Genomic DNA, 288358 nt, shown 5'->3' with positions numbered 1-288358 from the left:
TTGCAGCCCTGAGGAAGCCATGTACCTCATTACTGTCAGCACACAAACACTTTCAGACTTCTGCAGGAAGCTCAAGCTCATACATATTCTGCAAAACAAAAGACAAAATAAATAGGATGTCTGTCATGATTAACATTTTGGTCCAACGTTTCATACACACTTGTCAATAATATGGATTTATTGGATAGCTAATAGAATAGTGAAAGGCCTTCAACATAATGAACATAATTGCATAAACTGAACTTGTAAGTCCAAGTTTATTTGAGGTATCCTGTTTGATCATTGGAAGATCCCTCTGCACGGATTACTTCAAGTGTCCTATTTTGATTCATTTAAGTACAGTGTACATAAATTACATAAAGATACATACAAGTGTACATGTTAAAAAGAATGACATAAATATCATCCATGACTGAATGTGACCTCTGCCATGTTGAAAGGATGACAATAGCTTCAACTTCCAACACAGACACATTTTTTTTTACAAAAAGGTAGTGGAGTTGTTTAACGGAGCGAAACATATGGGACATAAATGCACAGTAAATGGAACCAAAATGCACGTACATGGCATCATTTATACAACCCCAATTCCAATGAATTTGGGACGCTGTGTAAAATGTAAATAAAAACAGAATACATTGATTTGCAAATCCTCTTCAACCTATATTCAATTGAATACACCACAAAGACAAGATATTTAATAGTCATGTCAAGCTGAGCGAAGGCGAGGCACAGACAGAGGCTGGACACAAATGCAGGCTCTCAAACTGGATGTATGAGTAAAAATACTGGTCTTTATTACAGGCAGAGGTTCGGTAACAGGAAGGCAGTCTGTGGAGCAAAAGTACCAGGCAAGGGCGAGACAGAAACAAACAAGTAGGGTCAGTACACAAGCAAACTGGGTTTTCAGAGCTGAGGCACAAACAGGATCCAGTAAACAGAGCAGAATCAAAACACAGCTAGAGCAAAAACAGGACAAGACGAAGTGCTGTAAGTGATGAACATCACCAACAAACGAGCAGTGAGGGAGTGAACAGATGCAGTTTAAATAAGGAAGGTGGTGACAGGAAAACAAGATGCATGTGAGGACGAAGGATCTGGAAAGGGGGGCGTGGCTGACATATGAGGAACAGGTGCAACAGAGTGACGGAGGAAAACATAACGCATACGAATCAAAAGAACTAAGTGACTGGAAATTTAACACAGGAAAATGAGACATGCTTAAGGTAGACAATAATAAATGTGAGCAAAACAAAAACGGAAAAAACTAGGAGATAATGTGACTAATCAAAGTGGAAAACCAGGAGATCAATAAGAATAAACAAAACTGGAACAGAATTGACACTGAATAAAGTATAGAAATAAATACAGTGACAATACAAAATAACTAAAACAGAATACAATAAATCACAAACAGAACCTCATCAGATATGAAACAAAGATAAACAATAAGCAAAACCTGAGACTAAAGCATAATGTAAAGAATGTGAAGAGCTAAATCAATACATACATGACTAAGAAAATAAAAAATAACCAAGAATGAAACTAGTGACAGAAAGAAAAGCAATAAATGACTAAAACGAAACTGTAATACATGAAAGAACCAAGAATACAAAAAAGAACCAAGACCAGGAACACAGAATAATACATAAACATGAATAATCAGAAACAGACAAGAATGAAAATAATCAAGCAGCAAAAAAGTGAAAACAAAGTCAAGAATGGGTTAAACTGAAGGAAAAGAAAAGGGGACAAAGACAGGAACCAAAACAGGACAGAAGCATGACAATTCAAACTGATAAACTATTGTTTTTGTGTAAATATTTGCTCATTTTGAAATGGATGCCTGCAACATGTTCCAAAAAAGTTGGGAAAGGGCAACAATGCTCAAAGAACACCTGTTTGGAAACAGGTGAGTGTCATGATTGGATATAAAAGGAGCATCCCCAAAAGGCTCAGCCATTCACAAGCAAAGATGGGTCGAGGATCACCACTTTGTGAACAACTGTGTGAAAAAATAGTCCAACAGTTTAAGAACAATGTTTCTCAGTGTTCAATTTAGGGATTCCATCATCTACAGTTCATAATATAATAAGAAGATCCAGAGAATCTGGTGAACTTTCTACACGTAAGCGGCAAGGCCGAAAACCAAGATTGAATACCTGTGACCTTCGATCCTTCAGGCGGCACTTCATTAAAAACCTACATCATTGTGAAAAGGATCTTACCGCCTGGGCTCCGGAACACTTCAGAAAACCACTGTCAGTTCACACAGTTCGTCGCTACATCTACAAGTGCAAGTTAAAACTCTACCATGCAACACAAAAGCCATACATCAACAACATCCAGAAATGCTGCTGCCTTCTCTGGGCCCGTACTCATTTAAAATGGACAGACGCAAAGTGGAAAAGTGTGCTGTGGTCTGATGAGTCCACTTTTCAAATTGTGTTTGGAAACGATGGACGTCGTGTCCTCCGGACAAAAGAGGAAAAAGCCCATCCAGATTGTTACCAGAGCAACGTTCAAAAGGCAGCATCTGTGATGGTATGTGGGTGTGTTAGTGCCCATGGCATGGGCAACTTACACATCTGTGATGGCACCATCAAGCAACCAAGCAATTTTTCTTTTTCAGGGACGTTCCTGCTTATTTCAGCAAGACAATGCCAAGCCACATTCTGCGTGTGTTACAACAGCGTGGCTTCATAGTAAAAGAGTGCGGGTACTAGACTGGCCTGCCTGCAGCCCAGACCTGTCGCCCATTGAAAATTTGTGGTTCATTATGAAGCGCAAAATAGGACAACGGAGACCCCAGACTGTTGAACAACTAAAGTAGTACATCAAGCAAGAATGTGAAAGAAGTCCACCTACAAAGCTTCAACAATTAGTGTCCTCAGTTCCCAAATGCTTATTGAGTGTTGTTAGAAGGAAAGGTGATGTAACACAGTGGTAAACATACCACTGTCCCAGCTTTTTTGAAAAGTGTTGCAAGCATCCATTTCAAAATGAGCAAATATTTACACAAAAACCATAAAGTTTATCAGTTTGAAAATTAAATGTCTTGTCTTTGTGGTGTATTCAATTTAATATACGTTGAAGAGGATTTGCAAATCATTGTATTCTGTTTTTATTTACATTTTACACAACGTCCCAACTTCATTGGAATTGGGGTTGTACTATGTATGCATAAAATGGGACAAATAATGAATGTCACCTGACATACAATGCACTAATCACATGACAAATATCTATTTAGGTGTCATATATAAATAATTAATGTTTGAGTGTAATTGTAAGAATATTTGAACGTGAACTGAATGAAACATTCCCTCTTGGACGTCATCAAGGGTGAGGACGAGAATGGTGGTCGACAGCACACTTGCCTATGGAGAGGAGAACAACCTCATCCTCAGTGTAGGAAAGAAATCGTCATTGACTTCAGGAAGAAAGCCCGTCAACTGCACACCTTCACCATCAAGGGCACTGAAGTAGTGAGAGTGGACAGCCACAAGCTCCTCTGCCTTCATGTGTCATCTGATCTGAGCTGGTTGGCAAACACTGCAACCACTGTGAGAAAAGCTCAGAAGTGGCTGCACTTCATCAGACTGCTCAGGAAGGCTGGGCTCAGCTGCCGCCTCCTCACACGAACTTGCACAGGCCTGGTGGAGAGCATTCTCACTTCCAGCATCTCAATGTGGTACGGCAACACTACCCAGGCAGAGAGGAAGGCTGTCCAGAGAGTCATAAAAAGAGCTGAAAAGTTATCAGGACTGAATCGCCATCAATAGACTCACTTTGCATACAACAATGCAAAAAGAGGGCACAGCACATTATCAGGGACCCTCACCACCGTGCCCACTTTCTCATCAGACCCAAACACACAGCTCACAGCCAGAGGAAAAGTACAACACAGCATCATTACACACATGACTCAATTCCATAAGTTTATTTTTTTTTCTGTCCACAGTCAGACTGATGGCATCCCTGAACTCAGTACTGGACTGTTCAAAACCAAAATATTTATCGCTCAACTACAAGTATAAACTAACGTGCAGTATTTTATTTTATTCCTTTTGAAATAACAGTCATTGCTGTAATATCTGTTTGATCGACATGTGCAATATATACTTTGTTTGTGCAATATCCACTGCTGTTCACAATTCCATTAACTTCAGACTTTGTTATATATATTGGGTGCACCAGGTTTCCTTTTTATACTGTTATACCTTGATACTTTTATACCTTTATATTTATTTACTCGAGAGCTCTACACAAAGATTCCAGTGTACCCAAACCTTGTGTGTGAGTTCAAATGGCAAATCAATGATCTATCTATGTAGCTCGCTATCGTTCAAAAAATTTAAATGCTCTTTTCACTGCATGAGTAGAAAACATTCATTATTTGTTTTATATAACACTTAAGTAGAGCTGTGTCATTTAACATTTTCCTTAAAATTCAAAAGGTGTTTATTCTAGTAGCAGGAAGCCAACAGCAGGGAGGAGGGTAGGCAGAGTCATGGCTGAACTGTTCATGCACAACTTTGCCCCTCAGCTGTGTGTGGAAGCACACATCTGCTTTCCTCAACCCAGCAAATAATCATGTCAGGATCAGTTGCTGCATTGCTTGGCAGGTGTGAGATAACTACTTTGGAAGTCACTCGCATGGAACCCTTTTGGGGGGCATGGATAGAGCAGACAAACAGGGTCTGTTATAGTAATAGTAATAGTATTTAGTAGAAAACACAGTTAAAACTTTCTGTCTTTCTTTCTGTCTGTCCGGGATAAACTCCCAAACTATAAGATCTAGCCCTAAAAACTATATATATTCTGAATCCTCATGACATGGGGAACAAATTGGTACCATTTTTCTAGAAGTTGAACTGAAAATTACCCCAAAATAGCCATTTATGTAAGACCATACAGTGTTGTATCATGTGCGATGTAGCGCTATGGCCTTGATTTGACCTGATTAAATAAAATATATTAATCCTGTCTCAACAAACTGAGTTTCACTGGAGACAGAGACTGCATTTCCACCCCCAGTTGAGAAATTCCTAAGTCATCTGGAGATCTTCAGATAAGTTTTGGAGACGTCCCCGATGGTCCAACACTGCTTCACAGAGGAAAAAACAAAGCCATAATTAAAAGTTCTTTAAAGAGAAGCCCTCGTTTTTGTCAGTGAATTTTCGGCCATTATGAATTACATGACATTATAATGGCTTCACATCAGAATCTGAGCTTCTCCAGGCCAGGAAAACCCAAACTCTATGATCATCTAAAGCAGGAACGTCTCAAGACTGCAAAACGTCCCCCACGACAAGATGGGGCCATAACTCTTCGAGTCTCCACAACTAACTACTTGCTTTGTTTGAAGCAAAGAAAAGACCTTTGGTTTGAAATAAAAATGTAGAAAAGTATTTCTTTCATTTATATCTAAAGACTTATGTTGTTTGCATTTATTATTAAAACAAAGTGCTTTGCATGTAATCATTCCATTTTATTGATATGTGCTCCTTGCAACTGTATGCAAGTGAATCTTCCTGCATTATCTAAAATGTTGATGTTGAAGTACTCTGTTTATCCAAAGGATGTGTCTGACTAGTAATAATGTGTGGCCATTTGAATGTTTTAGGACAAATAGTTGCCAAAATAGTTAATGGGTTTAAATAGATGAATCATTTCTGTCTGCCCTCTTCTGGGGATATGAAGTTTTCTGTGAGGTTACACACCCTAAATGGACGGAGTTTGGTGACGTCAGTCCTCCTTTAAAAGTTAGAACAGAGTCTTGCCTCTCTCTTTTTTCTGCCTGCTTCACGCTCTTCTCTGTTGTCTTCTTTGTAAATGCTTAAATTTTATTTTGGGCCCAGGGCCTGTTGCTAAGCTGAGCTAAGCTAAGCTACCACGTGGCATTCATTCATTCATTCTTTACTTTGACAAACTTAAAGTTATAACCTGATGCTTTAAGGTGTGTCAAGTCTTTTGAATTCTTAAGAGAACTTCTGAGCTGAGCTTTTCAAATTTAGAGTGAATTTACAGAAAAAGCGACTTCTCCTTTTCATAATTTTCAACACTCTTAAAGTCTTACTTTTTCTAAATTCACAAAGACTTGGATTTGGCTCCAACAATTTTTTTAAGCTACCAGACACCATTTTTAACAAACACCTTGTTGTGGGCTGGGGTGTTTGGCTGGTTTGGTTTTTGTTTTCTGTTTCTCCCACCAGGTGGTATGCATTCAGGACTGAGTGGCTGAGCATCAGGACCTCACCCTGAACACCAGAGGCTTGTTATCACATGCAGGTCATCAGGACTCACAGCTGTGGTGTATTTTGTCATAATCAGAGATTGCTGCATTTAAACCTTGAATGCACAGTGTGTGATTGCCAGAGACTCGACCTTGTGAGCAGACATGTGAGGTCGACGTCAGGAGAACAATCTCACCATCACGGACGCAGAGACCGCTCCAGGTTTGACGCCACAGTCTGTGAAGGAGGATTGGGTGAGGTCTCACGCTCTTCAGCACACTTCCTGAGGTAATTTGGTTTTGGTGACTTTTATGAAGTAATGACAGTGGATTTGGTGTCCCTCACACCTTGTGTTAGTGAGCTGTCACGTTATGCTAATTGTCTAATCAGCTTCTGCTGCAGTGGAGATTTGAACTGAGTTGTTCCGTGCCTGCAGGGTAAGAAGCTGATGTATAGATTTAAGCCAGGAAGTGTTTGCTGATTGCGTGCACCTTTGAGTTGTGTCTCTCTGTGTGGAGTTGGACTCACCTCATGTTTTCTTTCTTCACAGACTCGGTTTGTCGCGGCCACCTGGGGGGTGTCGGCGGGGTCCCTGGGTCCGAACTGCTGTGTCTCCGGACCGTTTGCGCTGTTAAGAGCGTGCCGTGTTTCCACCTCACCAGACCGCGGACGTTTTAGTTGTTTAGCACTATTCACTGTTATGTTTATTAAATTCTGTTATCCTTTTGAACCGTGCTCTGCTTATTTCATGCTTGGTCCTTTCAAACGCTGGGTCGGTACTCCAACCGCGTCCGAAACATAACAGTAGTCTCTGGCCATTTAACAATGGACCAGCGGAAGCAGAGACGGTATTTTTGCCGGGAAGGCTGCAGCAGATGTTGGAGCTGATCCGGGATCAGTTGTGGGTGCGCGCCGCCCGGGTTGTGCGCGTTGGTGCGTGCATGGCGGAGTTTACAGCTTGGGTCGCGTCGCACCCCGCTGTTACGGCTGTAGCCCCGTCTCCTCCTGCGCGGCTGGCTCCGACACCTGTTGTAGCAGCCCCGGTGGTATTTAGTTTGCACATTAAGCTGTTTGGTATAACCTGCTGTTATTTACAGCAGTGTGAATTGGTTTTTACTCTGTCACCACGGCGATTTTCTTTTTTGGCACTTTGGCTCCCTCTGTTGGTGACAGAGTCACAGTACCGTTTAGGTTCAAAGGATGGAAAACAATGTTTTTCCATTCTTTGCACTTGACGATGTAGGCCAATGGTAGTTTTTTTTTATTGGTCTATTATCCTTTCTTGTTTTAGTATGAGGTGTTTTTATCGGGTTAATTTGTTGTTTTTGTGGGTTTTTAAAGCACTGTCTGTGGTCTGGTGGAGTTGAAAATGCAGGCTGTCTGGAGCATTGTTTGACCCAGGTGACTTTATGTTAGTCTGTTAGTCTTTCTTTTTTATTTCTTTTGGTTTCACCTCCCAGGGTTTGATGGGACGGTCCTCTGGGGGGTGATGGGGGGGTAATTGGTTGTTTTTTCTTTTTCTTTTTGTTTTTTTGTTTTTGTTGTGCCCTCTCTTCTCCTCTGGCTCCAGCCGTGTGAGCCGTACGTTGTCGGCGTTGCTGGAGTGGTGCAGTTTGGTTATGCTGGGCGTTTCCCAGGTAACCTCTGCACCCGGGAGGGGGGGGGGGGTTGGGGTATTTTTAATTCCCTTTGCAACCTCCAGCCTTGGCGCGCCTCTGTGCCATTTGCCATTAGCGTTGCTGGGGTGGTGCAGTTCGGTTATGCTGGCCATTTCCCAGGTAACCTCTGCACCCGGGTGGGGGGGTTTAGGGTTTTTTTTTTGTTGCTTCCCTGTTCCACCTCCGGCTTCAGTGCGCCTTTGGGCCGTATGCCATCGGCATGGCTGAGGTTTGGGGCGGTGGACTATACCCGCAGCTGGTGGCTGGTTTAAAAGTTGGAGGGGTGGCGCCGTTTTGTGCCGTCTGCCATTACCGCTGTTCCACTCCTCCCGGTTGACTTTTGGGGTATAGTCGTGGTTGGTGACACTGGACGTACTTCCAGTTTCCACTGCGCTGAGGGGGTGGGGTTGGGGTTGTTGTTTTGTTTGTATGTTTTGTTTTTTTTGTTTTTCCCCCGGTTTCCGCCCTCAGGGTGTGACTGTGGTGTCCTCTGGGGGGGAAAGGACTGTGGGTCCATCTAGCCGTGGACGGCCGGGGCTGGGTCTGTTAGTCATGAGGGGGGGGCGTCTCCTGGGGTTTGATGGAACGGTCCTCTGGGAGGCGCTGGGAGTCCCCGTGGGTGACTTTGGGTCCCAGAGGGACCTCGGCTGTGGTTATTACTCCTGGAGCTGGCGGGATGTCCTCTGGGGGGTGTTGGTCCCTACATGTTGTCCGGGGGGGGGGGGGGGGGGTGTTAGCGGTTTTTTTTTGTTTGCAAGCTTAAGTTTGGGTTGTGTTTTTTCTTTTCTCCTCTTCCCAGGGTTTGATGGAATGGTCCTCTGGGGAGGGGGGGTTGGTATGGTTGTTTGTGTTTGTCTTTTTTTTTGTTTATGACTAAGCAGACTAACACATAGTCGAAAGAAGGCTGAGTGCACAGGTTTAAGAACTCCTGGCCAAACTTATGCAAAGTGAACTAAAGCAAGAGTCGACAGGAATGAACGCAAAGGTGGAGACTCTAACAGGTTTGCTAAACGAAACAGAGGGCAAGACCATTCAAGTCAACAAGGGATGCCTCTGCACTGGAGTGTCAGCTGTGTAGCAGTCTGCTGCAGACAGGCTCAGGATGGGAAAGGACGGGCTCCAGGATGAGAGTGATGGTCTCGGCACGGCTCCGGACCGTTTGCGCTGTTAAGAGTGCACCGTGTTTCCACCTCACCAGACCGTGGACGTTTTATTTGTTTAGCACTATTCACTGTTATGTTTATTAAATTCTGTTATCCTTTTGAACCGTGCTCTGCTTATTTCATGCTTGGTCCTTTCAAACGCTGGGTCGGTACTCCGACCGCGTCCGAAACATAACACACCTTCTACCTCTGGGTTCCTGCAAGCTGACAACAGAACTGATTTCAAACCTGACGGCAAGCAGTGATAACCGCCAGCAAAGCCAGCCAACACAAGCCCTGGGATCACTCGGGGACACCTCAGGTTAACCCCTCTGACCGAGGTGAGCTCACGCTGCCCAGAGCAGAAATATCGACGACGGACGGATGGAACCAACCCTCCCACTGTAGCTAATTGACCCAGTCCAGGCTACATGAAAGAGGTTTGTTGTCAATGGATACAGGTGGCTCCTTTTTTTTAAAACCATTCATGTAATATGTTTCTTCATAACTGGCTTCAAAATTCATCACTAAATTCAAATCAGATTTATTTACTTAAAGTTTTAAGCTTTATCTCTATTCCTTCCAAGGTCTCATGAGTGAGTAAGAAAACTGTTTCCATGAATGAACTTACTTTTCATCACTGTCTAGAAAATACCAGTCAAATGTTCATTTCTTGTATAAATTGTAAATACTTTCTGCTGTGGCTTATTTTGTGTACAGAAGGAAACTCTTGGTCAACCGTATCATGAGAATTCATGATTTTCAGATCAGAGATTGATTAAATTAAGTCAAGACGGATTCATTCATTTGAGACTGATGAATGAATGTTTAAATTATAGTACCTATGCTATATAAAATTAAAAATAGGTGGTGCCCCGATTACTGATTAAATAATAAGTATTAAACCCTAAATTAATTATTTTGGTGACCCGTTACATTGGGCCTAGTCCAATCTAAATCAATTTGGGAGTTTAATTACTTATTCACTATAAATTGCTACATCTAATGGTGCTCCGTGTGAGCGCAATTCAGTAATAAATTATTTTATTAAATAAACATTGAATATTTATGGTGCCCGTGTGTGGAGGCTTTATTATTAAAACTGTTACACATCCATTGATGCTTCCGTGTGGAGGCGTAAAGATTTAAACAAAAACATTACATATTTATGCATCCCCGTTGCAAGGCCTGAATATCTGTAAAGCAAAGTGTCTCAAATGAATAAATAAATTAAAAATTGTTACAGCGATGAACTCCCAAACTATAATATATAGCCGTAAAAACTATATATATTCTGAATAATGACATGGGGAACAAACTGGTACTATTTTTTTAAAAGTTGAACTGAAAATTACCCCCAAAATAGCCATTTATGTAAGACCATACAGTGTTGTACCATGTGTTTTTCATCCTGCCACATTCTGTCTGTCCGGGATAAACTCCCAAACTATAAGATGTAGCCCCAAAAACTATACATTTTCTGAATCCTCATGACATGGGGAACAAACTGGTACCATTTTTTAAAAGTTGAACTGAAAATTACCCCCAAAATAGCCAGCTGTGGGTATGACCAGGCAGATTCAAATTTCCAGCCCTGTATATTGTATGTGTTGTCCATCTCTGTTTATTTAATCCCTTTCTTTAGCTACTTTATGTTCTCAGTGGTAAGCACCTGACTGCCCTGTACAACCCAGTTTGCCTTCCTGTCTGAATACATTCATTTTATGTTTGTAAAACTGCAATGTAAAAACAGTGAAATGCACCACTACTTCAATTTTTATTCATTGATATTTAAATTTACTGTTACCTACCTTTTGTGTGTAATTTTGTTTTAAATTTGATTGCAAAACAACGTCTGAATGAAGGACTTCAAATTTGTCTAAGTATTTCCACTTAGTTTGGGGAGTCCACCCTTATAGTTCTGCTGGAAAAAACTTTAGCCCATTAACTATTATATTTCTAAGACATCAGCATTACAAAAACAAATGCTGGGCAATTGTTTTGATTTAAATGATTGGCATTTGGCTTATGTCTAAAACAGGTTAACCCGGGCAGCGCCAGGTACCCCAGCTAGTGCGAACATGAAATCAAAAGTTATGAAATCTATGACATAAGAAAAGGTATACAGCATCACCATTGACTTGTCAGTGGAAAATGTACATGTCTTAGATGGAATAGCCTCTTAAATCTGTCCAGTCTGGCCCTAGTCACATACTAAATGCATTACTTAGCAATCATAATAAATGTTGGAATTGAGGAAAGTTTATTCATTCATAAAAATAATTTGAATATAAATAATTCCTTCAGAAATCTGGAAAAAATATACAGGTAGATGTTAAACCAAACTTTAGAAAAATTGTGTTTTCAAGGGTGGATTAAATCTTCAAAACATATATATATATATCAGATCAAACATGTGCGGTAAATTCTTAGCAGTGATACATATATTTTTTTTCCATCGTGAAATGTTTTTTTAATTATGGGCACACACATACTGTCAATATGTAACACACGCTTCACACTATACAGGCACAATCTTGGAATAACGCTTTGCCCCCCAAGCCATTTGCAGAAGTGGGACAGCATGCTTAGTCACGCAAGGTGTATGCACTACTAAGCATGTGCATTCAGTTTGTAACATTGGTCTATTCTTCATCTGACAGGGCTTCTACAACTGGTAAAGATGTCCTCACGAACACTGTGATGACTGGATTTAGCTTCCTCATGTCATAGGAACACACACACGCACTCATCTTCAACCGCCTGTCCCAGTAGTCAAAGGGCATGAGACAGGGTACACCACGGATATGATGCCAGTCTGGCACAGGGCTATCACAGAAACATTTTTACAAAAATGTAATGGAGGTGTTAAGTAAAGCAACACATATGGGACAAACACGCATGGTAAATAGAACAAAATACATGCTGCATGATGACACATACAGTGGGACAAATAATGAATGTCACATGACGTACAATGCACCAATCAAATGACAAGGATCTATTTAGGTGGGATATCCAGACAAATACAAGGTCTGTTAAAAAAGTATCGGACCTTTTTATTTTTTTCAAAAACCTGATGGATTTGAATCACGTGTGCTTGCATGAGTCAACCTTGAACCTTCGCGCGCAAGCGTGACTTTTTTCACGCCTGTTGATTGTGTCATTTGCTTGTAAGCAGCCTTTGTGTGAGGACGGGTGTAGTCTCTCATCGTTTTTTCTTTGCAAGGAAATGGTGGAATGACTGGAGCAGCGTGACTGCATCAAATTTTGCCAGAAACTGGGCGACAGCCAGGTGGAAACCAATCGGATTATTCAGACGGCTTTCGGTGACAATCCTACGGGCATCACACAGATTAAGGAGTGGTACAACCGGTTTAAAGACGTTTGGACAACGGTGGAGAGTGCGCCGCACTCCGGGCGGCCATCAACATGCTGAAATGACCAGATAATTTCCAAAGTGAATGCTGTGGTGATGTGGGACCGTCGTATGACTATCTGAGAAATTGCGGAAGAGGTGGACATCAGCACTTTTTCAGCACATTCCACTGTGACAAGATTTTGCCATGAAAAGAGTGGCGGCGAAATTCATCAGCACGAAGCTGATGGCGCAGCAGAAGCTCCTTCGTATTGAAGCCTCACAGGACATGTTGTGACATGCCCAGCTCATCCACCATTCGGAAGATTCAGACGGCTTTCGGTGGCTTTTCAGTCGTGTGACTATCCGAGAAATTGTGGACGAGCTGGGCATGTCACAGTATGTCCTGTGAGGGTTCAACACCAAGGCGCTCCTGCTGCACCATCAGCTTCGCACCAAAGCCATTGGCATGAATTTCGCTGCAACTCTTTTCATGGCAAAATCTTCTGTCACAGTGGAATGTGCCGAAAAGGTGCTGATGTCCACCTCTTCTGCAATTTCTCGGCTAGTCACATGAAGGTCCCACATCACCACAGTGTTCACTTTGGAAATGATCCGGTCATTTCAGCATGTTGATGGCCGCCCGGAGCGCGGTGCGCTCTCCAACATTGTGTGGCCGTCTTTAAACCAGTTGTACCACTCCTTAATCTGTGTGATGCCCATAGGATCGTCACTGAAAGCCGTCTGAATAATCCGAATGGATTCCTCCTGGCTGTCGCCCAGTTTCTGGCAAAATTTGATGCAGTTGCGCTGCTCCAGTTGTTCCACCATTTCCTTGCAAAGAAAAGACGATGAGAGACTCCACCCATCCTCACACAAAGGCTGCTTACAAGCAAATGACGCAATCGACAGGTGTGAAAAAATTCACGCATGCGCATGAAGGTTCTAGGTTGGCTCATGCAAGCACACGTGATTCAAATCCATCAGGTTTTTGAAAAAAATAAAAAGGTCTGATACTTTTCTAACAGACCTTGTATGTCAGAAATGTTGGGCCCTTGTTATGGTTCAAACTGCTGGGAGACTGGATTGGAGACCAGGATGCTTGTAGCCAAACATCAATCAATCAATCAATCAATTTTTTTTATATAGCGCCAAATCACAACAAACAGTTGCCCCAAGGCGCTTCATATTGTAAGGCAAGGCCATACAATAATTATGTAAAACCCCAACGGTCAAAACGACCCCCTGTGAGCAAGCACTTGGCTACAGTGGGAAGGAAAAACTCCCTTTTAACAGGAAGAAACCCCCAGCAGAACCAGGCTCAGGGAGGGGCAGTCTTCTGCTGGGACTGGTTGGGGCTGAGGGAGAGAACCAGGAAAAAGACATGCTGTGGAGGGGAGCAGAGATCGATCACTAATGATTAAATGCAGAGTGGTGCATACAGAGCAAAAAGAGAAAGAAACAGTGCATCATGGGAACCCCCAGGGAGTCTACATCTATAGCAGCATAACCAAGGGATGGTTCAGGGTCACCTGATCCAGCCCTAACTATAAGCTTTAGCAAAAAGGAAAGTTTTAAGCCTAATCTTAAAAGTAGAGAGGGTGTCTGTCTCCCTGATCTGAATTGGGAGCTGGTTCCACAGGAGAGGAGCCTGAAAGCTGAAGGCTCTGCCTCCCATTCTACTCTTACAAACCCTAGGAACTACAAGTAAGCCTGCAGTCTGAGAGCGAAGCGCTCTATTGGGGTGATATGGTACTACGAGGTCCCTAAGATAAGATGGGACCTGATTATTCAAAACCTTATAAGTAAGAAGAAGAATTTTAAATTCTATTCTAGAATTAACAGGAAGCCAATGAAGAGAGGCCAATATGGGTGAGATATGCTCTCTCCTTCTTGTCCCCACCAGTGACTCTTGCTTGGAGTAAGCAGGTATTGAGAAAGAAGTATTATTATTAATATCATTATTTTACACATAGATGAGCCTATTCTAAAACAAAATGGATATGTGGTGTTTTAATAAAAGCATTTGGATTTATTGTGTTTTTTGGGGAAAGTTGACTTCTCTTATTAAATCAAATCAAATCAATTTTATTTATATAGCGCCAAATCACAACAAACAGTTGCCCCAAGGCGCCTTATATTGTAAGGCAAGGCCATACAATAATTATGGAAAAACCCCAACGGTCAAATCGACCCCCTGTGAGCAAGCACTTGGCAACAGTGGGAAGGAAAAACTCCCTTTTAACAGGAAGAAACCTCCAGCAGAACCAGGCTCAGGGAGGGGCAGTCTTTTGCTGGGACTGGTTGGGGCTGAGGGAGAGAACCAGGAAAAAGACATGCTGTGGAGGGGCGCAGAGATCAATCACTAATGATTAAATGCAGAGTGGTGCATACAGAGCAAAAAGAGAAAGAAACACTCAGTGCATCATGGGAACCCCCCAGCAGTCTAAGTCTATAGCAGCATAACTAAGGGATGGTTCAGGGTCACCTGATCCAGCCCTAGCTATAAGCTATAGCAAAAAGGAACGTTTTAAGCCTAATCTTAAAAGTAGAGAGGGTGTCTGTCTCCCTGATCCGAATTGGGAGCTGGTTCCACAGGAGAGGAGCCTGAAAGCTGAAGGCTCTGCCTCCCATTCTACTCTTACAAACTCTAGGAACTACAAGTAAGCCTGCAGTCTGAGAGCGAAGTGCTCTATTGGGGTGATATGGTAATACGAGGTCCCTAAGATAAGATGGGACCTGATTATTCAAAACCTTATAAGTAAGAAGAAGAATTTTAAATTCTATTCTAGAATTAACAGGAAGCCAATGAAGAGAGGCCAATATGGGTGAGATATGCTGTCTCCTTCTAGTCCCTGTCAGCACTCTAGCTGCAGCATTTTGAATTAACTGATGGCTTTTCAGGGAACTTTTAGGACAACCTGATAATAATGAATTACATAGTCCAGCCTAGAGAAAATAAATGCATGAATTAGTTTTTCAGCATCACTCTGAGACAAGACCTTTCTAATTTTAGAGATATTGAGCAAATGCAAAAAAGCAGTCCTACATATTTGTTTAATATGCGCATTGAATGACATATCCTGATCAAAAATGACTCCAAGATTTCTCACAGTATTACTAGAGGTCAGGGTAATGCCATCCAGAGTAAGGATCTGGTTAGACACCATGTTTCTAAGATTTGTGGGGCCAAGTACAATAACTTCAGTTTTATCTGAGTTTAAAAGCAGGAAATTAGAGGTCATCCATGTCTTTATGTCTGTAAGACAATCCTGCAGTTTAGCTAATTGGTGTGTGTCCTCTGGCTTCATGGATAGATAAAGCTGGGTATCATCTGCGTAACAATGAAAAACATGAGAAGTAAGTGCAAAAACAAAGGGAGTTTTAATATCCAGGTGACAATGAAGATACACAGGTGACACAAAAACTCCCAAATGATAAATTCCAGAAATAACTGACAAGATGATCAAACTGCAAAGAAAAGCGACGTTAAAAAAAAACAACAGTGAGACAACACTTACTACTCAAAGACAGGAAGTGACGGACAACATGCGTGACAAAATGCTGACACGTTTCTGCCTTCATCGTGCTCTCCTGCCAGCCAAGGGGTGGGCCCCGTACCTCCTCGACAGACTCCTGGCGACCTCCTGGTGCCTTCATGAACTCCTGCCGGACACTGGGCTGGCCTTCTTGTGCTCCAGGGTACTTACGCCGGCTGCCCACTAGCATGCCACTGGCCCCCATGTTTGATGGGGGTCGGCCTTTGAATTCTGTGTTTTTCAACTCATCAGTGTATCCTGGTCTCTAGGGTGGTGCACCCTGGTTTGGGGGCATGTCTGCCTTTCTGCCCTCTCCTTCCACCCGGTGGGTGAATTTGGGGGATAGGGGCTCTTTTTTGGTTATTTGTTTGGCTTCTCCATGTGTGTTCTGTGTCCCTTTTTTGTTGTTGTTTTAGCCATGTCATTTTGGGGACAGGGTTATTTTTGGGTTGACGGGGCCAGACCTTGGGGAGGGTGTAATGTTAGGGTTTGGTTTTATGGCCTGCCTTAGTCCGTTTCTATGTGAGCTCTGTCCGTTTGTTAAATCCTTGTAACCTGCCCTGTCCTGTCTCCTGGGTGCATGTATGTGGGTGTGTGAATGGAGTGAGTGCGTGGGACTGTTTTCCTGTGTCCTGTGTGGGTCCTGTATGTATGCAAACTGGTTATTCTCTGTCTCGTGTGGAGGAGTGAAATTTAGTCATGTGAATGACTGACAGCGATTCGATATGCACCTCAATACACTACCAGTGATATGATACATATCGCAATACATGACGATACTGATGAGACGATTCACCCCTGTTCCCGATTCAATTTGATATGTTTTTGATGGTGGTTCAATTCCTCATAATGTGATACGGTGTGATTTGGTGCGATACAATTAGGGATAGGTAATGATAAGTTTTTATCGATATCGATTCCATTATCGATTCCGCTTATCGATCTGATTGTTTATCGATTCCCTTATCAATACCTCTTTTGCATTTTCTGTGTACTAAAAGTAGGCTTTACAGGTTTTCTATGTCAACAACATTTTATTGAGTCAAAGTCAAATATGAAATTGGTCACTGGATCCTTGATCTCTGGACATAAATAAAAATCAATAAACTCTGTACATGGTCACTGGATCCTTGATGTACATGGATGGAATTTAGATCTCTGGACATAAATAGAAATAAACAAAATCTAGTTTTTGTCAAAAGCATTTCCTTTCAGATATTAAAGACACAAATGTAACTCCCTAGCCTCTGAGCTATGGTCTTGCAGCCGACTGGCTGCACGCCAGGACGTAATTCAGAAAAAAAATCACAGGACGTCTCATTTTGGGAAAAAAACCAGTTTTGGTCAGTTGTAGTTTATTGTTTGTGTTGTAACATTTGGAAAGAGGTGTCATCTGATTTAAAATGGCAATTCACTCTGAAGCTGTTAATTCTGGCCGAAATCTGCACAGATCTTTGGAGTTACGCTCTTTGTCCCACAAAACAGAGGATATTATTATTATTATTATTATTTTAATTATTATTATTATTATTATCATTGTTATTATTTCCTTTATCTGATGGACAACTTGAATTTACGTACAAGTTGGTGCTCACATCAGTGGACTTGCCACTTCTGAAAACAAGCAAAGCAGAGAACCAGCGAACAGCAGGTCAAAGTGCTGCTTCATTGCTTCAAGCTTCAAGCAGACCAATTGCAGTCTGCAATCGGTGTAGAGAAATAATCATTTTCTTGATAAACACCCTCAAAAACAACAGCTGCTCCGGTGTCCCGGACCATCCGTGGTGCAGTCGGTGTGCCTCAGAAAAAATCGATGCAAGCAGGCAGCGAGCGATACAACACGATTTAACCCGCCAATTTAATTGATGCACACTGAATGAATCGATGCACTCACATCGCGCACATTTGTATCTAGATACTGATTAATATCGATTAATTTCCACATGCCGAGTGTGGTTGTGTGTGTGATGCATTTGAGTCTTTTCTCTTGGGGGAGGGGTCCACTCTGCACTTTCTGTGTGGGGGCACACCTCTTGGTCCCAACTGTGTCTGTGTCAGTCTTCGTGTTTGTGTCTATGGTTGTCTCCCAGTGTGTTCCCACACAACAGCCCTTAATCATTCATGCCTGATATGATTCCTCTGGCCCATTCAGAATCCGGTAATGCTTGCCAATTTGGTTAATTTGGGGTTGGAGTGCGTGGATTCCCTCTGGGTGCTCCAGCTTCCTCAAACATCCAAACACATCCAGGTTTAGGAGAACTGGAAACTTTAAATTGGCCATAGGTGTGTGTGCCGGCGTGAATGTGTTTATCTGTGGGCCTGTGACAGACTGGCATCCTGTCCAGAGTGTACCCTTCCTATGGCTGCTGGGATAGGCTCCAGCCCCCCCCCACGACCCTTAATGGGAGCAAGCGTTTGTAGAAAATTATATATATATATATATATATATATATATATATATATATATATATATATATATATATATATACAAAATATAAACTTTTGGTTTTGCTCCCATTTTGTATGAGATGAACTCAAAGATCTAAAACTTTTTCCATATACACAATATCACCATTTCCCTCAAATATTGTTCACAAACCAGTCTAAATCTGTGATAGTGAGCACTTCTCCTTTGCTGAGATAATCCATCCCACCTCACAGGTGTGCCATATCAAGATGCTGATTAGACACCATGATTAGTGCACAGGTGTGCCTTAGACTGCCCACAATAAAAGGCCACTCTGAAAGGTGCAGTTTTATCACACAGCACAATGCCACAGATGTCGCAAGATTTGAGGGAGCGTGCACTTGGCATGCTGACAGCAGGAATGTCAACCAGAGCTGTTGCTCGTGTATTGAATGTTCATTTCTCTACCATAAGCCGTCTCCAAAGGCATTTCAGAGAATTTGGCAGTACATCCAACCAGCCTCACAACCGCAGACCACATGTAACCACACCAGCCCAGGATCTCCACATCCAGCATGTTCACCTCCAAGATCGTCTGAGACCAGCCACTCGGACAGCTGCTGAAACAATCGGTTTGCATAACCAAAGAATTTCTGCACAAACTGTCACAAACCGTCTCAGGGAAGCTCATCTGCATGCTCGTTGTCCTCATCGGGGTCTCGACCTGACTCCAGTTCGTCGTCGTAACCGACTTGAGTGGGCAAATGCTCACATTCGCTGGCGTTTGGCACGTTGGAGAGGTGTTGTCTTCACGGATGAATCCCGGTTCACACTGTCCAGGGCAGATGGAAGACAGCGTGTGTGGCGTCGTGTGGGTGAGCGGTTTTCTGATGTCAATGTTGTGGATCGAGTGGCCCATGGTGGCGGTGGGGTTATGGTATGGGCAGGCGTCTGTTATGGACGAAGAACACAGGTGCATTTTATTGATGGCATTTTGAATGCACAGAGATACCGTGACGAGATCCTGAGGCCCATTGTTGTGCCATCCAAGAACATCACCTAATGTTGCAGCAGGATAATGCACGGCCCCATGTTGCAAGGATCTGTACACAATTCTTGGAAGCTGAAAATGTCCCAGTTCTTGCATGGCCGGCATACTCACCGGACATGTCACCCATTGAGCATGTTTGGGATGCTCTGGACCGGCGTATACGACAGCATGTACCAGTTCCTGCCAATATCCAGCAACTTCGCACAGCCATTGAAGAGGAGTGGACCAACATTCCACAGGCCACAATTGACAACCTGATCAACTCTATGCGAAGGAGATGTGTTGCACTGCATGAGGCAAATGGTGGTCACACCAGATACTGACTGGTATCCCCCCCCCCCAATAAAACAAAATTGCACCTTTCAGAGTGGCCTTTTATTGTGGGCAGTCTAAGGCACACCTGTGCACTAATCATGGTGTCTAATCAGCATCTTGGTATGGCACACCTGTGAGGTGGGATGGATTATCTCAGCAAAGGAGAAGTGCTCACTATCACAGATTTAGACTGGTTTGTGAACAATATTTGAGGGAAATGGTGATATTGTGTATGTGGAAAAAGTTTTAGATCTTTGAGTTCATCTCATACAAAATGGGAGCAAAACCAAAAGTGTTGCATTTATATTTTTGTTGAGTCCATCCATCCATTTTCTTCCGCTTTATCCGGAGTCGGGTCGCGGGGGCAGCAGCTCAAGCAAAGCCGCCCAGACCTCCCGATCCACACACACCATATATATGTGGAATCTTTAACAAAGCTAGTCAAAACAAAGTTCAAAGTGCTTACAAGCAGAAACAGAATTTACAACACTTCAACAGGAGCCTACTTCCATGGAAACCTGTGGACCTGGCAACACAGTTCCCCACACCACAATAAGGGAGTTAGAAATAATATGTGACTGACTTCATGGCTTATTTAGAATAATTTTTCAGCCTTGACAGACTCTCATTTGCTAAACAGGATAATATAAGGGATTTATCCATGTAATGTGCGTGACAAGATTTTTATGGAGGCAAGAAATGAGGAGGAAGTATTTGGCAGCTCACATTTATAAATAAGGTATGAAACTAGACCCTTTTTAAACCAAAATATTCTCAAATGAAATTGACTGTATTATTAAAGTAGTAATAATAATATTTCAGCCAGACAACACAGATTTGATCATCTTTATTGTGGCTGCAGCATAAAGTTAGAATTTATCATCTAGGCTCCAATGTCATCAGTTCCTGAAGATTATTAATTGTAATAATGCAGACTGTATACAAATCATTCTCCCACTGGAGCTCACAGGTGGATTCTGGGGTGGAGGTGGGGCTGACAGAAGGCAGCAAAATTGATGCAGCAATGTTGACATTCACAGCCAGAGGGGAGAGCTTAAATAGTCCACCAAATTAGCAGGAATCATTTTGGTAGATTATGAGTTGAATCACCGCAAGTGAATTTAGAGCAAGGCAGCTCAATCTGTCCGCTTGACATCTGAGTTCCGTGCTCCAGCACCATCAGCGACCATGTTACCTGTGAACCGCTCTTCTCTTCCAAAATTGCACACTCCTGTGGTTATGTGCATCCAGTAGCTGGTACAGTAATGGCCTTTTCACCTGCTTGCCTGTTATTTTTTATAAATTAGCTCAAGGTATCTACTCAAGAGGTTATTTTGTTTGAACCAATGGCTGTATAATAGGTTCACTCAGGTTGACAGATTCACCAACTGATTGGTGTTAGTAGGCAAATTAAATTTACCCAATTTGAGTTAACAAATCTCAAATTCACACTCTTGACTCTGCAAGCTTTTTAGTAATCTTACCTGACCTTTCCAAGGTTCACATCAGGATTTTTCCACAGCATAGGGGGGACCTTCCCGGGACATAGTTGCGTTTTAGGCACGAGGGTCCGAGGGCATCCCCTGAGAAACTTTGAAATTTATAACCTTTTAAAAGACTATTTTTTTATTTTTTTATTTTATTATATATTTTTTTGCATTTTAAGGGCCACTTAGTGTTGCTAACTGGGCCCCTAAATAATGTGCGATATGTCCTTTAAAAAAGAAAAAACCTTATGCTGGTTAAATCACAGCATAGGGGCCCCCTCTGCTCAACTGCGCTGGTGAGAACCCTGCTTTCCAATAGGATAAAAACCAACTCAGGTCCAGTGTTGTCCACCCCAGCTTCTCCAAAAAACAAACAAAAAAAACCCAAGGTACCTCCACTTATCAAAAGCTGTTGATCCATGTTTTCACCCAGTATCTATCTGATACCTATTTGTCATAATGAAATCAGGTAATCTGCAAGTAATTTAGCACCAGGTTCTCCACAAACATGAGGTACGAGGAAGTAGAGGGGAAGCCACATGTCCTGCCACGCCCCAGTCCAGTCACAAATGACTCTGCTCACCGGATAATGGCCCCAGCCATCAGGGGCCAACCGAAATTCCACGGTGCTTCGGTATAGCTTCTGAGTTAGAGGTGTTCAGCCATAATCCCACACATGATTGCTTCGCACCATTGGCTCCTCAGCCAAGCACATACACCAAATGTCTGAATTTGCATTTACTCTAACAGATTCTGCAGAAAGGTTTTGTTTCTTAGTTTGTGTTGGAGTCTGAGTTCTGCTTGTGATTGCTAACTTGCTGGTATTATCAGTGTTGTTATCTGTACAAACTTTGTTTGCTGTACTATACAGCAAAATGCAATCGGAAGCATAGGAGTGAGCATACGTACAGCCTATAAAAACATCTGTGAATCCCAGATGGTGTCCTTTTTGAAAATGTAATTGCAGACAGTTGGATAGGATACAATATGAAACCTTACCACTAGATGTCACTCAAACTACCTTCAGCATTACTAAATCTGTCAGTAATAATCCTCATGTTAGAAAATAACCTTGTGCATGACAGAACCAAGCTAGAAAAATCAAAATGGACAACACAAAACTTTGACTAAGACAACCATAGTAAGAGAAATGGAAATTCAAATTCAGAAACAATGAAAACATGTCTGAGTCCACTGCAATAATGGTTGAAATAAAATACAGAAATATTCATTAAATCACAAATAATATAATGTCAACATAAACAAATTTCTGTGCCCTTGCATCAGAACACCACCCCCCCCCCCCAACTCAAGCATCCACCAACCCCTTTTTTTTTTATATTTTGTTAAACACCAACTCTAAATGAAATACATTGTTATTAAAGTTGACTTAATGCCCACCCTAAGTTAAATTAATTTCAGGATTCCAACACACCACCAAAAGCAAAAAACTGTGTTTTCACAAGGCTTTGTTCATCCCTTCCACATCTTACCTATGTAGACATCATCAGTGTATGCTTGTCTTTCCTGAGTTCCGTAAATTAGCCATGTGGCTCAAAATAACTCTTGTGTTGCATGGGTAATTTTTTGTTGAGTTATTAATTATTTTATCCATGCACACAGTGATTTTTTTTTTTAAAGCAGTAGTAGTCACATGACACTGATGTTAGTTTGAGAGTTTGCAGTATGAGAGTTGCTCAAACAGCAGAACTGGCACCATCTGCTACTGAAAGGTTGAGATATTTGTGATGAAATCAGACATTTTATTGAAACATATGGAGAGGTGCACTGATGAATGTGCGCTCATGCAGCCCCCAACCCTACTTCAGGCAAAATTTCACAGGGAATGCCCTGGGTGTTCAGATACAAATTTAATTATTCCCTGAGTTATTCTCACTGAAGCTGTACCTATCTCATTATAAAAACTCAGGATATGGTAATGAATACTGTTGATTGTGCAATACCGTATTCTTTCAATTTGGAATGTTTTTCTTATTAACAGAGCAAATATCACAACCAATGCCTTCCACAAGAATAGCACAGTCGATGGAGTTCCTACAACAATACCATTTACGTTTATGTTTTATTCAACAAATCTGCTCCAGTGTAGGCAGCACAGTGGATTAGTGGTTACCACTGTTGCCTCACAGTGATAAGGTTCTGGGATCACTTCCCACCTGGTCTTTTCTGTGTGGAGTTTGCATGTTCTCTCCTGTGTTCACGTGGGCTCCCTCCGGTTGACTTCAAAGACATGCAGGTTACCATAGAGAAGGTAATGTTGATCTGTTTCTTGTTTGGTTTGGCCAAGAAATATGCCCTCAATTGTTACTCAGATAGCCAGGAAATTTGTGAATATTAATGATCCAATGAAAATGATTCTAAATAACTGAAATGCTGATAACTAAATGAACTATTGGGCACATAAAGTAGCCATGAAATTTACAGAACACATTCATGAGCCTCTGAGGAAGAGCATTTAGTATTTTAAACTTTCCATTTCACTTTCCTCCAATACCACAACTCAAGCATGGACACAAGCGAAGATATTTAACTTTTTTTATGTCAAAAAACAAGCAGTAAATGATGCCTCATGTTGTTCAAATCTTTCATGATTCTGGAAGTAATGACCGCTGCAGCCTGTCAGATCCTCCATCTGGGCTTCAGGGCATGTGCACACTGTGGTGTCAGTCCCAGTATGAAGGAAAAATGTGTGCTTTTTGCAGAGGACTGATATTTGTGTGGGTGTTTCTTTGTGCAGCAGAGATAATTATCTGTACTGTCTGACAGCAGGAGGCAAAAACTTCTAAAATCAGCTCAAATCACAAACAGCTCTAATTGCAGAAGTTGTGCCTAGAGAACATATCCTTGCTGCCTGTCTGGTTTTGTGAAGACACATTTCAATGTCTCCCTGATTGCTGGACCAGTTTCCAACTGCATTCTGATTATCTGTCTGTCCCACTTTCCAGATGAATTCATCTGCTGTTTCCACTTGATGGAATTGAATGGCTGCAGGACTTCTGTCATGTTGAAGGAGATACCTGGAAATTTTCAACCATGGTTCTATTTTTAGATGTATTGGGGCTTATCTTTTCACTCAAGAAAATGAAATGAATTGGTGCAATATTGGTTTCAAGCACAAACACAGAATATAGCTCACTGGCTATATAATGTTATTTGATGGAACAATCTAAAAACAGAGTAAACCACTTCTTGTGGGCCATACTAAAATACGAAATGAAGCAAAATGGGGACTGATAATCACAAAATGGGGTAAAATGTAACAAACTGGAGTAGAGTGAACAAGACTGACTCCAAATAAATACTTTTATTTAATTGTTTGACTTTTGTGTTTTTTGTGAGATGCGCTCAGTACATGTAGTAGGGGCAAGTGCGTCATCTGGCGGTCAAGAGATGAAATTTCAGTCAGTGGGTCAGTCTGCTCCATTTTGCTACGTTTTACCCGTTTTGTTCATATTTCATATTTAATCATATTTGGAGCAACTCTGGGTCATTCTGCTACATTTTAAATTCAAATTTTACCACCATTTCATATCAGACTCCATTTTGCCCCGTTTCCTATTTTAGTACAGCTGACTTCTTGTTGCCATTGAATAGGTCAAAATGTCAATATAAGTGTTTGATAGAATGGACACTGTCCCTGCAGAGGTGTGCGGGATTACCTCACTGAAGGTAAAGAAACTTTTTTAAGATTACCAAATGACATTGTCAGCCCTTTACTTCAGCATCCAAGCAGTCCAATCCGCCCTTTTCAGGTTTCAAATCCCGCAAAACCTCGGAGAGGTCACCGCGGTGCGAGATCTCAGTAACACTGAGAACTGCATTGAGACGCTCTGATCACGCTGCACTTTAACCGCTGCACACGGACAACACCATTAGCATCGCAACATAAAATTATTTTTATATTGTGCCTAAAACTCTTGTGAATATATTCTCTGGGTTTACAGATGTTGTTATTGTGTTTGTTTTATGTAAACATGCGAGAATCACAGGCTGTCTCTCCGTTATTTTCAAAGGGAGCTGCTGTGAGCTACGCTCGCTTCCTGATCATGTCGTTCTGGAGGAAAGTGAAGTTTGCTCTTTAACGTCTTGATTATTGTTCTTTACAACACTGTTTGTCCTCTTTCGTCCAGACTAATATATATAATGTGTCAGAAATTCGGTTAGCGTTTAATAACTTCCACGCAGATTAAACGTAGCAGACACGGATTATTCATTAGAATTGTTTTAGCAAGTTTTCAGGGTATCATGCAGCAGTCTCTTATTAACGTGACTAAAAGCATACAAAAAATTACATTTTACAATTGTTATCATGTGGGTTCTCTGTGTTGTTTTGACTGCAGCGACTCTCTGGCGCGCAAGGGATTATGGGATACATGAAAACCCTGGATGGCATTGTTGTTCACTGATACAATCGACACGTCCCATCATTAGCAGTTTTAAAAAAGTGCATAATCCAAGTTCGACCAAAGTTGGTACACTGGTCTTATTGATGGAAAGGCGTAATTTGATATTTTTCTGATTGTTCAGCAATCAAGATCAATTTTTTTAGTGCTAACACAAAGAAAAATGTCAAAATTTGTAAAATTGAGTTCATTGTTAACTTAAAGAGCTACTGACATGGATTTTTGTCACTAATTTACAGTAATTTTTTGTGATAGTTTTTCTTCTGTTGTGTTGAAAAAATGAATGAATGAATGAGTTGTGATGCTAATGCTAATCGTTTCAGCAAAATATTACCCCTGCAGTGACACCGTTTGGTTTTGTGAGGTTAAAACCAGCCGAAATGCAATAATCTTTGCGTGATTCTTAGCAGTACAGTAGCAGGCTCGCCGCACTGACAACAACATCAATCACCCCAAGCAGCTCAGAGGAAAACATTGTTTCATCAGTGTCTGAAAGCACATATAAAACAGACACTTCAAATGCTAACAGAAAATATAATGAAACAGTTCTATTTGGTGATCAGATAAAAGTTTGAGCCAAGTAATGAATCTGAAGCAAGCGACAAAGGGAGCTAATATAAGAAACTCTGACAGGATGCAGTCGACTGAAATGTCATTTGCCATGATTTACAATGGCCTAATAATATTAAACGCCATTTATATTAACTCACTCACTCATCTTCAACCACTTACTCCAATTAGGGGTCACGGGGGGTCGAGCCTATCCTAGCAGATATAGGGCATGAGGCAGAGTCCGCCCTGGACAGGATGCCAGTCTGTCGCACGGCCACATATGATCAAACAAACACATTCACACACCTACAGATATTTAAAAAATTTTAATTCACCTAACTTGCATGTCTTTGGATGTGGGAGGAAGCCGGAGCACCCAGAAGGAACTCACATAAAGACAGGGAGAACATGCAAACTCCACACAGAAAGACCACAAACGGGAATCAAACCCGTAACCTTCTTGCTATGAGGCAACAGTGCTACCCCCCTCCTATCCCCCATCAAACACTCCCCACTCCGACGTCTGCTCACGTCTCTCCTTTCCCCTTTTGCGGGGGGCGGTGCAGTTTTAGCTGCAGCCCCTGTTCTTCCCCCCAAGCTGACGGCGGCACATCTCAGGGTTGCTGCGTGGCCTTCACCTACTTGCCTCAATTCAGATAACGGACTTCTTCAAACTTAGTGCACATAAACAATGTCAAATGTGTATGTGCTGTCTTTAATTCTGATGTGTGCCATTATTACGGTAAACAAGTAATAATTGTGGACTAATTGCTGTCTGAGGTAACTGGAGTGTAAACATAATTTCTCCACTGTGAGATCAATAAAGTATATCTCTCTCTAACCATTAAGCCACTGTGCTGCCCTCATTTATATTCATTAAATGAAATATTATGATGCATTATATTTAAAATCACAGCATTATTCCAACTTAAATATAACACCAGACTGGTCCACATAAGGTTTTTTTTTTTTTTTGTTTTTGTTTTTTGGGGGGGGTTACACCTTCTTTCAATCAATTCAACCCGCTTTACAAATAATGCCTCACATTCACCCTGATGTGAGGGTGCTGCCATACAAGGCGCTTACGAACACACCGGGAGCAACTAGGGGATTAAGGACCTTGCCCAAGGGCCCTTAATGATTTTCCTGTCAGGCTGGGATTTGAACAGAGGATCCTCTGGTCTCAAACCCAACGCTTTAACCACTAGATCATCACCTCCCCATCACCTACTCTGGAGGTTTTCGCTGGAGTGCTGAGACTGTTCTGAATTCAGCAGCCAGCCAGCCGGCTGGGACTGGCAGGCATGACGGTCGGTCTGATTCTTATAATGTGTAATTAACAAATAATTATTAAGTGGCCGAGCTCACCACGTCCGTCTTTCTTGAAATCTTGAGTCCAAACTTGACCTTAATCATTCTTTGTTTTTCCTTTCTCACTCTCAACAGAACACACACATAAAAAAAAAAAAAAAGTTGATCAGATATATAAATGACTTTCAAGTGACTTTTCATCCCTTGGATATTATTTTGTTACATTCCTCAGGGTGCATTTAATGTGGTATTAACATGCATTTTCAGGTCATTTCAGAGGAAAGCATGGGCCCTTCCGTGAAGTGATCCTCAGAAAAATGCACACGCCAAAAAGAGCTCCATTTTGTACATCTCTCACGTTCAGTGTAATGCTGGCATTCTGCATGTCATCTTTCTCATTTGCACACTAAGTCTAAACGTAGATATGGCATATTTCCAAGCTAAACAACACCTTTTCTTAAATAAATAAATAAAAATTGGATACCCTGAAATCTGTGGTAAAAGTACTGTTGTATGCATGTTGTCCCTTTGTTTGATCCGCCCCTGCCAGGAGCTAAGAAGGATGACTGTTCCTCAAACAGCAGCTCAGGCACTTTACCATGTTGCGTTCAGATCCATGTCCTCACCAGAAAACCTCTCACTTCTCCACCATCTAAATACAAAGCTCCAGGTTTCAGCACACTGGCCCTTAAAAGAAATGCTAACTCTCTGGTGGAATGCATGTTATGCCCAAAACACACCATGAATACTTAAGAGACTTCATATATCACACAGATAATGTTCTTCCTGCTGGGGGTGGGGGTGGGGTGGAGGGGGGTGGGGGGAGTCACTTGATGAGGACATCTCACAATTCCCTGCAGCTGCCAGTATTGTGGCGCTGGACCAAATCAGTGTTTATTTATTTATTTGTCTGTCTGTCTGTTTGCAAGATTACATCAAAACTACTTGACGGATTTTGGAGAAATTTTTACCATGGATATATTAGGTGAAGGAAGATGGCATTACATTTTGGAGGTGATCCCAATCCGGATTCTGGATCAAGTTTCATTATATAGGTGTTGAAGGATTAATTTTAGCACGATTATGTCAAAACTACTGCACGGATTATCACCAAATTTGCACCACAGATACATATTAGGCCATGGAAGACTCCATTAAATTTTGGAGGTGATCCAGATCTGGATCCAGATTCTGAATCAAGTTTCACTTTACATAGGCTTTGAAGGATTACGTAACAACTACTTTACAAATTTGCACCACAGATACATATTGGGGCATGGAAGAAGGTGATCTGGATCTGGATCGCTGGACATCAGAAATTTGTGATTGCTCTTGATAGCTCCAAGTACTGAAGCTGTTCAACCTCATGTGCTGCTGGCATTATCTCATCCCAGGGAATAGTTGCTCAGTAATGAGGACTTTCTTGATGTGATGCACTGTGCAATTCACTTAGTGCTCAGATTACATGTTGTGTAAATACCAAAAAGTAGCTGGATGAACTCCAAATGGACTTTGTGCTATGTGCGTTACACGTGAGTGTCAAATTATGTTGCTGACTAGAAACAAGTTGTGTGGTTGTCTGCGACTGTCCATCTGTTGCTGAGGGTCTTCATACTGTGTTTTTGTCTTTTTGGAACTGATATTCAGCTCACAGCAGGAGTATAGTTGTCTTTTTTGTTAGTTATTAACCGTTCTGTCCAATATCTCTGCAGTAATTCACCTTTAACCTCTGTTTCTCAAAAACCAGAATTGCATAATTCAGTATGAAAATGACCTTACTAATGAAAACTGATCTGAAGCTAAGAGCATGAGACAGTGTCATGTGTCACTGAATCCACAGACTTCAAACCTCTGGGATTTATGTACTTCAAAACATGACACTATATATATATATATATATATATATATATATAAAACCATGTACCACAAAACACCTTTGACTGTGTAAAATTTCTGTGAACTACTCCAAAGTACAGGATGAGGAATCTAAAAATATTTATACATAGAAAAAATTGGTGGTTTTTGAAATGTTAAATGCAGTGTTTTGCAACACAGCTACAATTAATGCACTGACACAATAAGAACTTAGAATACACATTCAGTTGTGTTCAAAATAATAGCAGCATATTTTTAAAAAAGTGAGTAGAGTAGATCTACGTAAATCTTTATTAAAACCCTTTCGGCTGCTCCCTTGTTTTTGCACTTGGGGTCGCCACAGCAAATCCAAGCAGGATCTGCATGTTGAATTTGCACAAGTTTCACACTGGATGCCCTTCCTGACGCAATTCCACATTACATGAAGAAATGTGGCAGGGGTGGGGTTTGAACCAGGAACCATCCGCACTGGCCAAGATTGGTGTTTCACTAATAGAGCAAATTGAGGATTGCATCTTTCAAATGTACAAAATAACATGTATTGTCCATTTGCTGCATTTGCCTTCATGTATATGCAATTTTTGGCTTGTCCATCCATTCAGTACTTTAACCTTTCCCATAATCCCCCTAGTGGCCCCCTGCACTTCCCAGAATGCATCACAGTGCCAGCAGAGTTCCAGCATCTCACAGCGCATGTAAACAGTGGTTAGTGAGGATGTGGATGGTGTTGATCCAGCAAGTTCACGGGCGATTATGATGATGACACGTTCTCCCAAGTTGAGAGGGTTATCTAGAGGAGGTGTAGCACCTGTGATGGACTTCTGCTCTGCCCCGATGTTGTTTTGTTGTCCATACTCCACGAGGTTTGTGCCTTGAACTGGAACTCTGTTGAAAGTGACCTCTTGCGTGAGTCACGGACTGCGATATGGTGTGAGATTCACAACTGCAAAACAGCGAATGTGTGCAAAATTCTGGGAGAGAACATACAAATCGGTGAGGTTTGCACATGCAACATGGTTTACCACTTGGTGGTAATGTATTGATCCAGCAGCAGAGAGGCTACTCTAAAAAAAAAAAAAATATATATATATATATATATATATATATATATATATATATATATATATATATATTTATATATATAAATGGTAAATGGACTGCATTTATATAGCGCTTTTCCATCTGTATCAGATGCTCAAAGCGCTTTACAATTATGCCTCACATTCACCCCGATGTCAGGGTGCTGCCATACAAGGCGCTCACTACACACCGGGAGCAATAGGGGATTAAAGTCCTTGCCCAAGGGCCCTTAATGATTTTCCAGTCAGGCGGGAATTTGAACCCAAGATCTTCTAGACTCAAGCCCAACACCTTAACCACTAGACCATCACCTCCCCCAAGGTGTCGCGAGGCGTCCAGTGCGGCGATGCAAGCAATCCCGGAGAAGCTGGCAGGAGCCCTGGGGAGAGTTCTCTTTTCTTTGTGAAGGGCAGGGCGCCCTGGAATGGGTTCGCCCCGAGAGAGGGGCCCGTGCCCTGGAAAGCGTCGCGGTTACGACGGCGTCCGGTGAGCTCTCGCTGGCCCTTGAAAATCCGGGAGAGAGGGTGCAAATCTCGCACCAGGCCATATCCATATCCGCAGCAGGTCTCCAAGGTGAACAGCCTCTGGCATGTTGGAACAAGGCGGGTCAGGGAAGTCGGCAAGTCAGATCCATAACTTCGTGACAAGGATTGGCTCTAAGGGCTGGGTCGGTCGGGCTGGGGTGCGAAGCGGGGCTGGGCTCGCGCCACGGCTGGGGGAGCAGTCGCCCCGTCACCCTCCCCCTCCCCTCAACCCCCAATGATATATATTGTTTACAATATATATCATTGTAAACATCAGACAGATCTAAAAAATTAACATTTTTCTGTCATTGATGTATTATGCTTTAACCATAAAACGCACAGACACACATATTGGAGTATGTGTGGGACTGTGTGGGTCATCACGGCTGCCTGCAGAAGATGCACAGTCAGTGCGTTAACACACTCATGTGCTGGCTATTGAAACAAACATACAAACAAAAACTAACATTTAATTACACTATGTAACACAATTTTTGTTCCTGGCTTCTAAGTGTTATATTTCAACTGCTTATGTCTAAAGTCTATGGAAAAATCACTACATTCAGCACAAACTTTGATTTTATTTATTTATTTTTTTAATGTTCTAGAAAGTTCTAAAAGTTTCTTGAAATTTCTAGATAATTCTGGAAACTTTTAGAAAATTCTGGACAGTTCTAGCAGTTCAAGAATATTCTAGACAACTACTCAGTAGTAGTGAAGACGAATCGAGAATATTCTTGAAAACAGACAAATTTCAAAATATCATTGTCATGATCACAGAAGCAAAGTTTCTGTGGAATAACAGCTATTTTCTATTTATTTAAGGCATAACAGGTTAGGAAAACACACTGTGTACCCAGGAACAAAACAGAAATAAAAATTTGTTACATAGTGTTATTGTTCCATCCACATCATACATATGACAATGTTTTAAACTGGCAACACGTGAACATGCTCAGTTGTGTGGCAGAGGTTTTGTGGGGTGAAGCATTTGGTGGATACAGTATGTGCAAACAGCTGATTGAATTTCATTTTATGCTTACTGCCTTGAACGCACATGATCCTGCTGTCTATGTCACATTGCTACCATTTATTAATGGCACAGTTAAGCAAGTGCTTTGAGCTTCTCCCTTGTGTGTCTCAGAGTCACCACATTAGATCGGCGGTGTATCTGCATGTTGATTTGGCAAAGGTTTTACACTGGATGCCCTACCTGTTAAATCTTCACATTACATGGAGAATGGGCAGGTGTGGTCTTGAGCCAGTATCATTTTGTTCTGCAAACAACCTCACTAAACTGCTTGACCACCATCTCTGCTTATTAAATGTGCAGATAATTTTTGCAAATTACTCACAAACCTACCTCAACCCAATGCACAAAAGTTTGGAATTTACACGCAATATTTTCATCATCTGGGATATTCGTAGATTAGGGCCATAGAGTAAAAAAAACCCATGTCCAGTTCTGCAGGGTTAATACACCAAAATATTTACAACAAAAATGTTACACAATCCTTTTTTTTTTCCATGCCAACATGAGGTCATGTTGAAAGGGCTGGTCCTGGTGCCACTTTGACACACACACACATATATATATATATATATATATATATATATATATATATATATATATATGGTATTAAGAACAGGGGTATGTAAACTTTTGATCAGGGTCATTTTGGGTAGTTTCTGTTGTCATTATGATTTAAAAAGAGAAAAGACAGTTGTCTGATAATAAATGGCTTGACACAACCACTAACCATGAATGAAAAAAAAAAAGCTGCTGTGTTATTATTCATATTCTCTGAAAAATGGCCAAAAAACAAAACTTCTGCCAGGGTAAATGTTTGAGCACAACTGTACATTTTCACAGCCTTTGCTCAATACTTTATTACAGCGCTTTTGGCAGCAATTACAGCCTCAAGGAATTCTTGAATATGATGCCACAAGCTTGCCGCACCTATCTTTGGGAAGCTTTGCCCATTCCTCTTTGCAGCAGCACTCAAGCTCCATCAGGTTGGAAGATCTTTCCAGAAATGTTCAATCAGATTCAGGTCTGGGCTCTTGCTGGGCCACTCAAGGACATTCACAGAGTTGTCCTGAATCCACTCCTTTAATATCTTGGCTGTGTGCCGAGGGTCATTGTCCTGCTGAAAGATGAACCATCACTCCACTCTGAGGTCAAGAGCGCTCTGGAGCAGGTTTTCATCCAGGATGTCTCTGTACATTGCTGCATTCATCTTTCCCTCAATCCTGACTAGTCTCCCAGTTCCTGCCGCTGAAAAACATCCCAACAGCATGATACTGCCACCACCATGCTTCATGGCTAGGTGATGAGCCTGGTTACCTCCAAATATGATGCCTGACATTCTCACCAAAGTGTTCAAGCCTTGTCTCATTAGAACAGAAATTTTTGTTTCTCATTGTCTGACAGTCCTTCAGGTGCCTTTTGGCAAACTCCAAGTGGGCTGCCATGTGCCTTTTACTCAGGAGTGGCTTCCGTCTGGCCACTCTACCATACAGGCCTGATTGGTGGATTGTTGCAGAGATGATTGTCCTTCTGGAAGGGTCTCCTCTCTCCACAGAGGAATGCTGGAGCTCTAACAGAGGGACCATTGGGTTCTTGGTCACCTCCCTGAAAAAGGCCCTTCTCTCTTGAACACTTGGTTTAGACAGGCGGCCAGCTATAGAAAGAGTCCTGGTGGATCTGAACGTCTTCCATTTACGGATGATGGAGGCCACTGTGCTCATTGAGACATTCAAAGCAGCAGAAATGTTTCTGTAAACTTCCCTACATTTGTGCCTCAAGACAAACCTGTCTCAGAGGTCTACATGTAATTCCTTTGATGTCATGCTTGGTTTGTGCTCTGACATGCACTGACAACTTGTTGCGGCAGACATGTAGACATGTAGACATGTATGTCTTTCCAAATCATGTCCAATCAACTATGTTTACCACAGGTGGACTCCAATTAATCTGGAGAAACATCTCAAGGATGATCAGTAGAAACAGTCGATTGTATTCACTGTTATTTTGTTCAATGCTATGGAGCCATCGAGAGATCATGACAAGAATTTTTTTGTCCATGAAGAAAATGTGCACTCAATTTGCTAAATCATGCTCTCATTTTACTTAATTGTGCACTCAGTTAAGTAAAGCATGCACTCGCTTTATTACATTATGGACTCATTTTTCAAAACTGTGGACTCAGTTAACTAAATCATGCTCTATGTTATGTGATTTTATGTGATTGCACCCTGAATTTACAGAACTGTGCGCTCGCTTTATTAAACTGCGCTTATTGTCACTAAATTGTGCCCTCAATTTATATAATTGCGAGCTCTTTTTTTTTTTTAAGTGTGTTCTCATTTTACTGCTCATTTCAGTAAATTGTGTTCTCATCTTAAACAAATCGTGTTCCCTTTTCATTCACTCTTTCTCACATCCTGGACTCATCCACAAGGAGGCACAGCAAACAGAATCCATATCACAGAAAGAGATTTGGCTGTTTTTTCATCTTGGGTAGAATAATCTTGTTGTGCTTGTGCCGCGAGTGTTTATGTAGCCTGCATTAGACAGTGGTTGACAACAGCTATTGTGTCAAGTCTAATGTGTCACTTTGACGCATCATGTGAAGAGGCGAAGTGTGTTTTAATGTCTGAGGGACACAGCCTGGAGCTGCAGGTGAAATGAAATGGAAAATCACGTTTTGTTTTGTTTTTTTTGTCCAATATGCGACACACCACAGAACAAGAAGCATGTAATGACATGTTCTGGCTCCATCTGAACACTACCTTGAATGTCAAAGTCTAAAAAGACTAACATAACACATGACAGAGAGGTTGTTTGTGCCTCAAAAGCAAATCTCAACTTTTATCTTCATCCTTTGCTCAGCTGAGTGCTCCAGTGAAAGCAGACTAGTGTCTTTCATAAAGGGCTAAGAAATAAACTTATCCGTTTATGTGCTGAGTGTCATGGCTGTCATTTATAGCTGAACACTGAATATAATCTCCACAACTATTTTTTCGTTTGGGTGCACCGTGTTGCAGCGCACGCAGTTTGTCACTGTCAGTCTGTCCCTACCGGCTACTACCGATTAGCTGACAGGTTAAATTGCAGAAATCACAGCACATATTGTCTGTCATTTTGTGCACGCACATTTTTATTACCTCTGCCAAGGAGGTTATGTTTTCAGTCACGTCCGTTTGTTTGTTGGTTGGTTGGTTTGTTAGCAGGCAGAGTTGAAGTGATTAAATGAAACTGAATTAGATTAGATTAGATTAGATTAGATTAAAGGGCATTTCATTTTGGATTAGATTAGATTAGATTAAGTTGATTTTTGTTTGGATTAGATTAGATTAGATTAAATGATTAAACTTGATTAAATTTGATTAAACTTTACTCTTGATATGTATGTGCATATGTGAATGATGAAATATGTGAAGAAGCTAACACAGATTTTTCATTTTGAAACACTTATTATAATGTAAACTATATGTACACTGTACAAGAAGTCAGGCATATTTACATTTAGTTTTCAATATCATCAGATACATTTTACTGGACACTTAAACAACTACTAAATGTGGAGTCTTCAATCATTATCACCATCATGATCAGTCTTCAACAACATGAAACGTCAGATATATAACATTAGGGAGTTTACTACATAATACATAACACATACAGTCTTCAGTCATCACTAACAAATCAGAGTGTCTCACTCAACCAGTTCACAACTGACATCTAGTAAGCAAGGGAGTCTTTGATCATAATCACCATCATAATACAGTCTTCAGTCACCACTAATACAGTGTCTCACTCAACCATTTCACAACCTAAGCATCACTTCTTCACACACCTAACCTCCTTCCAATTGCACTTGACAAACATAAATGCTTGGAAGACAGAGTCACTGAGGCGACACCTCTCAGACTTAAGATTGTGAATTTTAATCAAAATTTAATCAAATTTTAATCCAAAAATTTGGATTAAATGGAAAAATTTTGGATTAGATTATATTAGATTAAAGCATATGAAAAAACAGATTAGATTGGATTAGATAATCCAATCGTAATCTAATCCAAATTTTGGATTATGATTAAATTGACTTCAGCTCTATTAGCAGGATTACTCAAAAAATCCTCAACGGATTTCAATGAAATTTTTTTCATTGAAACCAGGAGTGTATTTTGGCCTAACGTAGATATTTTGGTAATGATGCAGAACATGATCCAGATCCAGTAATTTTTTTTTAAGGATTCTTTATCATTGCAGGATAGGTCCAATTTCAACATTTTTGCATGTAACTTCATGAAGACGGGTCACAAAGGCTGAACAAAAATTAAGTTATGACACAACAATAATTTAGCATTTGTTTCTCCTCATTGAATAAACTTGTTATTAGAAAATACAAAAACTTGTGTAGTTCATGCAGTTTCTCTTTCTAAATACATTTGCTGAAGATCTAAGGGTTTAACTCTCTGGGGCCAATGCCGTCATATAGGATGGCTGAGACCAAGCTTTACTAAATTATAACTTTTTAATGATATGAGATAGAAATTTACTTTTTTTGCTGAAAAGTTAACTCCGTGGACTTTCAAGCCACCGTCTACCATCTTTGTACTCCTTATAACAGCTGTGTGATGATGTGAGCAATGTGAGTGTCCAATCAGAATTGGTTCACTGTCACATGGTTTTCCAAAATCCAATTGTAGGGCAGATTCACCTCACGTGGCACACCAAAGATTGTTTTCAGGAGTGATGTGTTACTAGTTTATTATAGTTTGCTGTGTGCGGAAAATTATTTTCCACTTTACTTTTTTCTTTCTTTTTTCTGATTGTAAATCTTTATTACACTTATAAAACACAACTATGGCATATATATTTTGAAAGTACAGGTTGTCCTGAAAAAAAGAGACATAAAACTTGATTGTGGGATGCAGGGAGCGCTGTTAACAGCAATAATAATACATTTATGTCAGGTGAGTGAACTGTCCAAAAAAATGCCCTCGGACCCAGAGGATTAACCACTGAATCTGAAACATGATGGTAGATGCGTGAAACAATGTGGAATAAGTCTCTTTGCCAAAGGGTATTCCATGTGATGTCGTGACCCTATGGCCTTGGCGGAGGTTTGCGCTCTCCGAGTGCTTTTAGTTTCCAATGGGACTAACTGCGTGTGCTGCATCATGGTGTGTCACAGTGAAAAATAGCTGTGAAGACAATTTTAAGTCATCAGCAATACATTACAGCCATGATACTCAGCACGTAAAACCAATTAGATTATTTCCAGAGATTATAAACCTAACCCTAATCCAACAAATGAATTACATTTACAGTTCAGAAAGATATACACAACTCCAATTGCAGTGAAGTTGGGACGTTGTGTGAAATGTAAATAAAAACAGAATACAATGATTTGCAAACTGTCTTCAACCTATATTCAATTGAATACACCACAAAGACAAGATATTGAATGGTCAAACTGATAAACTTTATTGCTTTTGTGCCAATATTTGCTGATTTTGAAATGGATGCCTGCAACATGTTTCAAAAATGCCTGGACAGTGGCAACAAAAGACTGTGAAAGTTGATGAATACTCAAAGAACACCTGTTTGGAACATTCCACAGGTAAACAGGTTAATTGGAAACAGGTGTGTGTCATGATTGGTTAAAAAAAGGAGCATCCCCAAAAGGCTCAACTGTTCACAAGCAAAGATGGGGCTAGGATCACCACTTTCTGAACAACTGCGTGAAAAAATAGTCCAACAGTTTAAGAACAAAGTTTCAATTGCAATGCAATTCACTTGCAATTGCAATTCAATTCAATGTTCAATTGCAAGGAATTTAGGGATTCCATCATCTACAGTCTATAATATAATCAGAAGATTCAGAGAATCTAGAGAACTTTCTACACATAAGCAGCAAGGCCGAAAACCAACATTGAATGCCCGTGGCCTTTGATCCTTCAGGTGGCACTGCATCAAAAACCAACATTATTGTGTAAAGGATCTTAGTGCATGGGCTCAGGAACACCTCAGAAAACTATTGTCAGTTAACACAGTTCATCGCTACATCTACAAGTGCAAGTTAAAACTCTGCCATGCAAAGCAAAAGCAATACATCAACAACATCCAGAAACGCCGTTGCCTTCTCTTGGGCCCAAGCTCATTTGAAATGGACAGACGCAAAGTGGAAAAGTGTGCTGTGGTGTGATGAATCCACATTTTAAATTGTTTTTGGAAATCATGGATGTCATGTACTCTGGACAAAAGAAGAAGAAGACCCCCCAGATTATTACCAGCGCAAAATTCAAAAGCCAGCATCTGAGATGGTATGGGGGTGTGCTACTGCCCATGGCATGGGCACTAACACATCTGTGATGGTGCCATAAATGCTGAAAGGTACATCCAGATTTTGGAGCAACACATGCTGCCATCCAAGCAATGTCCTTTTCAGGGATGTCCCTGCTTATTTCAGCAAGACAATGCCAAGCCACTTTCTGCACATGTTACAACAGCGTGGCTTCATAGTAAAAGAGTGCGGGTACTAGACTGGCCTGCCTGCAGTCCATACCTGTTGCCCATTGAAAATGTGTGGTGCATTATGAAGCCAAAAATATGACAACAGAGACCGCGGGCTGTTGAATAACTAAGATCATACATCAAGCAAGAATGGGAAAGAATTCCACCTATAAAGCTTCAACAATTAGTGTTCTCAGTTCCCAAATGCTTGAGTGTTGTTGGAAGGAAATGTGATGTAACACAGTGGTAAACATACCACTGTCCCAGCTTTTTTGAAATGTGCAAATATTTGCACAAAAACAAAGTTTATCAGTTTGAACATTAAATATCTTGTCTTTATGGTGTATTCAATTGAATATAGGTTCAATTGAATATAGGTTGAAGAGGATTTGCTGTATTCTGTTTTTATTTACATTTTACACAACGCCCCAACTTCAATGGAAATGGGGCTGTATATCATGATTAAACAGTTTATTTTAATGCTATTTTTTTTTTTTTTTCCTTACAATATATTCATAGTTCCAACCCTACTGGTGCTGTGTTTGAATTGCTGGATTCAGAATATTGCAACATTTTTCAGTCATGCAATGTGAATCTGTACACTGATGCCACACTGTAAAGGCACCACTGTTACTGATAATATATTCTTATTGCTTGTGCAACATGCAGCACAGCTGTTTGAAATACCTAAAGGTCTAAGCAAGAAGGAGACAGGAGGAGGTGTACTTAGCCTTCTGCTGAATGTGAAGTCTACCATGCTGTTAGACCTGAAGGAAACACCACCATCTGTTTCCCTGCAGAGGAAATCTTGTTTGCATGAATGAGGTGACCTCAGACATCCTGGCAACCTCAAAGCTTCATGTTATGATGGGTATCTGTCTGTCTGTCTGACTGTGTGCTTGCTCCATAGTGTTAGAGATGGATGTGTAAAAGCTGTCACAAAAAGGAACAGAAAATACATAAAAAGAAAACTGTCCTTGTACAGCAGGGAAAACAATTAATAAATCTGAAGGCAGATTCTCAGTTTTTAATAATTAAAAGTCATTGCCTATTTTTACCTCTGTTAGTGTCTGTCACTGTATGTGTGTGTGTTGTTATTTTTAACCTTGATGTTTGAAGAAATTTGATAAAACCACCTAAGTTGCCTGTACAGCTGTTGCTACAGCTGCTGTACAGTGCATGTTCCCCATCCTGACGTGCTTCTAGTTTTAGATATTGTCAAGATCAAAATAATGGACCATAAAGGATTACATTTCATTGTAGTTTCTGGCCATTTGGCTCCAAAATGCACTCCCCGCAATGACAGCACCTCACTGTCATCACGAGACCGCAGCAGTGTCACTTGTCACCTCATCCAGACCTGACAAGACGTCTGCAAGAACCACCATGTACTGTCACCAAGTCATTATGGAATGTCACACATACCATAACCAGGATGACATGCCTCAAGTGTAGAGGCATTGAAAAGACGTCAACATGACTCAGCCATGGCTTGCTCTGCGAGGGGGGAAAGCATTCCATAAACTCCCATAAATACACGGCGCATTGCATATTTGAATCATGATGAAATATGGGTAGTGATTATGAAAGACTAAAGCTGGCACATGATCCTAACCACATCTTGGTGGTTTGATGATATATATATATATATATATACACACACACAGGGGTGCACAAAACTGGTACTCATTGTGCTTGTGTACACTAAACAACATTGATGCACAGCAGAGGGAAACACTTTTCCGACATTGCTTTCCTCTTATGAAGCACTCCCCTTGTGTTATATATATATATATGCACACACACAGTTGAATGCAAATGTTTGGGCACCCCTGATAATTTTCATGATTTTCCTTCAAAAATCAGAAATTTCAGTTAAATATATCATATAGCAGACAAACACACTGATATTTGAGAAGTAAAATAAAGTTACTATTATTTACAGAAAGTGTGCAATAATTATTTAAGCAAAATTTGGAAGGTGCATAAATTTGGGCAGTCTTGTCATTTTAATGATTTGAATACATTTAGCACTAATTATTGGAACACAAAATTGGTTTGGTAAACTCATTGGTCCTTGACCTCCTTACGCAGGTGAATCCAATCATGAGAAATGGTATTTAAGGTGGCCATTTGCAAATATTTCCCCTCTTTGCATCTCTTCTAATGAGTGGCAACATGGAAGCCTCTAAACAACTCTCAAATGACCTGAAAACAAAGATTGTTCAACATCATGGTTTAAGGGAAGGATACAAAAAGCTATCTCAGGGGACTTCAGTTGTCAGTTTCTACTGTGAGGAACATAGTGAGGAAATGGAAGACCGCAGGCACAGTACTAGTTAAGGCCCAAAGAAAAATCTCAGATAAGCTGAAGCGAAGGATGGTGAGAACAGTCATAGAAAACCCACAGACCTGCTCCAAAGACCTACAACATGATCTTGCTGCAGATAGTGTCTCTCTACATCGTTCAGCTATACAGTGCACTTTGCACAAAGAGATGCTGTAATGCAGAGGAAGCCTTTTCTGCATACACGCCACAAACAGAGTCGCTTGAAGTATGCTAAAGCATATTTGGACAAGCCAGCTTCATTTTGGAATAAGGTGCTGTGGACTGATGAAACTAAAATTGCGTTATTTGGACATAGCAAGGGGTGCTATGGCTGAAAAAGAACACAGTATTCCAAGAAAAGCGCTTGCTACCTACAGTAAAATTTGGAGGTGGTTCCATCATGCTGTTTGGCTGTGTGGTCAGTGCAGGTACTGGGAATCTTGTTAAAGTTGAGGGTCACATGGATTCCAGTCAATATCAGTAGATTCTTGAGAACAATGTTCATGAATCAGTGACAAAATTGAAGTTGCGCCGGGGCTGGATCTTTCAACAAGACAACAGCCCTAAACACTGCTCAAAATCTACTAAGGCATTCAAGCAGAGGAACAAGTACAACGTTCTAGAATGCCATCTCAGTCCCCAGACCTGAATATTATTGAAAATCTGTGGTGTGATTTTAAGCGGGCTGTCCATGCTCAGAAACTAACAAACCTGAGATGTTTTGTAAAGAAGAATGGTCCAAAATACCTTCAACCAGAATCCAGACTCTCATTGGAAGTTATAGGAAGCATTCAGAGGCTTTTATTTCTGCAAAAGGAGGATCTACTAAATATTGATGTATTCTTTTTTTTTTCTGTTGTGGTGCCCAAATCTGCACCTGCCTAATTTTGTTTAAAGAATTATTGCACCCTTTCTGTAAATCCTATAAACTTCATTTCACTTCTCAAATATCACTGTTTGTCTGCTATATGATATATTTAACTGGAATTGCTGATCCAAACAACCAGTGATTTATAAAGGAAAATCATGGAAATCATCAGGGGTGCCCAAACCTTTACATACAAAAAAAAAAAAAAAAAAAAATATATATATATATATATATATATATATATATATATATATATATATATATATATATAAAACTAACAAATCACATGTACGTAAGTATTCACACCCTTTGTTCAATATGTTGGGGTCCGGAGAATTGGTTTGGCTCCTTTTTTTTTTCCCTCATTCCTGTGCTTTCTCTACCAGTGGAGTTGATCATCATCTACGTACACTTGTGGTTGCAGCATACCTGCATCAATCAGCAGCGTCTGAATTAAGCCTCAGCTGACACTGCCAGATCTTTCCATCTTCAGAGTGGTAATACTGGCCTTTAGTCTTGTTTAACATCCTTGCTCTTTGTCTGTTTATCCCCTTCTTTGATTTATTTGTTTTTTCTAATTTTTGCCTATTTGTCTTTTGTGCAGTCCGCAGCCACCACCAGTTCCACTGGACCACCTGGCTTCCCACACCTGCAACCCATCCTCCAGTGTCTTCATCTCCTGGTCTCCACCACATCATATCATCAGCACTACCACAAAAAACTGTTCTTTTTCATTTCCTGCCTAATCTGTCCATTTCAGATCCTGGTGCTCTCACAACACTTTATTTTGGTGATGCACCTTTGGCAGCAATTACAGCCTCATTCCTCTTTGCAGCACCTAAGCTCCATCTGGTTGGATGTGGAGTGTTGGTGCAAAGCCATTTTCAGATCACTGCAGAGATGTGCAATCAGATTCAGGTCTGGGCTCTGGCTGGACCACTCAGTGACATTCATAGAGTTGTCCTGAAGTCACTCCATTGCTATCTTAGCTATGTACTTAGCCTCTTTGTCCTGCTGAAAGAAAAACCGTTGCCCCAGTCTGAGGTTAAGAGTGCTCTGGAGCAGGTTTTCATCCAGGATGTCTCTGTACATTGCTGAATTCATGTTTCTCTCAATCCTGACTTGTTCTTCTGGAAGGTTCTCCTCTCTCCACAGAGGAATTCTGGATCTCTGGCAGAGTGATCATAAGGTTCTTGGTCACCTCTCTGACTTAGGCCCTTCTCCCTCCATCGCTCAGTTTAGACTGGTGGGCCAGCTCTAGGAAGAGTCCTGGTGGATCTGAACTTCTTCCATTTACGGATGATGGAGGCCATTGTGCTCATTGAGACCTTCAAAGCAGCAGAAATGTTTTTGTAAACTTCCCCACATTAGTGCCTCAAGACAATCCTGTCTCAGAGGTCTACAGGTAATTCATTTGATGTCATGCTTGGTTTGTGTTCTGACATGCACTGACAACCTGTTGTGGCATTACCTTGTATGTAGACATGTATGTCTTTCCAAATCAAGGATGATCTGTTATGTGTCGGACGCAGCCTGGAGAACCGACCAGCATTTGAAGGACCCAGTATGAAATAAGCAGAGCACGGTACAAAGGATAACAGAGTTTAATAAACATAACAGTGAAGTGATACGAAAACAACAAAAGAGTGCGCGGTCTGGCGTGGTGGATTGCGGTGCGCTCCCAGTAGCGCTAACGGTCCGGAGCCAGAAAACTGTTCGGACCCAAGGACCCGCCGACACCCCCCAGGTGGCTGCGACAAACCGAATCTGTGAAAGAAGAAATCATTATGTGAGTCCACACTCAACACACAGAGAGACCACTCAAAGGTGTACAAACAGCAAACACTTCCTGGCTTAATTGCAAATCAGCTTCCCACCCTGCAGGCATAGAACACCCTGTTCACAAAACTCCACTGCAGTGGAAGCTGATTTAAACGACTAACATACAGCTCAATATAATAAGGTGTGAGGGACACCACATTTACTGACTGTATAAATGTTAGTCACAAAACCAAACGTACCTCAGGAAGTGTGCTGACGAGCGTGAGACCTCACCCCCTCCTCTTTCACAGACCATGCATCAAACCTGGACGTTCTCTGCATCCACTGATGGGAGATGGCTCTAGAGACGACGATCTCACCCGTCTGGTCACAAGGTCGAGTCTCTGGCAAACACACACTGTGCACTCCAGACTTAAATGCCACCATGTTCCAATCCGTGTAGATGCACCACAGCTGTGAGTCCTGACGAGCTGCACATGATCAGCCTCAGGTGATCAGGGTGAGGTCCTGATAAACTCAGCTACACAGTCACTCAGTCCCAAATGCGCACCACCTGGGAGGAAAACCAAAAGACAGAAACAGAAGACACACAAAAGCCAGCCAGGCACGCCAGCCACAACAGCACCCCACCCTCACGGGAAGCCTCCCGGCGACCACACAAACCTGGCCCAGGAGAAACACCCCCCTCCAGGGACCATGGCTGGAAACCGTATCTGCATTCGTCTTCCAACAGAATCTTCATTTAACAGAACGGTTGATGTCTTCTCCTCTGGCTGCATCTTTGCCTTTGTTTCTGTCAGTCACTTAGCACAGGTGTGGCCAGGAGTTCTTAAACCTGTGCGGTCAGCCATTGTCCAACCATGTTCAGTCTGACTAGTCATAAAACAAAAAAGACAAACATAAACAACCAAACCACCCCCCCCTCCCCAGGGGACCGTCCCATCAAACCCCGGGAGGAGGAGAAAAGAAAAACACAACCCAAACTTAAGCTTGCAAATAAAAACGCTAACACCACCCCCCCCTCCCCAGAGGACCGTTCCATCAAACCCCGGGAAGGGGAGAAAAGAAAAACCCAAACTTAAGCTTGCAAATAAAAATGCTAACACCCCCCCCCTAACGACATGTAGGGACCAACACCCCCCAGAGGACATCCCGCCAGCTCCAGGAGTAATAACCACAGCCGAGGTCCCTCTGGGATCCAACGTCACCCACGGGGACTCCCAGCGCCTCCCAGAGGACCATTCCATCAACCCCAGGAGACACCTCCCCTCATGACCAACGGACCCAGCCCCGGCCGTCTATGGCTAGATGGACCCACAGCCCTTTCCCCCCCAGAGGACACCACAGTCACACCCTGAGGGCGGAAACTGGGGGGAAAAACAAAAGGAAAGAAAAAAAAACATACAAACAAAACAACCCCAACCCCACCCCCTTGGCGCAGTGGAAACTGGAAGCACGTCCAGCGTCACCAACCGTGACTATACCCCAGAAGCCAACCGGGAGGAGTGGAACAGCGGTTATGGTAGACGGCACAAAACGGCGCCACTCCTCCGACTTCCAAACCAGCCACCAGCTGCGGGTATATCCCACTGCCCCAAACCTCAGCCACGCCGATGGCAGACGGCTCAAAGGCGCGCTGAAGCCGGAGGTGGAACAGGGAATCAACGAACAAAAACACCCCCCCCCCCCCCCAGGTGCAGAGGTTACCTGGGAAACGCCCAGCATAACCAAACTGCACCACTCCAGCAACGCCGACTCTACGGCTCACCCGGCTGGAGTCAGAGGAGAAGAGAGGGCATAACAAAAAAACAAAACAAAAAAAAAGAAAAAACAACCCAATTACTCCCCCATCACCCCCCAGGGGACCGTCCCATCAAACCCTGGGAGGTGAAACTAAAAGAAATAAAAAGAAAGACTAGCAGACTAACATAAAGTTGCTTGGGTCCTTTTCATGCTCCAAACAGAACTGCAGGGTCACGACCCCAGACACTAATAGTGGAAAAAAATAAAATAAAATCCCACACAAAAACCAACTCAAAAAACACCCACACAAAATGAACTAACACAAAACAAATAAGTGATTTATACCGTCAAGCTCAAACAAATCGAACACACCTGTTCCAACTTAAGAGCTTAACGGTAATGTGACTCAGTCACCACAAGAGGGAGCCAGAGTGCTAAAAATGAAAAACCCCCTTTGGTGACAGAGAAAACAAAGGAGCTGCTTTTCTGTGCGCGGCTGTGTGCAACACACAACCAAAAATGTGATTCAACTAAATTACGCCGGAGCTGACACAACAGACGCAGCAGTTATCTTCACCCGGGGAAACGGGGCTACAACTGTAACACAGGAAGCTCAGCGACCCGTGCCACAGAGCTCCGCTGTGCGCGTTCACCCATTACAGACACACTCTTGCAGCTCCCGTTTAAACCTCTTATGCGGTCGGAGCGTGACGCGAAGCCGTCGCCAGTCACACTCCACCACGACCCTCGGATAAGGCACAACACAGGATCACAGCTGCAAGAGAGCTCAAATCAGTATTCAGTAATAGGTTCTCAAACACGCACCATCCGGGCGGAGAGCACCCGCAACTGATCCGGATAACTACTGAACGTCTGCTGCCGCCTTCCCGGCGCATTACCGTCTCTGCTACCGCTGGGTCCGTGATGTTTGGCCAGAGACTACTGTTATGTGTCGGACGCAGCCCGGAGAACCGACCAGCGTTTGAAGGACCCAGTATGAAATAAGCAGAGCACGGTACAAAGGATAACAGAGTTTAATAAACATAACAGTGAAGTGATACGAAAACAACAAAAGAGTGCGCGTCTGGCGTGGTGGATTGCGGTGTGCTCCCAGCAGCGCTAATGGTCCGGAGCCAGAAAACTGTTCGGACCCAAGGACCCCGCCGACACCCCCCAGGTGGCCACGACAAACCGAGTCTGTGAAAGAAGAAATTATTATGTGAGTCCACACTCAACACACAGAGAGACCACTCAAAGGTGTACAAACAGCAAACACTTCCTGGCTTAATTGCAAATCAGCTTCCCACCCTGCAGGCATAGAACACCCTGTTCACTCCACTGCAGTGGAAGCTGATTTAAACGACTAACATACAGCTCAATATAATAAGGTGTGAGGGACACCACATTTACTGACTGTATAAATGTTAGTCACAAAACCAAATGTACCTCAGGAAGTGTGCTGACGAGCGTGAGACCTCACCCCCTCCTCTTTCACAGACCATGCATCAAACCTGGACGTTCTCTGCATCCACTGATGGGAGATGGCTCTAGAGACAACGATCTCACCCGTCTGGTCACAAGGTCGAGTCTCTGGCAAACACACACTGTGCACTCCAGACTTAAATGCCACCATGTTCCAATCCGTGTAGATGCACCACAGCTGTGAGTCCTGACGAGCTGCACGTGATCAGCCTCAGGTGATCAGGGTGAGGTCCTGATAAACTCAGCTACACAGCCACTCAGTCCCAAATGCGCACCACCTGGGAGGAAAACCAAAAGACAGAAACAGAAGACACACAAAAGCCAGCCAGGCACGCCAGCCACAACATGATCATTGGAAACATGATGCACCTGAGCTCAATTTTGAGCTTGATGTTAGTGGCTGTGAATACTTGTGTATACATGATTTCTTAGTATTTTATTTTTAATTCATTTGCAAAAATCACATAAACCATTTTTTCACTTTGTCATTATGGGGTATTGTGGGAAATTTTTTCAAGGGAAAAAAGAATTTAATCCATTTTGGTATAAAGCTATAACATTAAAAAAAACTGTGGAAAAAGTGCAGTGCTGTGAATAGGTTCTGGATGCACTCTACATGACTTTAGGCTTTTTTGAAAATTCACTTGACAACAAGCAAAGTAAGTGCTAGTGTACATACAGACACCATGCTGATTGTCGCTTTTAAATAAGTGTGTTTTTCATTTAATTGTATTGTAATGTTTCAACACCAAATCAAGTAAAATGATAAAAAGCATTTGTTTAGAATCAGTTAGTGAAGAACTGTGGCCTCACTGACTGCAGCGAATTATGTCTTATTTGGATGCAGACTCTAGAACAATATTCAAAACAGGATGTTCTATATTTAGGAGCAGTGCTTCAAGTTAACTGAAAATTTGTCAAAAAGGTTTTGGCACTATCAACTACCACACATTGTTTAATTCCAGCTTCAGTTTCATACTCTTTTGTATACTTTACATTGAATTTGCCCACATAGTTATATCTTCCTTGTGATACAGACTCCAGAACAGTGTTTGAAACAGGTTTTGAAATACCTCAGTGTTGTGTGACTTGTAGTTTATAGAAACAATGGAAGGATTTGGCACTATCCCTAACCACATCTAGTGTCTAATTCCTTTTGTTTAATGTCATACATATGAATCCTCAAGAGCGATCGAGGGATCCAAATATACTCAACAAAAATATAAACGCAACACTTTTGGTTTTGCTCCCATTTTGTATGAGATGAACTCAAAGATCTAGAACTTTTTCCACATACACAATATCACCATTTCCCTCAAATATTGTTCACAAACCAGTCTAAATCTGTGATAGTGAGCACTTCTCCTTTGCTGAGATAATCCATCCCACCTCACAGGTGTGCCATATCAAGATGCTGATTAGACACCATGATTAGTGCACAGGTGTGCCTTAGACTGCCCACAATAAAAGGCCACTCTGAAAGGTGCAGTTTTATCACACAGCACAATGCCACAGATGTCGCAAGATTTGAGGGAGCGTACAATTGGCATGCTGACAGCAGGAATGTCAACCAGAGCTGTTGCTCGTGTATTGAATGTTCATTTCTCTACCATAAGCCGTCTCCAAAGGCGTTTCAGAGAATTTGGCAGTACATCCAACCAGCCTCACAACCGCAGACCACGTGTAATCACACCAGCCCAGGACCTCCACATCCAGCATGTTCACCTCCAAGATCGTCTGAGACCAGCCACTCGGACAGCTGCTGAAACAATCGGTTTGCATAACCAAAGAATTTCTGCACAAACTGTCAGAAACCGTCTCAGGGAAGCTCATCTGCATGCTCGACGTCCTCATCGGGGTCTCAACCTGACTCCAGTTCGTCGTCGTAACCGACTTGAGTGGGCAAATGCTCACATTCGCTGGCATTTGGCACATTGGAGAGGTGTTCTCTTCAACTTTATGCGAAGGAGATGTGTTGCACTGCATGAGGCAAATGGCGGTCACACCAGATACTGACTGGTATCCCCCCCCAATAAAACAAAACTGCACCTTTCAGAGTGGCCTTTTATTGTGGGCAGTCTAAGGCACACCTGTGCACTAATCATGGTGTCTAATCAGCATCTTGATATGGCACACCTGTGAGGTGGGATGGATTATCTCAGCAAAGGAGAAGTGCTCACTATCACAGATTTAGACTGGTTTGTGAACAATATTTGAGGGAAATGGTGATATTGTGTATGTGGAAAAAGTTTTAGATCTTTGAGTTCATCTCATACAAAATGGGAGCAAAACCAAAAGTGTTGCGTTTATATTTTTGTTGAGTGTACATATGTTCATCAAATTTGATTTTTCAATGTCTTTGGAGGGTGGCACGAGGCTTAGTGGTTCGCACTGTTGCCTCACAACAAGAAGGTCCTCGTCTTGCTTCCCGCCTGGTCCTTTCTTTGAGGAGCTTGCATGTTCTCCCAGTGTTTATGTGAGATACCTCTGGGTTCCCCGGGTTCCTCCCACTTCCAAAGACATGCAGGTTTCGTGAACTGGAAACTATGAATTGACTGTAGGTGTAAGTATGTCTGTTTGTATGTATGTGTCAGCCCTGCGATTGACTGGCACCTTGTCCAGGGTTTGCCCCGCCTCTTGCCAAATGACCTTGCAGTCATTAACAGAGGTGGGTAGTAATGTAATACACAAGGTTGGGTAGGATTACTTTGAAATGTAATCCAAAAGTAATCAGATTACAAGTAATCCAAGTGTATGTACATACATACATGTAATCCACATGTATTCTTTCAAAGTAATCCTACCCAACCTTGGTAATACATTTACTTTTTTGTAGGTGATTCAGAGAATACATTTTACTCTACTCAATTACATTTGTCATGAAAAAAAATGCAATTCTACTTCATTACATTGGACTATACACTTATAACTATTTATATTTGACCATCTTTTATTGTAATTTAGTGTTTTTTTGCTCACACTGCAATTTTCTGATCGAGAGCCTCAGTACTGTTTAGAATGAACAGTAGAGTGGCGCCATTCTCTCCACACTCATTATCAATTAAAGACAAAACTGTTGCATTGACTTTGGAGGAACATGTCACTGTTTGCCTTCAAAATGTCAAGAACAACTGCGTTATGCACTGATGATTTTGTCTGCCTCAAACAGTTGAAATCTCAATCTTCAAAACCAACACATCAAGCATGTGATGGTAAGTGATTAGCTGGGTAAACTAACTGTTCCACCACTTAGCTATGCTAACTTGGAGCAAAGTAGTCATAGTCGTAGTCGCTTTAGGCCAAAACCTCCAGGGTTGTTGACCTCCCAATAATCCCCCAAAAATTGTAACAAATAATATATAAATATACGCGCGGCTATAATTATTATAATTATATTAATTATAATTATAATTAATTATATTATAGGCCTATAATACAGCTTTTTGAGTTTTTTACAATGATCACGTTAACTCCCAGTATAAGTATATGTTCTTGAATATATGATATAGCAGTTTTAAGTCCAAATTTGGGATCGCTGACATGAATACAAAGAAAGGGATAGGCTTCAGGGCTGTAACCGGGTCTGTGCCGACCAGCGGGTGAGCCCCAGGCCCGTCCTATATTGTGATTATCTGGTTCTGACTGTAAGCACATATAGAGCGGGGGTTTGACATGACGGTTCTGTGTTGAACAACATCAGCCAGTAGTATGCTAGCAAAAACAACTGACAGTGCAGCTTTTATTAGATGTTGAAAGTTCTGTTGTAACTTTACAAAACGTAAAAAACCTGGATTCAAGAAGCAAGTCATACAGTCACTATTATTAGAGAGGGGTGTTATTTCAAAAAAATTGGAAATCTATAAATGTTTGCATGGAATATGGAAATATACATGGAATAAACCATAGCAGGATAAATTTGGGGTAATTTGGTTCCAAAAACCCATATGGACGGAGCGTTTGAAAATTTCAAGTAACGCGTGTGTCGTATATGTGCTGTTGACGTAGAAAACCACTGTGTTGCTTATAATTAGTTCATTGTGGCCATGTCATTCTTTACATGTGATGATTATACTCAACTGATGTTCCTGAAATAAAAACTACATAGATTTTGTGTGTTACAGTTGATCGTAACATACGTATGTACTGAAATTAGTTTTTTTTTTGTCAATTACTCTTAAAAAGCACCAGATAGGCTTATTGTTACTATAGAAAGTTAATATAAACTTGGGGTCAAGCAACATTTGGAGACAAATTTCAAGTCTCTAGGTGCAAGATATGACATTTCCGTCTATATTTCTGGCGATTTTTGAACCCGATATCTTCACTGGCTCCGTCCATATGGGTTTTTGGAACCAAATGACCCAAAATTTATCCTGCTATGGTTTATTCCGTGTATATTTCCATATTCCATGCAAACATTTATATATTTCTTTTTTTTTTTTTTATAACACCCCTCCCTACTATTATGCAAATAACACAGTTAAGTATTTAGCAGCTGTTTCTCCCTCTGGAATAATCATGTTTATTTCTGAGACTTATGGTGAAAAATGCAGTGACAGGTACAAAAGACAGAAATCATGTTTTCTAGAATACTTATGTGCTGGTGATGGATGACCATGGGTTCACAGAGAGGGACTTGCTGGAGGAGCATAAGGTGAACCTCATCATTCCAGCATTCACACGCAAAGGGTGCCAGCTGACCAGTGAGAAGGTGCCATGTACACCCCGCATTGCTCATGGTCGCATTCACATTGAACGGGCAATAAGGCATCTGAAGGTCTACAAGATTCTCTCACAAACAGTGCCCATCAACCTGGTGCCCAAAATTGATAAGATTCTCAAAATCTCTGCAGGTTTTGTGAATTCAAGAGCTGAGCTTATTTTAAGTGAAAAGTGAGAACCTTTAGGTTCCCTTTACACATAACATGATTGAAGCCGACTGGTACATGACGGCGGAATCCCATGCCATTCATGAAAAATTGGAGCCACCTCAAATGCTTCACACAGCTGTCACCACAACCATTCAAGCACACCAGTAGCCAAAAGACAGCAAGTGCCCTGCAAGTGCCCATTCAACCCCCTCCCAGGAGGTGTCGGCCACACCACTCACTGAGCACTTAGAAAAGGTCTGGCTATTCGTGCTCCCGTCATGTTAGTGGAGGGCAGATGACCACATCTGAGCTGTGAAAATTGTCCAAGTGCCACATGAGTGTGCCATTACCAAGCAACACACATAGGAGTGACTGTGCTGAACTCCCCCACCCCTCCCACACACACAAATAGCATGTAAGAGCGTGGTGTGGCCCCCCCCAACTCAAATGGCTTGTGTAGTGTGCCCCCCATCACACACACACACACACACACACATACACACACACACACACACACACACACACACACACACACACACACACACACACCATGATCCAACATTCTCAAGTGTGGCTGACGGTCCCAGAGTGCGATCGCTGTCCAGCGCAGTGTGCAGCTGGAGCAGCTGACTGCTGTGTACCCACAACTCAGCTGGAGGACATATGTCTTGCCATCAACAACATGAACAACACTCCAGCAATGTGTGGGCGGGCTCTCATGCTCTCGTCCATTCTAGCTGACAGTGCGGTTCAGTGCACATGATGTGTTAAAGTAAAAACACAGAGAACAGGACAATGATATAAAAATATACAACAATAACTACATACATAATTAAATAACAGATACATAGAGTGAGAATTTTGTCTTTGAGCTCAGTTCAGTCAGTAAGTAAATAAGTAAGTAAGTAAATTTTATTTATATAGCACCTTTCACAGACAAGATCCACAAGGTGCTTCACAACATAAAAGCAGAGTACACCACACAAAACATCAGACAATGGCCGAGACATAAAAACATAAAACATAACATAGGATAACAGAGCAGCCTAAAAGCTAAGCCAATGCTTGGGTAAAAAACAAAGTCTTAAGTTGGCTTTTAAAAGTATCGACAGAGTCCAGTGAGCGCAGAGAGAGCGGGAGACCATTCCAAAGCCTGGGAGCAACAGCCTGAAAGGATCGCTCTCCTCTGGTTGCAAAATGGGTGCGAGGAACCATCAACAGATTTTAGTCCACAGACCTCAAAGCCCTGGCAGGGGCATAAGGCTGGATAAGGTCACAGATATAGGGAGGCGCCTGGCCATGTAGAGCTCTAAAAGTTAAAACCAAAATTTTAAAATTGATCCTGAAGGACACTGGCAACCAATGAAGCTCCTTTAAAATTGGGGAAATATGAGTCCTTCTGTTAGCTTGTGTCAGAATTCTTCCTGCAGAGTTCTGTACCAACTGCAGTCGATGCAACTCCTTCTTGTTTAGACATGAAAACAAACTGTTACAATAGTCTAAACGTGTTGACACAAAAGCATGAATAATAAGCTGTAAATCATTTCGAGACACCATTTTCCTGAGCTTAGAGATGTTTCTTAATTGAAAGAAGCAATTCCTCGTCAGCTGTTTACAGTGCTGTACCAACGACATGTCTTTGTCAAAAATGACACCCAGGTTTTGAAGACATGATTTAGCAGACTGGCCCAGGTCTCCCAAGTACTGCTGAATACCTGGAATATGGGCATCAAGGGCAATAACCAATGTCTCTGTTTTGTCTGCGTTAAGCTGAAGAAAGTTATTCGTTAGCCATTGTTTAATTTCCGCCAAACAATGGAGGAGGGAATCAAGCCTCTTACTCTCAGATGGCTTAAAGGAGCAGTAAAGCTGGATGTCATCCGCAAATAACTGGTAAGAGACATCAGTAAATCTTTGAATGATCCTACCTAAAGGGATCAAGTAAAATAAAAACAAAATGGGGCCCAATACAGAACCCTGAGGGACTCCACATAGCAGGTCCGCAGACTCTGACCTTATCTGGTTAGCAAAAACGCTAAAGCTGCGCCCAGACAGATATGAAAAAAAACACCGAAGAACTGACCCCGACAGTCCGACATGATCCCTCAGTCTATTCAGCAGGACCTGGTGGTCAACAGTATCAAAGGCAGAGGACAAATCCAAAAGAACCAACACAGTGGATTTCCCAGCATCAGCAGACATCATAATGTCGCTGGACACTTTCAAAAGAGCTGTTTCTGTAGAGTGTTGTCTACGAAAACCAGACTGAAACCTGTCATGAATGTTATTCTGATCCAGGAAGAGTGTCAGTTGGTCTGAAACCACCCTCTCGAGGATCTTAGACAGGAATGGGAGCTTAGAAATAGGTCTAAAACTACTTAGCTCCATTTGATTTAAATCTGTTTTTTTCAGTAGAGGCAACACTATGGCATGCTTAAAAGCACTGGGAAACACACCGGTGGACAAAGAAAGATTTACCATTCTAGTAACGCACGGACCAATTACCTCAAATACTTTAATAAAGAGCCTGTAGGGAAGGATGTCCAATGAGCAAGAGGAAGGTTTCATCTTGCTCACCAATGCCGAAATATCAGCAAGTGTCACAGCCCTAAATGAAGACCAAATGCTGGGAGCAGGCTCAATAACAGTAGAAGTACCACACAGGGAGGGTGGAATTTTATCCTTAATCAACTTGATTTTGTCAGTGAAAAAAATCAAAAAAGCATTGCTGTCAGCTTCAGAAAACACAGGAGTAACTGAAGCAGCAGGACATACAAGAGAGTTGATTGTATCAAACAACACTCTGGGATTCTTCTTATTCACAGACACCAGCTGATGTATGTAGACAGAACAGGCACTCTCAGCCATTTTGTTATATGATAGAACCAGCTCCCTGAGATGAAGCCTGTGAACCTCAAGTTTAGAGGATTTCCACAGGCGTTCAGTCCTTCGACACAGTCTCTTAAGACTTAAGAGCTCTTCATTTATCCAAGGGCACTCATTTTTCTGTAAAGACACGTTGTATTTAACAGGAGCCAACTGATCAAGAATAGTATCACAGTGATGGTTAAAACACTGGATAAAATTGTCCATATCAAGAAAATCAGTGAACAAACAAGGATTAAACATAGAAGAAAATCTTTCTGCAGTTTCAGCAGTGATGATACGCCTCCGAGATTTAACTTCTAAGGGCTTCTGATCAGAGCTGGAATGCAGGTCAAACGAAACAAGACTATGGTCGCTCAAGTGGACATCTTTTATAGACATATTTAAAATGTCTAGGCCAAGTGTAAAAACTAAATCTAAAATGTGACCCTTTTGGTGAGTGGGCTCAGAAACATGTTGCACAAAGTTAAAAGCTTCAGTCAACGATAAAAGCTCCATAGTAGAGCAAGATAACTTGTCATCAACATGAAGGTTAAAATCTCCAAGAACTAAAACAGATTCCAATGTTATAATAGAGGATAAAAAGTCACTAAAATCCTTAAGAAAGGCAGTAAGGTGGGCGTGTCCGCATGAGCTGCTGTTGACATCTGTGGACCTGCAAGTCACAGATGGAGAACATGTACTTATGGCAGACATGACCTTACAACTCTCCACCGTGAGGCACGTGCATGTGTATGCTGTCCTCACATGGAAATACATAAAAACATATATCGCCTTTGCAGCAGGATGGCGCGACCGCACAGCGCACCCATCAGCAGGCTGTGCCAGTTGAAAAGGACCTCCTGATCATGTGTACACTCAGCTGCCGATCTGACTGTCACATCAGCTGTGGTCCACATGACGAGGTGTCCTTTGGTGCACTGCTCGCTGGACACACAGGGCCAGCAGATGTGGACATGATAAGCTCATGCTGCTTCATTCATGCCATTTCATGATTTGACGTCTATGACCATGGGTCATATACAGAGGAACAGAAGGATCATACTTGTATTGTCCGCTCGATAAGTGTTTTTTTGGTGTTCCGAGAGCTCTCATCACCACGTCATCGTGAACGCAAAAATCCATAAATACGTATAATGTGCAAATTAATTGTCACGTCTAAATCTCAAAATGGCTGTCAATCAAAAGAGGATTCAGCCTTTTGACTGATTGTCCAATCATTGTGTGGAAGTCCAGCATCCAGGCCCGCCCACAGTTCCATTCACCCCCAGAGACTCGGAGCATCCGGGGCTGGGACAAAATCGTGGCATTTATCCAATGACCGTAGAGTTACGAGGCAATGAAAAAAAACATTCAAGGCAGTTCCACTGAAGTGTCACTTTATGAATGACAATGTGCACGTTACCTTTAAATAATGTTTGAATGCAGTTCAGTGCAATAAATTGGACATTATGAAGTTACTCACTATTTGAGTACTTTTATTACAACATACAAGTACTTATTTTTATGAGTACTTTAACATTTACTTGAGTAATTATAATTATAAGCTTACAGTACTTTTACATGAGTACTCTTTGTTTTTACTCTACCCACCTCTGGTCACTGCGTAAGAGGTAACCATGGGCTGAGTGGGTCATGTCAGTGTCATTATGCTCTCTTCAGAACAAATGTATGCATAAGTCAGCATGTGGATGTTGCCAAGATAGCTGTTTGCTCTTCTAAGAACTGTTGAACTGTTTATTAGTGTTGTGATCGTGCTCTTCTTGACTGCTGCAATAAAACCAGCTGCTTTTATGCACCTATATTGTGCTTCTCTGCAATGGGGTCCTCTGTCAGAACCTTTACACAACAGGGGATTCAGTTGTTAAAAAAAGGTGCCTGAGACACATTTATTTTTCTTGTCTTAGTTAAATCCAGGGGTCTCAGCCCTTAGTCCTTATTCAGACACTGTTTTTTTTTTTTAATCTGTTTTTATTACAACAATAAAACAGGAGAACATCCAATAACACAGACCGTTACCCTACATGATGGTACCGCAGTATATTTCACACTATTTTAAAGTGGCATTCTTGTATTAATTTTGGCTGTGTTGGTAAAAATGACTCACTTTGTAAAGTTCAGAGCAACCACGCAGATAAAAAATAACCCATAAGAAGCCAGCTTAGACAGCAGCTTCTGCTTTCTGCTTCAGTACAAAGTTTTTGTTTGTCTTCTTCAAGCTACTTTGGAAAAGGACATATTTGATATTTATTACTTTCAGTCAGGGGTCAAACAGACACGTTGGGGGAGGGGGGTGTAGGAGGAAATTAGGCAAGTAAACACAGGGATAGAGAGCGTTCCGTGTTTGCACATCAAATATGAAGCAGCCTGTTTGGAGCCAGAAGCTCTCCTCAATAGACTTTAATTTTCTGTAATACTGTGTTTACAGTCACTAATTGTGTGTGTGTGTGTGTGCGTGTGTGTGTGTGTGTGTGTGTGTGTGTGTGTGTGTGTGTGTGTGTGTGTGTGTGTGTGTGTGTGTGTGTGTGTGTGTGTGTGTGTGTATTTTATTACTTGACCTGCACAGAAATACAAGGACAGTCTAATCACTCTGAAGAATGTTCCAGGACTGACTGAAGAGAGAGAGAGAGAGAGAGAGAGAGAGAGAGAGAGAGAGAGAGAGAGAGAGAGAGCTTTTAGTGTGAGATGAAATTCCAGCAGTAAGTTATGCTCCCTGTGCTCCTTTTGAGAGGGTATTTTATGTGTACATGTCTCTGATTTATGAACATGAATAGAATAAATACACACTGAAAAAGTTCTATTTTTGTGTTTCCAGGAACCAAAAACATCAGCGTTACATAATATATGTTTACTTTGCTTGTACATTGTGTCCTGGTAAATTCAGATGAGATCAAACAACAGAAAGGTCATTGGAAAGTATTTTATTTATTTTTGCTGCAACAGTCTTAACTGTGATGTATTAATGAAGTACAAAATTTCCCACTTGCTACTCTTAAAGTAATGTTCAGAGATTCTCATGTATGACACTCAAAACCACGCACCCATTTTACAATCATCTGCAAAACATAATGTTCACAACTGCTACTCTAAATTACTTATGGATACAGTGGGAGGTCAGCCTCAGTAGAGGTTTGCTCTGAGTGTGTTTCCAGGATTTATGTAATTTAATTTGCAGAAGTAACAAGTACACTGATATTACAAACAAAAATACAAGTGACAGTGTAGAGTTAGATGTGGAACAGACTCGACTCAGATACATAAGCACATGTGCACATATATACATATATATTATACAAATAACTAGAAGCACTCAGAGAGTGCAAACCTCCGCCAAGGCCATGGGGTCACTGACGCCATAACATCTACACGCCGTGGAATCATTGAACCTAAAAAAGTCTAACAATGATGTTTGCTCGGTAGTAAAAAAAAGGTTTCATCTGCTGTGACTGGATAGCATGTATCCTTAGCACTTGGCATCACAGTTTATTGCAACTTGCACCTTTCCCAGAAGCTACTGTCATCTGAGCACTGATATTGATATTGCATGTGCTTATAGACAAAAACAAATAAGAGACAAAATTCAATTTATTATTCAACTAAACTGCAAATATATGAATTTTTTAACATTTATGAAACACTTCTCTAAACAAGGCCACAGGGTCACTGACCCTAAAGAGATTCCCTCCTTGGCACAGTGATCTATTTCTTTTTTGTCTGTTTCTCTAAAATTGTATATAATAATGATTAGATTATTAATATATAAACAAAAATAAATTTAAGAAATATTACAATTTGAAAACAAATGCACCCGAACGTGATGACAGTTGCAACTGCTTAATGCTAATTTTTAACATTGAAAATGCCATAGACATGCTAACGTGTTAGCATCGGGATCCAGATCATGATCCGGATCACCACTAAAATTTAATCATTTGTTCCTCTTGTCATTTCCAACCTCCTTGGCGGAGGTAAAAATAAATTTAAGAAATATTCCAATTTGAAAACAAATGCACCTGAACGTGATGACAGCTGCAACTGCTTAATGCTAACTTTTAACATTGAAAATGCCATAGACATGCTAACACATTAGCATTGGGATCTGGCTCATGATCCGAATCACCACTAAAATTTAATCACTTGTTCCTCTTGTCATTTCCAACCACTCCACAAAATTTCATCAAAATCCGTTCAAAACTTTTTGAGTTATCCTGCTGACAGACAAACAAACCCGACCGAAAACATAACCTGCTTGGCGGAGGTAACAAATGCACCTGAACGTGATGACAGCTGCAACTGCTTAATGCTAACTTTTAACATTAAAAATGCCATAGACATGCTAACACATTAGCATCGGGATCCGGATCACCACTAAAATTTAATCACTTGTTCCTCTTGTCATTTCCAACCTCCTTGGTGGAGGTAAAAATAAATTTAAGAAATATTACAATTTGAAAACAAATGCACCCGAATGTGATGACAGCTGCAACTGCTTAATGCTAACTTTTAACATTGAAAATGCCATAGACATGCTAACGCGTTAGCATCGGGATCTGGATCATGATCCGGCTCACCACTAAAATTTAATCACTTGTTCCTCTTGTCATTTCCAACCACTCCACAAATTTTCATCAAAATCCGTTCAAAACGTTTTGAGTTATCCTGCTGACAGACAGACAAACAAACAAACAAAACCGACTGAAAATATAACCTCCTTGGCGGAGGTAATGAATGTTGTATATACGTACGTATATATTTCATGAGGTGGAAGCTGGAACATTGTTCCAGCTGTCACAGAATTAAATATTTGTTCCATTAAAAGAATGTGAAAACATTCATTATTTGTTTTACAACCCCAATTCCAATGAAGTTGAGACACTGTGTAAAATATAAATAAAAACAGAATACAATGATTTGCAAATCCTCTTCAACCTATATTCAATTGAATACACCACAAAGAAAAGATATTTAATGTTCAAACTGATAAACCTTATTGTTTTTGTGCAAATAATTGCTCATTTTGAAATGGATACCTGCAACACGTTTCAAAAAAGCAGGGACGGGGCAACAAAAGACTGGATAAGTTGATGAATGCTCAACGAACACCTGGTTAACTGGGAAACAGGTGAGTGTCATGATTGGGTATAAAAGCAGCATCCCCAAAAGGCTCAGCCATTCAGAAGCAAAGATGGGGCGAGGATCACCACTTTGTGAACAATTGTGTGAAAAAATAGTCCAACAGTTTAAGAACAATATTTCTCAACATTCACTTGCAAGAAATGTAGGGATTCCATCATCTACAGTCCATAATATAATCGGAAGATTCAGAGAATCTGGATAACTTTCTACACGTAAGCGGCAAGGCCGAAAATCAACATTGAATGCATGTGACCTTCAATCCCTCAGGTGGCACTGCATTAAAACCAACATCATTGTGTAAAGGATCTTAACATGTGGGCTCAGGAACACTTCAGAAAACCATTGTCAGTTAACCGAATTTGTTGCTACATCTAGAAGTGCAAGTTAAAACTCTACTACACAAAGCGAAAGCCATACATCAATGTACAATAATGTAAAGAATGTGAAGAGCTAAATCAATACATACATGACTAATAAAATTAAAAAAATAACCAAGAATGAAACTAGTGACAGAAAGAAAAGCAATAAATGACTAAACTGAAAATGTAATACATGAAAGAACCAAGAATACAATAAAGAACCAAGACCAGGAACACAGAATAATACATAAACATGAATAATCAGAAACAGACAAGAATGAAAATAATCAAGCAGCAAAAAAGTGAAAACAAAGTCAAGAATGGGTTAAATTGAAGGAAAAGAAAAGGGGACAAAGACAGGAACCAATACAGGACAGAAGCATGACAATTCAAACTGATAAACTATTGTTTTTGTGCAAATATTTGCTCATTTTGAAATGGATGCCTGCAACACATTTCAAAAAAGTTGGGACTGAGCAACAAAAGAATGGGAAAGTTGATGAATGCTCAAAGAACACCTGTTTGGAAACAGGTGAGTGTCATGATTGGGTATAAAAGGAGCATCCCCAAAAGGCTCAGCCGTTCACAAGCAACGATGAGTCGAGGATCACCACTTTGTGAACAACTGTGTGAAAAAATAGTCCAACAGTTTAAGAACAATGTTTCTCAGTGTTCAATTGCAAGGAATTTAGGGATCCCATCATCTACAGTTCATAATATAATAAGAAGATCCAGAGAATCTGGGGAACTTTCTACACGTAAGCGGCAAGGCTGAAAACCAAGCCCAAGAATACCTGTGACCTTCGATCCTTCAGGCGGCACTGCATGAAAAACCGACATCATTGTGAAAAGTATATTACTGCCTGGGCTCAGGAACACTTCAGAAAACCATTGTCAGTTAACCGAGTTTGTTGCTACATCTACAAGTGCAAGTTAAAACTACTACGCAAAGCGAAAGCCATACATCAACAACATCCAGAAACGCCTCCGACTTCTCTGGGCCCGAGCTCATTTGAAATGGACAGACGCAAAGTGGAAAAGTGCTGTAGTCTGATGAATCCACATTTCAAATTGTTTTTGGAAATCATGGACGTCGTGTCCTCCGGACAAAAGAGGAAAAACAACATCCAGATTGTTACCATTGCAAAGTTCAAAAGCCAGCATCTGTGATGGTATGGGGGTGTGTTAGTGTCCATGGCATGGGCAACTTACACAACTGTGATGGCACCATCAATGCTGAAAGGTACATCCAGGTTTTGGAGCAACACATGCTGCCATCCAAGCAACGTCTTTTTCAGGGACATCCCTGATTATTTCAGCAAGACAATGCCAAGCCACATTCTGCACATGTTACAACAGCGTGGCTTCATAGTAAAAGAGTGTGGGTACTAGACTGGTCTGCCTGCAGTCCAGACCTGTCGCCCATTGAAAATGTGTGGCACATTGTTAAGCCATTGTTAATACGACAATGGAGACCTCGGACTGTTGAACAACTGAAGTCATAGATCAAGCAAGAATGGGAAAGAATTCCACCTACAAAGCTTTAACAATTAGTGTCCTCAGTTCCCACATGCTTATTGAGTGTTGTTAGAAGGAAAGGTGATGTAACACAGTGGTAAACATACCACTGTCCCAGCTTTTTTGAAACGTGTTGCAGGCATCCATTTCAAAATGAGCAAATATTTGCACAAAAACAATAAAGTCTATGAGTTTGAACATTAAATATCTTGTCTTTGTGGTGTATTTAATCGAATATACGAGGTATATATATACGAGGTCTATTAGAAAAGTATCCGACATTATTTTTTTCAAAAACCATATGGACTTGAATCACGTGTGATTACATCAGACATGCTTGAACCCTCGTGGGCATGCGAGAGTTTTTTCATGCCTGTCGGTTACGTCATTCGCTTGTGGGCAGTCTTTGAGTGAGGAGTCGCCCACCCTCTCGTCGTTTTTTCATTGTTTAGGAATGGCTCAGAGACTGCTACTTTGTTTGATAAACATTTTTTCAAAAGCTGTAAGGCACAACTGAGTGGACACCATTCGATAAATTCAGCTGGTTTTCGGTAAACGGCTGATGAGAGATTTTGGTCTGGTAGTGTCGCTTTAAGGACGGCCCACGGCGCCTGACGGCGATCTGCGCTTTGAGGTGGCAGCGCCTCACCGTTTCAAGTTGAAAACTTCCACATATCAGGCTCTGTTGACCCAGGAAGTCGTCAGAGAACAGAGAACTTTCAGAAGAAGTCGGCATGAGGAATTTATTCGGACATTCCATTGTTAACGGACATTTTGTAATGAAAGAACGTGCGGGCAGAGTCGCATGTCGGGCCGGACCCGACCACGGGGGGTCGCGACAGGAAAAACACCTCCGTTGGAAACCTTAACGGGCAAGTTGGAACATGCCCAAGCTGTTAAACAATTTCTCAGTTACTCACTTGTTGAAAGCCATCAAAAGCCGCCTGAATTTTACAAATGGTTTTCAACACTGAGGTGTTTTTCGTGTCGCGGCGCACACAGATTCGCCGAGTCGTCACGGAAATGACTCGGCGAATTTGCGCGCACGTCTTTCATTACAAAATGTCCTTCAACAGTGGAATGTCCACATAAAGTCCTCATGCCGGCCTCTTCTGAATCTTCTCTGTTCTCTCACGATGTCCTGGGTGAATTAAGCCTTAAATTAGGATGTTTTCAGCTCAAAACAGGCCGACGATGGCGCCTGGAAGCGCTGCTCGACGTCCCGCTCCGTGGGAAGTCCTTACAGTGACAGAAACACCCCATAATCTCTCATCAGCCATTAAACTTTTTACCGAAAACCAGCTAAATTTCTCGAATAGTGTCCACTCGGATATCCCTCACAGGTCCAGAAAAAATTTTGATAAAGCAACGCGCGCTGTCTCGAGCAGCGTGTGAAACAAAGGAATTCAGCCGAGAGGGCTGGACCACATCTCACTCAAGGCCTGCCCACAGGGAAATGACGTCACCGACACGCGTGAAAAAACTCACGCATGCGCACGAGGGTTCAAGCATGATTGGTGTAATCGCACGTCATTCAAATCCATATAGTTAAAAAAAAATAAAAGTGTCGGTTTCTTATCTAATACACCTCGTAGGTTGAAGAGGATTTGCAAATCATTGTATTCTGTTTTTATTTACATTTTACACAACGTCCCAACTTCATTGGAATAACGGTGTTTCCTCTTTGTAAATCAAAATGACAAGAGAACTACCCAAATGACCCTGTTCCTAATACTGTGTATTGCCCCTTTAACATCAACGACAGCTTGAATTCTTTTGTGGTAGTTTTGGACGAGGCTCTCTGGTAAAGCTACCACTGAATATGTCTTGGACTTTATTTACATTAATTACAAAGCAATACAAACAGTATGGCACTTTATGGTGAATCTGCATGGAGTAGACACGTAAGCCTATAACTTCTTCTGGGTTGTCTTGGTATCTTGGTGACTTGCCTCACTCTTCTACTTCTTGCACAGTCACTCAGTTTTTGAGAACTATCTACTCCATATATATATATATATATATATATATATATATATATATATATATATATATATATGTGTGTGTGTGTGTGTGTGTGTGTGTGCGTGACAATAGATTGTTTCATTTTCCCATCATTTTTCTGTTTTACGGTTTACGTCATCTTTTCCACAGATACAGTGGTGGCATGGCTGTTTGTTACTAACATGGAAAGTATAAACAGGAGAGTACCCAGAAGTTCAACATTTGGACAAGTTAGATTTATTTTATAGTGAGTAAAATCCCTGAGTAATTCTGAAACTGGGGAGCACAAGACAGTGCATTCTGAATGTTGGGCCCAAGTCCAGGCTTGCGTCAGGAAGGGCATCTGGCTGCCAGGCAACCAGTGTAAATCTTACCAAACCAAACATACAGATGACAAATCAAATTTTCATCTTGGGTTAACAATAACTACAACCAGTGGTGTCGTCCAGCAGATTTGTGATACTGTGGAGCTGCACGGAGGGAGAAGACATGCATATAAGCAGAAGAAAGGCATATACAAATTTGAATCTAAGACATGGAACTTTGAATCTTGGCACTAGGCCAGGTATACTCAAAGTGTGTTGAGGTGAAACAAGTGTCTGATAGAATAATGAGTGTGGAGCTGCAACTCACTCACTCACTCATCGTCAACCACTTAGTCCAATTAAGGGTGGCGTAGGGCTGGAGCCTATCCCAGCAGTCATAGAGAGTGAGTCGGGGTACACCTTGGACAGGACACCAGTCTGTCGCAGGGCAATTGGAACTTGAAGGGGTTATTATAAATGTCATCAGTACGCACAGTAATGTTCAGAATAATAGTAGTGTTATGTGACTGAAAAGATTAATCCAGGTTTTGAGTATATTTCTTATTGTTACATGGGAAACAAGGTACCAGTAGATTCAGTAGATTCTCACAAATCCAACAAGACTAAGCATTCATGATATGCACACTCTTAAGGCTATGAAATTGGGTATTAGTAAAAAAAAGTAGAAAAGGGGGTGTTCACAATAATAGTAGCATCTGCTGTTGACGCTACAAACTCAAAACTATTATGTTCAAACTGCTTTTTTAGCAATCCTGTGAATCACTAAACTAGTATTTAGTTGTATAACCACAGTTTTTCATGATTTCTTCACATCTGCGAGGCATTAATTTTGTTGGTGTGGAACCAAGATTTTGCTCATTTACTAGTGTGCTTGGGGTCATTGTCTTGTTGAAACACCCATTTCAAGGGCATGTCCTCTTCATCATAAGGCAACATGACCTCCTCAAGTATTCTGACATATCCAAATTGATCCATGATACCTGGTATGCAATATATAGGCCCAACACCATAGTAGGAGAAACATGCCCATGTCATGATGCTTGCACCACCATGCTTCACTGTCTTCACTGTGAACTGTGGCTTGAATTCAGAGTTTGGGGGTCGTCTCACAAACTGTCTGCAGCCCTCGGACCCAAAAAGAACAATTTTACTCTCATCAGTCCACAAAATATTCCTCCATTTCTCTTTAGGCCAGTTGATGTGTTCTTTGTAACCTCTTCTGCACGTCTTTTATTTAACAGAGGGACTTTGCGGGGGATTCTTGCAAATAAATTAGCTTCACACAGGCGTCTTCTAACTGTCACAGCACTTACAGGTAACTCCAGACTGTCTTTGATCATCCTGCAGCTGATCAGTGGGTGAGCCTTTGCCATTCTGGTTATTCTTCTATCCATTTTGATGGTTGTTTTCCGTTTTCTTCCACGCATCTCTGTTTTTTGTTTGTCCATTTTAAAGCATTGAAGATCATTGTAGATGAACAGCCTATAATTTTTTTGCACCTGCATATAAGTTTTCCCCTCTCCAATCGACTTTTTAATCAAACCATGCTGTTCTTCTGAACAATGTCTTGAACTTCCCATTTTCCTCAGGCTGTCAAAGAGAAAAGCATGTTCAACAGGTGCTGGCTTCATCCTTAAATAGGGGACACCTGATTCACACCTGTTTGTTCCACAAAATTGACAAACTCACTGACTGAATGCCACACTACTATTATAGTGGACAACCCCTTTTCTATTTTTGTTTTTTACTAATAGCCCAGTTTCATAGCCTTAAGAGTGTGCATATCATGAATGCTTGGTCTTGTTGGATTTGTGAGAATCTACTGAATCTACTGGTACCTTGTTTCCCATGTAACAATAAGAAATATACTCAAAACCTGGATTAATCTTTTTAGTCACATAACACTACTATTATTCTGAACACTACTGTATGCCCCACAAGTAGAGATGGAAGAGAAAGATTTCTGGACTGAGTTTGATGAGGAGAGAGTACTCAAAGCAAAAAGATTAGTGTTTGCAGACAACACCAATGGATATGTTGGTGACAGGAATAGCGATGATGAGAAGGCAATGGGTTGGTACTTTGTCAAAGAGGAAAATGTTCAAGGGCAAATTCTGATGGATTTGCAACGTGAAAAGAAATGGCTGTTGTGAATGTATGTTTGCAGAAGATGGAACAGTAGAGTTAACGTATAAGAGAGGAGGAAGGTACACATGTGTGGACATTATCCTCTGCAGGTGATGTAACTTGAAGATACTAGAAGATGGAAGGTCATGTCAGAGAAGAATGTAGCTAGACCACACTGGATAATGGTTTGCGGGATGAATTTGGAGGTGAAGAAGATGAGTTGAGGATGGGTCAGAAAGTGAAAAAGGGAAGACCTATTCCCTAGTGGTGGTGAAGAAATGCTTGCTAAGTAGACGAGGAAGGAATGGCACATAACATCATGACAGAAGACAGAAAATGAGGAGACTTCACTGCGGAATGAGGAAATACAGAAAAGTATAAGCAGGAAGGGGTTAGTGAAGAAGAACTGAGAGATGAAAAAAGTAAAGACAAATACAGTCAGATGCAACTTAAAGTCACCTGTAAATACCTTTAAGAAAAAAGCATGTCAGCCACTGTAGTATGGTTTTTAGCAGGTTTTAAGGTGAGGAAAGGTTTCTGAGTATTAATCTTTCTTTCAGTGAGACTTGTTTCATGTTGACATGTTGATGACTTCACACAAATGCATGTGATTTTCACCAAAGTCCAACTGCACATCTTAAGGGCCCCTTCACACATAATGCGAAATTTGGACAAAGTGCACACTTAGTGCACTTGACGCAGGAATTGTGTGCAAACCGTGTAATGCCATCCCTGCCGCCAACGTCTTGTACACCTGTTGTAACTACAGCATTTGCGCACACAAGCACCTGAAAGACCAATTTCTATTGGTTTGACTGAGTCCTCCTTGGACATTTTGGTACTGTGCAAAACCATCGCACCCTCTCGCACCAAATTCCAGGTGACACACACGAACATCTAACACCGCTCGCATGGCACTTAAAAAATGTGTGGCCAGTCGCACCCTTGGCACAACAAGAGACTGCAGACAATCACTGTCATACTGCTGTGAAATACATTCCCCATGAGTGTGACTTTGTAAGCACACACACTGAGACGTGGGTGTGTGCGCTCCACTCACGGGAGGCGTGGCTTCCGACAGAAACAGCTGTGGTGATCTGTCATTCTAGACATTCCAACTACACAACACCTAATGTGTTTGGACAGTCATGGACTAACAACTGTCCGTTGTGAGGCGTGTGTGTCTGATTAGTGTATTGGACATAAATAAAAACATATATCGCCACGGTGGCAACAAGCTGCAGCAAGCGAGCGTGCGCACGGAGCGGACACTGACAGCCCCCCAGGTTGAAATGGATCGTCAGTTCAGAAGAAGCAGCAGGCAATCTGACCGTCACGTCACCCATGTGAGCTCTGTTCCACATAAGGAGGTGTCTGTGCTGTGGCGCGCTGTCCACAAGACACGCATGTCAAGCAGAACATGCACATGACTGACTGGATGTACCTGACCAGTAGATGTGGACATGATCAGAGCACACTGCTTCTCATTCATGTCATTTCATGACTGTATGTCTGTGACCATGGGTCATCACCAGAGGAATAGACAGATCATATTTGTCTTGCTCGCTTGATAAATGCTGTGTTTTTATATGGTGTGGGATTTATTTATTTATTTATTTTTGTAATACTTCCATCTCCTTCCTGATATGAGGCAGCTTCTCGCAGCTTTCAAAGAACAGCTTTGTAGCCCAGTGGTAAAGTCTCTGACTGGGAATCAGAGGGTTTGAAAGGCTCGAGTTCATCTCCCGGGTGGGGGAGACAAACTCTTTTTTTTTATTATTATTATTATTATTATTCCACATAGGCAGTGCGATGTGGTCCCACAGGTACCGGCTGGTTTTTATTTTTTATTTATTCCACATAAACGGTGTGATGTGGTTCCAAACGTGCCAGCTGTTTTTTATTTCTTCCACATAAGCAGCGCTATGTGGTGCACCTGGCACTGTTCCTGCTCAACGGACACCGGCACATGCGCGAACTCTCACACTGGGTTCGTATACGCCTGCCCATTGGAGCAATGTTATGTGCGCTAATTTCTAACTATTTCATGCTGTTTCGTCGTTTTCGTCCAAACGGCGTCCAAACTTCGCACTATGTGTGAAGCGGCCGTAAAGAAAGGTATCTCGGACAAGTCTGAATTTGAGCATGATTGGATTATAACCCTTTACGGACCCAGAATTTACTGAATAGTTTGTTGAAATGCTTCGTGCAATTTTGTCTTTATCCAAATTTCATTGTTGGTAGCATGGTTAGGCAACACAATTTATGTATCCCAGAAGGCTGTGAAGCTTACGCCCCACCCCCACCCCCCCAAACACACACACACACACACACACACACACACACACACACACACACACACACACACTTATTACACTCATTTCCATGGTGGGCCTTAATGTTTCATTTTTTTCTTGATGTGAATAATGAATTCATTCTCTCCCAGTGGCAGGCCTTCAATTCTGAGATGTGCAGAATTAATGAACTGCATCCATCCCAGACATTAAAAAAAAGAAAGAAAAAAAAAACTGGCATTGAATTCGAGCTTAGAAATGAACACTATCTGTACTCTTACAGACTCGTGTCCTGTCCAGGGTGTATCCTGCCTCATGCCCTAATGGGGCTCTGACCCTGCTCATTATATGTATATTTGAATAACTATACAGATTATTTAAAGTCTCAATTTTTGAAATATTTTGATCTCATGCATGTTAAGAAGCACAAAATAGGCCATTTAAATGCAAAACAACACTCAGTGCATTACCAAATTAAAATCCATCACAAACGACCAACAGAAAGGAAAAAAGTGGCACAAGAGAGTAGTTGCTCCACCTATTTTAAATTAATTTTCTGAATTATTGTTCCAGCATCAGCGCATGCTCCCAGATTTAATGTGCTCCAGTTAGTCCAGTCAGTTGGTTTTTTGATATTTTCACCTTCACCTTTTCACCATTTTTCTTCACGTTCCCTGCTTAATTTCTAATTGAGTCCTCCTTGGACATATTGGTACTGTAGACAAGGGGTTTTCAAAGTGTGGGAGAGTGAGCTCCCTGCACCCCAACCCCCCCCCCCCCCCATGACACACATACACACAATTTCAACATCTTCATATGTTTCTTTTTATTCTTTTACACATTTTAAATACATTTTAAAAGTATTTGTGCTTTTTTAAGGAACTGTCTATGCATTTACACATTTTACAGCCTTTGTAAACATTTTATACATGTTTTTAAGGAACGTTCTAGTCTTCTATTTTTACCGTTTGTCATATTTTAAAAATTTGTTCATTTAAAAAAACATTTAAACATCTCTGTGTGTTTTTAAATGTCTTTGGCATAACTAACATATTTTAACATAAATAATATTAATTCAAACAGGGATGGGTATTGATAAGATTTTATCGATATCAATGCCATCGTCTAGTCCGTGGGGCGGAGGTCTTGGAAAATAAATCAGTGCTGACTTATGGTTTTAAAGGGTAAATAAAATTAATACAGATCGAATAACTCCATTAATGTCAATTCTGTCATTTGTACAAAGTTAAAATATAACATATATCTTTTAATTTTAAATAATGCACTAATTCTGAAGTTGTGTAACAAACACAGGCAGATGCCAAAGGGATTATGGGTAAATGAGCCTCCGCTAACACTGATTGGTTGACTCATTCATTCTATGTAAAAACCAACACGTTAATGTGAGGTGTGTGTGTGTTGGTGTTTACATATGTGACATCTGTTAGAAAAGTATCGGACCTTTTTATTTTTTTCAAAAACTATATGGATTTGAATCACGTGCGATTACATCAGACAAGCTTGAACCCTCGCGTCGCGACGCGCCCTGAGCCGCCGTTGTCTGCCTGTTTCGAGCTGAAAGCTTCCAAATTTAAGCCTCTGTTGACCCAGGACGTTGTGACAGAACAGAGAACTTTCAGAAGAGGTCGGGATCAGCAGTTTATCTGGACATTCCACTGTTAAAGGAGATTTTGTAATGAAAGAAAGTGCGGACGGGTCTGCGTGTCGGGACGTAGCCGGCGCCACGTGGAGCCACAGGAAAAACACCTCCGTTGGAAGCCTTAAGGACAAGTTGGAACATGTCCAGCTGTTAAACAATTTCTCAGATACTCACTCAACTGAAAGTCATCAAAAGCCACCTGGTTTTTACAAATGGTTATCAACACGGAGGTGTTTTTCCTGTGCCGCCGCACCGCGCCGGCTGCGTCCCAATGCGCGGACCCGTCCGCACGTCTTTCATTAATAAAATCTCCTTTAACAGTGGAATGTCTGTATAAACTGCTGATCCCGACCTCTTCTGAAAGTTCTCTGTTCTGTCACGACGTCCTGGGTCAAAAGAAGCTTAAATTTGGAAGCTTTCAGCTCGAAACAGGCAGACAGCGGCAGCTCAGGGCGCGTCGCGATGTCCCGCTCTGTGGGCAGTCCTTAAAGCGACAGCAACAGTCCATAATCTCTCATCAGCCGTTAAAATTTTCACAGAAAACCAGCTGAATTTCTCGAATGGTGTCCACTTCGATCTGCCTCACAGTTTTTGAAAAAATTTTGATCAAGCAAACCACCAGTCTCTCAGGAAGTTGTCAGACAAAGAGATTCCGACAGGAGGGGTGGACCACTCCTCACTCAAAGCCAGCCCACAGGCGAATGACATAACCGACAGGTGTGAAAAAACTCACGCATGCGCACGAGGGTTCAAGGTTGTCTGATGTAATCGCACGTGATTCAAATCCATATAGTTTTTGAAAAAAATAAAAAGGTACGTTAGTTTTATCACAGACCTCGTAAATGTGCTTTTGTAAAATATGCCATTTTTTTATTTGTAAAAAAAAAAGCCATTTGCTAAGCCAAAAAGCTGATTTGACAACTGTCTGATATAACCGGGGTCAAAATGAATAGAACACTGCCATCTACTGGTGCCCAGACGCTTAGAACTTAGGGCGAATACTACCATGAATACTACTGGCCAGTAGATGGCAGGAGAGACCCTGTAAACTTGCAGTTTTCATACGGATCATACGGATCATTTATAAATAATCCGTCTGTCTGTACTATGTCTAAGATGCGTGGAATTTAGTAAACGCAACCCGAATTTCAGACATCTTATATATATATATAGATTACTCTGGAACAAAGAGGACAGTCAGTGTTTGACAAAAGCAAGACGTTAATGAACATGGTGTTGCAGCTCACAGTGATACTAATTGAAAATAATGGAGAAGCAACCTGAGCTTCTTCTGGCATTTTTACATAAAACAAACACAATTTTAGCCTTAGAGTTTTAGGCACAATATACAAAGAACTGTGCCCACCACTGACTAAAAGTAGGCTTTGTAGGTTTTCTATGTCAGTAACATTTTATTGAGTCTTAAAGTAAATAAATATGAAATTGTTCACTGGAGCCTTGATCTCTGCACATAAATAAAAATAAACAAAGCATTTTCTTTCAGACATTAATTTCAATTTAATTTTTCAATTTATTTTCATTTATATAGCGCCAAATCACAACAAGGTTGCGTCAAGGCGCTTCACACAAGTAAGGTCAAACTTTACCAACCACCACACCAACAGTGGTAAAGAAAAACTCCCTCTGAGGAAGAAACCTCAAGCAGACCAGACTCAAAGGGGTGACCCTTTGCTTGGGCCATGCTACAGACACAAATTACAAAACAATTCACAAAACGAACATACAGGAAATGTTGCCGGTGCACAGGACCATTTCTGGAACAGACACCATGCCCATCTCTGGATGGAGCTCCACCTCAAACAGAGAGAAAAGAAAAAAAGCAGAATCAAGCATCAGAAAGACAACAAACACAGGGTAAATTGTCAGCATTAAGCAACAAGAAAAACAGAAGAAATGCAAAGGTCGTCGCCGTCCACTAGCCCTAAGCTTCACTAAAAGACCCAGAAATTTAGATAATGCTGTGTTTACACATAATGACGACATGTCACAAATGCCACGAAGTATACATTCTTGGCCGCTGATCACCAATTTGATGATTCGGAGCAGAGGCATCAGGTCTCCTCAGGAACTGCTGCAACCTGTTACCAGGCGTTACGATTAATGGCACGTGTTGCTGGAGAATTATCAGGAACCATTACGCATGGTCAAAAATAATGTTCCGCATTGTTGCACGCTGTTGCGCGCTATCGTGCATAACAGCGAAGTTCTGTCACGTTGTGAATGAGGCGAATTGTCTCCACACACACACACTCATATTCATCCAACCGTCAGCTGCTGAATTTAGATTGCTCCAGTTTTTCCTCAACAGCCACAGCAGAAGAACTTTGTGACTGCATGCTTAGTTGCCATGGAGTGGTGCAGAGAATAGGAGGAGACGGAGAGAGCTAGATGTGTGGCTTCACGTGGCATTCGTCTCGCTCGTTTTCCCAAACATCAGGCACATGTAGCAGGTGGAAAACCTGCAGGAGCACACTGAGGAACACTGGGACGAGACTTTTAGCTGACTTGGCATCATTGTCCTCCTTCACCATACTGCAGCAATGAAAGTGAATTCAGTGCAGCAGGGTTTAATTGTGTGCACATCAGAAAAGAACGCTGTCACACTCTATTAAGGATCATCACTAATCAAGATGGTTCAACACGCCCTGTTGCGGCCTCCACGACATGAGGCAAAATGAGGGTGGTGCATGACATTCGTGGAAGATTTTTTTGACAGCCAAAAACATGCTCCACGAAAATCACAAATATCATGCTCCAACACGTACTATTAAGAAACCTATTCAGATGCATTAAATCACATTAAGAATGTCAGGAATGTGCCAAGAATTACGCAAATATGACATTTGTAACGCATCTTGCCTATGTGTAAACGCACCTTAAAGTTGAGGCCACTGCATGCTCCGTTTTCTAATTAAATGAATTAAAAGAGTAAAAAGCATAGAAACATACTATACCAGTCTGCTAGCCATATGAAAGGGAAAATAAGTGCGTCTTAAGTCTGGACTTGAAAGTCTCTATAGAAACTGACTGTTTTATTGATACAGGGAGATCATTCCACAGAACAGGGTAAGAGATAAGAGAAAGCTCTTGATCTGCAGACTTTTTGTTCACCCTAAGGACAAAACGTAATCCTGCAACTTGAGAAAGCAAAGCCCAGGCCGGTACGTAGGGTTTAACTAGGTCAGCTAGGTAAGGAGGTGCCAGCCCATGAACAACTTTATAGGCCAGTAGCAGAACCTTAAAAACATCTCACTGGGACTGCAGTTGCTCAAAAAGATTATTCTCAGTAAGGTAGTCCATGAGCTGCCATGAATCCACTTTTTACAGAATTTTAGAGCAAAATGATAGATTTGATATCGGCCTATAATTTTTCAATACACTCGGATCAAGATTAGATTTCTTTAGTAATGGTTTGATCACTGCAAATTTGAAACATTCAGGAACAGATCCAGAAGTTAATGAGATTGATAATTTCCAGCACAGTCGGCTCAAGAGTGGGCCACAGATCCTTAAACAATTTTGATGGTATAGGAGCAAATAGTGTAATAGAGCAAATGGGTTCACCACCTGCAGAGGGGGCCATGGGGGTCAGGTGCAGAGAGGATTGGGTGGCGGTCGAGGGTGGGTGGCCCGGCGGCCCAGTCCATGCTCACAGCCTCTGGCTGTTGGGACGTGGAATGTCACCTCGCTAGGGGGGAAGGAGCCTGAGCTTGTGCGGGAGGTTGAGAGATACCGACTAGAGATAGTCAGGCTCACCTCCACGCACAGCTTGGGCTCTGGTACCCAACTCCTGGAGAGGGGCTAGATGCTTCATTTTTCTGGCGTTGCCCACGGGAGAGGCGGAGAGCCGAGGTCGCATTGCTTATTGCTCCCCAGCTCAGTCGCCATGTGTTGGAGTTCATTCCGGTGAACGAGAGGGTCGCCTCCCTATGTCAATGGGTCAGGGACAGGTCTCTCACCGTTGTTTCGGCCTACGGGCTGAGCGGCAGTGCAGAGTACCCAACCTTCCTGGAGTCCCTGGGAGGGGTACTAGATAGCGCTCCGACCGGGGACTCCATTGTTCTTCTGGGGGATTTCAACGCCCACGTTGGCGATGACAGTGAGACCTGGAGGGGGCTGATCGGGAAGCACGGCCTTCCCAATCTGAACCCGAGTGGTGTTCAGTTGTTGGACTTCTGTGCTAGTCGCAGTTTGTCCATCACGAACACCATGTTCGAGCACAAGGGTGTCCATAAGTGCACGTAGCACCAGGACACCCTGAGTCGGAGGTCGATGATCAACTTTGTAGTCGTATCATCTGACCTTCGGCCATGTGTCTCGGACACTCGAGTGAAGAGAGGGGCAGAGTTGTCGACCGATCATCACCTGGTGGTGAGTTGGATCCGCTGGGAGGGGAGAAAGCCGGTCAGACCTGGTAGGCCCAAACGTATTGTGAGGGTCTGCTGGGAACGACTGGCGGAACCCTCTGTCAGTGAGGTATTCAACTCCCACCTCCGGGAGAGCTTTTCCCAGATCCCGGGGGAGGTTGGAGACATGGAGTCCGAGTGGCCCATGTTCTCCACCTCCATTGTCGATGCGGCCGCTCGTAGCTGTGGTCGCAAGGTCTCTGGTGCCTGTCGCAGCAGCAAACCTCGAACCCGGTGGTGGACACTGGAAGTAAGGGATGCCGTCAAGCTGAAGAAGGAGTCCTACTTATCTTTATTGGTAGGTGGGACCCCAGAGGCAGGTGACAGGTACCGGCAGGCCAAGCGTGCCACAGCCTGTGTGGTCGCAGAGGCAAAAACTCGGGTCTGGGAGGAGTTCGGGGAGGCTATGGAGGAGGACTATCGGTCGGCCTCGAAGAGATTCTGGCAAACCGTCCGACGCCTCAGGAGGCAGAAGCAGATCTCCACCAGCAGTGTTTATGGTGTGGGTGGGGAGCTGTTGACCCTGACTGGGGATGTTGTCGGGCGGTGGAAGGAGTACTTCGAGGATCTCCTCAATCCCATCGTCACGTCTTCCGAGGAGGAAGCAGAGACTGGAGACTCAGAGGCGTACTTATCCTTACCCAGGCCGAAGTCACCGAAGTGGTTAGAAAGCTCCTCGGTGGCAGGGCTCCTGGGGTGGATGAAATCCATCCTGAGTACCTTAAGTCTCTGGATGTTGTGGGACTGTCTTGGCTGACACGCCTCTGCAACATCGCGTGGTGATTGGGGACAGTGCCTCTGGATTGGCAGACCAGGGTGGTGGTCCCTCTGTTTAAGAAGGGGGACCGGAGGGTATGTTCCAACTATAGGGGGATCACACTCCTCAGCCTCCCCAGTAAGGTCTATTCCAGAGTACTGGAGAGGAGAATTCGACCAATGGTTGAACCTCAGATTCAGGAGGAGCAGTGTGGTTTTTGTCCTGGTCACAGCACACTGGACCAGCTCTACACGCTCCATCAGGTGCTCGATGGTTCATGGGAGTTCGCCCAATCAGTCCACATGTGTTTTGTGGATCTGGAGAAGGCGTTCGACCATGTCCCTCGGGGCACCCTGTGGGGAGTGCTCCGGGAGTATGGGGTCCGGGGTCCTTTGCTAAGGGCTATCTGGTCCCTGTACGACCACAGCAGGAGCTTGGTTTGCATTGCCGGTAGTAAGTCAAACCTGTTTCCAGTGCACGTTGGCCTCTGCCAGGGCTACCCTTTGTCACCTGTTCTGTTCATTATTTTTATCAATCAATCAATCAATCAATTTTTTTTATATAGCGCCAAATCACAACAAACAGTTGCCCCAAGGCGCTTTATATTGTAAGGCAAGGCCATACAATAATTATGTAAAACCCCAACGGTCAAAACGACCCCCTGTGAGCAAGCACTTGGCTACAGTGGGAAGGAAAAACTCCCTTTTAACAGGAAGAAACCTCCAGCAGAACCAGGCTCAGGGAGGGGCAGTCTTCTGCTGGGACTGGTTGGGGGCTGAGGGAGAGAACCAAGAAAAAGACATGCTGTGGAGGGGAGCAGAGATCAATCACTAATGATTAAATGCAGAGTGGTGCATACAGAGCAAAAAGAGAAAGAAACAGTGCATCATGGGAACCCCCCAGCAGTCTACGTCTATAGCAGCATAACTAAGGGATGGTTCAGGGTCACCTGATCCAGCCCTAACTATAAGCTTTAGCAAAAAGGAAAGTTTTAAGCCTAATCTTAAAAGTAGAGAGGGTGTCTGTCTCCCTGATCTGAATTGGGAGCTGGTTCCACAGGAGAGGAGCCTGAAAGCTGAAGGCTCTGCCTCCCATTCTACTCTTACAAACCCTAGGAACTACAAGTAAGCCTGCAGTCTGAGAGCGAAGCGCTCTATTGGGGTGATATGGTACTACGAGGTCCCTAAGATAAGACGGGACCTGATTATTCAAAACCTTATAAGTAAGAAGAAGAATTTTAAATTCTATTCTAGAATTAACAGGAAGCCAATGAAGAGAGGCCAATATGGGTGAGATATGCTCTCTCCTTCTAGTCCCCGTCAGTACTCTAGCTGCAGCATTTTGAATTAACTGAAGGCTTTTTAGGGAACTTTTAGGACAACCTGATAATAATGAATTACAATAGTCCAGCCTAGAGGAAATAAATGCATGAATTAGTTTTTCAGCATCACTCTGAGACAAGACCTTTCTGATTTTAGAGATATTGCGTAAATGCAAAAAAGCAGTCCTACATATTTGTTTAATATGCGCTTTGAATGACATATCCTGATCAAAAATGACTCCAAGATTTCTCACAGTATTACTAGAGGTCAGGGTAATGCCATCCAGAGTAAGGATCTGGTTAGACACCATGTTTCTAAGATTTGTGGGGCCAAGTACAATAACTTCAGTTTTATCTGAGTTTAAAAGCAGGAAATTAGAGGTCATCCATGTCTTTATGTCTGTAAGACAATCCTGCAGTTTAGCTAATTGGTGTGTGTCCTCTGGCTTCATGGATAGATAAAGCTGGGTATCATCTGCGTAACAATGAAAATTTAAGCAATACCGTCTAATAATACTGCCTAAGGGAAGCATGTATAAAGTAAATAAAATTGGTCCTAGCACAGAACCTTGTGGAACTCCATAATTAACTTTAGTCTGTGAAGAAGATTCCCCATTTACATGAACAAATTGTAATCTATTAGACAAATATGATTCAAACCACCGCAGCGCAGTGCCTTTAATACCTATGGCATGCTCTAATCTCTGTAATAAAATTTTATGGTCAACAGTATCAAAAGCAGCACTGAGGTCTAACAGAACAAGCACAGAGATGAGTCCACTGTCCGAGGCCATAAGAAGATCATTTGTAACCTTCACTAATGCTGTTTCTGTACTATGATGAATTCTAAAACCTGACTGAAACTCTTCAAATAGACCATTCCTCTGCAGATGATCAGTTAGCTGTTTTACAACTACCCTTTCAAGAATTTTTGAGAGAAAAGGAAGGTTGGAGATTGGCCTATAATTAGCTAAGATAGCTGGGTCAAGTGATGGCTTTTTAAGTAATGGTTTAATTACTGCCACCTTAAAAGCCTGTGGTACATAGCCACTAACAAAGATAGATTGATCATATTTAAGATCGAAGCATTAAATAATGGTAGGGCTTCCTTGAGCAGCCTGGTAGGAATGGGGTCTAATAAACATGTTGATGGTTGGATGAAGTAACTAATGAGAATAACTCAGACAGAACAATCGGAGAGAAAGAGTCTAACCAAATACCGGCATCACTGAAAGCAGCCAAAGATAACGATACGTCTTTGGGATGGTTATGAGTAATTTTTTCTCTAATAGTTAAAATTTTGTTAGCAAAGAAAGTCATGAAGTCATTACTAGTTAAGTTAATGGAATACTCAGCTCAATAGAGCTCTGACTCTTTGTCAGCCTGGCTACAGTGCTGAAAAGAAACCTGGGGTTGTTCTTATTTTCTTCAATTAGTGATGAGTAGAAAGATGTCCTAGCTTTACGGAGGGCTTTTTATAGAGCAACAGACTCTTTTTCCAGGCTAAGTGAAGATCTTCTAAATTAGTGAGACGCCATTTCCTCTCCAACTTACGGGTTATCTGCTTTAAGCTACGAGTTTGTGAGTTATACCACGGAGTCAGACACTTCTGATTTAAAGCTCTCTTTTTCAGAGGAGCTACAGCATCCAAAGTTGTCTTCAATGAGGATGTAAAACTATTGACGAGATACTCTATCTCCCTTACAGAGTTTAGGTAGCTACTCTGCACTGTGTTGGTATATGGCATTAGAGAACATAAAGAAGGAATCATATCCTTAAACCTAGTTACAGCGCTTTCTGAAAGACTTCTAGTGTAATGAAACTTATTCCCCACTGCTGGGTAGTCCATCAGAGTAAATGTAAATGTTATTAAGAAATGATCAGACAGAAGGGAGTTTTCAGGGAATACTGTTAAGTCTTCTATTTCCATACCATAAGTCAGAACAAGATCTAAGATATGATTAAAGTGGTGGGTGGACTCATTTACTTTTTGAGCAAAGCCAATAGAGTCTAATAATAGATTAAATGCAGTGTTGAGGCTGTCATTCTCAGCATCTGTGTGGATGTTAAAATCGCCCACTATAATTATCTTATCTGAGCTAAGCACTAAGTCAGACAAAAGGTCTGAAAATTCACAGAGAAACTCACAGTAACGACCAGGTGGACGATAGATAATAACAAATAAAACTGGTTTTTGGGACTTCCAATTTGGATGGACAAGACTAAGAGACAAGCTTTCAAATGAATTAAAGCTCTGTCTGGGTTTTGGATTAATTAATAAGCTGGAATGGAAGATTGCTGCTAATCCTCCACCCCGGCCCGTGCTACGAGCATTCTGACAGTTAGTGTGACTCGGGGGTGTTGACTCATTTAAACTAACATATTCATCCTGCTGTAACCAGGTTTCTGTTAGGCAGAATAAATCAATATGTTGATCAATTATTATATCATTTACCAACAGGGACTTAGAAGAGAGAGACCTAATGTTTAATAGACCACATTTAACTGTTTTAGTCTGTGGTGCAGTTGAAGGTGCTATATTATTTTTTCTTTTTGAATTTTTATGCTTAAATAGATTTTTGCTGGTTATTGGTAGTCTGGGAGCAGGCACCGTCTCTACGGGGATGGGGTAATGAGGGGATGGCAGGGGGAGAGAAGCTGCAGAGAGGTGTGTAAGACTACAACTCTGCTTCCTGGTCCCAACCCTGGATAGTCACGGTTTGGAGGATTTAAGAAAATTGGCCAGATTTCTAGAAATGAGAGCTGCTCCATCCAAAGTGGGATGGATGCCGTCTCTCCTAACAAAACCAGGTTTTCCCCAGAAGCTTTGCCAATTATCTATGAAGCCCACCTCATTTTTTGGACACCACTCAGACAGCCAGCAATTCAAGGAGAACATGCGGCTAACATGTCACTCCCGGTCCGATTGGGGAGGGGCCCAGAGAAAACTACAGAGTCCGACATTGTTTTTGCAAAGTTACACACCGATTAATGTTAATTTTAGTGACCTCCGATTGGCGTAACCGGGTGTCATTACTGCCGACGTGAATTACAATCTTACCAAATTTACGCTTAGCCTTAGCCAGCAGTTTCAAATTTCCTTCAATGTCGCCTGCTCTGGCCCCCGGAAGACAATTGACTATGGTTGCTGGTGTCGCTAACTTCACATTTCTCAAAACAGAGTCGCCAATAACCAGAGTTTGATCCTCGGCGGGTGTGTCGTCGAGTGGGGAAAAACGGTTAGAGATGTGAACGGGTTGGCGGTGTACACGGGGCTTCTGTTTAGGGCTACGCTTCCTCCTCACAGTCACCCGTCGGCCTGCTTTCCCGGCTGCTCGGGATCTGCCAGGGGGGAACTAACGGCGGCTAAGCTACCTTGGTCCGCACCGACTACAGGGGCCTTGCTAGCTGTAGAATTTTCCACGGTGCGGAGCCGAGTCTCCAATTCGCCCAGCCTGGCCTCCAAAGCTACGAATAAGCTACACTTATTACAAGTACCATTACTGCTAAAGGAGGCCGAGGAATAACTAAACATTTCACACCCAGAGCAGAAAAGTGCGGGAGAGACAGGAGAAGCCGCCATGCTAAATCGGCTAAGAGCTAGTAGCTACGCTAAGCTAGCGGATTCCTAAAACAACGCAAAGTGAATAATGTGTAAATAATTTAGAGGTGATTCAGCAGAAGGAGTGCTTTAGTTAAGGCACGTAAAGATTACACTGGGAAACAAATCGTAATCTAGATAACTAGATCAATCTAACTGCGCAGATTAAACAGCTAACAGATACAGAAAAACACCGCTGTGCTCCGGAACAGGAAGTGATACAATACCGCAGTGAGGGCCAACCACCAGTATGGACAGAATTTCTAGGCGCAGCCAGGGTGTAGAGGGCGTCTGGTTTGGGAACCACAGAATCTCATCTCTGCTGTTTGCGGACGATGTGGTTCTGTTGGCTTCGTCAAATCAGGACCTTCAGCGTGCACTGGGGTGGTCTGCAGCCGAGTGTGAAGCATCCGGGATGAAAATCAGCACCTCCAAATCCGAGGCCATGGTTCTCGATCGGAAAAAGGTGCTTTGCCCTCTTCAGGTTGGTAGAGTGTCCTTGCCTCAAGTGGAGGAGTTTAAGTATCTCGGGGTCTTGCTCACGAGTGAGGGACGGATGGAGCGTGAGATCGATAGATGGATCGGTGCAGCATCTGCAGTGATGCGGTCGCTGTATCGGACCGTCGTGGTGAAGAGAGAGCTGAGTAGGAGGGCAAAGCTCTCGATTTAATGATTGATCTACATTCTGATCCTCACCTATGGTCATGAGATTTGGCTCATGACCGAAAGAACAAGATCGCGAGTACAAGCGGCCGAGATGAGTTTCCTCTGCAGGTTGGCTGGGCGCTACCTTAGAGATAGGGTGAGGAGCTCGGTCACTCGGGAGGAGCTCGGAGTCGAGCCGCTGCTCCTCCACGTCGAATGGAGTCAGTTGAGGTGGCTTGGTCATCTTTTCCGGATGCCCCCTGGATGCCTCGCTGGAGAGGTGTTCCGGGCACGTCCCATTGGGGGAGGCCCCGGGGAAGACCCAGGACACGCTGGAGGGACTACATCTCTCGGCTGGCTTGGGAATGCCTTGGGGTTCCCCCGGAGGAGCTGGGGGAGGTGTGTGTGGATCGGGAGGTCTGGGCGGCTTTGCCTGAGCTGCTGCCCCCGCGACTCGACTCTGGATAAAGTGGAAGAAAATGGATGGATGGATGGATGGATGGATGGATGGATGGATGGATGGATGGATGGATGGATGGATGGATGGATGGATGGATGGATGGATGGATGGATGGATGGATAGGAGCAAATAAGCAGGTTGTGCTTTTTGTAGACATTACGAGTTTTGTCAGCACGCCTAGTGAGATACTATCAAATTCTGTAAATTTAGGTAATACCTCAGTAATGGCACCCACCTCAATAGCAGGGTGTAGTGGCTGGGTTAGGGCATGCTGGGATATGCTCGACCTAATGTCTTCTATTTTCTTCTCCAAGTAATCCAGGAAATCTTGTGCTGTAAAAGGAGAGCGAACTACTGGTGGTTGTCCATGTATAAGTGTTGCCACCGTGTCATACAAGAACTTTGAGTTATGCTTGTTTTTGTTGATCATATCTGAGTAATAGGTCTGCTTTTTAGCTAGTAGTGCATGCATATAGTCTAAGATAGCATCATGCCATGCAAGGTGGAAAACTTCTCATTTTGAACTACGCCATTTCCGTTCTAGACCTCTAGCCTTATGCTTGAGGTCACACAAGTAGTCATTGAACCAAGGTGACTGTGTTTTGGGGGGCATGGTTTTAACAAAGGTGGCACAATCATGTTGAGTCTAGTTTTGAGCACTGAATTTAAACTATCCACAAGACTGTCTACTGATTGGGTATTTGCCAAACATGAAGCTAAGATATCAGGCAGCCTAACTTTGAGTTCAGTCATAGCTGAGGAGTTGATGCATCGCCGTAGTGATAAATATGGTTGTTGTTCCACTAAACACGGCAGCAAAACTGTAAACCTAATAAATGGTGTGACATTAATGGCATGAATGTCACTACATACCTCTGAGTTGAGCTCAGCCGGCTGCACTGCAAGTCAACATCAATGTAATTCATAAGGAACGCAGGATGTCTCATTTTGGGAGGAAAAAAAATGTTTTTAGTCTGTTGTCTGTGTTACATTTGGAAAGAAGTGTCATTTGATTTAAAATGGTAATTCACTTTGAAGTTATTAATTCTGACCGGGCAACAAAACGAGTCCCAGTTTGTAACTTTAATCTGCACAAAAGTGACTCATGATTGACATTTTTAAATGGCTTTGAGAGGGGATAAGAAGCGGATTTGTCGCTTCTGAAAAGCAGCAAAGCAATGAGCCAACGAAGCAGTGGGTCGGCACACTGCTTCATTGCTTCAAGCTTCCAGAACAGCTGCTGTTGAAGCAGTTGATTACAGACCCGCTGGAGTCTATAAAATGCAGCATCTTCAGCTCTGCCACCTCCACCTCTGCCTTGCAAACTTTCCCTTTCATCACAAATTACATTTCTCTACCATCTCCATCATGCCTGCATTCTCTGCTTCAAAACTCTCTACCACACTCTCCATTACTCTTGGGCAACTCCTTGCAATGTCAGTATTCCACTGTGGTCCCTCTCTTTCACACACATGTACTCAGTTTTGCTTCTACTGACTTTCTTTCCTTTTCTCTACAGAGCATCTCTAACTCTCCAGGCTAGTCTTGACCTGCTCATTACTCTTACTACAGATCACAATGTCATCTGCAAACATCATAGGCAAAGAAGACTCCAAGCTCATCAACCCCCATTGCATAGAAGAAAGTAACATAAAAAAATATGATTCTGGACTGTAAAGCAGCACATAAGTACACATTAGAGAACTTTTTTAGAAATGATGCTAGGACAGCATGGCAGGGTGTTCAAGCAATTACAGCATAAAAGGTTAAGAAATATCTCATGACAGTGGAAAATGAAATTGAAATGGCCAATGACCTGAATTATTTTTATTGCAGATTTGATATTCATGACACCTTAGCAGAAATTGGTGTAGAAAGAAATCAGTCGTATTACGTATGTGGACATTGACATTTCTATAGATGATGTTAGTCTTATTTTAGGGCCCCTTCATACATAGTGTGATATTTGGTTGAATATGGTGAAACAGTGCAAAACAGTTCGAATTAGCGCAGCACGAAACATTGCGCCGACAGGCAGGTGTGCATGATCCTGGTGCGAGAGTTCGTGCATGCAACGGTGTCTTTCAAGCAGGAACACAGTGTGAAGTGCACCACATTATGTCACTTATGTGGAATAAATAACAAATAAAAACCAGCTGGTACCTGTGGGACCACATCACACCACTTATGTAGAATAAATAAAAAATAAAAAACAGCTGGTGCACTCTGTCTTTCAGCCACTGGTGTGGGCAAATAGTTGTAGCAACAGGTGTACGAGGCATTGGAGCAGCTACAAAGTTACATGGTATGCCTATGATTCCTGCTTCATGCGCACTTTATGCGCAATTCGACCAAATTCACACTATATGTGAAGGGGCCCTTATGTGAACCCCATAATGCTAGTGGCCTGATGGTATTAGCAGCAGAACATTAGGGCCCTTTTATACCTAGTACGAATGTGGCCGAATTGTGACAGGACACGCGTGTCGAGCCAGACACACGCGCGGGCCCAGCCCGACACGCATGTCCTGTGAGCGGCGCCGCAGGATTATATGACAAGCCAACGGTGGGACAAATGTGGCATTTTAGTCACGTATCAGCAGAAATACGCTGTAACAAATGCCGTTTGGTCAGTTATCAAGGCAATTTTTAAAGTATGTTTATGTCCTTGTTGATTTTAGTCATTTCATGCTCCTGTTATAAAACAGTGATTGTAGCGCAGCAGTAAAGTTTCTGCCTGGTAATCAGAAATTTTGTAAATTGCAGCTTTGAATCCCATGAGTGGCATTTATTTTTTATTTAACCAGGGTTATTTAACCGCGGAGTTCTGTATTGCGTCTCCTTTTGTTTATTATTTATATCAATCCAGTGATAAGCAGGGGTGGTGGCCAAGTGGTTAATGCGCTTGGTTTTAGTTTGGAAGGTTCTGGGTTCAAATCCCACCCCTGCCACATTTCTCCATGTAATGTAGAGTTGCGTCAGGAAGGGCATCCGGCGTAAAACCTGTGCCAAATCAACATGCAGATCCACCTTGGATTTGCTGTGGCGACCCCGAGTGCAAACAAGGGAGCAGCCGAAGGGACTTACTTTTTACAGTGATATTCACTAATTATACAGCTGGTTTTTATTTTATTTGTCTCCACATCAGCGGCACGATGTGCTCATATTGTGTTCCCGCTGCGTTCGTGTTCATTCACACCTGCCTGTTGGCTCGATGTTTTCGTGGTTCGCTCATACAAGCTGTTCCGCCGTGATTCGCCCTGATTTGTACTTATTCGTACTATGTGTGAAGGGGCCCTTATAGTGCAGCAGATAACAGAATATTTACAGAGGAATCTTTCAGATCTGGAAAGAAGCACCAAAGTTGGCACAAATACTCCTTAGACATTACTCTTTTGAAAAAACTGAGTAGCCACTTGAATTTTTAGTAGGCGGCCAGGTAGGGGTCAATTGAAGAATTACACAGGGGTCAAAATTTAAAAATGTTTCAATCATATTTAAAGCTATAGCACATTATTTGTCTGATCACAACGATACCAAAAAGGTATAGTTTGGACTATCTATGACTGAATGTTATGGAGTTATGGGGTAAAAACATCAAGAATGATAACAAAGGTCAGCATTAATTTGTAGAGGGGTCAGATGTTAAAGTTGCTCTAAATATTTTAAAATGTGATGCAAATTATTGGTTGAGTTAATAGGGTTTTAAAAAGGAATAGTTTGCACTATGTGGCATGCTTAGTTATCATGTTACAGGGTAACATATGTCACATGTCATAGAATCCAATGGACGTCGACATTGCTCTACCTTTACCTTGCAGACCAAGCATTCAGCACAGTCAAAACTATTTCATTTATTAATCCAATTAGTTAACCAATAATTTGCACCACTTTTTACCAAAATTGGAGCAACTTTAACTTCTACCCCTGTACAAACTGAAATTGACCTTTGTCACCATTCTTGCTGATTTACCCCATAACTCCATAACATTCAGTCATAGACAGTCTAAACTATACCTTTTTGGTATCGCTGTGATCAGACAAATAATGTGATATAGCTTTCAATATGATTGGAGCATTTTTAAATTTTGACCCCTGTGTAATTCTTCAATTGACCACTACCTGGCCGCCTACTGAAAATTCAAGTGGCTACTCAGTTTTTTTCAAAAGAGTAATGTCTAAGGAGTATTTGTGCCAACTTTGGTGCTTCTTTCCAGAAATGAACAATTGTTACAGTTATCTGCTCCACTAATGATTGCAGATCAGTTGGCACAGCCTTTGCAAAAGGTGTTCCAGCTGTCAATAAGCACTGGTGTAGTTCCTTGTCTATGGAAAAACGCCTTGATCGTGCCCGTACCAAAAAACAATAAGCCTACGGACCTTAATGACCTGCGTCATACTTCCCTAACATCAACACCAATGAAATGTTTTGACAAAATTATAATAATAGTGTGTATATGATAAAAAGAACCTAAACAAATTATACATACATTAACACAGTAAATTAACATAAGTAATTACGGAACTAACAGGATATAAAAGGGTTGCGTTCTTCTTCTAAAAATGGTTGAAGTCTAAGGTTCTAAAAACATTCTGGACTCACATGCCATTCCACCTCATTATAGAAACTTTGCATAATTTATTGCCTCTCTTGAAAAATGTCAGCTACCTATTTTATAAACACTGCCCAGTCTAGAGCCCATGGATCTCCATGGGCAGTGTGCTAGTTTTATTTATTTATACATGCTTGTCATGTTTCTTTTGTCTTTTATTTATGTTTTTAATGTTTTGCAATCAGCTGTATAACAATGGAGTGTGTAATGTTGACCATATGAATTTCCTAGTTTACCTTGACCAAGGGTGCAGGGCTTGATATTTGATGTAATTTCACCTCCACTCTGAATGCATCTGTCATTCCTACTGCACATCTCATAGCCATCACACTGTCTTGACAAAACAAAGCTAATGCCACCTTAAATTCCACTGAATGCAGCGCACACAGTGGTCACAGGCCACAAACAAGATGGCATTTGCTGGTATTTGGGGCCAGTATTGTATGCCAGTGGTTGACACTAACATGCCACGTACACACCTTCTGTGTGAGATCATTTCAGTCACTGAAATGGCAGCTCAGGTACATTTAGAATCTTCTGATTGAATTTTTGTGTGATTTCATTCATGCAATTCAAGTGCACATTTCCATCCTGTACCATGTTATAATGTAGTGGTAGATTTGTAATTTCTGTATCTTCAGACACATATTTTAATCTGTTTTCTCAGTCTTGTAGTGATTGGGACTGCTGTGAGAATATTTTGGCATATTTGACAGATCGATCCCTACCTTGATTGGAGTAAGCGGGCATAGAAACTGAATGAATGAATGACAAGTAGAAATCAGTATTTCATTGCTGCCTTTTCTCATTTTTTTCTTTGCATTTTGTTCTTTGCCGTTTGGATTTTCAATACTTCCTGAAAAATTCAGCTTCATTGTATTAGTTCAAACAGTTTTTCATGAGTTTCCAATTGGTCTTTGATTAATTCACTGAAATGTGCAAGAAATTGCATGAGATAGATGCAACTCATTAGTCAACAAATCTCAAAATTTGACAGTCTGACATGGAAAATCTCATTTTTGACAGAGTACAAATGAGATTTTCCAGGCATTCAATTTGGCATCTTCCATTGCTGACTGCCATCAAGTGATGGTGGGGAGGTGATGGTCAAGTGGTTTAAGCTGTAGGCTTGAGACCAGAGGACCCTTTGGTCAAACCCCCGCCGAGCCAGATAGTCACTGAGGTCCCTTGGACAAGGTCCTTAATCTTCAATTTACTCCCTGTGTGTAGTGAGTGCCTTGTGTGGCAGCACCCTGACATCAGTGTGTGGATGAATGTGAGGCATCATTGCAAAAGGCTTTGAGCTTCTGATTCAAATGGAAAAGCACTATATTAATGCAGTACAATTGCCATTTCAGAAAAAGATAAGTAATCTCAGGTGGGCAACTGCCGTGCTGTTGTTTGCTGACTACTTTCATTCAATGACCATGAAGCACTAATTTATAAGTTCTGAACAGGCTCACTGACCTCTTCTTTATCCTTGGGACACAGAGTAATCCTGTATTCAGAGAATGCAGACTATGGGAAGCACAGCTCTCAAGTCGAGATACACTCAAGGAGTTATTTTCCACCAAATCTTGTCTCGCAGGTCATAGCGGTGAAATGTTTCAGAATGTTATGCATTAGAATGAGAGTGGGGCAACATGTTGAGTCTCACGCTGAATGCATGAGACCTGACAGGGCCTCTTTTGATTGTGAGTCTCACTCCAAATGAGTGAGACTTGAGAGCTCTGGGGACGGCACATAGGGTTTAACAAAATCTACCAGGCAGGAGGGTGCTATACCATTTACAGGTTTATAAATTAAGAATAAAAACTTTAAAATCTGATCTCACATGAACAGAAAGCGAATGAAGTGAGATTAATATTGGGGTAATACAGTCAAATTTTCTTTTTCTGGGTAGAACTCTGAACACCTTTAATATTAGTTTGTTGCAAACCAGAAAATAAAACATTACAATAATCAATTCTTGATATCAATGTGTCAATATCAATGCCATCAGCCAAAGATAAAAGGCCGAAAACTCTACAAATATATAAATGCAATTTTAGTAATCTCTCTTACATATGGACCAATGTGGGATCAAAGATCACCCAAAGATTTTATTTTTGCAGTATCACTATGATGAATGACATGAATGTATCCAATGATTTGTCATCTGATCATACTGGAATCTGTGTCCTGGCTGACCAATAAACATTTGAAGCCCGTAAACGCCACACCCAGGGAAAATGAGATAACCATTGCAAGTGAAAGCTTACCGAGGCTCATATCTGATAACGAAATCAATTCTCCTTCAACACCCCATAAATCCTGTGGTAAATGTCAAGTCAAGATGTGGTTTGTATGCAGAACCTCGTAAGCGCCATCCCAGTTTGTGTGCAAAACCACATAGTGTGCACCACTCACTGGCATGTATCTCGGTCACGTGACGCAAAGATTGCGGCACCCACGAGAGCTTCTCTGATGCTACATTTACACATAACGATGGCACGTCACAAATGCCACAAAGTATGCATTCTTGGCTGCTGATCAAGAATGGGATGATTTGAGGCATGAGGCATCAGGTGTCCTCAGGAACTGCTGCAACCTGTTACCACATAACAGTGCATCGTTAAGTTCTGTCACGTTGTGTATGAGGCGAATTGTCTCCACACACACACCCGTATTCATCCATCTGCTGATGAACAATTCAGATCACTCCAGTTTGCTCCTTTAAATCCACACCAGAAGAACTTTGTGACTGCATGCTTAGTTGGAGTAGGAGATGGAGAGAGCCAGATGCGTGGCTTCACGCAGCTCTCGTCTCACTCGTCTTCCCAAACATCAGGCGCAGCAGTAGGTGGAACACCTGCAGGAGCACACTGAGGAGCACTGGAATGAAACTTTTAGCTGACTTGGCATCTCTGTCCTAGTGTACATTAAAGTGATGGACTTACTGATTTTTGGAAACAAATTGAAGGTGGAGATACCAGGTTTTGCAGCCAAATATATTAAAGGTTGCTAATTAACACATTTCTGAATAAAAGTTGATTTTTGAGATTCTGTTATTTTGTTCAGTGCACCATAACCATTTCATAACAAGAAAGAATGATTCATGGAGATGTACAACTTCCATCAGGTAAATATCCTTATTTAAAACAAGAGTAGTCTTGTGGAGATACAGGGTTTTGCACCTGAACTCTTTATTTATTCTACCAAATTTTTTCCTGCCAGTGCACACATAGAGTAACCTTGTGTCTACAGCTTTGCTCCTCTAACCTGGAGGCAACAACTTCCCGTCATCGTCATCTTCCCAGTGATTGTCACTTGCCCACTGTGTGCACATGAGACCCAACCTTTTCACTGTAATCCTGCCAGTAATCCAAACGCATGTGTCACAAACTCTGTCATAAACAATTTGAATTCAGAAATTGAATTCATTCAACAAGCCCTGTGATAGGTTGGGATCCTGCACAGGGTGCACCCCGCCTCACGCCCGCTGACTACTGGGGTGGGATCCAGCCCTGTGACCCTTGACTGGATTAAGCAGCATTGAAAATTAATGAATGAATTCATTGAACACATGGATGGTCCTTGCAGAGAACTGGGTGGCACATTTTGTGCATAATGTTCATTCATGTCAATAATATACCAAGGCTATATGTTAATCACATGTAACACACTGACATCCAAACACTAGAAGGTGCCATCACACATGCACAGATACTATGCTCTTCACATGCATTCTTCTACATGCACAAGCACTCATGCTGTCAGAGCTCTTGCTGGTGTGCATGTGCATGAGACAATCCTGTCAGCACCAGAGGCTGAGGCAGAGGAAGAGGCGGGGGCTTGTGTTATACTGGGTCATGATTGGTCATTGCCATGCCAACGAGGGAGGACCGGAGTCATAGACTGCTGAGGGAGGAGTTGGAGTCTGAATATAAAACCCTCCTGAGCAGCAGTTTGTCCTCTCCTGTGTTGTGTGTCTGTGTGTGTCTTTATTTAGCCTCTTCTGTGTTATCTGGACAGTGAGGCTGCTGCAGCGTCCTGCCTGGAGGCCAGCGGGTGGGAGGACACGCGCGCTGTCACAGGCACCTGTGGACACCGCATCCACCAGCTGATCCACCTGTCCTCGAGCTGGCAGCATCTCGTGTGAGTGACACCTGTGCAAGACCTGAGTGGGGATCCACACCCCCGCCCGAGTGGATGACCACTGCTTTTCGGTGAGTAACTCAGCTGCTTAACTAGGCACTCACAGCTTTCATCTCAGTTGAAGACACACAGCAAAGGGGACGCACGCAAAGATACACTGATATCTGTGGGTTTTAGGGAGGTGAGTGTTGCTGGTCTGAAGGGTCACTGGAATCATGGAAGAACTTTATAATCTCATTTTAGAGAACATGTGATCTTCCCTCTTACCTTACCCTTTAGGGATTTTCATCCATTTCTGTTCCATTCTGTACATATAGATGCCATAGATTGACAAAAGGAAAAAAAAAAGGGGGGGGGGGTGACTTTACCTGAGCTGACCTTTTATAACGTTCTACCCGAGCACAGTATCAGCTGCTAGACATACAATACAGTGCAAATACACTTCTGTAATTGCCAATTTAGAATTGCGAGCAGCTGTGGTCTCGTGGACTTACAATGCATGACGTATATTTTTAAAATTCTGTCCCACTCAGCTGTAATTATTGACTAAACAACTTCATCACCACCCCTAATTTCCATCATGCATGGCACTGAGATCAGTACCTGCAACACGCTCATCCGTGTCCAACAGGTGGCAGACATATACATGGTGCATAACATCAGGAATACAAATTTGCTCTGTGGATTGTTCTGCTACATCAAAGGTCACCATCTTTTATTTGGTTTATCTTCATTATATATCCTTTTACTGTGTAGCTGTATAAAATGACAGCATTTGTAGTTTTATAGTTGTGTTAACAAATGGGATGAGCATTTCTCCAATTTGGCACGGGCTCAGCATTTGCTGTTTTTTTCCTAGTTTGTGTACACTGCATTAATCATTGAGTTGCCTTCAACAGACTATTAGCTAGTGTTTATCAAACAAACAAACAAACAAACACACACACACACACACACACACACACAATAAAAATAATCTATATTATAATAGCCCAGTGGCCTCTGTGTGTGTCGGTGTGTATATGGGTTTGATCATGCAAAAACCAGAGATAGCTGACATTTACTGTTTTGTATCCTCATGTATTTTGGGTCAAGGATAAACGCTGCAAAAACAGAAAGTTGATAGGACAAATATTTTTGGAGAAATGAGCAATTTTAGCTAACCAATAAAGAATGGATGTTGTGCTAAAATGCACCATGGGAGTTTGGGATTTTGAGGTTTGAACTGTTGTTATTGTGGTTTATGTTAGTGTAACAGTGTTGGTAGTGTTATTGATTTATTGTGTTTTCGTATCTCAGTTGGTTTTGACAGTGTAGATAAGTCTCATGTTGCTCTTACAGCCCAGTCTCACTTTTTTTTCGTGCTCCTGTGACGAAATGAGTCAAATTTTCATGACAGCATTTTTTTAACTCACTATTACTCACCCTACTCCTACCCCTGACCTGAACCTTAACCATAACCTAATCCTACTCCTTCACCCAACCCTAACCATAACCACACCGACCCCACCGCTTCACTTTTAAATTTGTGCAGCCATCACAGAATGAATTAGAATGAATTTGTGCTGCCGTGATGAAAATGAGGCACTTTTCGTCACAATATCACAAACCAATAGATTAATGTATATTTTGTGCTGCTGAATCACGACTTGCCATGAGTAACTTGGTACCATGAGTGAAATGTTTAGTGGTTTGAATAGCTTCGATCAGGGACAAACAGAGCACAGCTGACATTTGCTCTTTGACATGGTTATGTATTTTAGGTCAAGGATGAACGGCATCACTGACAGGACTAATAGTTTTGGAGAAGCTATGAATATTAGCTAACGTTGTTAATTACATTTTGGACTCATACACCTTTCCAGGAGGAGGCAGTAAATCATCGTTATATTAAAAGTGTGAGTGTAAGTACATATAATTGTAAACACGTTAAAAATACATGGATGACACAAGAAAGTGAAAATACTCATTTCCAATGTGGTCCATTTATAGAAGTAATAATAAAATAAAAATAATAATAATGACAATAAGAATTATAATGATGATAATAATAACAGTGTGTATACGAGGTCTGTTAGAAAAGTATCCAACCTTTTTTTTTTTAAAAACCTGATGGATTTGAATCACGTGTGCTTGCATGAGCCAACCTTGAACCTTCGTGCGCATGCGTGAGTTTTTTCACGCCTGTGGATTGCGTCATTTGCTTGTAAGCAGCCTTTGTGTGAGGATGGGTGTAGTCTCTCGTCGTTTTTTCTTTGCAAGAAAAATGGCGGAACGACTGGAGCAGCGCGACTGCATCAAATTTTGCCAGAAACTGGGCGACAGCCAGGTGGAAACCATTCAGATTATTCAGATGGCTTTCGGTGACGATCCAATGGGCATCACACAGATTAAGGAGCGGTACAACCGGTTTAAAGACGTCCGAACAACGGTGGAGAGCGCGCCGCGTTCCGGGCAGCCATCAACATGCTGAAATGACCAGATAATTTCCAAAGTGAACTCTGTGGTGATGTGTGACTATCCGAGAAATTGCGGAAGAGGTGGACATCAGCACTTTTTCGGCACATTCCACTGTGACAGAAGATTTGGCCATGAAAAGGAGTGGTGGCAAAATTCATGCCGCGGCTGACGGAGCAAAAGCGCCACCGTGTTGAATTCTCACAGGACATGCTGGACTCCGAAAAATGATGCCCACCTCTTCCACCATTCGGAAGATTCAGACGTCTTTCAGTGGTTTTTCAGTCGTGTGACTATCCGAGAAATTGTGGAAGAGGTGGGCATGAGGCTTCAACATGGTGGCGCTTTTGCTCCGCCATCAGCTTCGTGCCGAAGTGTATGTGGATTGTTTGACCCCCATTTGCCTTTAGAACTGCCTGAATTCTTCGTGGCATAGATTCAATAAGATGTTGGAAACAGTCCTTGGTCCATGTTCACATGATAGCATCATGCATTGCCCATTCAAACAGTCTGCCCATTCTCCTCTGACCTCTGACATCAACAAGGTATTTTTGTCCACACATCTACTGTTCAATGGATATCTTCTCATTTTTGGACCATTCTCTGTTAACCCTGGAAATGGTTGTGCATGAAAATGCCAGTAGATCAGCAGTTTCTGAAACACTCAGACCAGCCTGTCTGTCACCACCAATCATGCCACATTCAGGGTCACTTAAATCCCCTTTCTTCCTCATTCTGATGCTCAGTTTGAACCTCAGCAAGCAATCTTAACCCTCTGGGGGCGGAGGGCATTCTCCTCCAGGAGAGCTTCTCCCAGATCCCGGGGGAGGTTGGAGACATGGAGTCCGAGTGGACCATGTTCTCCACCTCCATTGCTGATGAGGCCGCTCGTAGCTGTGGTCGCAAGGTCTCTGGTGCCTGTCGCGGCGGCAATCCCCGAACCCGGTGGTAGACACCAGAAGTAAAGGATGCCGTCAAGCTGAAGAAGGAGTCCTACTTATCTTTGTTGGTAGGTGGGACCCCAGAGGCAGCTGACAGGTACCGGCAGGCCAAGCGTGCCGCAGCCTGTGCGGTCGCAGAGGCAAAAACATGGGTCTGGGAGGAGTTCGGGGAGGCTATGGAGGAGGACTACACAGAACCACAGAATCTCGTCTCTGCTGTTTGCGGACGATGTGGTTCTGTTGGCTTCGTCAAATCAGGACCTTCAGCATGCACTGGGGCGGTTTGCAGCCGAGTGTGAGGCATCCGGGATGAAAACCAGCACCTCCAAATCCGAGGCCATGGTTCTCGATCTGAAAAAGGTGCTTTGCCCTCTTCAGGTCGGTGGAGTGTCCTTGCCTCAAGTGGAGGAGTTTAAGTATCTCGGGGTCTTATTCACGAGTGAGGGACGGATGGAGCGTGAGATCGATAGACAGATCGGTGCAGCATCTGCAGTGATGCGGTCGCTGTATCAGACCATTGTGGTGAAGAGAGAGCTGAGTAGGGGGGCAAAGCTCTCAATTTACCAATCGATCTACGTTCTGATCCTCACCTATGGTCATGAGATTTGGCTCATAACCGAAAGAACGAGATCACGGGTACAAGCGGCCGAGATGAGTTTCCTCCACAGGGTGGCTGGGCGCTCCCTTAGAGATAAGGATGACAAGCTCGGTCACTCGGGAGGAGCTCCGAGTCGAGCCGCTGCTCCTCCACATCGAAAGGAGTCAGTTGAGGTGGCTCGGGCAACTTTTCCAGATGCCCCCTGGATGCCTCACTGGAGAGGTGTTCCGGGCACGTCCCATTGGGAGGAGGCCCCGGGGAAGACCCAGGACACGCTGGAAGGATTACATCTCTCGGCTGGCTTGGGAACGCCTTGGGGTTCCCCCAGAGGAGCTGGGGAGGTGTGTGTGGATCGGGAGGTCTGGGCGGCTTTGCTAGAGCTGCTGCCCCCGCGACCCGACTCCGGATAAAGCGGAAGAAAATGGATGGATGGATGCATGAGGCAAATGGTGGTCACACCAGATACTGACTGGTATCCCCCCCCAATAAAACAAAACTGCACCTTTCAGAGTGGCCTTTTATTGTGGACAGTCTAAGGCACACCTGTGCACTAATCATGGTGTCTAATCAGCATCTTGGTATGGCACCCCTGTGAGGTGGGATGGATTATCTCAGCAAAGGAGAAGTGCTCACTATCACAGATTTAGACTGGTTTGTGAACAATATTTGAGGGAAATGGTGATATTGTATATGTGGAAAAAGTTTTAGATCTTTGAGTTCATCTCATACAAAATGGGAGCAAAACGTGTTGCATTTATATTTTTGTTGAGTGTACAACTTCCCATAAAATAAATATGAAACAAAGTGTGCCCTACTAGGAAAAAAAAAACAACTATGGATGTCAAGTGAGCAGTTTAATAAGACAGATGTAAGGAATAAGTCAGTCATAAGACCCTTTGGGGTCACACTGAAATTATTTCTAGCAATTTCAAAGGGTAGGAGATGGTCTAGCGGTTAAGCGTTGGGCTTCAGACCTGAGAATCCTATGTTCAAAACACAGCCAGACCAGAAAATCACTAAAGGCCCTTGAGCAAGGTCCTTAATCCCCTAGTTGCTCCTGGTGTGTAGTGAGCACCAGCACCCTGACATCGGTGTGTGTGTTTGTATGAATGGGTGAATGTGAGGCATCATTGTAAAGTGCTTTGAGCTTCTGATACAGATGGAAAAATGCTTCATAAATGTTGTCCATTTACCATTTGTGCAAAAAGTGCATCTTGTTTAATTCAAAGGTAACAAATTCAGGTACGTATCATAAATATGAACTTATGCTGTTCTCCCTAAAAGCTGTTGGTTATGTTTTTGTGTCATATCATGGAAACCATCAACAACCGCCCACTCCTCCATCTCTCACCTTTGATGAGTGTCATCCATTAGCACTCAAACATATGATGACACTGGAAGTGCAGAAACACAAAAGAGACACAAATTTACACAGACAAACAGGGCACCATGAGTCTGAACGCACATCCACAAAGCGAGTTCCTTTTTCCACATCACTGTCACATGCCTGTTGAATCTTACAGTCTGCAGACGTTAGTGAAAGCCTATACCTTTTTAAAGCTACACTGCACAGCATTTAGGGGTGTATATTTGCAGAAATGAAATACTGCATCCATCACCATGTTACCATGAGCGTATAATAGCTGTAAAAATAAATCAACGTGTTTCCATAACTTAGAATTAGGGAATAACCCTGTTGAGTCTGATGATTTGCGGACGTTAATGCTGGATTTTACTATTGCAAATTGAGTTTTACCAGCGTAAAAGGGTAAAAACAAAAACATAAAACTCTTTTTTTTTACTGTAATCCAGCATCAACATCATCAGACACAGGGGGGCTATTTCCATTCTAATCCAATTCCAACGTTTGCACGGATCCATGTCCATATATAAAATATTATTTCTTAATTATATTATATAAAAATTAAGAACATGAACAAACAAAATAACTCTATTATCAATCAATTATCACTCTAGCTACACAAATGACGTAGAGATACAACCGAAACAGGAGAGATCGGCTACCAAACTGTCAGAGGACACTCAGTCGGGCGCATTTCACACATAAACAAGACGACGTTTCAGCGACGTGTCAGGAATCCGAGGCTTATAAAGGGCAGCTGTCAATCAGTGCTAGAAACACTAATGAACACCGTCACTGTGTGACGCTGAGACAGAGCAACTACCTAAGAGGTAAACAAATGGCACGAAATAAAACAGAATGCTCACACATCAGCTGTGCACAGGTCAACTGCAACACTTTAAGCCCCTAGCACCAGCTGCCCGTAGCTTTGGCAAGGCTCCGTGTCCATGATTCTTAAGGTGCCCTGACACTTGCACAACTTTGATCCGCACACTTGTACGCACATCATCATGACGATTCTACCTGTTGTGTTCCCAGCTGAATGCCGTGCATTGTTCCACTGGCTGCCACTCGGTGTGCATTGGATGCTCCGTATATAAAATAATTATTTTGTAGCACATTAATCATTTTCTAACCAAGTTAGCTGTTGAAAATGCCTCTTATCACTGAGGAGCATTCCAGCTGCTGCTTTTCGCATGCACCCTGAATGAGGTGGAGAAAGCATTTGGAGGCGTCTAAAAAGGTAATTATTTGTCATTTTATTTTGTAATTGCTTGGTAAAACAGTTGCATGTTCTTTCCTTCTTGTGTGCAGCTGTAAAAGTATGTTTGTGATAAATTTACATCACGTTATAATCGTTCAGACGAGCTGTGCTATGATGCGGTGAGCTGACGCAATCACTCACACTGTTTACTTCTTTACTTGATGAGCTGCACGTAGTGTAGGTGAGTAGATCATGCAACGTTCACTACCACATCACGTTTGTTGCGTGAAAGATTTTTCAACATTTCAAAATTCTCTTTGTGCAATTGCGTGCGGCGGCGCCCCTCTCACATTCAGTCTACACCTGTTAACGAGAAGCTTACTCTCCTGCATGACTCAGTGCGTGCAAGTGCGTGCATCAAAGTTTTGAAAGTGTCAGGGGGCCTTTACTTTATTCCTTTCCTCTCCTTGAGTGGCATTGTCTTTTAAGTTTTAAGTCTCAGACGTTTTCAGGCAGAGTGACACTGTGACATGACTGTAACACCTTTTCGGGCAACCATTCATGCAGAATGTCTTCACTTTGTCATTGGACAGAGTTCTGCTGTGGGCGGGTGAGTACTGCTTAAGTGGTGCAAATCAGAGCATGTGAGACAGAGTAGGCACAGAGTGGGAGAGGAAGAATTTTAGCCAAAATGTTGGAGCAACATGTTTGGGGGGGTAGACACCACCACAACAACAAGAAAAACCCTGTAATACCACTTTATCTCTCACTCTGCTTTCAGTACTGTTGTGGTACCGGCCTGATCACACTGTTTTTAGGATATTATAGGTTTCTTTTTCACCATTTTCACTCTTTGTCTCAATGCTCAGTTGATGATGCCTTTATAAGTTGGCCATGAAGGCACACAGCGCTGCTTGATTCACCTCGGAGCTGACTGAGCAAACTAAAAACTGGTGTTGTGGAACCGACAGGTTGCGATAAGTCGTGTCATGTTCACTCAACTCAGAGTTTAGGATTGATGCAGAGCTAAGGTGATCACACTTTGTGAAATAACTCCAAGGCCCATCTTTTAAGACTGCATGCTTGTGATTGATTGGAAATGCAGATTTGTATGTTAAAGTTCATCAAAGCTGATGCCTGCAAATCCAACAAATCACAAATGGAAATATTCTGCCTCTTGACATAATTCTTGGTGAACCCGTGGATCAGCTCTCGAAGCATGCACGAGTGCACTAATCAACCACTGAGGCAGATGGATCTGCTGTAGCCATCTGGAGAAGGTATTCTCTGTCTCCTTTAAAAATCAACAGACAGAATAAAAGATTAATCTTGTTTGCGCCCAATAAGTGATTTCTCAGTTGACTGTGAGATTGTTTAGCCTGTGACAACAGTGTGTGACAGTGACGAAAACGAACAGATGGTTAATGAGGAGATAATGACGACGTGGATACAGCAAATAATATCAGTGTTGGTTTCATTGGATTTGATGTTTTTAACTCATAATTCTTCCATCAATAAAATGATCTCAGAAACAGCAAGATAACATTAGCAGTCAGGATGGAGGATGGAGTGGTTCCTGATAGTACTGTCAACACTGAGGGCCCTATCTTCATGACCTGTAGCCCATTTAGTGGCTCAATAAATCATGGGTGTGTTTTAATTAATTAATCAGAGTCTCATCTATTATTGTTAGGTGGCTCTGTTAAATAGGAGCTGAACTACCAGAATAAAGACTGGGATAACTTGGCCCAAAAGCAAATTTTTATTTATTTATTTTGTTTCTTAATAACAAAGAAGCCTCAATGGATCATTAAATTTTTGTTGTAGTTTGGTCAAAGGTTAAGGAAAGCATGGTAAAAAAAAACCCTTTCTTCTTTTTCCTCAACTACCTTGAAGCCTTGGTGGATGATCTGAAGCATAAATCGATCAGCAAAATATTTGTGATTAATTGGCGTCATACTGTGTGATTGTGTGACTTCATGATGAAGTCAATCACTAATATTTTGCTCATCAATATACTATACTTCAGATCATCCATTTCGGCATTTTGCAGACCATGCTTTCCTTGAACGTTGACCAAACTACTCCAAAATCTAATCACCTCCAGGTATCCACCCACAAAATATTCAAGCCAAGTTAGAAGGAAACCCATACAGCTGTTTTTGATTCATTTTAGCCACAGACACACACATAAACACACACACACACATACACACGAGTGAAAACAATGTTCCACTTGCCGCTTTGTCACTGTTACAAGTTACAAGTTTCACTTTATTTATCCTTATGCTGCTTTCACCCATTGGCAGGATGCATTACGAATGACATTCTTAATGTGACTTAATGCATCTGAATAGGTTTCTTAATAGTGCGTGTTGGTGCGTGATATTCGTGATTTTTGTGGCGCATGTTTCTGACTGTCAAAAAATCTTCCACAAAGGTCACGCACCACCCTCATTTCCCCTCATGTTGTGGAGGTCGCAACTGAGTGTGTTGATCCATCTTGATTAGTGTTCATCCTTAATAGAGCGTGACAGCGTTCTTCTCTGACGTGCACACAATTAAACCCTGCTGCACCGCATTCAGTTTCATTGCTGCAGTATGCTGAAGAAGGACAGTCATGCCAAGTCGGCTAAAAATCTCATTCTAATGCTCATCAGTGCGTTCCTGCAGGTGTTCCACCTGCTGCTGCTGTGCCTGATGTTTTGAGCGAGACGAGAGCCGCGTGGAGCCACACATCTGGCTCTCTCAGGCTCCACCTCCTCTCTGTGCCACTCCATGGCACAGAGCCCAACTAAGCATGCAATCACAAAATTCTTCTGCTGTGGATTAATCTAGATTTTGAGGAGCGAACTGGAGCGATCTGAATTGTTTGGCAGCTGATGGTAGGATGAATATGGGTGCATGTGTGGAGACAATTCACCTCATTTACAACGTGACAGAATGTAGCGATGCGCTGTTATGCGCAATAGCGTGGAACATTATTCTTGACCATGCGTAATGGCGTAATGGTTCCTGATAATTCACCAGCAACACATGCCATTAATTGTAATGCGTGGTAACAGACTGCAGCAGTTCTGGAGGACACCTGACTCCTCTGCCCCAAATCATCACATTCGTGATCAGCGGGCAAGAATGTATACTTCATGGCATTTGTGACTTGTTGTCGTTATACGTAAATGCAGTATTAAAAAACTTTTGTGTGCAACAGGATGTCCAGAACACATGTACAACAGAGCACCATCACAAGATGCCCACAGCAATTAGAGACACAATAAAAACACTCCTTCCCCCCACAGTCAATGACAAAAGCCAATCAACAATACACAACTAAAAACTGTTATCATAAACATGGACAGGAATAAAAAATAAATAGTACAATATTTAAAAATCCTGTAAAAAAAAAAATAAAATAAACATGTCAGTTCAATGCATTCAAATTCCTGATAGCCACAGGAATAAAAAAAATCCCTGGCACGACTAGTCCTTATCTTAGGTAGCCTAAAACAGAGGGGAACAAATTAAACTCCCCAAAGAGTGGGTGCTCAGGGCAGTTCAAAATTTGGTTAGTCTTTCCTCTGACCCTTTTATCATAAATATATTATAGCTGTGGTAGCAGTAAAAATAACTTTTCTTCATTTTTTAAGGGAACATTTTTTACTGCCTTCCTAAATCTTTTTTATCTGGGTTAGTTTGCCTCCTAAACCACTGCTCGTGCAGTTTTAGAATCACAGATAATCCAGCAGGAGTGCACCTTTAATCATCCACTCCACAAAAACTGTAGGAAATTGGAGGTGAAAACAATAAAATTTGAATTCTCCGTCTTGGAAAGTATAATAAAATAAACAAACTTTTCTTTGTTCTAAGTGATACACCATAAAAAAAAAATGATTTTGAAGCACCTTCAGGGGCTATATGCAATATGACTGTTTGCTCTTAATGAACAGACGCCACTGATCTGCTCAGTGTCTAAAACACACCGCTAACGCTAACTACTAGCTACTTCTACTTTTTGTTGTTGTTGTTGTTAAGTTTGTTACATTTTGGCCCACTCATTACAAAATTAGATATATAAGATGTTTAACTTTGTTGGAATAATGTGGCTAAATGCACCTTTTCTCCTCATTAGCATTTGTCTGCCTTGTGCTATATCATTTAAAACTTAACGTAACATAACAGGACACAGCAGGCTCGTTGTCCACCTGACTCCCATGATAACAGTCCATTTACAGTTTTAGCACTTAGATTGTTGGCGTCGGGCATTTTGAGTCCACAGTAGCAATCTTACTGTGCTACAAAAGTACTGTTTACATAAGCAGCTTATTATCGGGTCCCTGATTCATCAAACAAGGCCGGGTCCACTCAGCCATGATAATGTGAAGACAGGCCTGACCGTGGCCACCAATAGACCCGGCACCAGCATGAAACAACCCTCACACATGAACAAACACGTGCAAGCACACCAAACAGAAGGCAGGTTGTGCTTTTCACAGCGACAAACATGAAACATTTAAAGGTTTTTCATGGTTTGAAAAGCAACTGTCTTAAAAAAAATCTGTTGTACTGAGATCACATGGATCTTGTTTAAACTATTTTGGGACGTGATGTTGTGTGTGCAATTCTGGTGGTTTGCACCTTTCCACAATAACATTCAAGAACACCTATAGATATTCTGTTGTCATGTTACTGTTTCAGATTAATGAAGTTATATAATGTTTAGGTGATAAGGGTCAGAAATTTCCTCATTTTTTGCAAAGAACAATACGCAAATGTGTGAGTTGTGTAGCGAAGATTGTGGTACCTTATGTCATCATTAATCATCATCAGTGTGTTCTTATTCCCTTCCATATTATTTTACTGTTTAACTGCATGCAAACCACATTAGTGCAGTGTTGGTCTTTTAATTCCAGCAGGAGAGTGGGTTTCAAACTGTGCAGTGACCTCCCCTCCTGCGCAGCGTAAAGTGATGGATGGGGAGGGAAACTGAACTCACATGAAGCAGATTCATATGTCTGTCATGTCTCAAATGAGCAACATCTATTCCAGGAATATCACATGACTGGATAGTGCTCAGTCAATGAACCCACAGTGCAAGTTTATCTGAGGCAAGTCCACCCACACATCCCTATTTACACAGCACAGACAGGGTGCTGGGTGCAAAGGGTTGGAGAAAGTCATCCCATTAGTCATGGGCATGTTGTGGGTATAGAGGCAATGGTTGGACCAGTGGTTCCCAAAGCAGGGGTCAGCTCACCTGTGGGGGGGGTGGGGTGGGGTGGGGTGGGTGGGGGTGGTCATGCAGGTATTGTAGAGGGTGTATTGCAAGGGAAATTAATTTAGTTTAGTTTATTCATTTGCATTAGGTCCTGTTGGCTGTGGTAGACTCCTGCCTCTACAGATATGGTGCTTAGTCCTTGTGCTGCCATGATCATAGCATCTGTGCCGTCCTTTAGACTGGCTTTTTCTAGCCACTGGTAGGTCTTCTTGATGAGAGCCACTTCCTCTGTCTGACAGTGGTACATCCCATGGAGGCATAGGTGTCAACCTGACTCCAGACAGGGGAAAGAGGGTGCAAGTTTCTTTGTAACCACCAACTCCACCAGGTGATTTCACTGAATAACAGCAGATGGGATGAGCAGATAGGATGAGTTCATCAATGGGAGTGCACTGGTCATATATTTCAGCTTTGATTTCAGCTTGGGACTCTGACGAGGGCGGTCGCATCTACTCCACTCTCCCTTAGCTCTGTTCTCTGCTTTTAACCTTCAAGTCCCTACTTCACCAGACTGTGAATTCCTCAGATTATATTGGATTCTGGATCTATTGGACTACTATTAGATTAACCATGGAATTGATCAGCTGGTCTCTGAACACTATTGACACCATTTTTTCTACAAGAAGGTCAGGACCGGGGGATCCTACCTGCCCAGATGGCACGTATCCTGCGGGCTATGTTCTCGACTCCTGGAGTTCCTGGCGTGTGGCATGCTTGGCGCCTTTCTCCATTGAGGACATCGAGGATTTATTCATTTTTGGTCTTATGGTAGCAGGGCTGGTACTTTTTGGCTTATGTGCTGCCCTGATCTACCGGAAAATTGGCAAGACAGTGGCATCAAGAACCATGGCCCCTCGCTTGTCCATCATGATTAACGAGGTTGGCAAGGCAGTGCATTCGCAGACTGCAGTGAGTCTTGAACTCTGACGCAAATTGGATGACATCTTGGAGCAGTGTTTTTCATTGCTCAAACCATAACATTACAGGCTTATCAAGCCTGAAGGTCAAATTGCCCGACTGTTTTCCTCCAGAGGAATTGTTTTCGGCCTGGGGAACATTGGCTGTTTTTTATCTCAACTTACAAAGACAATAAACTGCTTTTCAGAGGACTGAAGCATGCTCCATTCCCTCCCCCACCCGCATCCTCCCCCCCAGCAACACTCCCCTTTCTGGCGCCTGCTTTCCCCTTTCTTCTTCGGCGGGGGCGGTGCAGTTTTAGCTGCAGCCCACGTTCTCCCCTCCAAGCTGACGGCAGCACATCTCAGGGTTGCTGCGTGGCTTTCATCCACTTGCCTCAATTCGGATAATGGACTTCTTCAAACTTATTGCACATAAACAATGTCAAATGTGTATGTGCTGTTTTTAATTCTGATGTGTGCCATTATTACGGTAAACAAGTAATAATTGTGGACTAATTGCTGTCTGAGGTAACTGGAGTGTAAACATAATTTCTCCCTGTGAGATCAATAAAGTATAAAGTATATCTCATTCCTCCTCGCTCGCAACACCTTATATCCTCACTCGAGGAGCAATTTCCTCTGAGTACACGCATGTGCAGAGATAATTTGTGCACTCGCAGTTCATATCTACACGTGTGAAATAATATAATACACCCGAATGCATGTTTTATCGCAAAAGTGGTATTGGCACCAATCTGGCACTATAGAGGAAGACAAACTCCCCTTCACATGCATGCTGCATGAAGCACCACTCCACAACTAAATACATGGGTTGGTGATCATTTTTGATTGTTTTAGTTCATGCATTTTCCAACGGTGATAAAAGGAAAGTTGTGCTTTTTTTCTCCTTATAATTGCTCCAGCCAGAGAGGAGAAAACAAGAAGACAAACTCCAGTTTACATGTGTGCTGCACTAAGTTGCATTCCACACTTTACTATAATATTCAGGATAAAGTCTGGAGAAAATTATTAATCATGATTCACATTTTACTGGGCCTATCAATGACCTAAATCAATCAAAATGACCAATGTGGGTTGGTGATCAACCCATGTAGGTTTGTTGCTGAGGAGATCTAACCAAAAAAGCCACCAAAGACAGACTGAATTGCCAACGCTGCCTCCAGGTGGACAACAGGATGAATGACAATGTGTCAGCCCTGTGACATCCAATATTTGTACCACTCAGAAAATTAATTCCTGTCATGACTTGTGTTGGACAGGAATTGTCTTGCTGAGTGGCACAAATAAATTGTGTGGCAACTTTTTGTTTTGTAAATAGTTGTACAAAAATGTCTGAAGCACTTCCTGTATTTTAATGTAAACAGTTGCATATGACTTTATTGTTTGCTGCATTTGCACAAATATGTTTTTGAAATTTACGATTTATATTTCCATTCTAAGTTAAAGGTTTGTTAAACATATTTGTGGTTTTCACAGTAAAAAAAAAAAAATCTATTTTCTGTTTTGATTTTATGTTTATGTGTGCATTTAGGTTAATTTTATTATTACATTATCTTAGAACAGGGTGACCGTCCTGTTTTCCCAGGACATATCCTGTTTTCATGCCCTGTCCTGGCCGTCCTGGAGTTTTTTTAGAAAATGATGATTTATATGTTTTATATTTGATTAAACTTTGAGTATCATTAGAGTATCTCATTGTCGAGCTGAGTTTCCTGCTTCTCTGTGATCAAAATATACTCACCTTATGTTAGAATGAAAGAACTACTGTAATGTCACACAGGTGAGGTTGTGCTGAAAAAAATGACATCAAACAAGACCAACTAAGGTAAATTGTGAAGGTAAAACCAAAAGTAGTCAAAAACGGCCAATTATACCATGGACTCCAGAGGGTTAAAGTCTACCCGACAAGCTTATTTAGCATTTAATTCAAGACCAAAACAACCATGGAGCCTGAGAATTACATAACAGAAAATGTGTCTGACAGTGGCACAAAATTTCACCTCAAAAATACTGAATCTGTAAGGCTATGATAAACCATTACTTGGTATAGTTTTGCAGTAACTGGACACATTTCAGTGGAGCAGCTGGTGGAATAAAGCTGGGCATGACAACCATCTGTACAAACAATACAAGTTATAGGTAGGATTTGTGATGATGTACTGAGTGGTCTGTCAGTAAAAGTCCTCTAGGCAGAAACGTCTTTTTGTGTTTTTAACACTTCTGTTCTGAACCTCTTTTCAAATGTCTTCCGTGTTTTTACAAGTGTTGTGTGAATTTGCAGCAGACACATTGTCATATCAAATTATTGCATGCGCTGTGGGCTATATTTGTTTATGTTCTCAGTGTTTGTGAGTGTTTTCTCAATTTGCAAAATGTTTTCTTAATGCATCCTGCTGTAGAATTGATGCAGGTGTTTTTCATATGTGTAAGTGTTGCTTGTGTTTCCTTATTTTGTGCAGTGACCTCTCAGCCATGATACATTAATTTATTCATTCATTTTCTATACATGCTTACTTGATTCAAGGGTCATGGGGTGCTGAAGCCTATCCCAGCAGTCATAGGATGTGAGGCAGGGTACACCCAGGACATGACACCAGTCTATGCCACCATTCATTTGATTAATATCAGGATTTTGGGAGCTTGGGATGAAGGCAGCGCATTTTTTACTGCTGCAGCCTTCAACCCCTAAGCTGGGCGGTGCGGGCCACTCCTGCTGCAGCCTTCACCCACTTTGCCTCAATTCTGAGGTAATTGGAGTGTAAACGTAATTGCCCTTTTAGGGATCAATAAAGTTGTCTGAAGTCTGAAGTTACTATACACTTGAATGATAGTGTGTACCTTGAGACATTTGTGTAAAGGGTAAATTTTAGTGTAGACATAGTCACAAACATTATACATTAGTGAAAACCCAACACTTAACCTTCAGAGTCTCTCAAACTGGGGAACTTGTGTAACAGTGCTTTTTGTTGGCATCCTTTTCTCAAACAAAACATGTCAAAAATAGATTATGGTAAGAAGTGATCGTTGGTGCATGCTCTCGCCACTTATTGGTGCCAGTGCTGACAGCTTGAGCTTCAGAGATTTCCTTGTGCACAGATGCCGTATAGCTCAGTAGCGCTCTGCCAGGGTTGAAATGCAGAAAAAAAGAAATATATGTGAGGTCTTGAATCAAGGCGTTCCTGTATGTGATGTTCCTCTTTCACACTCCAAAAGGCTTCACAGGTGGGTGGTGCGAGTATTGGCAGCTGAGCCATTTAGCTAAAATAAATCGAGCCGCCCTATTTGAGACAGCCAATGCTTTTTAAAGAATCCTGCTTTCCTGAAACAGTGGGTGTTGTGACAGGCACTCTGTGGTGTGGCCAACGATTGATTAAGCAGCCCAATATTCCAGCTATAAGTTTTTGCTCGTGAGTGTGTTTACTTTTAACTGTGTCACTCTGTGGTGTGTGTTCAGTGTGTTTCTGTAATTGAAGGTGTCTTTCTCTTATGTTGCCACTGCACTGCTGGGACTGTGATGGCTTATTAGTGGCCAGCTCCCACACTGACACAACCAAGGGCCACCTGGGGAAATGCATAATGTGTTGTGTGTCAAATATGTGAGCTGTGAGTCACCAAACTGCTTCTGTCTGAAGCTTACGAGCGTAAGCGATTGCCTCGGGATAAAACTCCCAACAAGCAAGAATTAACTGAAAAATCATGTTTTGTTTCCATGGCTCCATCAAATACAGTGTTCTTATTCAATCACATAAATATTTAATAAATCTATTAAGGATTACAAGAGTGCACTGTTACATCCTGAAAAGAATATAGCTATATTGCACTGCAAAAAAGACAACTTTTTCATTAGTGAGATTAAATCTGTTTGTTTTGACATTTAGACCCAATGACATGCTGTTACACGTTGTCTTGTGTAAATGTCAGGGATGTTTACATGGGCAGCAATAATCCAGTTATTGACCTTATTATGAATAAGACCATATTGTCGAATATGGTTTTTCCATAAGTTGTTTAAAGAATATTCCAGTCATATTCCTGCCTACATGTCGGAGCAGATTGTCTGATTAACCTTCAAGTGAGTGAGTGGGATCATTTATGACCCAAGCCAAATATTTATATGTGCAGTTGTGGTATTTTTAATCAGAAAACTATATTATATCATGAATTTGTCATTCTACTTTTTTGCAGGAATTGTCCAGTTGGAGTTAAAAAAAAAAAAGGATAAAGAATACTTATGTCAAGTCATTACCTCATTATTACCTCAGCAAAATTTTTATGTACTGTTATTTTTTAATTAGTTTTTCTTTCCTTCCCTGTCTTTCTTTCTTTCTTTTACAGAAATTAACCTATTGGTGCTGCAAAAATAATGGAAAGTTATGTGGAGTCATTTATGGCCGTACACTGTAAAAAAAAGTCTGTGACTCTCTGTCACGACATAAAAAACTGTGAAAAGAAAAACAATGGAGTAGTGTTTAATTGGCAGCAATAATTCATAAACTATACCATTGCAGAATTTACAAATGACTGTAGTTTAAACATAGAAAAACCATAATACCAAATACTGTACAACACAGTTAAAATTACTATATGACTTAAAATAATGCTTTCTCTGTTAATTTGAAACTTACTATTGTTTTAGACTTTTAGACAGATAAAAATGTTCTCAAATACAGTAAAATACTGTAAATTAAGGCTTTGATAAAAGAGGTGACTGACAGGCTGGTTTGTTAGGACACAAATGCGAGGCTCACACAAACAACTCTGGTTGTAGAAAGACTTTAGTGGTGAGGATAGCAGTGGTCAGTACATAGGAAGGCAGTCCAAAAAGCACAGCAGCAGTACAATAATCATCAGGCTTTGGCGAGGTCGGAACAAACTGGCAGGAGGCTGAGAACACAATGAGGCAGGCAGGACTATGGAACACGAAATAGAGAGTTGGAGAGAAGGCACAAGATGCATCAATCTGGCAAGAAACAAACACAGCCAGTGATCTTAAATAATCCCAGGTGACAATCAGCAAACCCCAACAAGAAAATGAACACACCAAAAAGAATAAAAAACAAAACAGACAAAACCAAACAGAAATGGTTTGGTGGCAAAACTCAAACAGGAAGTCACAGTCTGATTAAGGTGTTTGCATGTCTACAATGCACCCGTGTAATCAAAATCTGATTGGAAAACTCCACATGTTTTAATCAGATTATTGCTTACTCTGATTATGACAGTTATGATGTTTACATGGTCAGAATATGGTCTTAAGATCAGAATATCACTGTTCATTTAAACACAGCTAATGATTGTGGACTATGGATGGCAACAAACCCACAACTAACCTTATTCTGAACAAGACAATATTTTTTCTGCAATTTCAATGGGTTATGTGTGGAATATTCCATTCATCTTTGAGTTTACATACAACAAAGCTCACTCCAGTGAATGATGGATGGCGACATAATGTCCCCTGTTCCTTGCATGTTGCAAAATGCTGTTAAAATGACATCATAGTCCAACAAAGGTACATACATGTTTACAGTGCCCCTTAATAATCCCACTAAGATTGGAATACTCCATGTTTTAATTAGAACAGTGCTTGCTGTGAATATGACCTTATTTGAGTTAAGGTAATTAGAAAATGCTGTTTATATGACAATGTCTTATTCAGAGTATTGTTTTCATCATGCTAATGGCCTTTCAAATAGTCAAGCTGATGAAAAATAAAATACCTGATCTCATTTCCATAATATTTGAAGTTGATCTTGACCTCTGACCATGATCAGTGACTGATTCTAACCATTCATTCCACTTCAAATGCTTGTGTGTGTGTGTGTGTGTGTGTGTGTGTGTGTGTGTGTGTGTGTGTGTGTGTGTGTGTGTGTGTGTGTGTGTGTGTGTGTGTGTGTGTGTGTGTGTGGTGTGTGTGTGTGTGTGTGTGTGTGTGCGTGTGTGTGTGTATTCTTGAAAGTACCTTTCAGATTTCTTGCTATCTGGCCTTTAAGGTTGTTGGACATCTGGGGGAAAAGGCTAATAAAATCATGATGTCGTTGGGCAGAAATGTTTGCCAATGCCAACATCTTTGCAGAAAAAGGAAGGTCCAAGTCTTTTGGCTCCTTTTGCTAACAGACTTATTTATGAAACTTGGATTTTATCCAGGGCCCCAAGGAAAGACTAAATTTCTTTGGTATTAGGTCTCTTCATAGAATATTGAAATCCCACTGGATTGACTTTGTGTAAAGTGAGCAGCTACTTGGATTACATATGTTACTTACATTTTGAGAGAATGTAAACTATGATGCAATGACCGTGTGCAACCCTTCCATGAGCCTGATCCAGCCTGCCAGTGCAGACCCCAGCAATTGTCGAGGCCCAAGGTTACGCACATGTATTACCTTACTTGAGCACTTTCGGAAAATTCAGTCTTCAGAAATTGCCTGCACTGTAACAAAAAGGGGAGTTCACTGAGGGATAAATTGATCCAGAAAATGCCACTGGTCCTGTGGTAACTTAATAAGACGGCCACCAATGCGATGGGGAACTTTAAAAGGATCATGCGCATGTCAACGTCATTGCATAGCCACAGAATTATGGAGTTGTAGAAGCATAAGTCAGGCTTTAGGATTTTATGGTATCACGCTGCAGCAGACTTAGATAAGGGCCCCTTCACACATAACACGAAAAGCGAACCAAAAACGAAATGGGGAATGGCGAAACATTCCACCTGCTGTTGGGAGGGGTGCACGGTTGGATAAGGTTGCACAATACCACGGCGACGGTATCGTGTACACTCGTGTTCAGTGGATGAACCGTTTTACTGCTAGAAATGAGTTCACCAATATGTATATAAAACCGTAGTACAGTGTATAATAAATCACTAAATTAAAAGTACATAATTTATTTATTTTTTTTTAAAGTACAGGGTGTCCCAAAAAACTGTCACAAAAATAAAGGCATAGAAAATCTATACACTTTTGCATACTGATATCTATCATATGTCATCTTGATGCATATCTCAGGGAATTTTATATCCACTGTTCATTTCTAATTTCACCTTAGTTTGTAAGAGTTTTGCCATTCACAAGATGTGGTCAGTATGTGCACCGTGGTGGTTCAGACATTCATTCAACCTGACTGCAAAGTTTCCAATATCATTTTGAAGCTTCTTTACAATCCTCAATATTGGCTTTCTGTCTGGAGCGTTTCTAACTGCAAAATTGATATTGTTGTTGGGTTTGCATGATCGATGTGGTCTCAAAGTACTTTCAGAGTGGCCTTTTATTGTGGGCAGTCTAAGGCACACCTGTGCACTAATCATGGTGTCTAATCAGCATCTTGATATGGCACACCTGTGAGGTGGGATGGATTATCTCAGCAAAGGAGAAGTGCTCACTATCACAGATTTAGACTGGTTTGTGAACAATATTTGAGGGAAATGGTGATATTGTGTATGTGGAAAAAGTTTTAGATCTTTGAGTTCATGTCATACAAAATGGGAGCAAAACCAAAAGTGTTGCGTTTATATTTTTGTTGAGTGTAATTTCAATTTATTTTGTTTATATAGTGCCAAATCACAACAAAGCTGCCTCAAAGCGCATCACACAAGAAAGGGCCCCTTGACACATAACACAAAAGATGCATAAACCAGAAGAAAATCTGCAAACAAAAAACGAAATGGGGAACCGCGAAACATACCACCTGATGTTAGGAGGAATGCATGGTCGGACAGGCATGCACGATACAGCAGCGATGTTTCATACACATTCATGTTCACGTGTATGAACACAGTGCAACCACGTGGAAAGTCACGCACACAGCAGCGAAGCAAAAAAAATAATAAAACACCACAATTTATAATACTTAATTCCTGTTATAACCTAAGACTAAGGGCAGTTCAGAACCTTCATGACCAGTAAAAGATCAAGGACCGAGACGTCACCCGGTATGGCGGAGCCGGGGTCCCACCCTGGAGCCAGGCCTGGGGTTGGGGCTCGCGCGCGAGTGAATGGTGGTCGGGCCTTAGCCCATGGGGCCCGGCCGGGCTCAGCCCGAAAGAGTGACGTGGGCGGAAGCAGCTCTCCACCCGCACTGTTTACAGTGCGGGTGGGGAGCTGTTGACCCTGACTGGGGATGTTTTCGGGCGGTGGAAGGAGTACTTCGAGGATCTCCTCAATCCCATCGTCACGTCTTCCAAAGAGGAAGCAGAGACTGGGGACTCAGAGGCGGACTCATCCATTACACAGGCTGAAGTCACCGAGGTGGTTAGAAAGCTCCTCGGTGGCAAGGCTCCTGGGGTGGATGAAATCCGTCCTGAGTACCTTAAGTCTCTGGATGTTGTGGGACTGTCTTGGCTGACACACCTCTGTCATATCGCATGGTTATCGTGGACAGTGCCTCTGGATTGGCAGACCGGGGTGGTGGTCCCTCTGTTTAAGAAGGGGGACCGGAGGGTGTGTTCCAACTATAGGGGGATCCTCAGCCTCCCCGGTAAGGTCTATTCCAGAGTACTGGAGAGGAGAATTCGACCGATGGTCGACCCTCAGATTCAGGAGGAGCAGTGTGGTTTTTGTCCTGGTCGCGGCACACTGGACCAGCTCTACACGCTCCATCGGGTGCTCGAGAGTTCATGGGAGTTCGCCCAACCAGTCCACATGTGTTTTGTGGATCTGGAGAAGGCATTCGACCGTGTCCCTCAGGGCACCCTGTGGGGAGTGCTCCGGGAGTACGGGGTCCGGGGTCCTTTGCTAAGGGCTATCCGGTCCCTGTACGACCACAGCAGGAGCTTGATTCGCATTGCTGGTAGTAAGTCAAACCTGTTTCCAGTGCACGTTGGCCTCCACCAGGGCTGCCCTTTGTCACCGGTTCTGTTCATTATTTTTATGGCCAGAATTTCTAGGCGCAGCCAGGGTGTAGAGGAGGTCTGGTTTGGGAACCACAGAATCTTGTCTCTGCTGTTTGCGGAATGATGTGGTTCTGTTGGCTTCATCAAACCAGGACCTTCAGCGTGCACTGGGGCGGTTTTCAGCCGAGTGTGAAGCGTCCGGGATGAAAATCAGCACCTCCAAATCCGAGGCCATGGTTCTCGACCGGAAAAAGGTGCTTTGCCCTCTTCAGGTCGGTGGAGTGTCCTTGCCTCAAGTGGAGGAGTTTAAGTATCTCGGGGTCTTGTTCACGAGTGAGGGACGGATGGAGCGTGAGATCGATAGACTGATTAGTGCAGCATCTGCAGTGATGCGGTCGCTATATCGGACCATCGTGGTGAAGAGAGAGCTGAGTAGGGGGCAAAGCTCTCAATTTACCGATCGATCTACGTTCCGATCCTCACCTATGGTCATGAGATTTGGATCATGACTGAAAGAACGAGATCGCGAGTACAAGTGGCCGAGATGAGTTTCCTCTGCAGGGTGGCTGGGCGCTCCCTTAGAGATAGGGTGAGGAGCTCTGTCACTCGGGAGGAGCTCGGAGTCGAGCCGCTGCTCCTCCACGTCGAAAGGAGTCAGTTGAGGTGGCTCGGGCATCTTTTCCGGATGCTCTCTGGACGCCTCGCTGGAGAGGTGTTCCGGGCACGTCCCATTGGGAGGAGGCCCCGGGGAAGACCCAGGACACGGTGGAGGGACTACATCTCTTGGCTGGCTTGGGAATGCCTTGGGGTTCCCCCAGAGGAGCTGGGGCAGGTGTGTGTGGATCGGGAGGTCTGGGCGGCTTTGCTTGAGCTGCTGCCCCCGCGACCCGACTCCGGATAAAGCGGAAGAAAATGGATGGATGGATGGATGGATGGATGGATGGATGGATGGATAATTCCTGTTATAATGAGTGGATTTAGCCTCCGCCTAGACATACACCAGTAATGAAATGACGTGGATTACTGTTCTCCTTTTTACATTAATTATCTGACATGCTCGTCTCATGAGGAGCCGGCCAGCTCACGTTTCATGAAGAGTCGGCTCCTGTCTCATGAAGAGCCAGGCTCTCACATCGTGAACACAACAGCAGTGATACGCTGAAAATGTGATATGTGTTTTAATTATTACGAAGTGGGGAAATCACGCAGTGTCACGTGCTCCGCTGGGGCATCCCGTGGAGTGATTTCTTGCATGGCACTATATTCACCAGTGTTGCAGTGCACTGATACATCAGTCAGCTGAAGCAATATGTGTTTTAATTTATTTTTACGTGAGGACAGCATGCTGATGTCCGCGCTTCACAGTACAGTTATGTGAGGTTGTATCCTACAAGGAACTACAGGTGTTCCCCAGCTATGACTTGTGAGCACAGATATCTGAACAGCAGCACATCGTAGGGGGACATGCCCACCTCTGTCAGTGGACCTCTGCAGCTCACAGAACCACCCTTTGTTGCTTTGTTCTGTGATTTTAATTTTACAGTGGGGTAAAAAAGTATTTAGTCAGTCCCTGATTGTGCAAGTTCTCCTACATCATAGGTACACGTTAACTATGAGAAAATTATTATTATTTGTAAATTATGGTTGAAAATAAGTATTTGGTCACCCACAAACAAGCAAGATTTCTGGCTCTCACAGACCTGTAACTTCTTCTTTAAGAAGCTCTTCTGTCCTCCACCTGTTACCTGCATTAATGACATCTGTTTGAACTCATTATCTGTATAAAAGACACCTATCCACAGCCTCAAACAGTCAGACTCCAAACTCAACCATGGCCGAGACTAGAGCTGTCGAAGGACACCAGGAAGAAAATTGTAGATGTACTCCAGGCTGGGAAGAGTGAGTCTACAATCGGCAAGCAAGTTAGTGTGAATAAATCAACTGGAGCAACTGTAAGAAAATGGAAGACATACAAGACCATTGATAATCTCCCTCGATCTGGGGCTCCACACAAGATCTCATCCCGTGGGGTCAAAATGATCATGAGAACGGTGAGCAAAAATCCCAGAACTACACAGAGGGACCTGATGAATGACCTGCACAGAGCTGGGACCAAAGTAATAAAGGCTACACACTACGCATAGAGGGACTCAAATCCTGCAGTGCCAGGTGTGTCCCCCTGCTTAAGCCAGTACATGTCCAGGCCCGTCTGAAGTTTGCCAGAGAGCATATGTATGATCCTGAAGAGGATTGGGAGAATATCATGTGGTTAGATGAAACCAAAATAGAACATTTTGGTAAAAACTCAACTCGTGTTTGGAGGAAGTTGCATTCCAAGAACACCATATCTACTATGAAGCATAGGGGTGGAAACATCATGTTTTGGGGCTGTTTTTCTGCAAAGGGGACAGGACGACTGATACATGTTAAGGGAAGAATGAACGGGGCCATGTATTGTGAGATTTTAAGTCAAAACCTCCTTCCATCAGTGAGAGCATTGAAGATGCAATGTGGCTGGGTCTTCCAGCATGACAATGATCCCAAACACACCGCCCGGGCAACGAAGGAGTGGCTCCATAAAAAGCATTTCAAGGTCCTGGAGTGGCCGAGCCAGTCTCCAGACCTCTACCCCATAGAAAATTTGTTGAGGGAGTTGAAAGTCCATGTTGCCCAGCGACAGCCCCAAAACATCACTGCTCTAGAGGAGATCTGCATGGAGGAATAGGCCAAAATACCAGCTGCAGTGTGTGTAAACCTGGTGAAGACTTACAGGAAATGTTTGGCCTCTGTCATTGCCAACAAAGATTATGTTACAAAGCACTCAGGTGAACTTTGTTATTGACCAAATATTTATTTTCCACCATAATTTACAAATAAATTCTTTAAAAATCCTACAATGTGATTTTCTGGATTTTTTTTTCTCATTTTGTCTCTCATAACTGAAATGTACCTATGATGAAAATTACAGTCCTCTCTCATCTTTCTAAGTAGGAGAACTTGCACAATCAGGGGCTGACTAAATACTTTTTTCCCCACTGTATGTATGTATTATTATCTGTTTGTCCTGCATCTGTCTGATATCCATGTTATAATGTAACACCTTGCATGCACGGTCACATCCAGCTGTCAGTTGGCGGTAAGCTAACATGCACCGTATGACCACAGCAAAGCATATGAGCAAAGCAATCACACAAGAAAGACTTCACGGCCTTCACCCTTATTTATTTTATTTAATTTCCACTCTTTCTGCCTGTCATGTAAACTACAAGTTACGTGGTGGAAGTGACATCAGCCGGCCGGGCCGGCCACACATGTGCACAGCATGTTCTCCAGCTGAGTTGCAGTCCACAGCAATCAGCTGGTCCAGCAGTGCACTGCACTGGACATGGACTGGACCAGCCAAAGCTGACAATGTTGGATTCATGGTGTGTGTTAATGGTGGTGGTGAGGGATGGGGGAAGAACAACACACTCCATAAGCCATTTGTGTTGGTGGGGCGGACCACGATGACGACACACTCCACATGCCATTTGTGTGTGTGTGTGTGTGTGGGGGGGGGGGGGGGTTACATCCATGTGTGTTGTTTGGTGATGCCACACTCGTGTTGCACATTTCACAGACAGGTCGGATGTGGTCGCCTGCTGTCTACTATGGTACCAGGAGCACAAATAGCCCCGCCTTTTCTAAGTGTCTAATGAGCGGTGTTAGATGTTCGTGTGTGGCAACTGGAATTTGACCTACACCTGCCAAAAGGGGGATGGAATGGCCAAGCGACAGGCATTCGCTGTCTTCTGGCCGCTTGTGTGCGCAAATGGTTGTGGTGACACGTGTATGAGGCGTATCAGGCAGCTCTGATTTTTTTACAAATGGCATGCAATTCCTCCTTCATGCACTTGTTGGCTTCAATCATGTTATTGGTGAAGGGGCCCTAAAAGAGTGACTAAATTTAATCCTTTTAATGCACACAATGCCCGGCACTTATTTAAGGCATGCATTTATTTTTTCAGATGAAGTTTTGACCTGGCCAGTAAATGAGGTAGAACCATATTCAAGGTCAGGCATTTAATCAAGGGTTTACATAAGCCTAATTGGAGCTCAGGATTCCCCATGGATTGTTTGCCGCTTTCTGACTACAACTAATCAGCTACATACATATAATGCAGTTTGTCCGTTTTATTCCATTACATGAGTTTTACTGTAGTTGCAGCGAAAGGAATCTGTTTTTCACTGTTTCACTTAAACTTTTCTCTGTTCAAGCAGGCACCAAATTGACAACAAGCTGATGTTAGACACATGTATGTCTACAAGCCAATCAATGTCAAGTATGGGCAGATGCAGCCTGCATCGATGATGTCAGAATGTAAGTACGTTATGGTTGTTCTTTAGCAGCTAGAGTACTGACGGGGGCTAGAAGGAGAGAGCATATTTCACCCATATTGGCCTCTCTTCATTGGCTTCCTGTTAATTCTAGAATAGAATTTAAAATTCTTCTTCTTACTTATAAGGTTTTGAATAATCAGGTCCCATCTTATCTTAGGGACCTCATAGTACCATATCACCCCAATAGAGGGCTTCGCTCTCAGACTGCAGGCTTACTTGTAGTTCCTAGGGTTTGTAAGAGTAGAATGGGAGGCAGAGCCTTCAGCTTTCAGGCTCCTCTCCTGTGGAACCAGCTCCCAATTCGGATCAGGGAGACAGACACCCTCTCTACTTTTAAGATTAGGCTTAAAACTTTCCTTTTTGCTAAAGCTAGTTAGGGCTGGATCAGGTGACCCTGAACCATCCCTTAGTTATGCTGCTATAGACTTAGACTGCTGGGGGGTTCCCATGATGCACTGAGTGTTTCTTTCTCTTTTTGCTCTGTATGCACCACTCTGCATTTAATTATTAGTGATTGATCTCTGCTCCCCTCCACTGCATGTCTTTTTCCTGATTCTCTTCCCTCACCCCCAACCAGTCTCAGCAGAAGACTGCCCCTCCCTGAGCCTGGTTCTGCTGGAGGTTTTTTCCTGTTAAAAGGGAGTTTTTCCTTCCCACTGTCGCCAAGTGCTTGCTCACAGGGGGTCATTTTGACCGTTGGGGTTTTACTGTAATTATTGTATGGCTTTTGCCTTACAATATAAAGCGCCTTGGGGCAACTGTTTGTTGTGATTTGGCCCTATATAAATAAAATTGATTTGATTTGATTTGATTTAGTCCGACGGCAACATTGTAATGTGAAACTAAAGTAACCAAGACAAACATACACAAACATGTGAAAATGCCCATCAACGAGCAGAATGAGCTGAAACTGACAAAGACTTAGAACAGTGGTTGTCGGGTTTAGAATACCTTTGCTTTGAGGAAGAGACAACCAGGCAATAAAACAAGTGAGAAATAGAATTTAATTTAAGCTCGCAAGGAGTGCAGTCAGGCTGTACACCAAAGCTACACTAAAGTCTGGCCTGCGCTCCCGCTCTTTTTATTTAGGACTTCCCTACATACATGGGCGGTACAGCTCCTGAGGGGAAGAGTGATAGTGCGTGAGCTGTTGCCGCAGAACTGCTGATTGCATAATACATTCAGGATGTTCAGAACCTTTTTTAATCTTGGGCTCGGTTAAGATGTGTTTAAGACATCTAACGATTAATCACACTTCTTCTGACAAAAGGACTGATGTATCACAATCACACTGTGGTTGGAACATTCAATTCTCTATTGCAGAAACACGTCATGTCACATATCTTAAGTAACCTTCACCCATCACATCAGTACAATACACTTTATCAGAGCAGAGAGAACTACATTCTACCAGAGCAGGGAACACAAAACATGCATGATAAAATAAAACAGTGTATCTACAGAATAACTCCAACAGTGGTCTTCTCATGTATTGATTAGTATGAGTTGGTAGTGTGACTACCTTCAGCTTGTTTGGCCTCAGATTGTTCCTCAGTGTGTCTGAAAGGCATTTTGTCTGGTCACGGTTTAATAGACAGAAACATTTTTGTATTGGTTTCAAGCTGATGGTATGACTCAAACTGACCTTTTGTCTTGTCCCTGTCATGCCCCGCCCTGATCTAGGCTCCTTTACTGCATCTCCATCTGCCCCATCATGTGTTTATTCTTTGTTCTATTTTTGCTTTGTCACTTTCTTTCTTTGTTACTTTTATACTTCGGCCATGTTTCAGTTCTGTTCTTGTTTTGTTCAATCAGTCTGTGTTTTCATGATTTATCATTTAGTTATCATCTGCCTATTCTTGCTGTTCTCATTTCTGTTTTATGTAGTACTTTGATGTTAGGTTTTGCTATCAGTTTCTGTTTTACTTATAGTTTTTGTCTGTCTGTTCCAGTTTAGTTTTGTCATCGTGTTTAATTTCCTGTTATTCTGTTTATTATCTTCTTGTTTACTTTTCAGTCCTGTTCAAGTTTAGATTACTGTTCATGTTTCCTTTGTATGGTCTTTAGTTGTCACGCCTGTGATGCTCTTCACTGCTCACTTACACCTGTCTGTCTCATCCTGTCTTCATCTGCACTCATCTCAGTTCTCACGTGTTCACACCCAGCTTCATTGTTATCACTGTCTCCCTGATCATTGCACTCTCTTGTCCTGCACCTGCACTTCCTCATCTGTTGGCCACACCCCGTTTTGTCTTTCATTTCCTTGCCCACTTGTCACTGCCTTTTCTTGCATCTCTTTTCCCCTCTTGGATTCACCTGACCACACCTCCTTTGCAGATCCTTCTCCCACTACGTGCATCTCATTATCCCATTACCACCTGTTCTTATTTAAACTGCTTCTGTTCACTTTCCTCCCCGCTCGTTTGTCGACATTGTCACTTACCAGCTCACGTCTCTGTTCTGTTGTTTTCCTAGCTGTGTTTTTGACCCCTGCTCTGCTTTTGGAACCCTTTTGCCTCTGCTCTGATTGCCCTGTTTGCTGGTTTACTCAACCCTGCTTGTTTTGGACCTTGACGTATCGTCTCGCCCTTATCTGTACTTTTGTACTGTGGACTGCTTGCCTGTGTACTGTACCCATGTCTCCATTAAAGACCCAGCCTTTACTCATACGCCAGCCTGTGAGTCTGCATGTTGCGTCCAGCCTCAGTCAGTGCCTCGCTACCTCCCAGCCTGACAGTCCCATTCATTTACAGTATTTCTTATAGTCATACATCAGTAAACAACAGTAACTGCCTATCTGCACTTCTGGAGATGAATCTTTCTCTGTTTGCAGCATTCACTTTCACTCGTTTTAAAGTTTGCTGTCCTTGACAATGTATGAAATGTTTACCAGATTTGATGCAGAAGCACAATAAATAGAGATGGTATTAACAGCCATCTTAACAACAGTGCTGGCAGCAACAATAAATCCCTGTTTCTGGCCTCGTGCTATCCCCTGCCCCCATGGGAACAGTGGTTCTACTGTATCCAGGGGTCACAAGTGAATAACAGCGCTGTTGGGGTCAACAACACACTGGTCTATTGTACCATAGGCCATCATGGTTTGTGCAACAGGCCACTCATGGCATTGTGCGTGTTTTGGTGGGGGATTCAGATTTTTCCATAATAGCATGATTCACTCCAAAATTAGACAAATATTTTATGTCTATTTTTTTCTCTCCTCATTGCATAACACATAAGGCATTCTTTTAACACCGCACCATATATTAATATTTCTCTGAACCATCCTTCTTCTTATATTACTCCAATTAAGGGTCATGGGGGAGCTGGCACCTATCCTAGCAGTTGGCATGAGGTCGGTACACCCTGGACAGCATGCCAGTCTGTCAAAGGACCACATATAGACAGACAAACACATTCACACCTGTAACCACACACGTATGATCAATTTAAAGTTTCCAATTCACCTAACCTGCATGTCTTTGGATGTGGGAGGAAGCAAGATCATCCAGAGAGAACCCACACAAACATGAGGACAACATGCAAACTCCACACAGAAAGGTCCCAGGTGGGAAGTGACGTCCCACGACCTTCTTACTGTGAGGCAACAGTACAAACCACTAAGCCACCGCGCTGCCCTTGTAGAACTCAACAATGTAATAATTTCACAGTAATGTAATGAAGCCCAAAAATGTATTGAAAATCCCTTAATAATTCAAAACTGTAAAACCCAATAATGTCATAAAATGCATTTCATAGTCATGTAATAATTTCTGTACACAATTACACAAACAAGAAGCTGTTACATTTTTGGGGTTAGCTTTATTTTTGCAGAACGTAATAATGTAATGATTTCCCAACAGTGTAATAACTTTGGCCACTGCTTTAATAGCATGCCAGCAGTTATTGATGGCCAAGCAGTGAAGCTGTGGAAGCAACCACTCACTGGTTTTCTCCTTTGTTACGTTGTTTTTTACGTTGTTGTTCTTACTCATCTTCTTATTTCTTCTGCCACTGGAGTCTATTGTAGCCCCTCAAATCATACTGCAAAAGGTTCAGAAATCGGGCACACTTTCTGGGATAGTCTGTCAATTCATGTCCTAGCAGGTATTAAACTTGCATGCAAATCTTGGGCATGGTGTTAAACTTCATTTGGTACTGCTGAAAACACTGGTTGAGGGCTAGTGGTAGAATTATCGCTCCTACCACTAGTTTCAGCTCTTTATAGATGTAACTTTGCCTTTGAAAGGGATGGAGAAAAATGCTTCCTGTGCTCCATTCTTAGAGTAGTTGAAACTGTGGTAGAACATCAAGGCGTGGACAAGTAGAAGATTCTGGGCCGGTTTTACCTAGGGTTTGCATGTATAAAAATGTGCTTGAATGCCATTGATCTAACATGCACCTGCATCCAGTGGATTGTTTCTTTTGAACACACAAAATAGCATGTATTGTCCATTTAGCATATTTGCCTTTATAAATGCGCAATATTGGGTTTGTCCACATGAACCTGCAATTTACAAAAGCTTTGATTAACAGATACAAACTTTAACAGTGCGCTACTATCGCTGTCCTATAACAGGAGCGTAAAATGCCTAAATTCAACAAGGAGATAGATGTATTTTAAAAAAACACTGCACTTTATTGAATCCCTCTTATCAATCGGCCAATACAAGTATGAACTGTCTGTTCCTCTGTAGACGACCCATGGTTGTAGACGTACAATCATGACATGACAAATGAAGCAGTGAGCTCTTATCATGTCCACATCTGCTGGCCCAGCATGTCCAGCCGGCCCCGCGCACATGGCCGGCCCGATACGCGTGTGCGATACGCGTGCCACATGACAGACACCGCGTCATGTAGAACAGAGCTCACGTGGGTAACATGACGTTCAGATTGCCCGCTGCGTATTATGATCTGACAGACCGTTTCACCTGGGACAGCCTGTCAATGTGCGTGGTATGCTCTTGCTTGTTGCGGCCAGTCACAACAGTGACATATGTTTTTATGAATGTCCACCTGAGGACAGCAAGCAGACACAAGCGCGTCACAGTGGACAGTTGTAAGGTCTTGTCCATCAAAACATGGTACGTGTTCCGCAGCTGTCACGACCAGGACCAGAGATCTCAACAGCTGCTGCTGTGTGTGGCCATGCCCCCTGTCTGTTCAGCGCACACACCAACGTGTCACTCTGTTTTTGTGTTATGTGATCATTATTTTTTAGTTATTTGTTATTTAATTGTCTATGTAGGTAGTGTTGTACATCTTAATATACCTGTCCTGGCTGTGGTGTCAGTGTTTTCAATGTGACACATCATGTGCACTGACCCGTCATTTGCATTAGTCAGTGACTCTCTGGTCAGCAGCTGGGAGGCAGCTCGCTGTGCTGTGCGCACACATGGTTGGCCTCGCCCCATCTGTACATACATATCAGCAGTTCATGCGAGTGCGCTCCACCCACCCCACCCCCCATGCACGCCACATGTGTTGTGGATGGGGAGGAGGGCAACACACATGCGATACACACGCACGGCACGTGTTGCATGGGAAGCCACATGTGTGTTGCTTTTTTACAATGCCACACTTGTGGGGGCACTTAGACAAATTTTTCATCCAGCTCGAAAGTGATTGTCTGCTCACTGTTTTTGTGCTAACAGCGTGAATGGCCAAACATTTCAAGTTTCAAGTGAGCGGTGTTGGATGTTCATGTGTGTCACCTGGAATTTGGCCGACACCCGCCACGAGAGGGATCAAAAGGGCTCTCACAGGGCACACTCTGTCTTTCGCTGCTGGTGTGCATGAATAGTTGTAGCAACAGGTGTACGAGGCGTTGGATGCAGCTCCGATTCTTCACGAATGGCACGCAGTTCCTCCCTTGTGCACTAGTTGGCTTCAATCATGTTATGTCTGAAGGGGGCCCTGGAGTTTGCACACACAACATGATTTATCAAGGTCAAAATTAAATTTAGCAGGTACTGATTGACTTTGTATTTTGCAACTTTGAAAGCTTGACATTAAGATATTGCACATGACAGAGTGATGTTCTATGCTGGCTCCTTGTACGCAGAATAAGGAAAACTCATTCATTGTTAGCATTGGAAAATTTGAAGATTTTATTGGTTTATCTCATGTTTATTTCTTTAAAAGTAAATGTCTCCATACATAACAGGTGGACCACAGTACATTTTGGAACAAATCCTGATAATATTAGTCATTGATTTGTCACGTTGTGTCACAAATAAACACACCTGCACACATCTTGGGGTCATTGTGGGTTGATGCACATCTGTGTGTGCTGCATATGTGTTCTGCCAGTGAGCTATGTGTATTACTGTGCACATCAATGATAAATCAATAAAATATACTGCAATTCAAGTACTGAGCTGCTTTCCATGTGTATTAGATCTGGATAAAGAGGTATCTTGCGCCTCCATCCAGTAACTTAAGTTTGCAGTTATGGCCATTAACACACTCAAAATCATCATTGCTTCATCACATTACCAACCTCGATCAATTGCACATTTACTCTTATTAATTCACCCACAAAACCATCTCCTCGCTAAAGCGTTGTTTGGATTGCCCACTCAGTTTAACACTCATTATATGGGATCTTAGTAAGTTAGGCCCTCTGTCTCTTACACTCTGCTGGTTTCTTTATCTGCATCATTTAGAAAAGTGTGATGGGTCACACAGTTTAAAAACTGAACTTGCCCTGAGGTCGCATTATTTTATGGACATGTAGTTTATGTGAGCTGGAAAAAAATACAAGAACACTATGTTTGTCATATAGTCGCACATAGGCACAGGCACACTATTTCTCTAAAGAAGGAGAATGGTGTTGTCAGTCTCCCTCGGTCTGGGATTCCATGCAAGATCTCACTTTGTGGGGTAAGGATGATTCTGAGAAAGCTCGGAACTATACAGGAGGACCTGGTCAATGACCTGAAGAGAGCTGGGACCACAGTCACAAAGATTACATTAGTAACACATGATGCTGTCATGGTTTAAAATCCTGCAGGGCAGCAAGGTCCCCCTGCTCAAGCCAGCACATGTCCAGGCCAGTTTGAAGTTCACCAATGACCTTCTGGATGATCCAGAGGAGGCATGGGAGAAGGTCATGTGGTCAGATGAGACCAAAATAGAGCTTTTTGGAATCAACTCCACTTACCATGTTTACAGGATGAGAACTACCCCAAGAAAACCATCCCAACCATGACGAATAGGGGTGGAAACATCATATTCTGGGGGTGCTCTTCTGCAAAGGGGACAGGACGACTGCACCGTATTGAAGGGAGGATGGACGGGGTCATGTATTGCGAGATTTTGGCAAACAACCTCCTTCCCTCAGTAAGAGCATTGAAGATGGGTCATGGCTGGGTCTTCCAGCATGACAATGACCCCAAACACACAGCCAGGGCAACTAAGGAGGGGCTCCGTAAGAAGCATTTCAAGGTCCTGGAGTGAAAATCTTTGGAGGGAGCTGAAACTCCAAACCTGAAAGATTTGGAGAAGATCTGTATGGAGGAGTGGACCAAAATCCCTGTTGCAGTGTGTGAAAACTTGGTCAAGAACTACAGGAAACGTCTGACCTCTGTAATGGCAGACAAATGTTTCTGTACCAGTTGTTAAGCTCTGTTTTTCTAGGGGGTCAAATACTTATTTTATGCAATAAAATGCAAATTAATTATTTAAAAATCATACAATGTGATTTTCTGGATTTTTATTTTTATTTTTTTATTCTGTCTCTCACAGTTGAAGTGTACATATGATAAAAATTACAGACCTCTCCATTCTTTGTAAGTGGGAAAACCTGCAAAACTGACAGGGGATCAAATATTTATTTTCCCCACTGTATATGGCATAAGTGATGCCATGATGAAGTCAATGAAATGTCATGAAATTGTATCAGTGTAGTCTCGCATTTATTCTGTACACTCATGGTAAGTATGCATCCAGTGTCTTTCATTGAATATTCAGTTTTGGCCTTGTTATCTTGTGTAATAAGTGGCACAGTGACCAGTGGTTTGTGCTTTTGCCTCAGTGCAAGAAGGTCCAGGGTTGTTGTTCACCAATGCAAAGTTAATTTCTTTGTGCTGTCTGCATGTTCTCACCATCTATGCATATGTTTCCTCCCACCATTAATACTGTGATCATGATTCTTTCACCACCCTTGTCCATGTCAGTGTCTTCACTTAGAGTTGATGCTTGGGCACCAGACCCTGGTTGCCTACTCCTACTCATGGTTGCTGTGTGTCTAACAATAATTACGGGCCGAGGCGGAGGATTAGCAGCAATCTTCCATTCCAGCTTATTAATTAATCAAAAACCCAGACAGAGCTTTAATTCATTTGAAAGCTTGACTCTTAGTCTTGTCCATCCAAATTGGAAGTCCCAAAAACCAGTTTTATTTGTTATCTATCGTCCACCTGGTCGTTACTGTGAGTTTCTCTGTGAATTTTCAGACCTTTTGTCTGACTTAGTGCTTAGCTCAGATAAGATAATTATAGTGGGTGATTTTAACATCCACACAGATGCTGAGAATGACAGCCTCAACACTGCATTTAACCTATTATTAGACTCAATTGGCTTTGCTCAAAATGTAAATGAGTCCACCCACCACTTTAATCATATCTTAGATCTTGTTCTGACTTATGGTATGGAAATTGAAGACTTAACAGTATTCCCTGAAAACTCTCTTCTGTCTGATCATTTCTTAATAACATTTACATTTACTCTGATGGACTACCCAGCAGTGGGGAATAAGTTTCATTACACTAGAAGTCTTTCAGAAAGCACTGTAACTAGGTTTAAGCATATGATTCCTTCTTTATGTTCTCTAATGCCATATACCAACACAGGGCAGAGTAGCTACCTAAACTCTGTAAGTGAGATAGAGTATCTCGTCAATAGTTTTTACATCCTCATTGAAGACAGCTTTGGATGCTGTAGCTCCTCTGAAAAAGAGAGCTTTAAATCAGAAGTGCCTGACTCCGTGGTATAACTCACAAACTCGCAGCTTAAAGCAGATAACCCGTAAGTTGGAGAGGAAATGGCGTCTCACTAATTTAGAAGATCTTCACTTAGCCTGGAAAAACAGTCTGTTGCTCTATAAAAAAAGCCCTCCGTAAAGCTAGGACATCTTACTACTCATCACTAATTGAAGAAAATAAGAACAACCCCAGGTTTCTTTTCAGCACTGTAGCCAGGCTGACAAAGAGTCAGAGCTCTATTGAGCCGGATATTCCTTTAAGTTTAACTAGTTATTAACTTATTAGTTGGCTATGTACCACAGGCTTTTAAGGTGGCAGTAATTAAACCATTACTTAAAAAGCCATCACTTGACCCAGCTATCTTAGCTAATTATAGGCCAATCTCCAACCTTCCTTTTCTCTCAAAAATTCTTGAAATGGTAGTTGTAAAACAGCTAACTGATCATCTGCAGAGGAATGGTCTATTTGAAGAGTTTCAGTCAGGTTTTAGAATTCATCATAGTACAGAAACAGCATTAGTGAAGGTTACAAATTATCTTCTTATGGCTCTCAGACAGTGAACTCATCTCTGTGCTTGTTCTGTTAGACCTCAGTGCTGCTTTTGATACTGTTGACCATAAAATTTTATTACAGAGATTAGAGCATGCCATAGGTATTAAAGGCACTGCGCTGCGGTGGTTTGATTCATATTTATCTAATAGATTACAATTTGTTCATGTAAATGGGGAATCTTCTTCACACACTAAGGTTAATTATGGAGTTCCACAAGGTTCTGTGCTAGGACCAATTTTATTCACTTTATACATGCTTCCCTTAGGCAGTATTATTAGATGGCATTGCTTAAATTTTCATTGTTACGCAGATGATACCCAGCTTTATCTATCCATGAAGCCAGAGGACACACACCAATTAGCTAAACTGCAGGATTGTCTTACAGACATAAAGACATGGATGACCTCTAATTTCCTGCTTTTAAACTCAGATAAAACTGAAGTTATTGTACTTGGCCCCACAAATCTTAGAAACATGGTGTCTAACCAGATCCTTACTCTGGATGGCATTACCCTGACCTCTAGTAATACTGTGAGAAATCTTAGAGTCATTTTTGATCAGGATATGTCATTCAATGCGCATATTAAACAAATATGTAGGACTGCTTTTTTGCATTTACGCAATATCTCTAAAATTAGAAAGGTCTTGTCTCAGAGTGATGCTGAAAAACTAATTCATGCATTTATTTCCTCTAGGCTGGACTATTGTAATTCATTATTATCAGGTTGTCCTAAAAGTTCCCTGAAAAGCCTTCAGTTAATTCAAAATGCTGCAGCTAGAGTACTAACGGGGACTAGAAGGAAAGAGCATATCTCACCCATATTGGCCTCTCTTCATTGGCTTCCTGTTAATTCTAGAATAGAATTTAAAATTCTTCTTCTTACTTATAAGGTTTTGAATAATCAGGTCCCATCTTATCTTAGGGACCTCATAGTACCATATCACCCCAATAGGGCGCTTCGCTCTCAGACTGCAGGCTTACTTGTAGTACCTAGGGTTTGTAAGAGTAGAATGGGAGGCAGAGCCTTCAGCTTTCAGGCTCCTCTCCTGTGGAACCAGCTCCCAATTCAGATCAGGGAGACAGACACCCTCTCTACTTTTAAGATTAGGCTTAAAACTTTCCTTTTTGCTAAAGCTTATAGTTAGGGCTGGATCAGGTGACCCTGAACCATCCCTTAGTTATGCTGCTATAGACTTAGACTGCTGGGGGGTTCCCATGATGCACTGAGTGTTTCTTTCTCCTTTTGCTCTGTATGCACCACTCTGCATTTAATCATTAGTGATTGATCTCTGCTCCCTTCCACAGCATGTCTTTTTCCTGGTTCTCTCCCTCAGCCCCAACCAGTCCCAGTAGAAGACTGCCCCTCCCTGAGCCTGGTTCTGCTGGAGGTTTCTTCCTGTTAAAAGGGAGTTTTTCCTTCCCGCTGTCGCCAAGTGCTTGCTCACAGGGGGTCGTTTTGACCGTTGGGGTTTTTACGTAATTATTGTATGGCCTTGCCTTACAATATAAAGCGCCTTGGGGCAACTGTTTGTTGTGATTTGGCGCTATATAAATAAAATTGATTGATTGATTGAATTAGGATGGGTTACTCTCAGTACAGAGAATATAGCCACTCTGCTTTGTGTCCACCCGATCTTGATGGATCTCAGAAGTAGGTCCTTTTTTGTACTTGGATGGGTGATCTCATAGAAAGACCAGTGGCTGTGTGTGTTCCTGCATGTAAAACTTGAAGCTGTGTCAGACGGGGCATCCACTGAATATCGATCTTTACTGAATCTGCTATGTTGAGCACGTGGTCTGCTCTGTGTCAGCCTGATCCTGTCAGATCTCAGAAGCTAAGCAGAGCAGGATCTGGTTAGTACTTGGATGGGAGACCTCTTTGGAGTACCAGCAGCTGTGTGTGTTTCTCCAGGTAAAACTGGAGTTGCGTCAGGAAGGGCATCCGGCGTAAAACTTGTTCCAAATACCAATGCGGATCTGGCTGTATCCGCTATGGTGACCCCAAACAAAACCGGGAGCAGCCGAATGAAAAACAACAACTGAATCTGCTATGTTGACCCTGTATGAAGGGGTAGCTGAAAGACAAACAAATATTCATAGAGAAAAATTAAGGGTTTAGATCAGGGGTCACCAACCCTGTTCCTGAAGAGCACCTGACCTGCATGTTTTCCACATCTACCTACTCAAGTCACACATGATATTTTTAAAAGTGGTACTCCCAGCTCTTGACTGACTGAGCACACCTGATAGAGTTAATGGCATGGGAGTGGAACCCTCCAGGAACAGGGTTGGTGACACTGCCATGCGTGTGCAGTCCAATTACTACCCAAACGCTGGGTGGAATGCAAGCAAGTGGAGGGGCATGGCAGAGTGAGTGCGGTGGGCCGCTATCTTTTGAAGACAATGAGCATGATATCCAACCTATGAACTGTAAATATGTAAACCAGGGTTCTCTGATGATCGCATAAATGCAGTGCATGTAAACGCATGTATTCAGAGTATTACGGCCATCAGAACACCGACATGCACACCCACAACCGCTATTACCGCTGCAGCCACCGATAATAGCCACCAGTCTGCGGTGTATCACAGTAAACCTATATTCAGGGTACCCTGAACGTCATATATCAGTACAAATACTGGATAAAATACAAAATCCAGTGAGGAGGTAAGGCAGGTCCTGACAGTAAAGTATTACACAGCAGCCCCACCCCCTCCCCCCGGTTGCATGCACTCTCCCTCTCTCTCTCTCACTCTCTCTTACTCTCTCCAGGAAATCAGCTCTGTAGCAGACAGCAAGGCATCCCACTCTCTGTCTGGACAGCGTAGGGCAGCGATCCAATGATCTAGCTTCAAGCATGAGCAGCACAGCAATCAGATGATCCAGCCTCACACACAAGCAGTGCAGTGAACAGATGATATGCCTTTCCTCTCTCCAGGAAATTAGGTCCATGAGATGACCACACTGCAGTTCACGCGTGTGCCCTGGCAATCAGTTAATACTTCACATGATGGACTGTCTGGACTTTGCAATCATGTGTTACGTGCCCTGGTGCACAGCGGGGTGTCCTGCTATCCAGCTGGATGGTGCACGTTGCACCACTGGGCGGTGCATCATACATTTTGTGGTGGACAAGGTGTTTGCCATCGGCCCTTGGCTGATGTAGCCATCTCACGGCACAACCACGATGACAGAGATGTCATCACAGGCTGCAGCCTGGTTGGTGTTCGTTGTGCACTGTGAGATGCATCTGGAGTCATTCCAAAGGTGAGTTTTTATTAATACTGTAATGGCTTGGCAGAACAGTCGCACCGTCATTCCTTCTACAGCGTCAGATGGTGTACATGTGTACTCTGAGCTACGTTACATCCAGACGCTCGCAGATGACACAGCCATTGTTGGATGTATATGAGATGACAGAGAGGAGGACTACAGGAGCCTAGTGAAGGACTTTGCTGCCTGGTGCCACAAAAAACATCTACAGCTCAACATCTCAAAGACAAAGCAGCTGGTCATTTGACTTTGGGAAGTCAGAACCAAGTCCGCACACAGTTCTGGTCGAGGAAGCTGAGGTGGAGGCTGTGGATTCCTACAAGTGGCTGGACAGCAAAGTGGACTGGACAACCCACATCAACCATCTGTACAGGAAGGGACAGAGCTGGCTGTACCTTTTGAGGAGGCTGCGGTCATTTAACATCTGCAGGAAACTCCTATGGATGTTCTACCAGTCTGTAGTAAACAGCGTCCTCTTTTACACTGTGGTGTGATGGTGGAGCAGCACATCCAAGAAGGACACATCCAGGCTAGACAAACTGATCAGGCGGGCTGGCTCTGTGGTTGGCATGAAGCTGGATTCTCTGTTGATGGTGTCAGAGAAGAGAATACCGGACAAACTGCTGGACATTATGGACAACGCCAGTTACCCCCTGAACACAGTCATCAGCAACCAAAGGAGCCTCTTCAGCCACAGACTGCTCCTTCCCAATATTGTCTTTCTGTCTGGAACGTCTCTAACTGCAAAATTACACTGATATGTTGTTGGATTTACAGTTGAATTCCACCAGTTTCCAGCGGCATCCTCATTGGATCAGTCTCAAACTACATCCGAAGAAATTCCTCACATATATCTTGATATCTGAAAAAAACAAAAAACAAAACTGAATTCAGATTAGCCATTGCAGAATTACAGTCAAATGATTTTGTGGCACTGTTTAATGGGACACCCTGATCATTGTTGTCTATCATTCTGCATTGACCAAATGTTAGAGATATGTCCATGTGTTGCATATCAAAATGTTCAGAAGAATCATGGCTTTCATAATATGTGGCACATATTTGTCAAGAACAAATAATTTACCTTTCAACCCAAAAATGTTTTTGAAAATTCTTCACATCTTATGTGAAAATATGCCTTTATTCATATGGATGAACTGTTTTGGTGCTAGAAATGGGTTTACCAACATCTTGAAGTCACACAAGTATTGTAATATATGAAAAAATGTTTTAAAACAATGTATAAATAAATTACAAAAAAAATAAAAAAAAATGTGCAGGATATTGTAACAGCCAAACTGTCAATATCACAGTCACATTCAAAATTGTATAAATAATAAATCTTATTAACAAATTTAATACAATTAAAAAATAACAGTGATGAAAGTGGCACTTGGAAAAAAAACTTGAAATTGTTTTGCATGACGTTGGGGCTCGTGGCAGGAGGGAGGTATGGGAAAAATATTGCATAAAATTTGCAATTAATAAGCTAAATGAGAGCTATTTCTCAGTGCCATTTTCTTGCTCATTTTAGTCATAAAAAGCATATTTTCCCATATTGGCAAGATGACGGAACTATAATACACAGTTTGTCACATGGATTAGAATATGATGTTATTACTATTCCATAAAAAAAACATGTGCATTGGACTGTTACTGTGCTATCTCTACATTTATCTAAACATTTGACTTCAGCAATTTCTGATTTATAACAACTGATAGTCTCCTAACATGAACAAAAATTTAATTTATACAAGTAAAGCTGCACTTACTGTTCATTAAGTTAACAATATCATTTTTAGTTCTCAGAAACACTGATTTGGGGTTCAGTTTGATTCTTATTCTCTTATATGAATGGGAAATGCAAAAACATGGATTTTTCCATCCATTGTTGACATCAGTGATCAAAAATATTGATCATACTTTCCTCCCATTGGATATTTCACACCCATGTAACAGAAGAACCATAAAATGCAGATTTAGCAGGCTAACATTTCATGTTTGCATGGATACAGTTCTTCTCAAAAACAGATTTTGAAAGATGATATAGAAATCAAAGACTTACCGGGAGTGTTAGTTTTTCTGTTTAAAGGATGATTTAAAAAGTTGGGTCACTGTTTTGATCACAGTCGCGGAGTTCACAGTAAAATCTGTAAAAGCGCCTCTCATTTGTGTGGACAAGCGGCAGAATGTAAAATTTATCCTTCCGTTCCGGATCCGGATGTTAAAACGTGAGACTTAATATGTGTGTGTATGTATGTGGTGTCTCAGAGCTGTTTTTTAAACAATTTTACGAATACGAACATCATGAAATCAGACCACAGACTAGGTTTGATGCTTGCCAGGAAAACAAAAATAACTGGGAAACATTTGCCACTAGTCACATGACACAACCAGCCAATGGGAAGCCAGCATAGTGAACTGCTTTTTTCCCAAGCCTTGTGATTGGCTGCCAGGTCCAGTAAACATCAAAATGGCTGAGAGGAACAACTCTGACAACATTTTGCTTCAATCAGTGCTTTATTTTGCTGGAAATTTCCACAGTTTCCCCCAAAAGCTGGAATTCAGTAAATTTCTGCAAAGGTTATATCACTGATATTGATATTAGTACCCTAAAAAAATCATTCACCAATTCCAGCTAGATGTGTGCTGCCTTCACTCTGTCCACAAATGTCCACAAATATCCTTCAGTGAATAAAAAGTCTTCCCCCCAACAACTTTACTTTGTCTGCAGGACTCAAAAGCATTATCAGGCTGACCGGACTGTTTTTTTTTTTTTTTTTTAGCATTTATGTGTGTTTCACAGCAGTGTGAATCCTCACAAGAGTGAGGCAGGCAGAGGACATATACACAGACCCATATGACCTTGTCTGGCTTCTAGGATTGGCTGTGAATGAAAGATCACCTTCAACGGGGACTGAAACAGGAAGTGATACAAAGAAAATAGTCAAATTAAGTTTCTTTGACATTCTGTTGCTGATTTATTAATAGAAACATGACAAATAAAATGATGAGTTGGACACAAAGTAAAGAGTTAAAAATATATATAAGGATCACTGCATTTTGTTTTTATTTACATTTTCCATATTACCTCAGCTTTGATGTATGATTGACATTCACTGCATACCTTTCTTGAACATCCCTCCTTCTCTCTCTCTTTTTCTTTCATGACTAAGTTCATACAAAATCCTTTCTGATGCCTTGTGCATGCCTTTAAAAAAGTTTCATTTCACACACTAAAAACCTCACCTGATTCTAATCCGTCACCAATCCAGCATCCACTAGCTATCCAGCAGGTGGCAGACACATATATGGGATACTACAAAGGCAAAACAAAATAGTTTGTTTCTGGTGCGCCAGATTTCACCAGTTGTGAAAGTATTTGTCCAAATGATGTATTCTTTTAATTTGGTGATGTACAGGAACACATTTGTCGTATTTTCAGTTATAGTGTTCATAATCTGGAAACTGGACTCATTCATTCATCCACCTGTACATTCACTGCCTATTATAACCCTGTCATAGCCAGAATCATGCAGAATGGCGTGAGAATTATGAATTGGCATCAACCGTGCAACCATGCAAAAACAAATCCCATGTGATAATCCAACCATCGCGGTGTCCAGAGTTGTGTTGTGCTGCTAGTGAGTGTGCCAAAACACACAATAAAAAATCTAATTAAAGTTCCCTGGAAAGGCTGCGTCTGACACATGGGACAGCATGGCCCACTGCCAGCAGTATCCAGCAGCTGGAAATGGCACACACATGCACCTGTGTGTGCACATGTACACCAAGCGCACACGCGTGCACACATAGCTGCTGCTCATTAAGTCATTGGGAACACCCACACCTAGCGATCACACCATCAGTCCAGCACCTCCGCTCTACACATACATGCACACGCATGTGAGGTCAGTGGCGCTATGAAGGGGAGGACAAGCGCAGATGTCATTGCATGACTGAGTGAGTGACCGCACCATGCCGGCTTTGACACATATGGCGTGAGTCAGGTCCATATGTTGGTTGTACTCTGATGTCTAGTACTGGCAGGGATTGTGCAAAGGGAGGAACACAGTGCTTCTTCCCATTCTGGTCCCGTGTTTGCCATCCAGACATTTGGACATCGGGCAGTCTTCAGCACCTTTTATGGCTGTCTGACAGCAGTCTATGTCATCTGCCTGTTGTCTACATGCACTTTGGATGACATCAGTAATCTGGATGCATCCTGACACTGCTGACCACGCCTCTTTTCCTCCCGACTTTGTCGGATTATGGCAATATTTGCAGTGTGCTGGTTCCTGCACATTCTTGCTATGTGTGACGGGGCTTTTAAAGTTAAATGGTTGGCTTTTTCCAAAAAATGCAGGAATAAATTAATCGTCTTCCTTTTCTTCTTCTTGTCAGTTCTTCGTAATTTTATAATCACATATTTATCCAACGTTTATTTTCATGATTTTTATTGTTGAGCAGAACCAAGAATTTCCAAATTTCATAGATGGTTGACCAGTAAACCGGACAAAATCCTGTTCATTTTCTCATTAGTGTTTGATGTGAGAATCACTGACCGTAAAGTCACCTGGGAGAATTTGCTCCCCAGCTCACCCTCTGGTGAGTGGCAGATTGTGCACCTGCCTGCTTCAGAAAGCCACCAAAAAGCTGTGGTGTCACTATTTGTGTGTGTGTGTGTGTGTGTGTGTGTGTGTGTGTGTGTGTGTGTGTGTGTGTGTGTGTGTGTGTGTGTGTGTGTGTGTGTGTGTGTGTGTGTGTGTGTGTGTGTGTGTGTGTGTGTGTGTGCTGCCACTGAGAAAGAGTTTCACATTCTTCATTCAGTTTGAACAACTTCAAACGAAGAGGGAGGCAGCCAGAAAGTGGTGACTGCAGTTGTGAACAAAACACCCAGTGTGACTCGCTGCTGTGCAGCTCCATGCCTCTGCTGTCTGCCTTCTACACACTTAATAAAGCCTGTGTCATGCTTTGTGACTGCTGAGGTCATTTGCTTTGAGAAAATATTTAACCAAGTCCCACATTATTTCTTCCAGCAGGCCACATTGTCAGAGTACACTTCAACGCAGCAGACTGTATTAATTTTGTCTGTGTCAAAATGACACCAAATGTCAGAACAAATCGGACTGAAGAGGATGATGTACTAAAAAGAGAGAGGAACCACAGAGACATTATGTGTGTCTCTTTGTCTCAGTATGTCTGTACTGTGACTGTCAGTCTTACTGGCAATCACTATAAGACAGACATACTGATGATCTTCAACATATATTGAGAAGCAAACAAAGAAAGACAGACAAAACAAACAAATACAGAGACAAAAAAGAGGCACACTGAGGGACAGAAACAGGGAGACACACAGGAAGAGTTTATGGAATTGTGAAGTCATGGGACAGAGGTGTTTGGCGATGCTGCTACCTTTGCAGGACAATGAAAGTCCAGGTCATAAGGGTCCTTTTGCTTTCTGTCTTACTGTAAGGTTGTGAGACTTGGGCTTAAACTAGTGATTTGAGGCAACAACTGGATGTGTTTGCCTCTAGGTCTCTTTGCAGGATCCTTGTGTACCACTGGAATGATTGTCAAATCAAAATTCATTTTGGGATGCAAAGATGAGATACAAAAGATACAATGTTTCATTAGTGAAGGAACATCACCTACAACATTGTGGCCATGTGGTAGAGGTGGGCGATACCAGGATTTTTGGTATTGATCCGATACCAAGTAAATACAGGACCAGTATCGCCAATATCGATACAGATACCAATACTTTTTTCATATTTAAGCTTCATAGATCAAAAGGATCCAAAAGACATAGAATAGAATTTCACCAAACATTGTACGTGACAACAAAATACTTTATTATCACAATCAACATTTTTGTTAAAAAAAAAATCACTCAACACAACTTAAAACAAAATCTCCTGAGGTAGAGGGCTGACAAACCACAATGCAAGGGTGCGCTGCTCCGTGTTGTGTCATACAGCGCAGCGCTGCTTACAGACAGAGAGTAGACTTTGATGAATCTGCTTGCCCAACAGTCAGTGTGTGCAGGAGAGAAAAAAACACTTGAGTATCGATCTTTTTCCCCGTGGATCGTTCAATATCAATACCAGCATTGGTATCGATATTATCAATATTAGGATCGATCCACCCACCTCTACCATGTGGCATGTATCTCTGTGCATGATCCAGCCAAAAGGAGCTTCATCGCTGAAGAATCTTTTGGAAAATGCCAATCAGACATTCACATGTTCACATGTCAGCTGGCAGTCACAGACTGTTGGCTGCTTTTAATAGGTAGGGATAGACCAATTGTCTGCCTCAGTGGTTGCCATCCAAGACCCAATGCATTGATGTAGCAATGCATCGGCACATGCTACTTGACCTGACGAGACTTGATATTTTGGGAATGTTGAAGCAAACAGGTCACTGCGGTCAGAGCCACTGCCTGTAATCAACTTCAGTGGTTAAATATTGAGAAAGGTTAAAGGTCAAGGTACTTTGCAATAAAAATACACTTCCTCACATATTTTTTCATTGAGGATGTCCTGCATGAGTTAGTTTAACATGAATAAGCTATTTCCCAGAAGCTACCACATTGCTGTTATCCAGTGCCATGGTCTTGATCCAGTGGCAAGGGGGAAGCACAGGGTTGACTGAAAGTCTCTTCCATCTGAAGCCATTAGCCTTTCAGTTTAGAGTTCTTCAACTTCCTTGGGGGACAGACCGTTGACTCCTTTGTGCAATTATGTAACTTTCATTATGTTACCGCAGGTAAGTAATAATGATGGTGATTGACAAGATGAGTACCCTCACATAGTCTGGCTGCTGAGTCGACAATGTTGCACTGGGTATGGCCAGCACCATACCCAAGTGACTACTAGTAACCATACGTATGTGAGTACATGGGTGAAATGTGTAGAGTTGTCACCAGAATCCTCATGAGATGGCTCTGCAACAAAAGACATTACTACTCTACCTGTCACGTATAATGCAAAAAGCCAAACTTGTTTCAATGCACTTTTGATTTTTCAAGATCATGGCATTGCAATAATGAAAGATCAAGTCCTTTTAGGGCCAAAGATCAGAGTCACGGCCAGCCATATTTTCTGGGGTGGGCCAAGGGGTGCAGGGATTTATGCAGGATGGCATTTATTATGAACACACACAAACTCACACACTTGACTTACTTAATTAAAACCAAAATATAAAATAAAGGCTAATGACCACCTATAATTTGTCATCAGAGTAGTAATGAAATCAACCTTTTTAATGCAAAATGCTCTTACCTTTGCCTCACATACAGTAGTGTTCAGAATAATAGTAGTGCTATGTGACTAAAAAGATTAATCCAGGTTTTGAGTATATTTCTTATTGTTACATGGTAAACAAGGTACCAGTAGATTCAGTAGATTCTCACAAATCCAACAAGACCAAGCATGCATGATACGCACACTCTTAAGGTTATGAAATTGGGCTATTAGCAAAAAAATAAAAAAAAATAGAAAAGGGGGTGTTCACAATAATAGTAGTGTAGCATTCAGTCAGTGAGTTCGTCAGTTTTGTGGAACAAACAGGTGTGAATCAGGTATCCCCTATTTAAGGATGAAGCCAGCACCTGTTGAACATGCTTTTCTTTTTGAAAGCCTGAGGAAAATGGAACATTCAAGACATTGTTCAGAAGAACAACGTAGTTTGATTAAAAAGTTGATTGGAGAGGGGAAAACCTATACGCAGGTGCAAAAAATTATAGGCTGTTCATCTACAATGATCTCCAATGCTTTAAAATGGACAAAAAAAAAAAAGACGCGTGGAAGAAAACCTGGATTAATCTTTTTTGTCACATAGCACTACTATTATTCTGAACACTACTGTAATAGTGACTTTTGGAATCCTGTCAGGCTGCTATTCTGGAGCTCCAGGCTATGGCAAAGAGTCAAAGTAGCAGTAAACAGACGCCTGCCCATACCATAACCCCACCGCCACCATGGGCCACTCGATCCACAACATTGACATCAGAAAACCGCTCACCCACACGACGCCACACACGCTGTCTGCCATCTGCCCTGCACAGTGTGAACCGGGATTCATCCGTGAAGAGAACACCTCTCCAACGTGCCAAACGCCAGCAAATGTGAGCATTTGCCCACTCAAGTCGGTTACGACGACGAACTGGAGTCAGGTCGAGACCCCGATGAGGACGACGAGCATGCAGATGAGCTTCCCTGAGACGGTTTCTGACAGTTTGTGCAGAAATTCTTTGGTTATGCAAACCGATTGTTTCAGCAGCTGTCCGAGTGGCTGGTCTCAGACGATCTTGGAGGTGAACATGCTGGATGTGGAGGTCCTGGGCTGGTGTGGTTAACGTGGTCTGCAGTTGTGAGGCTGGTTGGATGTACTGCCAAATTCTCTGAAACGCCTTTGGAGACGGCTTATGGTAGAGAAATGAACATTCAATACATGAGCAACAGCTCTGGTTGACATTCCTGCTGTCAGCATGCCAAGTGCACGCTCCCTCAAATCTTGCGACATCTGTGGCATTGTGCTGTGTGATAAAACTGCACCTTTCAGAGTGGCCTTTTATTGTGTCTAAGGCACACCTGTGCACTAATCATGGTGTCTAATCAGCATCTTGATATGGCACACCTGTGAGGTGGGATGGATTATCTCAGCAAAGGAGAAGTGCTCACTATCACAGATTTAGACTGGTTTGTGAACAATATTTGAGGGAAATGGTGATATTGTGTATGTGGAAAACGTTTTAGATCTTTGAGTTCATCTCATACAAAATGGGAGTAAAACCAAAAGTGTTGCGTTTATATTTTTGTTGAGTGTATATAACTGACAAGTTTCTCACGAAAGAAGTTAATCTAAATGGCACCTCTGACTTTGGCAGAAGGCAAATCATAGTTTAAAACAATGGGGTGTCACCTGGGGTAACAAATTAGGTTTCAGGCGGCCACCCCATGGACCCACCCATGTCAAAGGTACACTGAAAAAAAATGCTACTTTGGAGCAACTTAAAAAAAAAAATTGATGTAATTTGTTACAGCTAATTTTTTTAGTTTCTCACAATGTATATTTATGATTTTGTAAAGTGATTCCAGCAGATTTAAACTGGAAACCACAATTTTCCATTAGACCAAAGTAAATAAGTACTTTGAATGAAGTGCACTGTGTTTCACTTTTTTCAGTGTATAGTTTTCTGGTTACTTTGCTTTGGAAAATCTGCAGTTGCTCTTTAAAGTATTGGAATAACATTTTGGTGGATTATTTGCATGTTACACTGTGACATCAACACTGCATACTTACCTTTTAGTGTAGAATTCTATTCTGATGAGCTGGAGTGAGTGACTGTAGTAGTGTTGCAACTAACCTTGCACATAATCTGTTTTTCCAATATGGGGAGCCTCACTGATTTTTGGCAACACTTTTATGGTTTATCCTCTTATTTACATCAATACAGAAATAGGTAGATTTTTTTTTTTTTTTTTTTTTTTTGTAGTGTGCCATTTAGGTTTAATTAGAAGATGAATGAACTTTGTGGCTGAATGGCTTTTGTGAAATGACAAGCTGGGAAAATTGAAATTGTCATCAAGATGCATGAATGTGGGACAGCGGCAGGAACACAAAAAGATCAAAGAAAAAAGAGGTATAAAGAAAAAGAGGGTGCTGTGGCAACAGACGTGTGTTTGTGTGTTCGAGGATGAACCCAGCTCCAGGCCCACTGAGGCTTCCTGGCACCTCGCTTGGAGCAGATGCATTTGTGAACATGAGCGTGCATGTGTGCAGACAGAAAGTGTCACGCAGTCTGACTTCCTCCATTTGGAAGTAGCCAAATGCTCAGGATTGGTCACAAGGATCCAAAGCATAAAATTCTTCCCTTCTTTAAACACAGGAGTCTCTTGACACAAAGCGTGATGAGCAGAGCACGCCATCAGCAAGGTCAAGCAAATCTACATGCTGTCGGGATGAATGAGGAAGTTTCTCACTCACAACCTGTGTAATTAAGCTGTTGGAGAGGTCAAATGAGAGAGCCGCGCTCCCAGTCAGAGAGAAGACATTGCTTTTTCACTGTTCTGTTCAGAGAGGATCATTGATGTGATTTCAAACAGCAGAGACTATAAAGGATGAGTATATAATCCTGGAGTAGAAATCTTAGCAGACAGAGAGATTTTGTTTGGACTTGTGCCGTCTCTTCTGGCTGACAAGCTGCAGATAACGTACATCTGCATTTGAGGCCGTCTGCAGCTGATGCTGAACAGCAACACAAGAAAGTTTACAGATTCAATTCAGTTTATTTATACAGCACTCAATCACAACAGTCTCCCCAGGGTGCTTCACAAGAGCAAGGTCTAACCTTACCCACCACCTGAAAAAGCACATTGGCAACAGTCATGAAGAAGAACTCCCTCACATGTTTTTTTGATTACATGAAGAAACCTTAAGCAGACCAGACTCAGTGGGATAACATCTGCTTTTGCCATACTAAAAACAGCAAATGAAATGAAAGGCTTCTAAGGGCTGATGGATACCCTGTGTGCTCTACACAACATGCCATACAGTAATTCTACAAGTAAATATACATATGTCTGTCATGGTGTTTTTAATTATGTATGATTTTTTCATATGACTTCTTTGTGACTTTATATTGACGTCATTCATACCCATCAATTTCAAATATTTTGCAGATCAGTGTATGCTTGAGATCATTCATTTAGGCTTCTGGGTTGTTGAGATATTCAAAACTGATGTTTTTTCTACCATGTTTTCCTTGACCTTGCCTTTTGACCAAATTATAGTGTGAACCCAATATATTTCATGCTTTTTTTCTGTCCTGAAAAACTTTCCAAAAAAGTTGGGGCAGGATCAATTTTGAGCTAGTAATGAGGTAAAAATAAATTAATTATGTTATTTCAACAGGTGATGTCAAGAGGTGATTGTTATAATGATTTGGTACAAAGTCAGTATCACAAAAATCTTCGTCTTTGAGTCAGGTGGAATTTCAGCACATTAAGGGCAAGGATGCAAGCCACAGCTGAACACTCATGATCTCTGATCCCCCAGAGGGTACTACATCAGGAACTATCATTCATCAATAGCTGATATAACCGCATGGGCAAGGGATCACTTTGAGAAACATTTGTCAATCTATACCATATCTGAAATGCCACTTAAAACTTCACATTGCAAAAATCAAATTATTTTATTAACCTTGTCTAGAAAAGGCATTGACTTATCTGGGCTTGTAGGTATCTGTGTTGGACGGTCACACAGTGGAAATGTGTACTGTGGTCAGATGTATCATCATTCCAGATCTTTTGTTGGAAGAAATAAATGTGGTGTGCTCTGGACCAAAGAAGAAAAGGACCACCCAGTCTCTAAACAGCTTCAAGTCCAAAGTCCAGGGATAAATCTTTTTGAAAAGACACTTAAAGTGTAGGTGACATGATAAGTAATGTTTTTTTGGAGTATTTAAGACTAAAATTAAACAACAGTTTGAAATGTATCCTTTCCTGGTGCACAGTTACTGAAGAGATAAATATGTGTAAAACCAATATGTGTAAAACCAGGAACTTCCTGGTGAGTCCCAACATTGGAGAAGGAGGAAGTGATATCAGTGCCAGGACCATTATCTCAATAGTCACAATAATTTATGGATTAATTTATTGATTTTTACAGGCTATTGACAGCCCAGTTTCCACCGAGTGGTTCAGGTCGGTGCTGCACGATTTTTATACATGTCAGAATGGTTCATTCTCGCCGGCAGAATCCTTTTGATTGGCAGGTGGAACACTTATATTGACGAGTGCGCACGCACGGTGTCTGCAGCTTCTTCATTCGACACGGAGGCAAAACTGAGTAATTTACACATTATTTTATTTTATTTTATTCTTTTGTGGATCATGGGATAATTTTGTCGCATGCAGACTGAGACATTATGAGCACATGAGGGACTGCGAGTCTTTTAACTTGCAGCGCAAAGCACCCGCGGTGGAACAAGAGGATCCATTCGGAATCTTCCCTGACTGGGGGATACTTAGGGGTTCCCAGGCCAGTGTGGAGATATAATCTCTCCATCTGGTCCTGGGTCTTCCCAGCTGGGCATGCCTGGAACACCTCCCTAGGGAGGCACCCAGGTGACATCCTTATGAGATGCCCAAACCACCTCAGCTGCCTTTCACTGTGAAGGAGCAGTGGCTCTACTCTGAGCTCCTCATGAAGAAACCCATTTCAGCCCCTTGTACCTGCGATCCAGTTCTTTCAGTCATGACCCAACTCGCATAACCATAGGTGAGAGTAGGAAGGAAGACTGACCAGTAGATCGAGAGCTTTGACTTTTGGCTCAGCGTCATTTTTACCTTAATTTTACCTTAATAAAGACAGCAGCACAGTGACAGTCACTGGAACATGTGAGAGCGTACATGTACTGTGTGAGAGTCCAACCTAGATGACAGTGAGACCAGAGATGTCACGTCACTTCTGAACAAGGTTGCATAGGAAAGTTTTAAATGCCATTTTTTTTATCTAGCACTGTATTGCTGTGCTTGATAAAGTAATCTCTTTCCCATGTGGCCATATCAGGTGTTGATGAATGATGGTTTTTGATGTAGTGTTGTCTGAGGGATCAGAGATTATGGGTGCTCACTTTAGGTTTGTGCCCTTGCCCTTCATTCACTGAAATTCCTCCAGATTCTTTGAATCTTTTAATGATATTACTACAGAGGGAGAAATATGCAAATCATTTCCTATTTTTCTTTGAGGAACATTGTTTTAAAACATTTTATTTTGTCACACATATGTTGACCAAATGGAGATCCTATGCCCATCTTTGGTCCTGATGGAGAGGTACCGGTGTTGGGCTGGCAGAAGCAAAATGGAAGAGTGCACAACACCGAGTTAAAGTGGGCGCCTTGCATGGCAGCAGCCTCACATCGGGGTGAATGTGAGGCATTGATGTGTAAAGCACTTTGAGCGTCTGATGCAGATGGAAATGTGCTATATAAATGCAGTCCATTTACCATTTAAATGCAGTCCATTTAATTTTCACTTCACAAGCTGTCCCCTCCTCAGGTGATGAGTGAGGAGGATAGAAAGAGGAGCACAATATATAGCAGAATGTTGCACCTGTGCACATGGAGACAAAAGACCAAAAGAGCAGCTGACAAGTTAACAAAAGACAGGCGGAGCAATGATCGAAAGCTATTACAGGGACAAAGAGGCTTATTACACAAATGTAAGGGAATGGTAAACTGCCTAGTGGACAAAGGGTATGTAAAGCAGTAGCAAAATGTCGTACTTTTGCAAAAAGCTGGACTCATCTGTTTGCAGTCTGGGCCTGCAGTGGAGAAGACATCTCCAAGTTGGGCCAGACGTGCACCAGCAGGACGATTTTGGCCATGACTCTTTTCACTCACCCTCGTCAACCAAACTGGACTTTATGTATGTAATACACAGGGTGCATCACAGAAAACTCCATCAGGGTGTGTCTGTGTGTGTCTGATGATGTTGCATAATGTGTCATCCTGTACACACAGCAGATGCATGCACATTATGTAGCAGACACATCCTCCATCCTCTTTGGCCTAAAAAAAAGGAAAAAAGAAAGCACCATGGTTCAGCATCAAGGACAGCTCATGTGGGAATGATGGCAAAAAAAAATAAGTCTTAGAAATTTTTGTCACATTCACACAGCCATCTTACAACCATTGTGCATATGGTATGCATCAGTGCCTTTTGCAAAAGAGTCTGCGTGGTTGGATGTGATATGTTGCTCTTTTTATGACATATTGTTTTTTTATGATATGCTGGCTTTCTTAATGATTTGGTGCTGAAGAGATGATGCTAAAATGAAGTTTTATTGTGTCCACAATGACAATAAAGTTCTATTCTATTCTATTTATAGATGTGACTGTAACTTTTATTCTTTCCACAAAGTCCGACTGCATTCTTAAGGGGTCTTTGACAGAGAATGATAGTAACGCTTTAAAATTGCAGACAGTCTTATCTCTGTGTGACTAGCGCTTAAGCTGTCCATTGGATCATGACAACTATGCAGAGAGGTTGAAGGTGCAGTATTGCACCATCCTTATCTCTTTATAAAAATACCAGAATTAGAGCAGTGTTATGGTACCACCAAAGCAATATGCATCCGAAAGGGCTGAGAGTGCCCATGGAGAGCCTTCACATTGGTGTTCTAAAACTTTGTTCATATTACTACCAGCCCTGAAACAGTAGAGTAATTTTGGGAGCATTCCTGTTATGGTTCACTTGGACACACCTCTGAGTGTGTACACCTGTTTTGTGGTTGTAGCCATTTAAATAATGAGTGCTCAGTGTCTTAAGGGGCACATTATGGATTTGTTTTTCCCATGCAGATCATTTCAATGTTTTTGCTTCCAATTCTGAACCCTGTTTGTTTGATCATCCTAACTGCTGCCTGTCCTCACCTTGAGGATTTTTTTTTTTTTATCAACTTCAAAACCAATCCGTTCACTAAAGATTTTAAAGGATTCAAGGATTCAAAAGAATTTTATTGTCATATGCACAAAAGAACATGTTCCCTGTACAATGAAATGTGTCTACTGCATTTAACCCATCCTAATTGCCAGTAGGAGCAGAAGTCGCCATTAGGCGCCCGGGGACCAGCTCCAGATGTACATCCCTGCCTTGGTCAACAGCAGGGCTGAGCAAACCAAGACCGACCCATAACAAACGACACACAACACACATAGGCCGGCCCGGTACATAAACACATATTAAAAAAGCACACGAGGGAAAAAGGAGAAAAAAAAAACCCTCATAGCCGCTGCGTTACACAGCAGCAATGAGGAAAAAAACCCCATCAGCACAGAAAAACAATAATCACACAGACAAACAAAGACACAGGACGACAACCGAGATTTGAAGGTCCAGTTTATCAGAACACTATGGAGGCAGCCTATTAGGCGCCGTCAACGGCCTTGTCCGACAATCCTGGAGGGGGAGGGGCTCAGCCCTGAGCAGTCCACTGTCCACAGTCAACGTCAGAGCTGGAGAAGCTGAGGGGAGGGGGATGACCAGGGAGCGAGGCTTAAGTGTTGATCTTCTTGAGGAGGTTTTTTATCACGGCAGCCTTGGAGTGCAGCTGTGTTTGGGGAGGCCAAATGAATATCCAGATTAGCAGACGCCTGAAAGATTCCACAGTTCTGAGAACAGAGTGGCTCTCAATGCATCTGAATGTAGAATGTGGTCTTTACAGATGGTCAAAGCGGGTTTCCAGAGCTGCAATCCTGCCCAAGATGTTTTCCAGTGTGCGGTTAACACCTGCTGACTGCGCAGCCACTGCCTTCCCTATCAAATCAATCATGTAGGGCGGTCTGGATGGCCCAATCAAAGCTGCCTCCACTTTCTTGAATTTCCGGTAAACCAGCGCCATGCCCGCTCCACACAGCAGAAAGCCGGTCACCACCAAGCCAAATATATACACATCTTCGACGTCCTCCACAGAAAGTATGTAAAGGTACATGACCTGCCATCTCCTTCACGAGTCCATCACGTAACCCATCACATGCGTCCCGGCAGGACAGGTCGGGTCCTCCGCCCCTGAATGTCTTGTAGAAAAAATAGTGTCAGTTGCGTTCAAAGACCACTTTAACAGATCCATTTTTGACGTTTTCCAGAAGAGCAAAGCTGCAGCCTCACAGACAACACGCCACAGAAGCAGGAAAGCTAAGGAGGGAGGGAGAAGAGAAAAGTGCGTCCTTCTTGGCCGAGTGCAAGCTGGCAAAAAAAAAAAAAAAAATTTTGTTTGGATTCTGACCCACCCAGTAATGACTTTGGCCCATATCCAACCTGACCCCTCTCGCCCGCTGAATTGTACTGGAAGTCCTTTTGTACTGAAGTGCAATTTTGAGTTTTCCATTATAGTGAAGATTTGTTTTCTGTCTGCACTTGGCAAAGAGGTTTCAGTGACTTTGATATTTTAAGTCTAACTTTCATTAAGTGGAAATTGGGAAGTTAAATATGCACATTGGTGAAGTATTTTTCATTGTCTGTCTAACCCAGGGGTGGGCAATCATGTGCCATAAAGGGGCGAGACACTGCAGGTTTTCCGTGCAACCAGTCACCTCAGCAGGTGATTTCATTAATGATCAGGTGTCTCAGCAGGTGATTTCATTGACAACCAGGTGTTTATGTTCAGAGGAGAAGCTCATCAGCAACCCACCTGCTGAGGTGAATGGTTGCATGGAAAACTTGCAGTGTCTCGGCCCTCGATGCCCACCCCTGGTCTAACCCCTGCTTGTGTCCACATCCAGCCCCTCACTGCTTCCTCTCCACCCAGATGCTTCTCCTCTGATGCAGTATTAATTATTAGTCAATCAAGCAATTCAGTTTATTGAATCTCATTGTTGGTGTGCTGCTTTTGGGGTTGTCACAACAAACCCCAGCTTCAGTGGAAGTAACAATAGTTTCTATTATATAACACTTGATCTTTGTCATTTGATTGGTGGCTGGTATGTCACGTGATATTGATCATTCATCCCATTTGCCATTGTGCTTCATTCACTGTGCAATTTTGGTTCCATATGTTTCGTACCACTGCGTGCTGCGACCATGCATGTGCACACTAGTGGCAATGGCGCTTAGCAGCTTATTGGTGCTGTTCATTCTTCTAAGACAAAAGAAAAAACAAATCCAGTACGCCGTAAGCCATCTGGAGTTATATGCAATATTTACTGGGACATATCTAGCTAAAGTAGTACCGCTGTTGGATGAAGAGCTCAACAATTTTTTTGTCATGAATTTTCACTGGACTGAGAAAAGCAGACAGCAGTCGAGTTCACGGAGAAGTCAGTGTATGGCATCAGCTATAGACTACATCGTCAGGATTGTTTTTGAACTATCTTACTGTTTTTGCAAGTTAATTGAGAACAATTTTGGATTGGATTGGACTTCCATTTAAAATCCATGTTGGACTTCACCTTGTTGAATGGAGCATTGTATCTTTCACCTCATGAATATTCTTTCCAGTGCACTCGTAAACATTCATTATTTGTATATACTAGTGCATCTTAAACAGGTGGTTTCACTGATTAGCCCATCCATCTGCCTGAAATGTTAACTAATCGGTTGTTTTAGTGGTTGGATGGAACTAATATGTACTACTGAAATTAGGATTACCCACCTGTGGTGACAGAGCAGGTCACCAAAGAAACTGTTGTTCTCCCTACACCGGAAAGCCATTAGACAAAGTACTGTAAAAAATGTATTGTTCTTTTTTTGGTGTTGTTGTCTGGCTAACAAACCACAGGTTGGTCGTTGTTAGTTCATTCTTGTGGAAAAAACAAGGAAATGTGGTCAAAATTGTTACATGGAATGTACATGTACTCATTACTGACCAGCGATTGGTCTTGACATTACCACAATAGTCTTGCCTCTCTCTGAGATACTGGTCAACTGACTGAAATCACTTTGGACGTATTTGACCATCAGCTGAAATGAGGCTTTGTGAAGGTGCTCTGGTCCTCACAACATCCATAATCAACAAGCTATAAGAACCCTAAAGGTGACAAGGTTTTGATTTTGTATTACTTACAGCATTTGTACTGGATGTGTTCATACTGCATAGCGAGAACCATTAGCTTGCCATGGACTCATGGGCTGTAACTCCTGCAGAGTTTTGGAAAAATATGGGATGCATTCATGGACCCAGTCTTCAATGCAGTCAAAGAAACTCATGAGAACTATGAAGAAAGAAAAAAAAAGTTTGCAGACAGTAGAGCTGCATTTCATATAAAAAATTATATTTTTTGTGTTAGGTATTTCAGAAAGTGAAAATGGTATATACATTATAGACTCATTACATTTAAGTTTAAAAGCAAAGGTGGGTTACCCTTGCTCATCATCATAACATCAGTTAATATGTTATAATGACAAATGATTGGTAATTAATATTAGGTTCAGATCACTTGTCTTGCACTACAGTTTGTGGAGAGATCCTGGAAAGTATCTTTTGTACAGTTATATCATTTCTTCAAGTCTTTGTGACATTATCATATCATCACTCATGCATTGGATTACAAATGACGTACTGATTGATATACTAAGACCATCTCTGTGGCACTACTGGCTCAGGTGATATTCTGAAAAAATGTTTTTCAAGCTGTATTTTTGGGGAAAAAAAAAATTACCATCACCTTTGACCAGTCTGATCTAACCATTAATCATCTGGATGCTCTCATTGAAGAATTATTTCTAAAAGTCTGGTGAAAATTTGCTCACTTTATTTTGCATGCATCTTCACCACATGGATGATCTTTGCCCTGTCTCTGTTTTTTTTTATTTTCATATTTGAGAGTTAACTCAAAATTCCTCTTTTCACTTGGATAACATTGGGTAACACAGATCCTGTCTATGACTGATTCTGTGATTTTGACTCATGCCTTTCTGTCATATAGAATTGATTACTGCAATATATTATTCCCTGGCTTACCTCAAAACAGTATAAGGACTGTTCAAAATTTTGGCAGTCAGAGTTTTGACCTACTGACCTCTGATGTTGGCCTCTCCTCAGGCTCTCTGTTCATGCCAGAACAAATTTAATGGAATTGTTGTGCACCACCTGAACTTACTAAACTGTGTGTCACTCAGGTTTGCTTTCTGATCCTAGGCTAAGAAAAAAATGGTCAGCAGCAGGTGGTTCAGCCTTTGCCTATCATGCTTCTAGGTATATTATGGAATAGTCTACCTGTCGCTTTTTTGTGTGTTTTGTTTATCTGCCTGTGGCTATTTCTTTTGATGTGTAAATTGCTTCATGTATGGCACAGTACTTTGAAGCTTCCTCAGTGAAAAGGTATTATTCTTATTTTTATTCTTACAAATCCCTGTGCTATTGCACATGGTAAAAGGCCAAACAGAAAGACCAATATAGGAAAGCAGGAGCACATACGACGGCTGAGACCAAGTTTTACTAAATTATAAATAACTTTTTAATGATATGAGATAGAAACGTACCTTTTTTTTTGCTGAAAAGTTAACTCCGCGGACTTTCGAGCCAGCCATCCACCATCTTTGTACTCCTCATAGTAGCTGTGTGATGACGTGCGCAATGTGAGTGTCCAATCGGAATTGGTTCACCATCCCATGGTTTTCCAATATCCAATCATACGGCAGAGCAGTCTCACATGGTATCCCAAAGATAGTTTGTAGAAAGAATGTGTTACTCTCTGGCATGTGAATGCTGTTTGAAGAGCCCCCTGGCTGCTGGCTCCATGCGTAAAAGTGCAGCGTTGCGCATATGAACGAAGGTGATCAGTGTAAGAAGGCCTCATACAACCTCACGTGATCTAACAAAGAGTGTCACTGGCAAAAATGACTCACTACTTGGTCAGAAATATTGTTGAATAAGCCTGTCTCGCTCTCACTCGTAAAGTGCCATCTACGCATATACGAGGTCTGTGAGCAAAGTATCCAACCTTATTATTTTTTTAAAAAACCATATGGATTTAAAACACGTGTGATTACATCAGCCAAGCTTGAACCCTCGTGGGCATGCGAGAGTTTTTTCACGCCTGTTGGTGATGTCATTCGCCTGTGAGCACACTCATCGGAATTCCTTTTTCTGAGAAGTTACTGAGACACTGGCGCTGTGCTTGATCAAATTTTTTTCTAAAACTGTGAGGCACATCCGAGCAGACACCATTCAAGAAATTCAGCTGGTTTTCGGTGAAAATTTTAACGGCTGATGAGAGATTTTGGATTGTTTCTATCGCTGTAGGGACTTCCCACAGAGCGGGACGTCGCGCAGCACTCCGAGGCGACGTCGTCATCCTGTTTCAAGCTGAAAACCTCCAAATTGAAGCCTCTGTTGACCCAGGATGTCGTGAGAGAACAGAGAACTTTCAGAAGAGGTCGGAATCAGCAGTTTATCCGGACAGTCCACTGTTAAAGGAGATTTTTTTTAATGAAAGACGTGCGTATGGATTGGCGCGTCGGCTCACCCGCCACAGGAAAAACACCTGAGCATGTTCCAAGTTGGAACTGAGCATGTTCCAAGTTGGAACATGCTCTGCTGTTAAACAATTTCTCAGATACTCAACTGAAAGCCACCAAAAGCTGCCTGGATTTTACAAATGATTATCAACACAGAGGTGTTTTTCCTGTGGCAGGCGAGCCGCGCCGGCTGCGAGCCGACACGCTAATCTGTCCGCACGTCTTTCATTAAAAAAATCTCCTTTAACAGTGGAATGTCCGGATAAACTGCTGATTCCGACCTCTTCTGAAAGTTCTCTGTTCTCTCACGACGTCCTGGGTCAACAGAGGCTTAAATTTGGAGGTTTTCAGCTTGAAACAGGATGATGACGTTGCCTCGGAGTGCTGCGCGACATCCCGCTCCGTGGGAAGTCCTTACAGCGATAGAAACAATCCAAAATCTCTCACCAGCCGTTAAAATTTTCACCGAAAACCAGCTGAATTTCTCGAATGGTGTCCAATCGGATGTGCCTCACAGTTCTTGAAAAAATTTTGATCAAGCACAGCGCCAGTCTCTCAGCAACTTCTCAGATAATGAAAATCCGACGAGGGGGCTGGACCACTCCTTTCACAAGCCTGCTCACAGGCGAATGACGTCACCGACAGGCGTGAAAGAAACTCACGCATGCGCACGAGGGTTCAAGCTTGGCTGATGTAATCACACGTGATTCAAATCCATATAGTTTTTTTTTAAATAAAACTGTCGGTTTCTTTTCTAATAGACCTCGTAAATGAAAGGGGGGGGGGGGTGTTAACAGGGCCTCAAACTGTGAAGATAGGCTGTTTACAGTGCAGGAACACATCCCAAGAGAGAGTCAAAATCCAGGAAAGAAAAAAGTTTGTGTTACAAGCCTTTGCGTAATAGCAGACAGAAATTGCTTTGAGATGTGGCATAAAGACAAACAAAACGCATAGACCATTCTGTACATATTGTTCAAAATGTGCATTTGTGTTTACTGTTAGAACATTTATTTTGTACATTCTGTTCTACAAGACCACAAATTACCTTTGTGTGTGAAAATTATTTTCCGCTTTATTTTTTCCTTTCTTATTTCTGATTGTAAACCTTTATTACACTTATAAAACTTCATTATAGCATATATATTCTGAACGTGCAGGTTGTCCTGAAAAAAGAGACATACTACTTTATTGTGGATGCAGGGTGAGCTTTTAACAGCAATAATAATACATTTATGCCAGGCGAGTGAACTGTTCAAAAAAAGCCCTCAGACCCCAGAGGGTTAAAATTGTAAACAGACGGCTTTCATGGTCAAAGTGCTTTACAGTGATGCCTCACATTCACTCATGTTGGTATGCAAGACCATTAACTGCACACCAGGAACAACTTGGGGATTAAGGGCCTTGCCCCAGGAGATTTAGAGATTTTTAATTCTCACTGGGATTTGAACACATGATCCTCTGCTCACAGATATCACTTTAACCACCACCTCCCTACTATACCACCCATACAACCTGCATTGCCAACAGTATGCCAGCCTGCTCAACATGATAAACACAGCCCAGTCTCAAGTTTTTGGTTTTTTTTTTTCGTGCTACAGTCATGAAATGATTCAGATTTTCGTGACGGGGTTTTTTAAACTCACTTTTACTAACCCTACTCCTACCCCCGACCCTAACCTTAACCATAACCTAACTCTTCTCTTTCCCCTAACCCTAACCATAACCCCCCCCCCCCCCCCCCCGGCTTCACCTTTAATTACATGCACCTGTCACGGAATGAATTAGAATGAATTTGCCATGATGAAAATTTTGCACTTTTTGTGACAATATGACGAATCAATAGATTAATGTATATTTTGTGCTGCTGAATAATGACAATCCGTGAGACTGGGTTGGATAAACACTGATAAAGCCATCAAGGAGTGGTATGACCCATTATACACTGCAACTGTCACACTTATGTCATAAGAGGAACAAGAATTTGTGACTACAAAAATGGAAATCAATTATATCATACAATTATTAATAAATGGAATCAGTTTAAACACCATTATTTAAAAAGCCAATAATGCACCACCATGCAGCACTACCTGAAATGGAATAAAACTACAAAACCATCAAAAATATCACAGTGTCAGCAGAGACATTCAAAACGTATGGAGAAACATTCATGGATAATTTGCATGACCTATTTGTGAGAAAGAGGAAGACATGCCATACAATTTTAAGGAAGCCCTAATCGTGACATTGGCCCAAAAAGTGGGAAATCACACACTGTTTAATCAATCACAACATGACATAACATGGCTTCTGCAGTAACAGAGTAACACTTAAGCCACTATCACACCTGGCTGAATTTGGTCCTGTGTTTTCCCAAGTGGTGCCTCAACATTGCTTGTGAAAGGCTCACGGGGGCTTGGTGTGCTGCTCAGTTTGATTAGGCTTGGCACAATTTATAGGAAAAATGGGTTAATCTTGTACTGGTTTTGAATATATTACAACTTTTAGGCTCTTAGTTGGACTCATGGCTGCCTTCGCTTGATGTTGGGTAAATCTGGCATAGACTCCAGTAAACCTCATACTCAAACTTGGGATAGCTTGAAGAGACTTGTCAAGACTATGCAGAGCCACCCCAAGTCAAGTCAGAAGTGTTGTCTCTGTGTTGTCTTGGCAAAACTCCCCAACCTCTCCTGAGTTTGAGTACAATGTCACCCGCAGTGTACATCAAGTTCACCTGGAGCAATATGAAGTTGCACTGAAGTTTCACATATTAAGGGCTTATTTCACGGAGATCATAGTGCCAAATTGTGTAGGCAATCCATAGTTTTGGTGCATTGGGGTGGACATAGTTTTGTGGGTGATTTACTAAGCGTAAATGTGCAGTTGATAGTGGGCTGAAATGTAATGTAGACAGCACTGTGTAAATGAGAATTTTGTGAGTGTTGACAGCCGTAAGATCAAAATGAAATGAAATCAGTCACTTCAGTTAAATTAAATTAGTGGATGCAGGAGCAAGGCACATCTTTACGCAGATCTAATATACATGGAAGACAATGTACTTCAGCAGCAATAAATGTTATTGATTCATCTAATGCAGTCAATTTACCATGATCATTTCTCCAGTGTTTATTTTTAAAACTAATTACACTCTGTGCTGTTACTACATCCTCCGTCAGGCTGTTCCATACATCTATCATTATCAGTATAAAGGAGAATTTCCTCAAATCCAGATGTGACCTTTTAAATAATTTCACATGGTGACCTCTTCTGTTGTTTTCCGATAATGGTAGATCACGAGAACATTCAATTGCAGGTATACACCTTGCCCTCCATTAGACTCAAACTCTGAAATTTACAATGCATCCAGAAAGTATTCATAGCACTTCACATTTTGCTATGCTACAGCCTTATTCCAAAATGAATTAAATGATTTTTTTTCCTCAAAATTCTACACACAATATCCCATAATGACAATGTGAAGAAAGTTTTTTTTTATGTTTTTGCAAATTTATTAAAAATAAAATAACTAAGAAATCACATGTACATACGTATTTGCAGCCTGTGACATGAAGCTCATAACTGAGGTCAGGTGCATCCTGTTTCCACTGATCACCCTTGAGGCGTTTCTACAGCTTAACTGGAGTCCACCTGAAATAAATTCAGTTGATTGTACATGATTTGGAAAGGCACACACCTGTCTACATATAGGGTTCCACAGTTGACAGTGCATGTTAGAGCACAAACCTAACATGATGTCAAAGGAATTGTCTGTAGACCTCTGAGACAAAATTGCCTTGAGGCACAAATCTGGGGAAGGGTACAGAAACTTTTCTGCCGCTTTGAAGGTCCCAATGAGCACAGTGGCCTCCATCATCCACAAATGGAAGAAGTTCGGATCCACCAGGACTCTTCCTAGAGCTGATCGCCTGTCAAAACTGAGTGATCAAGGCAGAAGGACCTTAATTAAGGAGGTGACCAAGAACCTGATGGTCACTCTGTCAGAACTCCAGCATTCCTCTGTGGAGAGAGAAGAAACTTCCAGAAGGACAAGCATCTTTGCACCAATCCACCAATCAGGCCTGTGGTAGAGTGACCAGACAGAAGCCACTCCTTATTAAAAGGAACATTTCAGCCCACCTGGAGTTTGCCAAAAGGCACCTAAAGGACTCTCAGACTATGAGAAACAAAATTCTCTGGTCTGAAGAGACAAAGATTGAACTCTTTGGTGTGAATGCCAGGTTTGGAGGAAACCAGTCACCATCCTACAGTGAAGCATGGTGGAGGCAGCATTATGCTGTGGGGATGTTTTTCAGCAGCAGGAACTGGGAGACTAGTCAAGATGGAGGGAAAGATGAATGCAGCAATGTACAGAGACATGCTGGATGAAAACCCATTCTAGCATGCACTTGACCTCAGACCGGGGTGAAAGTTCATCTTTCAGCAGGACAATGACTGTATAAGCACACAACCAAGATATCAAAGGAGTGGCTTCAGGACAAACCTGTGAATGTCGTTGAATGGCCCAGCCAGAGCCCAGACCTGAATCTGATTGAACATCTCTGAAGAGATCTGCAAAAGGCTGTGCACCGACGCTCCCCATCCACCCGATGGAGCTTGAGAGGAATGGGAAAAACTGCCCAAAGATAGGTGCACCAAGCTTGTGGCATCATATTTAAGAAGACTTGAGGCTATAATTGCTGCCAAAGGTGCATCAACAAAGTATTGAACAAAGGATGTGGATACTTAAATACATACTTATGTTATTTCTTAGTTTTTTTGTTTTTTTTTAACAATTAAATAAACATGTTTTTACGGGGCGGTGTGAGTAGAATTGTGAGGGGAAACATTAATTTACTCCATTTTGGACTAAGGCTGAAACATAAAATGTGGAAAAAGTGAAGCACTGTGAACACTTACTTTTTCCACTGTAACTGAGTGTGATGATGCAATGTCCTGTTTCAGAAAGTGTGCAAAGTGGTGAATAATTACTGTATGGTGCATTCTGCTTATGGAACACAGACAGCTTTACTTGCAGTTTTCTTTGCATTACACTGGCAGAATCCATCATAATTATTCACCAGTTTGCTAAAATACTATAGATGTAAGAAGTACTTAATGACTGAAATAGATTGTTTTTATATGTTTGTTTGTTTGTTTATTATAATAGCCAGCACAAGTGTGTTCAAACACTGTGTGTCCTTCGTACACAGCCGACTCTGATATATGCATCTCTTTTTGGTCTGGCTGTTGCACATGAAGGCATTTTACCCTAAAGAACCAAGCATGACAAGTCTAATAGGTTAATGCCAAGGTTTCAAACACAAAATTCAGATGTTATTATCACCCACTCAATTCCTACCACTCCCTAAATTCCCCTTGATCTTGATAAATCATTTTGTGTGTGCAAACTTCAGCTATTTGGATGTTTCTTCCATAATTTTGTGCAATAGGTTGGGCAAACCCCAAATTGTAAATTCAGGCCAAATTGTGTTAACAGCCAAGTTACTAAATTGACAATAGGTACTATTTTACAGATTTTACAGACACAATTCTCATTGTACAATCTTCAGCAAATCACATCCACAATGTTACTGAAATTGTACACTGGATTTACAGACAATTTCTCATCTGACTCTCTTTCTTTTTTCTCTTTCTTTTTTCAAGCTGTACTGTTTCAGCACCATGAACAAGATGAAAAACTTTAAGAGGCGCTTCTCTTTGTCTGTTCCTCGCACTGAGACCATTGAGGAAACAGAATTTACAGAGCAGATCAATCAACTCAACATTCAGCACATTCAAGGTAAGAATCAGTTTGTTCTTCACTTAGTGGTGCAGCTTGTCTAAAATTTCCATAATTGTTCATTTTGTGAATAAAGCACCAAATTTGGCACACATATTCTAAATTAACTCATACTAATTACATCTGCCAAGGATGTAATAAAATCATCTGCATTTATTTATTTATTTGTCTGTCTGTTAGCAGGATTACGTCAAAACTACTACACGGATTTTGACCAAATCTTCACCACAGATACATATTAGGCTGTGGAAGAACCCATTAAATTTTGGAGGTGATCCACATCCGGCTCCAGATCCTTTACTTTGGAGGCCAAGCATTCAGCATAAACAAAACTATTCCATCTATTAATCCTATTAGCTCCACCAATAATTTGCATCGTTGCCTCTACTGGTGGTTGGCTCTCACTGCGGTATTGTATCACTTCCTGTTCCGGAGCACAGCGGTGTTTTTCTGTATCTGTTAGCTGTTTAATCTGCGCAGTTAGATTGATCTAGTTATCTAGATTACGATTTGTTTCCCAGTGTAATCTTTACGTGCCTTAACTAAAGCACTCCTTCTGCTGAATCACCTCTAAATTATTTAAACATTATTCACTTTGCGTGTTTTTAGGAATCCGCTAGCTTAGCGTAGCTACTAGCTCTTAGCCGACTTAGCATGGCGGCTTCTCCTGTCTCTCCCGCACTTTTCTGCTCTGGGTGTGAAATGTTTAGTTATTCCTCGGCCTCCTTTAGCAGTAATGGTACTTGTAATAAGTGTAGCTTATTCGTAGCTTTGGAGGCCAGGCTGGGCGAATTGGAGACTCGGCTCCGCACCGTGGAAAATTCTACAGCTAGCCAGGCCCCTGTAGTCGGTGCGGACCAAGGTAGCTTAGCCGCCGTTAGTTCCCCCCTGGCAGATCCCGAGCAGCCGGGAAAGCAGGCTGACTGGGTGACTGTGAGGAGGAAGCGTAGCCCTAAACAGAAGCCCCGTGTACACCGCCAACCCGTTCACATTTCTAACCGTTTTTCCCCACTCGACGACACACCCGCCGAGGATCAAACTCTGGTTATTGGCGACTCTGTTTTGAGAAATGTGAAGTTAGAGACACCAGCAACCATAGTCAATTGTCTTCCGGGGGCCAGAGCAGGCGACATTGAAGGAAATTTGAAACTGCTGGCTAAGGCTAAGCGTAAATTTGGTAAGATTGTAATTCACGTCGGCAGTAATGACACCCGGTTACGCCAATCGGAGGTCACTAAAATTAACATTAAATCGGTGTGTAACTTTGCAAAAACAATGTCGGACTCTGTAGTTTTCTCTGGGCCCCTCCCCAATCAGACCGGGAGTGACATGTTTAGCCGCATGTTCTCCTTGAATTGCTGGCTGTCTGAGTGGTGTCCAAAAAATGAGGTGGGCTTCATAGATAATTGGCAAAGCTTCTGGGGAAAACCTGGTCTTGTTAGGAGAGACGGCATCCATCCCACTTTGGATGGAGCAGCTCTCATTTCTAGAAATCTGGCTAATTTTCTTAAATCCTCCAAACCGTGACTATCCAGGGTTGGGACCAGGAAGCAGAGTTGTAGTCTTACACACCTCTCTGCAGCTTCTCTCCCCCTGCCATCCCCTCATTACCCCATCCCCGTAGAGACGGTGCCTGCTCCCAGACTACCAATAACCAGCAAAAATCTATTTAAGCATAAAAATTCAAAAAGAAAAAATAATATAGCACCTTCAACTGCACCACAGACTAAAACAGTTAAATGTGGTCTATTAAACATTAGGTCTCTCTCTTCTAAGTCCCTGTTGGTAAATGATATAATAATTGATCAACATATTGATTTATTCTGCCTAACAGAAACCTGGTTACAGCAGGATGAATATGTTAGTTTAAATGAGTCAACACCCCCGAGTCACACTAACTGTCAGAATGCTCGTAGCACGGGCCGGGGCGGTGGATTAGCAGCAATCTTCCATTCCAGCTTATTAATTAATCAAAAACCCAGACAGAGCTTTAATTCATTTGAAAGCTTGTCTCTTAGTCTTGTCCATCCAAATTGGAAGTCCCAAAAACCAGTTTTATTTGTTATTATCTATCGTCCACCTGGTCGTTACTGTGAGTTTCTCTGTGAATTTTCAGACCTTTTGTCTGACTTAGTGCTTAGCTCAGATAAGATAATTATAGTGGGCGATTTTAACATCCACACAGATGCTGAGAATGACAGCCTCAACACTGCATTTAATCTATTATTAGACTCTATTGGCTTTGCTCAAAAAGTAAATGAGTCCACCCACCACTTTAATCATATCTTAGATCTTGTTCTGACTTATGGTATGGAAATAGAAGACTTAACAGTATTCCCTGAAAACTCCCTTCTGTCTGATCATTTTTTAATAACATTTACATTTACTCTGATGGACTACCCAGCAGTAGGGAATAAGTTTCATTACACTAGAAGTCTTTCAGAAAGCGCTGTAACTAGGTTTAAGGATATGATTCCTTCTTTATGTTCTCTAATGCCATATAACAACACAGTGCAGAGTAGCTACCTAAACTCTGTAAGGGAGATAGAGTATCTCGTCAATAGTTTTACATCCTCATTGAAGACAGCTTTGGATGCTGTAGCTCCTCTGAAAAAGAGAGCTTTAAATCAGAAGTGTCTGACTCCATGGTATAACTCTCAAACTCGTAGCTTAAAGCAGATAACCCGTAAGTTGGAGAGGAAATGGCGTCTCACTAATTTAGAAGATCTTCACTTAGCCTGGAAAAAGAGTCTGTTGCTCTATAAAAAAGCCCTCCGTAAAGCTAGGACATCTTTCTACTCATCACTAATTGAAGAAAATAAGAACAACCCCAGGTTTCTTTTCAGCACTGTAGCCAGGCTGACAAAGAGTCAGAGCTCTATTGAGCTGAGTATTCCATTAACTTTAACTAGTAATGAGTTCATGACTTTCTTTGCTAACAAAATTTTAACTATTAGAGAAAAAATTACTCATAACCATCCCAAAGACGTATCGTTATCTTTGGCTGCTTTCAGTGATGCCGGTATTTGGTTAGACTCTTTCTCTCCGATTGTTCTGTCTGAGTTATTTTCATTAGTTACTTCATCCAAACCATCAACATGTTTATTAGACCCCATTCCTACCAGGCTGCTCAAGGAAGCCCTACCATTATTTAATGCTTCGATCTTAAATATGATCAATCTATCTTTGTTAGTTGGCTATGTACCACAGGCTTTTAAGGTGGCAGTAATTAAACCATTACTTAAAAAGCCATCACTTGACCCAGCTATCTTAGCTAATTATAGGCCAATCTCCAACCTTCCTTTTCTCTCAAAAATTCTTGAAAGGGTAGTTGTAAAACAGCTAACTGATCATCTGCAGAGGAATGGTCTATTTGAAGAGTTTCAGTCAGGTTTTAGAATTCATCATAGTACAGAAACAGCATTAGTGAAGGTTACAAATGATCTTCTTATGGCCTCGGACAGTGGACTCATCTCTGTGCTTGTTCTGTTAGACCTCAGTGCTGCTTTTGATACTGTTGACCATAAAATGTTATTACAGAGATTAGAGCATGCCATAGGTATTAAAGGCACTGCGCTGCGGTGGTTTGAATCATATTTGTCTAATAGATTACAATTTGTTCATGTAAATGGGGAATCTTCTTCACAGACTAAAGTTAATTATGGAGTTCCACAAGGTTCTGTGCTAGGACCAATTTTATTCACTTTATATATGCTTCCCTTAGGCAGTATTATTAGACGGTATTGCTTAAATTTTCATTGTTACGCAGATGATACCCAGCTTTATCTATCCATGAAGCCAGACGACACACACCAATTAGCTAAACTGCAGGATTGTCTTACAGACATAAAGACATGGATGACCTCTAATTTCCTGCTTTTAAACTCAGATAAAACTGAAGTTATTGTACTTGGCCCCACAAATCTTAGAAACATGGTGTCTAACCAGATCCTTACTCTGGATGGCATTACCCTGACCTCTAGTAATACTGTGAGAAATCTTGGAGTCATTTTTGATCAGGATATGTCATTCAAAGCGCATATTAAACAAATATGTAGGACTGCTTTTTTGCATTTACGCAATATCTCTAAAATCAGAAAGGTCTTGTCTCAGAGTGATGCTGAAAAACTAATTCATGCATTTATTTCCTCTAGGCTGGACTATTGTAATTCATTATTATCAGGTTGTCCTAAAAGTTCCCTAAAAAGCCTTCAGTTAATTCAAAATGCTGCAGCTAGAGTGCTGACGGGGACTAGAAGGAGAGAGCATATCTCACCCATATTGGCCTCTCTTCATTGGCTTCCTGTTAATTCTAGAATAGAATTTAAAATTCTTCTTCTTACTTATAAGGTTTTGAATAATCAGGTCCCATCTTATCTTAGGGACCTCGTAGTACTATATCACCCCAATAGAGCGCTTCGCTCTCAAACTGCAGGCTTACTTGTAGTTCCTAGGGTTTGTAAGAATAGAATGGGAGGCAGAGCCTTCAGCTTTCAGGCTCCTCTCCTGTGGAACCAGCTCCCAATTCAGATCAGGGAGACAGACACCCTCTCTACTTTTAAGATTAGGCTTAAAACTTTCCTTTTTGCTAAAGCTTATAGTTAGGGCTGGATCAGGTGACCCTGAACCATCCCTTAGTTATGCTGCTATAGACGTAGACTGCTGGGGGGTTCCCATGATGCACTGTTTCTTTCTCTTTTTGCTCTGTATGCACCACTCTGCATTTAATCATTAGTGATCGATCTCTGCTCCCCTCCACAGCATGTCTTTTTCCTGGTTCTCTCCCTCAGCCCCAACCAGTCCCAGCAGAAGACTGCCCCTCCCTGAGCCTGGTTCTGCTGGAGGTTTCTTCCTGTTAAAAGGGAGTTTTTCCTTCCCACTGTAGCCAAGTGCTTGCTCACAGGGGGTCGTTTTGACCGTTGGGGTTTTACATCATTATTGTATGGCCTTGCCTTACAATATAAAGCGCCTTGGGGCAACTGTTTGTTGTGATTTGGCGCTATATAAAAAAAAAATTGATTGATTGATTGACTTCATTGCCAAAACTGGTGCAACTTTAACTTTGGCCTGTTGGATGGAATGTTCTGTCCTCAGACCACTTAATGTTGCAAACTGGATTTGACCTGACTACTTGTGCATTCATGATGCATGCCCAAAAAGGTCATCATTTGCGTACACTCTAAATGGATAAAACCAAGGTCTTCATATCTCTGTCTGGGACAGCACTGCAATGAAATGTTTTGTTCTTTGCTTATCACACTGACACACACACTCTCATCACAAAGTTTTGATATAGCACACACCACTTGCATATAACAACCCAATCATGGTCACCCTCTTACAATGTCAAACGCAACACTTTTCAACCAATTACATAGCTCCACTGATCCACACGGCAGGGCAAGGCACACCCACATGGAGGTGGACCAAATGCAGGCTAAAAAGTAGGCTAACCTTAATGTCGAGGCCCTTGTCCTCAATGGTGCATGTGACGTTTTGTTTTGAGACCCCAAGAGGTGAATTTTTTTACCTCTTGTTTTTGTCTCCATAATGTTCCATGTGCATATCTAACACAAGTCGATGATGAAAATGAGACAAAGGTTTGTTTTTGGCCTCTCATAGCTGCTGTGGTCTTAACAATGAAATGCACTTCTTTGCGATGAACATGAGAGATGTTAACCCCCAAAACATGAATCTGCTGCAAATCGTGAATTATCGGCAAACCATGACTGAAAATTCACACAAGCTGTGAATAGCCGTGAACGCTTAATAATTTTGCTGCAAACCCTGAATAAAATATCCCACAAAATATAAGTTGCAAAATGTGAATGTCATTCATGACATATATTTTCTTTCAGTTCAAGTAGTTTACAGATTTCGGTGTATGGATCAATTACTTCAGGAAATCTTGATTGCACACCCTATCTCTGCAAAAATATTTTCTGGGGGGTGGGGGGGGTGACTACACCCACTGAGGTGGAGAGGTGAGCCCTGAGCGGGCTCTCGCTTCTGGTGTCAATTGCCCGGCCCAGCTGGGCGTGACCCACACCTGTCAAACGGTAACGAAGGTGTCCTATGGCAAACTCAGGGAGGACAGAAACCTTCCATGGAGCAGAAAAGCAAAAGCTCGCTTGATCCTGATTTTCAGAACGAATAAAGACCATGAAAGCGGGGCCTCAGGATCCTTCTGACTTTCTGGGTTTTAAGCAGAAGGTGCCAGAAAAGTTACCACAGGGATAACTGGCTTGTGGGGGCCAAGCATTCATTAGCGATGTCACTTTTTGATCCTTAATGTCGACTCTTCCTATCATCATTAAGCAGATTTCACCAAGCGTTGGATTGTTCACCCATTAATAGGGAATGTAAAAGTGTCTAATGCGCGTGCGAGTCAAGGAGTGGCGCGAAGCCCCATGGTGCAATGAAAGTGAGAGGTGCGCAGTCATAATCCCACAGACAGTAGATACACACCATTGGTTGCTCAGCCAAGCACATATACTAAATTGTGAAGAAATTTACATTTTACAAGATGTGCATTCATGTTTCAGGAGATTTTTTTTCAGTATTCACGTTTTGCAATTCATGGTTTGTGGATAAGTCATGATTTGCAGCTGATTCACATTTTCACAGGAAATGTTGTCCTCAGTAAAAGTGGACATTATTGCATTTACTTGTATATCCAATCCTTATTGACGTGTTTCAAAGCTTTGATAGTTCATTTCATACTGAATGGTGCTTTGTATGTTGCATTTCTTTCAGTTGCATAGGTGATTTCCTTGTGTTGAATTTGAAAATGTTTTTTCTGTCCATATGTGTCATCCCTGTGATAAAATGGTGGCCTGTGCACGATGTACCACACCTCTTGCCCAGTGACCATTGGCATTGGCCCCAGCCCCTAAGAGACCCTTAATTTGAATAAGTAGGTTTAGAGAAAGGATGGATGGATGGATGGATGGATGGATGGATGGATGGATGGATGGATGGATGGATGGATGGATGGATGGATGGATGGATGGATGGATGGATGGATGGATGGATGGATGGATGGATGGATCGATCGATCTTGGGGCCTGTGTCAGTCTACAGCATGATTATTCAATTAAAATTCAAAGATGTCCACTGAATGAAAATTTTTGTCAAGTAAAGGTCTGGAACATCTTAATGTCTAGTATGTGTTATGATTCAGTGCCATATATTTTTTATCTAACCTAGTTGTGACCTCGTCTGTATGCAGTCAGTAAGTGATTGCCTAATAAAGTACAGTTCAATAGTATTTCAACAATGCTCATTTTTAATGTTCACACTGAACTGGAGGGTAGTCTATTAATAAAATGATAATAAAATGAATGTTATTTTCTACTTTTATGTAAATTAAGGTTTGCATTTAAAACTAAAACTAAAAGTGTCTTAAAGTGCTTAGATCTAGAAATAAAAAAAGGTTAAATTTGGCAGTGAATGACTGTCAGAATTCTGGTGAATCGATCATATTACGTTCTTAAATCATGTATTTTTGTACCCTGTTCAGATTTGACAATGGTGCTCTGAATAAATAATTTAATTGGTTGAGCAGCATCACGTGGGATGAGTCACAATGCAGATATGCAACGCACAGGATAGCATCTAGGTCTGGATCACAGACCATTTAATAGTGATGGCAGAGCTACAGTATACATACAACAAAAAAGCATAAAATTGCACTGAAACTACTCCTGTGCTTTGAAGGTTATATGCTCACAAGGTCACATTCTCTCTATTCTCATGTTTTCTGATGTGTCTGTGATTAAAGAGAGATCACTTTCTGTCTTATTTCTGAAATACTGAGTTTGACAGGTTGACCACAGTGGTTAGAAAACCCTTTAGCACCAGTAATGCATCCTGAATGCTGTGTTCGCTTGCTTGTTTCTTTTGGCTTCTGTGTGAACAACTGGCTTATTTCTAATAATATACCACAAAGCCTCATTCTGAGATGAAATACCAATTACAAAAGCCTTTCTTCCTTCCTTTTGTCTGTAACAGGCCCTCACAGATTAGCTAGCATTTCCCAACTATGACTGGTACCACCAACAGTGCTGTGCCTCAGAGGATAATCCAACTTCAGAGGGAAATCAAGGTTACTGAGGGATAAGAAGGTCTAGATAATGCAAAGCAGCTGAATTCACTGAAATTTTGCTTTTCAGTTGTCTGTGTCTTAAGTGGATTTTGATGACAAAGATAAGACATAGAAAAATGCTTCACACTTTGGTTCCCAATCAGCAATAGTATGCTTGCAAAGTCACCTTTTGTCCGTTGCGACAGTACTGTGATGCAAAATTTTGTAGAATGGAGCTTGTATTACTTGTGGCACTCTTGTTAAGATTCTGTCTGGTGTTGCAGTAAAGGAAAAAATAAGTCCATCAGGAAAACTAATAGTTCAAGGGTGTGTTTTAAGTTAGGCAAAGGGCTAAAGTTAATGTTAAGTTTCGAAAAAATGAGGTATGTCAATGGCCTTGGTGTCTACATCAAGGGCTCCACTCCTTTGATATATTCTTATGCCCACATTCACCAATTAAAATAATATTCACTTCCCTGCAGCCAGTGGCAAGGCAAGTGCAGCCACCCATTCCTCTGTGACCCCCGACAAACTTCCCCATATGCTTATGTGGCACCGTAACATTTGGGATGCCGTGGTCTTGACTAATAATGGCAATTTAACGTTTTGGGGATGAGTGTAGATTCTGTCAAAAATGTGTTTTGTTGTTTGAAGCTACATGTTATGTTCTTCAACAGCACCACCACTCCATAAATTCCCCTTGACTGTGTGATTTATCAAAAGTCTTAACATCATTTTATCTCTTAGAGTAGTATGCCTAAAATATTTGCCAATACCTTTAACACGGTAAATAACGTTTTGCACTGCTGAAGAGCAGTGATGCTTCTTTGTGCCTAACTCCCAAGGTAAATGTTTTCTGTAGTTTTCTTTGGATAAGTCAGGGGAAGGATATTTCCAGGTCACTGAATACAGTGGTGTTCAGAATAATAGTAGTGCTATGTGACTAAAAAAGATTAATCCAGGTTTTGAGTATATTTCATATTGTTACATGGGAAACAAGGTACCAGTAGATTCTCACAAATCCAACAAGACCAAGCATTCATGATATGCACATTCTTAAGGCTTTTTCTTGCGTGAAAAAAACTTTGCTGTTCTACTCTATCAAAAACTAGAACATAGGAATCTCACATTTTTCATTTTATTCAGTGATACTATGATATATGGTTTTCTATGGTATTGATATTTGATCAAATCTTCCAAAATTGAACCACTTTATCTAATACACAAAACTTCCATCAAGTTTTACTTCATATTGGCTCCAAAATGTTTGAGTTAAACAGTTATGATCCAGAGTTTGACTTTTCATGGTCAAACATCATGTAAATAAAAATAACACACCATTGGAAAGGTAATATGCCATTTCATATAAATATTGATTGTTTGAGTGCAATGTTAAGAAAATTTGTATTTGTTGAAGGATGGAACATACCATTTCATCTTTCAACAAATGCAAATATTCTTTCCATTGCATGAATGGAAAACAGTCATTATTTGTTTGATATGACACCTAAGTAGATCTACACCATTTGATGTTTTACTTAAAATTAGACAGGTCTTTCTTCAGGGAGTATAGGACATGGTTGGCAGTGGTACCCAGTAGTTCACTCCATTTGGCAGGCAGCTTGGTCTACACACTGCTGAGCAGAGCAAGAACCTGAAGAGTTTTGAGTGGTGTAGAGTTGGGCGATCAATGTATAGATATGGGTTCGGTTTCCAGTCATGCTGCTTGTGTCCTTTGACAAGTTATCTGTATCAGTCCAGTCCACCCGGCTGTAAAAAGGCACCAGCCTTGGCTGTGGAGGAAACCTGTGATGAGGTGGTGTTGAATCATTAATCTCTGTAGTTCACATTGTGGAATCTCAGGATAAGCATTATAACAAATGGGCTTCTGGTCCAACATTGGACTTACTTCTCAGCGCTTGGCCAAAATTTGGACCTTCGCCTGTGACCTTGCCTTTTGAGTGATTTTCCTCAAAATCAGATAACTTTGTCCTTGACTGACCTGCAGTCATTCTACAAAGTTCGGTACAAATTATATTACAGTGGACCTGAAGTGATTTAATGTCTGCTGAGACAACAGGAGTCATCACCAACTACTGTAAGATGCTGTGTATGAAAGAAATAAAAAAGCAGTAAGGTGAGGCTGTTATTCATCTGTCTGAGAGAAGCAGCTGGATGTGTTTTTTAACCCACTGGAGTAAGACTGTCTGTATCACTGTCTGTTCCTGTGTGTGATGCACATAGAAGTGAAAGCTGAAGGCAAAGAAGTGCTGATGAACAGCTGCGTGAGGAAGAAAGACATATGTTTGACCCAAACCCAGCATTCAAAAGTTATTTAAAAGCCTTTGCATTTTTCCTGCACTAACAGAGAAGGGATTAATCCACAATTCCACAGTGTTATCCACAGAATACGTACACATGACTCTTTAGATTAAAGCATCGTCTGACATTTTAGCATTCAATCATGACATTCTTAAAGCAATCCTCTTAGCAAAGGTTATTTTTATGATTACATAATGCATGATCTGATTACATAATTGTGTTGCAAATAACATATATTCCGGTAGTAGAGTATCTACAGGGCACCACAGTGCTCGTGACCACACTTATTACTCTAAATAAAGCTGTTTCTGCAGTTGACAGTAGCAGTTACTTTAAATATATCCCTCTATTCACAGTAGATTTGTATACTAGGAATCATACGAGTATATTACAGTTAAAGCATCATTGCCTGTTATTACATTGTCATGAATTCATTAATGGATTGCAGGCGTCTGGAGCCTATAAAGGTGTGAAGAATGCCAAGTGTTCTTGCTGGACACCATGTAAACACACAAGAAAAACCCAGATCTTAGGCAAGACCTTTATTTGCTGACTTTTCCACAGCTTTTAATAAGCTGCAGCCTCATATTCTGAGAGAGAGATTTCAATTGCCTCCTCCTTTAATTGCCCAGACCAGCTGCTCATGCTGATTTTAAGCTTCTCACTGAAAGGAGGCAGTGGGTCTTTGTGAATGGATAATTGTCCAACAGAACTGTGTCAAACACAGGTTCATCTCAGAGCTGTGGGTTGCAATCCCTCCTATTTATCACATCCACTGACAGCTGCAGGACGTCTCAGGAGAAAAGGTTTCTTCTGAAGTTCTCTAATGACACTGTCCTCTTATCTTTACCGCAAGGTTCAGGGTCTGATCACATTTCTGCATTATGCAAGTTTCTTAAAAGGTGAGATCATACTTATCTTAATCATATTGTGTCAAATACAAAACAAACATGAGCAATCAGAGATTTTTGATGTCCGCCTGTCTGGATCTGGATCACCTCCAAAATTCAGTGGAGTCTTCCAGGAGCCCAATATCTATCTGTGGTGCAAATTTGTAGTAGTTTCAACGTAACCCTTTAAAGGCTATATAAAGTGAAATCTTGATCCAGAATCCAGGTCTGGATCACCTCTAAAATTTAATGGAGTCTTCCATGCCCTAATTTCTATCTGTGATGAAAATTTGGTGACAATCCGTGAAGTAGTTTTGAAGTAATCCTTCAAAGCCTATATAAAGTGAAATCTTGATCCCGAATCTGGATCTAGAGCCGGGTCACCAACAAAATAGATTGGAGTCTTCTGTGGCCTAATATATATATGTGTGGTAAAAATTTGGTGAGAATCTGTGAAGTAGTTTTGACGTAATCCTTCAAAACCTATATCAAGTGAAACTTGATATAGAATCCAGATCTGAATCTGGATGACCTTCAAAGTTCAATGGAGTCTTTCATTACTTAATATGTAACTGTGTTGAAAATTTTGTCAAAATCTGTGCCGTAGTTTTGACATAATCCTGCTAAAAGTAATCCTTCAAACCCTATATAAGGGCCCCTTCACACATAGTGCAAAGTTTGGATGAAGTGGACACTTAGTGTGCATGACGCAGGAATCGTGTGCAAACTGTGTAATGTTGTCCCTGCCTTCAACGCCTTGTACACCTGTTGCTACAACTATTTGCGCACACAAGCGCCTGAAAGACAAAGTGTGTGCTGTGCGAACCCATTGCACCCTCTCACGGCAGGTGACGGCCAAATTCTAGGTGACACACAAACATCTAACACCACTCGTTTGGCACTTAGACAAATTTCTCTGCGAGTACAAAAGTGATTGTCTGCAGTCTGTTATCGTGCCAAGAGTGTGACTGGCCACACATTTTCTAAGTCCCACACGAGTGTGGTTTTGGTGTGTGCGCTAGGAACTGACAGGTGTGTCCTCCCACTGAAGCGGTTGTGGAAATCTGTGGATGTGGACAGTCCAGCTGGACACCACGTTCTGTGTTTGGACGGACATGGCCAAACAACTGCCCACTGTGATGTGCGTGTGTCTGTTTGCTGTTATCAAGTGGACATAAATAAAAACATATATCACTGTGGCGGCGTGCTGCAGCAAGCGAGCGCACATGGCTCGCACATGGACAGGCCACTCCCAGTGGTGTCGCCCTGCACTGTGACATGAACTGGAGCTGTTCCAAAGGTGATCTTTTATTTCTATTTATGTTGTGATGGGCTGGTGAACCAGTTTCCCCGTCATTCCTCCTACAGAGGCACATGGGGTTCACATCCCATTCAGCTGTGTTGTGGTGTGCCGTGCTGAGCCTGTGACACGCACTGACTCGTCATGGGTCTGAAATATAAGGTTTATTTTGGGTATAAGGGTATCAGATATGTGTGCTGCACTGTGGCTCTGCGACACACTGACCCGCAGTGACACACTGTGCTTTTGGTTTGATTGTGCAATGTTCATATCTGGTTCACAAGATGAATGCATGCCATATTTCGTCTGCTCTCCCTGAAAGGGATCCAGTGGACGTGCACATATGGCTCAACCATGTGTCAATTGGGACATGCTGGCAGGATTTAACATGCTTGACCATGGCAATTTACCCTTGTACGCAATCAGACTGTTTCAACACCTGTTTTGACACCATCAGAACATTTAGAACACAGTGTGACTGCGATCAGACTGCACTTTGACTGCCGTACGAGCTTTCTTCACCTCAAATGCACCTCATCTCGGTTGTCGTCCTGCGTCTTTGTTTGTCTGTGTGATTATTGTTTTTCTGTGCTGATGGGGTTTTTTTTCCTCATTGCTGCTGTGTAACTCAGCGGCTATGAGGGCTTTTTTCTCTTTCTTCCCTCGTGTGTGCTTTTTTTATATGTGTTTATGTACCGGGCCGGCCTATGTGTGTTGTGTGTTATGTGTGTGTCGTTTGTTATGGGTCGGTCTTGGTTTGCTCAGCCCTGCTGTTGACCAAGGCAGGGATGTACATCTGGAGCTGGTCCCCGGGCGCCTAATGGCGACTTCTGCTCCTAATTGGCAATTAGGATGGGTTAAATGCAGTAGACACATTTCATTCTGCAGGGAACATGTTCTTTTGTGCATATGACAATAAAATTCTTTTGAATCCTTTGAATCCTTGAATCCTTTGAACAGTGGAAAGGATATGCGCTAGATTGGGCCTGGCTGCGCAAATTTGCCCTACTGTTTGGTGTGCACTCAGATAGCTGTCTGATGTGTTCAACTGCACTACGACTTTGGCTGAATGGTGGTTGAATTTTCATTTGGTCGCCATTTGGGCACATTTGACATCTAGTGTTATGGGGAGTCCGACATTCAGAGCAGTTACAATCTTACTGTGTCCACCTGTTTGACTGCTCTGCAAATGCTTTCAGATGTTACTGAATGCACCTTGACACTTGCCGAGTGTGGTTTGCATTGTCATTCATCACCATTTGTGCTAGGTGTGATGTAAATATATCCCTCTATAAAGTATTCACAGCGCTTCACTTCTTCCACATTTTGTTATGCTACAGCAATGTGCAAAGATGGATGAAATTCATTTTTTTCAGTCAAATTTCTACACACAATTCCCCATAATGACAATCTGATTTTTTTTTTTTTTTTTTACAAATGTATTAAAATTAAAAAAAAAAATACTAAAGAATCACATGTACACACGTATTAAAAGTCTTTGCCATGAAGCTCAAAACTGAGCTCAGATACATCCTGTTTCCACTCATTTCTACAGCTTAACTGGAGTCCACCTGGGGTAAATTCTGTTGATTGTTTGGTCATGATTTGAAAAGGCACACATCTGCTTACATATAAAGTCCCACAGTTGACAGTGGAGGTCAGAGCACAAACCAAGCATGAAGTCAAAGGAATTTTCTGTAGACCTCCTTGACAAAATTGTCTTGAGGCACAAATCTGGGGAAGGATACAGAAAAGTTTTCTGCTGCTCTGAAAGTCCCAGTGTGCACAGTGGCCTCCATCATCTGTAAATGGAAGACGTTTGGATCCACCAGGACTCTTCCTAGAGCTGGCCAGCCATCTAAACTGAACGATTGGGGAAAAGGGCCTTAGTCAGGGAAGTGACAAAGAACCGATGGTCACCCGAATGCGAAAGCTGCTGATGGTTTTGGGCTCATAGTCAGACCTGTTCACTTCTCCATGAAGATCTTGCAAACAGATGGTCCGGTTGTTAGCTGGTAAGCTTTCAATCTGTGTCTTTTTTGTTCTGATGCTCTTTATATATTTATTTAGATATTTTGGTTTTTCTAATCGTGTTTTTAACTCTCTGGTTTGTAACGAATTGGGATACGCGTTTCGGACCGACTGTCATGGTAACCGGTCGGATATGGGAAAATATCGGACCGGAAATCAGCCAATCAGAGTGCGCGTAGCATCGCACCCATATAACAATGTAATTTACTGTATAAATTGTTATTCCTGGATAGTACTTGCCTTCTGTGTTTTTTGGTAATTACTTTAGCATACTTAGCACAATTATTCTGTAACTATCCCTTTGCTGCTGTAACATTGCAAATTTCCCCATCGTGGGACTAATAAAGGATTATCATATCTTATCATACACTTTATTATATTTAGAACATCTCAGTACACAATGTGATGGTGCAATTTCATTTAATTGTTTTATGAAAATAAACTTGTGGTTTTTTAGTTATGGCTGCTGACACAATCGTGGAATAATTAAAGCTACGTGAGTTTCCAACCACAGGGCAGGACAAACTGACTTTGATCCCCATCATTCAGCACTCTGTGAAATGGCTGTTTGATGCCTGGCCGGTGCCTTTTTGAAGAGACCAGATGTAAGCTTTCAGCTGCAGTTTGATCTCCCATTTCAATGCCACATGTTACACACCTTACCAGTGTGAGTGTGCTTGTGCGACATGGAGTATGTATCTCCATTATATTTGCAGCATCCAGTGTCATACTGAATGTGTTTGTTCAGCATGTGTGCCTGTTCTGTGTTGGGGTGGGACAATGACTGCTTTCACAGATGTGCATCTCAGAAGTCAAGATGGTCAATAAGCATGAAAACAAAAGCACCTAAGGTCCTGGTTTCCACAACTCTACCGAACACCAAATCCATTCAAACATTGAACATTGTTGGAGCCAGAACACATCCATGATGAACACCAGTTTTCACTGAGAAAAATTCAATCTCTACCTCCCCTCTGTACAGTGCTCACAGTATGTGTGTATACTCAGGATATGATGTTTAGCAATGATCCCACAACTTTTTAGAATGTCCCAGAGAGCAGTTTGTTCAAACAAATAGAATGTTCTGTCAATAGCAGCAAAGGCCGCAAAGAACCATTGCTGGTATTTGTGCTTGTATTTTATGAGTACTTGCAGGGCAAAAATGTGATTGGTTTGTTTCTTGGGTGTAAAATCAGACTGTTCTGGTTGTTGAGCAGCAAATAGCTGGAACTGAATCCTATTAAGCATGGTCCTTGCCACCTTCCTTGGCACAGGCAGCAGTGTAATAGTCCTATAGTTGATACAATCCATGTGATCACCCTTTCCTTTCCACATTTGGACAATGCGTCCTTTCTTTCATTCTGCAGTGATGATAACCAGATTGAAAGAAAGATTCTTTGTAGTGACGGAAACAGCATCTCTACCTTCCTGGAGGAGCTCAGCTCCGATGCTGCACACTCCTGGAACTTTACAGTGCGTGAGGTAATCAATGCGTAGACGCTTGTAGCGCTGCTTCAGCAGAGCAGAAAAAAAAAAGAAAAAGAAAAAAAGCTTCTGTTACATTTTGCTTCTGGAAACACGAGTCTGATGTGTGGTTTTTGAACGTACAATGTGAGCAGTCAGATCGCATCAGAGCATCGGGCCGTACAGTGTGAGACCATGAATCGTGCGCTCTGAACTTTTAAACCCTGCGGTTTTGTCGCACAGTTTGAGCTGGAGCCAAGTACAATGATTGAAAATATCGTCAGTGAAGTCTGTAAGTAGCTGGAAGAGGTGGTACTGTACTACAAATGTTGCATCAACAGGCATGTAGCCTGTTATGCCCGGCCCTATTTACCATTTCCCTCTTCGCTCTGTCTTCTTGAAAAAATATCTGTGAGCTTTGCACACTTGGCAGCATCTTCCTCCAAAGCTTTCTTTCTTACTCTAGCTTTTTCAGCTCCACCTGGCTTTTTTTCTGTCCATCTTTTCACTCACGGGTAGCGCAAGTCCCATCTGAGCGCACAGGGCTTGGTTGGACTGAACTAACTATAATGAATGCATAGCGGTGTTAAAGGTGTAATGGTATGTCCCTACCTTAGGCTTTGGAAAAGATAATAACATTGCAAAAGAAGCAGTCTTAAGTTATTTTCGTGATTATAAAACATTTATAACACTTAATGTCTTCTCTTTAAGATACAGCAGCCCACGTGTCTTGCTGTGTAGCCTAACAGTTAGTGGTGGTCATATACAATCCCTGGCAAAAAATGTTTGCTGAATGATGTTCATTCAGTTGTTTAATTTTGTAGAAAAAAGCAGATCACAGACATGACACAAAACTAAAGTCATTACAAATGGCAACTTTCTGGCTTTAAGAAACACTATAAGAAATCAGGAAAAAAAATTTTGTGGTAGTCAGTAACGGTTACTTTTTTAGACCAAGCAGAGGGAGTTTTCATTGTTTAAAATAGAAAGCAAATTACAATATTTGTCTTGCCCTGTTTGTTTTGTTTGTTTGTTGTCCGATCTGTGATGAAAAACCATGATCTGATCCAAGCTGTGTTTTGTGATTATTATACCTCTACAGAAGATAATATCACTATAGCTACTCTCACAGAGAAGGCAACAGAAGGCTCAATAATGCAACTGCCAGCATGTTTGGTAGCATTTAACATAATGTGTCATCTGTTGCTTCCTGGATTTTATCATGGTTATGGAGTTTTGTCAATAATAATCTCGTACTTTCCAGCCTGTCACACAGATATGGCTAAAACACTCACTGCATCCTTGCAAGTGCCATCAGCCATGTGAGATTGTGTGACACTTTTGTAGTGCAGCAGATAAGAGAATATTTAGAGCGGAATCCTGCAAATGGTGATAAAAGCATCAAATTCGGCAGAAATACTCCCAGACAATCCTCTTTAAAAAAAAACACGATTGGCCACTTGAATTTTCAGTTGGCGTTCAGGTAGAGGTCAATTGAAGAATTACACAGGAGTCAAAATTAAAAGATGCTCCAATCATATTGAAACCTATGCCACATTACTTGCCTGATCATAAAGATTCCAAAAAGGTATGGTTTGGACGGTCTGTAACTGAATTCTATGGAGTTATGGGATAAAAACAGCAAGAATGGTGACAAAGGTCAGTGTCGGTTTGTACAGGGGTCAAAAGTTAAAGTTGCTCTAATTTTGGTAAAAAGTGATGCAAATTACTAGTTGAGTTAGCACGGTTTTAAAAAGGAATAGTTTGGACCATGTATCATCCTTACTTATCACGTTATGGGGTAACATATGTCACATGTCATAGAATCCAATAGACGTAGACCTTGTTTGACCTTTACTTTGGAGACCAAGCATTCAACACTGTCAAAACTATTCCATTTATTAATCCTATTATCTCAACCAATAATTTGCATCACTTTTTACCAAAATTGGAGCAACTTTAAATTTTGACCCCTCTACAAAATGAAACTGACCTTTGTCACCATGCTTGCTGTTTTTATCCCATAACTCCATAGAATTCAGTCACAGATAGTCCAAACTATACCTTTTTGGAATCTTTATGATCAGACAAATAATGTGGAACATTTTTCAATATGATTGGAGCATCTTTTAATTTTCACCTCTGTGTAATTCTTCAATTGACCCCTACCTGACCACCAATTGAAAAGTCAAGTGGCCAATTGTTTTTTTCAAAAGAGGAGTGTCTAAGGAGTATATCTGCCGAATTTGATGCTTTTATCACCATTTGCATGATTGTTTCAGTTATCTGCTGCACTATGTGGCAGATTAGTGGAGAAATGAGTGGTACACATGCCTCGAAACATCACGCACATGCCTTATTTGTGGGAGGGGCTTATGACTAAAGAAAGCATTTCTTCTCAAAAATGAATGCTGAGCAGGACAGTTGTATGTTTGGAATTTACCACTGATGGTGTCAGACATTCACACAGTGACTGACTGTGGTTTTTTTCCTCCGTCAGGTCTGGCTCCAGACCGGCTGAGTCCACGTTCTCACGATGTCAGTCCGATGAGTCCTGATCGAGCAACACCGGAAGCTCAGTCTCCATCCCACCTCCACTACCACAGCAAAGCCCAGCACAGACGTTTCTCCATGGAGGTAACTCTGCAGTGTCAAAGGCTCCTGTACAGGGACAGATAGGCAAATTAGCTCCTTTGATTTCTGGTCATGTCTTTAAAAAAATATTTAAACTCAAGTGCAGTAACAATCTATTTTCCATTTCCACCTCTGCAGCTCAAAGAGATGAGTCACCTCTGAAGGTTTTCACGCTCCCTGCAGCAGCATCAGACTTATTTTGTTGGAAGTGTCAGATAGTTCACAACTCTACCTTTTCAGAAATAGTCTCAATGGATTAAGTGTGAATCACTCTGAGGTTTTGTCAGACTCCACACAGCTTAAACCAGTCGATCAAATCAAGCTTTGCCAGAACGAAATGAGCACTTAAGAGAAACTTTGAACCTTCTACACAGAAATGTCACAACAACGCCACAACACCACCAAGGCCAGGCTCCAGACTGCAACTAAGAAATCCAAACTTATGTCAGTCATTTCTGTAGAAAGACACCTATTATATTTCCATTAACACAGCAGAGTTCCAGATGAATTACTCAATCCCAGTTATTTCAGGCAAATTGATCATCTTTAAAAAGAGAAGGTGCATTTTAGCTAAGCATTACATGTGCAAGAAATCACTGACATACATGTGAAAGTGTTTAAATTATTAGTTCATAAATTTACTGCAGCATGCCCATAGGCAAACACAATAATCATCTCCGTCGTTACCAGCTATACAACACTGTCTGGTCGTGTCTTAAAAACTGTGTTACTGTTCACACAATATGTCTAAATGTAATAGTAGTAGTAGTAGCTGCAATACTGCGAGCAAAGCTCCACGCAGTGGCGCAAAGCTCACTCTACCAGTAATGTCACAAAACAATGAAGGCACAAACTGGAAGGGGCACAAAACAATCCGGAAATGGCACAACAAATTTGCCCATAGGGGAAAAAGCCAGAAATCGGACAACATTGTCGTAAAAAGCCGTAAAAAGCCACAAACTGATGGTAGACAAAGCCACAAACCAGAGAACATTGTCGTAAAAAGCCTTAAAAAGCCACAAACTGATGGTAGACAAAGCCACAAACCGGACAACATTGTCGTAAAAAGCCTTAAAAAGCCACAAACTGATGGTAGACAAAGCCACAAACCGGACAACATTGTCATAAAAAGCCTTAAAAAGCCACAAACTGATGGTAGACAAAGCCACAAACCGGACAACATTGTCGTAAAAAGCCTTAAAAAGCCACAAACTGATGGTAGACAAAGCCACAAACCGGACAACATTGTTGTAAAAAGCCATAAAAAGCCACAAACTGATGGTAGACAAAGCCACAAACCGGACAACATTGTCGTAAAAAGCCTTAAAAAGCCACAAACCGGACAACATTGTCGTAAAAAGACATAAAAAGCCACAAACTGATGGTAGACAAAGCCACAAACCGGACAACATTGTCATAAAAAGCCATAAAAAGCCACAAACTGATGGTAGACAAAGCCACAAACCGGACAACATTGTCGTAAAAAGCCTTAAAAAGCCACAAACTGATGGTAGACAAAGCCACAAACCGGACAACATTGTCGTAAAAAGCCTTAAAAAGCCACAAACTGATGGTAGACAAAGCCACAAACCGGACAACATTGTCGTAAAAAGCCTTAAAAAGCCACAAACCGGACAACATTGTCGTAAAAAGACATAAAAAGCCACAAACTGATGGTAGACAAGGCCACAAACCGGACAACATTGTCGTAAAAAGCCATAAAAAGCCACAAACTGATGGTAGACAAAGCCACAAACCGGACAACATTGTCGTAAAAAGCCATAAAAAGCCACAAACTGATGGTAGACAAAGCCACAAACCGGACAACATTGTCGTAAAAAGCCATAAAAAGCCACAAACTAATGGTAGACAAAGCCACAAACCGGACAACATTGTCGTAAAAAGCCATAAAAAGCCACAAACTGATGGTAGACAAAGCCACAAACCGGACAACATTGTCGTAAAAAGCCATAAAAAGCCACAAACTGATGGTAGACAAAGCCACAAACCGGACAACATTGTCGTAAAAAGCCATAAAAAGCCACAAACTGATGGTAGACAAAGCCACAAACCGGACAACATTGTCGTAAAAAGCCATAAAAAGCCACAAACTGATGGTAGACAAAGCCACAAACCGGACAACATTGTCGTAAAAAGCCAAAAAAAGCCACAAACTGATGGTAGACAAAGCCACAAACCGGACAACATTGTCGTAAAAAGCCATAAAAAGCCACAAACTGATGGTAGACAAAGCCACAAACCGGACAACATTGTCGTAAAAAGCCATAAAAAGCCACAAACTGATGGTAGAGAAAGCCACAAACCGGACAACATTGTCGTAAAAAGCCTTAAAACGCCACAAACTGATGGTAGACAAAGCCACAAACCGGACAACATTGTCGTAAAAAGCCTTAAAAAGCCAAAAACTGATGGTAGACAAAGCCACAAACCGGACAACATTGTCGTAAAGAGCCACAAACTGATGGTAGACAAAGCCACAAACCGGACAACATTGTCGTAAAAAGCCTTAAAAAGCCACAAACTGATGGTAGACAAAGCCACAAACCGGACAACATTGTCGTAAAGAGCCACAAACTGATGGTAGACAAAGCCACAAACTGGACAACATTGTCGTAAAAAGCCTTAAAAAGCCACAAACTGATGGTAGACAAAGCCACAAACCGGACAACATTGTCGTAAAAAGCCATAAAAAGCCACAAACTGATGGTAGACAAAGCCACAAACCGGACAACATTGTCGTAAAAAGCCATAAAAAGCCACAAACTGATGGTAGACAAAGCCACAAACCGGACAACATTGTCGTAAAAAGCCACAAACTGATGGTAGACAAAGCCACAAACCGGACAACATTGTCGTAAAAAGCCATAAAAAGCCACAAACTGATGGTAGACAAAGCCACAAACCGGACAACATTGTCGTAAAAAGCCATAAAAAGCCACAAACTGATGGTAGAGAAAGCCACAAACCGGACAACATTGTCGTAAAAAGCCTTAAAAAGCCACAAACTGATGGTAGACAAAGCCACAAACCGGACAACATTGTCGTAAAAAGCCTTAAAAAGCCAAAAACTGATGGTAGACAAAGCCACAAACCGGACAACATTGCCGTAAAGAGCCACAAACTGATGGTAGACAAAGCCACAAATGGACAACATTGTCGTAAAAAGCCTTAAAAAGCCACAAACTGATGGTAGACAAAGCCACAAACCGGACAACATTGTCGTAAAGAGCCACAAACTGATGGTAGACAAAGCCACAAACCGGACAACATTGTCGTAAAAAGCCTTAAAAAGCCACAAACTGATGGTAGACAAAGCCACAAACCGGACAACATTGTCGTAAAAAGCCATAAAAAGCCACAAACTGATGGTAGACAAAGCCACAAACCGGACAACATTGTCGTAAAAAGCCATAAAAAGCCACAAACTGATGGTAGACAAAGCCACAAACCGGACAACATTGTCGTAAAAAGCCATAAAAAGCCACAAACTGATGGTAGACAAAGCCACAAACCGGACAACATTGTCGTAAAAAGCCATAAAAAGCCACAAACTGATGGTAGACAAAGCCACAAACCGGACAACATTGTCGTAAAAAGCCATAAAAAGCCACAAACTGATGGTAGACAAAGCCACAAACCGGACAACATTGTCGTAAAGAGCCACAAACTGATGGTAGACAAAGCCACAAACCGGACAACATTGTCGTAAAGAGCCACAAACTGATGGTAGACAAAGCCACAAACCGGACAACATTGTCGTAAAAAGCCTTAAAAAGCCACAAACTGATGGTAGACAAAGCCACAAACTGGACAACATTGTCGTAAAGAGTCACAAACTGATGGTAGACAAAGCCACAAACCGGACAACATTGTCGTAAAAAGCCTTAAAAAGCCACAAACTGATGGTAGACAAAGCCACAAACCGGACAACATTGTCGTAAAGAGCCACAAACTGATGGTAGACAAAGCCACAAACCGGACAACATTGTCGTAAAAAGCCTTAAAAAGCCACAAACTGATGGTAGACAAAGCCACAAACCGGACAACATTGTCGTAAAAAGCCTTAAAAAGCCACAAACTGATGGTAGACAAAGCCACAAACCGGACAACATTGTCGTAAAAAGCCATAAAAAGCCACAAACTGATGGTAGACAAAGCCACAAACCGGACAACATTGTCGTAAAAAGCCATAAAAAGCCACAAACTGATGGTAGACAAAGCCACAAACCGGACAACATTGTCATAAAAAGCCACAAACTGATGGTAGACAAAGCCACAAACCGGACAACATTGTCGTAAAAAGCCTTAAAAAGCCACAAACTGATGGTAGACAAAGCCACAAACTGGACAACATTGTCGTAAAAAGCCTTAAAAAGCCACAAACTGATGGTAGACAAAGCCACAAACCGGACAACATTGTCGTAAAAAGCCTTAAAAAGCCACAAACTAATGGTAGACAAAGCCACAAACCGGACAACATTGTCGTAAAGAGCCACAAACTGATGGTAGACAAAGCCACAAACCGATGGTAGGTTCTGCAACAATTATTAAATTTTAAATTATTGTTTGATGATATATACACAGATAGTGAAGAGCCTTGCTCATTAATGTCAGCGACATCGAACATATAATGTGTGAAATACCAAGTATTCCAATATTTTCAGAGGGCACTGTATCCTAATCTTAGGATGAGTGCAAAATGAGTGTGGTATTATTACTGTTTTGTTTAAGAACGTTTAATTTGCACTGTTGCTGCAGTTTGTGTGAAATTATAGTCATATCGTATATTATACTAATATGACAATATGATAATTTGGCCATATTGTACAGGCCTACTGTCAACTAGCTGAAAAATTTGAATATTAATTTACATCTACATAAAAAAGTGGCAGGGAGTTAAAAGTGGTGTAATTAGAGGGGTCTTGGGGGGGGGGGGGGGGGCGGTGGAGCTCCCCCAGAAGCTGAAAGGCAAAAACAAAGAAATGTTTAAAAAGGCAGGGAGTCCGGGGGAGCTGAAAGGTTTTAGCCATGCTCATACTCCCCTGAAGCATTTGCTCCAAAAAAGGACCTAAATGACATGGTGAGATGCTGAAGAGCTTTGCTCGTTCATGTCTGCGACAGATACATATTATTAATAATAATAATAATAATAATAATAAAATGATATGTTAAGAATCTGTAAATCAAACGCAGATGTGGATGACCTTTATTGAACACTGAACTGTGGTCACACCATCATTGTGTCAATTTTCAAGTCAATGAGATTTAAATTACATTTAGTACACAGAGAGACACATAGAAGGGATATTACACTCATTATGGAAAGGCATTTCAGCAGTGTGAAGAGAAAGTTCTTTCAGCTTCTCCCTTGGGAAGGCCACAGCAGATCCAGTATGGATCTGCATGTTAATTTGCCCTTTTTGACAGAACTGGTACACCAACAATGGGCAGAGGTGGTCTTGAACTGGAAACATTTTGCTGTGGAAATAGGTGTAGTAACTGCTTGGCCCGTTACAGTGATGTGATTACTGACCCTTAGTTGGAGTAAGCACATTTGAAAAATGGATGAATGATGGATGGATGGACATTCTGAAAGTTACAAACATTAATTGGCTTTTGAAAAAAATAGCAGAGCTTCCTTGCTCAATTCATTATTCACAGACTAGCACCTCCCTACTTAGTTGACCTAATTAAACCTTACGTACTGGCCCGAGCTTTGCATTCTCAGGGTGTAGGTCTACTTTGTGCCCCTAGCGTGAATAAAAATTCTTTGGGTCACAGAGCTTTCTCTTATCGTGCACCTGCTTTGTGGAATGATCTCCCTGCGTCAATAACAGTCAGATTCTGTTGAGACTTTCAAGTCCAAACTTAAGAACCACTTATTTTCCCTTTCGTATGGTTAGCATACTGGCATAGTATGGTACTTAGGGAATAACCCTGTATTGTCTGATGATTTGCGGATGTTCATGCTGGAATTTCTGGTCACAAATTGAGTTTTACGTAAAATGGATATTTGCGAACATAATCCAGCTTGAACATCCACAAATCATCAGACACAACAGGGCTATTCCCATTCTAATCCAATTCCATATATATATATATATATATATGAAGTTGAAATGGATGCCTGCAACATGTTTCAAAAAAGCTGGGACAGTGGTATGTTTACTACTGTGTTACATCACCTTTCCTTGTAACAACACTCAATAAGTGTTTGGGAACTGAGGACACTAATTTTTGAAGCTTTGTAGGTGAAATTCTTTCCTATTCTTGCTTGATGTACAACTTCAGTTGTACAGCAATCCGGGATCTCTGTTGTCGGATTTTGTGCTTCATAATGCGCCACACATTTTCAATGGCCGACAGGTCTGGACTGCAGGCAGACCAGTCTAGAACCCGCACTCTTTTACTACGAAACCACACTGTTGTAACACATGCAGAATGCGGCTGAAATAAGCAGGGACGTCCCTGAAAAAGACTTTGCTTGGATGGCAGCATGTGTTGCTCCAAAACCTTGATGTACCTTTCAGCATTGATGGTGCCATCACAGATGTGTAAGTTGCCCATGTCATGGGCACTAACACACCCCCATACCATCACAGATGCTGGCCTTTGAACTTTGCACTGGTAACAATCTGGATGGTCTTTTTCCTTTTTTGTCCGGAGGACACGACGTCCATGATTTCCAAAAACAATTTGAAATGTGGACTCATCAGACCACAGCACACTTTTCCACTTTATGTCTGTCAATTTTAAATGAGCTCGGGCCCAGAGAAGGTGGTGGTGTTTCTGGATGTTGTTTCATATATGGCTTTCACTTTGCATGATGGAGTTTTAACTTGCACTTGTAGATGTAGCGACACACTTTGTTAACTGACAATGGTTTTCTGAAGTGTTCCTGAGCCCAAGCGGTAAGATCCTTTACACAATGATGACGGTTTTTAATGCAGTGCCACCTGAGGGATCGAAGGTCACGGGCATTCATTGTTGGTTTTTGGCCTTGCCGCTTACGTGTATAAAGCTCTCCAGATTCTCTGAATCTTCTGAGTATATTCTGGACTGTAGATGATGGAATCCCTAAATTCCTGACAATTGGGTCTAATTTCCATTCAGACATGATTCGGGCTCATTTGGCCTCTAGTGTGAAGCGGGGTATAACCAGTGGTGGGCACAGTTCCACAAATTGCCTAACCACTAATGACCAAAGCTAACATTTTCATTCATGGATTAGTTTTTCAAATAACTTTGAAAACCATCAGCGGACCAATTATCTTCTGATGAATTTAGTTCCGATCATTTTTAGAGTGCCAACTTATTTTTGCAGGCATCTATATATATATATAAAGGGCTACTTCTGTCTGTCTGTCTATCTGTGTAATATGTAGCACTAAAAACTATATATATTCTGAATCCTCATGGGGGAACAAACTGGTACTTTTTTTTTTTAAAGTTTAACTGAAAATTACCCACAAAATAGCCATTTATGTAAGACCATACAGTGTTGTACCATGTGCAATAAACTCCCAAACTATAATATGTAGCCCTAAAAACTATATATATTCTGAATCCTCATGACAAGGAGAACAAACTGGTACTATTTCTTTAAAAGTTGAACTGAAAATGACCCCAAAATAGCCCTTTATGTAAGACCATACCGTGTTGTACCATGTGCTTTTAATGCTACCACTTCTGTCTGTCTTTCTGCCTGTCCGGGATAAACTCCCAATAATATGTATCCCTAAAAACTATATATATTCTGAATCCTCATGACATGGGGAACAAACTGGTACCATTTTTTTAAAGTTGAACTGAAAATTACCCCCAAAATAGCCGGCTGTGGGTATGACCAGGCAGATTCAAATTTCCAGCCCTGTATATGTGTTGGCCATCTCCGTTTATTTAATCCCTTTCTACAGCACACTCAGCACAGCACAGCACAGCCACAGCACACTCAGCAAAACAACAACATGCTTAGGCTGAGGCTGTGGGTATAACCAGGCAGATTCAAATTTCCAGCCCTGTATATGTGTTGGCCATCTCTGTTTATTTAGTCCCATTCTTCAGCTACTTTATGTTCAACTGTTAAGCACCTGACTGTCCTGTACAACCCAGATTGCCTTCCTATCTGAATACATTTGTTTTATGTTTGTAAAATTGCAATGTAAAAACAGTGAAATACACCAATACCTCAGTTTTGATTCATTGATATTTACATTTACCGTTACCTACCTTTTGTGTGTAATTTTGTTATAAATTTGATTCAAAACAAAGTCTGCATGAAGGACTTCAAATGTGTTTGTCTTTTAACCAAGTATTTCCATTTAGTTTGGGGAGTCCACCCTTATAGTTCTGCTGGACAAACTTTAGCCCATTAACTATTATATTTATAAGACATCAGCATAACAGAAACAAATGTTGGCAAATGTTTTGATTAAAATGACTGGCATTTGGCTTATGTCTAAAACAGGTTAACCCGGGCAGCGCCGGGTACCCCAGCTAGTATTGAATAAAGCTTAACAGTTAAAAAACATTTGTGAAGTCTGAAAGCAAAGATTTTAGTACCTGCCTGTTACGTGTTTTGTAGCAGAAAGACAGCTATGAGTGGTACAGTTTTATCCTCTGCACGCAGAGAAGAGCTGACTACCTGAGAAAAAGGAAGAGAGAGAGAGGGAAAAAAGATCATTTCTCTTTACACCATACTGACTTGCTGGCATATCACACAGGTCATGCACAGACATTTTTGACTTATGGTTAAAATTTTCACGCTCCATCCGTCCCTCACTAGTGATCAAGACCCTGAGATACTTAAACTCCTCCACTTGAGGCAAGGACACTCCACCGACCTGAAGAGGGCAAAGCACCTTTTTCCGGTCAAGAACCATGGCCTCGGATTTGGAGGTGCGCTAGACGGATCGGTGCAGCATCTGCAGTGATGCGGTCGCTGTATTGGACCGTCATGGTGAAGAGAGAGCTGAGTAGGGGGGCAAAGCTCTTGATTTACCGATCGATCTACGTTCCAATCCTCACCTATGGTCATGAGATTTAGCTCATGACCGAAAGAACGAGATTGGGAGTACAAGCAGCCGAGATGAGTTTCCTCTGCAGGGTGGCTGGGCGCTCCCTTTGAGATAGGGTGAGGAGCTCAGTCACTCGGGAGGAGCTCGGAGTCGAGCCGCTGCTCCTCCACGTCGAAAGGAGTCAGTTGAGGTGGCTCGGGCATCTTTTCCGGATGCCCCCTGGACGCCTCGCTGGAGAGGTATTCCGGGCACGTCCCATTGGGAGGAGGCCCCGGGGAAGACCCAGGACACGCTGGAGGGACTACATCTCTTGGCTGGCTTGGGAACGCCTTGGGGTTCCCCCGGAGGAGCTGGGGGAGGTGTGTGTGGATAGGGAGGTCTGGGCGGCTTTGCTTGAGCTGCTGCCCCCACGACCCAACTCCGGATAAAGCGGAAGAAAATGGATGGATGGTTAAAATTTTAAACAAATGAAGTCCAGACAAGTTATTGAAATTAACGTCACGCCTGTTGTTTCACAAAGTGAAAATATCAGCTATATGTTTTAGTTTTAAAATAATGCCCTCATTTTGAAGGTTTTAGCGTTTACACACATGCCGCAATGCATTATGGGTAAATAAGGGCTTATGAAGAAGAACCTGAAGAAATATCTTGAGGCAATCCCTGGTCACCCAAGTGCCCATGAGGTGCAGATATCCGCAGTTAAAGGAACAGTTACCATCTTGAAGAGAGCCCTCGGATACAATGCCAATAATGATTAATGATTAGGATGCAACTGTAGACCCCAGGGTTGGGGCCCATTGCACTCTGTAAAAAAGAAATTGAAGAGAAATAAAAAAAAAGGTAAATTAGTTTCATGGCATGAGTGGTTGGTTGGTCGGTATAACACAAAACTTACTGAAACATTTGGTGGGTTTTACAAATAAATCTGTTTTTGTAACTATGTCATTTTTTTAATTTGTAAAAAAAAAGGCAATTTTAAACCCTTAACGCCTGAATTTATATAGCTGTATATAAAAAAAATGTTTTGTGTGTGTTCTTGCCTTTACGTAGATGGTAAATAATGTTGAGATTATTAATTACACTTTTGCACAAAAAATAAATAGTAATTTTGGTATTTTGGTAATAATTTATGTTATAATAATAATAATAGTATGTTGCATATTTGAGTCACATATTGTAGCATATATGCGACAATAGGCGTTAAGGGGTTAAAACTGAAAATTTTGTTTGTTAAGTGGATTCAGCACTTTTCGCGAATGTGTGGCAAATGCTGTTCACACTGCCATGAACACCACTTTTTTAGGGGTTTATCTGTTTAGCTTTATAAAAGTTAACTTTTCAGTTAGCAGATTAACGGTTATCAAAGCTAACTTTTTGACTAGCTGCTATGAAGGGTCAAAGTGATCAAAATTAATTGAAATATTGAATGTGGTAAATATGAACGCAATAAAACATAGATTGTGGTGAAAATGAAAGCAGTAAAACTTTGAATGTGGTGAAAATGAAAGCAGTAAAACTTTGAATGTGGTGAAAATGAAAGCAGTAAAACAATTAATGTGGTTAAAAGTGAAAGCAGTAAATATCAAAAGGGTAAAACTGGACCTGATAAAAATGGAAGGTGTGAAGTACTAAACATGAAAATGAGTGACGTAAAAAACAACATCTGATTAATATTGCCCCTTTGAAAATTAGAATCGTTAAATTTTGATACCATTAAAATCACATTATGATAAATATTAATCTTATAAATATTATGTCTTAAAAATATAACATTGGCTAATTTAATTCACTCGATTCACCTCTATTTTAGTACCGCTACTTTACCTACTTCAATTGTATCATTTACTGTACTCGATTTAATGTTGAATGTTTTCATTCACTGCCTCAATTTTAGCAGGTCCGCTTTACCCACTTCAGTTTTATCATTCACCGTGTCAACTGTGCAATTTTGTTCACTTCCGCTGGATCGGAATACGGCAGCAGCCACTGTTGCGACAGCGGAAATTTGTAGTCCAGAGCCACTGCGCATGTCACTGACTGTGGGGTGGCGCCATTGGGAGTTGCAGGCGAAGAGCACCCAAATCTAAAAGCGCTTTTCTACTTCACAAAAGTAGCACTACTTGGCTCGACTCTACTCGTTTTTTTTGCTTTTCTATTAGGATTAGTACCTGGTACCGAGTTTTTTTTTAGTACCTGCTCAGGAGCGGTTCCAAGCGAGCCGAGCCAATACTAAAATGTGACGTCAACAGGCTGCTGGCCAATGATTGGTCAGAGAATGTCATCACTGGACGAGTCATGAGTGCGCCGTCCGAGACGAGAATCAAACCCGCCATTTTTAAATAGTCACAGTGACGTTACAGAAACTGGGTTTTTCTTTCATTTCACGGCGTTTTTTGTTTTGTTTTTTTTTACTCGCTCTGGTCCGTGGATGAGTTGCGGACGTTTGTGTTTGGTGGTGGAGGAGAGAATACAGAGAGGTGGATGAAGTGACCCGAAATGAGACAATCTCCCAGTCTTTGGCAGCACCTGGCTCACCAGACATTACAGCAACGCAGAGAACAGCTGAAAAAGATTAAAAGTGATTACAGGACCACAACGACCGGAGCAGGTCGGACCGTAAGGGCTGGAAACGGGTCGACCCAAGGAACGCTGTTTACGGACACCGACCGGCGAGCACGCAGAGGTAGGATGACTGCGACTCGGCCATGGCTTTGTTGGAAGCGACAGATGGTAAGTGTTTTTTGTGACTGTCTGTAGTCTGCTTGAAAGCACCGTTTAACATTACTTATCCCATTGGTGGGAAGCACACTTTAACGATGATTTTGAGTCTAAACTTGTGTTAAAGTAACATCGTTGTCTCGTGTATGCAGACACAGTGACCGAGCTATCTCTGTGCTCCGCTTTAAAGTATTAACTTCTGTCAGAAAAACACCTCAAGTCAGCATGACAAACGTTTACATCTACTTTAGTCTCACATCACGTAGTTTTTAGCTCCAAAATGTATTTCCCAAATACAGTGTGTGTGTGTGTGTGTATATATATATATACATGAGGTCTGTTAGAAGAGTATCAGACCTTTTTATTTTTTTTTCAAAAACCATATGGATTTGAATCGTGTGATTCCATCAGCCAAGCTTGAACCTTCGTGTGCCTGTTGGTTGCGTCATTCACCTGTGAGCAGGCTTTGTGTGAGCACTGGTCCACCCCTCTCGTCGTTTTTTTATTGCGAATAAATGTCTGAACGATTTGGAGCTTTGCTGCATCAATTTTTTTCCAGAAACTGTGAGAGACCTCCAGGTGGACACCGTTCGTAAAATTAATATGGCTTTCAGGGATGATTTTATGGGGATTACACAGATTAAGGAGTGATCCAGATGGTTTAAAGACCGCCCACAACTGCTGAGAGCGCGCCGCTCTCCGAGCGCCAATCGACAGGCTCAAACCCCGCTGAAACAACCAGATCATTTCCAACGTGAAGGCTTTGTTGATCCGGGACATCGTCTGACTTTCACAAAAAGGCAGAAGGCATGGACATCAGCAATTTTTCGGCACATTCCACTGTTACAGGAGTTTTTTTCATGGAAGGAAAAGCGGAGGGACGCACCACGGAACCGTTCATTACGTGGCACAAAACCACCTCCGTGTTGGTCTCACAGGACGGCTTTCAGGTAGATTTCAGACGGCTGTCGGTTGCTTTTCAGTCGTGTGATTATCCGAGAAATTGAGCATGAGCTGGACATGCCCCAACATGTCCTGTGAGGCTTCATCACGGCGTTGCTTTGCGCCATGCGGCTCCACCGCGAAGCGTGGAACTCCGCTCCTCTTTCCATGACAAAAACTCCTGTAACAGTGGAATGTGCCGTTTATTTCTAAACTGGACGCTGTCTTGATCCGGTATGTCGTCTGACTAGCACAGGAATTGTGAAAAGACGTGGACATCAGCACTTTTTCGGCACATTGAGACAGACGTGCGGAGGAGTTCCGCGCGTCGCGGTGGAGCCGCATGGCGCAAAGCAACGCCGTGATGAAGCCTCACAGGACATGTTGGGGCTTGTCCAGCTCATGCTCAATTTCTCAGATAATCACACAACTGAAAAGCAACCGACAGCTGTCTGAAATCCACCTGAAAGCCATCCTGTGAGACCAACACGGAGGTGGTTTTGTGCTGCGTAATGAACGGCTCCATGGCGTGTCCCTCCGCTTTTCTTTCCATGAAAAAAACTCCTGTAACAGTGGAATGTGCCGAAAAAGTGCTGATGTCCACGCCTTCTGCCTTTTTGTGAAAGTCAAACGACGTCCCGGATCAACAAAGCCTTCATGTTGGAAATGATCTGGTTGTTTCAGCGGGGTTTGAGCCTGTCGATCGGCGCTCAGAGCGCGGCACGCTCTCAGCAGTTGTGGGCGGTCTTTAAACCGTCTGGATCACTCCTTAATCTGTGCAATCCCCATAAAATCGTCCCTGAAAGCCATATTAATTTTACGAACGGTGTCCACCTGGAGGTCTCTCACAGTTTCTGGAAAAAAATTGATGCAGCAAAGATCCAAATCGTTCAGACATTTATTCGCAATAAAAAAACGACGAGAGAGGTGGATCAGTGCTCACACAAAGCCTGCTCACAGGCGAATGACGCAACCGACAGGTGTGAAAAAACTCATGCATGCGCATGAAGGTTCAAGCTTTGCTGATGCAATCACATGTGATTCAAATCCATATGGTTTTTGAAAAAAATAAAAAGGTCCGATACTTTTCTAACAGTCCTCGTATATATATATATATATATATATATATATATATATATATATATATATACACACACACACACACACACACACAGGGTGACATCCCCCCCAAAAAGAAAAGAAAGCCATAAAAATATTGTAAAAAAAAAAAAAAAAAAAATCCCACTAAGGTTTCCCAAAATTTCAGTTATCTTAGTTGCTTTGCATAAAAGTCAGGTTCTTTCAAATTATGCTCCAAATGGTCTAATTTGTTGGAGCAAAATTTTGAAAAACCATAACTTTTATGCAAAGTGACCAAGATAACTGAAAGTCTGGAGAATGATCATATAGAAACTTTTTTTATTATAATTCTTGTCTTTTTTGGGGGGGGGGGGTCACTCTGTATGTACGTATGTGTGTGTGCATATATATATATATATATATATATATATATATATATATATATATATATGTACACACGAGGGCTGTCCATAAAGTATAGGTCCTTTTTATTTTTTTCAAAAACTATATGGATTTCATTCATATGTTTTTACGTCAGACACGCTTGAACCCTCGTGCGCATGTGTGAGTTTTTCCACGCCTGTAGGTGACGTCATTCGCCTGTGAGCACTCCTTGTGGGAGGAGTCGTCCAGCCCCTCGTCGGAATTCCTTTGTCTGAGAAGTTGCTGAGAGACTGGCGCTTTGTTTGATCAAAATTTGTTCTAAACCTGTGAGACACATCAAAGTGGACACGGTTCGAAAAATTAAGCTGGTTTTTGGTGAAAATTTTAACGGCTGATGAGAGATTTTGAGGTGATACTGTCGCTTTAAGGACTTCCCACGGAGCGAGACGTTGTGCAGCGCTCTCAGGCGCCGTCGTCAGCCTGTTTCAAGCTGAAAACCTCCACATTTCAGGCTCTATTGATCCAGGACGTCGTGAGAGAACAGAGAAGTTTCAGAAGAAGTCGGTTTCAGCATTTTATCCGGATATTCCACTGTTAAAGGAGATTTTTTTAATGAAAGACATGCGGACGGGTCCGTGCGTCGGGACGCAGCCGGCGCGGTGCGGCGGCACAGGAAAAACACCTCCGTGTTGATAACCATTTGTAAAATCCAGGCGGCTTTTGATGGCTTTCAGTGGAGTGAGTATATGAGAAATTGTTTAACAGCTGGACATGTTCCAACTTGTCCTTAAGGCTTCCAACAGAGGTGTTTTTCCTGTGGCGGAGCGTCGCGGCGGCTGCGAGCCGACGCTGCAATCCACCCGCACGTCTTTCATTAAAAAAATCTCCTTTAACAGTGGAATATCCAGATAAAATGCTGAAACCGACTTCTTCTGAAACTTCTCTGTTCTCTCACGACGTCCTGGATCAATAGAGCCTGAAATGTGGAGGTTTTCAGCTTGAAGCAGGCTGACGAAGGCGCCTGAGAGCGCTGCACGACGTCTCGCACCGTGGGAAGTCCTTAAAGCGACAGTATCACCTCAAAATCTCTCATCAGCCGTTAAAATTTTCACCGAAAACCAGCTTAATTTTTCGAACCATGTCCACTTCGATGTGTCTCACAGGTTTAGAAAAAATTTTGATCAAACAAAGCGCCAGTCTCTCAGCAACTTCTCAGACAAAGGAATTCCGACGAGGGGCTGGACGACTCCTCCCACAAGGAGTGCTCACAGGCGATTGACGTCACCGACAGGCGTGGAAAAACTCACGCATGCGCACGAGGGTTCAAGCATGTCTGACGTAAAAACATATGAATGAAATCCATATAGTTTTTGAAAAAAATAAAAAGGACCTATACTTTATTGACAGACCTCGTATATATATACATATATATATATATATATATATATATATATATAATTTTTTAAAACTTGCTTTTGTTAATTACTTCCCATTTCCACTTTCATTATTGTCCAGGCAAGAGTAAAAGGAGCCTGTTCCAGCAGGAGAATCTGTCCATCCAGTGATGTTGAGGTTGAAGCTGAACTGGGTTCAGTGTGATCGACACATCCGACTGATTCTCGAAGAAGCAACGGAGGTGGAAGCTGCGTTTAATCGAGCAATCCTTGACGTGCTGGGCGAGCTTATCCACGCGATGCATGACCGGGGCATGTGTCCTGCACCCCCACCCCAGGACTATAGACACATGGAACTTTTGTATAGTTTGTGTTGCACAGATTTATGTATTTATTTATTTGGAGGGTATTTGCTCTTCTTTTAGTTGCAGTAAACATTTTGACTTATGCGATTGTATCATAATTTGTCATTTCTGGCTGAGTCAACAGTAAAAAACATTTTGTCATTGACGTTTTGGTACAATGATGGTTCATTTCTAAGAATTTTAATTTGGGATTTGCTACTCCAGAAGACACTACACATTACACCTGGCAAAATCTTTACAAAGATGCTGGAACAATCAAGTCTAAACTGAGATTTTAGCAAATGGTATTCAACATGAAAAGGTTTAGTCACTTCAGTGATAGCACCATTACATCAAGGAATTCTGGCTATGCTAGGTTTAGGGTTTGATGTGATGTAACGCTTTATCACAAACTATTGTACTGTGGTGTATAATTCTGCTGGATGACTTATACCAAACCAGAAGTAATTTATTCAGATATTTTGAACAACCAGTTTTACTGTCTGTTTACTTCCATTTACATTTATGGCCCCATTAAATGTAAAACTTATTTTACTACTGGATTTTGCTTAAACAGCTTTTCAAACTGTTAGCATTTAATTTAAATCAGTAAACCTTGGTAACTTTTACAAATCAAATTGATGTTACACAAAATGGAGAAATTTTTAGCAAAAAGTACAAAGGTTTATTCAAAATTCACAGTGAAACATAACCGGTGTATGACGTGTAAGCAAATGACAGGTATCCCATTCCGTGGCATGAACCTTTGCAGCGGTGTCTCTGAGAAAACCATCTGAATCACACACACATACAGCATACATATTTTAATTAGTGCTCTCAGGTTATTTAAAAAAAATGTAATTGATTACAGGGTTTGTGATTAGTTAATCTAAATGAATCATTTAATTGCAGGTATATTTAAAAAAAATCTGTGTTTGGGGCATTTAATAATCTGGTAAACAGGGTGTGGGTTATTTCTGTTACACATCAAGCAGGTATTAAGCAGTAAATTGATCTTAAATTCGGATAAGTGTCTAACTGTCATTTGGATGGGTTAAATGCAGACAAATTTCATTGTATTAATGTGTACAATGACAATAAAAGGCTGTATTATAAAGAATGCCTATAAAAACAGAATTGTGTTGAATCACGGTTGAGGATGACAATATTTAACATTGATACAGAGTTGTTTTCCTATAATTTAAAACAGGGGTTTTCAAAGTGTGGAAGAGGGAGCGGCCCCCCCCCCCCCCAGAGGACAAATGAATAGCTGCACCCCCCTAGCCCACTGACACACATACACACAATTTCAACATCATTGTCTGTTTCTTTTTATTCTTTTACACATCATAAACACATTTTAAATATATTTGGGTTTTTAAGGAACTGTGTAACTTTGTAAACATTTTAAACATGTTTTTAAAGAACTTTATTTCTTCACACATTTTACACCCTTTTCAAACATTTTAAACATGTGTTTTTTAAAGAACATTCTATTCTTCTATTTTCACTATTTCTATTTCTTCTCTGTGTGTTTTTAAATGTCTTTGGCATAACGAACACATTTTAACATAAATAATATTAATTCAACTTTTATCCATATTTAGTCTCTGACGCTTTTTTTTTCAAGTCCATATTAGAGTTCAGATCAACAAGGGTCTCTTGCATGGTCAGCTCACCACGGGATAACACTGAGAAGGAGAATGGATTTCTCACCCACTGATTAGCCAAGGCACCCTCTCCAAAATACTCAACAAACTGCTCACGCAACCCCTCCAAATGCGCAATGATCACCTGATGTACAGTTTCCACTTGCAGCCCTGCCTTCTCCATGCCATTCTCCAAGGTCGGGAACATTTCCACTGAGCCCCGTTTAACCCGAGCACACCACAGGTCCAACTTTTTCCTGAACGCGGAGACTTGATCATGCGCCATCAAGAAATGGCACTCTTTGCCCTGCAGGGAACTATTCAGTGCGTTTATCCAGTCAAATGCATCAGAAAGATACTCCAACATTGCAACCCAGTTCATGTCCTCCATATGCTTCACCAGTGGAGAGCTGATTTCAGCAAGAAATCAGAACACTTCCTCACATAAATCACACAGGCGGATGAGGACTTTGCCCCAGGACAGCCATTGAACCTCAGTGTGCAGCAGCAGCTGTTGGAAGTGAGCGGCCATCTCATTGCAAAGGATAGAGAAGAGACGAGCATTCATGGCACGTGATTTAATTAGGTTCACAGTTTTTATCGCCTCGTCCAGGACTGTGTGCAGCTCTTTAGGCATCTTCTTGGTCGCCAGAGCCTGGCAATGGATGACACAGTGCATCCAAACAGCGTCTGGGCAACCGCTTGCACCTGCTTCACTAGGCCGCTGTGGCGGCCTCTCATTGACATGGCAACATCAGCGCATATTCCACAACAGCAGCTCCAATCGATGTGAGTCTCCCGCATGAAATCATTCAAAGCCTTGTGGGGTTTACCTGCTTTTGTTATGCGTAATGCAACCCAATATGGTGCCTCGGTTGTCTTTTCATTTACAGTAGTAAATGTCTGAATCTTTTTTTTTTTTTGACCGCAGTTCATTCAGCTTCCTCTCAAAAAACTCCCAAAGCTTGGTCGCCAAATTTGGGTGCTTGGTGTTGATGTGACGCCGGAGTCGACATGGTCTCATTATTAGATAGCACCTCTTTATACACAACTACACTGGTAGTGGGGCATCTTCCGAACTAGTCCATGAAAATCCTAACTTTCAATAATCAACATCATACTTTCTTTTTTTTGGTTGCCCCAAACTCTGTCTTCTCACTGATAGATTTACGCACTAAAAATTTATCCATTTTGCTCCTGGCATGTTAGCTAACAATGTTTTCTTTTTTCCCCTTCTGCTTTTGTTGGTTAACATTGTTTACAGTTATTTTTTGCACCTCCCCCCCCCCCCACACACACACACCCCTGATGAACTCTGACGACCCCATAGGGGGGCACACCTCACAGTTTGAAAACAACTGGTTTAAAATATTTTCTTTTAGTTGGCACAAAGTATATGACTCCTAATCTTATGTTGAAGTAAAAGAAACCTTTACTTTTGGCTATGACATTTAGGGAAGAAATGTCTTATTGCTCTAGTGACCACCAAGCAACTAGAAAAAACTTTGACTGGGTGGAAGCAACAAGCAATGTCCAAAATGGTGGCAGATATGATAGCTAGCATGAAACATCTAATTAAAAATAATGAATACAAATAAAATTCTGCATGGTTCTAAAATCTGATTAGTACCATTCTGGTGTAAATCAGTGCAGTAAACAAATACACAGGGTAATTTCAATTATTAAGCTAGCTCATATGCTAGCTGGCTAGCTTAGTTCATCCTTATGCTGTTATGCTTATTTAAGGGCTAACAGTATTTGTTAATTTACTGAATCTCAACTACACCAATACTTTGGTGGTTTACATTAATGTTACAGAGTAAATATATTTTGTTGTACTTATTATAAAAAACCAAAAACAAAACATTGTTCACTGTTTACTGTTTCTGTACTCTGGTGAAATAATTTCCCAAAGTTGATCTTATATCTTAAATAGATATTTCCTCTTAAATTGTTTTTGATCAAGAAGTTCATAAAGCATGGAAACAAGCAGAAAAGGTTTTATATTCATATACTTGTATTTTGCATTCAAGATCACTGTTTGAAAAAGTATGCTCAACTGTCACAAATACATTTTATTTTTGCTCGCTTACAGTACAGATTCAACAGTCTATAAAAAATAGACACACTCCATGTAAAATGCAAACTGATTTTTTTTTTTTTTTTACCTAAGAGTGTTGTGAATCGTTTTTAGAGTTATGTATTCCATGATTTGCTTAAATACTGAACATATTCTTTGGTTGTCTCACATTGACTCCATACAGGATGTCAGTAAGCGTATGTCTCTACCAATGGACATCCGCCTTCCTCCAGAGTTTCTTGAGAAACTGCAACTGGAGAGTGAAAACCCACCACTCTGCAAACCTCTCAGCCGTATGTCTCGACGTGCTTCACTGGTTAGTGGCCTTCATAGGTCGCATATATACATTTTATATACATGTATTGTAATTTTTTTGCCATGCCAATTCATGTCTTTGATACATAAAGAGCATAAAGCCAAAGTTGTTATCCAAACAAATACACTATACTTGTCTGTATACTCACTCTCTCTCTATGCTCACACACACACATATATTAGGGTGCCACTCAAATAAATTTTCCTGTTCATGCAATAGCACCAAGGTTTTGTAATATAAACATAAGAAAATTGTAGAAATCCTTACAATGAACATTAGTAGTTGCTAGCAGTTAGTTCAGAACTTAATGAGTGATTTTTGAACAAAAACACATTAACACAAAAAAATGACTGAAAAAGTCACAATGTGCAGTGTAAAAAATTCAGTTTTAACAGTGTAATGCACTGTCCACAGAATGACAAACAGCTTCATTTGTCCTCTTGTAGATGTCCAGCTCACGCAGTAGCTGCAGATCATTTTGTGGAGCAGATGACACACACATGCATGTGAACCAAACCTTGAGGTAGACCTGTATCACAAATGTGTTGAAACGGCCAAGAGACGAGAGTTCACGTGCAGTCAGTTGGAACTGGGAATAAAAGATGTATATCTTCAGACTGTGTATGAGCGTTTCCATCCATCTAGCTCGATGGAATGCTCCAGGAGCCTGAATGTGTACATCACCATTACAATCAGCTTCCAGAAACAGCAGTGACAAGTGCAGGAGCTCACGGTAATCATCTCTGAGATGAACCTCTGTTAGTTGTTGCCGAATGAAGCGAATGATATTATCAGTTATCAAGTTGTTCACCAATGAATATGGCTTTATACACCCTGAAGAAAACCATACACCCTTCGGCCGAAACAACTTGATAACGATTTTATCATATACCTACAACCCCTGGCAAAAATTATGGAATCACCAGCCTCAGAGGATGTTCATTCAGTTGTTTAATTTTGTAGAAAAAAAGCAGATCACAGACATGACACAAAACTAAAGTCATTTCAAATGGCAACTTTCTGGCTTTAAGAAACACTATAAGAAATCAAGAAAAAAAGATTGTGGCAGTCAGTAACGGTTACTTTTTTAGACCAAGCAGAGGAAAAAAATATGGAATCACTCAATTCTGAGGAAAAAATTATGGAATCACCCTGTAAATTTTCATCCCCCAAATTAACACCTGCATCAAATCAGATCTGCTCATTGACATTGACCCTATGTGTCTTTTTGCAAGGAATGTTTTTGCAGTTTTTGCTCTATGGCAAGATGCATTATCATCTTGAAAAATGATTTCATCATCCCCAAACATCCTTTCGATTGTCCAAAATATCAACATAAACTTGTGCATTTATTGATGATGTAATGACAGCCATCTCCCCAGTGCCTTTACCTGACATGCAGCCCCATATCATCAATGACTGTGGAAATTTACATGTTCTCTTCAGGCAGTCATCTTTATAAATCTCATTGGAACGGCACCAAACAAAAGTTCCAGCATCATCACCTTGCTCAATGCAGATTCGAGATTCATCACTGAATATGACTTTCATCCAGTCATCCACAGTCCACAATTGCTTTTCCTTAGCCCATTGTAACCTTGTTTTTTTCTGTTTAGGTGTTAATGATGCCTTTCGTTTAGCTTTTCTGTATGTAAATCCCATTTCCTTTAGGCGGTTTCTTACAGTTCGGTCACAGACATTGACTCCAGTTTCCTCCCATTCGTTCTTCATTTGTTTTGTTGTACATTTTTCGATTTTTGAGACATATTGCTTTAAGTTTTCTGTCTTGACGCTTTGATGTCTTCCTTGGTCTACCAGTATGTTTGCCTTTAACAACCTTCCCATGTTGTTTGTATTTGGTCCAGAGTTTAGACACAGCTGACTGTGAACAACCAACATCTTTTGCAACATTGCGTGATGATTTACTCTCTTTTAAGAGTTTGATAATCCTCTCCTTTGTTTCAATTGACATCTCTCGTGTTGGAGCCATGATTCATGTCAGTCCACTTGGTGCAACAGCTCTCCAAGGTGTGATCACTCCTTTTTAGATGCAGACTAACGAGCAGATCTGATATGATGCAGGTGTTAGTTTTGGGGATGAAAATTTACAGGGTGATTCCATAATTTTTTCCTCAGAATTGAGTGATTCCATATTTTTTTCCTCTGCTTGGTCTAAAAAAGTAACCGTTACTGACTGCCACAATCTTTTTTTCTTGATTTCTTATAGTGTATCTTAAAGCCAGAAAGTTGCCATTTGAAATGACTTTAGTTTTGTGTCATGTCTGTGATCTGCTTTTTTTCTACAAAATTAAACAACTGAATGAACATCCTCCGAGGCCGGTGATTCCATAATTTTTGCCAGGGGTTGTATAAATGATAAATGTTGTATGGTTTTCTGAAGGGTGTAAAAAGCGGTGAAAACACGGCGCGCTCTCAGCAGCGCAAACGGTCCGGAGCCACAGCAGTTCGTACCCAGGGACCCTGCCGACACCCCCCAGGTGGCCGCGACAAACCGAGTCTGTGAAGAAAGAAAACGAGGTGAGTCCAACACTCTCCACCCAGAGAGACACAGCTCAAAAGGTGCACACAATCAGCAAACACTTCCTGGCTTAAATATATATCAGCTTCTCACCCTGCAGGCACAGAACAACTCAGTTCAAATCTCCACTGCAGCAGAAGCTGATTAGACAATTAGCATAACGTGACAGCTCACTAACACAAGGTGTGAGGGACACCAAATCCACTGTCATTACTTCATACAAGTCACCAAAACCAAATTACCTCAGGAAGTGTGCTGAAGAGCGTGAGACCTCACCCAATCCTCCTTCACAGACTGTGGCGTCAAACCTGGAGCGGTCTCTGCGTCCGTAATGGTGAAATTGTTCTCCTGACGTCGATCTCACACGTGTGCTCACAAGGTCGAGTCTCTGGCAATCACACACTGTGCATTCAAGGTTTAAATGCAGCAATCTCTGATCAAGACAGAATACACCACAGCTGTGAGTCCTGATGACCTGCATGTGAAAACAAGCCTCAGGTGTTCAGGGTGAGGTCCTAATGCTCAGCCACTCAGTCCTGAATGCATACCACCTGGTGGGAAAAACAGAAACCAAGCCAGCCAAACACCCCAGCACACAACATGAACAACTTGATAACGATTTTATCATATACAGTGGTCCCTTGTTTATCGCGGGAGTTACGTTCTAAAAATAACCCATGATAGGCGAAATCAGCGAAGTAGTCAGCGTTATTTTTTACAATTATTATAGATGTTTTAAGGCTGTAAAACCCCTCACTACACACTTTATACACTTTTCTCAAACAGGCATTAACATTTTCTGACTTTTCTCTCCTGTGTAAACACTCAAAGTTCAAACCTTAGTAGAAAAAAATAGAAGGTTTTCCTATAAATAATTGTGATGGCTTTTAGAACTAACAAATTTAATTGAAACGATCAACCTATGAGGTTGGACACATAAGAAATTATTACTAGTGACTCATCAGTATTTCACAGTTCCTCTGGCCACGCCTCTTTGTCATGGCGCCACTCCGCTGTCCGGATTGGCTGATTACTCAGGTGGTATGAAAAATATTACCTGTCCACGAAAAGGGTGTATTGCTATTTATTCTTTAGTGTTTTATCCAATCATATTGGCATATCATTTATAGGTATATGATAGCATCCTTAATTGGATTGACAGCTGACACTATGAACTCTACCGCTAGTCCACCTTCATAGCCAGACTGGTCAATTGAGCCCCAATTATATTACGTGATATGGGAAACACTTGATACTGCAAACCATTCAGTATCTGGTGTGACCACCACCTGCCTTATGCAGTGCAACACACCTCTTCACATACAATTGATCAGGTTGTTGACTGTGGCCTGTGGAATTTTGGTCCACTCCACTTCAACAGCTGTGCAAAGATGATGGATATTGGCACCAGTTGGAACATGTCACACAAGTCGATCAAAAACATTCTAAACACGCTCAGTATATACAATGCCTGTTGAATATGCAGGCCATGAAAGAACTGGAATATTTTCAGCTTCCAGGGACTGTATACCAATCCTTGGAATATGAAGTAATCCACCATCATTCTGTAACATCAGGTGATGGCAAAAAATAAATGGCATGGCTATGGGAAGAGTGTAAATCTGGATTCAGTCATTAAGAGAACACTTCTCCAGTTGAAAGCTGAGCATTTGCCCAAACCAGTTGTTGCACCAACTGTGTGGATGGCTGGTAAAGGAGGCAAGATGTGATTACTCTTGACTGGTGGGGTTTTGCGTTGTCTGCGATTGTGAGACCAGTTGGATGCACTACTAAATTAGGCAGCACGGTGGTTTAGCATGAAAGTCCGCAAAACATCAGACACAAGGGGATTATTCCCATTCTAATTCAATTCAATCATTTGCACAGTTTATTTTTCTGTAGGTAATTTGGTCGGCAAGGCTTACCGTCGAGCCAAGGCAGTGTCGCTCCAACAGTGGTCAGGGCGCAGAGTAATCCGTCAAACATGAAAATCCATCAAATCCATCAAATGTGAAACGGTAATTCTGTATCAGAATCCACATCAATACTTTCATTTATTATTGCGGCGACATTGGTACGTGACTTCCTCTCACTCTCAGCTAACAGCACTAACAGCTAACAGAGCACGTAGCCGATGTTCTGTTATACGTCTCATCGCATAAATCGACAGTTCCACATCCCGACAATATTGCACATGCATGCGCATGCACAGTTGCACGGAGGACAAGAATGACATTCGACAGGAATGACATCTTGTCAGAACACCAGTCAGGGTGCAGAGTAATGCATCCAAATGTGAAATGGTCAAATATTTTGCCACCGTTACCGCGATATTATACGGTCTGAAATCTCACACGATTAACCAATCAGATTTGTGGAAAAAATGTCATTGGATTAGAATTAAAGATATCCAGGTTGGGTGAATTGGAAACAGTATAGTTAAAGGGACTAACCTGGTTCAATAAAGGTTAAATTAAGAATGCTCAGAAATTACACTGGAAGTACCGTAGCTAATGGTAGTGAAATAAACATGAGCAACAATTCTGTTGAACGTCCTGCACTCAGCATGCCAACTGCATGCTCTATTAAAATGTGTGACATCTGTGGCATTGCACTGATAAAACTGCACATTTTAGAGTGGACATTTATTGTGACCAGTTCAAGGCATACCTGTACACTAACCATGTTGTGTCATCTGCATTTCACAAACAAATTTTGAGTGCAATAAGCATTTGGTGTGGATAGAAGAAATTTTAGATATTTTACTTCAGTTTATTAAAATTCGAGTGTTGCATTTATATTTGCTGAGTGTATATTATGAGGAAGTAGCATCACTGGAGAGATAGAATTAATATTTTTTTGTTGTTGTTTCTAGTCTGATATAGGCTTTGGGAAACTGGAGACGTATGTGAAGCTGGGAAAACTGGGTGAGGTATGTCACATCATCATTTTAGCCATTTTTGCACTTGAAGGTAACGGTTGAGAGACAGCTCAGTCAGAAAGAAGTGTAAAGCTATTACACCCACTGCAGCTGCCACAAAGCAATTACTTAAAGAGCACTTTTCAAGAAAAATCAGAATCTCTGTCTTTTGAATATCAACTATGCTGATATCAACTGTGATGTATGGAATCACAGTGTACTTTTTCTTTATGGTGCATGAGACACAATATGTCAAAACTGGCAAGTGAATATTACAGTGAGACAGAATCTTCTTTTGCAACATGCTTCACTTTATTAAATATCTGCCTCATTGTAATGAACAAAATTGGGTAAAGGTCCTTGTCTAGGTCTGGAAAACCATCAGCCCAAATACCAAAAGCTAACTGTTGGTAGTGGCTTTTTCGAGAACCCACTGTGGCAATTGCCTTGTCTTGTCTTTATGGAGCGAGTTATCACACAAAGATATCTAATGTCAAACAACATGGTTGAAATTATTGGGATAAAATCAATAATTGACTAGCAGCCAACAGTCACTTGAACGTTTGTGTTGTCATAAAAAGTTAATTGTGCTTACGTGCTACATAGTTAAGAGACCTGATGAAGAAGCAGTTCAGGTATGGGAGCATGGACTGATACCTTTTGTCCAGTGGTGGGCACAGATAACCAAAAAATTTACTTATCTGAAAAGTTATCTTTGATAAAGATAAAACGATAAACCACCCAAAAATGTATCAGAAGTTACAGATAACCGATAAATTCCAGTATTGTTTCCGGTACACTTGCAACTACAGTACTAACAAACTGATTTTGAATTTTAACACCACGATCACTTCTGGAAGCATCAAAGGCGACGACAGACCCAAACAATGAGTCAGCACTTCTGTCTTTGAGCATCCTGCCCCCTCCTGGAAGCCCCTGTTGACTACAAGGCTTCCAGCGGGGAAACAGCTGAGAGGAGCCACAAAGCTCAACTCTACTCAATCACAATGCTGCCGTCAGGCAGAGGTCTTGGAAAATAAAGCAATGCTTAGTTATGGTTTGGTGTATAAATAAACTGATTACTGATAGAATAACTCCATTAATGTCAATTCTGTCATTTGTGCAGAGTTAAGATATAACATATATCTTTTAATGTTGAATAATGCACTAATTCTGAAGTTTTGTAACAAACACAGACAAATGGCATTCTGGGTAAAATGTGCTTCCGCTAACACTGATTGGTTGACTCATTCATGTTGTGTGTTTTCAGATAAATGTGCATTTGTAAAATATGCCATTTTTTATTTGGAAAAAAAAAGGCATTTTCAAAAAAAAAAAAAGCCAAGTTATAATTAGATAACCATCTGATATAACCAGTGTCAAAATAAAGAGCACACTGCCATGATATACTGGTGCCAGTGCCAGTTTTGGCCCTTTGTCAGCTGATTTTTCATTTGTGCAAGAATTTTTTTGGATTGCACTGAGATTCAGGTTAATTACGCATCCTGAATCGTTTAGTATACATGGAGTAACGAGCTGCATTTAACATCTCATGACAACCTCCTGATCGGCGATCGTATGGTCAGATGAAAATCAAACCTGTTTGATATTCTGGTCGGCCGTCAAGAGGGTATCCCGCTGCTAAAGTGCTACAAGCATTCTCTCGCACTGTGCCTGTGCAAACACCGCAACCTGTCTTGTAATGTTTTTTTGTTTTTTTTTAACATTGATGTCTCCCATCAAGAGTTTTTTGTAAATTAAGTTTGAAAAAAAAAAGCTTCTGTTTACATTTTGCTTCTGGAAACATGAGTCCGACGTGTGGTTTTTGAACGTACAATGTGTGTGAGAACATAAATCGGGTGCTCTGAACTTTTACATCGTGCAGTTCTGTGGTACAGTTTGAGCTGGAACTGAGTACAGTGATTAAAAATATCAGCCCAGCTTCAGGGCGGATACTGCCATGAACACTACTGGCCAGTGGATGGCAGTAGAGACCTTGAAAACTTGCCAAAACAAAATTCCAGATAATCTGTGCTGCGCTACATTTAAGATGCATGGAATTTAATAAACGCAAACACAATAACAACATTTATAAATCATCCATCCATGCATTTTCTTCCACTTTATCCGGAGTCAGGTCGCGGGGGCAGCAGCTCAAGCAAAGCCGCCCAGACCTCCCGATCCACACACACCTCCCCCAACTCCTCCAGGGGAACCCCAAGGCGTTCTCAAGCCAGCTGAGAGATGTAGTCCCTCTAGCGTGTCCTGGGCCTTCCCCGGGGTCTCCTCCCAATGGGACGTGCCCGGAATACCTCTCCAGCGAGGCGTCCAGGGGGCATCCGGAAAAGATGCCTGAGCCACCTCAACTGACTCCTTTTCGATGTGGAGGAGCAGCGGCTCAACTCAGAGCTCCTCCCAAGTGACCGAGCTCCTCACCCTATTTCTAAGGGAGCATCCAGCCACCCTGCGGAGGAAACTCATCTCGGCCGCTTGTACTCGCGATCTTGTTCTTTCGGTCATGAGCCAAATGTCATGACCATAGGTGAGGATCGGAACTTAGATCGATCGGTAAATCAAGAGCTTTGCTCCCCTACTCAGCTCTCTCTTCACCACGATGGTCCAATACAGCGACTGCATCACTGTAGATGCTGCACCGATCCGTCTATCGATCTCACGCTCCATCCGTCCCTCACTCGTGAACAAGACCCCGAGATACTTAAACTCCTCCACTTGAGGCAAGGATACTCCACCGACCTGAAGAGGGCAAAGCACCTTTTTCCGGTCGAGAACCATGGCCTCGGATTTGGAGGTGCTGATTTTCATCCCAGACGCTTCACACTCGGCTGCAAACCACCCCAGTGCACACTGGAGGTCCTGATTTGACAAAGCCAACATAACTACATCGTCCACAAACAGCAGAGACGAGATTCTGTGGTTCCCAAACCAGACCCCCTCTACACCCTGGCTGCGCCTAAAATTCTGTCCATAAAAATAATGAACTCCCCCTCTAGCTGCCACCTTATCGTGGTGGGGGAGTTTGCGTATCCGGATGATCCTAGGAGCTATGTTATCCGGGGCTTTGTGCCTCTTGCAGGGTCTCCCAAGGCAAACAGGTCCTAGGTGATGGGTCAGACTAAGGGCAGTTGAGAACCTCTATGACCAGTAAAAAAAAAAAAATCAAGGACCGAGACGTCACCCGGAATGGAGGAGCCGGGGTCCCACCCTGGAGCCAGGCCTGGGGTTGGGGCTTGCGCGCGAGCGCCTGGTGGTCGGGCCTTAGCTCATGGGGCCCGGCCAGGCTCAGCCCGAAAGAAAGACGTGGGCCCGCCCTCCTGTGGGTTCACCACCTGCCTAGGGGGCCATGGGGGTCGGGTGCAGAGAGGATTGGGTGGCGGTTGAGGGTGGGTGGCCCAGCGGCCCAGTCCATGCTCACAGCCCCTGGCTGTTGGGACATGGAATGTCACCTCGCTGGGGGGGAAGGAGCCTGAGCTTGTGCGGGAGGTTGAGAGATACCGACTAGAGATAGTCGGACTCAGCTCCACGCACAGCTTGGGCTCTGGTACCCAACTCCTGGAGAGGGGCTGGACGCTTCATTTTTCTGGCGTTGCCCACAGGGAGAGGCGGAGAACTGGGGTCGCATTGCTTATTGCTCCCCAGCTTAGTCGCCATGTGTTGGAGTTCACTCCAGTGAATGAGAGGGTCGCGTTCCTACGCCTTCGGGTCAGGGACAGGTCTCTCACCGTTGTCTCGGCCTACGGGCCGAGTGGGAGTGCAGAGTACCTGACCTTCTTGGAGTCCCTGGGAGGGGTACTAGATAGCGCTCCGACTGGGGACTCCATTGTTCTCCTGGGGAATTTCAACGCCCACGTGGGCAGCGACAGTGAGACCTGGAGAGGGGTGATTGGGAAGCACGGCCTCCCCGATCTGAACCCGAGTGGTGTTCAGTTGTTGGACTTCTGTGCTAGTCACAATTTGTCCATCACGAACACCATGTTCGAGCAAAAGGGTGTCCATAAGTGCACGTGGCACCAGGCCACCCTGAGTCGGAGGTCGATGATCGACTTTGTAGTCGTATCATCTGACCTTCGGCCACGTGTCTCGGACACTCAAGTGAAGAGAGGGGCAAAGCTGTCAACCGATCCCCACCTGGTGGTGAATTGGATCCGCTGGGAGGGGAGGAAGCTGGTCAGACCTGGCAGGCCCAAACGTATCGTGAGGGTCTGCTGGGAATGACTGGTGGAACCCTCTGTCAGCGAGGTCTTCAACTCCCACCTCCGGGAGAGCTTCTCCCAGATCCCGGGGGAGGTTGTAGACATGGAGTCAAAGTGGACCATGTTCTCCACCTCCATTGTCGATGTGGCCACTCATAGCTGTGGTCACAAGGTCTCTGGTGGCTGTTGCGACGGCAATCCCCGAACCCGGTGGTGGACACCGGAAGTAAGGGATGCCGTCAAGCTGAAGAAGGAGTCCTACTTATCTTTGTTGGAAGGTGGGACCCCGGAGGCAGCTGACAGGTACCGGCAGGCCAAGCGTGTCACAGCCCGTGCGGTCGCAGAGGCAAAAACTTGGGTATGGGAGGAGTTCAGGGAGGCCATGGTGGACGATTATCGGTCAGCCTCGAAGAGATTCTGGCAAACCGTCCGACGCCTCAGGGGGTGGAAGCAGCTCTCCACCAACACTGTTTACGGTGCGGGTGGGGAGCTGTTGACCCTGACTGGGGATGTTGTCGGGCGGTGGAAGGAATACTTCGAGGATCTCCTCAGTCCCATTGTCACGTCTTCTGAAGAGGAAGCAGAGACTGGGGACTCAGAGGCGGACTCATCCATTACCCAGGCTGAAGTCACTGAAGTGGATAGAAAGCTCCTTGGTGGCAAGGCTCCTGGGGTGGATGAAATCCGTCCCGAGTACCTTAAGTCTCTGGATGTTGTGGGACTGTCTTGGGTGACACGCCTCTGCAACATCATGTGGTGATCAGGGACAGTGCCTCTGGATTGGCAGACCGGGGTGGTGGTCCCTCTGTTTAAGAAGGGGGACCGGAGGGTGTGTTCCAACTATAGGGGGATCACACTCCTCAGCCTCCCCGGTAAGGTCTATTCCAGAGTACTGGAGAGGAGAATTCGACTGATGAGTGAACCTCGGAATCAGGAGGAGCAGTGTGGTTTTCGTCCTGGTCGTGGCACACTGGACCAACTCTACACACTCCATCGGGTGCTCAAGGGTTCATGGGAGTTTGCCCAACCAGTCCACATGTGTTTTGTGGATCTGGAGAAGGCGCTCGACCATGTCCCTCAGGGCACCCTGTGGGGGGTGCTCTGGGAGTATAGGGTCCGGGGTCCTTTGCTAAGGGCTATCTGGTCCCTGTACGACCACAGCAGGAGCTTGGTTCGCATTGCCGGTAGTAAGTCAAACGTTTATAAACCCAGAGAATATATTCATGAGAGTTTTAGGCACTAGAGTTTAATGCTGTTGTCCGTGGAGCCTGATCCGAGTGTCTCACATGCATTTTTCATGTCGTGAACGTACTGAGATTACCCTATCCTACCCATAATGCACTGGGACACAGCATGTCCACACTAAAACCTTAAAAATTAGTGCATTACTTTAAAACTAAAACATATGTCTGATATTTTCACTTTATAAAACTTCAGACATGACGTTAATTTAAATAACTTGTCCAAAATTAGTTTGGTTAAAATTTGAACCATAAGTTAAAAATGTATGCCTCAGGATGACTTGGGTGATATTGCCCACGTATCAGTATGGGGTTAAAATAAATTTTTTTTTTTTTTTTTTTGGTGGCCAGTTCTCCTTTGCCTGCAGAGGATAGAGCGGTTTCTTCTAGAAACAGCGCTCTTCTGTTTGCAGAGGGTAGGACTACATAGGTGCTACAAAACATTTAACAGGTAGGTGCTCAACTGATTTTAAATTTTATAAGTGTTTGTAGCTGTTCAGCTTTGTTTACCACATTAACAGTCTAAAATTTATCAGACAGAAATTCATCAGAAGATAATTAGTCCGATAATGGTTTTCAAAATTATCTGAAAAGATAATCTGATAATGAAAACATTATCTTTTATAATTATCGGTTATCGGATTATTGGAACTGTGCCCACCACTGCTTTTGTCACCATGTCAGACACACTATGGGACTGCCCTGGGTTGCGGTTGGCATCCGCACAGACAGACTTATAGAATACATCTCTTGGATGTTCCTGAACATATCAACAGTGAAGTATCCTGGGGTCATGAGGTGTTTTGGGTCTTTTAACATCATACACCCTTGCCCAGGTGACCCATCCAGGGTTGCTCAAACCAGGCTTAGGTTCAGGTGGCATTTGCTACTCCCCATGGCTCTCCTCTCCTGATCCACATCCATCTTGAGGCTTTCTCTGCTTCTTCTGTGATGTTCTTGATAGCTCTTCTCCTCTCCACTCTGGTGATACCCAGTGCACTCAAGCTTTTCTAGAGTGACTGCCCCACAAACCCTCTGCAGCCAACCTCAATGGGCAGACGCCTCACCTTCCAGCCCTGCTTGAGGCATTCTATAACCAGATATTTATACTTGGCCCTCTTTCTTTGATGAGACTAGAATGTGCTGGGGGAACTTCAGCTGTTTTTCCATATCAACAGAAAGTTGCCAGGCTTGTGCCATTGCTAGGAGTCTTGGTGGACTCCTGGGTTGTGTGGTCTTTGGCAGCTGCTCTCCAGCATTCACAAGGGTACCCACCTAAATGATGGGGTGAGATTGTCTGCTGCTGCTTTTTGCTAAAGTGATGGCTTCTGCTATGGGTTTCAGTACCTGGTTGTGGTGCCTGGTGTACTGGTCTTGCCCAAGAGCTACTGGGCAGCAGCTCAGGATGTGCTCAAACGCCCCCCTACCTGGGCATTACAGGCAACTTGGGGACTCTGCTTTGCCCCAGATGGAGAGGTTTGAGGGCTGGGCAGAACACACACTGCCTAGACAAGGACCTTAATGCACTGTGATTCTACTTGACAGAGATCAGTAGATGTGACTTTTCATTCTATGACTTGCTCCCACCTTGTCCAGGCACCCTGCTGCCTCAGGCTGACAGCTCTGCTGGTCCTCCGCTCCTCCACCTCTGCTCTCATGTCATCCTGGACCAGTCTGTGCCTCTCCATTTTCTTGTCATACTTGTACCATGGCACTGGAAAGGTTCCCAGACCAGCTGTCCCATAGGTCACTGCTCCCACGAGGACTCTGTAGTGTATCCGTGACTCTGCTTGCAATACAGCTTCATCGGCTCACCACTTCCTCCCGGTTTTCACCTTGACCCCTGTGTGGGTCACCTTCTGGTCACTGGAGTCCATGTACATCATCATCTGTCTTGCCCGTATCACCTTAAACTCCTCCTCTAGTGAATTCAGGGACAGCTGGAGCTTGGTGTTATGACTATAGAGGGCGATGCTGTTCAGGCCCCCAGGCAATCCTGTCCACCTCCTGAGGAAGCTACGGACTTTCCTTTCCAAGCCGTCTGCAATAGAGATGGGAATTTCTTTGATGCGCAAAGGCCAAAGCATTCTTGGCAGGATACTGTGCTGGTAGAGCCAAGCTTGAAATTTCCAGGAAGCCCTGACTGGCCATCTGCTCTCAACAAGCTCTCTAATTTCTGACACATTTCCTGAACAGATGCTGAATCCTTCAGGCTGCTGTTAAACACCTTGCCTTTTGGCACGCGTGTCGGTTAATGCACAATCCCATGTGTGGTCCAAGGCGTTCCCAAGCCAGCTGAGAGATGTAGTCCCTGCAGCGTGTCCTGGGTCTTCCCCAGGGCCTCCTCCCGATGGGATGTGCCCGGAACACCTCTCCAGCGAGGCGTCCAGGGGGCATCCGGAAAAGATGCCCGAGCCACTTCAGCTGTCTCCTTTTGACGTGGAGGAGCAGTGGCTCAACTCCGAGCTCCTCCAGAGTGACCGAGCTCCTCACCCTATCTCTAAGGGAACACCCAGCCACCCTGCGGAGGAAACTCATCTTGGCCGCTTGTACTCGTGATCTTGTTCTTTCGGTCATGAGCCAAATCTCATGACCATAGGTGAGGGTCAGAACGTAGATTAATTGATAAATTGAGAGCTTTGCCAACCTGCTCAGCTCTCTCTTCACCATAATGGTCAGATACAGCGACTGCATCACTTCAGACACTGCACCGATCCGTCTATCGATCTCACACTCCAGCCGTCCCTCACTCATGAACAAGACCTCAAGATACTTAAACTCATACACTTGAGGCAAGGACACCCCACTGACCTGAAGAGGGCAAGGTACATTTTTCCGGTCAAGAACCATGGCCTCGGATCTGGAGGTGCTGATCCTCATCCTGGATGCTTCACACTCGGCTGCAAACCGCCCCAGTGCATGCTGAAGGTCCTGGTTTGGCGAATCCAACAGGACCACATCACTCGCAAACAGCAGAGATGAGCTTCTGTGGTTCCCAAACTGGACCCCCTCTACACCCTGGCTGTGCCTATAAATCTGTCCATAAAGGTGATGAACAGAACCGGTGACAATGGGCAGCCCTGGCGGAGGCCAACATGCACTGGAAACAGGTTTGACTTACTACCGGCAATGCAAACCAAGCTCCTGCTGGGGTCGTACAGGGACCGGATAACCCTTAGCAAAGGACCCCGGACCCCGTACTCCCGGAGCACCCCTCACAGGGCACCTCAAAGGACACGGTCAAATGTCTTCTCCAGATCCACAAAGCACATGTGGACTGGTTGGGTGAACTCCCATGAAACCTCGAGCACCCGATGGAGGGTGTAGAGCTGGTCCAGTGTGCCGCGACTAGGACAAAAGCCACACTGTTCCTCCTGAATCCGAGGTTCGACTATTGGTCGAATTCTCCTCTCCAGTACTCTAGAATAGACCTTACCAGGGAGGCTGAGGAGTGTGATCCCCCTTTAGTTGGAACACACACTCCGGTCCCGTTTCTTAAACAGAGGGACCATCACCCAGGTCTGCCAATCCAGAGGCACTGTCCCTGACCGCCATGAGATGTTGCAGAGACGTGTCAACCAGGACAGTCCCACAACATCCAGAGACATAAGGTTCTCAGGGCGGATTTCGTCCACCCCAGGAGCCTTGCCACCAAGACGTTTCTGACCACCTCGGTGACTTCGGCCTGGGTGATGGACAAGTCCACCTCTGAGTTCCCAGTTTGTGCTTCCTCTTCGGAAGACGTGATGATGGCATTGAGGAGATCCTCGAAGCATTCCTTCCACCGCCTGACAACATCCCCAGTCAGAGTCAACAGCTCCCCACCTGCGCTACAGACAGTGTTGGCGGAGAGCTGCTTCCGCCTCCTGAGGCGTCGGATGGTTTGACAGAATTTCTTTGAGGCTGACCAATAGTCCTCCTCCATGGCCTCCCCGAACTCCTCCCAGACCTGAGTTTTTGCCTTGGGCAAGGCCTTTAACCCCTATTGCTCCCGGGAAGGAGTAAGCGTCTTGTATGGTAGCATCCTGACATCAGGGTGAATGTGAGGCATAATTGTAAAGCACTTTGAGTGTCTGATGCAGATGGAAAAGCGCTGTATAAATGCAGTCCCATTCTTCAGCTTGACGGCATCCCTTACTTCCGATGTCCACCACCAGGTTCAGGGATTACCACCGTGACAGGCACCAGAGACCTTGCGACCACAGCTACGGGCGGCCGCATCGACAATGGAGGTTGAGAACATGGTCCACTCAGACTCTATGTCTCCACCTCTCCTGGAGGTGGGAGTTGAAGACCTCACTGACAGAGGGTTCCACCAGTCATTCCCAGCAGACCCTCACAATACGTTTGGGCCTGCCAGGTCTGACCGGCTTCCTCCCCTCCCAGCGGAGCTACCTCACCACCAGGTGGTTATCGGTCGACAGCTCAACCCCTCTCTTTACCCGAGTGTCAGTGACACAATGACTGAAGGTCAGATGATACGACTACAAAGTCAATCATTGACGTCCGGCTCAGGGTGTCCTGGTGCCACGTGCACTTATGGACAACCTTGTGCTCAAACACGGTGTTCGTGATGGACAAAATGTGGCTATCACAGAAGTCCAACAACTGAACACCACTCGGGTTCAGATCGGGGAGGGTGTGCTTCCCATTCACCCCCTCCAGCTCTCACTGTCGCTGCCCACGTGGGTGTTGAAGTCCCCCAGGAGAACAATGGAGTCCCCAGTCAGAGCACTATCTAGTACCCCTCTCAGGGACTACAGGAAGGTTGGGTACTCTGCACTGCCGCTCAGCCCATAGGCCGAGACAACAGTGAGAGACCTGTCCCCAACCCGAAGGCATAGGGACACAACCCTCTCATTCACTGGGGTGAACTCCAACACATGGCGACTGAACTGGGGAGCAATAAGCAATGCTAACCCAGCTCGCCGCCTTTCCCCATGAGCAATGCTAGAAAAGTGGAGCGTCCAGCTCCTCTCCAGGAGATGGGTACCAGAGCCCAAGCTGTGTGTGGAGGTGAGCCTGACTATCTCTAGTCGGTACCTCAACTTCCCGTACACGCTCAGGCTCCTTCCCTCCCAGCGAGGTGACGTTCCACGTCCCAACAGCCAGAGGCTGTGAGCACAGACTGGGCCGCAAGGCCACTCGCCCTTAACTGCCACCCAGTCCTCTCTGCACCCGACCCCCATGGCCCCCTCTGCAAGTGGTGAACCCACAGGAAGGCAGGCCCACATCGTTCTTTCAGGCTGAGCCTGGCCAGGCCCCGTGGGCTAAGGCCCAACCACCAGGCACTCACGCATGAGCCCCAGGCCTGGCTCCAGGGTGGGGCCCTGGCTCCGCCATACCGGATGACGTCTGGGTCCTTGATTTCATATCGGTCATGGGAGCTTCTGAACTGCCCTTAGTCTGACCCGTCACCTAGGACCTGTTTGCCATGGGACACCATACCATACCATACCCATATCCTCATTTAGACTTAAAAAGTTGTTGGCCAACCAAGCCTTGACGTCACTCAAACAATTCAAAAAAGGCGCCAAAGGGGCAGAAGCAAGTTTTTTGAGTGGCAGGTAAATCTGGCAGTCATCTGCGTAAAAATGATATTGTAAGCCATGATTTTTAAAGATTTGACTCAGTGGGAGGAGGTAGAGGGCAAAAAGAACAGGTGCTAGAATTGACCCCTGCGGTTCTCCATAATTTAGAGATGCAGAGCAAGAGGTGAAATCCCCCAATTTGACAGAGCAGCTCCTCCCACTAAGATAAGACCTGAACCACTCCAGGGCAGTCCCCCTAACCCCCACACAGTTTTCTAAGCGATTTAAAAGAGTTGTTTGGTCGACTGTGTCTAAAAGGACTAAAATGGCAGAATCACCAGAATCAATCACTAAAAACAAATCATTAAAAACCTTTAAAATTGCCGACTCTGTACTATGAAGGGCTTTATAACCTGACTGAAAAATATCAAAAATGCCATGTGCCTCTAAGAAAAACTGCAGCTGCATAAGAACACATTTCTCTAAAATTTTAGCCAAAAAAGGAAGTTTAGAAATTTGCCTAAAACTGCAGACATTTACAGAATCAAGGCTAGGTTTTTTTCAGAAGGGGTTCAATAACTGTGTGTTCCAAAGAAATGGTCTATGTGCTTTTCCAGTGAAAAAGCCAAGTCGTATCATTGGCATGCAACAGGAAAATTTCTGTTCAGGGCAGAGAATCAAAGTCAAGACAAAATGAGCTTTGACTTTCTCTCCCCCCTTATAGTCAGTTTCCTGTGTTGTTTCTCTCTCTTTGTTTTTGTTTTGTTTTGTTTTTACTTTGAAGGCCAAAAGTGAAAATGGAATCTGCTTTGTTGTTGTCTCTCAGATCCACATGGTTTCTGGGAATTTCCATTTGGCAACAGAATTTAAACAAAACCACGTGACCTCAGCCTTGCTTTCACATCATAACAAACACAGGTTTTCCCTTAACGAATGCCAGCATTTTGAAAAGTTTGGGTTTAAATATGGTAGAAGAAAGACTAATTCTGCCAAACGTATGTAGTATTATTTGCTATAAATTTGGTTAATGATCCTGTAAGTATCATTTGTTCTGTTTTTCAACAAATGTGTAGGATTTGTCACTGTGTCAAAATGGCAAACTTCTGTGAGGCTGTTATAATCTAAGTATGTAGACTGTCAGTAGGAGATAATAAGCAGCCTACATGCAAACTTTGAGTTGTCTCGAGTGTGTAACAGTACATGTGGCTGTAGAAACCTTGACAGGTATATGTACAACCCCAATTCCAATGAAGTTGGGACATTGTGTAAAATGTAAATAAAAACAGAATACAATGATTTGCAAATCCTCTTCAACCTATATTCAATTGAATACACCAGAAAGACAAGATATTTAATGTTCAAACTGATAAACTTTATTGTTTTTGTGCAAATTTTTGTTCATTTTGAAATGGATGCCTGCAACATGTTTCAAAACAGCTGGGACAGTGGTATGTTTACCACTGTGTTACATCACCTTTCCTTCTAACAACACTCAATAAGCGTTTGGGAATTGAGGACACTAATTGTTCAAGCTTTGTAGGTGGAATTCTTTCCCATTCTTGCTTGATGTACAACTTCAGTTGTTCAACAGGGGTTGTATTTTGCTCTTCATAATGTGCCACACATTTTCAATGGGCGACAGGTCTGGACTGCAGGCAGGCCAGTCTGAAAAAGACATTGATTGAATGGCAGCATGTGTTGCTCCAAAACCTGGATGTACCTTTCAGCATTGATGGTGCCATCACAGATATGTAACTTGCCCATGCCATGGGCACTAACACACCCCCATACCATCACAGATGCTGGCTTTTGAAATTTGCACTGGTAACAATCTGGATGGTCTTTTTCCTCTTTAATCCGGAGGACACGACATCCATGATTTCCAAAAACAATTTGAAATGTGGACTCATCAGACCACAGCACACTTTTCCATTTTGCTTCTGTCCATTTCTGGATGTTGTAGATGTATGGCATTCACTTAGCATGGTATAGTTTTAACTTGCACTTGTAGATGCAGCGACAAACTGTTAACTGACAATGGTTTTCTGTAGCGTTCCTGAGCCCCCGCGGTAAGATCCTTTATATAATATCGGTTTTTAATGCAGTGCTGTCTGAGGGATCGAAGGTCACGGGCATTCAATGTTGGTTTTCGGCCTTACCGCTTATGTGTAGAAAGTTCTCCAGATTCTCTGAATTTTCTGATTATATTATGGACTGTAGATGATGGAATCTCTAAATTCCTGCAATAGAACACTGAGAAACATTGTTCTTAAACTGTTGGACTATTTTTTCACACGGCTTTTCACAAAGTGGTGATCCTCGCCTCATCTTTGCTTGTGAGCAGCTAAGACTTTTGCCGATGCTCCTTTTATACCCAGTCATGACACTCACAATTAGTGTCCTTAGTTCCCAAACACTTATTGAGTGTTGTTAGAAGGAAAGGTGATGTAACACAGTGGTAAACATACCACTGTCCCAGCTTTTTTGAAACGTGTTGCAGGCATCCATTTCAAAATGAGCAAATATTTGCAGAATAACAATAAAGTTTATCAGTTTGAACATTAAATATCTTGTCTTTGTGGTGAATTCAATTGACTATAGGTTGAAGAGGATTTGCAAATCATTGTATTCTGTTTTTATTTACATTTCACACAACTTCACAACTTCATTGGAACTGGAGTTGTATACAGATCTATCTATCTATCTTTCTATCTATCTATGTACTCAACAAAAATATAAATGCAACACTTTTGGTTTTGCTCCCATTTTGTATGAGATGAACTCAAAGATCTAAAACTTTTTCCACATATACAATATCACCATTTCTGTCAAATATTGTTCACAAACCAGTCTGAATCTGTGATAGTGAGCACTTCTCCTTTGTTGAGATAATCCATCCCACCTCACAGGTGTGCCATATCAAGATGCTGATTATACACCATGATTAGTGCACAGGTGTGCCTTAGACTGCCCACAATAAAAGGCCACTCTGAAAGGTGCAGTTTTATCACACAGCACAATGCCACAGATGTCGCAAGATTTGAGGGAGCGTGCAATTGGCATGCTGACAGCAGGAATGTCAACCAGAACTGTTGCTCGTGTATTGAATGTTCATTTCTCTACCATAAGCCGTCTCCAAAGGCGTTTCAGAGAATTTGGCAGTACATCCAACCAGCCTCACAACCGCAGACCACGTGTAACCACACCAGCCCAGGACCTCCACATCCAGCATGTTCACCTCCAAGATCGTCTGAGACCAGCCACTCGGACAGCTGCTGAAACAATCGGTTTGCATAACCAAAGAATTTCTGCACAAACTGTCAGAAACTGTCTCAGGGAAGCTCATCTGCATGCTCGTCGTCCTCATCGGGGTCTTGACCTGACTCCAGTTCGTCGTTGTAACCGATTTGAGTGGGCAAATGCTCACATTTGCTGCCATTTGGCACGTTGGAGAGGTGTTCTCTTCACGGATGATGCGAAGGAGATGTGTTGCACTGCATGAGGCAAATGGTGGTCACACCAGATACTGACTGGTATCCCCCCCCCCCAATAAAACAAAACTGCACCTTTCAGAGTGGCCTTTTATTGTGGGCAGTCTAAGGCACACCTGTGCACTAATCATGGTGTCTAATCAGCATCTTGGTATGGCACACCTGTGAGGTGGGATGGATTATCTCAGCAAAGGAGAAGTGCTCAATATCACAGATTTAGACTGGTTTGTGCACAGTATTTGAGGGAAATGGTGATATTGTGTATGTGGAAAAAGTTTTAGATCGTTGAGTTAATCTCATACAAAATGGGAGCAAAACCAAAAGTGTTGCGTTTATATTTTTGTTGAGTATATTTATCCTTATATTTTTATAGTTATGTAGTTTTGTGTGTGTGTGTGTGTGTGTGTGTGTGTGTGTGTCTTTGTGGTTTTAAAACAGCTTTTAGGCTGGGTACCTTCAGCTGTATTTGGCAACCCTGATCATGCTTGAGCACTGCTAGCAGAACACAGACAAGTTTGTGAGACATAAAAGAAAAAAACAAAACAAAAAAAAAAACAAGATATATAATGTATGCCACTTTTAATAAACCACTTTAAAGGTGATTTGTCAACATTTTTTTTTTCAAAAAGAAGCTGTAATTTTGTAATTTTTAATGTTTAAAATGAATTCCAGTGAAGTTTGGAAACAAAAGATGAGTATGTTTGTGTCATGGGGTGTGGGCGGGGGTGGATGGGTATACTCAAAAAGTCTCATCTACAAAAGGGAACCCTTCCAGATGAAGTTTGGAAATCAGTACCAGTGATATCCAGTCATTGCCTTTGGCCACTGAGAGGTCACTGGACAGGGTTGTTTGCTGGCACCCATACCTTTGCAGAAGAACGAATGGTCCAATAAAAGAGAAAAATATTTTTTTTACAAGAAGAAGAAGAAGAATGTTTATAACAACAAAAAAAAAAAATCAAGAATGGGGTTCTGAGCTGTGCAAAGACAGAGTCAAAAGGAACGCCAATATGCAGGCAGCCAGGAGACAAAAAGTAAGTTGTAACACCACAGTGCTTTAATTATCCAAAGATGAACCAACAATCTACACCAGGAAGTAACCAAATCAAAAACTAAATCAAAGAGCATACACAGTGAAGAACATGGAACTCAATGTGAAAAGAGTGCAACATGAAAAAACTAAGAACACACAGACTAAGGATTGATCACAAAGGCACAGGAGAGACAGACACAGGACATCAACAGAGGACAAACCACAAGAGGGACCCACACAGATGACAGACACAGGAGGACACACACTGAATACAAAACAGGGGCATGGGCATCAGACAATAACACTTAAACTGTTATTACAGAAAAAGACAGAGGACTGAACACAAACCCGTATAAAAAAGGAACAGACATAATGAACAAACACACACACACACACACACACACACTTTTAAATGTAAACCAAATGCTTGTACTTTCATAGCTATGGAAATCAAAATTTTAAAAAGAAAGTTTGAGATGGGGGTGTTGTCGGGGGGGATGGTGTTGAGTGTGGTTCTGGGTCTGAATGAGGACAGCATGATGGTGAAATGTGCAGTAGGGATGATGTTTGGCCAAAGGTGAAGGTTAGATTGCATCAAGAATCAACTCTGACCCCATTATTGTTTGTAGTTGTGATGGACAGGTTGACAGATGATTTGAGGCAGTAGTCTCGATGATCGATGTTATTTGCAGATGATATTGTGATTTGTGGTGAGTAGGATGATGCAAGCCTGGAAAAGTGGGGGTATCTACTGGAGAGAATGGGAATGAATAAAGTCAGTAGGAGCAAGACTGATCATGTTTTTTTTTTTTTTTTAATGAGAGGGAGTATGGGATGGCAATGTTGCAAGGCGCAGCAATGGTAAAGTTAGATGACTAGGGTCAGCTGTTCATAGTAATGTAGATTGTGGTACAGAGTTAAATGAGGGATTCTACGCAGGGTGAGGTGAGTATGTCAAAAGAATAGTTACTTCGGGAGACTTCATTAAAGTGTGCTACTTAAGTTGAGGACACGCTACTTATGACACTATGACCATGTAATGCACATCACTGTGCATGATGATTAATGCAAATGGAGTAAGTCAAGAGGACACCTGCATAGCAGATAGATGGCAAATTTCTAGATGTGGAGAGGGACAGGTTGTCTACCTGCCAACCAGAACCAAGGCACTTGCTCCCAAACAAGTGCTCGTATGACTATTAACTACAGAGAAGGATTTTCATACAAGAAAAGAGATCAAATATGCTTTCCTATGTTCCTTCTGTCAAGCTGTAGCTGAAATTCCATGCCTTCTTTAAAAAAAAAATCCTCTGTTCCAATCCTCCATGAATGTGTATAACCAGTAATGCAGCAGATAGTTGTATAATGCAAATTTCAATCTCAGGAATGTGTTTCAGGCTGTAAATGGTACCAGCCTTTGCTGTGGAAGTAATTTGCATGGGACTGGCATGTTTTCCAGGTGGAGTTGTAGTCTCTGAGATGTAGTCTCTGATACACTTCACTCTATAGTGTCTGGCCATATGACCTATATACAGTTGTATGCAAAAGTTTGGGCACCCCTGATAATTTTCATGATTCTCCTTTATAAATCATTGGTTGTCGGGATCAGAAATTTCAGTTAAACATATCATATAGCAGACACACTGATATTTGAAAAGTGAAATGAAGTTTCTAGTATTTACAGAAAGTGTGCAATAATTTTTTAAACAAAATCGGGCAGGTGCATGAATTTGGGCAGTCTTGTCATTTTATTGATTTGAATACATTTAGCACTAATTACTGGAACACAAAGTTGGTTTGGTAAGCTCATTGACCCTTGACCTCCTTACACAGGTGAATCCAAACATGAGAAGGGGTATTTAAGGTGGCCATTTGCAAATGTTTCCCCTCTTTGCATCTCTTCTAATTGGTGGCAACATGGGAGCCTCTAAACACCTCTCAAATGACCTGAAAACAAAGATTGTTCAACATCGTGGTTTAGGGAAAGGATACAAAAAGCTATCTCAGAGATTTCAGCTGTCAGTTTTCACTGTGAGGAACATAGTGAGGAAATGGAAGACCACAGGCATGGTACTAGTTAAGGCTCGAAGTGGCAGGCCAAGAAAAATATCAGATAAGCTGAAGCAAAGGATGGTGAGAACAGTCATAGTCAACCCACAGATCTGCTCCAAAGACCTACAACATGATCTTGCTGCAGATAGTGTCTCTGTGCATCATTCAACTATACAGCACACTTTGCACAAAGAGATGCTGTATGATACTGTAATGCAGAGGAAGACTTTTCTGCGTACACGCCACAAACAGAGTCGCTTGAGGACATTTGCACTAAAGCACATTTGGACAAGCAAGCTTCATTCTGGAGTAAGGTGCTGTGGACTGATGAAACTAAAATTGAGTTATTTGGACATAAAAAGGGGCGGTATACATGGCTGAAAAAGAACACAGCTTTCCAAGAAAAACACTTGCTACCTACAGTAAAACTTGGAGGTGGTTCCATCATGCTGTGGGGCTGTGTGGCCGGTGCAGGTACTGGGAATCTTGTTAAAGTTGAGGGTCACATGGATTCCAGTCAATATCAGCAGATTCTTGAGAACAATGTTCATGAATCAGTGACAAAGTTGAAGTTGTGCCGGGGCTGGATTTTTTCATTCTGTCCATGCTCGGAAACCAACAAACCTGAGATGTTTTGTAAAGAAGAATGATCCAAAATACCATCAACCAGAATCCAGACTCTCATTGGAAGCTATAGAAAGCGTTGAGAGGTTGATATTTCTGCAAAAAGGAGGATCTACTAAATACTGATGTTTTTTTTTTTCTGTTGGTGCCCAAATTTATGCACCTGCCTAATTTTGTTGAAAGATTTATTGCACACTTTCTGTAAATCCTATAAACTTCATTTCACTTCTCAAATATCAGTGTGTTTGTCTGCTATATGATATATTTAACTGAAATTACTGATCCAAACAACCAGTGATTTATAAAGGAAAACCATGGAAATCATCAGGGGTGCCCATACTTTTACATATAACTGTAGGTCTTCTTTCTATTCATGGTGAAAGGCTGATGACATTTACGAGGTCTGTCAATAAAGTATAGGTCCTTTTTATTTTTTTCAAAAACTATATGGATTTCATTCATATGTTTTTACGTCAGACATGCTTGAACCCTCGTGCGCATGCGTGAGTTTTTCCATGCCTGTCGGTGACGTCATTCGCCTGTGAGCACTCCTTGTGGGAGGAGTCGTCCAGCCCATCGTCGGAATTCCTTTGTCTGAGAAGTTGCTGAGAGACTGGCGCTTTGTTTGATCAAAATGTTTTCTAAACCTGTGACACATCAAAGTGGACACGGTTCGAAAAATTAAGCTGGTTTTCCGTGAAAATTTTAACGGCTGATGAGAGATTTTGAGGTGATACTGTCGCTTTAAGGACTTCCCACGGAGCGAGACGTTGTGCAGCGCTCTCAGGCGCCGTCGTCAGCCTGTTTCAAGCTGAAAACCTCCACATTTCAGGCTCTATTGATCCAGGACGTCGTGAGAGAACAGAGAAGTTTCAGAAGAAGTCGGTTTCAGCATTTTATCCAGATATTCCACTGTTAAAGGAGATTTTTTTAATGAAAGACGTGCGGGCGGATTGCAGCGTCGGCTCGCAGCCGCCGCGACGCTCCGCCACAGGAAAAACACCTCCGTCGGAAGCCTTAAGGACAAGTTGGAACATGTCCAGCTGTTAAACAATTTCTCATATACTCACTCCACTGAAAGCCATCAAAAGCCGCCTGGATTTTACAAATGGTTATCAACACAGAGGTGTTTTTCCTGGCGGCACCGCGCCGGCTGCGTCCCGACGCGTGGGCCCGTCTGCACGTCTTTCATTAAAAAAAATCTCCTTCCGGAGAAAATGCTGAAACCGACTTCTTCTGAAACTTCTCTGTTCTCTCACGACGTCCTGGATCAATAGAGCCTGAAATGTAGAGGTTTTCAGCTTGAAACAGGCTGACAACGGCGCCTGAGAGCGCTGCGCGACGTCTCGCACTGTGGGAAGTCCTTAAAGCGACAGTATCACCTCAAAATCTCTCATCAGCCGTTAAAATTTTCACTGAAAACCAGCTTAATTTTTCGAACTGTGTCCACTTCGATGTGTCTCACAGGTTTAGAAAGAATTTTGATCAAACAAAGCGCCAATCTCTCAGCAACTTCTCAGACAAAGGAATTCCGACGAGCGGCTGGACGACTCCTCCCACAAGGAGTGCTCACAGGCGAATGACGTCACCGACAAGCGTGGAAAAACTCACGCATGCGCACGAGGGTTCAAGCATGTCTGACGTAAAAACATATGAATGAAATCCATATAGTTTTTGAAAAAAATAAAAAGGACCTATACTTTTTTGACAGCCCTCGTATTTGTTTATTTATTTTTAAAAACCACTGAAACTACAATTGACATTCACCTAATATTAAGAGGAAATTTGTGCACCTGCTGGGGTTTTTCTTCAGATATTGTGAAAATGTGAAACCTGGAGCATTTGTCTGTTTGTAGGGAACATATGCAACTGTGTTCAAAGGACGAAGCAAACTAACAGAGAACATTGTGGCATTAAAGGAGATTCGGTTGGAACACGAGGAAGGAGCACCATGCACTGCTATCAGAGAGGGTACTTCCACACACACACACACACACACACACACACACACACACACACACACACACACACACACACACACACACACACACACACACACACACACACACACACACACACACACACACACACACACACCAGTCCTGGGGAGTTCAACAGTAGTGCCCCTTTAATTAGTCTGCTTTGGTTCAACTTCATATATTTTAAATCACATTTTTGGACATTTTTTCAAACTCAAGATACATAAGAATGAATGGGTTTATTTACCTGCAGCTGCCAGGGCTATTGCCAGAGCAATACTCATTTGTGCATACTTCAATTTGTAATATTCATATAATATTCATATTATATTTTGTGCGTTTATAGATGTGTATTATATTTCCAGAGGAGATTTAAAGAGGTCAGTGAAGAGTGAGTCTGTCAACACAAATCCAGGATGCTCCGGTGCACTCTTGACCTCAGACTGGAGCAGCGGTTCATGTTTCAGCAGGATAATGACCCTAATACCCTCATCACACTAGAGGCCGAATGAGCCCAAATCGCATCCGAATGAAACTTTGACCCACATTTGGGGAGTGTTGAGGGCAGTCTAAACAGTCGGGCACAGTTGTGTGCCCACCTCGCAGTGGTGGGCACAGATAACCACAAGTTAGCTTCAATAACCATTAATCTGCTAACTGACTAAACCTAAACCGAAAGACCCCTAAAAAATTTAGCGGAAGTTACAGCTCAAAGCTAACCTGATAACTTTTAGTATTGACTCCAAACACTGGCAGCTCCTGACACAACAACGAGCCAGCGCTTCTGTCTCAGATCAGCCTTCTCTCAACAAAAGAGACCTGGTGACCAGAGAGAAAAGGAAGGGAAGAGAAGAAAATCAGCAGAGGAGAACTGACTACCAGAAAGGAAGAAAGGAAGGAAGGAAGTGGGAGGTCACTTGTTTTCACACCATAAAGACTTGCAGGCATATCGCAGGAGTCATGCACAGGCAGACAGTTTTGACTTATGGTTAAAATTTGAAACAAACTAATTCCGGACACATTATTGAAATTAACGCCACCTCTGTCGTTTTACAAAGTGAAAATATTAGCTATATGTTTTAGTTTTAAAGTAAGGCACTAATTTTGAAGGTTTTAGCATTTACAGACACACATGCCAGAGTACATTATGGTTATTATTGTATTTGTATCCAGCAGTGTTCATGGCAGTGTGAATAGCAATTTCCACACATTCGCTAAGTGCTGAATCACTTAAACAGATTCTTCCTTATTTTTTTACAAATGAAAAAATGACATATTTACAAATACAGATTTATTTGTAAAAACCAACACACGGTACAGTAACTTGTGTGTTATACCGACCAACCACTGATGACAGGAAACAGATTTTCCCATAATGCACTTTGGCATGTGTGTCTGTAAATGCTGAAACCTTCAAAATTAGAGCATTACTTTAAAACTAAAACATATAGCTGATATTTTCACTTTGTAAAATGACAGAGGTGATGTTCATTTCAATAATGTGTCCAGTAGTGCAGCAGATAACAGAATATTTACAGAGGAATCCTTCAAATCTGGAAAGAAGCACCAAAGTTGGCACAAATACTCCTTAGACATTACTCTTTTGAAAAAAACTGAGTAGCCACTTGAATTTTCAATAGGCAGCCAGGTTAGGGGTCAATTGAAGAAATACACAGGGGTCAAAATTTAAAAATGTTTCAATCATATTGAAAGCTATACCACATTATTTGTCTGATCACAACAATACCAAAAAGGTATAGTTTGGACTATCTATGACTGAATGTTATGGAGGTATGGGGTAAAAACAGCAAGAATGGTAACAAAGGTCAGCATTAGTTTGTACAGGGGTCAGATGTTAAAGTTGCTCTAAATATTGTAAAATGTGATGCAAATTATTGGTTGAGTTAATAGGGTTTTAAAAAGGAATAGTTTGCACTATGTGGCATGCTTAGTTATCATGTTACAGGGTAACATATGTCACATGTTGTAGAATCCAATGGACGTCGACATTGCTCTACCTTTACCTTGCAGATCAAGCATTCAACACAGTCAAAACTATTTCATTTATTAATCCTATTAGTTCAACCAATAATTTGCACCACTTTTTACCAAAATTGGAGCAACTTTAACTTCTAACCCCTGTACAAACTGAAACTGACCTTTGTCACCATTCTTGTTGTTTTTACCCCATAACTCCAGAATATTCAGTCATAGATAGTCCAAACTATACCTTTTTGGTATTGTTGTGATCAGACAAATAATGTGGTATAGTTTTCTATATGATTGGAGCATTTTTAAATTTTGACCACTGTCTAATTCTTCAATTGACCCCTACCTGGCCGCCTACTGAAAATTCAAGTGGCTACTCAGTTTTTTCAAAAGAGTAATGTCTAAGGAGTATTTGTGCCAACTTTGGTGCTTCTTTCCAGAAATGAACAATTGTTACAGTTATCTGCTCCACTACAGAATTAGTTTGCTTAAAATTTTAACCGTAAGTCAAAACTGTCTGCCTGTGCATGACTCCTGTGATATGCCTGTAAGTCTGTATGGTGTGAAAGCAAATGATCTTTCCCCCTCTTCTGGTAGTCAGTTCTCCTCTGTTGGCAGAGGATTAAGCTCTACCACTCATAGCTGTCTGTCTGCTACAAAACACATAACAGGCAGGCACTGAGATGTATGATTTCAGGCTTTACAAATGTTTTTAACTGTTAAGCTTTATTTACTATGCCTACAAAAATACTGTATGTTAGGTGAAAAGCTAATCAGATAACAAAAAAGATAGCTTCTCTAATTAGCGGATTAGTGGAACTGTGCCTACCACTGCCACCTCGAATGCTTTGCACATGTTCAAAACAGTAGTGGCTCAGTCAAGGTGGAAGGTGGAATCACTATTGAACAGCAGTCGAAGTGTTGTCTGACCGCAGTCTGACTGCATTCTAAACAATTGGATGGCGTGAAAACAGCATTTGTGACATTTTGACTGTGTTTGGGGGAATGTTCAGCATGCTTCTGCCACGTCAAACCATGGCCAAATGTCTCAAATGTGCCTGAACGCACCACGATTGCGCCTTACCTGCTGCTGAATTATATTCTGCCGAACCACAATTGTACAGCTTGTAAGTGCATTCTTATTGTTCTTACTGCAATCTGGCAGATGTCGAGGTACTCTTACTGTGTTTCACATACATTTGTACTGCATTCAGAGGCTCATGCACAAATCAGTCGGGCGAGTCTGGGTGTTTGGACAGCTGTCGTCCTCTACAGCCATGCTTGTGCTACTCTCACATTTTTTACTGTATTGTCCCAAATAACATTCCAGTATACTTTTTGCACCCATCTGAAAATTGTGTTGTTTTCCTTTATGTAACACTAAGTATGATATCTTCCTAATTATGGCCATTCGAAGACAGAACTGGGCCCAAAATGTCTGCCCATATACAGTTAAATGCAACCTTTGAAACTAGAATGCATTTCTAGCATTGCACATTGCAAGTCAAATCCAGTAGCTTTCATAACAGAAAATGACAAACTTGATTTGAAGCGTCATGATCAGTTTGAAAAGTCAAAGTAAACACAGACTACGTTTACATGCAGCCAATAACCCTTTCATAGCCGGAACATTAGCAATAACCCGGTTGCGCACGGCCATGTAAACACCTGCAAACACCCGAATATGCTCATATTCTGGTTTTTAAAAACCTGAATATGACCGCTGGGTTACTCCTTTTCCAACCCGAATATCAGGTCATATAAACACGCATTGGGATATGCCCATAGAAATTAACATTATTTTGTGTTCTGCGCATGTCCTATCTGCAAGGAATCTTGGTCTTTTGAGTACGGCAACTACTTGTATGCGGCGCGCGCAACCCACCGGACACCACAGAAGCAGAGGTAAACAAGTACGGTGAAATCCAGATGCAGTAGCACAGCACCACACTTTTGGAGCAAGGAGGAAACCGAATACTTCATTAGTATCGTGAAGGACATGAATATAATGTCTTTTATTGACAGTAGAAAGAGGAAGAAGAAACGGAAATGACGCATATTTGCATCATGACGTTGTCCATGCATCGCTGTTTAGATGAGGATATTCCAAATGATACCAGTGATCATGTATACAGGAGTAACTCTGTCTGCTTAAGCATGTAAACAGGTTATTCCTAATGATTCAGAAACCGGAATATTGACCTTAACCCGAATATTAACGTTATGTAAACATAGTCAGAGTTGCCTATTAGGTCAGGGGCAGTTAATATGAAGACAGTCAGGCTCATGTGACATGGTTACATCCTCCATTTTAATCACATGACAGTAGCCTGTTTTCTGTACATGATGGGTTGCATAACTGGAACCTCATCCACATTATACTGTGAGGAAAACCAGGAACAAACAGTTGGCCCAGATTCAGGGAGGCAGATTGTAAGTAAAAGGACAAATGTCTTTATTTAAATGTTTAAACTAGGACCTGGATTGAGGCTAAAGCACCGGGACCTACGTTTTTGTAAGGATAACACAAAACTTCAAAATGTTCACTACCATGGTAATGAAATTACAATTCAAACTCCAAGGAGCAGCCTGAGATTAAAATATAGGTCTGCCTATATTTTGTGTGTATTGATAATCAAAATTTAATTCCAAGAGGATCTTTGCTATTGAATGAATTTGTTTGTGAAATAGCCTTGTTTAATCTCAAATCATTTAAAACGCTTTAAGGTTGTCATCATGACGACTTGGTCAATCAATACAATAAACATATCAAAAATTACGAAAGCCTTTGTCCATTCATGAGCAACATTCTCACAGCATAATTTATAATGTTACTTAACACATTTTGAGGCTTTACCAGTGGATTATGTATTTCTGATCATAGATAGGCAAATGTTATACTCGGCCCAGTTTTAAATTATGAAGTGATTCATGCTCAGTGGGTGGCGCTTGTGTCTCAGGAAATGTTCACCCATATTAACACAACTGGTTTCACTCCCTCTGGGGAGTTTGACTCAATAACCATTTCTGATTTGATTTTTGTGCATCCCAGGACTTGAATTAGGAAAATGGATTTAATGTGTTTGCTCATCTCTGTTAGTTCTGTTAGTTGGCTTAATACAGATTCAAATGAACACACAATATTAGACAAAATGTAGGAAGGCGGTTGTTGTTAGAACCTTTATTTTCTCAAATGGAACGGGGGGGAACCCTCACATGTCATGTTTGTTGGAATAATTGAACCTTTCAAACTTAAAACTAAGTCCCTTTGGCTACTCCCTTGTTTTCACTCAGGGTCACTTGATTTGGCGCAATTTTTACACCGGATGCCCTTACTGACACAACTCCACACATGGTTGGGTAGGATTACTTTGAAAGAATACATGTGGATTACATGTATGTATGTACATACATTTGGATTACTTGTAATCTGATTACTTTTGGATTACATTTCAAAGTCATCCTGCCCAACCCTGACGCCACATTACATGATGAAATGTGGCAGGGGTTGAGTTTGAACCAGGAATCTTCCACACTGAAACCAACCGCACTCACCACTTGGCCATTAACTTAATTTTCATTAAACCTGCTAATGAATGAAAAAAAAAACATTAAATGCCACAATAATGTTTATCAAGATTATTTTGTGTTTAAAACATTTGCACAGCACCGTGTACTGTAAATGATTAGAAGCCTGTAGAAAACAGGAAAATCAAAATGTTCTTTTTCTTCCTGTGTATGCAGTGTCTTTACTGAAGAACCTGAAACACGCCAACATCGTCACACTGCACGACATCATCCACACGGACCGCTGCCTCACGCTGGTGTTTGAGTATCTTGTAAGTATATCAGCACTTCAAAATAAATCATTAAGATGGTGTTGGACTCAATTACACACTGGCAACATTACACCGGATTATATTTTAGTTTGCTGTACTGTCTTGCAGGACAGTGACCTTAAACAGTATTTGGACAACTGTGGGAATCTGATGAGCATGCACAATGTCAAGGTGAGCACATTTTAGGGCAGCCAAAGACAATATCCAAGAAAAATAGACCTCAGTCTAAATAAAGATGAACCATGTGCATTATCACCCAAGGGCAAAACAAAATTGTTTACAGTTTAAGCCGACAGATAAACATGTTTTTTTAATATGCATATGTCGCAGACATAAATGAGCAAAGCTCATCAGCATCTCACCATGACATTTAGGTCCTTCAGACTTTATTTTGAGTAAATGCTTCAGCAGAGCATTAGCATAGCAAAAACCTTTCAGACTCCCCGCATTTTTAAGCATTTTTCTTTCTTTGCCTCTCACATGCCTGGAAAAGCTCCTCACCATCTAATCATGTCCTTTAGGTCCTTCAAACTTTTTTCAGTAAAATGGTTCTTGGGAGCATGAGCATGACTAAAACCTTTTAGTGACCCACCGCCTTTTTAAGTATTTCCTTATTTTGCCTTTCAGCTTCTGGAGGGGATCTGCCCCCATACTCCCCACCTTTTTAAGCATTTTTCTTTTTTTGCTTTTCAGCTGACTCCCCTAATTACAGCCCTCTTAACCCCCTGCCACTTTAAGCATTTTTTAATGTAGATATAAATTACACTCAACAAAAATATAAACGCATAACCACACCAGCCCAGGACCTCCACATCCAGCATGTTCACCTCCAAGATCGTCTGAAACCAGACACTCGGACAGCTGCTGAAACAATCGGTTTGCATAACCAAAGAATTTCTGCACAAACTGTCAGAAACCGTCTCAGGGAAGCTCATCTGCATGCTCATCATCCTCATCGGGGTCTCGACCTGACTCCAGTTCGTCGTCGTAACCGACTTGAGTGGGCAAATGCTCACATTCGCTGGCGTTTGGCACGTTGGAGAGGTGTTCTCTTCACGGATGAATCCCGGTTCACACTGTTCAGGGCAGATGGCAGACAGCGTGTGTGGCGTTGTGTGGGTGAGCGGTTTTCTGATGTCAATGTTGTGGATCGAGTGGCCCATGGTGGTGGTGGGGTTATGGTATGGGCAGGCGTCTGTTATGGACGAAGAACACAGGTGCATTTTATTGATGGCATTTTGAATGCACAGAGATACCGTGACGAGATCCTGAGGCCCATTTTTGTGTCAACATCCAAGAACATCACCTCATGTTGCAGCAGGATAATACACGGCCCCATGTTGCAAGGATCTGTACACAATTCTTGGAAGCTGAAAATGTCCCAGTTCTTGCATGGCCGGCATACTCACCGGACATGTCACCCATTGAGCATGTTTGGGATGCTCTGGACCGGTGTATACGACAGCGTGTACCAGTTCCTGCCAATATCCAGCAACTTCGCACAGCCATTGAAGAGGAGTGGACCAACATTCCACAGGCCACAATTGACAACCTGATCAACTCTATGCAAAAGAGATGTGTTGCACTGCATGAGGCAAATGGTGGTCACACCAGATACTGACTGGTATCCCCCCCAATAAAACAAAACTGCACCTTTCAGAGTGGCCTTTTATTGTGGACAGTCTAAGGTACACCTGTGCACTAATCATGATGTCTAATCAGCATCTTGATATGGCACACCTGTGAGGTGGGATGGATTATCTCAGCAAAGGAGAAGTGCTCACTATCACAGATTTAGACTGGTTTGTGAACAATATTTGAGGGAAATGGTGATATTATGTATGTGGAAAAAGTTTTGGATCTTTGAGTTCATCTCATACAAAATGGGAGCAAAACCAAAAGTGTTGCGTTTATATTTTTGTTGAGTCTAATATTCAAAGTTTTCAGCTTGTTGACAGTAGGGCTGTACAATATGGCCAAATTATCGTATCTCAATATTGTCATATAAATTGTCATGTAAATGTCACTTATATACATGCTGTCCATATTCTTGAGCCGCTGAGGTGGGTAGGGAGAGTTCTCATGGGATGAAAAAGCTTTTCAACCAACCATCCCTGGTTCTCAAGACCAGGCACCTAAGTGGCTCTACGCTAACTTTTTTCTTTTTCATTAAAGATATTTAGGTGTACCTTAGTAAACACTAGATATACCTTACTGAATTTTCATATCAATATGATATACAATATGACTATGATTTGACGCAAAGTGCAGCAACAGTGAAAATTAAACATTCTTAAACAAAACGGTAATAATACTACACTCATTTTGCACTCATCATAAGGTTAGGATACTGTGCCCTCCAAAAGTATTGGAACAGTTGGAATTTCACACATTTAATTTGTTTATGCCATTTTAAATACAAGAAAAACTAAAAATAAAGAATAAAAATTTAAAAATTATCTTCCTCAAACTCAAACTGAAAGCAAATCTCTAAAACCTGATAAAACGTGTAAATAAGAATCACTTTTATTGCCAGTTTTCTTTAGACAAGTCAGGGGATGGAAACATAAGTGATAAGAATGATAAATGATAAGAATGGTGACAAAGGTCAGTTTCAGTTTGCACAGGGGTCAAAAGTTAAAGTTGCTCCATTAATTTTGCTCCAGCTGTATTTGTGTTGAATTTGATGCTTGTATCACCATTTGAAGAATTGTTTCAGTTATCTGCTGCACTAATAAGCCAACTGAGCATGAACCAGCTGTTGTCAGTTAACTTCAGCATGTTTGCACTCTTAAACAGCTAACAAACAATTGTAGCAACCTGAATTAAAGGAGAAATGCTGCTTCTAACAACCTGGACCTCATTTCTGACATAAAATACGGTCATTTACTCACCAATATAAGTTTGGTGTGATTAGAAGTCCATAGCTCAAACGACATGTTCAGCTCAATCTGACATTTTTCTTTATCTACTAAGGTGGATTAGAACTTTTTGTGGTACACAGCACAAACTACTGGACAGGAGGAACCTAGCAGTCAATGTGACTCACTGATTTAAAAATGCAGGTCTTTCAACCAGACGTGTGGTGCCGTGACATGTCAATCATCTGTGTCCAATCAGATTTCAGGGGAGTCTAGTGAAACCCCGGCCTCTACTCTAGCTCCACCCATGCCAGGAAGTGTTCAACATTTCCTGTTTCACTGTGACTGATAAATTTGCACTTCCTGTTTGAGTGTGAGCTTGCCACTGAGTTCCCTTGAGATTCCATGGGATCTCGTCTGTCAATCCAGGAAGTGTTTGACATTTGAACATTGCCTGTTTTACTGTGGACTTGAATTTTGGCACTTCCTGTTTGGGACACCCTGTACCATGAGTGAGCGTTGCGCCGCTGCGTGACGTTTCGCTCATATTACAGAATAGACAGGTGCAGGATGGTAGACATACGTACCTTTAAAGTGAAGCCGTCAACAGTATTCACATACATTTTATATTACATGTATGTACATCATAAATATAACTAAATGTCAAACTTGAAAAAATTTGTTTTTTATGCCCAGAAATGATTGATTAAATGATAGCGTATAACTTCAGGTTTTTAGGGAAACAGCACAATGAAGCAAAGAAGGTTGGCAGGTGGGCACAGTCGAAACTAGTGACTGTCAGAACAAATGGTAGGAAATATGGTCTCTTTTGTGTCTCTACACATCCAGATAAAATGTCTGACACCTCCATAATGGAAGTGTTTTTTTTTTATATATACGAATAATGAATGTTTATAAGTGCAGTGGTAAGAATATTTTTCTGAGTTGGAAGATGGAATATACCAATCAAGGAGGCACAACATGAACTTCAGTAACAGATCTCATCTATATGTGGTGCACTGAGTTAAAGTCAAAACAAATTCTGGAAAGAGGAATAAATTGATAATTGTGGTGAATGTCTCTGCTGTAGGAACAGATCCAACAAGTGGCTCAATAATCCCTCCCACTCGATGGTGAACTGGACGCCTGCATAGACTCTTGTCAATTGTTGTGTTATGTTCTGTATTGTAAACCTTTTTGGTAGTAGTGAGTCACCCCATTGCATCTGGTCTGCTTGAGGTTTCTTACTCAATATCATCAGAGGGTTTTTTTTCCTTACCACTGTTGCCTGTATGCTTGCTCTAGGGGTTGGTAAGGTCAGACCTTACGTATGTGAAGCGCCTTGAGGTAGCTTTGCTGTTATTTGGCACTATATAAACTAAATAAACTGAACTGAAGTAAATTGAATTGAAACGGTGGATATTTGCATTCCAGACTCAGAACCATTACCTTGAAACTGAGCTCATCTGATATAGAATAGCAAATATACATGAAATAGCAAACCTGAAATAGCAAACCCAGAACTGTCAAACCTCCCTACATTCCTCAGAATACAACAATAACTGATTCAGGAAGTCACAAAAGCATCAAATACATCATCCAAAGAAGTGCAGACCTTTATAGTGATCAGTATGACCCCATTATCAGCCCTGCAACAGACTGGAGTCCTCTCCAGCATGTACCCTGCCTCCGCCGTGATCCTTGATTGGAGTAAGCGAGCATAGAAAATGGATGGATGTGGTATTACTCCACTGTCACAAAAACACATTAAAAAAATGATATCCATGTGAAAGTTACCAACCAAAACCCACTGCTTAACCAGCATAACATTAACACCTATAAATATTTTTTTTTTTTTCTTTGCAAAATACACTTTCATGACAGACAAATGGTTTGGGATAATGCCAGATAGGTGCATTCTCCCAGCCCACCCAGCTGCAAATGGGCCTTATCTGGAGAAGCGACATTTCATGGACTGGTATCCTATCCAGGAAGATCTCTGGACTGTGCTATGGTATCTGTGGGTAAGCCCCGGGACCAGTGTGTATCAGAGCCAATAAAGCAGTCACTACGACTAAACCTTGATGTTCTGTCACTGTTTTGGGATAATGTTCATCTAATATTTCATATAACATAAATATAACCTGGGTAAAGACAAAATACATTTTTAACAATTTGTTGGGCAACTGAAGAACAGATCATCCAATATAGCGAGGTGGGTCAATTGTCTCAGTAGATTCCAGTTGGAAATGGGCAAGGACATTGGCTGGAGAAGTAACCTGACAGACCTCTCCTGAACTCCTGTTCAGGGGAAGTCATGAACCAATTCATGCTGTAATACCTGCCAATAACAGCCTAGTGGGCCTTCAAGGCTCGAACAAGACTTAGTTCTACATAATAATATTGTTTACAGTTTGCTGAACACAAGTTTGTTCGAAAGCATTTATTTTCAGTTATCAGTGTCACTTGTGCTGGTTTCAATATCCTTCTCATATCACAAAAGGTTCAATTTTCACATTTTTTCCTGACAGATCTTCATGTTCCAGCTGCTGCGTGGTCTGTCATACTGTCACAAGAGAAAAATCCTCCACCGGGACCTGAAACCTCAGAACCTGCTCATCAATGACAAGGGGGAGCTCAAGCTTGCTGACTTTGGTAAAGAAGAAAAGAGGGAAAAAAACAAAAAACAAAAAGCTCACACATACATACATATTAAAGACCACATGAAATGATAATTTGGTCACAGCACTTATGGAAATGTGGTTGGACACAGACACTCAGGAATAAGATGCTTTCCAATTATATTTTACTGCCACTTGGAGATCTTGTGCCCTGATTACTTTAGCAACCTTACTTCCTGTATCCTAGCAACTGTGCCCCTCTCGCTGAGTTTTCACATTTTTCTGTTTAATGTGGATAAAGGAACCCACCAGCATTTCACAACTGTTTATGGATATTTGTAACAAAACCCATTAAATGAGCAGAACTGTGCATATTTTATCACAGTTTTACTAAACAAATCTTGATTTGTTTAGTACAATGCTACAATTATTTTTAGAACCTCTTGTATCAGAATGTAGTACTGCGAATTGGTGTGAAATCACTGTATGACTTTGTAGTGTATTCTGCAAAAAGGAAAGATGGTCCACAAGTAATTTTGAAATTTTTAGAACCAAAATTAGTCAAACTGAAAAATAATGAGTAACTGCCCACAACAGGCTTAAATATAATACAAAATCCATTTTGCTAACCTGAGCTGTTCTTATTCATGTGTTAAAAATATTTTTTCTTTTTGTAATCTGTTGTAATCAGGTGAAGTAAATGTGTGTGTGTGTGTGTGTGTGTGTGTGTGTGTGTGTGTGTGTGTGTGTGTGTGTGTGTGTGTGTGTGTGTGTGTGTGTGTGTGTGTGTGTGTGTGTGTGTGTGTGTGTGTGTGTGTTTGCCCAAGATAGTACTAATAGGATGAATATTTTTAGAGAAAATACATATATTAGCTAACAACACTGAACAATCGACATTGATATTTACATTCTGGACACACACCAATCCAGCAGGGGGCTGTAAATCATCTATATATTTTAAAAGTGTGTGGGGGGGGATTTTATTTAGTAACTTCATTGTAAGTACATAATTGTAAGTACGTTACAAATACATGGATGCCACAAGAAAGTGAAAATGCTTATTTCAAAATTTAATTTAAAAATAAAATTTAAAAATGAAAGAAAAAATTTAATAATAATAATAATAATAATAATGTGTATATGATAACAAGAACCTAAACAATTTATAAATACATAAAGACAGTAAATTAACATTGAAAAAAATCATGTAATTAACAGGAAATGAATGGGTTGACTACTTCTTCTAAAAACTCTTGAGGCCTAATGTCTAAGGTTCTAAAAACATTCTGGAATCACACATTCAAACTTATTATAAAAACTTTGCACAATTTGTTACCACCCTTGAAAAATGTCAGATGCCTATTTTAGAAACACTACCCAATCTAAAGCCCAGTATGTATGCCCAGACAGTATGCGCGCTCTGATATCAGACCATTATCGATCAAGGTCGAATATCCGATTTGTGAATTTGTTTACAATTTTCAAAGTGCGAAATAAATCAAAAACTGAACAAAGAAAATGGAGGAATTAATAGCAAATGAGCTCAAAGTGGACATGCAAAATGAATTCCAAGAAGATGAAAACACAGGTCCAAACAGTCAAGAACAGATTGAAAACTTTGTTAGAAACCAGAAAGCTAAAAACACAATGAGAAAAACCAAGCTGGACATGAACATCCTCCATAAGTATCGAAACAGCATCAGAAAATACACAGTTTGAAAGCTTTGTTCTTCATGGAGGTGAAGAAAGCGAACGGGTCTGACTACGAGCCCAACGCTGTCAGCGGCTTTCGTATTCAGGCAATACCAGAAGTCTGCATGTTTTTTATATATATATAATAGCCATGTAATAAACAAATTATTAACCTCGCTTTCTCGGTCTGTATGAGAACATATCAGACCTCCGTGTTATTGCGTCTGATATTTTCCCTTACAGACCTCGCGCTCGGTTAATAATCCTTTATTATGCTATGCAAAAATGGACTTTGACTGTCTTAGCACACTGAACATTCATTCTTTTGTCTTGTCCAGGTCTAGCAAGAGCCAAGTCTGTCCCAACTAAAACCTATTCCAATGAGGTGGTAACACTGTGGTACCGCCCCCCTGATGTGCTTTTGGGATCAACAGAGTACTCCACACCCATCGACATGTGGTGAGTGGTACAATGTTTAATAATCACAATTTCAAAGCTAACTTGCATGATTGAATTTTGTTTTTAATTCCTCACTAGCTGTACTGTATGTATGTATGTATGTACGAGGTCTGTTAGAAAAGTATCGGACCTTTTTTTTTTTTTTGCAAAAACCTGATGGAGTTGAATCACGTGTGCTTGCATGAGCAAACCTTGAACCTTCGTGCGCATGCGTGAATTTTTTCACGCCTATCGGTTGCGTCATTTGCTTGCAAGCAGCCTTTGTGTGAGGACGTGTGTTGTGCTCTTGTCAGATTTTCATTGCAAGGAAAAAGACGGAACGACTGGAGCAGCGCTACTGCATCAAATTTTACCAGACACTGGGCGACAGCCAGGTGGAAACCATTCGGAAGATTCAGACGGCTTTCAGTGACGATCCTCTGGGTATCACACAGATTAAGGAGCGGTACAACCGGTTTAAAGACGTCCACACAACAGTGGAGAGCGAGCCACGCTCCGATCATCCATCAACACGCTGAAATGACCAGATCATTTCCAAAGTGAACGCTGTGGTGATGCGGGACCGTCGTGTGACTGTCCGAGAAATTGCGGAAGAGGTGGACATCAGAACTTTTTCGGTACATTCCACTGTGACAGAACATTTGACCATGAAAAGAGTTGCAGCGAAATTCATGCCGAAGCTGCTGACAGCGGAGCCTTCGTGTTGAAGTCTCACAGGACATGCTGTGACATGCCCACCTCTTCCACAATTTCTCGGATAGTCACACAACTGCAATGAAAATCTGACGAGAGCACAACACATGTCCTCACACAAAGGCTGCTTACCAGCAAATGACACAATCGACAGGCGTGAAAAAATCCATGCATGCGCTCGAAGGTTCAAGGTTTGCTCATGCAAGCACACGTGATTCAAATCCATCAGGTTTTTGAAAAAAAAAGGTCCGATACTTTTCTAACAGACCTTGTATGTATGTATGTATGTACTGTATGATCACGGCAAACCATGAAACTGGGCACAAAGCAGCTTGATTAAATCATCATGGTTGGCAGAGGCTCAGATAAAATTTAATTATGTTAGTTTACATTTACACTGTCTCGCGGTGTTAAAGCATCTGATCAGCTCTCTGAGGCTCAGATAAAAGTTACTGTATGTTAGTTTACATTTACACTGTCTCGTGGTGTTAAAGCGTCTGATCAGCTCTCTGAGGCTCAGATAAAAGTTACTGTATGTTAGTTTACATTTACACTGTCTCGCGGTGTTAAAGCGTCTGATCAGCTCTCTGAGGCTCAGATAAAAGTTACTGTATGTTAGTTTACATTTACACTGTTTCGCGGTGTTAAAGCGTCTGATCAGCTCTCTGAGGCTCAGATTAAAGTTACTGTATGTTAGTTTACATTTACACTGTCTCGCGGTGTTAAAGCATCTGATCAGCTCTCTGAGGCTCAGATTAAAGTTACTGTATGTTAGTTTACATTTACACTCTGTCTCGCGGTGTTAAAGCATCTGATCAGCTCTCTGAGGCCCAGATAAAAGTTATTGTATGTTAGTTTACATTTACACTGTCTCGCGGTGTTAAAGCGTCTGATCAGCTCTCTGAGGTTCAGATAAAAGTTACTGTATGTTAGTTTACGCTGTCTCGCGGTTTTAAAGTGTCTGATCAGCTCTCTGAGGCTCAGATAAAAGTTACTGTATGTTAGTTTACGCTGTCTCGCGGTGTTAAAGCGTCTGATCAGCTCTCTGAGGCTCAGATAAAAGTTACTGTATGTTAGTTTACATTTACACTGTCTCGCGGTGTTAAAGCGTCTGATCAGCTCTCTGAGGCCCAGATAAAAGTTATTGTATGTTAGTTTACATTTACACTGTCTCGCGGTGTTAAAGCGTCTGATCAGCTCTCTGAGGCTCAGATAAAAGTTACTGTATGTTAGTTTACGCTGTCTCGCGGTTTTAAAGTGTCTGATCAGCTCTCTGAGGCTCAGATAAAAGTTACTGTATGTTAGTTTACGCTGTCTCGCGGTGTTAAAGCGTCTGATCAGCTCTCTGAGGCTCAGATAAAAGTTACTGTATGTTAGTTTACATTTACACTGTCTCGCGGTGTTAAAGCGTCTGATCAGCTCTCTGAGGCCCAGATAAAAGTTATTGTATGTTAGTTTACATTTACACTGTCTCGCGGTGTTAAAGCGTCTGATCAGCTCTCTGAGGCTCAGATAAAAGTTACTGTATGTTAGTTTACGCTGTCTCGCGGTTTTAAAGTGTCTGATCAGCTCTCTGAGGCTCAGATAAAAGTTACTGTATGTTAGTTTACATTTACACTGTCTCGCGGTGTTAAAGCATCTGATCAGCTCTCTGAGGCTCAGATAAAAGTTACTGTATGTTAGTTTACGCTGTCTCGCGGTGTTAAAGCGTCTGATCAGCTCTCTGAGGCTCAGATAAAAGTTACTGTATGTTAGTTTACATTTACACTGTCTCGGGGTGTTAAAGCATCTGATCAGCTCTCTGAGGCTCAGATTAAAGTTACTGTATGTTAGTTTACATTTACACTGTCTCGCGGTGTTAAAGCGTCTGATCAGCTCTCTGAGGTTCAGATTAAAGTTACTGTATGTTAGTTTACATTTACACTGTCTCGCGGTGTTAAAGCATCTGATCAGCTCTCTGAGGCCCAGATAAAAGTTATTGTATGTTAGTTTACATTTACACTGTCTCGCGGTGTTAAAGCGTCTGATCAGCTCTCTGAGGCTCAGATAAAAGTTACTGTATGTTAGTTTACGCTGTCTCGCGGTTTTAAAGTGTCTGATCAGCTCTCTGAGGCTCAGATAAAAGTTACTGTATGTTAGTTTACACTGTCTCGCGGTGTTAAAGCATCTGATCAGCTCTCTGAGGCTCAGATAAAAGTTACTGTATGTTAGTTTACATTTACACTGTCTCGCGGTGTTAAAGCATCTGATCAGCTCTCTGAGGCTCAGATAAAAGTTACTGTATGTTAGTTTACATTTACACTGTCTCGCGGTGTTAAAGCGTCTGATCAGCTCTCTGAGGCTCAGATAAAAGTTACTGTATGTTAGTTTACGCTGTCTCGCGGTTTTAAAGTGTCTGATCAGCTCTCTGAGGCTCAGATAAAAGTTACTGTATGTTAGTTTACACTGTCTCGCGGTGTTAAAGCATCTGATCAGCTCTCTGAGGCTCAGATAAAAGTTACTGTATGTTAGTTTACATTTACACTGTCTCGCGGTGTTAAAGCATCTGATCAGCTCTCTGAGGCTCAGATAAAAGTTACTGTATGTTAGTTTACATTTACACTGTCTCGCGGTGTTAAAGCGTCTGATCAGCTCTCTGAGGCTCAGATAAAAGTTACTGTATGTTAGTTTACGCTGTCTCGCGGTTTTAAAGTGTCTGATCAGCTCTCTGAGGCTCAGATAAAAGTTACTGTATGTTAGTTTACACTGTCTCGTGGTGTTAAAGCATCTGATCAGCTCTCTGAGGCTCAGATAAAAGTTACTGTATGTTAGTTTACATTTACACTGTCTCGCGGTGTTAAAGCATCTGATCAGCTCTCTGAGGCTCAGATAAAAGTTACTGTATGTTAGTTTACATTTACACTGTCTCGCGGTGTTAAAGCGTCTGATCAGCTCTCTGAGGCTCAGATAAAAGTTACTGTATGTTAGTTTACATTTACACTGTCTCGCGGTGTTAAAGCGTCTGATCAGCTCTCTGAGGCTCAGATAAAAGTTACTGTATGTTAGTTTACATTTACACTGTCTCGCGGTTTTAAAGTGTCTGATCAGCTCTCTGAGGCTCAGATAAAAGTTACTGTATGTTAGTTTACACTGTCTCGCGGTGTTAAAGCATCTGATCAGCTCTCTGAGGCTCAGATAAAAGTTACTGTATGTTAGTTTACATTTACACTGTCTCGCGGTGTTAAAGCATCTGATCAGCTCTCTGAGGCTCAGATAAAAGTTACTGTATGTTAGTTTACGCTGTCTCGCGGTGTTAAAGCGTCTGATCAGCTCTCTGAGGCTCAGATAAAAGTTACTGTATGTTAGTTTACATTTACACTGTCTCGGGGTGTTAAAGCGTCTGATCAGCTCTCTGAGGCTCAGATAAAAGTTACTGTATGTTAGTTTACATTTACACTGTCTCGGGGTGTTAAAGCGTCTGATCAGCTCTCTGAGGCCCAGATAAAAGTTATTGTATGTTAGTTTACATTTACACTGTCTCGCGGTGTTAAAGCGTCTGATCAGCTCTCTGAGGCTCAGATTAAAGTTACTGTATGTTAGTTTACATTTACACTGTCTCGCGGTGTTAAAGCGTCTGATCATCTCTCTGAGGCCCAGATAAAAGTTATTGTATGTTAGTTTACATTTACACTCTGTCTCGCGGTGTTAAAGCATCTGATCAGCTCTCTGAGGCTCAGATTAAAGTTACTGTATGTTAGTTTACATTTACACTCTGTCTTGCGGTGTTAAAGTGTCTGATCAGCTCTCTGATCAGCTCTTATCAGCTCTCTGAGGCTCAGATTAAAGTTACTGTATGTTAGTTTACATTTACACTGTCTTCCTTCCATATTTAAAGACATGCAGGTTAGGTGGATTGGAAACTTTCTAATTGTCCAGGTCTCCCTTATGAAAGAGGTCTCAATCTCAGTGGGGGTAACCTGGTTCAATAAAGGTTAAATCAATAAATAAACATAAAATTGCACTTAAAGTGGGTTTAAATCTTTTATACAGGAATTGATCAATCTGTATGAAAAAGGATTTGTGTATATGGGACTGGAATGTGAATCAGAATTGGATTAATACACAGCCCAGGATTGTTTTGTGTTTAATAAATCTCACACGCATATCTATTCAAATGTTGAAGATTCTTATCAGTCAAGATAGTCAATTATATTACAATGGTCGGAATTCATCGATAACCACTAGTGTGTATTTGTATTTTTTGTGTGCTGTGGTAAGGAAACCCGTAGAGCTCTGAGAGATCAGTCAGGATTAAAAGTAGCTCTCTGCATAGCCTCTGAGCCCACCACAGGGTTTCTGTTCAATGCACCCTCCTGGTTGGAATAAAAGGATGCACTGTGCCCACTCACACCACAGCTTGCACTTCTGATGAATGTTCTTTGAAATGTGCATGCTTGTTTTGTTGAAGTGCACCTTACCTCTAGTCATGCTCACGAATGCCAGAGTACTCATTGTCTTTTGCTCTTCCTGCATCTTTAACTTCTGCATCCTCTTACAGGGGTGTAGGCTGTATCCTATACGAGATGGCAACAGGTCATCCCATGTTCCCTGGTGCCACAGTAAAGGAGGAGTTGCACCTAATTTTTCGTCTCATGGGTAAGATCTGCAACGTCAACACAAGATAACAACCTACAGGCTATCCATAACTTTAATGTCAACTCACCCCTAAATGCATTTGAACACAATTATAATTGAATTGTTAACATAATTATTATAAATTCTAATAAATCAGAATCAGAATCAAATTTACTGCCAATTAAGTTTGCACATAAAAGGAATTTGATCTGGTGTTATTGGTGCATAAACAATAAGAAAAGAAAAACACTTCTGTAAGAAATAAAAGAGTCAAATAGGCAAAACTATATTTACTGTTAAATAAATATAATGGAATGGAATGGGACTGTGCATGGGACTGGTTTGCTAGACAAGTGTCTTTTTCACATTGTCATTATGGGGTACTGTGTGTAGAATTTTGAGGAAAGATAATTGCATCCATTTTGTAATAAGACTGTAACAAAATGTGGAAAAAGTGAAGTGCTGTGAGTACTTTCCAGAAGCACTGTACACACAAACAGAAACAGAAACAGACACGAAAACACAGGGCCAAAAACAAAACTCGCATGCCTTGCTCACACAATATAACAAATAGGGAGAGCATTTACTTAATATATTTTTTTGCATTTCAGGGACTCCAACAGAAGAGACTTGGCAAGGCATCAGTAGTAATGAGGAGTTTAAGTCCTACCTCTTTCCTAAATATAGACCTCAGGCTCTCATAAACCATGTGCCCAGGTAAATCCTGTTTATCTGTGTCAGCCTGAAGATAACATCTCATGAAACTTAATTATAAAGCGCTGAGAAATATTAAACTCGCTGCTTTTGGGCGGTCCTATGATTTAAGCATGATCCTTACTGATTTATAGACATTTAAAGACAAATCTGGGTCATAAGATTGGAGAGCGAAAATTTTGGAAATGATTTTCAGTGTCCAGCAAAAATTGAAATTTAATTACATTTTTTGCAGTGTTAAAATTCACCACCTCGGTGTTATCTGAACCTTCTTTTTCTCCATCAGGTTGGATACAGAAGGGATTGATCTGCTGTCTGCTCTGCTGCTGGTAAGGGCCCATCATAATTAGCATGAATGAGCAGGAATCAAGCCGAATCAGCCAGAATGGGGAAAAAAAGCCAAACTTTGAGGCACAGTTGGAAGGGACAGACATTCAGACAGCCGTGTATGAATGAATTTCAACTACTTAGAATGTGGGTGGATCCTGCCTCCACTGATTCGTGCACATTCTCTGCGTATGCTTACAAATGCAGTTCAACTGTAGGTGGAACACACTATGAATACGCAGAATGCTGACAAAATGCACTCGAATACCATGTGGGTTCGGTCCCATCGCCACCTGAAGTCTGGGAGGAAGGCAAGCAAGGGGAGGGCTGTGGCACAGCAAGCGCCGTGGTCTGCTAACTTTTAAAGATCTACCATGTTTTCCTGCTGGATGTCAGATGAAATCCAACCTATGAACTGTGAACATGTAAACTAGGGTTCTCTGAAGATTGCATAACTGTAGTGCATGTAACAGCGTGTGTTCAAGGTATTATGGCCATCAGAACACCAACGTGCACGCCCACAACCATTATTATTGCTGTGGCCACCAGTAATAATCACCAGTCTGCAGTGTATCACAGTAAACCCATAATCAGGTGACCCAGGACAATATAGATGAGTACAAATATTTGATGACATATGTGATGCAGAGGGGAGGTAAGGCAGGCCCTGACAATAAAGCATTACACAACACCTGCATGCCCCCTTCTCTCTCTCTCTCTCTCTCTCTCTCTCTCTCTCCCTCTCTTCAGGAAATCAGTACTGTAGCAAACAGCAGTGCACAATGATCAGATGATGCAGCCTCACGCCTGCACAGTGGGGTGTTCAGATGAAATGAGCTCACACATGTGCAGTGGGGCAATCAGATGAAATGAGCTCACACAGGCTCAGCAGGGTGATCAGATGATTCAGACTCACAGCTTTCCCCTCTACAAGATTAGGTCTCTGAGATGACCACACACACCGTGGTTCATGCATGTGTCTTGCCAATCAGTTAATGCCTCACATGATGTGCTGTCTGGACTTTGGGATCACGTGTCATGAGCCCTTATGCCAGTGGAGTGTCCTGCTGTCCAGCTGGATGGCACACGTTGCACCACTGGATGGCACGTCATAGGGGATATATATTTTGTGGTGGATGAGGCATGTGCCGTTGGCACTTGGCTGATGTGACTGTCGTTCCATAGGTGACTTTCTATTTTATTTATGTTGCAATGGCTTGGCAATACATTTGGAACTTCATTCCTCCTAAAGAGTTTGATGGTGTACATGTCATAATATGTGTATTACAGCTGTGACATGCCGATCAGCTGTGCTGTGGCATGCCACACCTCTGACACCCATTGACTTGCCATGGGGCAGCAGCGCGGCACATCTGCTTGTGGTGTTACAGCTATGACGATCATATTATTTCCCCTACATTATCTAACGCATCGGGGGGGATGACAATGTATCTGTAATATAAGATTTAATATGGATATAACACCCCAGTCCGATGTGCACTCTGCTCCGTGGCTCTGAGATGCACTAAGTCACAGTGACACACAGACATAATGACTTTCTCTGTCTAAAGGAAATAGGGTAATGGGGTCTGTGATTTTAGTCATATTTAATCAACTGTTTTTGTGCTCTCATTTCAGTATGACACCAGGAGCCGAATGTCCTCTGAAGCCGCCCTCAGACACCCCTACTTCATGAGTCTGGGGAATAATATACACAATTTAGCAGACAGTAAGTCAGTCACCCACATCCAGGTTAAAAAATATAAAATGTGTCCCATCCCACTGACTTCTTGCTGTTGATTTATTTTTTATCAGCATGCAATAGATCAGAGGTCTCAAACCGGTTCCAGAAAGGGCCGAGAGGGTGCAGGCTTTCTGTGCAACCACCCACTCCAGCAGGCGATTTCACTGATTAACTGATTCCACCTGCTCAAAGTGATGTTAATCAGTGAAATCACCTGCTGGAGTGGGTGGTTGCACAGAAAGCCTGCACCCTCTCGGCCCTTTCTGGAACCGGTTTGAGACGTCTGCAATAGATGATACAAAGTGAGCTAGTTATTGGTGCAGGTCACAGGTTTTTAACACCTGCATCAATCTGACCCATCATGAAAGCCAGTGTGACTACACAATCAACAAAATATCCGCTGATAAATGACCCAAACTCAACCTGACGTGCAGGGGGTGTATGTTGCGTTGGTATCCATACAATATGAACACACACACGCTTTCTCTCACTCACATACACACACGTACAAAAACATGATCAATGGCACCTTTAGGCTGCAGTTTCTTCTTAATCAAAAGACATTACTGCCAGACTTTAAAGGACATGTTGCATGTTTTTTTAACATCCCAATTAGCAACACAACATCAAAGTACTCATGACTGTAAATCTCCCTGCGCAAATGCTCTCATAAAATTAGTGTTTTCTGATGTTTTTTTATTCCTCTCCTGAAGTGAGGTAACAGGTGCATTTTCGGAAAACATCTCACTCGGCAATTCTCAGCATTTCTCTGCATGTGACGTGGTTAATAGCAAAACAAACAAATTTTTTCAAAACCTGTAAGGCACAACTGAGTGGACACCATTCGATAAATTCAGCTGGTTTTCGGAAAAAAATTTTAACGGCTGATGAGAGATTTTGGTCTGGTAGTGTCGCTTTAAGGACGGCCCACGGCGCCTGACGGCGATCTGCGCTTCGAGGCGGCAGTGTCTCGCCGTTTCAAGTTGAAAACTTCCACATTTCAGGCTCTGTTGACCCAGGAAGTCGTCAGAGAACAGAACTTTCAGAAGAAGTCGGCATGAGAAGTTTATTTGGACATTCCATTGTTAACGGACATTTTGTAATAAAAGAATGTGCGGGCAGAGTCGCATGTCGGGCCGAACCCGACCGCGGGGGGTCGCGACAGGAAAAACACCTCCGTTGGAAACCTTAACGGACAAGTTGGAACATGCCCAAGCTGTTAAACAATTTCTCAGTTACTCACTTGTTGAAAGCCATCAAAAGCCGCCTGAATTTTACAAATGGTTTTCAACACAGAGGTGTTTTTCCTGTCGCGGCGCACACAGATTCACCGAGTCATCACGGAAACGACTCGGTGAATTTGCACGCACGTCTTTCATTACAAAATGTCCTTAAACAGTGGAATGTCCGCATAAACTCCTCATGCCGGCCTCTTCTGAACCTTCTATGTTCTCTCACGACGTCCTGGGTGAATTAATTAGGATGTTTTCAGGTCGAAACAGGCCGACGACGGCGCCTGGAAGCGCTGCACGACGTCCCGGTCCGTGGGAAGTCCTTACAGCGACAGAAACACCCCATAATCTGTCATCAGCCGTTAAACTTTTTACCGAAAACCAGCTTAATTTCTCGAATAGTGTCCACTCGGATATTCCTCACAGGTCCAGAAAAAATTTTGATAAAGCAACACGCGCCGTCTGGAGCAGCGTGTGAAACAAAGGAATTCAGCCGAGAGGGCGGGACCACATCTCACTCAAGGCCTGCCCACAGGGAAATGACGTCACCGACACGCGTGAAAAAACCCACGCATGCGCACGAGGGTTCAAGCATGATTGGTGTAATCGCACGTCATTCAAATCCATATAGTTAAAAAAAAAATAAAAGTGTCGGTTTCTTATCTAATACACCTTGTACACAGTATAAGTTTTTGCAAAATTTGTCCCATAAAGAAAGAAAGACAAAACAAAGCAAAAATCATAACAGAAATCACTTCAAATAAGTGAAAAGGAACCAATAGTGAGCATTGTCCTCCTTAAGAAGAGGTAATTTAAAATTATCCAAATCCCAGAGCTCTCATCATCATGATTTTTGTTTCCTCCAGAGATCCATTTAATTTAATCGACACTTTACAGTTCCTGGTCCACATTGCTTGTATTTTTTTTCTGTTTTCTTAGAACTCTGACTTGTCTTGCAATATCTGCATTTTTCTTTGTCAAATGTTCATTTATATACACCTCAGCACCTCAGTTTTATTCATTTTATCCCATTTATCAGTTGTTTATCATGTAACTTATAGCTTTCTTCCTGTTTGGTTAAAATTTTCAATTGCCAGAACCTTTGTGATTGAGAGCTAGAAATTAGCTGAGATAGATTTGATTTCTGTATTGACTGGGTACAAATTATTGCTGCCACCATGCTGATGTTGTGACATTCATCATAGAGATAGGCTTGGGTTATAATTTAATACTTTAGATTTGTTACTGTATGTTAAAATTGGCCCCAGAGCTGATGGTAGGTGACAAAGAATAGAAATCTTTCAAATGTCACCAGGGAGATGAACAATGCCAGAATAAAAATACCCGCAAAGTAAAAATAGTACAAAAAAAAAAAAAAAAACTGGAGCAGGAGAGGCACTACAGCCCTGGCCAGTGTGCGCCTTGACAACATGAGGAGCAAGAAGAGCACACTATTTCTCAGCCACCTCTGTGATTGGAACAGATGAGACATGCCTTTGGCAGCCACCATGGAGACAGGAATTGCTGAAACAGATGAGGTGCTCTGTTTCTCAGCTGTCTTCATAAGAGGAACTGCAGGAACAGATTAGATGCACCATTTGTCAGCTCACCCCCCCTAGACAGGATCAAATAAGGTGCACTGTCTGTCAACCATCTTGGAGACCAGAACAGATATGTTCTATCCTTCATCCACCTCAGAAACAAGAGCTGCAGTCACATGAGGTTGGCCAGCTTTTGGCTGCCTCAGAATCAAGAACATATGAAGTGCTTTTTGCCAGCCAGTCTGAGTTGGTGAGATGTGCTATTTTCCAGTCTCTTAAGAGATGGAAATTGAAGCTGATGAGGAACACCAGCCTTCAACTGCCTCAGACCCAAGAAGAGAAGCAGAAGCTCATAAGGCAGGCTAGTCTTTGTCCACCTCAAAGCCTGAAGCAGGAGTTGATGATGTGCACTGGCTTTGTTTCTACATTGGAGCCTGTGGCACCATTTCAGTGCCTCAGACCCAGGAATTGGAGCTGGTGAGAGGTTTTATTTCTTGGCTGCTTCAGGGACAGGAACAGCAAAAACCTGGAGCATGAGCTTGTGAGGCAATCCAGTCTTCCAGTGCCTCGGAGCCTGTTGCTAAAGTTGATGAGGCACTCTTGTTCTCTACAACCTTGGAATTAAGGGCATGTCTCTTATGAGGTGCACAGTTGGTCAAAAACCCCAAAGACCAGCACTGTTGCTGGAGAGATGCAAAATCTGTTCAGTGCCTCAGTCACAGGAACTGGAGAAACAGGTGAGGTGCACTGTCGGAGACAGGTGAAGCATGCTGTGTTTTGGTCATTTTGGAAACAGGAACAAGTGACGGTGAGGCAGCTTTTAGCTGGGAAGGTCCCATGGCTGAATTTTCCTTATAAAAGTCCCTGTGGCTGAAGCATCCTTAAGGGAGCTCAGTGACTGCAATGCATTTTGTGGCTGGCTCTAGGAGTGTAATAAACTCTGTGGCAAACTCTGGGGTAAAGGAAATTCTCTAGCAGACTCTGTGGATGCAGAAAACCTTGGTGGACCCTGGGGATAAAGGAAATTCTGTGGTGGACTTTGGGCATGCTGGAAACTCTCTGGTGGACTCTGGAGATGCAGGAAACTCTGAAGTGGACTGAATCTCTGGAGTGGACTGTGGGATGACTGGAAAAAGTCTCTGGGGAAGGTGTAACAGGGCACAGTGAGGACTGTAACCCCAGTAGTTGAAGTAGTGCTGCTTGCTGTGGAGTCAAATGGTACAAAGGAGACTGAAATGATGGATGACATGCTGGAGAGTGCTGCAGAGATGGCTGAAGCACTGCTGAAGGCTGCAGAGATGCTGGAGGTGCCACTAAGGCTGCAGAAACACCTAAGGCACTGCATTTGATCAGTGGAAGCAGCAACAGTGACTTGATCAACAGAGATGGTGGCAGTGAAGACCAACGAAGACCAACGTTTTGAAGGTGGTAGAGCAGACTGAGGTGGCAGAGAAAAGTGAGGCATTGGAGGCAAATGCTGATGATCTATACATTGAAAGAGGGTGTCCATAGACAAGGGGTTATTGCCAAAGAGGAACTCATAACCCTGGGCCTGTATCCACAAAGCAAGCAAAGGCTAAAAATAGCTCCTAGTGATATTATTCTCAGTTAATCTCAGAATTCCTCAAATTCTTACACATTTAAACTGGTGGATATTTTCACTTTGTTAAAACAAGAGGTGTGATGTTAATTTCAATAACTTGTCCGGAATTAGTTTGTTTAAATTTTTAACCACAAGTCAAAACTGCCTTGTTGTGAATGACTCCTGTGACACATCTGCAAGACTGTATGGCTGTGAAAATAAATTATCTGTTTTTTCTCTCCCCTTTTTTCCCTCTGTGGTCACCAGGGCCCATATGCACAAAGCAGCGTAAGGCTAAAAATAGCTCCTAGTGACATTATTCTAAGAAAAATCTTTGAATTCCTCGACTTCTTAGACATTTCTCAGAATTGAGAAAAAAGATGAAAGTTGTGCACAAAGCACCTTAGGCCTTAAGAGAGCTCTAAGGTGCCAAACTGGTAAGAGGAGGGAGGAGTACTTTTAAAAAGAGTGTCTTAAACAGACAAGACGGCAGAAAGACAGAGAGGAAGGAGAGACATTGTCCATATGGAGGATGACAGTGAGTCAGTAACATGCTACCCGCTTGATCTATGTAATTATTTTATGTTAATTGACTGTCTTAATGTATTTATGAATTGTTTAGGTTCTTGTTATCATATACACACTGTTAATGTTATTATTATCATCAGTATTATTAATATTATTTTCTTTTGTTATTTCTTCTATTTTGTCATTTAATTTTAAATGAATCACAATGGAAATAAGTGTTTTCACTTTCTTGTGTCATGCATGTATTTTTAATGTATTTACAATTATATTATGTACTCACAATGAACGTACTAAATAAACTCACGCATGCACGCTTGTAATATATAGATATTCGGCATGTGAATGGGGTACGTTCAAACATTTACAAGCTGTGTAACAATTCATTTAATTTTGCTGGGTTTCATCATCATAAAGTTATCCTTACGATTGATTACACATCTTCATGCAGTTCAGGTTATATGATCGGTTGATTTCACTGTCCATTTATACCTAGAAGGGCAGAGCGCATTTGTTTTTTCATTCCTCCTTCTCTTTCCATGACAACCAATCACAGGTCTTAAAGGACTGCGTCATACCTAACAACGGGGTTAACCACGCCTCCTCACAAAGATAAGAGTTTCTGTCCACTCCTTGGTCAGAGCTGCTGTCAGACACCTGCTGGCTCACTCTTTGACTAACATTGCCTGCCAGGTTTAGTCCAAGTTAGAAGCTCTTTGAGAGGGCTTTGAGTTGCTTTGTGGATACGGTCCCGGGTCTTTCATGTGCTAAAGTGTTTAAGATAAGTTAAATTTGGGACAAAGTCATGGTCCCATGTAGAAAGTGGGTTATGAGTAAATAAGTGGTCCATGTCATCCAAACCTTGGGGGGCATAAATGAAGAAGTAGAGAATTCCTCTTGAGACTGGGGAACATGTAGCTGGTGTATGAATAGTTCAGTCTCTTGAAAAGTTTCTTTATGCGGAGCCAAACTAAAAATTGTGCCTGCTCTGTTCATTTTTGGCTGCTAAACAGTGTCATGGAGTTGCCGAAGCTGAACCCAGACACAGGCACACAATGGCACTTGAAGGCACAGACATAAAAAGGAAGATATTTATTGACTGGTTTTTTTTTGTTGTTGTTGTTGTTGTTTGTTTGTTTGTGTGATTTTTGTCAGTACATTTGGACTATAACGTGTCCATGATTAATGAACAGGATAAATGAAAACTCTTTGCACCAAACTTTGCAGTCAGTTTCTGCACCCTCTTGAAAATAGAACGTGAACAAACCTCAAAATCATTTGTGCTACTATTTCTGCACCCACCGTCAACATAGGTCCCCACGTGTCTCACAGTGGAGATGTCTCAGAGATCAGATATGGACTTACATCAAATACAGGTGTATGTAAAAGTTTGGGCACCTCTGATGATTTCTGTGATTTTCATTTATAAATCATTGGTTGTTTGGATCAGCAATTTCAGTTAAATATATCATAGAGCAGACAAACACAGTGATAATTGAGAAGTGAAATGAAGTTTATAGGATTTACAGAAAGTGTGCAATAATTTAGCAAAATTAGGCAAGTGCATAATTTTGGGCACCCCAAAAGGAAAAAATACATTAATATTTAGTAGATCTTCCTTTTGCGGAAATAACAGCCTCTAAATGCTTCTTATAGTTTCCAATGAGAGTCTAGATACTGGTTGAAGGTATTTTGGACCATTCTTCTTTACAAAACATCTCAGGTTTGTTGGTTTCCAAGCATGGACAGCCCACTTAAAATCACACCACACATTTTCAATAATATTCAGGTCTGGGGACTGAGATGGCCATTCCAGAACGTTGTACATGTTCCTCTGCATGAATGCCTTAGTACAGGGGTGCTCAAGTTCGGTCCTCGAGAGCTACCTTCCTGATACTCTTAGTTGTCTCCCTGCTCCAACACACCTGAATCCAATGAAAGGCTCATTAAAAGCCTGCTAACGAGTCTTTCATTGGATTCAGGAAGGTAGCTCTCGAGGACCGAACTTGAGCACCCCTGCCTTAGTAGATTTTGAGCAGTGTTCAGGGTTGTTGTCTTGTTGAAAGATCCAGCCCCGGCGCAACTTCAACTTTGTCACTGATTCATGAACATTGTTCTTAAGAATCTGCTGATATTGACTGGAATCCATGTGACCCTCAACTTTAACAAGATTCCCAGTACCTGCACTGGCCACACAGCTACACAGCATGATGGAACCACCTTCAAATTTTACTGTAGGTAGCAAGTGTTTTTCTTGGAATGCTGTGTTCTTTTTCAGCCATGCATACCTCCCCTTTTTATGTCCAAATAACTAAATTTTAGTTTCATCAGTCCACAGCACCTTACTCCAAAATGAAGCTGGCTTGTCCAAATGTGCTTTAGCATACCTGAAGCGACTCTGTTTGTGGCGTGTATGCAGAAAAGACTTCCTCTGCATTATAGCATCATACAGCATCTCTTTGATCAAAGTGTGCTGTCTAGTTGAACGATGCACAGAGACACCATCTGCAGCAACATCATGTTGTAGGTCTTTGGAGCAGGACTGTGAGTTGACTATGACTGTTTTCACCATCCTTCACTTCCGCTTATGAGATTTTTCTTGGCCTGCCAGTTCAAGCCTTAACTGGTACTGTGCCTGTGATCTTCCATTTCCCCACTATGTTCCTCACAGTGGAAACTGACAGCTGAAATCTCTGAGATAGCATTTTGTATCCTTCCCCTAAACCATGATGTTGAACAATCTTTGTTTTCAGGTCATTTGCAGCCCAGTCTCACATTTGTTGTTGTTGTTGTTGTTATTGTTGTTGTTTGTTTGTTTGTTTTGTTTTGTTTTTGTTTTTTTGTGCTCCCGTCACGAAATGAGTCAAATTTTCATGACGGGCTTTTTCAACTCTATTACTAACCCTACTCCTACCCCCCAACCCTAACCTTAACCGTAACCTAATCTTACTCCTTCCCCCCACCCTAACCATAACCACCCCGACCCCCCACTTTACTTTTAATTTTGTGCAGCCATCACAGAATGAATTAGAATGAATTTGTGCTGCCGTTACAAAAATGAGGCGCTTTTCGTCCCAATATCACGAACCAATAGATTAATGGATATTTTGTGCTGCTGAATCATGACTTGCCTTGAGACTGGGTTGTCGTTTGAGAGTTGTTTAGAGGCTCCCATGTTGCCACTCATTAGAAGAGATGCAAAGAGGAGAAACATTTGCAAATGGCCACCTTAAATACCCTTTCTTATGATTGGATTTACCTGTGTAAGGAGGTCAAGGGTCAGTGAGCTTACCAAACCAATTTTGTGTTCCAGTAAATAGTGATGAATGTATTCAAATCAATAAAATGACAACGGTGCCCAAATTTATCCACCTGCCTAATTTTGTTTAAACAATTATTGCACACTTACTGTAAATACTATAAACTTCATTTCACTTCTCAGATATCAGTGTTTTCGTCTGCTATATGATATATTTAACTGAAATTTCTGATCCAGACCACCAATGATTTGTAAAGGAAAATCCTGAAAATCATCAAGGGTGCCCAAACTTTTACATACAATTGTATGTTTCAGAAATCTAATATGAGGACTTCTTTGTAGTAGTTGTGTTTACAAATGCACAGTTCTAGAGTTGTGGAACTTTGATGAAACCAGATTCATATTTAACTAAATAGTAAGACCCTTTGGCTGCTCCTTCATGTTCACTCAGGGTCACCACAACCAAGCCAAGGTAGATCTGCATGTTGATTTGGCACGACTTTTACACTGGATGCCCTTCCTCACACAACTCCACATTACATGGAAAGATGTGGCAGGGGTGGGGTTTCAACCATGAACATTCCACACTGAAACTAAGTGCACTAACCCCTTGTCCACCACACCTGCACTCACTACACACATAACTAAATGATGAATAGAAACAAATTTAAATTTTGCAGGAGATGACAAATAATTAGACTCCAAATCTGCAAACCTGACTAGATGGAAGTTTGATCATTCTTGTGCATGTACAGTTGCATGATATTGTAATGCAATTCACTTTTTAAGTGTAAGCATCCTTTTCCAAAAACCAAATACTGCTTTAGGCCAGAAGGATTATGAATATTTGCTGCCATGAAACATCAAATTCTGTTAGATTTTTACATTCATTCACATTATAAGTCAGGCTACAACCTCTTGATTCTATGAGCATAAGAAACACACAGCTACACTACATGTAGCAGTTCATTTGAATCAACGTGCCTGTAACAGTAGAAAAAAATATTTGATATTGATTTGTCAAAATTCAGATATTTTAGTGTTTGCAATCTAATGTGTTCTTTTCCATTTTCTTTTAGCTACCTCTGTGTTTTCCCTCAGAGAGGTGCATCTCCAGAAGGACCCGGGTCATCGCAGCTCAGTGTTTCATCCTCTTGGTGCCTGACACTCCACACCCTATCAAATACACCACATGAAGTGTAACATCTTCACAGCTCACTGGTCCTGTCCATGTACTGTAACATCTAATCTCAAGTGAACTTGCAGTTAAACACTCCCTTTCTGCGGGATATGTGTGAAATAATGAGTGCTGTAATTTGGCGTATGTACTGTAAATAACACAAAACCTCCTACAATACTATGCTTTCATAAGTGACAGTTTTTCACCAAAGTAACAGAAGGGTCATTCCATGTCAATTCCACAAATATTTGAGGGACCTCATGCACTTTGTCTCAGATCTTCTTTACATTTTAATCAAATATTCCCAGACTATTCAAAACAACATATCTGAAGTTTGGGGCCTGTAGGCCAAGTAGTTTATGAGATATGGCCAATTTAGTGTGCATGGGGTCTGCCGTTTTTTTGCCAAAAAATTATCACCGTCATTTCTGGAGCCACGTTCAAGGTAGAATATCTTAGCAAATACTAGACTTAGAGGCCTGAAATTTTCTGTAGCATTGTCATGGACACCCAGAGTTGGACTAACAACAAACAACAGACATTGACACTAAACTGTGAAGATTATGTATAGTTTGACTGTTGCGAGCATCCATGTGTGAGACACTGAATCACATTCAAAGAAGCCTTTCCATTTCTTGGCTCCTTAATGCCAGCTATACTGGTGTTGAATTTACATGGAATGACCCAGAAGTTAAAGGGGAACTCTAGGATTTTTCTACCTAGATCTGTTGTTAGAGGTTTCCATTCTGGAAAAAAATGATGGTGGAGAAACAGTTATACAATGAAAGACTACAGGACAAACTAAAAACTAAAAACCACATCTTTTTCTTACTGAATAGAAAATGTTAACATAGGTGTCTGGTAATATGGAGAGGATCCCTACAGAGGTTACATGTTTGCCTCAGTGAATATAAAGAAATGTTTTTAATGTTTTTAAATGACTGATTATACAGGCAGTCAGCCGTCCTCTTTTAGTGATGTCGCTCTTCTCTAAGTTCCTGTTTTTTTACTAATAATGACCTTGTGTTCCTTGAAAGGCACTTTTGAAATGTAACTTATTATTCTTATTAATAATACGAGCAAAGCTCGCTCTTATGTTAAATGGACTTCATTTATATAGCGCTTTTCCATCTGCATCAGACGCTAAAAGCACTTTACAGTAATGCCTCACATTCACCCCAATGTCAGGGTGCTGCCATACAAGGTGCTCACTACACACCGGGAGCAACTAGGGATTAAGGACCTTGCCCAAGGGCCCTTAGTGATTTTCCGGTCAGACTGGGATTTGAACCAAGGATCCTCTGGTCTCAACCCCAACAGCTTAACCACTAGACCATCACCTCCCCTATGGTAGACAGAGGCACAAACCAGAAACGACACAAAAATTAATCCCCAGTGGAGGAAAAAGCCACAAACCGGACAACATTGTCATAAAAAGCCATAAAAAGCCACAAACTGACGGTAGACAAACATAGACATTATATAGAGGAGCAGACGCCACATTGGTTGCTGAGGTGCAAGAAATGTGGTCACCATCTTGGACCAGTCACCATAGTGATTCTATCACAAGGCCGACAGTAGAGGAACATAGACATTATAAAGAGAAGTAGATGCTGCACTGGTTGCTGAGGTGCAAGAAACGATGCCGCCATCTCGGAGTAGTCATCTCTGCCTTGTGAGGGTTTAGCCAGGCTCATGCTCCACCAAAGCATTTGCTCAAAAAAAAAAAAAAGTCTGAAGGACCTAAATGACATGGTGAGTTGCTGAAGAGCTTTGCTCGTGATGTCCATGAAATATACATACGAGGTCTGTTAGAAAAGTATCGGACCTTTTTATTGTTTGCAATAACCTTATGGATTTGAATCACATGTGATTGCATCAGCCAAGCTTGAACCTTCATGCGCATGCGTGAGTTTTTTCACACCTGTTGGTTGCGTTATTCGCCTGTGAGCAGGCTTTGAGTGAGCACTGGTCCTCCCTCCTCGTCGGATTTTCATTGTGAGGAAAATGTCTGAACGACTGGAGCAGCAATGCATCAAATTTTTCCAGAAACTGTGAGAGACAGCCAGGTGGACACCATTCGGAAAATTCAGATGGCTTTCGGTGAAGATCTTATGGGCATCACAGAGATTAAGGAGCATTACAACCGGATTAAAGACGGCCAACATTGTTCTGTCTGAGTTATTTTCATTAGTTACTTCCTCCAAACCATCAACATGTCTATTAGACCCCATTCCTACCAGGCTGCTCAAGGAAGTCCTACCATTAATTAATGCTTCGATCTTAAATATGATCAATCTATCTTTATTAGTTGGCTATGTACCACAGGCTTTTAAGGTGGCAGTAATTAAACCAATACTTAAAAAGCCATCACTTGACCCAGCTATCTTAGCTAATTATAGGCCAATCTCCAACCTTCCTTTTCTCTCAAAAATTCTTGAAAGGGTAGTTGTAAAACAGCTAACTGATCATCTGCAGAGGAATGGTCTATTTGAAGAGTTTCAGTCAGGTTTCAGAATTCATCATAGTACAGAAACAGCATTAGTGAAGGTTACAAATGATCTTCGTATGGCCTCAGACAGTGGACACATCTCTGTACTTGTTCTGTTAGACCTCAGTGCTGCTTTTGATACTGTTGACCATAAAATTTTATTACAGAGATTAGAGCATGCCATAGGTATTAAAGGCACTGCGCTGCGGTGGTTTGAATCATATTTATCTAATAGATTACAATTTGTTCATGTAAATGGGGAGTCTTCTTCACAGACTAAGGTTAATTATGGAGTTCTACAAGGTTCTGTGCTAGGACCAATTTTATTCACTTTATACATGCTTCCCTTAGGCAGTATTATTAGACGGCATTGCTTAAATTTTCATTGTTACGCAGATGATACCCAGCTTTATCTATCCATGAAGCCAGAGGCACACACACCAATTAGCTAACTGCAGGATTGTCTTACAGACATAAGACATGGATGACCTCTAATTTCCTGCTTTTAAACTCAGATAAAACTGAAGTTATTGTACTTGGCCCCACAAATCTTAGAAACATGGTGTCTAACCAGATCCTTACTCTGGATGGCATTACCCTGACCTCTAGTAATACTGTGAGAAATCTTGGAGTCATTTTTGATCAGGATATGTCATTCAATGCGCATATTAAACAAATATGTAGGACTGCTGCTTTTTTGCATTTGCGCAATATCTCTAAAATTAGAAAGGTCTTGTCTCAGAGTGATGCTGAAAAACTAATTCATGCATTTATTTCCTCTAGGCTGGACTATTGTAATTCATTATTATCAGGTTGTCCTAAAAGTTCCCTGAAAAGCCTTCAGTTAATTCAAAATGCTGCAGCTAGAGTACTGACAGGGACTGGAAGGAGAGAGCATATCTCACCCATATTGGCCTCTCTTCATTGGCTTCCTGTATTTCTAGAATAGAATTTAAAATTCTTCTTCTTACTTATAAGGTTTTGAATAATCAGGTCCCATCTTATCTTAGGGACCTCATAGTACCATATCACCCCAATAGAGCACTTCGCTATCAGACTGGAGGCTTACTTGTAGTTCCTAGGGTTTGTAAGAGTAGAATGGGAGGCAGAGCCTTCAGCTTTCACGCTCCTCTCCTCTGGAACCAGCTCCCAATTCGGATCAGGGAGACAGACACCCTCTCTACTTTTAAGATTAGGCTTAAAACTTTCCTTTTGCTAAAGCTATAGTTAGGGCTGGATCAGGTGACCATGAACCATCCCTTAGTTATGCTGCTATAGACTTAGACTGCTGGGGGGTTCCCATGATGCACTGAGTGTTTCTTTCTCTTTTTGCTCTGTATGCACCACTCTGCTTTTAGTCATTAGTGATTGATCTCTGCTCTCTTCCACAGCATGTCTTTTTCCTGGTTCTCTCCCTCAGCCCCAACCAGTCCCAGCAGAAGACTGCCCCTCCCTGTGCCTGGTTCTGCTGGAGGTTTCTTCCTGTTAAAAGGGAGTTTTTCCTTCCCACTGTCGCCTTGTGCTTGCTCACAGGGGGTCGTTTTGACCGTTGGGGTTTTTCTGTAATTATTGGATGGCTTTGCCTTACAATATAAAGCGCCTTGGGGCAACTGTTTGTTGTGATTTGGCGCTATATAAATAAAATTGATTTGATTTGATAATATATGACAAAATGGTATATTTACACACAAACGAAAATGAGTTTTGCAGCTAGCTAAAAGCCTGTGACGCCCCTATGCTAACGTCCGCAAAATGTCTTGTAAATAAGTTCAGAGGTGTTATTAAGTTCCAAAAATGGCGTTTTCAGTTTTAGAAGTGTTTATTTCTCGCTAGCTTTTACATAATATGTGAGAAACATGTATATAACTGCAAAAACAAAGCAATTTGGAGAGACCAGCCACTGATGTTACGGTGCAGTGCTTCTCTGATTGGCTGTCACACCTGCCACTCAAAAACAAAAAACGAAACAGACTGAAACATAATGTGACATTTTAATCTCTTAAGGCCCGGTCCCACTAGGGAGAGGATTAATTGTGCATGAATTGAGTATACAATTTACGGGCGTTCGTTGTCGACAGCAACAAAATTGACCAAGAATGACAAATGTCCCAGTATGAATTACGGATATATTAATAATGTATAGCGAAAATATGATGAACAATCACGGATGTATAATGCTTGTATTGCGGAAACGGATCGGACGCATTGCAATTATCACGACAGTATTACGGCAGTATTGTGAAGGCACGTGTTGCACGTCCGCGGCATCTGCATTGCGGTCATAAAAGAAGTGCACACGGGCCTTACGGCATCACTATTCACACCAACACCACAGCCTCTGGAGCAATTGCTGGACTCGGGCAAGTTAATTGGTATTGTAATGATCATAGAGTTGATGTTATGTGTCATGCAAGGGTTAACGTTCATGAGTTTGGGGAGTGGGAGGGGGCAAGCCGCTCGGGGTTGTGAGATGATTGAATTTTTTTTTAGAGAGTGTCATGAAAAGAGAGAGTTCAGTGGAGTTGCAGCTGTAACAGCAACTCTCCTTTGTTGGGTTAAATAAAAGTCATGAAAGAGAACTGAGGTCCATGCTGACTTCTCTACAGCTGGGGATTACAGTTGTTGTTGTATAGCAGCAGCTATTACGTCTTTGGGGAATCCATAACTACTCTGTACGTCTCCACAGCTGGACTGGCACTGACTGGAAGGTATGTTGATTTCTGCAAGATATAGTACTTTGGGTTTACGTGACGTGTTTGTTATGCATTCAACAGATTGTCTGCAAATCAGATGCAAGCAGATGTAATGCAAACGCTTAGCTGTGGCCAATCTGTATGCATTCGCTACAACTTATTTTAGTCCGTGATGTGGACATGATAGGCACGCTATATATCCGTTTTACACACTGTCCCAGTCCGCTGCCAAGCTGCAAATCCTCGTCAGTTGGGGATGTCAGCGGATAATGGTGGATATACAGCGCCAAGTCGTTAATGCGCTTGGTTTCAGTTCGGAAGGTTCTGGGTTCAAATCCCACCCCTGCCACATTTCTCCATGTAATGTGGAGTGTGCGTCAGGAAGGGCATCCGGCGTAAAACCCTGTGCCAAATCAACATGCAGATCCACCTTGGATTTGCTGTGGCGAACCCCGAGTGCAAACAAGGGAGCAGCCGAAGGGACTTTACTTACTACAGCGCCTAGATTATGTATTGAGTATGTAAGGCGGATGTCATCCGCAAACCAAAATTTTGTGCAGCTCAGAAATCCTGGCAATGGAAAAACGCGCCTCTGCGGATAATTGCAGACAAGTGTTGATGTCGGCCGACTCATACAAGCATGTTTCACGGATATTGTGGATGTTTAGCAAATATGAGCCAAACATACGCAAATCTTTCTAAACGCTAGTGGGACTGGGCCATTAAAATACCTCTTAAAATAGGTTAAGGTTAGCCATCTTTGAACTTGTCCAAGGTCTGTGTCCCAAGAATATTCCCTGTCAATTTGAAGGCCCTGGAAGTAATAGGACTGGATTTATGCTGCGCCCAGACAGACAGATGGACGAAAAGCCTTCGCAATACCTGATGGCCATATTTGATGGCCTCAGGTAATAATAAAATCAAAAGAACAAGTTCCTCACGAACAATCGGCTCTCTTGGACTTAGTGGTGAGCAGTGTCACCAAACAGGGAGACCAAGTTACAATAGTCCCTGTATAATCAGTTTTTTACGGAGTTTAACGTGTACCTCTGTAGGGATCATGTCACTTCTGCCAGACACTTCACGTTTTCGCCAATTCAGTGGAAAGCAAAAGCAGTTCACTGACATTGTTAGCTTGGCCCATGGTCTTAAATTGTGTCCACAGTAACTTTTGCTGAGTAAAATATACTCTGCCGGGATAGCATTTGGTCCCAGTCTAAATAGAGTAAAATACACTCTATTAGAGAGGTGAAATCAGCTCTACCGCTTGTCAAATCAAATGTTTCTACTCCGTAAGAGTTGATTTTACACTGTGATAGAGTTGATTTAGCACCTGTGATAGAGTATATTTATCTCCATTTGGACTGGGACCAAATATTATCCCAGCAGAGTAAATTTTACTTTGCAAAATTTATTGTGTAGCTGTTTAGTCCACAATGGTGTTCGTGTTAAGTATATCTGGACCACGTATCATAATTTTTCCTCCCATCAATAAAGTTTACTGTTTCAACAACTTAAATTGGGCTTTGGGTTGAAAAACACTGGAAATCCTCTTTACTGGCATTTAATTGAAAACTTGTCCAGTTGGGTTTAATTTTAAATCACATTTTTCAGATATGGCCGTGCATCTCTGCAGAATGTCCATATCCTTCAATCTGTTTATGAAAAAAAGAGTTACATTTGTTTGATTTATTATTTACTTTTTAAATAAACTCATACTCATTAGGTTCACATTTTAATCAATGAGACTAACAATTCATTGAAGGTGTCTTCAGTGATACAACCAGGATGTGTATTCATGGATATACAGTATATCTTGTAATGAAGCTTCTGACCAAAACATCTGCAATAACACAAACTCTGCAGACATTTTGTTTGCTTAATTATCAGTATTTGAACAAAGTTCACAGTAAATAAAAAAAAAATAAAAATTACTTGTGGCACTGTGAAACATTAGATGATGTTGACATGCTATTATTTAGTAAGCTTGTGAATATAATGGTTTGGCAAAAGGACACCAATGCAACACACAGCACAAGTGTGCTTTGTTGTCTTCAAGCAATGCAGTTGTCATTTTTTCCCCTGAGTGGTCTTGCACTCCAAATCACTAATCTGCTTGCATTCACCTCATGATCTTTGTCATGGTCTTCATGTTGGACGAAAAATGAGTTGCAGTGCCAAGGTATTGCTATTGTTTGCCAGCAGAAAATATTTGCCCCATAGACCAGCATATATTTAGACAATTGAATGAAATTCCAGTTTTTTGGGGGGGGTTTTGCAATTTACAAGTCAAAATATTCAGATAGCCTCATATACACTGTTTTATGACTGTGCATCAAAGTACCACAGAACTGAAGTGAATATAAAAGTTGCACACAATGGATTGAAATGATCACTGTTTGCCTATTTTTTTAAAATAATTTTCCAGCTTTTTTGATATAATCTTTTGTAATATTTGTCAGGTGGTGCATGGTGTCATCCTCCGGGTTAGAATGACAAGTATAAAGTAATCTCAGCTGATGATCCAGTTACAGCAGACGCCCACACACCTTGTCAGATTGCTATAAAGGTTTCACACAAGTTTAGTATTGTGATTATAGTACTATATTGCACTAGTCCTGTATATGGTGTGCGTTCCTTCCAGTATGATCACTGAGTTTTTGAGAATTGCCTACTTGACACAATTTTATCGACTAGTACCATTCATTCACTTTCTGCATCCGCTACTCGAATCAAGGGTCACGGGAAGCTGGAGCCTATCCAGCAGTCATAGGACAAGAGGGTCGGGTACACCCTGGACACCAGTCTGACTCAGGGCCTCATGTAGGCAACTCCCTCAAACCTGTGCACATCTGTGGCATTGTGCTGTGTGATAAAACTGAACATTTCAGAGTGGCCTTTTATTGCGGCCAGTCTAAGGCACACCTGTGCAATAATCATGCTGTCTAATCTGCATCTTGATCTGCCACACCTGTAAGGTGGGATGGATTATCTTGGCAAAAGAAAAGTGCTCACTAACACAGATTTACACAGATTTATGAACGTATTTGACAGAAATATGCATACTAGAAAATGTTTAGATCTTTGAGTTCAGCTCATGAAAAATAGGAGCAAAACAAGTGTTGCATTTATATTTTTGTTATATATATATACACACACACACACACATACGTGGGCACAGTTCCGCTAACCACTAATTATCAAAGCTAATATTTTCATTATCAATTAGCTTTCAGATAACTTTGAAACCATCATCTGACCATTATCTTCCAATAAATTTTGGTCTGATCATGTTTTAGATCACTAATGTTTTTGCAGGTGAAGCAAATAAATCTTTAACAGTGAAAATCTTGTTAAGTCTGTTATCAGAGATTTTTGTGCTTTCTTGTTAAATGTTTTGTAGCAGATAACAGCTCTATCTCTATAAACAGAGAAAAGCTAGTTTCAGGACAAACTGCTCTACTCCTCTGCAATCAGAGGAGAACTAGTCACAAGACAGTTACTCCTTGACACCATACTGACTGACCGGCACTATCACCCAAGTCATCCAGAGGCATACAGTTTTAACTTATGGTTAAAATTTTAACCAAACTAATTTGTGGACATGTTATTTAAATTAACGTCACTTCTGAAGTTTTATAAAGTGAAAATATCAGCTATATGCTTAGTTTTAAAGTATTACACTATTTTGAAGGTTTTAGTGTGGACATGCTGTGTCCAGGTGCATTATGGGTAATCTCAGTACAGTCACAACAAGAGAAATGCATTTAAGATGCTCTGATTCAGGCTCCACATGGACAACAGCATTAAACTCTTTGTATATTGTGCCTAAACCTCTTGTGAATATATTCTCTGGGTTTATAGACATTGTTATTGTGTTTGTTTTATGTAAGATATTTTCAGTTAGAATCACTGAGTTGCATCGCTTCCTGTTTGCTCTATGGTCTCTACTGCCATCTACTGGGTAGTAGTAGTCATGGCAGTATTCTCCCTAAGTATTGAGATATCCCATAATCCTAATGTTCATTTACAGTTGTCATCGTGGATTCTGTTGTTTAAACCACAGCAACTCTCTGGCGCACAAAAAAAAAAAAACTGGTACGCAAAGGATGATGGGTTAGGGTCTGAATGTCTGAGCACCAATAGATGGCAGTGTTCTATGCATTTTGACCCCAGTTATATCAGATGGTTGTCTGATAACAACTTGACTTTTGGCTTTTACAAATGGCTTTTTTATATATATATGAATAAAATGGCATATTTTACAAAAGCACATTTATATGTAAATACCAATACGTCACATCACATCAATGTGTTGGTTTTTACATAGAATGAATGAGTCAACCAATCAGTGTTAGTGGAGGCTCATTTACCCATAATCCCTTTGGCATCTGTCTGTGTTTGTTACACAACTTCAGAATTAGTGCATTATTTAAAATTAAAAGATATGTGTTATATTTAACTTTGTACAAATGACAGAATTGACATTAATGGAGTTATTCCCGGGGGGGGGGGGGGGGTGCCCCCGCGACCTGACCTCGGATGAAGCGGAAGAAAATGGATGGATGGATGGATGGATGGATGGATGGATAGATGGATGGAGTTATTCTATCTGGATTAATTTGATGATTTTAATAAAAAACATGAGTCAAAACTGCTTTATTTTCCAAGACCTCTGCCTCAGTGCAGCACTGCTGTTTTCTGTTAAGAAATAATGGCTTGTTTTGTGTGTGTAGAGTTGAGCTTAGCTCCTCTTAACTGCTTCAAGATATGTAGTAAACAAGAGCTTCCAGCAGGGTGCACAAAAATAGAAGTGCTGCCTCATTGTTTGAGTCTGTGGTCGCCTTAAAACTCAAAATTAGCTTGTTAGTAGTTTACTGAAAGTTATCAGTTAGCTATAGCTTTCGATAAATTTTGGGGTGGTTTATCAGTTTAGCTTTATAAAAGATAACTTTTCAGTTAGCTGATTAATTGTTATCGACGCTAAGTTTTGGTTAGCTGGTGCCCACCACTGTACACACACATACACACACACACCACACACACGATACAAAGCAGAATATATTTTCCATTAGGTATTTAGTTTCATGTGTGAAGTGGAGGAATCTGAAACACTAATATGAATCCCTATGTGTACAAATAAAGTGTAAGAGTGCCACAAAATGTACATATGTTGAGGCATATTACAGTATTGCCTCATATAAATTATTGAAACAAGTATTTTTGTTTTGGTGGTCTATGATGCAACTACTTTCCGCTGCTGCATGATAGCAATGCATCTGCATTTTGCCTAATCACAGTTCACTTTAAGACCAATGCACCTATGAACACAACACACTTGTTATTTAAAAAAAAGAAAGAAAGAAAGAAAGAAAGAAAGAAAAAGAAAAGAAAGAAAAAGAAAGAAAGAAAGAAAGAAGAAAGAAGAAGAAAGAAAGAAAGAAAGAAAGAAAGAAAGAAAGAAAGAAAAAAACATGGGCACTGGTCACAAAAATGACGACTGCTTTGGATGAAAACTAGCAATGACACTTGCACTGCGGTGTGCACTGCTTTGTGTTGGGTGTAAGTTAGGGCCTGAGGTTGTATAGTTTGATGAACAGTTGTATTTTAAAACCATTTTCTTTCTGTTTCAGGTCGAGGAAAAAACCGAAGACAAAGCATCTTCTAGAATTCATTGACTGGAGGATGGTGCCACACGGAGAAACTGCCGGTATCGGCCATGAAGCACAAAGACCAACCCTGCTCAACACAATTCCAAGCATGTTCATCTCCATGCACATTCTTGCATGTATTGTACATGTGAAGTCCATGCCCAGTCAGTCATTTCTATGGCCACTGAATGGGAAAACAATGGGTTTCTGGGGTAATAATCCTGTGCTGCACTTGAGTTTGCTGGGGGGTGATACAGTATAGTCTGTCCCTCCATATAGAGATTGCAAATTTAGCAACACCAAACACACTAAAACCTGGACACAGCACATATACACACAAAAAACATTCTTCTAGCATAGTATTAGCACACAGTTTTGTTCAACACTTTACATACCCTGACAGAATTTTTGTTTTTTGGCCATTTTTCAGAGACTATGAATAATAACACAAAAACTTTTTTTCACTCATAGTTCATGGTTGGGTGAAGCCATTTATTGTCCAACAACTGTGATTACTCTTTTTAAGACATAATAACAGAAACTGCCCAAATGACCCTGATCAAAAGTTTACATACCCATGTTCTTAATACCGTGTGTTTCCCCCTTTAGTATCAGTGATAGTTTGGAGTCTTTTGTGTTAGTTGTGGACAAGGCTTTCTGGTGGTAAAGCTGCCACTGAATATGTCTTAGACTGTATTTGCTTCATTTATGAAGAAATACACATAGTATGGCGAGGAGAAGAATAAGGAGAGCCACCAAAACACCCAGACAACCCAGAAGAAGAACCATGAGTGAAAAAAAAAAAAGGGTTTTTGTGTTATCATTCATATTCTCTGAAAAATGGCCCAAAAAAAAACCCTAATATTCTGCCAGGGTATGTAACCATTTGAGCACAACTGTGTATCTCTGTCTGGAGTACATCATTAAACGCTGGCTATTCAAGGTGTGTTCACAGCTGGCACTACCACAAGGGTTGCAGATGTCCAGAACATTCAAATTTAGCTACTCAACATGTTTCTAAATTGTCGGAAATTTTGCAGTTGCACTGAAGTGTAGGCATGTCTCTGGACTCCAAATCATCAAAATGCAGGTTAAAAACAGTATTTTGTGACAGCCCATTAGGTCAATATCACAGCAGACATTAGGACTTGTCAAACACACAGGCTAAGTAGTAGTGCTAATGGTCATTTCCATGTCACTGTGTATTGGCTGTTAAAGCAGACTGCAAAGTCTCCATTGAAAGTTTTCATATCCCTGAATATTCTGGGTTCAGTAATGAGTTTTGTGACCCTGATCTGCTCCAGTTCTGTGATATTCAAGCACTAGTGTTATGTGTCGGACGCAGCTCGGAGAACCGACCAGCGTTTGAAGGACCCAGTATGAAATAAGCAGAGCACGGTTCAAAGGATAACTGAATTTAATACATAACAGTGATAATATAATAAAAAGGTGCGGCCTGGCGTGGTGCGCTCCCAGCAGCGCTAACGGTCCGGAGCCAGAAGCTGTTTCGGACCCAAGGACCCCGCCGACACCCCCCAGGTGGCCGCAACAACCGAGTCTGTGAAAGAAGGAACCATTATGTGAGTCCACACTCTACACACAGAACACTTAAAGGTGTACAAACAGCAAACACTTCCTGGCTTGATTACTGATCAGCTTCCCAACCTGCAGGCATGGAACATCCCGTTCACAAAACTCCACTGCAGTGGAAGCTGATACATGACTACCAAACAGCTCAATACAATAAGGTGTGAGGGACACCACATTTACTGACTGTATAACTGTTAGTCACAAAATCTAACGTACCTCAGGAAGTGTGCTGACGAGCGTGAGACCTCACCCCCTCCTCTTTCACAGACTGTGCATCAAACCTGGACGTTCTCAGCATCCGCTGTTGATGAGATGGCTCCCGAGACGACGATCTCACCCATCTGGTCACAAGGTCGCGTCTCTGGCCAATACACACTGTGCACTCCAGTCTTAAATGCCAACATGTTCCAATCCATCCAGATGCACTACAGCTGTGAGTCCTGACGAGTCGCAGGTGATCAGGGTGAGGTCCTGACAGCCTCAGCAACACAGCCACTCAGTCCCAAACGCCCGCCACCTGGGAGGAAAACCAAAAAACAGAAACAAACCAGCAGCCCGGCCCCCCCAGCCATATAACAACTAGTCTCATAACAATCAGGTCCAGACAAAGTCCTGGTTTGCCCTAACCCACTAGAAATGCTCTATATGGATTATGTGAGGGGTCGCGCCTGGATAGTAAATTCAAGAAGGAAGACATGAAGCAAAAATTACTCTATAGAAATCACTCTTGGCATTCATTGAATTTGTCTGATGATTTCACTGTTGGCCTACATTGATAGAAGTTGTGATATATTTTCATTGGCATCTCTTTGTAAATGATTTGTCACACCAGTTACATATCATCAACATCCCAACTTCCTCACTGTGAATCCCCCAGACAATGAACTGTGCTCTTATGCATTATACAGACATTGGACTCTGAAGCCAGCAGGTTAAAATCCATTTGTCAGAGATTTGCATTGCATAGAGCTCTTCTAGGTCAGTAACCATTTCTCCAGGTCCTCCCATTTAAAATCGAGAGACACCTAGGTCGAGCTTAAAGAGTCATGCTGATGGACAGAGGTGTTTGGCGATGCTAATATTCTTGCAAAAGAATGACGATCCAAGTCTTTGTGGTCCTGGTACTTCCTGTCTTAGGGTAGTGTCTCACTGATGCACGACTGGTGGAGAAGAGGAGGAGAGAAGGAGACATTGTGTGAAAACAGGAAAAAAGGCAACTTTCCTCATGTGTAATCTCACTGAATTTGTCCTCCCAACATGTGCATGCATAGCGGGCAACTGTCCGCTGAATCCCATCCAGAGTGGTGACAGAAATTACGGCCACAAATCTTGAGCAATCCACACACATACAGTGCCAGGAGCAGTGGTATGGTCTGCGCCGCACATGCTAAAGTCGAGTGGCACTGATGCGTCCTTTGCAGGCACGGGAATTTGCATGTAAATGTTGTGCGGTACTCTTGCAGATGTTCAGCGTCACTGACATAGCTGACATGATGACACAGTGCTCAGGACAGATGTGGATGATTATGTTGCTATTTTGGGAAAGAGGCTGTGAAATTTCCCAGATTATCAGGTTTGGTGGACAGAGACATCTGGACACAAATGCTGGACTCAACAACACAGCTCTGGTTTTTAAAATCCTTTACTGAATGAATCAGTGGGGTCCGGTACACAGAAAGGCAAAATCAGCAAACAAATCAGAATCATCAGGCGTTAGGTGTGGTCAGATAAACAGGTAGGTGGTCAAAACACAACGTGGAAGCAGGACTAGAAAACACGGAATACAGAGCTGGAAGCAAAGGCACAAGACGCAATGATCTGGAAGAGAAGTAGTGCAACCAGTGAAGCTTAAATACCCCAGGTGATGAACTGGTGAAACAGGTGTCTGGAAAGCTCCAGAACATCGGGTGGCCCAGACAGTGTGCACCACCCACCACCAAGCACCAAGAGAGACAGACAAGAGAGACAGGGAAAGCCAAAGTCCAAGCAGAAAAAAACCCAACAAGAAAAATCACATACAGAAAATATTAAACTTAATCCACTGCTGTCCTCAGAATAATAAATTAATTCATTAATTAAACAAAAAAATAAAAACAATAAATCTGATTTGTGCAGGTTGCCCATAGCCCAACAACACATGTCCAGCCCGCGCACACATGGAGGATGTGCGCTGACCTGGAGCATTAAACTTAATTTCCACTTCTTTTCTCAGAAAAATAAATAAATAAACACAATGAATCTGGTTCTTGCAGCTCGTACATCAAGCCCAGCACATGTGTACATCGGGTGGGGTCAGCTGGCTGCAGAGCGGTTTGGCTGGAGGCTGCTCGAGTGTTCACTCACTTGCAGAAGCACTGTTCCTCTCCTATCATATACAACAGAATATGATTTGCAAATCCTCTTCAACCTATATTCAATTGAATATATGACAAAGACAAGATATTTAAAGTTCAAACTGATAAACTTTGTTTTTGTTCAAATATTTGCTCATTTTGAAATGGATGCCTGCAACACATTTCAAAAAAGCTGGGACAGTGGTATGTTTACCACTGTGTTACATCACCTTTCCTTCTAACAACACTCAATAAGTGTTTGGGAACTGAGGACACTAATTGTGTGTCATGATTGGGTATAAAAGGAGCATCCCCAAAAGGCTCAGCCATTCACAAGCAAAGATGGGGTGAGGATCACCACTTTGTGAACAACTGCATGAAAAAATAGTCCAACAGCTTAAAAACAATGTTTTTCATCATTCAATTGCAAGGAATTTAGGGATTCCACCATGTACAGTCCATAATATAATCAGGAGATTCAGAGAATCTGGAGAACTTTCTACACATAAGCAGCAAGGCCAAAAACCAACATTGAATGCCCGTGACCTTTGATCTCTCAGGCGGTACTGCATTAAAAACTGACATCATTGTGTAAAGGATCTTACTAGGTGGGCTCAGGAACACTTCAGAAAACCACTGTTAGTTAACACAGTTCGTCACTACATCTACAAGTGCAAGTAAAAACTCTACCACGCAAAGCAAAAGCCATACATCAACAACATCCAGAAATGCAGCTGCCTTCTCTGGGCCCGAGCTCATTTGAAATGGACAGACACAAAGTGGAAAAGTGTTCTGTGGTCTGATGAGTCCATATTTCAAATTGTTTTTGGAAATCATGGACGTCGTGTCCTCCGGACAAAAGAGGAAAAAGACCATCCAGATTGTTACCAGCTCAAAGTTCAAAAGCCAGCATGTGTGTTGGTATGGGGTGTGTTAGTGCCCATGGCATGGTCAACATACACATCTGTGACGGGACGTACCTGTTTATTTCAGCCAGACAATGCCAACCCACATTCTGCACGTTACAACAGCGTGGCTTCATAGTAAAAGAGTGCGGGTACTAGACTGGCCTGCCTGCAGTAAAACCTGTCCCCCACTGATAATGTGTGGCGCATTATGAAGCGCAGAATATGACAACAGAGACCCCGGACTGTTTTGAACAACTGAAGTTGTACATCAAGCAAGAAAGGGAAAGAATTCCACTTACAAAGCTTCAACAATTAGTGTCCTCAGTTCCCAAATGCTTATTGAGTGTTGTTAGAAGGAAAGGTGATGTAACACAGTGGGAAACATACCACTGTCCCAACTTTTTTGAAACATCTTACAGGCATCCATTTCGAAATGAGCAAATATTTGCACAAAACAATAAAGTTTATCAGTTTGAACATTAAATATCTTGTCTTTGTGGTGTATTCAATTGAATATAGGTTGAAGAGGATTTGCAAATCATTGTATTCTGGTTTTAGTTACATTTTACACAACATCCCAACTTCATTGGAATTGGGGTTGTAAAAAGAAAGGTCTGTGCCAACCCCTCATAGGTTGTCTCACATGTTGGATTAGATAGAACTTAATTGATCCCTTGCTAAGACTCCCTCACGGAAATTGTTGCGCACGTCCTGAGTCATAGAGACTACTTGGTGAGGGGTATGAGGTGCCCTCCTGATGATTTGACAAGGGAGTTCATCACAGGGATTTTTTTGGTTTATTCAAAAATCAAGCAAATCATGGGCACCACCCAGCGACTAAGGTGAGAGGATGGCGAATGGATGCAAACGCCGAAATGTGTGAATTTCCTTGCAGATGCCGTTTACAGGCTGTCGCAGCTCAGTGATATTGCCTTTACTGTAAGGTCGTGAGACTTGGACAGTTGCCTCAGTGTTGAGGACCCCGGTGGCTGGAGAGGGCCCAGGGGATGCCCATGCTTCACCTGAGCTCCAGTCAGGAGCTGCTTCACCTGTGGCAGATAGATGTTACTTTCAAGACATGGGGATGGATTGATTATCTGCCTGATTGATTGCCATCTGGGGCCCGGAGCAGTCCCGTAGTGCAGTGGATGCATTGCACCCTTGCATGCAACCAGAATTGACTTGACTTGTATTTCTCAAACATTTGCATCTTGCACTGTTGTAGCTCACAGGAAAGGGCCTGTGTCATAATCTGCAGGTTGTATTTATTGCTTGAAGCATAGCCACATGCACATTGTGGATGCTTATTAAATTTGATCTATCTTCCACCCAATGCAAAACAGCACATAGTCTACTGCAAGCGTCCAGCAATGCAGTTATGATTTTCATGTCCAGCATCCATGTCCTTTAAATCATGATTCCATGTGCACTCATTGGCTGTGTTTGTCAAAACATGACTGGTCAGGCACAATTGGTGTGTGGAAGCAAAAGGCAACTGTGCTGTAGGCCAGCAACAACCTGCAGAGTAAATATATTTCCTGGTAATTACAGTAAACTCTTGGCAACTATAGTTGCCAGCTTTATACTGTTATGGTACAGTTTGCCTTCTGTAACATACAACAGCTTTACAGTACTATCCCAATCAAAATGTGGTACCTAAACCAAAGCTCCTTTGATGCAAAATGGAAGAAACCCAATATGTCATTGAATAGGGTACAATAAAGACAACTGCATTTAAATTCTATAGAAAAAAATTAAAAGCATTTTCTGTTTGATCTTAATGAAACAGAAAGAAAGATGTTTAGTTTATTGCTTTAAAATGTTTTTTTGTTTGTTTGTTTAAGTGACAACAGGTTCATACTCGAAAATTTACAGATTGTTCAAGTAAAGGCATTTATATTCCTTTACTGTATTTTTCACAGAATTATTCTGGCAACCACAGCTGTTTACTGTAATTTAATAGTCAAACACAGTACTGTAGTCAGTTCACGCGGGCTTGTGTCATCTCTGTAATTACAGTTATATTATGTACTTACATTGAACTTCCTAAATAAAATCACACACGCATGCTTCTAATATAAAAATGATTTACTGCCTCCTGCTGGAATGGCATCTAAGTCCAGAATTATTAATTATTAACATCATTATCTAATATCTGTAGTTTCCACAAAAATATTAGTCCCATCAATGTTACATTTTGACAGCGTTATCCTTGACCCAAAATATATTGGCAAAAGTCAGTTCTCCCTAGTTTGTTGTGATCAAATTCATACATGTACACACGTACACAGAGGCCACTTGGCTTTTAATATATATGTGATTTACTGACCCCTGCTGGAATGGTGCTTGAGTCCAGAATTTAATTATTCAAGTCCATGGTTCACTGATGTCAGCCAATATCCCTAATTTCTCCAAAAATATTAACCCCATCAGCTTTGCATTTTGGCAGCATTCTTCCTGACCCAAAATGCTTAAGCATACCAACCACAGATGTCAGGCTCTCCCCAGGTTCTACATGATCGAAGCCATACACATGCACACAGAGTCCACTTGGTTATTAATATATAGACTAACATGTTACCTGTGGGCATCCACGGGCTCCAGACTGGGTACCTTAGGCCTCAACAATTTTTTCGTAGAGGAATGTAACCCTTTATATTTCCTGTTAATTATGTAATTTTTTTTAAAATGATAATTACTGTCTTAATGTATTTAGAAATTGTTTAGGTTGACATCATATACACACTATTATTATTGTCTTTGTCATCATTATTATTATTCTTACTTCTATTTTGCCATTTCCATTGTAGTTCATTTAAAAATAAGTGTTTTCACTTTCTTGTGTCATCCATGTATTTTTAACGTATTTCCAATTATATTATGTACTTCCTAAATAAAATCACGCACTCACAACTTTTAAACATAAGATGATTTATCACCCCATGCGAGTCCAGAATGTAGTTAGCAACCACTTATTGTGTTAGCTGATATCCATAGCTTCTCCAAAAATATTAGTCCTATCGACATTCCATTTTGGCAGCATTCATCCAAGACACCAAAATACATATGCATAACAACGACAAATGTCAGCTGTCCACAGATTCTCTGTGATCGAAGTTAAATGCACGCACAAGCACAGAGAGCTTCTTTTTTTCTTTTCAGCTTTCTGCCACAGAGCAGGAGCTTCTAGGATTAAACTAAGATGAACCCCATAACATTTAAAAAACCCACACTCCCATGGTGCATTGCAGCATAATGTTCATTGTTTACTGTTAGGCTAAAATTGCTCATTTCTTTAACGATATTTGTCCTGTCAACTTTGCTTTCACAGCATTTGTCCTGAACCAAAAATTCATAAGCATATCAAATGGCAAAATGTCAGCTCTCCACCGTTTGACGTGATCACAGCCCCCCCCCCCCCCCCCCCCCCCCCACACACACACACAGAGGCCACTTGACTATTATAATATAGATTAGATGGAAGACGGCATTTGATTTTACATGCATTTTGATCTGTTCTCATTTCTTCAACTTCTGTTTTACTACAAAAAAATGACAGCACCCAAAGCCCGTATGCGCAGTCTGTCAAAAAAGATAATTCTCTAATAGGACACAGTGCCTTGCGAAAGTATTCAGCCCCTTGGTATTTCACACATTTTAATTTGTTTATGCCATTTCAAATACACAAAGTAAATCAGGCTTCTCAATATAAAAATTTCTAAAATTATCTTCCTTAAACTCAAAGCAAATCTCTACAACTTGATATAAATTAATTGTCCATAGCGCATGTTTTGTATTTTGTATCCCCAGTTATAAAGCTTTGTAATGAAGTGACACAGAGGAGGATTTTCTTTTAACAAAACAAATATAGCCTTGCATCTCAGTTGTACCTTCTGGCAAATAGTTGCTGAACTTTCAGGTCTTTTTAAAGAAATCCTTTTTTGCATTATGTATTCTGACCACCACATATTACTGCCCATTTCATGACAGACTTGATTGCTCTCCTAAACTAGTGTATGATCATAACTGACTGCACTTATCTTGTATTGACAAGTCAAAATGTCTGCTGTCTATAGCGCCTTTATAGAGCTCAACAGGATGTTACATTCTGACGTTTCACTGGTGAATGAGGATTTTTGGGTTCTCTAAGTTAATTAGTCCAGAAAAATATCCAAAGCATCAGCTGTTTTAGGTAGCTATAACTGAATTAAAATTCAAATAGAAGAAGAAAAACTACAGCCTAACCACTTAGGGTAAGCTAGCTGCTAAATCCAAATGCCAAAATAACCAAGGATTTTAGCCAGTACAATATTTTGTACCTCCAAGATCCAAATAAGGGTCAAAACAACAAATTACTAGACAGAAAACCCTTTCAAAATGTCAAGATGTCCAAGTTGTGTAGCACAGAATCATGTAAGAGAATCTTTTAATGAAAAATTATAAAGGCTGAAAATTTTTAATTACTTCATGACCTTGCAAATGTTGCACAATGAATGTTGCTGACAAAAATGATATTGATGATGAAATACTATGAGTTTGCAAACCAACAACAGATCATATTTTAAATTTAAAACCAAAGTTACCAGTGATAAAATTACTTTTACTAGCATTTGGGGGTTCATTTCCATGGAAGGCTGGTGCTAATTCATTTTGTGATAAAAGCATGGAATTTGGCACACATAGTAATTTTTTTTTTTTTTTTTTTTAGATATAGAGCCATCCTGGAGATTACCTCTAGTGAGCTACATGGATCAATAAAATTTACACAGGGGTCAAAATTTAAAAAGCTCCAATCATGTTGAAAACTATACCATATTATTTGTCTGATCATAACGATTCCAAAAAGGTATAGTTTGGACTATTTCTGACTGAATGTTCTGGAGTTATGGGGTAAAAACGGCAAAAATGGTGACGAAGATCAGTTTCAGTTTGTACAGGGGTCAAAAGTTAAAGTTGCTACAATTTTGGTAAAAAAAAATGATGCAAATTATTGGTTGAATTAAAAGGATTAATAAATGGAGTAGTTCTGTGTTGAATGTTTGATCTCCAAAGTAAAGGTCAAACAAGGTCGATGTCCATTGGATTCCATGACGAATGACATATGTTACTCTGTAACATGATAATTAAGCATGACAGATGGTTCAAACTATTCCTTTTTAAAATGCTTTGTACTGCTATGTACTGGCTTAATCGGTGGACTCCAGTTAAACCATATAAACATCTCAAGGATTATCAGTGAAAACAGGATGCACCTGAACTCATGTTTGAGCTTCATGGCAAAGGGTGTAAATGTGATTTCTCACTTTTGTCAATTTTTTTTAATACATTTGCAAAAATCCCCCCCCACCCCTCCCCAATTTTTTTTTTTTAACATTGTCATTATGGGGTATTGTATGCTGAATTTTAAGGAAAAAATATAACAAATAAAAAAATAACAACAAAATGTGGAAAAAGTGAAGCGCTGTGAATACTTTATTGCAGTACTCCTTAAGATGCATTATTATGAATATGACCTCAATAACCTTAGAATGACTTTCAGTGCCAGAATAATGCATAATACCTACATGATTAAGCAGAAGTCATAATTGGTTGAAGTTAACTACACAAAACAAGCAGTTCTTTATAAAACTTGATTTGTTACCCGGCAAAAAATTTTGAAAGAAAGGACCCTCAGACCTCAGAAGGTTCCACAACTCGTGAACTCTCCAGAAAATGATTTGCACAACTCTGTGAGGGTTGGTGCAGCTAGAAATGTTACAGAGGCTTCAAGAGAAACCAAAAATTGGCACCAGCCTTTCATGATCTGCTGTAGCCACTGAACACCCCTTGTACCTCTGGATAAGTCAAAAAAGTTTCCATAGCAGCCATGGAGGTTTTGCCATCTGACTATTTTCTGAAGAAGTCCAGACATTTAAAATCACACCAACACACTATACTCAGTACTCGCACGTAACTAACACTAAACCCCAAAATGTGACTGTGTAACAGAAACCTGAAGGGTAAAATGGTTTTTGTTGCCTTGATGAAGCAACCTCATGAGGCTTTGTTCCAGATTGTGCCGACACCTGACTTTCACTTCAGTTTTTGAAGTTGCCTTAGTAAATTGTGCATGATATTTTGGCTTGTGAAAAATCTATATTTGATCTATTGTAGCCAATATGTAGGAGGCAACTGCTTTGTATCTGTAAATAACTTGGTGAGTGTGTGTTTGTGTGTGTTTTATTTATTTATTTTTGTCTCTAATTTGCACAAACCAGAAGTGTCCTCAGAAGCCTGCTCCCTTTCCTCTGGCTTATGTGCCAGAACATGACTTCTTACCTCCTTACCCATGACATTAACAAGTAAAACTGGTCAATATTTCTGAAAAATTCCTAAAATACCACTAAGCTCTACCCTCCAGCACCCGTGCACTGCTGTACCTGCGGGTGCTGTTGAGATTCGAAAATATATCTGGATATTGTGATATCAAGCACTGACTGTGAGTTCAGTCTGTTTCAGACTCATGAAATGCGATTGACTTGTATAATATAACTAAGGCAAAGCTTTGAACAGAATATCGATGTAGATTGATGTGAATATATTGTGTTGATTGTATGTGATACACCATAGATCAAAATTGCTTGGGTGTATGAAGGTCTTGAGATGAACGTACTTTAAATAGACTGACACAGTTTGTTAATGATAAACCGTTGTAGGCTTTAATGGTACATATATGTGGGTTTATTAAAGGTATTCATGAAAATATCATTGCTAAGTAGAATATCAAGGACAGAAATGTCTGTATTCTTGAGATCGATAGATTTATTGAATGATCAATGTAATTTACAACAGCAGTAAATAATATGTTTATGTCATTGACATTAATGGTCATTTAGGTCCTTCAGGCTTTTTCAGTAAAATGGCTCTGGGGAGCATTAGCATGGCTAAAAACCTTCAGCTTCTGGGAGCTTCGCCTTCGGCCTCACTCGATGTTTGGTATTAATGCTCCTGCATGAATGAGTCACCAATTCATTGTGGGAAATTCTACTATACTTGTGAAAATGGGCCTTGACAAGGAATGGCACAGTATATTTTGTCATATTTCAAATTATTTTGAAAACTGATACAATTTATGAAATAACAACCTGTCCATGGTATTTGATGCATGAGCCTGCAGTTGCAAATTGCCAAAATCTCTCACCCTTCCACCGTTAACCCCGATTTACAACTGGTCAGTGGCTATGAATGTGTTTTATGTGTTTCCACCTGTTCAGTGTTTTTCAGCTGGTGAATTTTGAGTCTCCTATTCCATCAAAAAAGAATGTAGCCAAGTACAAAATCTTTTTTTTTTTTCAGATTTGATTCATGAGTTAACTAAAGTTGAAGTTGCATATCTAAGTGAAATAATTATCTTTTGCAGCTCCAGATTATCTTCTCTTTTTGTTCTTCAATTTCAAACCTTGACTAAAAGAGTCGGTTTCTGCTGCAGCAGCCATGTTTCACAACCATTAAAATTCAATTCCACAGTGCTCACACAGGGTCGGGGTTCTCAAATGCACGTTAATGCTAAAGCCCCTTTCACACTGGGCCTGCATGGAGTTGCATTGTGCTGCGCATGTATGCAAGAATGGCTGCATAAGTAAGGAAAAAAAGTTGCGTGCAGGGATGAGAAGCTTGGCTCCATGATGCTGTTTTTACAGACTGCCTGGGCATGCAGATCGATTTGATACATTGGAAAAAGTCAGAATACAGGAGTATAATTGGTTGACGTTATCTACACAAAACAAGCAGTTCTTTATAAAACTTGATTTGTTACCCTGTAATTCGGTCGACGAGGCTTACCGTGAGGCAGCGTCAATCCAACAGTGATCAGGGGGCGGAGTAATCCATCAAATGTGAAAATCCATCAAATGTGAAACAGTAAATCTCTATCAGAATCCAAATCAATACTTTCATATGTTAGCTTAAATTCACCCATTGCGGCGGCAGTACGTGACTTTCTCTCACTCTCAGCTAACAGCACTGACAGCTAACAGTGCTAACAGCTAGCAGTGCACGCGGCCTGTGTTCTGTCAAATTGTGTGTTTCATCGCACAAATCGACAGTTCCGCATCCTGACAATATTCCGCATGCGCAGTTGCGGAGGGCTGGCCTGTCGACAGGAATGACATCTCGTCAGGACACCGGTCAGGGCGCGGAGTAATACATCTAAATGAGAAACGGTTGAATATTTTGCGACCATTACCCCGATATTAAAAGGTCTGAAATCTCACACGATTAACCAATGAGATTTGCAGAAAAAATGCAATTGGATTACAATTTTTGATAATAAGCCCTGAGACGGTTCCTTCAAAGATCTTAACAAAAGGATTTTGTTTGTGCTCCTATTTCTGTGGTTGTCAAGATGTTACTGCTGGGACCGTAGTATAAATAAGGGAAAAGTATGTATGGTGTTACCAAACCTCTGAAGTAGTGCGTAAACCATAACAGTTATTTACCAGCTCCACATGATGTTAATAGGTTCAATGTCTGATAAGCACCACAGACAGTTCACATTAAGAAGCTCTTAACATCATTTTCAGTGAAGAGCTGCTTTGGGAAAAATATGTAAAACATTAAATTTCCATCAAAATGTTACTTGAAAATGCTCTTAACTCTAATGGATTGTCTTCTTTGGGAACCCCTACCCAGACATACATCAGCAAATTGGTAAAGTAAAAACATGTTTAACTATGACATAGAACACATGAGCACTCTCAACACTCTGTTCACCCGCTGATTGGTTGGAAGTCTGTGTGATTGGCTGAGGTGGATGTACTGCATTAATGTAAGGGTAAAGAACCTTTCCAAACAAAATACAAATGGGGATTTATATATATATATATATATATATATATATATATATATATATATATATATATATATATATATACACGAGGTGTTAGAAAAGTATTCAACCTTTTTTTTTTTTTTTTTTTTCAAAAACCTGATGGATTTGAATCGTGTGCTTGCATGAGCCAACCTTGAACCTTCGTGCGCATGCGTGAATGTTTTCACGCCTGTCGATTGCGTCAGTTGCTGGCAAGCAGCATGTGTGTGAGGACATGTGTAGTGACCTCGGCGGATTTTCAATGCAAGGAAAATGACGGAATGACTGGAGCAGTGCTACTGCATCAAATTTTGCCAGAAACTGGGCGACAGCCAGGTGGAAACCATTCAGAAGATTCAGACGGCTTTCGGTGGCTTTTCAGTCATGTGACTATCCGAGAAAATGTGGAAGAGGTGGGCATCATTTTTTGGAGTCCAGCAAGCCTGTGAGACTTCAACAGGAAGGTAATTTTGCTCCGCCATCAGCAGCTTCGGCGCGAATTTCACCGCCTCTCTTTTCATGGCCAAATATTCTGTCACAGTGGAATGTGCAGAAAAAGTGCTGATGTCCACTTCTTCCGTAATTTCTCGGATAGTCACACGACAGTCCCGCATCACCACAGCGATTCACTTTGGAAATGATCTGGTCATTTCAGCATGTTGATGGTCGAAAGGAGCGTGGCTCGCTCTCCACCGTTGTGCGGACGTCTTTAAACTGGTTGTACCGCTCCTTAATCTGTATGATGCCCATAGCATCGTCACCAAAAGCTGTCTGAATCTTCCGAATGGTTTCCACCTGGCTGTCGGCCAGTTTCTGGCAAAATTTGATGCAGTAGCGCTGCTCCAGTCGTTCCGTCATTTTCCTTGCAATGAAAAACCACAGAGAGCACTACACATGTCCTCACACAAATGCTGCTTGCCAGCAAATGACGCAATCAACAGGCATGAAGAAATTCACGCATGTGCACGAAGGTTCAAGGTTTGCTCATGCAAGCACGCTTGATTCAAATCCATCAGGTTTTTGCAAAAAATAAAAACATTGTATACTTTTCTAACAGACCTCGTATATATGTATATATATATATATGTATGTATGTATATAGACAGACAGACAGACAGACAGATAGATAGATAGATAGATAGCAAATTATTGGTGAATTATACTATGATAGAGTTGATTTCATATTTGGATTGGAACTAAATGTTCTGCAGAGTCTCTATAACTTTCCATATGTGTAAAATGTTTTCTGTGTATTAATATTTCTAACTTACCAACATTTCCCCTTGTAGAAACAGGCTTCCACAAAGACATCAAGGGAATGAGGACTAAAATTAATGACAAACCTGCATATACTGCAGAGGACATACAGCACATCTGGAAAATATTCACAGTGCTTCACTTTTTCCACATTTTTTTATGTTACAGCCTTATTCCAAAATGGAGTAAATTATTTTTTTCCAACAAAATTCTACACACAACACCCGATAATGACAAAATAAAAAAATAATTTTTGTATAAAAATAAAAAAAAAAACTAAGAAAGCACATGTACACAAGTATTCACACCCTTTGCTCAATACTTTGTTGATGCACCTTTGGCAACAATTACAGCTTCAAGTCTTCTTGAATATGATGCCACAAGCTTGGCGCACCTATCTTTGGGCAGTTTTGTCCATTTGTCTTTGCAGCACCTCTCAGTCTCCATCAGGTTGGATGGGGAGCGTCAGTGCTCAGCCATTTTCAGATCTCTACAGAGCTGTTTGGATTCAGGTCTGGGGTCTGGCTGGGCCATTCAAGGACATTTACAGAGTTGTTCCAAAGCCACTCCTTTGATATCCTGGCTGTGTCCTTAGGCTCATTGACCTGCTGAAAGGTCAACCATCACCCCAGTCTGATGTCAAGAGCACTCTGGAGCAGGTTTTCATCCAGGATGTCTCTGTACATTGCTGCATTCATCTTTCTCTCAATCCTGACTAGTCTCCCAGTTCCTGCCACTGAAATACATCTCCACAACATGATGCTGCCACCACCATGCTTCGCTGTAAGGATGTTACCTGGCTTTCTGGTTTCCTCTAGAATTTTGTGGAAAAAAATGAATTTCAACCATTTTGAAATAAGGCTGTAACATACCACAATGTGGAAAAATGAAGCACTGTGAATACTTTCCAGATGCACGGTATAGGAGTGGATGTTCAAAATGACCACTTCCCTTTCCTCAGTGGCAAAAGTATGTTTTGTTGTGGTAAATGAAGCTATTTTAAATACTGTAATGAAAATAAAATAATATATGTATTTTAACAGATGTTTTCATTTTCTCAGTGAGTTTTATGCTGGTAATAAAATTATAGAGAGCACTGTATTTAAAATAAAATAAAGAAAACCTGCCAATGATGTCTAAATGTTTTATAAAAGACATGTTTAGATTTTGTACAAAATGTGACATTTTGTGTGATTTGTGTAAAATGTATTCAAATGAGAACCTGAATGTACTGTAACTGCCAGCAGGCATAAAATTGATTGAATAGTTCATTAATTCATGGACAAATAAAGTATTGAAATTCAAGCTCAGTGTTTCCTTATTGGCAGTTTAGCTGTTTATTGTTGTTGTCAGTGTTTTGCTTTGTTTTTTTGTTTTTTGTTTTTTTTTAATCACACTGATATTTTTAAAAAGCTTTAGTAGAGTCAAAATGGGTCAAAATGCATATGCATGTTGTATGTGTACTGATGGCAGTGGGAATGGCACCCTGGTTACATCACACCAGATTATCACACGGTTGTCGACTTCAATCACAACTTAACAAACAGACTTTTCAGTTTTTCAAATGCCTTTTTTTAACAAATGAAATAAAATGACATATTTCACAAAGCACATTTATTTGTAAACACCAACACACAGACTACAGTAACTTGTGTTGGTTTTCACATAGAATGAATGAATCAACCAGTGAGTGTGAGCGGAGGTTCAATCCCTTTGGGAATCTCTGTGTGTTAATGTTCAAAAGTTCAGAATTAGTGCATTATTTTAAAATCAAAAGATATGTGTTGTATTTTCATTTTGTACAAATGACAGAGTTGGCATTAATATAGTTATTCTATCCAGATTAATTTGATTTATAAATCAAAACCATAAGTCAAATCTGCTTTCTTTTTCAAGACATCTGCCTCACGGCTGGACCACTGTGTGCTGTGAAGGATAATGACTCTTCCCTATAGCAGTGGGCAGGGTGCACAAAGGCAGAAGCACTGACTCATTGGTTGTGGTTGTGGTTGGGCTTGTGATTGTCTTTGATTCTTGGCGGTGTTTAAACTCAAAATTGGCTTGTCAGTAGCTGAGAGTGTACTGGAGACAATACTGAAAGTTATTGGTTAGCTTAGCCTCAGATACATTTTTTTGTAGTTTAGTGTTATAAAAGATAACTTTTCAGTTAGCTGATTAGTGGTTATTGAAGCTAACTTTTTTGTTAGCTGTGCCCACCACTGCATGAAAATACTAATAGCATGTGTACTAACACAGTGGAAAAGAACAAAAACACCACCCTAAATGTAAAATACACCAACTTCAGCTGTCCCTGCTATCAGCGTGAAAATTAGACCTGTTCAAAATGTCAAATGTTACAAAATCTTTTGGGACATGTTGTTCTTGATCCACTAATAAAATAAAAGATCTGTACCAAATTTTATTGTAATTGGATGTTGTTTAGTGGTCTCCCACAAAGCAAAAATTTTCCCCAAACAAGCAATGTAGTAATCCAGTAATCCTCTGGGTGACCAATCAACCACCGCTTTTTGAGATTAGAAGTCATCGCATGTACCTGTAAAAGAAAAATAATGGCATAATGGCACTCTCCCATTAGAGTGACATTGCCTTGCCAGCAGAGGGGCAGGAAAATGCATCCAAATCTATCTGACTGAGTTCAAATTTGGTCTGCACCTATAAAACCCCAAGTGGAACAAAAATAACATGTGGCCTGAAGTTTCTCACAACTTTTTTCACTATATAACATGAACAGCCCTAGTGAACATGTATTACCTTTAGCAACATAGTGAGATCAGTAAATGTAGACCTGACTGTTGACCCTATACTCAGTGAAAGGTGGAGTGGTCTTCATCCAAGCGGAGCAGCAAATGATTTTATCCGCACCAGCCGTTGCACCACCTGCTGGTTTCCACTGCCAAGCACCGATGTGCTTGTTGTTCATCATTCTACTTTCATCCGGGAGACAGAATACTTTGAAGAGATAATAGAAAATCAATTAATAGGTTCATCTGAAGGCCACTTGTTTCCTGGATATCTGTAGAGGAAATTGGTGTTGTTCTCAGAGCAAGAGGTGTGATACATTTACGATAACAATTGGTCACCATGACCGTAACTGTCCATCATTACTGTAAATTATGATTATGCTTAATTAAATCTACCAATTATCCAGTCTACTAATTTGACTAGTTGGTTTTGACCAGAGGACTGCTAGCCACCCAGGAGAACGTCTCAAACAGACATGTGCCAGCATGTGTTGTCCATGGACGTCCAGACAGCTCTCTGACCTGGCCTAAAACTAAATGTTTTATTCAGGAATCGTTGGTTTTTGGTGGTGGTAACAGTGAGAATAGACTATAGTATAAAAGACAGGTTTGTCACCAGATTTCCTGTAGCTATTTTTATTTTCAAATTTGTACCTTTAACTCATATACCATGTCATTCAGAATCTTCCAGGTGCATATAATATCAGTAGCAGAAATAAAATAAAGAAAAGTAGCAGACTGCACAATTATTCACAAAATAACAATTACAGGTGTATAGAATCAGCTCAAAGTACAAATGAATTGGTGTGAGAAATGCGTAACTCTCAAATTTATAAACATGAGGGAGCCAGTCAATAACTGCTATAACTGCAAATTAGAATCAGGAGGGTACCAGCTTAATAAGTTGAAAGTGAGCATAATCCTCAAAACAATACCATAAACTTTAGCTATTGTCAGCATTAGACTAGAGAAACAAAAAATGTTAACAAGGTTCTTGAGCTTTCCAAACCACCTGAGGGATTCAGGGTCACGGGCATTCAGTGTTGGTTTTTGGCCTTGACACTTACGTGTAGAAAATTCTCCAGATTCTCTGAATCTTCTGATTATATTATGGACTGTAGATGATGGAATCCCTGAATTCCTTGCAATTGAACATTGAGAAACATTATTCTTAAACTGTTGGACTATTTTTTCACACAGTTGTTCACAAAGTGGTGATCCTCGCTCCATCTTTGCTTGTGAACGGCTGAGCCTTTTGGGGACACTCCTTTTATAACCAATCGTGACACTCACCAGTTTCCAATTAACCTGTTCACCTGTGGAATGTTCCAAACAGGTGTTCTTTGAGCATTCATCAATCCCAGTCTTTTGTCCCAACTTTTTTGAAACATGTTGCAGGCATCCATTTCAAATTGACATATATTTTACACAAATGTTTGCACAAAAACAAAAAAGTCTATCAGTTTGAACATTAAATATTTTGTCTTTGTGGTATATTCAAAGATATATAGAATATATATATAGATAATAATAAGATAATATATAGATAATATATATAATATATATAATAATGTATATAGATAATATACTGTATATAGATAATATAATAAGATATATAGATTTTCTATATATAGAAAATCATTGTATTGTTTTTATTTACATTTCATACAATGTCCCAACTTCATTGGAATTGGGGTCGTAGTTTGTAAAAGGTGGAGGAGCCAACCCGTGTAAGGTTTTGTATATTAGACAAGCATTTTTAAATTTTATTAAATTTTTAAAGCTAAATATGTTATACTTTAAGATTTTAAATGCAAGACCCAGACAAACAGCTCTGTAGTTCAAGACAGTTTAGCGGAATACTTAGAAGGGGTCAGTACATGTGAAGGCAGTCCAAAACAAGCAGCAGTACAAAAATCATCAAGATTAGGCATGGTCAGGTAAACAGGCAGGTGATCAAAAAAAAAAACTGAGGAAAGCAGGACTAGGAAAACACACAAACAGCAAACAGAGCTGGAAAGAAGGCACAGGGCACATTGAGGCAAGGAACTAGTGCAACCAGTGAACCTTATATACACCCAGGTGATGAGCTGCAGATTAGAAACAGATGTGCATGGAAAGCACCAGAACAAGGGTGTGGCCAGACAGAGTGAAACACCCACTACGAGGGATTCATCTCAGACAAGGCGGCACCAACACCCACGTTGGATGCATCAACTTCAACCATGAACTGTCGAACTAGGTCAGGGAGGAGCAACATGGGGGCCGTGGTAAAGCATTGCTTCATCACACTCCGGTGTCCACTTGAACAGCCGAAGAGAGGATGTTACCTCATGTAACGAAGCCATGATGGTACTGAAATTGCAAATGAATTTGCAGTAAAAATTAGCAAACCCCAAGAACCTCTGAACCTCATTGCGGTTGCCAGGGACTGCCCAGTCGCGCATGGCCACTAGCTTGTCAGGGTCCATCTTAATCTCACCCTCAGCTAAGACAAATTCCAAAAACGACACTGTGGACTGGTGAAACTCACATTTTTCTGCTTTTACATACAGGTAATTTTGTAGTAATGTCTGTAAAACTGAACGAACATGCCTCATATACGAGTCAAGGTCGGGGGAAAAAGCAAGATATTATCCAGGTAAACGAAAATACACTGATTTAAGAATTCACGCAGGATGTCATTAACCAAATTCTGGAAAACAACCAGCGTGTTTGTGAGGCCAAATGGCATGACTAAATATTCATAGTGCCTGGTGGGCATGTTGAAGGCTGTCTTTCACTCATCCCCTTTTTTGATCCTGACTAAATGATATGCATTACGTAGGTCGGGTTTCGTGAATATTTTGGCATCCTGGAGTAAGTCAAACACTGTGGAGATGAGCGGCAGAGGATATTGGTTCTTTGCAGTAATATCATTTAATTCCCGATAACCAATGCACGGGCAGAGTGACTTGTCTTTCTTTTCAACAAAAAAACAACCCCTCCACTGCGGGCGTGGAGGACTGGCAAATTAAATTGCCCGCAAGAGACTCCTGAATATACTCATTCATGGCAGTGCATTCAGGAGCTGACAGAGAAAACAATTTCCCTCAAGGGGGACTAGCCCCTGGGAGAAGCTCGATGGCACAATCATAATTGTAATGTGGTGGTAGAGACTTGGCTTCAGCCCTACTAAATACGAGTGCCAGATCATGGTAACAGAAGGTAACCCAGTGAGATCCGGGTTAAAACCAGGTTGTGATCATTCAGGTTTCAGTAAACAGTTATTCTTGCATGCAGGTTCCCATGAATTAGTATGTCCTTTAGACCAATTGAAATTCGGATCGTGTTGTTGGAGCCAGGGGTGCTCTAGAATTGCTGGGTGAGTCATTTTGTCAAACACATGAAAAGTAATGGATTCTGAATGGTTATCTGCAATGATCATGCGAACAGACTGAGTGTGGTGGGTTATTTGACCTAATTCATGGCCATCCACCACGCCCACCACCAGAGGGCATGAGAGCTGAAACAGCTTAAGACAGAGAGTCCTGGCGAGAGAAGACAACAATAAATTAGTGTCAGAACCTGAGTCAACAAATGCTGGTACAGAAATGAATGAATGAGTGGATATTAATTTAGCAGGAGTGATACTCTGTATAGAGGAGGAAGAAATGGAATTTTGACTTACTCGCAAACTGGACTTAGGCCGCGCTAGGCACCCCTGATCGGACAACTGGAGATCATGTGACCATCTGACCACAGTAAAAACACAGTCTGTTCTTACGGCGTCGCTTCTGTTCCTCAGATGACAGATGAGTTCTTCCCAACTGCATCGGCTCCCTAAAGGAAAAAGTTATTTAAAATAAAAGAAAATCATGGAAATCATCAGGGGTGTCCAAACTTTTACATATAACTGTATAAATAAAACATAAAAGGGGGTGCAATATAGAACCCTGCAGTTAAATAACCCTGGTTAAAAAAAAAATGTCTCTTACTGGATTCAAACCTATAAGCTATGATTACCAGACAGAAGCGTTACCACTGTGCTACCATCGCTGGCCTGTAATCAATGCAGAAAAATGCCTAAAATCAACAAAGATGCTGCAGCCCGGCAAAAGGTGAAAGATGTTTTATATATTTCCATGTGAGAACAACAGGCAGAGACACGCGCCTCATGGAGGAATGTCCTAAGTTCATGTCCTTCCAAACATGGAATGTGTTCTCAAGCTGGGACGTCCAGGAGCAGAGATTTTTTACAGCTGTGGCTGTGAGCAGATACACCCCCCCCCTCCCCGTTCAGCTCCAAGACCAACGTGTCACTCTGTGTTATGTGGTCATTCATTTTTGTTATTTGTTATGTAATTGTGTATATAGTTATTGTTGTAATTATTTATGTATCTATCCTGGCAGTGGATTCTGTGTTTGTAATGTGTGCACTGAGATGTCATCCAGCTGTCAGTGTTCTGCTATCAGCTGACAGGCCCCTCTCTGTGCTATGTGTGATCACATCTCGCTGGCCAGCCCCCATGTGATCAGATCTGTACATACATACACATACATACGTGCGAGACACATGCAACCACGTGTGTGGCTTTTCAGCTCGACAGTGATCGTCTGCTGACTGTTTTCATGATGATAATACAAATGGCCACACATTTACAAAGTGCCAAACAAGCGGTGTTAGATGTTCGTGTGTGTCAGCTGGAATTTGGCCGACACCTGCCACGAGAGGGTTAGATGGGCTCTCACAGCGCACACCCTGTCTTTCAGCTGCTGGCGTGCACAAATAGTTGTAGCAACAGGTGTACGAGGCATTCAAGGCAGCTACGATTTTACACATTTTGCATACAATTCCTGCTTCATGCACACTTCGTGCACAATTCGACTACATTTGCACTATGTGTGAAGGGGCTCTAAGATTTGCTGTTGTAAATTTACTGATAACTGCACCAGTAAGACATTACTGCCAATTAAATTATTTAAGAATTAAGAAAAAAAAAATCAGAAAATCACATTGTATGGTTTTAAATAATTAATTTGCATTTTATTGCATGAAATAAGTATTTGATCACCTACCAACCATCAAGAATTCTGGCTCTCACAGATCTGTTGGTTTGTCTTTAAGACGTCCTCCTATTTTGTACTCTTTACCTGTATTAACTTCACCTGTTTGAACTTGTTACCTGGATAAAAGACACCTGTCCACACACAATCAATCACACTCCAAGCTTTCCCCAGACACGTGATAGGTTGGAGTGTGATTGATGTGATTTATATCTGCCAACGAAATTGTTAATTGTTTGGTAATGATTTGGTTGGCAGATTCGTCTGTTTCGTATGTCTCCCTTACTAGAAGTGAATAGTATTGCTAGCTGGATAATTCAGTTTGTGGTCTGAACACTGTTTGCACCAACTTACGGAACTAAATAGCTCCACTACTTCATAAATCTCATTGCACTAAGATGCAGTTGCACTGGTATTCTTAAGACTTATGAATTTTGAGCCACAAGTCCAAGTCTCTTGAGCCAAAAGAAACCAAAATTAGAGATATTTCACCTTGCATGTGTAATGGATTACTTTGGACCTCAATGCAGAGAACTGCAATGGAAGGAAAGCAATAACAAGGATTTACTGAACACTACTTCAAGTCAAAAATAGCTCAAATGGAGCCGCATGCAAAAAAAAAAAAAAAAAAACAGGCTTGGCAGAAAACAGGCAACAGGTCAGGCAGACACACAGGTGATCAGTCTAACTGGCAACATACTTTATGGGGGACTTTCTGAGTAAAAACAGGCACAGGCTATAGACTGGTACCAAATGAGGAAAGGGCTTTTTTTAAAGAAATACAAACAAATGTGAGAAAAAGTTGGCAATTGGTCTTACTTTGCCAATTTGGGTGTGATGATTCCAAATCTGTCATTTGCCAAACTATATCTGTCCTCTGGTGACCTTGAGAGGTCACTGAACTTTGTACCTGTTGATCTGACTAAAAATCCTACTTTGAGCATGAATTATCAATCTGAGCTCATTCAAAACCCATAAAATGCTTACATAATTGTCCAATTTTCGAGAGTTGAATATTCTGAATTGTAATCACCAACTTTCCAGGATGTGCTTAACCCGATACAGTGCGCCAGTGATGAGGCAGAGGTCTTGAAATGGGAAGTAGGTTTGACTTATGGTTTTGATTTATAAATCAAATTATTCTAGATAGAATAACTACATTAATGTTATCAGGCATGGCAAACCAGATGGACACAAATGCAAGCTCACTAGACTTGGTAATGTTCAGATGGTTTAATAACAGGCAGGGATTCGGTACACAGGAGGTCCAGCAGAGAGGCAAAGGCTGAGACATGGTACAATAAACAGGCACAGGTCAAAAAACATGGTGTAAGGGCTATCAGAGGCAAGGCAAAATCAAGGTAAAAAAAAAAACAAGGCAGAGTCAAAACGAATGCAGGCTAAAACAGAGCAAAGAACAGGGCTGGAAAGTGTACAAAGACAGCAATCTGGTGGTGAGCTGTGAGACTGTGAGGGCTTAAATGACTGGTGGTGTAATCAGTGAAACAAGATGCAGGTGTCAGTGAAAGTTCTGGAAGGAGTGTGACCGGGGAAGACAAAGATTGTGCACAGTGCAAGAAAGTGAAAGCAGGAAAACACAGAGTGGAGTGATGAAAGAGACAAAGAGATGCACACTCCGTTTGGAGGGGTAGGACGAGCTTACCGCTGTCTCCAAAGAAACAAACATGGCGCCGAAAGAGCCGCACAAATGAAACGACTTTCATTACAAATTACGCTGTTTAGAAAGTTATAACTTGCCAAAAAACTTTACAGGCAGTTTTCTATGACAGAAACATGTATGCTGCTGGATGCATGTTGCGTATATTGTCGTTCTGATGGATATTGTAACGTCGCTCGTGTGCTGAGGCGTTAAAATGCATATACACACAAATGCTACGATAAGACACCTTTATATCTCACAATGGAGAAAATCATGATAAAGGATAAGCACGTTAATTTGTATGTTCATAAATCTTTGGATAATATCAATCCCTGGTGTTGGATTTCAAGGTCTGTAACACGTGTGTATTTTGTAAACAAACAGGGAGCCCTGAGCGCACTTGACTCCTAATAAGCTTTCAGGCAGAAAAGGAGAAGTTTCATCAATGTTGGAAAATATATACACACATGTTTATGTGTAACACATAACCTGACGTACTAATAGACTGCTATTATTTGTCAAGGAAATTTCTAAAGGAAATAGTGCTGGATGCAAAAAATGGGAGAATTTTAAAAAGAAATATAAGGTTAACAGAACTAGATGCAGCACATAACATACATATAGGTACTGGTCATATAATTAGAATATCATGAAAAAGTTGATTTATTTCAGTAAATCCATTCAAAAAGTGAAACTTGTATACATTCATTGTAGTGAATAGTAGTGTTTATTTATTTTAATTACTAATTAATTAATTAATTACTTACTAATCAATCAATGAATGACTAATAAAACAATATTAATTATTACTATTATTGATTAATTATTATTAGTATTATTAACATTGATTAATTACTAATTAATTATTAATACTATTAATTATCATTTTTTATTATTATTATAAATTACAAATTAATTACATTAATTAACATGACATGTTTGTGATGCATCAAAGAAATCTGCGACTTCTCCATTTCTTTGCATTTACACAGAAAGGCGAGAAAATAAAAAGAGCAAACAGGCTACTGCAACAAGTTGCATTTTGGTTGCCATGTTAACAAACAGTCAAGGCAGCAGTTTGTGACAGGTATTTTTTTTCTCCTAAGGCGGAGGGGTGTCTCAATTCATAGGGCTAGAGGCATACCCCTTTGCCTTACCCCTTGTTTTAAAGGGGTAGGCGTAGGGGTAGGGGTAGAGCCAAGGGGAAGGGGAAGGGGTACAAAAGAGAACTGAGATTGGGGGTAAGCCTCCACTCATACTGATTGGTTAACTAATTCATTCTATTTAAAAACCAACACAAGTGAATCAATGTAAAGTGTGTTGGTGTTTACAAATAAATGTGCTTTTGTAAAATATGTCATTTTTTTCATTTGTGTAAAAAAAAAAAAAAAAATCATTTGCATAGCCGAAAAGTGAATTGTGATTCAGACCGTGTGATATAACCAGCGTCAAAATGCATAGAACACTGCCATCTACTGGCGACTGGTTATATCACAGTGTTGCCGACAGCAGGATTTTAAAATTATCTTATCCAAAACCTGAGAGACCACACACGTGGAGATAAAAAAAAAAAAAAAATCATAGATCTGACAGGCTTGGTTGTACAGTGTGTGGTGTTAGCCACACGGTAAAAACAACACACACGAACAGATTTCACATACAAACATTCCAAGGTCAGACACCTCACTTTCTGATTGGCTGCACATCACATTTAGCTCCTCACGTCCTTCCGAGCAGATCAGAGTGCTCTTAACACACCACACACGGCAGGAATATCTGATAAGATTTAGCATCATCACGATTGTCGGGGCATCCTTAAGATTGTCAGAAGGGGAAGATTGGATCTGATATCGGCCTAATTTTGACATTTCTTGTTACTGAAAGAAACCTTGTCTTCCTAACCGGATAGAGTTGTGATGTCATCACGCGTGCATTTAGGCACTGTCTAGCGGGATCTTAAAAATTTCTTTCTTTTGTTTTCCAAATGAAAAAAAATGACATATTTTACAAAAGCACATTTATTTGTAAACACCAACACGTTACATTGATTCGCTTGTGTTGGTTTTTACATAGAATGAATTAGTCAACCAATTGGTATGAGCGGAGCCTAAGTTTACCCATAAAATCTATGGGCATCTGTGTGTTAATGTTTAAATTTTCAGAATTAGTGTATTATTTTAAAATTAACAGATATGTGTTATATATCACTTTGTACATTTTAAGAGTTGCATTAATGTAGTTATTCATCCGGATTAATTTGATTTATAAATCAAAACCATAAGTCAAACCTGCTTTCCATTTCAAGACCTCCGCCTGATGGCTGGACCACTGTATCCTATCAAGGTAAATCATGCTTCCCTACAGCAGTGTGCAGAGTGCACAAAGACAGAAGCTCAGGTTCATTGGCTGTGTTGGGGTTTGTGATCATCTTTGATTCTATTACAAGCTTTGGCCGTGTTTAAACTCAAACTCGGTTTGTTAGCAGCTGAGAGCATATGGGAGACAAAATTGAAAGTTATCAGTTAGCTGGAGCTTCCAATAAATGTTTAGGCAGTTTATCGGTTTAGCATTATAAAAGATAACTTTTCAGTTAGCTGATTACCAGTTATCAAAGCTAACTTTTTGGTTAGCTGTGCCTGCCGCTGGATTTAGAAGACATTTCACCAACGTTAGTGTGATGACATCACAGGCTGGTTTAGCTAGCTGCTAAACTCTGTTTTGTTTGTATGTAAATTTAACCTCTTTGTCATTTATTAATTAAAAGCCAGCAAGAAATAAAAACTTCTAAAACTGAAAACACTGTTTATGGAATGTAATAACACATCTTGAGCAAAACTGCAGATGTTAGCGTGCACACTATCTTTTGCTAACTCAAAGCTAACTTGGTATGGAGTTAAATTTGTCTCCAGCAAATACACAGAGGTGCATTTCCGCTCTTGCCAAAACCTCATGTACACACTAACGCAAGGCCTCATGCAGATGCTGTTAAAATGTAAATATTGTTTTTTATTGAATGATTGGCAGAGGGACTTTATTGAACATGTACAAATTGTAAACAACTGCAAATGATAAAGAACACAATGCTCATATGGCCGAGGATATTTTGGCATTGCGTTATGTTTTTCTATTCCCATTTATTTGGGGGCTGGAGCCTGTCCCAGCAGTACACTCTGTAAAGGACACCAGTGTATTGCAGCACATTATGCTCGTTTGGTCACAAAATCATGTAAATATCTTAAAATCCTTTTTGAGATTTTTTTTTTAACGCAATTTTTTTGTTATTCAAATATGAGCTGGTCATATTCTCATGTGGTTAATTCCTCACTGAAATGTCCCCAGTTCCAGAGGGTGAGGAAGGGCATACATGCATACAACATAGATCTGCTGCAGAAACCCCAAAACAGAAAAAACAAAAGAGAAGACAAAATAAAAGTTTTGTAGTTTCAAACCAAATATATTAAAAACATATGTCTTATACTGACTGGGCACCTTAAAAACACTTAAAAGGTTTATTTTATAGAAAATGTAATTATAAGATTCAATAAATGGACCTTGGGGT

General features: G+C 41.6%; 1 protein-coding gene across 2 annotated transcripts; it reads left to right on the top strand.

Moving 5' to 3' along the window:
- The first annotated feature begins 89836 nt into the window (after positions 1-89836).
- cdk18 (cyclin dependent kinase 18) lies at positions 89837-260726 on the top strand. 2 transcript variants are annotated; one of them, XM_034167398.1, is made up of 17 exons: positions 133124-133127; positions 148319-148328; positions 154260-154395; positions 172989-173125; positions 192936-193067; positions 198482-198538; positions 218566-218680; positions 224422-224516; positions 224625-224687; positions 229909-230032; positions 232029-232149; positions 237380-237477; positions 238068-238173; positions 238457-238499; positions 240136-240226; positions 249460-249537; positions 260378-260726. In XM_034167398.1, exons 3-17 carry the CDS (start codon positions 154278-154280, stop codon positions 260410-260412), a joined length of 1413 nt encoding a protein of 470 aa, XP_034023289.1. In that variant the 5' UTR covers positions 133124-133127; positions 148319-148328; positions 154260-154277; the 3' UTR covers positions 260413-260726. The 2 variants fall into 2 exon arrangements, with proteins under 2 accessions (XP_034023287.1, XP_034023289.1); XM_034167396.1 differs by lacking the exons at positions 133124-133127; positions 148319-148328 and adding an exon at positions 89837-89907.
- Positions 260727-288358: the final 27632 nt, after the last annotated feature.

Source organism: Thalassophryne amazonica, chromosome 3, assembly GCF_902500255.1.
Source record: "Thalassophryne amazonica chromosome 3, fThaAma1.1, whole genome shotgun sequence".
In the NCBI taxonomy this organism is placed as follows: domain Eukaryota; kingdom Metazoa; phylum Chordata; class Actinopteri; order Batrachoidiformes; family Batrachoididae; genus Thalassophryne; species Thalassophryne amazonica.
Note: the sequence above shows the minus strand (reverse complement) of the source record. Positions and strands in the feature narration are given on the sequence as shown.

What these genes read in the sequence shown, in the direction of transcription:
- cdk18 (XM_034167396.1), top strand. Translation starts at nt 154,278, where the DNA reads ATGAACAAGATGAAAAACTTTAAGAGGCGCTTCTCTTTGTCTGTTCCT. An exon ending in CAACATTCAGCACATTCAAG is followed by an intron (nt 154,396 to 172,988) that starts GTAAGAATCAGT and finishes TTCCTCCGTCAG; the next exon opens with GTCTGGCTCCAGACCGGCTG. An exon ending in TGAGCATGCACAATGTCAAG is followed by an intron (nt 224,688 to 229,908) that starts GTGAGCACATTT and finishes TTTTCCTGACAG; the next exon opens with ATCTTCATGTTCCAGCTGCT.